The following is a 234,855-nucleotide window of genomic DNA, read 5'->3' on the forward strand; positions in this document are numbered from 1 at the left end:
AAAAAGAGGGACCAGTTTTTGTGGTAATCTACATTGTCACAAATGCTGTCGATTGAGTTTAACTATTGAACCTGGAATATTACTTTAATTGTTCCTTTTCTAGGTTTGCCTTGATTATTTTTCCGTTTATTTTGTAAATCTGTTCAGTAAGCTGTTGCTTTTCATGCTTCTGCGAACATATGAGCTTATTGTACATTCATTCGGTGAACTAGCAGAGTATGACTTTGTCGACATCTAGTGGCCACCTTTCAAACACGTCAGACTTTCTCGTTTTTGTGGATGGGAAAGATTTATTGGGCCTGGACATATTCAATTACGAAGATCTGAAGGCTTATGGTTAAATGCTTGAAATTAGTTTTGTGGAAAAATATAAATTGTGCCCATGTATGAATATTTGAACAAAACCTTTTCATTCATTCAATCATTCATTAATGAATGACATAGTTATGGCAAGCAAATTGTTTTTTTACCTTAAAGCTTGCTAGAAGCCTATTTATTTGTAGTTACTAGTAAGTATTCTAGCACACAATTCCAATTATATCGAAATTTCTTATCTCAATAGTTACAACTGATTTTTCACATGTCAGAATTGAGACTGTCTAGTTCAATTAAAAATCTTACTAGTAATAATTGGAACAGACACTAGTATATAGTAAATAAGTACTAGTGTCTAATAAACAAGTACAAGTAAAACTGGAATAGATACTATTGGAATACAGTACTGCAATATAATGAATATATAGAAGTTCCATTTTAAAAAGATACAAGTCACAACTGGAATACATAATAGTCTATAGTGAATAGTTGATATCTGACCCACTGATCCCCATTTAATGGCAAAATTTTCAATTTGTTACCAGTAACAATGGAATAGTAACTTGTTTTTACCAGAATAGCAATTAGTATCTAATGAAGTACTAGTAAAATTGAGAAAGATACTAGTCACTATTGGAATATATACCAGCTACTAAAAATAGATACGAGTAAGTTTTAAGGAATCAAAGTTAAATAGGCTTACCATAGGTGTTGGGTCGGATAGTGATGGAAAAGCAGCCAACAAGTACCCAGCGTCCATGTGGACACCTCATGAAATAAGCTGATTTTGAGGTTTGATTTATTTGACATTTTTGTTCACTTTATGGTAATCCCACTTCCATGTGTTTTACTGATTTAAATATTATTCTAATATGCAAACAATATTAATTTAAAAGAAAGAGTAGCTGTGTCCAAACTTTTTACTTGTACTATACATCATATGATCATAACAGTGCTCCATTAAGTCTGTTAGTAGACAAAACCTGTAATTGAAACATTATCAAAAAATAATAAATCAGCTATTACAGCTTGTGACGTTGTGTAATTCTTAAACCACAGCTGACAATGTTTTGTTAGACAGTGAGCAATGAAAGCAACACATCAATACTGTAACAATTATTTTAATAAATACTCTTTGTGTTCCTCACACAGGAAATAAGGGGGTGGGTTTGCTCAACCCCTGCACAGAGAATTACCCCATACAAATAAGAACAATAAGAACACACAACATATGCACACGCGCCCACCCGATCTCTCACACACATACAGGCATACTCATTGGTGGACAGTCAATAAAATACTGTCTACTACCAGGTGTAACAGTTCAGCACAAAGAATTTGAAAAGCCTCCGGTGTGTTTCTCAGCACACTGAAGTACATCAACAGAATAACGTCATAATGATGTCATCAAATGCCATGACACTGTCCTTCAAAATGCTCTGTGGTTACGCATGGTAAAATCTTGTGTACATGCATACTGTTCCTTTATCTTGAGATGAATTGTTGAGTAGGCAGAGGAAGAACGTCAGGGGTTCCACTTAAGGAGGTCTGTCTGGCTGTTTGGTACACAATAATAAAAAACAGGTAGCACACGTTTGCTGTTTATGGCAAACTGTAACAAAACACCCTCTTTTCCCCATTCCTGCCCTTCCGCTCTCTTCATAATGCTCCTCAAGGGAGCTGTAATTGTGTTGAGAAAGATGGGAGGCTATTCAGAGGATTTTTATCTTAGAGGAGAATGAATAAGCAGAGCAGGGGTTTGCTCATTCAGGGTTCATTAAAATTGACATGCACTCATACACATTCACAAACGCACAATAAGTACCTCCACATATGGAGAGAAAGCCTCTGCTCTGAGCACAGCACACCAAACCACATTTCATTTCACATATGGATGGCTCGCACATTCTGATTAGTTCTTGCAGAGAGTCCATGAGACGTCTTTATTTTCACAAAGAAAAATATAAGATTCTTATAGTACACCTATTTTTGTATTGTGTCAATATGTTACAATGAATGCAAAGAGCTTCATTTGCCATTGCAAAAAATTGCATTCACAATTCTCCTGATTATAATATAAATAAGATATAATTAGGCGGCGATTCACACAAGACTCGTTCTTGAATTTGAAAACAGCTTGGCGCAGTGTAATGAAACAGAACGCAGATGTCTCAAGACTCGTTTTTAAAAGTTTAACAGTTTTAAACTTGACATGGTGTTTTATATACAGGGCACTCACATTGTGCTATGTTCAAAGACATCTGGCTTGCACGTTTAAATATAAAAACCAATTACAGGAGTGTTGCTGTTGGTTCAATACAAGTTAAGGTCAATCGACAACATTTGTGGCATAATGTTCATTACAGTAACGAGGGACAAATTTAAATAATTTTATTGTGGTAAATCACTTACAATAGAAGTGAGTGGGGCCAGTCCATAAACATTAAAATACACACCGTTTCAAAAGTATAGGCACAAGACATCAACATTATACGTGTTAACGAGATTTTAGTGTACCAGATTGCCAGCGTTAGGTCGTCATGACAGTGAAGTATTAATATTGAATATGAATTTACACCGATACGGTTAGTAAGAAATAACATTTATCACACTAAAATAATGTTAACATTTATAATTATCACAATTCACTGTTGTCTGGCCTGTGTTTCTCCCCTGTCATCTTCCCATAATTCCCTGCTCTCATCTCTGCCAGCTGTCCTCACCTGTGTTTCATTTAGTCATTATCAGAATCAGAATCAGAATCAGAATCAGCTTTATTGCCAAGTATGCTTACACATACAAGGAATTTGTCTAGGTGACAGGAGCTTCCAGTCAACAACAATACAAACAATACCAAAAAAACAGCAGCAAGGCATAGGTAATTAAAAACAAAAAAGAACACAAAATAAATAATTATACATATACGCACATAAACTCACCTTCATACATACCCACATACACACACGTAGTGCAAATCTAATACAATCTGTTATATAAAGAACAAAAAACAGTATATTATGTACAGAGCAATGTAAGTAATGGCAGAAGTGGATAAGTTGGATAATATAATTTAAATTAAAATTAAACTGTGTATTGCACATAATTATTGCTCAATGGGGGTAATTTAACTGTTCATTAGATGGATGGCCTGAGGGAAAAAACTGTTCCTGTGTCTGACCGGTTCTGGTGCTCAGTGCTCTGAAGCCCGCCAGAAGGCAACAGTTCAAAAAGGTAGTGGGCAGGGTGAGTGGGGTCCAGAGTGATTTTACCAGCCTTTTTCCTCACTCTGGAAGTGTATAGTTCTTGAAGGGAGGGCAGGGGGCAACCAATCAATCCTCTCAGCAGACCGAACTGTCCTTTGTAGTCTTCTGATGTCTAATTTCGTGGCTGCACCAAACCAGACAGTTATTGAAGTGCAGAGGACAGACTCAATGACCGCTGAGTAGAACTGTTTCAGCAGCACTGGTGGCAGGTTGAACTTCCTCAGCTGGCTAAGGAAGTACAACCTCTGCTGGGCCTTTTTCACAATGGAGTCGATGTGTATCTCCCACTTCAGGTCCTGTGAGATGGTAGTGCCCAGGAACCTGAATGACTCCACTGCTGACACAGTGCTGTTTAGAATGGTGAGGGGGACAATGTTGGGGTGTTCCTCCTAAAGTCCACAATCATCTCCACTGTTTTGAGCGTGTTCAGCTCCAGGTTAGTTTTGACTGCACCAGACAGCTAGCCGCTCAACCTCCTTTCTATACGCAGACTCATCATCATCTCGGATGAGGCCGATGACAGTGGTGTCGCCTGCAAACTTCAGGAGCTTGACAGAGTGGTCCTTGGTGGTGCAGTCATTGGTGTACAGGGAGAAGAGTAGTGGGGAGAGCACACATCCCTGGGGGGCACCAGTGCTGATGGTACAGGTGGTGGAAGTGAATTTTCCCTGCCTCACAAGCTGCTGCCTGTCCGCCAGAAAGCTGGTAATCCACTGACAGGTAGAGGTGGGAACAGGGAGTTGGTTTAACTTAGTCCGGAGTATATCTGGTATGATTGTGTTGAAAGCCGAGCTGAAGTCCACAAAAAGGATCCTTGCGTGATGTCCCCGGTCTGTCCAGATGTTGCAGGATATGATGCAAACCCATGTTGACTGCATCATCCACAGACCTGTTTGCTCGATAAGCAAATTGAAGGGGGTCCAGAAAGGGTCCAGTGATGTCCTTCAGGTGGGCCAACACCAGTCTTCAAATGACTTCATGACCACAGATGTCAGGGCTTACAGGTCTGTAGTCATTAAGTCCTGTGATTTTTGGTTTCTTAGGGACGGGATAATGACTGAGCCGCTTGAAGCAGCATGGGACTTCACATTGCTCCAGTGATCTATTGAAGATCTGAGTGAAGATGGGGGCCAGTTGGTTAGCACAGGAACGAAGGCAAGCTGGTGAGATGCCATCTGGTCCTGGAGCCTTCCTTGTCCTTTGCTTCCGAAAGACACGCACACATCGCCCTCACAGATCTTTAGTGCAGGTAGTGTAGCAGGAGGGGGAGGAGGGGGTTGCAGGAGGTGTTAATGGTTGTGTGAAATGAAGGTCCGAGTGCATGTGGGGTGTGAAATCGGCCTTCAAATCTGCAGTAAAACACATTCAGGTCGCCAGCCAGTCGTTGGTCCGCCACAGGGTTGGGGGTAGGAGTCCTGTAATTAGTAAGTTGTTTCAGGCCACTCCACACTGATGCTGGGTCGTTAGCTGAAAACTTGTTTTTCAGCTTCTCAGAGTAGCTTCTTTAGCCACTCTGATTTCCTATTCAGTGTGTTCCTGGCCTGATTATACAAGACTCTATCCCCACCCCTGTAAGCCTCCTCTTTGGCATGACGAAGCTGTCTGAGTTTTCCTGTGAACCATGGTTTATCATTGTTGAATGACAAAATAAGTCCTAGTAGGGATGCACATATCCTCACAGAAACTGATGTATGATGTAACAGTATCTGTGAGCTCGTCCAGGTCTGTAGCTGCAGCTTCAAAAACACTCCAATCAGTGCAGTCAAAGCAGGCTTGTAGTTCCAGCTCTGCTTCAATAGTCCATCTCCTTATAGTCCTTACAACTGGCTTGGTTGATTTTAATTTCTGCCTGTAGGTCGGGAGAAGATGAACCAGACAGTGATCAGAGAGACCCAAAGCTGCACGTGGGACAGAGCGATATGCATCCTTTAATGTAGTATAGCAGTGGTCCAGTATATTCCTGTCTCTGGTGGGGCATGTAATGTGCTGTCTGTATTTGGGCAGTTCGCGTGTGAGATTTGTTTTGTTAAAGTCCCCAAGAATAATAATGACTGAGTCCGGGTATTGTTGTTCTGTGTCTGAGATTTGATCAGCCAGCTGTTGCAGCGCTAAGTTCCCAGACGCGTTTGGAGGAATGTAAACACTCACCAGAATAAACGAAGAAAACTCCCGCGGCGAGTAGAACGGCTTACAGTTAATAAAGAGCGCTTCCAGATTAGGACAGCACATCCTCTTTAGTGTTGTTACATCTGTACACCAACTTTCGTTGATGTAAAAGCATGTTCCACCACCTCTCGTTTTCCCCGTTAACTCCGCGATGCGATCCGCTCTGAACAGCTGGAAGCCCGGCAGATGTAATGCGCTGTTCGGAATGGCTTCACTCAACCAGGTTTCAGTGAAGCACAGTGCAGCAGAGTTTGAAAAGTCCTTATTAGTATGTGTGAGGAGATGTAGTTCGTCCGTTTTGTTGGGAAGAGAGCGGAGATTCGCGAGATGAATGCTCGGCAGTGCTGTTCGAACGCCGCGCTGACGGAGTTTAACCAGCGCGCCAGCTCGTCTCCCTCGCCTGCGTCTCGTAGCGCATCTAAACAACACAGCAGCGCCTCCAACTAAAATGTCCAGCAAAACGTCCGAATATTGAAAAACCGGGAAAAGATTATCTGGTATGTGCTGCTGAATGTTCAGCAGTTCGTCCCTGGTAAAACTGATTGGTAAAAGATTGCTAAACACAGGACAAACTAACAAAAACAACAAAAGAATTGAAGAGCTCCACACCGAGGCGGCCATCTGCGGCGCCATGTTGTATACCTTATGTGTATATGTGTATTATCCTTTGTGTATTTAAACCCTGTTGTTTGATCATTCATGGTCAGTTGTTCTGTAACGCTAGGAAAAAAGTCAAGAGAGCTGGATCTAGGTGCAGCTATGGATTTTAATGGAAAGATAAACAAAATAAAAAATAACGGGCAAACGCAGGAACAAAGAAAACATCCACGGTGGGAAAAATTCAGAAAACACACAAGAGGTCAAACACATGCAACAACTGACAAGGAATGATCAAACAACAGGGCTTAAATACACAAAGGATAATGACTAAATGAAACACAGGTGGGGACAATGAAGGACAGCTGGCAGAGATGAGAGCAGGGAATTATGGGAAGTGTAGTCTGGGAACAGATGACTGGGGAGAAACACAGGCCAGACTACAGTGAATCGTAACAATAATGTTTACATCTAGTGGCTATACTTTTAAAACTGTGTATTTTTAGCGTTTATGGTCTAGCCCCATTTACTTCCAATGAAAGAGCCTTACTGCAGCCACAATTAAAAAAAATAATTAAATAAAGGAGGGATGATTTGAAATAATTTTTGGTGGAAATCAACATTATGCAACAAATGCCGTTCATCGAGCTTACCTTGTATTGAACCCAGAAAATTCCTTTAGCAAACAACACACTCGGACACAATTACACGTCCCATGTGAATAGCCCCTTACTGAACTTCACAATGTTTACACATTGGAAGGAACAATGGCAAAAAAGAGCTTGTAATTTTTCCCTCAGACCAAAAACTGGTCATGTCTGTGGAGACCAAGTTGAGAGAGACGGACTCTATGATAACCGATATGGAAAAACAAGGAAGGTCACAGACCTAAAGAGAAATAGGGGTGTAGATAGACTGCCCTCTCCTGCTCCATGTGATAAAGCTTCTTGCTATAGGCTGGACATTATGAAACAACCTCAGCCATTATGATGCCCATTAAGCTTAGAGACAATGAGTCATTGCAGAAAGGCTGAGATAAACAAATCAAGGTCATTTATCTCTTAACTGGATCCCAACTTGTCTAGAAGGCATCTGTCTAGCCACCGCAGTGGGCAGCTTTTCCCATTTCAGCTGCCTACCAAAGAAAGTGGTTTGCTGGAATCAGAGGGAAAACTGTGGGGAACTACTCTTATGACTGCCACAGAGTGCATGATCCCAGAGTGTGAGAACTATGTCTTTCTATGAGAAATGTTTACCACACAGAGTGGGCTGTGGGTGTTTTTGTCTGCACAAGGGGACTGTGATGTCCTGGTTCTGGCCCTCCATGTCCATGTCCAAGAGGGTTTGATGAGCGGCGCTCACCCCTGCACTTACTCCACTGTCTCCTGATCCCAGCGGACTCTCACAGCTGCTACTAGGAGAAGAGCTGAGTGTCCGTGACAGAGACGAGAGCTTCCAGGGGTCCGGACGTGCCCGAGCTGGGGTGGGGCGTGGGCGGGGAGCGAACTCAAGGGTTTTGGGACGCTCGAGTGTGCCCGCATGAATGTCTGGCTCTGGCACTGAGATTGGAGGGGCAGGTTTGCGGCGATGAGCAGGGGGGTAGACCATAAATGGGTCAGGTAGACGTGGAATGTCAAGAGTGTCATGAGAACCTGGGGAAAAACACATACATTTCTTATTTAAATCTACATATATACACTGGCGGCTAAAAGTTTGGAATAATGTTCAGATTTTGCTCTTGTGGAAAGAAATTTTTACTTTTATTCACCAATAAAAGCTGTCAGTTTGTTCAGATATTCAGGTGCTCTCTTTTCCAATTCCCGATTCTTTGCACACTCTAACCATTTATTTTTGTTTTTCTGTTTCAAAAGTGGCTTTTTCATTGTAATTCTTCCCATGAGACCTGCACCCCTGAGTCTTCTCTTTACTGTTGTACATGAAACTGGTGTTGAGCGGGTAGAATTCAATGAAGCTGTCAGCTGAGAACATGAGGTGTCTATTTCTCAAACTAGAGACTCTGATGTACTTATCATCTTGTTTAGTTGTACATCTGGCCTTCCACATCTCTTTCTGTCCTTGTTAGAGCCAGTTGTCCTTTGTCTTTGAAAACTGTAGTGTACACCTATGTTTGAAATATTCAGTTTTTGGCAGTTTCAAGCATTGCATAGCCTTCATTCCTCAAAACAATGATTGACTGACGAGTTTCTAGAGAAAGCAGTTTTTTTTTTTCAATTTTTTACCTAATATTGACCATAAAACATGTCAGTCTATTACATACTGTGGCAACTAAAAAACAAACACAAAGAGAATGTTAAGCATCATAATGGATTTTAAGCTTCATAAAGTGCTTCATAAAGTGATTTTCTAATACCAAATTAGCAAGTTTGCATGATTAATCAAGGATAAGGTGTTGGAGTGATGGCTGCTGGAAATGGGTCCTGTCTAGATTGAATAATAATAAAAAAAATCCTTTTTTCAAATAGTAATAGTGCTGTTTTTTTTACATCAGTAATGTCCTGACTATATTTTGTGAGCATTTGAATGCCGCTTTGTTGAATTAAATTTCCTTCCAAAACAGCAAAATCTGTACATCAGTACAGACTTCTGGCTGCCAGCATATATATATATATATATATATATATATATATATATATATATATATATATATATATATATATAAATAAATAAAGAAAAGTAATATATATACGTTACTGACATTACAATTCACACTCAAATTAAAAAAACAAATGTAATGGGGATGTTTCATCTCAATATTAAAACTAATCATATTTTGCTTTAAGACAATTAAGCCTTCAGGGCCAATAAAGGAATATTCTGGGTAAAGATAAGCTCAATCGAAAGCATTGCATCATAATGTTGATTAACACAAAAAAATCTTCCTTCCTTTTCTTAAAAAAGATTACAGTGTTACAGTGAGGCTCTTATAATGGGAGTGAATGGGGCCAATTTGTGGAGGGTTTAAAAGGCTAAAATGGGAAGCTTATAATTTTATAAAAGAAAAATTAATTCTTCTGTTAAAACTCATGTATAAAAAATAGCAGTTTTATCAGTAAAGTTGTTTAAATCCTCATTTATACAGTTATTTTAGGGTTTGTTGACATTATCGTCATGGCAAAGATGATGTAAAATTGGCTATAATTTTACACAGAAATAGTAAGTGATTTTATCACACTAAAATCATAGTAATACGCATATTGTTTATGACTTGTCACTATTATTATGAAATAGTGAGTATTTTAGTGTTTACAGTTTGCTCCCATTCACTTCCATTGTAAGTGCCTCACTGTAACCCAGATTATTGCTTTTAAAAGAAAAGGCAGGACAAGACAAGATACATTTTTGTGGTAATCAATATTATGCCTTAAATGCTGTCGATTAAGCTAAACTTGTATTGAACCCGGAATATTCCTTTAAGATTTTTGGACAATTAAGTACATTTTCCTTCCAAATTCTCATTATAAATCTCGTACTTTGCATTGTTAAGTATTTATACATCATTGTATTATTTGCTTTACTGCCTTTAATTTATGCTGATTTAAATAAAATAAACATTGTCCTACAGTCATTTATTTTACTGTAATAAATAAAACAAATACTATATTACTTTAATGAAAATGATGGGAATTACCATAAAAACTTGAAATGTAAAAAAATGCCCAAAATGCATTTTAGAGGAATTTTCACCCAAAAATTTAAATTCTCTCATCATTTACTCACCCTCATGCCATCACAGGTGTGACTTTCTTCTGCTGAGCACATATATAGGTTTTTAAAAGAATATCTCAGATCTGTATGTCCAAACAATGCAAGTGAATAAGTACCAAAACTTTGAAGGTCCAAACGCACATAAAGGCAGTGCAAAAGTAATCCATATGACTCCAGTGGTTAAATCCATAACTTTATCAGAACAGATCAATATTTAAGTCCCTTTTTACAGTCAATGTACACTTTTACGTTCACATTCTTCTTTTGATTTTGGTGATTCATATTCTTTGTGCATATCGCCACCTACTGGGCAGGAAGGAGAATTTATGGTAAAAAAGGACTTAAATATTGATCTGTTTCTCACCCACACCTTTCATATCACTTCTGAAGATATGGATTTAACCACTGGAGTCATATGGATTACTTTTATGCTGCATTTATGTGCTTTTTGGAGCTTCAGCATTTTGGTACCCATTCACTTGCATTGTGAGGACCTACAGAGCTGAGATATTCTTCTAAAATCTTAGTGTTTGTTCAGTAGAAGAAAGAAAATCATACAAATCTGAGATGGCATGAGGGTGAGAAAATTATGCGAATTTTCATTTTTGGGTGATCTATTGCTTTAATACCAGGTGTAAACTTTGTAATGTTCCAAAAAGTAGGCCTCATTTTCTTTATGCAAAATGTTGTTTTGCCGTGAAAGGTGAGCCGTGAAATTCACCTAATAACAAATGCATCTAAAGTATGCAATGAAATGTACCTGTGAATGGTGCAATTGTGGGGGCTGGTGGAGGGGGAAAGGGCATACTCCCATCAGAGGGGGTGCGGCGATGTCCAACGACTGTCTTTGATCGAGGACGGATGGCACCGTCAGAGGGTGTGCGCCGGTGCCCGCGGTTCAATGCCATGCTAGCGGAGACATGGGTGGGGGTGAGGGACTGATTGGGCTCTCGTTTGAAGCTCTCTGCCCTCAGGTCCAGCAGAGGGTTTAATGCTGGAGCAGGAGAGACTACTGGGAGGGCACTGCTGGGGGTCAGAGCAAAGTCATCGGGATCAGAAGGCAACAGGGACTTGGTGGAGTTGCAGTCAGAGAGGGAGGAAAGGGAGAGAAGTGTGACAGAGGGAGAGGGGTCCATGCTGGGCAGGGTGGAGTCATGATGGCGGTTGTGGGAGAGGGACAGTGACAGCGTGCGGCTGGGTGGAGAGGTGCTGCGTCTGAATCGGCCTGTGCGCTGGAACAGGCCGTCCTTCTTCTTCCTCTGGTCCTCTCGCAGGTCCTGCTCATCTTGACTCATCTATAAGCATATGACACAATGTGACATCAGAGTCAATTATACAATTACTAGTCATGCTGTTTAGAAGTAAAATATAATTACCGGTAACTAAATTTTTACAAATTAACTGTCAAATGACAACAAAAGGTACTGTATATACCTGCTGTCGCCCTAGCTTTAAAATGTCAGATCCGAGCCCCACAGCGGCCAGGATGGAAGCACAGCCCAGCAGCAGCAGGTCACTCTTCTTCCTCTGGCTGCAGCGTCTAAGTGAGTCCTGTGAGCCTCCACCCGGCCCTACACCCACTGATCCGGAGACCACCTCCTCCATCGCCCCATTACTGCTCAGGTCCGGGGCAAGACTGGCTGGGGAAGTGTCTACAAACTCAGAGTGCTCCTCTACACAGAGGGGGTAAAGAAATAACAATGAATAGAGAGAAACAGACCACAAACATTTAATCTAATTCCAGTTTTATTTATTTATCATACTGTACTAGGGCAAGGTATTTGGACACCAGCCACATTTAAAAATGCCATATGACTGTCAATGTGCTAGATAACTATATATCAAAATAAATAGCATCACCACACAAATTATCCTAGACCTTTTCTCAGAACTAACTTCACTTTCCTTAGCCATTTTGGCTATTACTTTTGACCGACTGGTCCCAAGATAATTTTGAGTGGTTTCATAACAACAGGTGTATTTCAACACATTAAATATGGACATATATCACTACTGTAAGTTTGACATCTAGAAAGAATCCAAATACTTTTTTCTCTTCATTTTCAACAGAATATCTTTTGTTGTATAATATAAAACCTAACAAACTTTCTTTTTGTAAAATGTCTTGCTTTAGAGGTGTACTTGAGCTAACTTTCTTTTAAGTATACCTGTATGGCATTTGGTTTGATATTTTGATAAAAATGTAAAGATTACAACACCATCAGGGTTCCCACCCTTTTTGACCAATGAACTTTCATGACTTTTCCAGGCATTTGCCAAAAATGTTTTTTTTTGTGTGGATTTTCTCCCCATTTGGCATGCCCAATTCCCAATGTGCTCTAAGTCCTCGTGGTGGCGGAGGACGAATCTCAGCTGCCTCCGCGTCTGAGCCCGTCAACCCGTGAATCTTATCACGTGGCTTGTTGAGCGTTACCGCGGAGATATAGTGCGTGTGGAGGCTTCACGCCATCCACCGCGGCATCAACGCACAACTCACCACGTGCCCCACCGAGAGCGGAGCGAACCACATTATAGCGACCACGAGGAGGTTACCCCATGTGACTATACCCTCCCTAGCAACCGGGCCAATTTGGTTGCTTAGAAGACCCGGCTTCAGCATGCCCTGGGATTCTAACTAGCAAACGCTAATGCACTAACGTGGCAATAATATGCGCCAGTTACACTCTGTTATTGTAATTAATGATGAAACTGATACTACTGCAAAGATCGATGTCAAAAGAATGATGATAAGAGGAGCATATATTACTTTTGGATGATGTGTGAATGGCTTTCGGAGCAGATGGTACATGAGTGAATGGGCATTTGAGAGTATTTGAGTAGATTTGATTGCATTTGTAGACTTATCAAAACAATAAAATTGCATGACGTGATCTTGGAAAATGTCTCTATGGGAACGATCATACAGATATAAGTAAATTTGCACCAGCTTGCTAATAACGCTACACACCGTTGTGTTCATAATGATTGATCTTGACTGACTGAACAAGGTAAACAAAATTAGCTGTCGGCCTCAGTGTAGGTGGAGCTCCAGGTCACACTTATCAATGATGTGGACCAATGGCAGTAAGAAGGTGTTTAGCTGGTAAGAGTTTTTCCTAAAAGTTCACCCAGGTGAGCTGTTATAAACCACCGAAATGAATGCAAAAATACTATTTTGTTGTAACTGACGGCATACCTGTTCGTTCTTCGATTTCATATGTAATATATTGGGGCCTTAATTCACTGAAAAGAACTGACTCAAAAGAACATGGCAAAGCTTGGGAGCATGTTTTACTCTACACAAGAACAATATGAAGCTCATTTAATATTTAAAAATGTAATAAGAAAAAACAGAAAATATCTATATTCACTAAAGAAATGTGCAAGATGTTTCAGATTTTATTAATGTTTTAAAATTCCCTGATATTTCCAGGTTTTGAATTGGCCACTGTATTAGCAGAACACAACTCACCCATTTCATTTAGGCTTGAGAACCCTGTCATGGGAGCATGTTTTGGGGACTTCCCTAAATTTGGAGCACTGGATGACCACACCTTCGCTTCTCCAAGTGATTTCAACCTACAGAAATACACAAAAGTAACCAAACTCTCCCAAAAAAATTTGAAAATATTCTGTAGTAAAGTCTGACCAAACTATGATTTACCTGTCTTCTCCACCCACTCTCTCTCGCTGATGTGTGGAGCTGGGTCCCCATGTTCGAACCTTCTTCTTGGTCCCTGCCAGGTCCTCTTTCTTACCCATTGCTGTTCTGCCCCATGTCTTCCTCCCATCACTGGGTGCCACTAGATCACACATGTCAGTGACGATAGATTTAAAAATGCTTACAGTTTCAAATGTATTAGTAAACTATACACAGTTAAACATTGTAGAAGGAATTTGTACAAGTTAAAACAGTCTTGATGCTCCTTTAACCCTCCTATTGCATTTAGAATCTGCATACACCTTTTAATTTGTGGGTCAATTTGGACCACTGGATCAAGACACTGTCATGGCCAGCCCAATCTCTAGACCTGAACGCCATTGAAAACCTCTGGAATGTGATCAAGAGGAAGATGGATGGCCACAAGCCATCAAACAAAGCTGAGCTGCTTGAATTCTTGTGCCAGAAGTGGCATAAAGTCACCCAACAGCATGTCAAAGACAGGTAGAGAACATGCCAAGATGCATGAAAGCTGTGATTGAAAGTCAGGGTTATTCCACCAAATATTGATTTCTGAACTCTTCCTATGTTACATTCATTAGTATTGTGTGTTGTTTAAAGATGAAAATGAACTAGTTTTCTTTGGATTATTCTAGGTCTGAAAACACTGCATCTTTTTTATAATTTTGACCAGTTGGCATTTTCTGCAAATAAATGCTCTAAATGACAATAATTTTATTTGGAATTTGGGACAAATTTTGTCAGTACTTTATAGAATAAAACTAAAATGTTCATTTTAGTCAAACACATACCTATAACCAGTAAATCCAGAGAAACATAATTTTGCAGTGGTCTCTTTTCCAAGAGCTGTATACATATATATATATATATATATATATATATATATATATAGTGGGTACGGAAAGTATTCAGACCCCTTACATTTTTCACTCTTTGTTATATTGCAGCCATTTGCTAAAATCAATTAAGTTCATTTTGTTTCCTCATTATTGTACACACAGCACCCCATATTGACAGAAAAACACAGAATTGTTGACATTTTTGCACATTTATTAAAAAGAAAAACTGAAATATCACATGGTCCTAAGTATTCAGACCCTTTGCTGTGACACTCATATATTTAACTCAGGTGCTGTCCATTTCTTCTGATCATCCTTGAGATGGTTCTACACCTTCAATTGAGTCCAGCTGTGTTTGATTATACTGATTGGACTTGATTAGGAAAGCCACACACCTGTCTATATAAGACCTTACAGCTCACAGTGCATGTCAGAGCAAATGAGAATCATGAGGTCAAAGGAACTGCCTGAAGAGCTCAGAGACAGAATTGTGGCAAGGCACAGATCTGGACAAGGTTACAAAAAAATTTCTGCTGCCCTTAAGGTTCATAAGAGCACAGTGGCCTCCATAATCCTTAAATGGAAGACGTTTGGGATGACCAGAACCCTTACTAGAGCTGGCCGTCCGGCCAAACTGAGCTATCGGGGGTGTAGCGTTAGACATTTCTGCAGCAGTCTTTCGCGTGTCACAGTCACCAAAATGATTAACTTATTCACGGGAGAAAAATCAGATAGACCACTTTAGTCTGGGAACTCATCACAACAGATTTTATTTTTGCGCATGCTCATAACATATGCAGTGCACGCAGGCACGCACGTTCTTTAATAACGTAGACTATTTAACATGACTTTGCCACTTATACTGTGAATTATGCTTAACACTCCCACTCAAAGACATGTTTATAGCTTTCTATAGTGGCAAACAAAGAACAAAACAAACAAAACAAAACCTTTTTTTTTTTTTTAATCTGCCAGTTCACATTATTCTCCAAACAAATACCCCTTGAAGTTCTCAAACTTAGCCTTTGTCACTGGCTTGGTAAGGACATCAGCTACCATGTTTGCAGTAGGGCAGTATTCTATAGATATTTTCCCTTCTGTGTGTGCAGATCGTACAAAGTGATATTTTATATCTACGTGTTTACTTCTCTGTCTGCATACTGGGTTCTTAGACAAAGCTATCGCCCCCTGGTTGTCCTCATATATCTTGACTGGTACATGCTGGTTACTACTATCAATTCCTTTAAGTAGTTGTACAAGATACATACTCTCTTGAGTAGTGGCTGCTAGTGCCATATACTCGGCTTCACAGGTGGACAATGCCACCGTTGGTTGTTTCCTACTCTTCCACGATATGACTGGACCATTCTCAGTTAAGCTGAAACAATATCCAGTTGTGCTCCTCCTATCATTTTTATCGGCTGCCCAATCAGCATCACTGTATCCCTCAAGCTGTAGGTTTTCCTCACATTCCTTGTAGTGTAGTTCTTGATCTATAGTACCCTTTAAGTACCTCAATAGGTGTTTTGCTGTAGCCCAATGCTGTTGCTTTGGTTCTGCTAGGTGTTGTGATAATTTACTAACAACCCAGCTCAGATCAGGTCGAGTACATGTCATAATGTATATCAAACTACCTACTATCTCTCTATATCCTGTTGAGTCAATAACTTCACCCTCACTGTCAAAGTTTAACTTTTGCTCACATGGGGTGGATCTCGGATTGCATTCGGACATTCCAAATTTTGCTAACATCTTCTCTATGTGTCTCTTTTGAGTCATTTTGATCTCTCCCTCACTCTGTATAAAATCAATACCCAGGAAGTGTTTAAGTGGACCCATATCTTTCATCTTAAACCTTCTCTTCAACATTTCTTTTACGTCACTGAGTAAGGTGTTGTTACTCGCTGCTATGATTAAGTCATCTACCCATACTAACAAAATCACTTTCTCGTTCTCAGATTTTCTGCTGTAGACACAATGATCAGCATCATTTTGTACAAAACCATTCTCTGTAAGGTGATCATGCAGTAACATGTTCCAGTTACGTCCTGACTGTTTTAAGCCATATAATGACTTATTGAGTTTACACACTAAGTGTTCTCCTGTTTTTGATTTGATCTCAAAACCTTCCGGTTGCTCCATATATACCTCACAGTCCATCGGAGCATGGAGGTAAGCAGTCTTTACATCCATTTGATGTAGGGTAAGATCCTCCTGTATAGCCACCTGCATTAATGCTCGGACAGAGGTCATGTTGGCTGTCGGTGAAAAGGTCTCTTTATAGTCAATCCCTTCCACTTGACCATATCCCTTTGCAACATATCTGGCTTTACAAGTCTCAGATCCATCTGGGCTCTCTTTCACTGTATATACCCAGCGACCTCCCACTGCTTGTTTGCCTCTTGGCAGTGGCGTCAGAGTGAAAGTCTCATTCTCTGTCAAAGAGTTCATCTCCTCCATCATCGCATCAGTCCACATTTTTGACTTTTTAGAGTCCATAGCATCTCTAAATGTTTTAGGTGCATCATAAGCCACTCTGTAGAAATAATCTACATTTTCACTTTCATCTTTATTACACTCAGCTTTACACTGGTACTCATTAAGGTATTCTGGAGCTTTTCTCTCTCTTGCAGGATACCTTCTTTCTCCCTGTTCACACTGAGAACTATCTGTCTGGGCCGGACCTTCCTCAGTACTGGGCTTTTTACTCTCCTTAGGCTGTCCCTGACCTTGGTTGACTATCTTTGGTGATGTATCTCCATAACTCTCAATGTCGTCCCCTATGTCGCAATCTGTCTGAGTCTGGCTATCTGCGTTACCTTTGGTGATAAATTTTACCAGCCTATGTTTTAGGATTTTTCCTGTCTCAGGATAATACACATGATATGCTGGACTATATTTATCATAGCCTACAAAGATCCCCTTTTCACATCTAGAATCCAGCTTCTTCTTATCCTGCTTATATACGTAGCATTCAGAGCCAAATACCTTCATGTTAGATAGGTTAGGTGTTTTTCCTGTGAAAACACGGAAAGGTGTCTGCTCTAGCCGCCTACTGTAACACCGGGTTATGGATTTGAGCTGCTGTCTGTACAGCATATGTCCATAATTGCTTTGGGAGGTTACTCTCCAATAGCATGCATCGTGACATCTCAAATAAGGTTCTCCAACCTCTTTCGGCAGTTCCGTTCTGATGAGGTGAGTAGGGTGCACTGGTCTCGTGCCTTATCCCGTTACTCCTAATTAGAGACTGGAATTCCTGCCCGGTAAATTCTGTACCGTTATCAGACCTTATACACTTTATCTTTCCATATGGAGCTACGTCAGCTATGAATTTTTCTGTAGCTTTTGTCGTGTCTCTCTTTACTTTGATAAAGTATGAAAAAATCATCCCACTGTAATCATCAGTAAATGCTATTGCATACCTGTATCCATTTTTATCTGCTGGTTCTATAGGGCCGCATAGGTCTGTGTGTACTAGCTCTAGTACGGTTGTAGCTTTAGCGTCTGCCTGTCTGTTTCTACTTTGTGTAAATTTGCCCTGTGTGCATATTTCACAGTTTTGATTGGACTTGTCATGTTTCCATTTTATCGTCATCCCTTTAACTACCTTTTCTAATTTTGCAACATCATCAAAATTGCAATGACCAAGTATCTTATGCCACGTTTGAATGTCATGACAACCATACACTTCATCAACATTTTCCTTTTCTACAGTGTTAAGGTAATACAGCCTACCATACACGTCCATTTTGAATTTGGTACCGTTCTCGTGGATCAGCCAGTTATCACCGTCCTTGAAGTGCATCTCGGCTCCGTTAGCTGTAGCTGATTTGACTGAAAAGATGTTTTGTGGAAACGATGGGATGTATAGTGCTTGTTTTAGCCTCGTTTTCACTTGTCGTCCCTTGCTGTCCAGCAAGTAGACTTCGGCGTCTCCCCTCATCTTCGCCATCCCGCTCACCTTGGTTCCGTCGGCAAGCTCGATCATGTGATCCTCGGGCCTGAAGCTCTTGTCAACTGTTTTGAACTTTGTGGCGTCGTTGATCATGTGTGTTGTGGCGCCGCAGTCGACCATGAGACCCTTCCTGTTTCCTCTTTGAATAGGACAGTCATTCATTTTGAAGAAACAGAAAGATGTAGGCTCTGCCTCTGTCTCTCCGTCTGCTTTCTTCACGTGGTCACGGCCTCGTCCTCGACCGCGTCCCTTTCCTCGCTGTGGTGTGTCCCATTTTCGATCATCTCTTCTCGCCTGGGATTCGTCGGGACATGTCCTGGCCATATGTCCCTTTTTACCGCAGGTGTAACACTCCACATCAGTCATATCCATTTTCTTTCCTCTCCCTCTTCCGCGTGACCTCGTTGTCCCGCTAGTCTTCATCACGTTGTCTTCTTCTACATTCACGCCACTTTTCCCGTATTTTTCAGTACTCTCGTAACTCGCAGTTTTGTTTTAAACTCGCTGAACGCTACAATGTCGTTAGTCTGGGTGATGTGCACGACAAATGGCTTGTATGAATCAGGTAGCCCTTTTACTACCATGGCTATCTGCAGTCCATCACTAATATGCTCGTCTGCTCTTCTCAATGACGTAAATATGGTCTCTGCTCGAATAATATAGTCAGTGACAGTTTCATTGCTAGCCTTATGGAGTGAGGAAAGTTCACAATACAAACTCACAACGCGGGGTTTGTCCTTTCCGGCGTAGTGCTCGCGAAGAATCTCCAGTGCTCTTCTTCCATCACGTTTCGCGTCCCTCATTATCAACGACAAACTCTTGTTATCTAGGCATTGTACTAGCTCTGCATATGCCTCTCCGTTTTTTGCCTCATCTTCCGCGAGAGTTCCTTCGTCTTCCGTGTCTATTTGCGGGTCCTCCAAAATAACTTCTCTGAGGCCACGCAACTCCATGTGCGCGAGGAATCTCGTTTCCCAGAGTTCGTAATTTTTCTCATCACCGTCGAATAAAAGTCTGAACCACCTTTGGCCTAAATGACTGGGCCCATAACCTGTAGCGTTAGACATTTCTGCAGCAGTCTTTCGCGTGTCACAGTCACCAAAATGATTAACTTATTCACGGGAGAAAAATCAGATAGACCACTTTAGTCTGGGAACTCATCACAACAGATTTTATTTTTGCGCATGCTCATAACATATGCAGTGCACGCAGGCACGCACGTTCTTTAATAACGTAGACTATTTAACATGACTTTGCCACTTATACTGTGAATTATGCTTAACAGGGGGAGAAGAGCCTTGGTGAGAGAGGTAAAGAAGAACCCAAAGATCACTGTGGCTGAGCTCCAGAGATGCAGTCGGGAGATTAGGTGAAAGCTGTAGTAAGTCGACCATCACTGCAGCCATCCACCAGTCGGGGCTTTATGGCAGAGTGGCCCGACGGAAGCCTCTCCTCAGTGCAAGACACATGAAAGCCCGTATGTAGTTTGCTAAAAAACACCTGAAGGACTCCAAGATGGTGATAAATAAGATTCTCTGGTCTGATGAGACCAAGATAGAACTTTTTGGCCTTAATTCTAAGCGGTATGTGTGGAGAAAACCAGGCACTGCTCATCACCTGTCCAATACAGTCTCAACAGTGAAGCATGGTGGTGGCAGCATCATGCTGTGGGGGTGTTTTTCAGCTGCAGGGACAGGACGACTGGTTGCAATCGAGGGAAAGATGAATGCGCCAAGTACAGGGATATCCTGGACGAAAACCTTCTCCAGAGTGCTCTGGACCTCAGACTGGGCCGAAGGTTCACCTTCCAACAAGACAATGACCCTAAGCACACCGCTAAAATAACGAAGGAGTGGCTTCACAACAACTCCGTGACTGTTCTTGAATGGCTCAGCCAGAGCCCTGACTTAAACCCAATTGAGCATCTCTGGAGAGACCTGAAAATGGCTGTCCACCAACGTTTACCATCCAACCTGACAGAACTGGAGAGGATCTGCAAAGAGGAATGGCAGAGGATACCCAAATCCAGATGTGAAAAACTTGCTGCATCTTTCCCAAAAAGACTCATGGCTGTATTAGATCAAAAGGGTGCTTCTACTAAATACTGAACAAAGGGTCTGAATACTTAGGACCATGTGATATTTCAGTTTTTCTTTTTTAATAAATGTGCAAAAATGTCAACAATTCTGTGTTTTTCTGTCAATATGGGGTGCTGTGTTTAAAATAATGAGGAACAAAAATGAACTTAAATGATTTTAGCAAATGGCTGCAATATAACAAAGAGTGAAAAATTTAAGGATGTATGAATACTTTCCGTACCCACTGTATATATGTATATATACACAGTAACACTTTATTAGGTAGACCTGTACATCTACTTATTCATGCAATTATCTAATAATGTATAAAATCATGCAGATATGGGTCAGGAGCACTGACAGTTAATGTTCACATCAACATTTTTGATCTCAGTGATTTAGGCCGTGGCATGATTGTTGGTGCCAGAAGGGCTTGTTTGAGTATTTCTGTAACTGCTGATCCCTGGGATTTTCATGCATAACAATCTCTAGAGTGTAAAGAGAATGGTACAAAAAACACCCAGCAAGCGGCAGTTCTGTGGACGAAAATGGCTTGTTAATGACAGAGGTCAGAGAATGGCCAGACTGGTCCAAGCTGACAGGAAGGTGACAGTAACCCAAATAAACATACGTTACAACCGTGCTATGCAGAAAAGCATTTCAGGATCAGAATGAGCTTTATTGCCAAGTATGCTTACACACACAAAGAATTTGTCATGGTGTCAGAGAATGCAAGAGAATTCAACGTATATATACATACATACAAACATATACATATAAACATACTCTATATACATACAGTGACACAAAAAAAATTAGATATAACATATTAAAAAAAGCTAAATATACAATTGCGCATTAATGAAGACCCGGCACACATCTTCAAAGATCTTAAGAGCATGTTGAGAAGCAGGAGAGGGGAGGAGGGTGGTGGCTTTTCAAATCTACAGTAAAATACATTCAGGTCGTTAGCCAGTTGTTGATTCCTTACAGTGTTGGGGGATGGTGTCTTGAAATTGGTCAAGTATTTCAGACCTCTCCACACTGATGCAGGGTCGTTAGTGGAAAAAAATGTTTTTCAGCTTTTCAGAATAGCTTCTTTTAGCCACTTTAATCTCCTTTGTATTTGGCCTGATTGTACAAGATATCATCCCCACTTCGGTAAGCATCCTTTTTGGATAGGCCCACTGCAGCCTCAGCTTTCAGTTCTTGGCTGACAGATGTGGAAGAAGAATGATCTTCTGCTGTTGTAGCCCATTCGCCTCAAGGTTCGATGTATTTTGCATTCTGAGATGCAATTCTGCTCACTACTTGCACAGAGGGGTAATCTAAGTTACCGTACCCTTTCTGTCAGCTCGAACTATTCTAGCCATTCTCTGACCTCTGTCATTAACAAGTTTTCGCCCACAGAACTGCTGCTCCCTCGCTGGATGTTTTTTGCACCATTCTCTATACACTGTAGAGGCTGTTGTGTGTGAAAATCCCAGGAAATCAGCAGTTACAGAAATACTCAAACCAGCACATCATCGATCACATTCTTTCCCCCATTCTGAAGGTTGATGTGAACATTAACTGAAGCTCCTGACCCATATCTGCATGATTTTATACATTACACTGCTGACACACGATTGGATTAGACAATCACAAGCAGATGTACAGGTGTACCTAATAAATTGGCCGGTGAGTGTACAGTACAACTATATATATACATATATATATATATATATATATATATGTATATATATATATATATATATATATATATATATATATATGTTACAAAAAGGAACTAGGAATTCATTGCAGGGGCATTTTTTGCCCCTACATTTTGGATTTTGGGTGCATTATTGTCACTTTTGGTGACCCTTAATTTCTGACCCTGCAGCCAACAACTGCACAGAACACAGTTGAGTGGTTTTCAGAATCATCATGGTGTCAAACACAAAATGCAATGAGCTGAACTCATCTCTGATGTCACTTACAGCATATGGCTCTGAGGCGAGGGATGACCCCTGGGCTGGCTGGAGGAGTGGTGCTCTCACTGCCCTGACCTTTCCTCTTGTCCACACTGGGTGAAGCTTGCACTGTGATCTTATGCTCAAACCCTAAAGCAAAAACATGCTGTCAGAGACTTTAAGAATATGATAAACAGCCCAAAATTTTCATTACACTTTATTGATGATTTCGACTAATTTCCAGCAATGAGCCAAGTAATTTACAATTGATAAAATCTGATTGAAATTTTTTATTTTTATTTTTGTCATAAGGTTTGGGAAAAGACTACCATATTTTAATATACATTGGCTCCAAAACTTATTTGGACACTTTAACTACACTTTAAAAGATCTGAATGTATTTGCTTTTTAAGTGTCAAACCAATGGCATTCAATGTAAAGAAATCTTACAAAGCACAACCCCCTTGTCAAGCAGAATTTCACAATTTTCACAAAAAGAGGTTTCACATTATAATACAATAGATATATTAAAACTAAGACAAAAATGTTTAGACAATTTTTGGTTGTCAAGCGTTAGTGGAAGATGTCCATAATCTTACATTACACTGCTAGGACACATGTCCACCTGAATTTGAGGGGAACAGACTTCATAAATCCACTAAAATTCCACCCACCAGAGGGCAGACTGATGCAGTTACTGTCTCTTCCCAGTTTGTGAAGTCGGCTCTTTTTGAAATTGCCTTTGCGCTTTTTCACATGTGGTTTCTCTTGGTACATCTGATGAATGATTATGTTGAGCTCTCTCTCCACAATGTCGATCTCCCGCTCAGCTAACTCTTGCTCACGCCTCCTCAGGTGCTCTTCCTGCTCTCTCTGCTCCTCGGCTGCCCGTGCAAGAGCTTCCTCCCAAGATCGCAACTCCTAATGAACAGGAGGTTAATTAGACCACTAATCCACTAAACCTATAGGTTCTTCCTTTTAATTTAGCATCTAGTGTAATTTCTCTAAACATAAATTATTTGATTTTCCCTCGCAATATGCTCTCTTTGGTTCAGTTTGTATAATGGTTTATAATACTTGCGCGTCATTTTTATACTGGTGTATTTTATGGATAGTTGACTCATAACATGTCCATAACATGTTGCTTTTTTCACAACAAGAGTTTAGGTTAAAATGTATGGGGAAAGTGTATATTTTAGGTACTGTTACTGCTTTATATATATATATATATATATGTGTGTGTGTTTTTACCATTTTTAATCACCTTTTTAAGAAGTACAAATATTCCTTTAGTCTCTCAATTAATATAAGGTCATAAAAGCTGGGCATTATTGTGTTACCTATATATAGTTGCATTTTCATGTTTAATAAAGGTGGATTGTAAATATTTTCAATTTTTCAATACAGGATAAAGTGGTTCAGTTAAACTTGATCTCCATTGTATCCATATGTATTAAAAAACATTGGAAATGAAATGGTAAAGAAAATGACTGAAATTATATCTAAATCTGTTTATGGTTATAAAAAGGTAAAAGTTAACTTAATGTGTGTAAATGTTACTAATGATGATTTATGATATGAAAGTGTATAAGTAAATTTAAAGATTTATTCAAATAATTACTAGATATTTTTTATAGATTACTTTTTCTGTCCCACTTAACCAAGACTGCCTGAAAAAACATGTGAATTGGTCAAAATTCAGCCTTCAAAGTTTCTATTTCCCAGTATTGAGTATTTCTTCATTTTTGCTTTTGACTAAGGTAGGAGACATCCTAAGCTTTCTACAAAGTCATACTGTAAGGTTATGTGGCATTTGGATCATAATTAAAAGTGCAAGAAAAGTAAAGTTTCCAAAAGTCTCCACTTTGCCCATATTCACCCTATTGTGTACCAAAAAACTAAAATTAATTCAAGGTCATTTTTATAATAGTTAGTTTTGTAATTATGAAAATGTACTTTAGTTTAGTTTTTCTCAATGGTTTCAGTTTCGTTTTTATTTCAGTTAACAAAAATGTTTTCATTTAGTGTTTGTTTTAGTGTTAACGATTAATAACACTGCTGTACACGGACAGACCTCATGTACGGTGCTCATGACGAAATTTACAAAATAGAAGCTTACTTAAGAACAAACTGGGTTTGTAGGCTCCCTCACCTTCTCCTTCGCCCGTAGTTCATCAAACATCTGCTGGATCTCCAGCCTCCAGTCCTCCTGTAGGGAATGGAAAGACTCCAGTGGCATCTGGAACATGGCGGACTGCTCAATGGCCAGCAGTCTCCTCAGGATACTCCCGAAAGATGGACGGCCATGTGGGTTAGGACACCAACACTCTGCAGAGAGTGAAAAGTGACATTGGACAGATTAGTGATCTGTCCAATTTGTCACTTACAAAAACATATTTTTGTACTGTGAGGGTACATTTTTGTAAGGGGCAAAGAGTGGACAAAGACAGTATAATGTGACAATTTAGGGTATGAAATTTAGGGTACAATTTAATATGGAAAGATAATTTTCATCTTAGCCTAGCAAAACTTTTTTCTTACCTTCCAATAGCTGTGCAAAGGGCTCAGGACAGGTGGAGGGGATGGGTAGAGTCAGCTTGTTCATGGCAACACCGTAAGCTACAGCCAAAGCATCGATTTCCCGGTATGGCACCTCACCAGTGAGCAGCTCCCAGAGTAACACTCCAAAACTGACACAAAATAGACCACAATCAGTCACAAAATCTCCAGTTAGACCACAATTGACAGGCCAGTGGAGGACGGAGTCTTACCTCCACACATCGCTGCTTTTGGAGAACAGGGACAGCTTGATGACCTCAGGAGCCATCCAGGCATACGTGCCTGCTGCGCTCATCTTTGTGGTGCAATGCCATTCCCGTGCAAGCCCAAAGTCTGTGATCTTCAGAGTTTTCCCACTCAGGTCGTCTCTCTCCAAGGGCTCCAGAATCAGAACTGAGGGAGGAGCGAAATGAAGAACAGAGAAATATGAAGACAAAGTGGGTTGGAATGAATAGAGATGAATGTAGCGAATTTTGGCTCTCAGTTGAAATCAAACCAATGAGGGTTTTGATAAATGAGTTATTTCAAAACAGTTTTCAGCTTTTGGATGAACCCATCGATTCTCAATGTGAAAATGCACAGTAAATATACAACCCCAATTCTGAAAAAGTTGGGACAGTATGAAAAATGCTAATAAAAATAAAAAGGAATCATTTGTAAATTATATTCACTCTTTGCTATATTGAAAGCACTACAACTAAAAATAATATGATGTTTTAACTTGTGAATTTCATTGTTTCTTTTTTAATGTACTTTAATGTTATTTCAAATCAGATGATTGCAACACACTCCCACAACACACACACACAAAAGTTAAGACAGGGGCAATTTAAGACTTAAAACAATTTGACGAGTCAAAATAACAAGGCAATGTGAAACAGGAGATGGTGAGGCAATGGTGTCAGTATATAAGGAGCCTCCAAATAAAGCCTAGTTCTTCAAGAGCAAGGACCATTCGAGACTTGTCAATTTGCCAACAGATAATAATCCAGCACTTTGAGAACAATGTTCCCCAAAGACAAATTGAAAGGATTTTTGGACATTTTACCCTCTACAGTGCACAATATAGTAAAACGATTAAAGGAATCTGGTCAAAAAAAGACAAAAACCACTTCTGAATGAACAAATACTTTAGTAAACCTTAGTTAGTCAACACCACTCACCGCTGCATCCACAGATGCAAGTTAAGACTTAACTATGCAAAGCAGAAGCCCTACATCAACACTGTCCAGACGTGCTGTCAACGTCTCCTGGCTCGGTCTCATCTTAGATGGAAAGTAGAATAGTGGAACTGTATTTTTGGTTCACATTTCAAATTTTTGAAAAACACAGCTGCTGTGTTCACCGGGCCAAAGAGGAAAAGGACCATAAAAGCTGTTATCAGCGTCAGGTCCAAAGGCCAGTGTCAGTATGGGCCAGGGGTGTGTCAGTGCCCATGGCATGGGTAACTCGCACATCTGTGAGGGCACCATTAATGTAGACAGATATGTAAAACTTTGGAGCAGCATATACTGCCATACAGCACTGTCTTTTCCAGGGACGTGCCAGCATTTTCAGCAGGACAACTTAAAACCACTTACTGGCTGAATTAGCAGAGTGTGTGTGTGTGCTAGATTGGCCTGCCTACAGTCCTGACCATCTTCAATTGAGAAAGTGTGATGCATTATGAAGCGCAAAAATATGGCAACAATGAGGGTCAATGAGGGTACAATTGTGCCGCTGAAGACCTGCATAATGGATTAATGGGGGAAAATTACACTTTTAAAACTTAACAAACTTGTGTCTTCAGTGCCTAAATGCTTAATAAGTATATAAATGCTTATATATTATGTTTAGTTGTAGTATCATATTCATTTTCTGGCTTTTGCAATAATTCTTCTACCTTCCATTGTTTTGGTCGTGAACGACTGTGCTTTTTAACGAATCAATTTACTCAATAACTCACTCATAAAATAAAATACACACGTTTTTCACCACCTTTTTCTAGAGAATTCCACATTTATTTTCTATCCATTTACTCTGCACTGCTATCATACTAGAGGTGTTTTATTCGTAAACAAATTTGTGTTTTGAATGAATCTTTAAGTGAACCAATTGTTCTTCCATTGTTTCAGTCTTGAACAGCTCTCTGCTTTTTAATGAATCAGTTCAGGCAATGCCTCAATAACTCACTTATAACATAACATATTGCTAATTTGTTGCCCCCTTCTGGCATAAAGATGTAATGGTCACTGAACAAATAGGTGAACTAAATTAAAATTAACAATAAATAAAAATTTAATTTTGCAATCTTGAATTTTATTATTTTACTGTTCATCTTTTCCCCCATTGTTTATAGAGTCAACATGACATGGCAATTATAACCCATTCTACAGTACATTAATCGGACATATTTCCGAGATATACAGGATATTCTATGAGGAACAACATTTAGGATGGGACATTTTTATCCATTTGCAATTGATTTGCTACTGTTATCAGTACCGTAACCTAAATGACTCCAACTAACTACCAACTACTGACAATGCCTAAATAGCTGTTTGGCTATTGCTTAACATGATCCAATAGCCCAAGTGGTCTTGGTGACATCAGCTGAAAAGGAAAGCTGTTTAACTCTAATAAAAAAAATGTGTTCTAAGAAGTAAATAGGGTCAGTTTTGATTTCATGATGACTTCATAATAGATTCAGCAAGTTGGATACTTCAGCAAGTTGGAGTATAGAGCCGAAGCGCTATACTCTATCAAATATTCATCATCCTGTAGCATGTGTGCAGGCATCACAGAGAAACAAGATCTCCCAGCCAGGGGCCATGTTCTTAAACACACACACACACACACACACACACACACACACACACACACACACACACACACACACACACACACACACACACACACACACCTCTTATAATCCTTTCACGTAGCAGAGTTAAAGTAGACGCTAACTGGTGCAGTAGAATTTTAAACAAACCAGTCATCCTCAAAGACTTACATACACACATACTTGTAGGCAAGCATTAAACTTCACACAGAGCAGGCCCTGTGGAGTACAATGTCAATATTTCACAGAAGTGGCACTGGACAACAGACAGATCCTGTCATTGTTATCCATGAATTCACTCCCGTGTTTACTGAAACTACCATGATCTACACTCTCAATGACTTTAGAAACGTCCCGCAACCAACAAAGCACCTTTAATTTATCAAAACAAGAATTATATGTTCTAGGTGGAGGTGCTTTAAGCCATATAAGGCACTTTCATACACATGGGACACTGCAGTTGGCATAATGACTTGAAAGAGCTTAACTAGACTATCTTATCTACAATTACAAACATGAGTCACACCGGATGGGATAAATCCCACCAATAAATCATCAATACAATGCTGAATGGGGCTCTCATTACCCTTTCGATACTATATGTTAAGGGAGGGACTTTCAAACATTTTAATGCCAAGGACCCTCAAATATGATAAGCCTAACTGGACTTCCTAAACTTCCTAACTTCCTAAACTATAAAGGGGGGCTACTGAATATATTTTGAAAGACTAATTTATACTATGTGAGAAAAAGTAGTAAGCATGATACTATAAAAACAACAGGCTGTTTGCCAAATTAAACATCTGGCTTTTATTTTTTCATTGTACTAAAACCAAAACAAACTATGAAGTATTGAAAAGTATTGACTTTGTATTAAGTTCATGGCATATATTTTTTCTATGCACTTTTAGAGTAAGTTAGATGTATTAACCTAAAGAGAAAGATTTTAAATTGATTTCAGATTTACTTGTATGGTGCTTTTCACAATAAATAAATAAAAAGCAGTTTTACAGAGATTTATTTCTTAATCCGTTTTTTACACTTTTATTCCCTAGATCCCTCTCCACAGAGCCGTTTGAAAACTCCAATAATAAGATCTGTCTGTTCATAAGATCAGAACAGGGAACTGTGATAATTTAGTTGAATGTCTGTTAGCCTTTATATAGTATAGGCCTACATGTATGTGTGTATGAAAGAGAGAGCGAGATGCTAGTTTGTGGTGCCCTGTAATTTTGCTCCTCCCTGTATTTCCAGGCTATGGAAATTTTTGGAGTGTCAATAGTCAGCTGGACTGGTTTGAGTGGGGTGGAGAAGGGTGAGGTGTAGTGTGCTATTCCTTTATCACCACACATATGCAAATGGGAGGAGAGAGAGTCAGACAGAGCGAGAGCGAGAGAGAGGCAGGAAGGGAACACAGCAGAGTTTCTGTTTGACCAGCAGATCACGAGCTCAGGTTGAACAGGTGGAACGTTCTCTCTCTCTCTCTCTCTCTCTCTCTCTCTCTCTCCATCCACTGTTTAACTCACAAACACACTGCATACAAAACACCTATCTGTATGATCATGTTTTTGTGCTGATGTTAGGCTCAGCATTCCATCCCTCGGCATTTATAAAAATCAAATTGTTCCAATAGATATATGTTATATATCTCTTACTGATTATCAAATTGTCAAATTCATTCCAAACTCTTAAACTCTCTTATTAATAAATGGCTCATTTGTGTAAAACATGATGTACCTTGTACTAATGAAAGATTCTTAAATGTGTTTTAAGTAGGGCTGGGTATCGCTAGCCACCTCCATGATACCATAATTGGGTTCAGATTCACATGCTTTTAATTCTAATTCTTTTGCGTACATTTCAGTTATAATGTCCATTTTACTTACATACAGTATGAAAGAAATTCTCTTTCAGCTAATGCTGTTATGAATTATACAGGGGGCCTTCTAACTTTGTAAATTACGAAACTATTAAGTTTACAAATTCTATTTCATCATTAGCTTTCATCATTTTGGTCACACTTTAGCTTTTTAAAAATAAACAAAAACCCAGTATTCCATAAAAAAATATGATAACAATTAATATATTTCATACTGATATTGTAAACTAAATGTTTATTTTTGTCGTTATGATCAATAATTGACTGTAAAGAACAGAAAGGGTATTAAAAGAGACATTATTCAATGACAAATGGATTGGGTGGATCTCGTCGTTAGACACAGATTGCACGTAACAATTGAAAGCAATCTTTTACTGAATGCAATGAAAAGATCTCTGCTGATCTCTGCCACTATACTACTCAAACACTGGTGAGGGAAATCTGAAAAATTACCAGCCAATGGCTAATCACTGACATTTTTAGAATAAAAGAGCGATTTTAGGATTTAAGAATCGACATCAGTATCGTTCAAATGAAGACCACGATTAAGCATAAAATCTAGATTTTTCCCCAACCCTAATGCCAAATGCACAAGAGAGGCATGCACGCATGTCCGTGAAAGAAACAAGCTCAGTTTTAGTCTCTCTCACTCACTCCTCATATAAGCGTCTCTGTCTCCAATGAGGAACACTGCTCTGAGTTTGCACTTATTTAGATGACCTTTTTCTTCTTTATTAAAATGATGCACGTTATGAATACACAAACAGTATATCTAATAATATATCGGTACATGGACCTAAAGTATCAATACAATATCGTGAGACAAAATATTGTGACGTATTGATATTTAATTGTATCAACACAGCCCTACTTTTAAGGGCCTTTAAATGGATCGTTTGAGATTATGATCTATAAAAATGTAATTCTTATAAAAAAGCACTTCCTTAAACAATGTAATCCATTTGAGTTTCTTACAAGGAGCTTTTTTAAGAAATAATACAATGAACGGTGCCTCACTACAACATTAAAACATCTATTGTGTTCCGAATAAGAAAGAAAGTCATACAGGTTTGGAACGATGAGAGGGTGAGTAAATTATGACAGAATTTGTAGCTGTGGGTAAACTAATCCATTATGGGGTGGACTGATCCTTTCTTTCTCCATCACTAACAGTGTGTATTTCTGCCTGTGGTGTGAGGCGAGATTAGGAGAATAGGAGATGACTGCTCACAATGTTAATAAGCCATTGTTACAGCCATGTCTTAATGGCCATGTCACCCTAAGGCACAGCTGCCACTGGAGGGCTGTGAGAGCGTGTGTCACACAGAAAGAATATATAGGATTGTGTTAATATATGCAAGGACAGAGTGAGAGAGGATGAGTGGGTGTGTATGGGAGTGAATAAGCAGAAACAAAACACATTTTCTGAAAATGTTTGAGGTTGAACAAGCAAGGGTGTGATGGTAAATATGCGTGTGTGTGTGTGTGTGTGTGTGTGTGCAGTGAATACATACAAGTTTGTTCCAATTAAGTTGTTGTTTAGGTTCTTCACTAAAATCTACTGGTGGCCATTCAGGGCATGTGTGTAAGTGTACATTTGTGTGTGAGAGAGATTGTTTATGTTTTGGGATGATATCTGAGAGGACAGCCACACAGGTTTTACAACTCACTATTGTCTAATATCCAATGCTCAAAAACCGACAATCATATGTCCAGGACAGCCACCATAACTCCCTTTCATTACTTTGATATTAACACCTCAGTCTTTGTATTAAATTTATATAAATATTCACTACACAATCTGTTTCAGATTATGTTCATTAAAATGTTGATACTGGTATCTTTCATCTGATTTAACACTCTTGAACCCAGTCTGCAAAAATTAAAACCTAATCAGCAGTTCCTTTACATCACTATCTGCAGGTATTTGAAACTAAGCCTGATAAAGATTAAGTTTTGTAATGTGTCAGTGAACGCACATCTGTTAAACACTGTTTGTCATCATTATGGCAAGCAGTTTGACCTTTGACCCTTAGTAAACTGACTCAACTATTTTTCTCTTCAGCAATCCATGTGAACAACATATAATCCAGACATCACAAAGTCTACACACAGAAGAAGGGGATAAAACTGCAATAATTAAGCAGTGTGGCACAACTTTATGACTTGAACACAATGACCAATCAGCATCCAGATTCAGAACTATTCATTTTATATTTAAGCAATAGGGTAAGAGAGGCTGTGCTTTATTGTTACCCCTTCAGCCGTGAATATATTCATTATATGGCACAGCCTCGAGTGCCTTATTGCTTTTATAAAATGGTTACCACATAATACAAATATTAAGGACACATGTTTATTCAAATGTTATAATTTTATGTAAAATCATTATAAGCTATAATATAAAATATAACCTGTGTCCCAAATTACACACTATGCACTTACACTATGCCCTTGGCCATCTAGTGTAGGAATTTTGAAAGTGTGGTACTGTCCCAAAAGGAACACTAAAATCTTTTTACAACACAAAAGCATTTACTGTTTTTCAGCTGACGAATGTGACATTTCCAACGCACGCAATTTGTTGTGGCTACCTTTAACGCGTTAGCCAAACTCAGTTTAACACGTAACATTTACTAGTGTTAATACTGGTATCGAAATAGTGTTCAATACCGCATTCATGTACTTGTACTAGTGCTCATTAAAACGCTACGATACCAAAAACAATAGCCTCTGACGTAGGAATTACATTCTGTAAACATTCAGTGCACAAATTAAAATCATGTTATGTCCTAGTGTGATTATTAAACCGCAAAGGCTCTGATTTAATGCAATAAATATACAGTTTGCGAGAGCTGCACTCTTCAAAATGAATGTGTGCAGCTGGTGTTGTTCCGAGACCAGCTGCTCATACCTTTTAGAGCACCTTAGCTCATACACGGAATTTTGTAGTGTGAGGCACTTACAGATCATAAAAGCTTCTGCCAAAATAAAAGCTGAATTGAAATGGAAAAGACAGAAATATATCACTACTGTATAGTTGTGTAATATTCACTGCAATACTACTACTACTACTGATAATAATAATAATGTAAATAAATCAATAGTAATTGTATTATATTAAGCAATGTTGCAAATCTGTTATGCTCTGATATGCAGTAAAAACAATTTGACAAAAACAGCTGTATAAAAGCACATAATTTGACAATGATAATACAACAATATATTCAAAATGAATTGTTCTATTTTCATTTGATGGAAAAAGTTGAAATTAATTTGTTTATTTAGACACTATTTTGATTAAATACATTTAAATAAACTGTTGACATGGAATTCTGGAAAAATAAAACAAAAAACAGGTATCAGGTACGGGCGAGTACTGAAAAGGAGGTATCGGTACTCGTTCTCCAAAAAATGGTATTTGGATATCCCTAGATTTAACTTGTATTTGTAAAGTGCTGTCTTCACAGACATTTTGCTAGTTGCCACATTAACTGTTAATTACAATAGTTTTTTTCAGGCTAGCATCGTGGCCAGGCAACTCTGACCCTTCTGCTACGTAGGGCAAGCCGTGACTGTTAAGTGCATGAAGTGTCCAACATTATCTCGGATGAAGAAGTACATCTTCTGGTAGTATCACAGTACTCTCTTTTGGTTGCATTTTCAGAGTGAACATACTTCTTGCTCTACAAAATGGTGTAGAATGGCACAGAAGTGACTTATAATAACTATCCGTTTTGTAATATCTCATATCTCAACTGCATATGCAGGGCACAGTCTATCTGGTTTGTCATGCCTAAAATCCACCATGGACAATGATGGCTGTCACTGAAAAACATTATTTTACCCAATCAGTGCTGTCCTCTTTGTGTCCCTAAAGCATTCAGAAAAGGCCTGTGTCTTAATTAATCAGTGAGTCAGCCACTCTTCCGTATCTTCTAATCTGGAGGCATGAATTCTCCTCTCAATGCCATGTATAGTGCACACTCAGCAGGGTGCATGAGGGGTGAAGTGGAACTGTCCCCTGAAGGCAGGAACAGCTGGTACTGTGGCTGAAACAGTTCCCTTTCTGTGTGTTTGTGTCCAATGGCATGCACAACCCCTCAGCAAATAATGGTAATCTTCCCACATTTTACTCTTAGCTTTATTTGGGACATGGGATATGTCTTTCCTGTGCTTTAACAAAGTAAAAAGCAGGGAAAAAGCAGTCCTAAAAATTGGAATATGCGATCATACTCCATAGCGCACTCGCTCCAATGTTTACCTTTCACGTTGTCGCAAACTGACGTATTTGTTATGTACATTTAAGCACCATATGGAAAAGAAACCAGAACAGTGCCAACTGGCCCGGATCAGCATGGAACGGCACGGTTTCACAACAAGAATGGTTTGACTAGATGGTAGAAAAGTGGCTATTGTTATATACAGTGGACCACAAAAACAAAGAACCATTATGATGTAACATTAATAAGAAATATTCAATTGACACTGTTAAATCCTTTGTACAAAAGGTCAGATTTCCTTGTTTCCACTGACGCAGATAAGATGCCCTTTGGATCATTCTCAAATCATGCTGGATAACATGGATCATCAGGTTTTGCACAAACTCGTGGAGTGCATGCCAGCTCAAGTGCATGCTGCCAATAAAAAAGGGGCATCTCAAATATTGTAAATTCTGAAATTATTTTATACATTTATCAGTCCGACTTTTTGATCAAATTGTTGATGCTGATTATACAATTTGTAATGAATACATTTGTTTTAAAATAGACAAATGCAAAAATGTCTTGGATCCCTCTGTATATACATGTATTCAATATATTTCTCTACTGATAGCACTCTTATCTACTTGATTCTAAGCACACATGTACACACATCAAAGCAGAATTTCACTGAAAAGGTTTTTGACTAAGAGGGCTGGTGGCCTGCATGGCACTCGACCAATCAGCAGAGGCATAACTAAACTGGGTGGGGCTTGTCTGGACCAATCAGTAAAAGTGGCCATCTTCTCCCATCTATCCTCGGCAGTCTCAGAGAGACTACATTTCCTCTTTATCACTGTGCCCTACAGACAATCCCTCTCATCCCCCTCTCTCTCTCTTGTTCTCTGTCTCTCTTTGCCTGCCTACCTCCCTCCATTCCTGTCTGAATCATATTCCAGCAGTCGCCTGTCGAGGCAGCCATTCATGCACTCAACCAAAGGAGGAAAGAGAAAGAGGGAGGGATGATGGGAATGGATGAAAGAGAGACTGGAAAAGAAATGAAGGACACAAGGAAAAGAGGAAATAGAGGCATATAGTATTATCAGTGTGTGTGTGTGTTTGCATAAGCATGAATTTGTATTCTCGTGCTTGTGGCTTTGTGTGCTTTTTATATGTGGGAGTATAAAACAAAGGGAGTGATGATGATATTTTAGACAGTAAGGAGCACCAGAAAAAGACAGCTAAAAAAGAAAATGGAAAAATAACATGAAAGAAGGACTAAAGAGAAGCTATATCTGGCAGTCTTTCTTAATCTGGCATGTCTGGCTCTCTAGTGTCTAATGTGACACTCATCATGTTGACAGTCATATGCATCTCATAAAATATGTTTAACAGGATAGTTCACCAAAAAAAGAAAAGTTTGTCATCATTTACTTCATAGAGGTTATGTCTGTTAAGCTCCAAAAATGACACTAAAAAGCACCATAAATGTACTTGTTCTAAGGGGCTGTTAAAAGTGCCACAAATAAAGTTGTCTCGAAATGCGTTTTTAATAATTGAAGTTCTTGTGTAACTTGACAAGGTGTCCAAAAAAAGTGGCACTTTTGCGTGATGCAATGTCAAATATCCCAACTGGGCATAAAAACATGAACCTGGCAACACTGTGTTTGGTTTGTATACAGCTCTCTGTTTATGTGTTAAGCACAAGGATGCGTGAATTTGCTTTTCTCAAGAACGTGCATAGGAGACCTGGGCGGAAGTGGAGATTTTTTCTGAAAAAGGACTGAATTTTTGGTTTGTTTCTCACCCAAAGCAATTGTATCACTTCAGAAGGTCTCAAGTTGTATGGATTACTATTATTCACAATTTATGTCCTTTTTGGTGCTTGAAAGTTTTTGACCCCATTGACTTACATTGTATTGACTAAACACCTCATACTGTGCATATCTTTTGTTTTCTACAAAAGAAAGAAAGTCACGTTTGGAATGGCACGCGGACAAGTAAACGATGAGAGAATTGTTATTTGTGGGTAAACTATTTGTTTAATATTGCATATATGGACTACTTTTCTCATTTTTGGAGCTTAACAGTTGTGGTCTCTATGAACTGTAATTTTATGGATAAGACTGAAGATTTTTCAAGATATCACTTTTTTTTTCATCCAAGAACAGGTTCGAAGTGACATGGTGGGTGAGTATACAATTACAGAATTAAAATTTTGGGTAAACTTTTCTTAAATTTAACAGTATGTAGAGCGGAGGAGGGTGGGGCCGGGCTGGAACAACGCACGCCCAGTCCCCAATCAGCCTGATGCGGTGCCCGAGGGATAAAGGCGCCCGGTGACAACAGTTCAAGAGAGAGAGAATTACAGGCAGCTGCCCTGTGTGTGGTTATGTTTGTGTGTTTTTAGTTAAGATGATCATTAAAATATAATTTGCATTGTTAAGCCGGTTCTCGCCTCCTCCTTTCCCTTTAACTCCATTACACAGTATTATATTAAAGCAAATTCAGTGTAGTTTATGTGGTTGTTTTTCCTTTTTTTCCTCATGTTACCGATGCCTTTGCTTGGCTGCAGATGCAACACCAACGGCTGATTGAGTTTTAATCAGTTTCAACAAGGCACAATGTTGCCCTCCAGGAGATGTATTATTATGGCTTTGTACCCATGCGATCTTCTGCATGGTGAATTTCAGACATTTCGACATTAGATGCTGCTGCTTTGTTGCCTGTGCTTTTTAGTCCTTGAGGTTGCACATTCACGATTAGAGTCAAATTTCTGCCCTGACTCTGTTCAATGTCAATATTATACTGCCTGTAGTGTCAACAGATAACAGTGTAATTAGAACCTGTGCCGTAATGATGGCTTTGTCCTCTGGACATACACTAAGTTTCTTTTAGGGACATTTTGAATGCAAACCACCAACCAGGAACTGCATAAAAATTTGCCTGAATAGGGAGCAGGGACATGAAAAGTGTGGATGAACTCCAGGACAGTCATTTCTTCCCTTTCTCTCTTTTTAACTCTCTCAAAACAATACTGTTTATTTATTGAATATTTTGTAATTTAGAGAAAACTTAAAAAAATAGACAAATAAAAATTCTCTCAATATTTAAGTGCCCTCATGCCATCCCCAATATACATATACATTTATTAATTTGGTGACTTACAAAAGAGGAAAACATAAGCGAATAATCTTAAGGAGACATTTGTACAAAAAGTGCCATACTACAAAGTTTCACTAGCATCAGAATAGCATTCAAAACAGATTTAAGTGCAACAAGAATTTTTTTGTGTGTTTGTTTTTTCAGTGATTGGTTAAGTGCTCTTGGAAAAGATGTGTTTTTAGCAGTTTTTTGAAGACAGAGGGTGAGTCAGCTTCACAGATGGAGTTGGGAAGGTCATTCCACCAACGTAGTACGATGAACCTGAGAGTCCGGGAAAGTGTTTTGGTGCCTCTTTGTGTTGGTACAACAAGACGACGTTCCTTAGCCGACCGCAGGCTTCTGGCGGGAGTGTAGATCTGCATAAATGATTTTAGGTATACTGGAGCAGACCCAGTGACTGTTTTGTATGCCAGCATCAGAGCCTTGAATTTAATACGTGCATCAACCGGCAGCCAGTGGAGAGACAATCAGTGGTGTAACATGCACTCTCTTTGGTTCATTAAAGACCAGACATGCTGCTGCATTCTGGATCATTTGCAGAGGTCTAGTTGCACATGCAGGGAGGCCTGCAATGAGAGCGTTACAGTAGTCCAGTCTAGTTATGACAAGTGACTGAACAAGCAGTTGTTGTGGCATGTTCAGAGAGGAAAGGTCTTATTTTCCTGATATTGTAGTGTTTAAATCTACATGATCTTGCAGTCTTTGAGATGTGGTCTGTGAAATTTAGCTTGTTATCGATGGTTACCCCTAGATTTCCGACCGTTTTGGAAGGTGATACTGTAGTTGAACCCAGCTGCATGGTGATGTTGTGTTCAACAGCAGGGTTGGCTGGAAAGACAAGGAGTTCAGTCTTGGCTGGGTTGAGTTGCAGGTGGTGTTCCTTCATTCAGGCCGAGATGTCTGCCAGACAGGCAGCGATTCGAGCAGTCACTGTGGTGTCATTGGGCTGAAAAGACAAGTAGAGTTGCGTGTCGTCAGCGTAGCAGTGGTAAGAGAAACCATGTGACTGAATGATGGGTCCCAGTGATGTTGTGTATATGGAGAAGAGAAGTGGCCCAAGCACTGAGGTACCCCAGTAAGTAACTGATGTGGCTTGGATACCTCACCTCTCCAGGCTACCTTGAAGGACCTATCTAAGATATAGGACGTCAACCAGTCAAGCACAGTTCCTCTGATGCCCAGAGTAGAGAGGGTGGAGAGAAGGATCTGAAGGTTGACTGTGTCAAATGCTGCAGAAAGGTCCAGCAGAATCAGAACGGATATACATGTATACATATACATGATCTTCTTTCTTCTGCTGAACACAAACAAAGATTTAAAGAAGAATATCCTAACAATGCACGGGAATGGGGTCCAAAACTTTAAAGCGCTAAAAAAGCCAGCAAAGAAGATTCCCGTGGTTTAATCCATGTCTTCTGAAGTGGTCCGATTGGTTTTTGTGTGAGAACAGACCAAAATAACAATGTTTTTGCTGTAACTCTTGCCATTAAAGTCTCCAGGCACGATCATGATTTCAAGTTTGGTTACCTGTCCTAGCGCCATCTAGCACTATAGTATGATTCCATCACTAGGAAGTTTAATCAAGCTTGAAATCACGATCATGCCTGGAGACTTTAATGGCAAGATTTACAGCAAAAACATTGTTATTTTGGTCTGTTCTCACACAAAAACACTTAGATAGCTTCAGAAGACATTGATTAAATTAACCCAGTCTTATGGGTTACTTTTCTGCTGCACTTCTGTGCTTATTGGTTCAAAAGTTTAGGACCCTTTACAGATTAAGTTTAGGACCTACAGAGCTGAGATTTTCTTATAAAAAATCTTCACTTGTGTTCTGCAGAAGAAAGAAAGTTATATACATCTGAGGGTCATTAAATGATGAGAGAATTTTCAGTTTTGAGTGAACTATTCCTTTAAAGATGAAAGCTGTCATTCTGTCTATGTTAAAATACTTTCTCCTATATCAGCTAGCTTAATATGCAAAGAGGTTTTTTCCCTAAAACTTGCAAACACTGTGACTCTGTGGTGCTATTAAAACATGATTGATTGTTTGAACCTATGTTGTGACATTGGGGCAGGACTATCTATTGTTTTGTTCTGACCAATGGGAGACAGGGGGAGTGTTCGGGAAAACTGTTTGAAACCTAAATAGAATTAAAAACAATCATTATTTTCTGTTATTTTCCAAATTTTTAATCGGACACCAGAGGTGGTAACTGCACAGCCTCTTCCCCATCACAGGGTTAAATGTACATGCAGAGGCCCAGCTTTTCCCAGTGTCAGCTGTGCTGCTGTCAGACCCCTTTGAGGTAAATGTCACCTGAGGCACATGCAAAGAGACACTTTATGACACAAGCAGCACCTGAATGTCAGAGCTGTTCTGTTTATCTCTGTTTTACAGTCATGCTATGCCACAGACACACAACTATTGTATTTTTTGGCTTTTCCATAACTAAAGCATTATTAATATACTAATGTAATTTATGTATTAAAGGCACAAAAACACATAATTTAAACAAATAGAGCAATGATTTGATAGCCCCACCGAGCCCCAGTGTTTACACCTTTCAGGGAAATCAACCTACACATGGCTTTTTAAATCGATCTCTGCATCCACTGAAAAAGAATTACTCGTAAAATAAAATAAAAAAATGAAATGGTATGTCTTTAATGGTATAAAATTATATAAAATACTTCACTTCATGGCATAATATTGATTCAAGTGAGTTAGTAAATGTAACTTTTAACATTTAAGTTAATAAAGTAACTTTTACTTACAAATCTGCACAAGCACATAGTACTTATAGAAATGTAGTAACATTTAAATGAATATTTTATTGGAACATTTCACATTTTGAACTTTCCTTATAAAAACAGGGAAGCTTTATGCATGCTATGTAATCTATAAGACAACATCACCTTGCATTACTTGTGGTTGAAACAAGATTCAGGGCTGCGCATGCAGACCTCAACATTTGGTGCACAAAACACAATGAAGGTAACAATCAACAGCCAGAGCTCAACGCTAAGGATTTTTTCTACTTTTACTGGTCCTGCCAAAATTTCACTGGCCCCAACACAAAAATTACAAATAGCTGTTTTTAACATCATGGCTTTAAAAAATATGTCAGAAGATAAATTATAAATATAAATGATGATGAGACATTATGCGCGGAGAGACATGGATATTCAGTCCTATAGAAAGAAACTGTTGATTTCTTGTGTTCCAATGTGTGGATTACTAATTTTCAGCAACATGTAAAAATTAAAAATATGGGGATTTCGCACACTGTGAACACAGAATGTGCGGGGATACTTAAAATGTTGCAAAACACGTTAAATCCCACTATGAAATGCATTAAGTGGGTTTTTTCCTTCTATTCTACACATTGGTAATAGCTGCTGCTAAGACACTTGGAAAAGATTGAGGATAGTGCTAGGGGAGTGCGCTTGGTGTCTGCAAGATCTTGTTTGTGCACGCAACTGTGCCTTGGCACATGCAGTATATTATGGAATTGCGCATCTTTGCGAGATTAATATACTCGCGTTCGCTCTGTGTAATGTTTGTGCTCTCTCGCTAGATGTTTGCTTGCACTAATGTTACAAATGCAGCACTGGCCCGATCAGGCAAGTGAGAGGTCTAGCAACTGGGCCGAGTCTTTCTCACACTGGCCCCAGGCCATCGGGCAGTCTTTATTGTCGAGCCCTGAACAGATTTGGGTAACGGATAATATTGAGTAACTTCAGACTTCACAAAACAAGTTATCAAACATAACAACAAAATCAGCAATAAAAATGGTGTTAATAAACTTGCAAACAGTGAAACCATGCAAGCTCATTAATTATTCAAGCCCAGTGCATGCTGGGAACACCAGCTTTGAAAAGTTAAATAAAATGTACTTATTTTTTTTAACCTGTAAAATGTACTCAAATTAGCAAATTAATTTGAAAAGTTTTTCTACTTTTGGAATGATACATGATGACATATATATATATATATATATACTTATTAGCTAGAGCATTCATTTTTACATGTTTGAATTGAGTACAAATATAGAATTTACTTAATATTTTCAAGTTCACACTTAAGCTAGGTTATTCAATTTAGAAAGTACTTAATCTTTTGTACTATATATACTTCAACTCAAAATAAATTCTACAGAGTATTTACTATTTATTACTGGGTTAGAAGTATTTTACCAAATAAATAATAAGTAGTTAATCAATTTAAATCATATCTGTGTAATTAATACTACTTTCCAGTATTAATTACATGATACTGACACTTTTTTTCTCAAAATAGCTACACTAAAATTGACTAGACTAATTGCTTGTAAATAAAACCTATATTACAATATTGGAATAAGAAACATTGATAAGAACCATACAGTCTAATGATCTGTTAACAAGACACACTAACATGACCTGTTGCTGTCTGAAGTCCCCATTGCTCCCCCTGCTCCCGTCTGACATCCTTTCAGTGCTCCAACAATACTCTTCTCACTTCTATGGCACTGTATGATGGCAGAGGAGCAGGCCACCGAAGGGCATTGTACCCGGTGAGACTTGACCATGTCAGTGTGTTCCGTGTACAGAGTTACTGTATACGCATATGCATGTATTGTTTTCTGTGTATTGCAATGGTATACAGACCACAATAATATACACTCTGTGTCTCCCACCATGTCCATGTCATGACACTCTGTACTTTGTGTCATTTGTGCTTTCTTGGTAGGAATGGATGTGTGGTACTATACGCGTTTACTGTGCCACAGTAACACCTGTGTAGCATAACTGTATATTCTTCTGTAAGGCCTGTTTCATACCACACCATAAGCAGTTTGTAAGCTGGCTAACATTGTGCTGTCATCATGAGAGTGTAACAAAGCTGCACTCTATTTAAAAAAATTAATTGTTCTCTGTGTTACTACATTGAGTATTTCCTTTAAAGGAAGATGAAAATTCTGTCCTAATTTACTCACCCTGTCATTCTATGTGATTCTAAACCGGCATGACTAGGCACACACTGGCGCAAGATCTTGTTGATCAAGAGCTGTTTTTAGTGCCAAACTGTTTTTGAGCCACTCTGCACAAGCTTCGCTCATAGCGCTCATGAAAGTGCAACGGACATCAAGATTTTCACTGAAAAATGACTTCAATTTTGTTGTATTGCTTCAGAAGACTTGAAAACTGATACATGAGTCGCATGGATTACTTTTATGATTCATTCGCGTCATTTTCTAAGTTTTAAAGTGAATCAATATCCAATTACATTGTTTAAAAAAAGACAGACCTGGATATTCAATAAAACTTCTCCTTTTGTGTTCTGCATAAGAAAGAAAGTCATATGGGTCTGGAATGACATGAAGTTGAGTAAATTATGACCGAATTATTTTTGGGTAATTAACTATCATAAATTATAAAATGGTTATCGGACAACTTAATTGTCATGATATGTACATGTGGAGGGAGGGTCATATTTCGATCAAAATGGAAATTGAATCTACAGAAACCAAACCCCTAATACGTATAGCAATAAAACTGCTTAACCTGCATCACGCTATCAAGATGTCTTTTGTCAAACTATGAGTGAGTCACTCCCTCCATTATTTTATATTGTTTCATAAAAGCCAAGATTGCTTATTGATAAATAAGATTACAGAGCATTTTTAAACAGTTTTCTGGGGCTTTTCCACTGCACGGTACAACTCGACTTGACTCTGCTCGCTTTTTGGGGGGTTTCCACAATGGATATTACCTGTTTTTTTTAGTACCACCTCGGTCAAGGTTCCAAGCGAGCAGAGCCGATAATAAATGTGACGTCAAAACCCTGCAGATCACTGATTGGTCAAAGGGAATTGTCACTACCAGCGTCACTGGATTTGCGACACGGGACATCGACCCGCTAGTTTTAAAGTTAGCTACAAACTGGTAATTACAAGGATATTATGCTATAAATCTGGTTTATGAGAACATTTCTAGTGTCCCCATAATTCAAATCGCTTAAAGGGTTTTACCTTTCCTTTAGTGTCAAATATAGCTGTTTGTGCAAGTAAAAATAAGTCCACACCAAAGGGAGTTTCTCTCTTCCACAGAAAACACTGCTCCTGAACTGCCTGAAACAGCAGTCCAGCCATTACTTCCGTGACATATTTATGCCACTATGTAATACATTAGCATAATGCCCACTTCAGGAAGCCTTGGGAGCTGAAACTCGGTTATGGTAAGGGCCGTTAAATTTCTGACAAGCTTTAAGTGGTTGACCACTCACAAGAGACTGGGCCAGCTGACCAATCAGAGCAGACTGGGCTTTTCTGAAAGGAGGGCTTTAAAGTGACAGGAGCTACAACAGAGCGTTTCAGACAGAGGGTGAAAAAAGGTGCTGCAGCAATGTACAGTATGAGAAGAATTAAGTGATTTTTGAACATTAAAGCATGTAAACCTATTTTAGTAGACCCCCAAAATAAAATGATTAACCTGTAAATGAGCATAATATGGGCTCCTTAAAAAAAACGTACTTTTTTTTTAAATGTACAAATGCAGAAAGTTTTTTGTGTGGTTTAGGTTTACGGTATAGAATCTATAGTTCGTACAGTATAAAAATCATTATGTCTATAAAGAGTCCTGATAAGGACAGCTGCACATGTGTGTGTGTGTGGTACATTATAGTGTATGCTCAGTTTGGGTGTGGATAAGCACTTTGTGCGTACACATTGTGTCCTCTTTGCTTTGTGTAATTACACGTCTTTCTCACCGTCACATGAGCGCTGGGACAAACCTTGGACTCTGCCACAGTTACTCTGTAAACAGAAAACAACTGAGAAATTCTCATGCCTGCAAAAACATGTGTGCTTATGTATTAACTTGTACAATTTTACAAATACTTTTGTAAATTGTCATTTGAGGGCTGTGGTCTTCAGTTCATTAACAGATTCCGAGCCTACTCTTTTTTTTGTCTTTTTATTGATTTGTATGCTAGATTCTGTATGTGTTTATTGGTTATCTGGCCAGCATTTGATCTGTGTCACAGTTTAAACTAATAGGGACACTGACCTACAGTACACCAATCTCTCTCTTTCTCTCTCACACACCACTACACATACTGTAAAAAAAAGCTCCTAAAACACACCCGTACTGCAGGTCCACCAAAGTTCCCACCAAATCAGTAGTGTTTCTAATCTAAGCCGACTTTAATCTAACATGTCACAGTGTTTAATAAGGATGCACAGATACCAATACTGGTGTTCTGTATACAATGCTCATGAACGTACACTCCACAATCCACAACTACCACCTAGATGTTGTGGTGAATACAGGGCAGTAGGGGGCAGTCTGCGCAGCCTCAGCTTGGGCTTTACTGGCAACGCACTTCATTGAGAGCAGTAACGCATTTTGTGAGAGATTGACAAACTCAATTGCTAAATAGACTGCCAATAGTACGCTTATGTTCAATGATATGGAAGTAAAAGGAACAATAAATAGACTTCTAAAGCTACTTTTTGCATTGTCTAATCAATGCATTACTTGTGTGCATCCAGAATAATGAATTTTAATTTTCTGGTTTATATTGTATTATTTTTATAATTATTTAAATTATCATATACTAAAATTATTTATATTTTGGGGTCTAATTCAAAAAATTAACCAGCACACCATGTAATTTATTCGATTGACAGCCCTACTAATAATGATAGTGGATCAAAAATATATCACAATTAACAACATAATGACTAGAGCTGTCAAAATTAATGCATTAACGCATGTGATTAAGCCAGCATCAGACTGGCGATATCGCAGCATCAGGACCCGCACCAGCCGACTACATGACAGCTTCTTCCCCCAAGCAATCCTACTTTTGAACACTTGATCTCTCACGATCAATAATCAGCACTGCACTTTATTCAATTATTATCTCACACTTGACTGTCATAATTATATTCTCCACAATAGAACTACTGTGTATATATATTTTTTATATACTCTTTATTTATTTATTTTATTGTATGTGTATTCTATATTGTGTGTATTGTTTACATTGTATATTATTTTTGTGTTGTGTAAGTATGTGTACATTTGATATGTAAATTGTGTTGTGTAAATATGTTGTTTATTGTAATTGGCATATGTCTCGTCACTGTCATGACTGCTATGTTGCTCGGAACTGCACACAAGACTTTCGCCTACTGTTGCACTTGTGTACATGGTAGTGTGACAATAAAGTGATTTGATTTGATTTTGATAACCACTGGTTGGAAGGGCAGAACTTTTGCAATGTGTCTGCATGGAGTCATTACACTGACACATACTTCACAACACACACCAGTGATTCAGTGTCTGTAATAAAGTGATGGGAAAAGGATCCCTTCACAGTATTTGTTGTACATGTCTAGATGGGACTTGTGACACTATTTTTTAGCCTAAGGCACATGTAAATTACCACAGAAGCAAGCCAAGTCTTAACTATCAACAATCTAAATCAGCATTTTGTCTGCAAGCACTTTTCATGTGGCGCTTGATGCTGGCATTGACGCCCTGATGTGAATCATGAACACGGCTTCTCAATTGCTATAACAAAGCGAATAGTCACAGTCTGCCTTCTGATTAATATTGTGGAGGATGAGAGTTTAAAAGATTTAATGCCCAATGCAAGGAAAATGCAACCTATGGGGAGACTAAGGGGGCTTTCACACTTGGTTCGATTGCCTGTTCCGAACCCGAGTTCGATTGCTCCCCCCTCCCCCCTGCCCCCGATGGACTGTGTTCACATTATATATTTGTATCCGAACCGCGGTACGCTTGCGTCATCAAGCTGCAGCTGGTGCGTAATCGTGTTGCTTGATAACTGCGAAATGAAAAGGCGTCAAAATTCAATGAATAGACTTGCTCAGTTCACATTTGTTCTTTTTTTTAACCTTTGGTTTTGTTTTCAACATCAAGATACAGAAACACACTTGCGTCTGTCTGCCGCAAAAATACTGAAATCGTTCAAAAGACAGCGGGCTGTCCGCCGAAGACAATTTTTGCGAAGGCAAGCAGAAATCATCTCTCTGCTTGCAGTGCGTGTGCGTGTGCGTCAATCCCGCTTTTCGTCAAGGTAAGTGTATACACACACACACGCACGCACGCACGAAAGTAAACCCTTTCCGCTCATTTTGAAAGTGACGGGTGTGAGACTGACGACCACATTATACGTCATTTGGTTCGATTGCGTTCATATCAGTAGCGAACCGTACTGGAGTTCACATGAACCGTACCCCAGACCACCTTTTTAAGCGGACCCGAGTACGGTTCGCGGGTGCGCACCCGAGTTCGGAAGACAGCGTTCACATCATCCAAACGAACCGAACTCTGACGTCATTCGAACCGGGGTGCGCACCAAAAGTGCTAGTGTGAAAGCCCCCTAATTCTTTCAATTAGTCAAACTCCCACTAAAACATTTAATATTACTTGAATTGGTACTTTATACTGTGGAAGGCTTTGTTTGGAAAATGTTAATACAAGCATTATATTCTTATATATTGTTTTGTTTTCTTTCCTAAGAAGGAAATAAATGCAGTTTGACAGGAATAGACATTTATTCATTGTCAAATTTCAGTACTTTCAAAATCTTTCGATTAATCGTGATTAACCATGAAAAATGTAACAAATTTTAATCAACTGACAGCACTAATAATGACATAAATGCTAATATCTATCTATCTATCTATCTATCTATCTATCTATCTATCTATCTATCTATCTATCTATCTATCTATCTATCTATCTATCTATCTATCTATCTATCTATCTATCTATCCATCCATTTTTTTTTCACTACATGCAGCCGCTGTGAATCAAACAATATCCTTGATGTAACTTGTGCAATGCTCTACCAGTTGAGCAAAAATAAAAAGACAAATATCTTCAGCTATTTATCTGCCATTTATATTTTATTTGGGAAGCCTGCAGTATTATGACAAATGAGCTCATCCACCCTTAGCACAGCTTTAGTTCTATGATGGTATTCCTGTACATTGGTGACCCTAGTGCTTATAACCCACCATTGACCCCCCTCCCTCTGTGTGAGTTCAGACCCTGTGGCTTTTCCATCACATGCACATATACACACACGTAACTGTGCACATTCCTTCACCGTTTCCTTTCCCATGTATCCATCTGAACTCTCATGCAAGCTCCAGACACTCATTTTCACATACACACCCTCCCCTCCCCCAACCGGGTGAGTGACTCCTGTCATTGTCAAGCCATCTCTGTCTTGGGCATGCTATAAAGGGGTCATTGTTACTTTGCTGCTGTGTTCCCAGCCTCTCTGCCTCTCCCTTTCCCTGTCTATCTCGCCCTTATTCCTATTCTTTACACCTGCTGGTACAACAAAATGGCATAGATATCACATGGCAAATTACTGAACTGTATCATCATGTGGAGAAAGGGCCCAACCCAATAAAAGTAGTACACAGGTATTTAGCTATGGATAGTGTAAATAGAGCTACAAGAGCAACAAGTCCAAAAGAATCACAACCCTAATAATCTACTATTATTGCGAGTGTGTAAACGTGTCTCTTCATTGAAGGTCAGTTACCAGAACAGGTACAGTAAACCTGCTTAAAAAAAGACTTAAAAAAGTAGTGAACCAAAATGTTTTTCCTAAATTGTGGTTGCCAATATCTAGAGAGAAAGCAGATACAAAGCCAATACATATCATATACAGTATATTGATAAATGGTGGATACCAATGATTGATATTTGAGGGATAATAAATAATCAGCCTGCACAATATATTGGTCTATCACCTCCTTTAACATCAGTGTAACTTTATCTCATACACCTGATATTAAATTTGAGTGTTGAGATTCATAAAGTGTTTAAAAAACAAGTACTAAATGTTTGCCATGGCTCTTTGATGGCACCAGACAATGTGCATAACCATTAGCCATCAGCATTCCAGTGTTCCAGGAAAGACCTGCCTGAGGATTGTGTCAGGGGAAGGTCATCGGGGGTTTAGCATTACCCTCAGCTGAGTCACCCTTCCAATTGATCCCCATTTCTATTTAGTTTTTGCCAGTGTGGGCCATTCTTTGATTACGGGAAACTTGTTTGGTTTGGTTAACAATATGGACTAACAAACGACAGCAGCCTATCAACTTACAAACTCAAGAGTGACATCACTGCAAAGGAGGTCACAGTAATCAGATTATCCAAGTTGTACAGATGCACTGACAACCAGCGAACCAAGTATGTTCAAATTAGCTCCCCAGGCAACATGATGTGGGAGAGCGAGCTGTTACAGTAATTTTTGTTTGCTAATTTGACCCTGACTCTTTGTGTCATTGTTCTGAAACAATACATTTGCAAAGTCCAATTGATTCAAACACCATTTGTGTCTGGCTACTTTATGTTGACTTGTCTCTGGGAACTTTTATGGAATGGCATCTTACTCGTTTCCATTCCACGATTCAATAAATGTTATGGGAACATGATTATTGAAGCTCTATATTGGATAATATGCCATATACACAATTCAGCCTCACTGTGTTGGCTGAGTGGGTACTGTACCATAGGGGAGGGGGATGACTTGGGTGCAATAGAGGGGAGCTGGGAAGAGGCTGCAGGGCTTGGAATCTACCTCTGTTGCCACGGCAGCTGTGCCAATCTTCAAGTATGCCTACAGTTTGAAGAGGATACCTGAGCTCAGAGCCCCGGGATAATAAGGGGCTGTGAAACTCTAAACTCTGACAGCAAATGCGTTCACCCCTCCTGTACAGGGCCACTGTAAACCCGCATCCCATCTCTGTGAAAAATAGGCAGCAATGAGGTGACTGTGAAGTTGACAAGAACAGGGATTAGGAGAATTTGCTAAATCTTCTCTCAAGCTTCTGGAATACAGACAGTGTCCTGTCATGTTCTGCTACTGCAAAAACTGCAAAAGCTAAACACTCACTGTCTAGTGTGCGGTTTTTCTTTCTCCCATTCAACTAAACACACACATGCACGCATCCATACTCTTAACATAGCCATTTAGCTACTCTCTTCTTTCTGCCCAGTAAACCAACAACTCCAACTATGCTTAGCAGCAAGTAGCACAAAGGACCAAAAATAGCCCAGCATGTTCCAGAGCAGAGCAGCTCTCCTTAAGCAGAGGAAGCAACGCAAAATGATGATTCTGAGTGCAAAAAAAAAAAGCTTTTCAAGCCAAAACACAAGCAACAAGCAACATGCATCATCTATTTCTTTCAGCCCTGTTGTACTTCCTGTCACTATGTTCATCCCACCTGTGCCAAACACATGAATTTGATGTAGTTCTTATAACAAAGTTGAGTAAAAAGAGTTATTTTATTTTAATTCAAACCAGTTGAGTGCGAATCAAAGTGCCGTGAGTAAATTGATCCGTTATTGTTTGGGTAAGGGGTTACAAATTTTACAAAAAGTTTCGCCCAATTGTCCATTATTGCAAAAAGTTTGCTTCTAGGTTCACACCACTAATGGTAAAGAGCTGCAAACTTCTGGAAAACATTTAGGCAAATCACAAGCTCATTTGTGCAAGAATAATTTATGGCAAATATATATAATTATAATAATAATAATTTTGCCAGAACTCTTAATATTCTGGTAAGGTTTAAGGTTTGGGTACCAAGTTAAACGTAGGGAAAATCATAAGAATACTAGATTTCGCCATCTCGTACTCATTACTACGGGTTGATTTGTATTTAGGGAATTTTTACCAAAAAAATTCATAAAAAATGGTATATATGAAGAATTTCAGTCAGTATTTAGGCACCATCATAGTACTGAGACTGCACTTAAAAGAGTTACAATGACTTGCTCTTCTGATCGCGGTTACATTTCTCTTCCAATGCGTTTAGATCTTTGTGCTGCCTTCGACACCATATATCACAAAATTTTCTTGAATAGGCTTGAGAATTACGTTGGCATTTGTGGATAGGCATTAGCTTGGTTTAGGTCCTATTTATCCGACCGCTACCACTTTGTCTGTGTAAATGAGGAATTGTCAGATCAAGCTAAAGTTAAGTATTCCACAGGAATCAGTTTTAGGGCCTCTACTTTTCTCCTTATGCATGCTTCCCCTGGGAGATATTATCAGGAAACATGGAATAAGTTTCCACTGTTATGCAGATGATACACAACTTTATATTTCTTCAAAACCAGACAAAATTGTACAATTCTCCAAGGTAGCGGAGTGATTAATGATTTCAAATATTGGATGGATAGACATTTCCTTCTACTCAATTCCGACGAAACAGAGGTACTAATTATTGCACCAAAAACCTCTAAAAATAAGACACTCAAACATAATTTGACTGTCAATGGATGTACTCTCATGTAGTCTTCTACAGCGAAAAATGTATGTGTTATTTTTGATACCAATCTGTCCGTTGAAAACCACATTTCCAATGTTTGTAGAACATTCCATCTCAGAAATATTGCTAAAATACAACACGTTCCCTGTTTTTAATGCCAAAAAATGAATTAATGCAGTCATGACCTCAAAACTAGATTATTGCAATGCATTACTAAGAGGATGTCCTGCAGGTTCCATAAATAAACTTTATGGAACAGTTAGTTCAAAATGCAGCAGCTAGAGTGCTGACTAGAACCAAGAAATATGATCATATCAGCCCAATCTTAGCATCGCTACATTGGCTACCTGTTAAATTTCGTATTATTTTTAAAATACATCTATCTTCTTACAAAGTATTGGTGACAAACTGCAGCCTGTACCAGCCAGATATCACTTCAGTCTACTATGATGGACTTATGCCAGCACCAATCATCAGACATGGGATACTTTACTGGACACTGCCTGAAACTTGGACTTAAAGATGGACTCAACTGTAAATAAATCTGCCACAAGCTTACAGTCAAACTGCAGTGCACTTTACTGACCTCTGCATGCATCACCTTGGTCAAAGGATGGACTACACTCTTAAAATGGAATATGTAGAAAAAAATTAAATAATTGCAGCCTTCATCAGCCAAATAACAAAAGACAATGCATCTGTTTGTACTTCCGAAGTTAATTAAGAATGTAAGTTCAAAGATTTTAGTCTTTAATCTTACAGTTAATACAATATATTTTTGTTTAAACATTGACCCCTTACACTTACTTAGTTTCCAAATTACAAATATTCACTTCTAATACACATAAATTACAAATTATAATTTTAAGCATTATAATCATGCTGCTTAGCCAGAGGTGAACAAGCCCCCACAGTGAGCCTGGTTTCCCCCAAGGTTATTTTTCACCTTTAACCAACATCTTATGTAGTTTTGTGTTCCTTGCCACAGTCGGCTTAAGCTTGCTAAATATAAATATAATTATTTTCTATTATTTATATAAAAGGTACAATTTACAATCATGTCTTTTTTTTTTTTAAACCACACTATTATGACTCAAAGTCATTAATATATTACAGCTTTTACTGTTGAAGCATAATTTTCTGTAAAGCTTCTTTGAAATTATGCGTGCTGTGAAAAGCACTATACAAATAAAAAATGACTTGACAATTTACCTTTAATCAATATGTTTAAGCATGTGTACATGAATTGGTCTTAATTTGATGGTATGAGTGTATACTTCTGTACTGTAAGCATATATGGACCTTAAATGGTTTTTAATAAAATAGTTTGAAAAACACAGAAACATTACTCACTGTTGCTGGATTTGAGGTCTCTGTGAATGATTGGCACAAAGGTCTGGTTGTGCAGGTAGTCCATTCCAGTCGCAATCTGAACTGCCCAATTCACCAGTACCCGAGGGGGCACCTTCTTCCCAGCAAGTGTCCGGTTTAAAGCCCCGCCACGGGCGTACTCCATAACCAGGCAAAGATTTGGCTCCAGTAGGCAAACACCTCGCAGGGAGATGATGTTGCAGTGTCGGAGCATCCAGAAGAGTCTGGCCTCCTGCCTCACGTTCTCTGCTGTGGCACTGATATCCTCATCGAGGTCCTGGCGGGCCGCTTTAACAGCTACTTCCTTACCTCTCCACACACCCTTATAGACCTTTCCAAACCCACCGGCACCAATCACCTCCTCCAAGCACAGCTCTGAGAAATCAATCTCCAGTGGAGATTCTCCACCAACCAGGCCTCCAGGGGGCAATGCAGGATATGTGGTATCCCGTCGAGTCACATAATTACAGGGGAATATGCCCACCTTGTCCTGTATTTTGCCAGTCCACCAGCCCTCATCTCCAGACACTTTAGAGTCCTTAGAGAGTACCTCCAGTAGATCGCCACGCCGTAGGGTCAGCTCCTCATCTGCTGTGGCCTCATAGTCGAACACGGCCGTCCAGAAAGTGTTACTCCCTTCATGGTGATGGGGTAGATGGGAATCTGGGGACTCCACAGAAGAGGAAAGGGTTGAGGAGTTCCAGCTGCTGCTGTTCTCTGCATGTGTCAGGCGGGGCATTGAAGCTGTATTTGCAGGGAGGGCAGAGGGAAGTGGGGGGCCACAGGAGCCCCCACTGCTGGTGCAAGGTATTGGGGCGATGCTGCTACCACCTCCTACTCCACTTGTATATGGGTCCATTGCTGAGTGTACAGGTCAGCGATGAGGTTTCAACTGCTGGAGGAGGCCCTCGGTCAACTCACGCACAATATCCATGCAGAGCCCATCTACTGAGTACAGGCCTTCTTGAAAAGGGAAGAAATCAACAGGTAAAGCTTCAGCTGGGCTGCCCTTTCACCGTCCTCACCGATTGCTTGGATTGCCCACAGCCCACTTTGTGTGTGTCTTAACATTTAAAGAGCCTTGTCCTTTCAAACAGATGCAACCCGTCATTCGGTTAGTGTGTGTGCTTGCAGCTCTAATAAGACTAGGAAGAGGATATTGAATAAGAGCTTTGCATTGTGTAACAAGTTTTACATAAAGAAACAAGAGATCCAAAGTGCTTGAGATTAGGTCAGAATATCAAGTCAATCTAGAGGATATTGATTCAAAAAGTCAAAAAGTATTTTTGGTTGTTTGAAATGACATTGACTTTTCCAATAGAAACTGTTATCATTGAAGGTCTTGGAGACAGCTTGATTGATTTTTCTTTTCAACTCTTCAACAAAATGGATTGTACTACATGATAACAACAGGAAGAAGGTGGGTTTTCTCACAGTTGGCCCCACATCATATAATATGGTGCTTCAAGATGAAGAGCTTATTTTGGAATGTTGACTCTAATCCATCGAAATCTGATCCATGTCATATTTGCACAAATGCATAGGACATCACTTTTATTCTTTGCAATCGATGCTAATGAATATTCATAGCCTTAAAGGTCATGCATGTGCAAGCTCAAGGCATCTTCAAGACATTTTTCCCTTGCAGCTCATATTTGACAGGTATACAAAGATGACCAAGCATCCACAATTATTTCCGCCTAATATTAATTAACGTGTAAATCCTGCAAATCGGCCACGGTATTATCTAGTTTAAGTCTCTAAACAGCTTTTAAGAAAAACGCGCATCCATTTTAAGATGTGAATCATAACAGAGAGATGGCAGCGCCAAGGACTGTACTGCAGATCTACAGTGGTTTGCCTTTTAATACACGTCATGAAAAACCAACCAGCCAGTCACTTTATCTTAGCCTATTTCTACAAATTACACGTGCGAGTGTTTACCTCGATCATTTCGTCCTCATTTTCCGTGGTTGTCATTTTGAACAGAAGCTAGACCTTTTATAGTCACCAAGCAGCTGATTCATAAAGCTGGGGACTGTTGCGTATATAGAGCCTACATAATTTTTGACACGCTTAAGCGAAACCTCGTGTTAGTATTGGTTGTTAATATGATACTGAAATATATTATCTTAATTTGAGAAATGAGAGTGATGCGAATGGATTGCACAAAGGTGACATTTATCCAGGTCGTGGTGATAGCAAGGCTACGAAATACTTCACCATAATGTGTTACTGTTGCCTAAATAGAAGCCAGCAGAAGATGCGTCCACCATCTTGGCAATGATAATAGTATTACTACTACTATTAGTAGTAGTAGTAATAATAATAATAATAATAATAATAAAACTTAGTTCATTTCTACATTCTACAACAATATTTCTTGTAATCCAGAGATACGTTTAACGGTACATCCATGCGTTCATCCAGGCTTCCTCTCAAAATAACCGTATTTTCTGGATTCAGGTGTATGTTTCTGGTTACCTAGATCGTTCACTGTACATCACAACATACATACATCTCGTCGCATGGGCGTATCATAACGCTGGAATAATCCCATTCGTTTAATGAGACGATGCTCTTGAGTCATTCTTCCAGTTGGGTCATTCGGTCCACCTGTCGTCCACCTCAGTCGAATCGGGTTTTCTCCCGTTTCCTTTTCTCTCTGTGAAAGACGATCTATCCATGGACCGAGCTGTCAGCGCCTAGGCTGACTTTGCATCCAAATACGCCGGCTGGACTGGGGGTGGAGGACAGTAGTGGATGCTGGGAAATTGAGTTTATTGTGTACACACTGGAAAGCCTGATATGGATGTGACACAATACATCTTAATAATTATCTTTTTAGGAACAAAGTGTGTATAATATATTATAATAAAATATAATATAATATAAATTTTTCAGCCATAACAATTAATATAGATGGCAAATCAAATAAATTTAGCTTCTCTCTCTCTCTCTCTCTCTCTCTCTCTCTCTCTCTCTCTCTCTCTCTCTCTCTCTCTCTCTCTCTCTCTCTCTCTGTGTGTGTGTGTGTGTGTGTGTGTGTGTACTGCAGCATGTACTTTAATGACTTCTATTAATTTAGTATGTATCAGAGAACTATAGAAACTGATGTATATATATTTCGTTTTTGTACATTTACCTAATTTAAATATCATTTTTTTCATTACATGCAACCAAACTGAGTTATACCTTTAATATAATTTAATGTGTATAGAGTCACAATTATTTACTTCCATGATTTTCATCTGATTAGTTACCTAATTGCCAAATGAAATATTTACAATCCATTCCAATTGATTTGCTAAACTGCACTACAAAGGAAAGACAGGAAAGCAGGCCTTCTCCATTAGGTCATACTGCCCCCTGGTGAGGTTCTGGCTTACATCAATGGCAATTTTACTTTCTGCACTGTAAACCAACTTCAACTGATTATAATGCAAAACCAAACAAGGTATTCGAGGTAATATAAATAAATTAAAAACGTGTATGTTGGTAGCTTTTGGCATTATAACTTTACATTTACTTTTGTTTACATGGACATGCAAATTCACTGAGCTACTTTAAATGTTTTTGCTTATGGAAATACAAACATCAATTTGGTGAGAATTGTGGCTGGTACATTTATGGTGACTCCCTTTGAATTTATTTTTGATCATGCATTAAAGGAATAATCCGGGTTCAATACAAATAAAGCTGAATCAGCAGCATTTGTGCCATAATGTTGATTTTATCAAAACATAATTTTGACTTGTCCCTTCTTTTCTTACAAAAAAGCAAAAATTGAGGTTACAGTGAGGCACTTAAAATGGAAGTCAATGGGGCCAATTTTCTGAGGGCTTCACGGCAGAAATGTGAAGTTTTTAATTTTCTGAAAGCACTTAAATGTTTTCTTCTGTTAAAACATGTGTATTATTTAACCCTCACTATTAGCACTTGTGCCCCTCAGGGATGCGTTCTCTGCTCTTCTCCCTGTTCATGAATGACTGCGCTGCAAAAGACCCCACTGTCAACCTACTGAAGTTTGCAGATGACACCACGGTCATCGACTTCATTCATGATGGTGACAAGTCTTCGAATCTTGAGCTGTACACACTCAAAACAGTGGAGATGATAGTGGACTTCAGGAGAAATCCCCCTGCACTCAGTCACTGAGTCTGTCCTGTGTAGGGGAGAGTGGGGACGGTTGCAACATTGGGCAGTTGCAACATGGCTTATTCCTCCAATCAGGAATGAGCTAGAGTGATGATACTCATACTGCACATACTCAGTTAGCCCTCTTCCTTTCTGGAAGAAAATAGCCACATGTGACCATTCCTTCTGCAAAAAAATACTTTTTTTTAATGTAAAAAGTAATTTGTCATAATGGATTTTTTTGTTTTTGTCATACTGTCTAAACTGATTGCGTGAAGCACTATAAAGTCATATAATTTTAATCAGTGTTTTTTTAGCTTCTAAAAGGCATAGCTACCATGTGCCAAGGCTATTGTGTCAAGCTAGCATAGTAAGTTTTATCATGGCTGTAACATGCTGTTGCAACTGTCCACTATGACAACATTGATGTAAAAGCTTGTCATAACCAGTATTGTGTAGTTACTCTAACAAGTAATTAATAACTAACTACTAATTACATCTTTCAATAGCCAGGTGTCTCCCCTTTTTTAAGTAATTACTCAGACTAAGCCACAATGTAGCCTACATTTGATCTGTTCTGTGTTTTCAGTATGCCACAAGAGAGGAAACGCACAACAGAACAAACAGTTCAGTTCAAATAAGTACACAAAAGTATTTCAGTGTCTTGATTTTGATTAAAAAATATATTTTGTAAAATTTAATCAAATAATTAACCAAAACAGGGTTGTTACTTGAAAATATGTTTTTCTTTTTTCTAGTATTTGTCTTTAGACAGTTCATTTAACTTAGTGAAGACCCTGTCTGTGTGCAAAGAAAATAAATAAATTACAAAATGATGTTAAAGAATGATTTTTTTTTTATTACATTTGAATGTCCATGTGGACTGTTGCAACGTCTCCTCTTATGGGGCCAGTTGCAACATTAGACTTTGTCTATTCAAGTATAAATTGTATGTATATTATCATATATACGCTTGTTACAGCAGCGTGGGTGGGTAGCTGAGAGTTGTGGGAGATGTGGGTTTTATGTATTAAAATTTTGGGTTTCCAATACAAACAGTCTCTGAGAAAAAAAAAAAAAAAAAGTGTTGCAACCGTCCCCGCTCTCTCCCCTACATCCAGGGACGGATTACCAGTGCCCAGGGGCCCTTGACTGCAAGGGGGCCCTTGACTGCATGATCTAGATTGGTGATCCCCCCCTCGAAAACCCTTTTGAGCATGAACAACGAACCCTCATTGGCCCCAGGGCCTTTGCAAGTCATAATCCATCCCTGCCTACATCTATAACAGTCTGGTTAGAATCAGTCACCAAATCAGACAAGAAAACTACAACGGACAGTCTGGAATGCTTAGAGGATTATTATTGGTGCCTCCCTGTACATCTCCAGAGTGACGAAACGTGCATGTAGAATCACTCTGGACCCCACACACCCTGCCCACTCCCTCTTTGAACTGTTACCGTCTGGCCGGTGCTACAGAGCACTGAGCCCAGGACATCCAGGCACAATAACAGTTTTTACCCTCAGGCCATTTTCCTCATGTACTGTTAAACTGCCTCAGGACTCCCCCATAGTTTGTGATAACTTCAGAACATTTTCAGAAAATGTGTTTACCTCATGGTAAATGCAAAGAATTTTCCCTGGAGTAAGTGTTGACATAAATATGTATTAAAATGTAATAATAAAAACAGTTTATTTTTTTATTTTATTGATACTCATCTTTGCACGTTTGTTAAATTGCAGATGACACTGTAATTTTAGACAAGATTTCTTTGCCTTCCAATTCAGTCGTTTATGTAATAACAAGAATGACCACAGGGATGTGCAATACACTACACGAAAAAATAAATAACTACTTTGCTACTCTAGTGTGTGTAGAAGTGAAATCTACATTTGTGGCATACTGATGAGCCCTTCATAGAACAATTCATTGTGCGACTTGATGTTTTAATTTAAAAAATGCTTCTATTACACCATCGCGTGATCGCAGTTAGCAAAAAATATTTTTAAATCCTACGGAGAAACTGCAGTCTGACGTCATGCAAGCACACCAAAGCGCATTAATTTCCAAGAGGAAATCCTCATTGTGCAGTGCTACTCAGCTTAGCAAATCTACAGAACATTCCAAGTTTCATTTACTATATTTGTAAAATAGTACGATGTGTATTGAAAACGTAGGTTAATGTGATGGTTTTCACATTAGTTCCTATCGTATGCTATTTCATTCAGGTTTATTACAATGTGGAGATGTGTCAATTGTTTAAACGCCACTGAAAACGTATAGTAACCTACAACCGACTGCTCACCACGCTACATTGCAGAATGTGCCCTCTTGCATTACTACAGCATCTTGTGAATGCATCCATGCCCATGCGCAGTACAATGTACGTGTGTGTGTGTGTGTGTGTGTGTGTGTGTGTGTGTGTGTGTGTGTGTGTGTGTGTGTGTGTGTGTGTGTGTGTGTGTGTGTGTGTGTGTGTGTGAGCGTGCGCGAGCGCGCGAGTAGCAGCAGTGCGTCGTGGTTTCGGTTGGCTGGGAGGAAGAGGAATAACGAATGTGGGAGCCAAGAAGAATTTCTCGTTGGTGAACGGCGCTGGGGCGAGAAGCGACCGAATAGCCATAGTATTTTGGAAACCTATTTACGGACTACACATGTCTCCAAAGGGAATATAAGTTTCCCCTCACGCGTTCCTTGACCGGATAAGGTAAGATTCGGGAATAATACGTTTTTACGTTCATGCTTAAATTAACAATGCGAAATGACGAGTAAACTCGGGAGCCTTAGGCAAGCTTTCAGATTCTGTCATGTTCCTTCATTATATGCACGACCATTCAGTGGGCAACGGTGGCTTTCAGGAACCAAGCAGTGGTCATTATGTAGGATTTGAATTCATTGTAATATATTTTAAGTGAAAAATGTTAACGAATATAAACGGTTTAGTTCTTCCTGATTAGCCAGAGCGCATGCGTTGGGCTAGCACTTTGTAGTTTTTACTCACCTGGACTTAGGCCATTTAACAATAGCGAGACTACAAATTTCACACAATGGTGCCCTTGTTCTTTTAAAAGTTAATATTGTCGCGTGAAGCACCTTAAAACGAATGTTGGTCTGATTTTTGATTTCGGACAAAGTTTCAGCCAATTCAAGAATCTCTTTTAAGAAGCCATTGGAAATGTGTCTGGTCAGCTATTTAAAGGTCGTTATACCAATTAAAAGCAATATTTTCCTTTACAGTCTTTTTAATCATACATTAGGTGTTTTGATGTAAGCTTAAGTTTCGATACGTTTTTTTATTTGCCACTTGCAAAAGGTTTGCCCGTGATCTGGAAAGTTTCTAAATAGAAATAGGACACTTGCAGTGTTTTGATGATGGCAGAAGAGCATTTGGAAAAGTCTGACAATGGTTTCCATTCCAGACACGTAACTTTAGCAATGCTCTTCATTTTCAGCCGTCTCTTGACATTTTCACCTTCTGAACAACAGGTGACTAATGTGACACTATTGAATTATGTGCTTTATTATGTTGGCATGAATATTATTTACTCCATTGTGGTGTATCATGAACTGTGATGTGAAACAGTATTATTGATAAAAATAATCCCTGTATAAAAATCAGTTTATGTTGGATAGATGTGACATAACCAGTGCACACACACCACAGCACCTCACTGAGTGATATAAACTAGTCCTATATTAGAGAACCAGACTGTCATGCCTGGCATTTAAAGGTTTTATAATGGTAAATTCCTTTATGAGGCCTCATTCAATCACTTTAATATATCTATTACCAATAATAAAGATAGCCAAATTCAGTTTACTTCGTCTGTATAGCGGAGAACAGTAAGGGGCTTCTATTTGGGCAAACATGGACATTAGTCACTGCTGTCGCCAAAACAAAAATTGTCACGTACTGGGCCCATATCTTCTTTATGGTAATAATTTAAGACAAAATGTTGATTTGTGAAGAGTTGAATGCCGTTGTAAATCTGAATAAATGCTTCCAGGTGTTAGGCTCATCTCCAGTTTTCACCAGTGCCATATAAAGTAGCAATATACAGTACTGTGCAAAATATTTAGGCACCTGTGAAAAATGTTTCATAGTGAGGATGTCTTAAATAGTTATAATGCCATCAATATATTAAATATAAATAATGCCATAAATAGTTTTTATTTATCAATTACCATTATAGAAAGTCCAGCACCAGTTCTGCTTGGTGCACCTGGACACAGCTTTTCTTGGTTGTTGGCAGAGGATGTTCCAAGCTTCTTGGAGAATTTGCCACAGTTCTTCTGTCTATTTAGGCTCAATTGCTTCTCTTTCCATGTAATCCAAGACTTACTCAATGACTGACTGACTGGCTGGCTCTACCAGACAGAAGCTGCTGACATCCATGGTGTGGCCCAGTGATGCTTGGAGTTCAACTGAATTACATGCATACAATGTTCATTGCATTTATATATTCACTTAAAATTACCTTATTTGGGCATTCAAATGTGATTGGAATTTAAAGTGCACAATAATCGCGGTTATCAGAAATAACCATGATTAGTTCAAATAACCATGATTAGATGATTATTTAATAATCGCGACAGGCGTAACTAAATATATAAATAACCATCTTTAGACAAAGGTTTTTGTGAAACCTCTTATGTGCCTAAGAATTTGGCACAGTATTTATATATGTGACATGGAACATTTTGACTTCTTGACAATTCGCAAGTACTTTTTCTCATCAACAAAACAGAAAAAAATCATACTCGCATACAAAGACTTCCTTTACAGTCTGCTGGTCAATGTTACTGATAGGTGAGGGTTTTTGAATAGACAAGCTCAGCTGAGATTAGGCCTGGATCAGGGGCATAGATTCCAGGGGGATGTTCCAATAATCAAAACAAGCATGTACAACCCCCCACCACTCCCAATGTTCATGGCCTGGATTGTCTGTAGGATTTGCATTTTGTTGTCAGTCCTTGCAGGTATGTTTAAGGGGTTGGTGGCAGCATTATCATCTGCAAACACACTAGTTTGGGTTCTTTTTTTGTCAGTGTTGCTTAGTTTTCAGGCAGAGAGAGAGGAGAAGAGAGTAGCTCATGGGCTAGAAAACTGCTTTTCTGTGGATACAAAATTCTCAAATGTTTTTTAGCAACATTCAGTTTAAACTGTAATTTCATGAAGGTAAACAATGAGTTTTGAATAACCTTTCTTTCTCATAAAACAACACACCCTTCTTAGTGGTCAATAATGCAGTTGGGCAAAAAAAAGAGAATTGTAAGATTTTCTGACTCATTAAGCAGTGCACATTTTGTGAGTAATTTGAATGTGCCGGATGTGCTTTCTGGCATGTGTTGTAAATGACCAGTCGATGCAACAAAGAACAGAGAATATTTTGACACTTAATAATTACAAACTTATGTTATCACAGATCTCATTAAACTGTAGGTTACTTTAAGGGAAGCTGTAAGCGTAATATCCAAACCTGCTTCCTTGACATCCATTACCTGGGTTAAAAATATCCCTAAAGCTGCTGAAGTTTCTCTTTCTCTCTCTCTCTCTCTCTCTGTCTTTTACTCTCTCTATTGGTCTCTCTCTCTCACTCTGCTCTCTCCTTCTGCCTGTTTGGCCAGTGTAAATATAGCCTATTTGTTTTTTGTTTTTTTGCTGGTGGATAAACACAGATGTCAAATAGGACTGTTTGCCACTGTGAACTCACCCCAGGAATTTTACATTTTAATTTTAAAGATATAGTTAATACAGAAAAAACATTATTGGGGGGACTTTAAAATGTTGTAACATTTCAACAATGTTTGGCAAAGAAACTCTCTCGTCTATGGCTTATAATTTCTAAAACTGTCCCTTTCCTTCGCGTCCTGTCAGTGTTGTACTTTGGGTTTGTGTGGTAAGAATAATAAACACAAGAGAGCTGTGAACTACAACACAACAGAGTTTTACTTCCACCATGCATGCGTTCACATACACGTTCCTTAGGTGTAGAACACACCCCCAATCACATGACATTAACTAGTATACCCACATATACTACATCCCTCTCTTCCAGGATAATATCACTATTTTATACTAAAAGTGTCCTTGAAATGATATGTCTATATTAAACGACGTAACCAGAAACCTTTTATTTTCTTTCAGCTTCAAACTATACACAGTCAGTTTTATGTATCCGCAACACTTTAACTTGTTTCAAAAGGATACTCGTATGATCTTTTCAGCATTTGCGAACTACATAGTCCTTCAGCTTAACTGGTGAGCAAATCTCTCTACCATTCCTAGTGTAATAATGTGTAGTAGTCACAGGTGTTGCTGTAAACTCTTAGCATTCTTCACTCACTAGGTTCTGATCCAGCTGGCTTCCTGCACTTTCTGGTGACTCAGGCTCTCATGAAGTGTCTGTTGATGTGTTTATAGCAGACCTCAGGTGATGTCTGTTCCTTCTGTAGAGCTTCCCAATTTGAGCCATGACATTGTATGAGCGTGGCTCCTCTCTCTTCTCCACAACTACCGCTGGCATCCACCCTTTCTTTGTCTCCATGCGCACCATACTACCTGCTGACAGGTTAGGCAAAGGCTTTGCTGTGTCATTGTAATAACAGTGCTGCTTAATTTGAAGATGCATAAGTCTGCTGTGGATTCCTTTGTGAGTAGCTGGTTTCAGCACTGCAGCAGTACCAGGAAGTCTGCTCCTTAATACTCTCCCCATGAGCATTTGTGCAGGTGAGTAGCTCATTCCTGTTACAGGGGTGTTGCGGAGCGAAAGGAGTGCCAAGTGAGGATCTACACCAGTTGAAGCTGCCTTTTTTAATACTTGCTTTACTGTTTGTACAGTTCTCTTGGCCAAACCATTTGATTGTGGATAACCAGGACTAGAGTGGATGAGTGTTATGCCTCACTCTGCCACAAACATCCTCATTTCATGGCTGGCAAAGGGCACATGATCACTCACTATTTCTTTTGGAACACCATTCCTTGCATACACACATTTCATCTTTCGGATCACAATGTGTGCTGTTTTGAAGTGCAACACTTCAGGGAACTTTGATAAATAGTCCACCAACACCAAGTATGAGTGACCATTGAGCTCAAAGATGTCGGCACCTATTTTGATCCACGGTAGCTCTGGTAGGTTATGTGACAGCAGAGGTTCTTTTTGATTCTTCGGCTGTTATCTTTGACAGGCCCCACATGCTCCAATAAGCTGTTCAAGGTCACTTGTCATGCCTGGCCAGCCATATGCAACAGGAACTACCGTAGGGTCTATGTGGATATGGTGCTGTCCTCAAAACTCACCAAGACCATTGAACACCAAGTGGTATTTCTCCATCAGTTCCTCTTTGGTGGATGGGGCTGTTGTATTCAGTGTCTCCACCCTCCTCACAAGCTGCAGCTCCTCACAGGCCTCTCTGTCGAGGATTGGCGTAGGTGATTGGTTGGCAATGAAAAACTGAATATTGGCATTCGAGCTGGCAGTTTCACATGATAATGTAACAACCCCTTCAGGTTTGAGCCTTGCACCACCATATGCCACTAAAATGGATCTGGTAGGCTGTAAAAGCCCTGGGCCAGGAATGTTATGGAATACTGACAACGGGAGTACATTGGCTTCAGCACCGGTGTCAAGTTTGAAATTTACTGCAACATTCCTTATATTGACCATTGTAAACCAGCCCTTTATCCATCTGCTCTTTGACTTCAGCATCCGCACATGTGACAGACCCAATAAATAAAGCACCAACTTCTGTGTGCTTGTTTGTAGTTGTGCCCTTGCTTTGTAGTGTTGTGCAAACCTTAGCAAAATGGTTACGCTTTTTGCACTTGTGGCACACAGCACCATATGCTGGACTCTCAAGTGGGGCGTGCAGTTTGCCGCATTTTTTACATAAGTTCTGCTTTGAAAATTAAATTTTGCACATGTTTTGCACTCAGCTGTTTAACCTGTTTGGCATCTATTTTTTGGTGTGCTTAACGGCATGAACGGTGGCATCATTTTGTATTCCCATGGCCTGTATCTGGGATTTTTCAACCTCAGCAGCTCTGCATATTTACACAGCTCTGTCTAGAGTTAAGTCAGCTTCTCGAAGTAGATGCTCTTTCATCCTTGTGTCTGGTATACTGAATTTTTTTTGTCCCTGATCATATCATTTTCAGCTGCCCCAAATTCACATTGTTTACACTTCTGGCGCATTTCTGTGACAAACTTGTAAATTCCTATTGATTCTGTCATCGTCAGTGACCAGAACTGGTGGTGCTCAAAAACAACATTGTTCTTGGAGCTGCAATACTCTCTAAATGCCTTGATGAATTCATTAATTTTAGGATTATCACGATCAGCATACTCAGTGTGTAGTGTGTTATATATCTCCAAGGCTTCTTCTCTATTGTGTGAAGAAGAATTGCGATCTTTGTCATTCGATCCCGTTGCCGTCATGTACATCACAAACCGCTGCTACCATCAGCCCCAGTTCTCACTTATATTGCCGGTTAGCAGGAAGGGTGACGGGGGTTTGAACTGCTCCATGTTTGTCTTCCTTGTGCTCTCATTTACGTGGTGCCCCTCTGTATTTTTTCACTGTGTCTATTTGCTGTTGTACTCAAGCAATTTCAGCGCTATCGCCCAGTTCTATTTTTTAGCACTCACCACTCGAAGAGCTGCTGCAGTTATAACTCATTTAGGACATATTCTTTACTCCCTTCATGAAAGACTGGGGAGTTTGCATCTTCTGACACCATGTTGTACTTTGGGTTTGTGTGGTAAGAATAAACACACAAGAGAGCTGTGTTGAACTACAACATAACAGTTTTACTTCCACCATGCGTGCGTTCACGTACACATTCCTTAGGTGTAGAACACGCCCCCAATCACATGACATTAACTTGTTACCCATATATACTACAGTCAGTTCCCTCTTAGGATACAAGGAAATGATGCAAGGGGGAAGGAAACGAATCTAAGTGAAATATATTTGTAAAATGAAATGTCCTGCTCATTCAAGTGTAATTTCAGAGCGTCACCTTTGCACCGCTGTATTACCGTAATTTCCGGACTATAAGCCGCAACTTTTTTCCCACGCTTTGAACCTCGCGGCTTATACAATGACGCGGCTAATATATGGATTTTTCCCGCTTTCAAATTTGATAAAAAATTTAAAAAAAAACATTCTGTGACGTGCTCAGTTTTTTGGCGGCGTGAAGCTTTCATTAGACCAATGAAATTGCCGAACGGGTTAAGGTCAAAACAACTTTTTTTGTTTACTGTTTAGATTACATCGAGCGTGCTCAAACTTCCCATCATTCTGATTACGGTAGTAATTTTGTCACCCTCACCATGGCAAAGACATGGAGAAACGCATATGATGCTGCTTTCAAGTTGAAGGCGATTGATCTGGCTGTTGAAAAAGTAAATAGAGCTGCTGAACGGGAGCTTGGTCTTAATGTGTCGATGATAAGACGTTGGAAACAGCAGCGTGAGGAATTGTGCAAAAAGACAACTAAGCTGAGGCTATTCAACTCCGACACCGAAGGAGATGACTTCAGTGGTTTCAGTGCACAGGACGAGGAAGATAGTGACCAATGACTTTATTGGTAGGCTACTGTTTACTGCAAATGTTTTATTACAAGCCGTGTGTCGCAGCGGGGGCGTGGTCAAGCGCCCGTCCGGGAGAGAAAAGCTGTAAGGGCGCTTACACCTGCGCTAAATTATGTCTAACACCGGTGTCTAATTTCAAGAGCCCTGCTTCACGTGTCCTTCTTGGGAAAACTGTCACACGGGCACCAGTGTGACAGTTTTCAGCAGGGCACTTGACGTTCCAGGTAAGGCTTAATGGCCACAGCAATGTTTAATCAATTTTATAAAGTTTCTCAATTCTTCTATGCGCCAACACTAGACTGACGTGTGTCACTTTCTCAGCTCTGTGGCTGCTGCCTTTTTATGCCGCTCTCCCCATGCTTACTGAAATTAGACACCGGTGTTAGACATAATTTAGCTCAGGTGTAAGCGCCCTTACTGCTTTTCTCTCCCAGACGGGCGCTTGACCACGCCCCGCTGCCACACCGTGTTTAGTTAAAGCCTGAGTAAAGTTCATTTGTTTCAATGTACCGGTAGGCACCTGCAGCTTATAGACAGGTGCGGCTTATTTATGTTCAAAATAATATTTTATTTAAAAATCAGTGGGTGCGGCTTATATTCAGGTGCGCTCAATAGTCCGGAAATTACGGTAGACTACCTCAGAGCGCTTGCTGTTATGTTGTTCAAATTTTATTAATTGATATATTAAGAATAAATCCTAATAATTCAAGATGCACTTTTGAAGTATGTGACAATTACAGTTTGTTAAAACAGCGGTGAAGCAGGAATTAGAACGATTGTGTCAGATGTTAATGGGGAGAAGAATTTATGTGTGCAGCAGGTGCAATCGACACAAAAGATTGCGACATAGAATAAACCTATGCAACCTCACTCAAGCCTCCTCATAAAGCTTCCTCTGTCCTCCTTTCTATTGTTTTTCATATAAGCATGTGCTAGATTAATGTGTTTTTGATCGTGTTTTTGGCACGTTTTGCTGTGTATTTAAAATGCCTTCAACTGTTAAAAACAGTGTCTCAAGACACCTGGTTTCTGCCTCATTCATTACGCTGCATCTTGCTTGTCAGAAATTACCAAGTATTTGGGGCAAAAAATAAAAAATACCAATTATAATTTCTATTTCTTTTTTGTTACATCGGATGCATTTATTTTTATTCTAGACCTAGTATATATGTATCCCATGAAACAATTTAATGTTCATTTAAATTTATAAGTAACCACTTATTAGATTTTTCAGGTAGAACGTGTTTTATAGGAATTGATTATTTGAAATATTTGTTACTCAATGACGTCACATTGTCATATTTTGTATGGTTAGGAAAAAGTTTGCCCTAACAATTCCCTCAAAATGGTGAAAAATGCCCCTCAAATCTACTCCAGGGGGCAAATGTTGCCCCTTAATAAAAAATAGGGCTGCACAATTTGGACAAAAAGCCATATTGTGATTATTTTGAAAAATATTGTGATTTGCAATTTGAACTGCTTGTAATGTTTTCCACATGTTCAACTGCAAAAAGGCTACTGGGGATTTCACACTTGAGCCCTCTTAAAAAGAACCAAACTGAGACCTTTTTTCAGTTCAACCACAATCAAATAAACATATAAACAGTGAAACAAAGTCTTCTTCATATTGAAATGTTACCATCCACTGTGTACCTGTTTTTGTCCATTTTGTGATAGGGTCTCAGCCCACTAATCTTCATCATTAGTTTTTGAAACACAGTCAACTTGAATATTAGGGATGCTCCAATCAGGATTTTAACTTCCGATACCGATCTCCGATTTTCTTCTCATCAATCGATGCTGATCATGTAACTTTTATCAGCAGTGCTGTCAAAACTAGTTATATGTAAGCTTTCTGCTCTATGTCACTGTTAAATAAATTTCCCTGTTGGTAAAACCATAGTTGTTGCCGAGTTTTTGCTGTCACAAATAATGCGGATTGATTGAATAATTTAGTATACACAAAATATAACTGTTATACAAGTATATTTGTTACTCTTTATTCTCGGACTTAAAAACCTGTAGGCTTATACAAACTATTCTTTACTTTTAAGATCATCCTAAAGAATGAGGCTTAATGTCAAACTGAAGTCGAATTAAATTTAAGTGAAAATGTTGGTTAGTTTGTCACCATTTCATTTCATTATTTTTATGCATTATTTAATTTATCAATGCATTATATTATAGTAACTAAATATTTGATAGATTTATTACATGTATGTTCCTTCCTCTTCATTTTGTTGAATCTTGGTAATATTAGTTCCGCTTTCACTTGTTTCCACGGGGATTCAGGGCTCTACGCTAACTTTTTTCGCAAGGAGTACATGCTCTCCTAAATGAAAAAATTTAGGAGCACACAAAGAAATTTAGGAGCACAGTGAAAATTAAATACAAAGTTTATTAACAAACAATTTATTACATACACTGCGTGTATGAGTGTGTGTGTGTGCGTGTACTAAGGGACACATCTGTGGAACAGCACATACCTCCCAAATCACACATTGAACCCATGCCTACTAAAATCAAAGGATATCAGTTGTCCAGCTGCTTTTGTACGTTGACCGTCTGGCATACTTAGAGGTCAGGCAGAGATCTCTCATTATGTCAGCAATTTGACCGATCATCTCCGCACATTGTCGTATGTGGGATTTATGTAAACTCAGTTTTTGTGGTGGAGTCTGATAAGTGGCCCAAATTTGACGAAAGGTTCTTCTTCTTTCACAATGAAGTATGCAATGTTTATCTTTATTTTCAGCTGCTTCCTCTTCTCCTCCTCAGACTGCAGCCCTTGCCTCCTCAAGGCTGCTTACACAGAGCCTGATGGTTTCTCCTGTCTCATCCAGAGCACTGGATATGCCGCCATGAGATGTTTCGCTACACTATCTCTTTTCAGATTAGCGATGGGCATTCCGGCTCCTTTCATAATTGGTGTTAAAACAATTCGAATTAAATTATTAAATGTAATTACACTCTACCTTAACCACAATTTATTTAAAAATGCATTGATTTGTTAAGAAAAATAATACTATTAAACATTTGCATTTAAAGTATAACTTATTGTATATAAACAAAGTGCATATAAATCTAACCAATCAAAACGAATACAGTCTGAACAGCATAATAGACAGGGCCACCGCTGGCCAAATTGATGCCCTACATGTGATATGAGCGTGAAGCGATTGTCAGTGTTCCGCAATTGCTTTCGGGTCCTTGAATAACGTACAGCGAACGAGTAGGCCGGTGGCCTTTCTGGTGCCATCCTAGGGTAAGATGGTGCCCCCATAGGGAGTTGATGCCCTGCGCAAACTGCATAGTATGCATGTAGCGGCGGTAGCCTACTGATAATAGAATAATGCACCATATCAAAGAAAAATAAATAATTTGCAAAACTGCAGCATCCCACAAATTGAAATAAATGTAAAAAAGAAGGATGTTATTTCACGTGTGCATTTAAAGTATAACTTTTCAGTGCATATAAACAAAGTGCATATAAATGTAACAAATCAAATACAATCTGAACAACATAAGTTGGATCCGCTCTCCCTCACGCATCTTTGGTTCATTGGTTGACACTGCGTGTGTGATTGACAGGAACAACAGGTGAGGCTTTTAGTCTGAGCAGACAGTCAGAACTAATGTGTGTGCTTGAGCATTTAGGCCTATATTATTTTATTTGTTTTTTTCGTTAGTTTTAAATCTTTTGATTATTCATATCTTAATTTTTTTTTTATATTTGTATAAATAGATTCTGATATGTGAGCCGGCTCCCAACGTTCACCTAAAAGAGCCGACTCGTTCGCAAATGACACATCACTATTTCAGATGCAGGTTTCCTGACACGAAGGACGAGATGTCCACCTGTTTCTTCCCTCTACAATATTTGCAGAACATGACGTTGTTTTCGAGCTCTAGCCATGGGAACATTTTGAGACAATTTGCATTGAATCTATATGTTTTCCCTTCACCGGCTACAGTGGACGTTGAAGTGACAGCTGTGTTCACGGTAGCTTTGCTCTCAGCATCCGTCTCCGGTAAACCTTGTGAAGAGACTTCGTTAGTTGAACCTCGCCAAATTCCTCTTTCTCCTCATCTCTTTTTCGCTTAAAATAAAATGCGATGTCGCCTATACCACTACTTTTTTCCATTGTTCACCTTTCTCTCTCTGTCTGGACCGCGTCATCACAGAAAACTCCGCTTGTGGAATGTGGGTTTTGTAATTTTTAAACAAATATCTTAAAAAGGGGGGGTTGCGTTTGTAATCTTTAATCACACACTGTGCTTGTAAATCATTTTTCCAGTTCGCACATATCTATTTTTAGGGGCAAATGCAAGTGAAATACTCGCACTGTAGAGCCCTGGGAGTGTAATAAGGGGTGACAAGCTCTCTCGAATGAAACAAATGAAAGGAGAATAGAGGAAGAGATGTTTCTGGATTCTACAGGTGTTTCTGTTATGTGTTTGCTCAGCAATCATTTAATAAAGATGTTTGAATTATAGCCTACCCCATTTTGTATTCTGCATTATTATTATGATACCTGTACCCTGCAGAGACTGAGATGCTGCTACCACAGATAATAATATAAACCGCTTCACGCAGGACGCACCAGTTTAGTGTAAATAAAGTGTTTAGCGCACGTATGCAAACCGAACTCTGAGCACTTCTGTTACTCTAAGCATGAGATGGAGTTGTGGAGCACAGAACCGCTCTGAAAACACTGTAACTGCGCTAATTTAATATAGACTGGACAGAGCAGTGCAAATAAACTTTGAAGGGAGCAGACTATATATTTATTTAATTAAATCACAGCCCTTTTCAATTTAATAATCGCACATGGTCGTATCGAAGTTCATTTCGATTAATTGTGCAGCCCTAATAGAAAAGTAAATTATTGACACTAGTCTGTATAGACTCTGTTAGCCATACAGAGTTTGCAGACATTGACAAGACTGGATGGTATTCTTATTTGTCAAGTCACAGATAGTTACTTTTAAGTGTATAATTACTTTGTTAGCGTGCAAGGTAGTTAAATATTGCGTTAGTTCTGTAATCGCATATTAACTAGGTATTTGCATTGTTAGGTGAAAACTGGTATTTCCACTTGTTTTGCTCACTTGTAATATGACATAGTATTGGAAAGCATATGTTTTATTTGTGATTACACAGCTACTCATCCGAAAAGCAACAAGTGTTTCTGTCAACTTTGTGTCAAAACATGTCTTTTCCGGTGAACGTCACTTGAGAGAGTCTTCCACACAGTGTCAGTACAAGTAAAGAGGCTGACATGCTGTTTTTACACCAGTTTGGCTTCAGCCTCTCCACCTGCTCTTCATTGGAACCAGAGAGACCTGATTGACGAGAGAGATCCCACAGAGTAGAAGGAGTGGAGCAAAGAACAAAACATGTCTTTGATATGGCTTCTTCCCCCATTTAGAATAGTATGTACACACATAACAGAATAACAAATAACTGAAACATAAAACTGTCAGGCGTAGCCTTAGGCCAAAGTTAAAGTTTCATTAAGTAAGTTTATACTATTAAAAAAGCTTTACACATAAAGACCTGAATAGCATTTTGTAGAAATTTGTTGAAAATGAAGTACACTCTCATGAGATAAAGAATGCAGTCATATCAGAAACCTAATAAAAGCATGTAACAAGGCCTCTGACTTGAATTCTCTAGGAATGAGGAAGCGGGAGCCGGGTGAACACTCCAGCACAAGTCTTTTTTTATTGCTCACACATTTAAGTGTCCTACTCAAACTCAAATACTGCTTTTCAACAACAAATTCACACACATAAACGCACTCTGTGTGCAACTCTCTCTCCTCCTCTGGCGGTCTGGATTGCCCTTTTGATCCCTCTTCACTCTCACTGCAAACACAAAACAGCTGTGAGAGTTGATTTCCCACAGGTGTCAATCCTTACCGTTCTTTTGCTCCTGGCTTCGCTCTCTGCAAACGCCGCTCTGCCATGCCCCCATCACCACATACCCCCATAGCCAGACTCAGGCCGGAGTGCCATCCGGCCTGTCACTTACTCCCCATCCATTTCTGGAGAGGAAATCAGCAACAGCCATCTGCACCCCCAGCCTGTATGCCACCTCAAACTTACAAGGCTGGAGAGCTATATACCAATGGATGATTTGCGCTTTGGTATCCTTCATGTGATGGAGCCACCGGAGGGGGGCGTGGTCAAAACAGAGGGTGAAAGCACGTCTCAACACATAGTACCAGAGTGTGAGGACTCCCCACTTGATTGCCAAACACTCCTCCTGGATGGTGCTGTACTTCGTCTCTCTCAGCGAGGGCGTGCAACTGATTGACAGCACGGGGGCACTCCTCCCCCTCCACCATCTGGGACAGTACCGCTCCCAACTCCCTGTCCGATGCATCCGTCTGCACGATAAAAGGTAGAGAGAAGTCAGGAGAGTGCAATATTGGCTCGCCACAGAGTGCAGCTTTCACTTGCGTGAATGCCTGCTGACATGGCTCCGACTATGGACCGGATCTGGTGCCCCTTTTTAGTAAGATCAGTCAGTGATTTGGTGATGGTGGAACCTATGATAATAGCCAGCCAATCCAAGGAAATGTCTCATCTCCTTTTTGGCCTCGGGCGGGCTGCAATCACTGTGGCCTGATCAATTTGGGGCCGCACCTGTCTATGACCCAAGTGAAAGCCCAGGTACCATATTTCCACCCGTTCAATTGCAGACTTCTTAGGGTTTGCGGTGACTCCCGCCTGTCTCTGGGACTTCAGGACAGCCCTCAGATTCTGCATTATTTACATTAATGTAAATAATGATATTGTCTAGATAGGCAGTAGCGTAAACGCCGTGCGGTCTGAGGATTCTATCCATAAGCTGCTGAAACGTAGCCGGGGCCCTGAACAAACCAAAAGGAAGGGTGACAAAGTGTAAGCCAAACAATGTGGAAAATAAAAAAAAATGTTCACAGGACATGGGAGTCAAGGGGTTCTGCCAATATCCCTTTGTCAATTCCAGTGTCGAATAAAAGTGAGCCACACTTAACCAATCGAACAGTTTATAAATCTGAAGCATTGGGTATGCAACAAATTTAGGCACTGCATTGAATTTTCTATAATTCACACAGAACCGGACCATGCCGTCACTCCTCAAAACCAGCACCACCCGCTTGCCCAGTCACTGTGGGATTCTTCTGTTACCCCCATATCTATCATGATCTTTAATTCTTCCTGAACTCCTTTTTTGTGTTCAGGTAATTGGTAGGGATGACTAAGTACCACTACCCCTGGGGTCGTTTCGATATGGTGCTCGATGAGATTTGTATGACTGGGAAGAGGCGAGAACAAGATTCTCCTTTAAACTGGCAATCTCCATGACTTGTGACAGTGGCAGGTGGTCTCCGCAAGTGACCGGGGTGACTCAATTGGTGGCTTTTAAGTTCACCTCTTGTCCAAGCTCCTCCCTCTCGTCTCTCCACTGTTTTAGGAGATTGAGGTGGTAAATCTGACGTGCCATGCCTCTATCCATTCATTTAACATCATAATCGATTTCTCTGACTTGCTGTGTGTCCTCAAAGGGCCCTTGCCACTTGGTGAGTAATTTTGAGCTTGATGTGAGGCGTAATACAATGACTTTTTCTCCTGGTGCAAATTCCCGTAGCCGAGTACCCCTGTTATACATAGTATGCTTTGATGTTCTTGAGCCTAGAGTAAATTGTCCTGTGCTAATTGCTCCAGTGTGTGGAGTTTTGCTAACAGGTCAAGAACATATTGGATTAAATTTTTGCTGTTTGAAGGGCCCTCCTCCCAATTTTCCAGTAGGACATCGAGATGTAGATGTCCCTGGCTCTGCCTCCCCAGCCAGCGAGTCACACACCGATATGCTTTATTGCAGGACCCATCCACTTACATTACCCTTAATAAGGTAGTAAATGCTGGCCAATTCGTTCCCAAGATTAGTGTATGGGTGAGGTGGAAATTAACCGCAGCCTCGACACTGTTTTTGTCCCCAAAATTTAAGAGTGACCGTCACTACAGGGTAATCCCTGTGCAAACACCATACCTTTACCTACTGGCTTGTATCCAAAGCTTCAGATTGAAACAAGCATTAGTGAATGGAGGTTTGATTACAGCCTGAATCCACCAAGGCTTTATATGTACCCTCTTAATACTCATAGGTATCTGGTACGCTCCTGCTTGATCGGGGTTGGACTCTGGCTTGTCGGGACCTGGACCAATGTCTACACCTCCATTGTGGGGCATGAGTCCTGGAAAGGTTCCCTGCAGCTCCAGCAGTCCGGCCCAGACTTCACACTGTGGCAGCAAATTAATCTGCCTATGGGGGAGAGTGGAGAGGGTGGTTGAACAGCATACAGGACCGGGGAACCGGTTTTGGCGAAGGAATTCCCCATTTACGGGGAATAGGAACACGACAAGAGGAGAGAGAAAGGGAAGAAGGCTCGCTGGCCCCTGGATATGCTGCCAGATGGTCCTCTGCCAGTTGGACAGCCTGGTCTAGTGACGCTGGATGGTGGTACTGGACCTACTCCGCGGTTCCTCTCGCCAACTGGGCGATGAGCTGTTCCAGCACCACAAGGTCTATCACTTCGTTGGCATCACACTCCTCTGCCAGCAGCCACTGGCGTCACAGAACTTCTGTGCAAATGTGAACGGGCGGCCGGGCTGGCTAAACATCAGCGAGTGAAAGTGCTGTCGGTGTTGTTCCGGACTCAGGTCCTGATACCCCAGAAGGTTGGTGACTGGGAGTTGTTTTGCAGCCAGCTGGGCTTCTCCCGACAGCAGCAGCAACAGTCGGACTGCCCACTGAGTCTCTGGCTATACCGAGGCTTCCGCCACCAACTCAAACAACTCCACGATCATCTCGGGATCATCTTCCTGTCCCATCTTCGTAAGTTTGAAGTGGGACATGGCAAGGGTGGTGGTCAAGGTCGCATGGTAGAACCTGCCTGGGTTATCAAGCTCCTCAGCACCTGTTGATTGTCCGCCTGAGCTTGCAGGTGGGTCTGGAGGCGCTGCTCAGGGTGCAGCTCAGCAGAGTCTGATGTTGGTTATGCTGGATGCTGGCGAGGAACTTGATCAGTTTGGCAAGGGCGAGGACTCCATGAATTCCTCCAAATTCCCGGGTTTTGGCACCACTGTAACAAGGTCTCAGACTTCTTTTGAAATGAGGAAGCGGAAGCCAGGTGAACACACCAACGTAAGTCTTTTTATTTCTCATACTTTTCAGTGTCTCACACAAACTCAAATATTGCTTTTCAGCAACAAATTGATCACACACATAAACACACTTCCGCGTGCAACTCTCTCTCCTCCGGCAGTCTGGATTACCATTTTTATCCCTCTCCACTCTCACAGCAAACACAAAACAGCTGTTAGAGGTGATTTCCCACAGGTGTCAATCCTTACCGTTCTTTCTCTCCCGGCCTCGCTCACTGCAGACATCGCTTGGCCACGCCCCATCACCACAAAGCGGTTATATTTTTTTTTATTGAGCGGGTCGCCCCTCATGGGTGCTGCCATGTTGACACCACATGACACTGTGCCATGCAATTGATTGAGTTACTAGTATTAATAATGACAATAATAATAACAAGTTTATTTATGTAGCACTTTCAGCCAATGCTCAAACATAAAAGTGCATGCAAACAAAAAAGCTAATCAAACAATTTAACAACAAACACAATATGCTTACTACAAACAACACTGGAGCCCAAGTCAACAGTATAGTCCAGAGTGATGGTATCAGCAGGAGTGTGATCCAAAAGACAATTCAACAAAATGAGTGCAAGTGAAAAGATAAAATGTCCAAACAAGAGGGAGTCATTGGAGGGAGGGTGCTTTCATTTTGCCAGATAAACGGTGCAACATCAAATGCCAATCGCAATTGAGTCACGGCTGCATGGTCACAGTCCAGCACGCAAAAACGTGCAACAGTGGTTATTTAGATTAAATCCAAGAATATTCATAATAGGGATGTTTATAGTTTGAGATGTGGGGGGATGGGGCCACGGCCACACAGAAAATAATAGAAGATAAACATTTTCGGTGTGAAGCGGCAGCAAGAAACTTCCAGTATCCAGAATGATCCAGGTTTCCGTTTAGACTCCAAAACAACAAGTACTACTGGGATCGATGGGACGAGTAAGCCAGCTAAAATCTTACTGAGTGCACCTTTTAAAAAAACAAATGAAGTAGGAAAATTGAGCAAGTTTTATGAGGGCTAATATATAAACTTTTTGTAACAAACACTGTATTATATACTTATAAATATAAAGGAAGCACCAGTACATTGTTAAATCATAGGGCTCTAAAGTTAAAGAAATTATCACTGATATATTGTACATCCCTAATAACAGTGGCATAACCTTAAAGAATAATTTTGAAATGTCAAGGATGTCTTCTGATTTTTTTAAACATCTTGCCTAAAATCGTTTGTGAACGTGGGAGTACTTTGGAGACATAAGCTGGAAACTAACTTTATCAGTGTGTGTCTCAAAAGGGAAAAGGCTCTTTGTTTTATAGAAAATCTCTATTATATCAATGACACCAGATGTTTTAGACCCACACAGTCATGGAAGTAGGCCATTCCAGGGCTCTAGACTTCGACTTAAATAAGTGATTCAGAACAATAATATAAAATCTAGTCACAGTTTGCAACAGTCAGGATGTGTGCTTTCATATGCGGTTTCGTCAGATATCATATTGTGAGTTATTGAATACATCTTTAGAGCGCCAGTATGTCTTTTGCCGCTTTTCACTCTTTCTGTTGATGAAATGAGCTCGCTGGCTGTGCGCAACAACATAAACAGCGCAAGCCATGATGTCTGATTCTTGAATAAATTACTTTTGAAACAGGTCTTTATAATGAATCACCTGACAAGAGCTTGTTTTAACTCAGGAGCTCAGGTTAGCAGTTTGAATTAGTCACTTCTCAGCAAATCAGCCATCAGTGAGTTCACAACTGGGAGCGCAGACATTTCAAAATAGTAGTCTCATGTGCATTTCGGGCTCGATTATAATTAAAAGTCCTGTGTTATGTACCAAAGCTTTTTTTTTCTTCCTGGTTATTATTGATTGGAGTAGCACAATAAACTGCTTCTGGGATTTCATTCAGTTTGCACTCTTTTAGTCTTTGTGTCTGGGCCATCTAGTCACAGTTACAGAAATACTCAAACCAGCCCATCTGGCACCAACAATCATGCAACAGTACAAATCACTGATACATGTTTCCCCATTCTGATGGTTAATGTGAACATTTTTGCACCGCACTGCTCCCACATGATTGACTGATTAGTTAATCACATGGAAGAATGTTGGTGCCAGATGGGCTGGTATGAGTATTTCGGTAACTGCTGATCTCCTGGGATTTTCACAAAAAACAGTCTCTAGAATTTACTCCAAATGTTGCCAAAAACATCCAGTGAGGGCCAGTTCTGTGTAGGGCTGGGTATCGTTCAGAAATGTTCAATATCGATACCGATACCTTGACTTCGATACCAGTTCCTAAATTATACTTTTTTTCTATACTAAGGTCGAGGACAAAAAAAAAAATCTGCAGGAAAACGACAAACACCGGTATTACCGCTGGTTAGACGCTAGGTGGTACTATGGGATTATTTTCGGTAAACATGGTTAGGGTTAAGCTGAAACAATAAAGCAAGACACCTTGATTTCAAACTTTGAACTTTATTTTTTATTTATTTTAAATAAAAGTTCAAATGAAACTGGGAAAAAAATAAGTGCATTTAAAATGTGTTGTTCAACTTTTGGAAGATGGCTTTACAACAGTTGTGAACATCTCTCTGACAAAGAAGCTTCATCCGTGCATTCGCTACCTGATGGGTATTTAGTCATCCAGGAAAATATATCATGTGTGTGAATAAATTTGTTAAGTTCCCTCCTTCACGATATATACCTCGGGGCTGAGGGATAAGTGAATATTCTTGCTGTAGTTTAAAATTTAAGTAATTTATTTAAAAAAGAAAAACTTAAATCAAATAAATTTCTAAATTCAAATTGCACTCTAAACGACACGAAAAAGCAAATAAATAAATAAGAAAGTGATATATACATACATACGTAATCACCTTTCCATTTATTGTCAGGCAAGAATCCGTTTAAACATGCTGGCGGAAAATGACACAAATGAAGGCATAAAGACAATTATGAATGTAAAAATAATAATTATAATGATGATGATAATCACTGAAATATAAATCATGGTTTGAGTTGAATGGGTTTTTGTATTATTTTATATAGTTTGTAATATTTTACAATAATTGCGTTCACAATAAACTGGTCTGTGGAAATAAAGTGAATTGAACTCAAAGCAACTCCTGAACTGAGATGTCTGAGGTAATTTGCAGCACTCATAAAAAAAATAAAAAATCGTAAGGCAGAAACAAAGTGTGAGATCCTTAGATGCACGTGTTCCACGAGACTGCACGCCTCTGTATCAGCGCTTCATATATGCCCATATACTGCTTTTCTGTCTTCTGTACTTAATATAATAAAGAGTGTTCCTTCAAATGTGTCTCTTTGTGTCTACGGGAAAATTATTTGTAATATTAATTTGATAATAATAATTTAATAGATTAATGGGAAAACAAGCCAAATATCGCCATGACATGATCAAAGGCATCAGTTATAGGTGATCTCTCTGACCATCATTGATCCCGAGATCATCATCTGTTTGCTCAACCCGAATGTGCATTTCGCTCTATAAATTAACAAAATGTTCTGACAGTCTGTTGCTGTTTTTTCCGACACATTCAGAATCATTACCGCTTTTGCCGGTGTCGCTGCAGCTTGCTTTGTGCGTGCACTTTTAAAATGTATATTTTAAAGGCTCATTATTTCGGTTGGCAGTTAGAATGGCAGTTAGTGCATTATATATCAGAAGATATATCAGTGATTGCACGAAATGAGTTTGGATGCTGACGGATACACTAGGGGTGTAATGGTTCAATGGTTCCCAAGGTTCGGTTTATATCACGGTATTAGGGTCACTGTTTCAGTATGTTTCAAAATGTATGTTCAGGTTACTACAGTAACCACAAAATTAACATGGTTACTGTCATGGATGGAATACTATAGTAAAATCATTATTACTATATGGAAACTACATTATTAACATTGTAAAACAAAGGTTAATTGTATCAAAACCATGACTTCTGCCAAGAAAACAATATTGAGTATATCAACAGTCATTGTTACTAGGCTACTACAATATTACTATAGTGTAATCATGGTTAATATATGGCTACTACAGTATTACTACATAAAACAATGGCTAATTCTATCAAAACCATGATTTCTGCCAAGAAAACAATATTGAGCATATCAGCAGTCATTGTTACTTGGCTACTACAATATTACTATAGTATAATCATGGTTACTATATGGCTACTACAGTATTAATACATAAAACAATGGCTAATTCTATCAAAAGCATGATTTCTGCTAAGAAAACTGTGGTGACAACAGTCCTTGTTACAATCATGGTTACTACAATATTGCTTAATATTCATTAGGGTACTTTAAAAAAGTTATCTAATTACTAACAACATTTTAACTTAATATCTGCATTATTATGCTACATGCATCAACATAAAGTGCATTTCAAACTCAACTCAACGTATATTCTTTGTTAAGAATCTGTACATCACTATAGAAGAAATAAACTTTCTATTCAAATGAATACAAGAATGGATAACTTTGGCTATGAACACCCCAAGTGATTTAGTTCTTGTTTCATGTCTGTCCGGACTAGCACCGTGGGCCTGCTTAAAAACAGAAGGGACTGTGCAGTTTCTGGATCACCAGGGTCCGGTTGCACCAGCTTATACGTAAGTTACAACTTAGCCTATTTGTGGTGTAAATGGGCACTAAGTCACAATTTATGCACTACTAAATATTTGACTGTTGCACCATGAAACTTAGGTAGAACATAACCCTACGTATAAACTAAATATTTACCGAAGTCTCCGACCAGTAGTAGCGGGTGGAATAAAAAGCAGACTCATTTAACCGTAACAAGATCAAACTGATATTCGTGGCTTTTTGATACATCTGTGTAAAAATTTGAAGGCTGCTTTATTGGATCAATGTAAGTAAATGTCATATTATGTGACTACGCATAACTTTACGGATAGCTTACGACCTACTAGTTAAGAACAGGTGGTGCAACCAAATTAAGCATCGACTTGGTTACAAACTAACCCTTAGTTGCTAAGCCCTTAGTGTGAACTTTACGTCTCAACCGTAATCGTAGGTGAGTGCAACCCTTGCTCTGTGCACACCGCATGCTATATATCCTCGGGTTATGTCAGCGTAAATAAATAATCAAATATTGATGTATCACCAGTATACGGGACTCGTGTCAAGCAATGTCTGCAAAAAGTGTTTCTTTTGAAAAAGTTTTTTTGACCATGTCTGTTGTAATTGACTGCATAAAGAAAAAAATTCCCAGACAGGAGACTTAAATGACGCAGGGGCTTCTCTCTTGTGACTTGTTTTCTCCGCCTGCCATTTTGCCAACTAATGTTAGAAGAACTGTGATGCCATCAATTGATTTAACACACTAATAGTTAATAGGACAGCTTCTCTTGGTAGAAAGTTGACCCATGTGAAATGCAGGCGGAGTGTGCCCATCTACAGAGCCATATAGTTACAGTTGCGCATGTCTATTTGGTGTTTTAATTTCTTCGTTAAACAGTCTGATCCAGATGCATTATTTAACAAGAGATGAACCGTTTAGCAAATGCTTACCGAACCGTGCTCGGCAAACCGTGTGGTTTGTTTTTTTACCGAGAACCATTACACCCCTAGTATACATTGAGCATCGGAGCTTTGGGGCTGTCACAGAAACAACGTTACATATGAACTTTTAAAATACTTGGGCTTTATTTGTCATTCTTATTAAACAATTTATTAATATTATAAATGTTCATTCTGTTTGTCATTTTTAATATAAATGTTAATATAAAGAGTAAACACATTTTATCAAATGTACATTATTCTATTTATTTGTAATACTTTAGTATCTTTAAACTCCAATAAAAGTGTAAAAATGTTTTCGGTTCATTGAGACTGTGGCGGGGCAAATTAGACTGTGTTGGGCCGCCAGAGTCTAGTCAATTAATGGGAAACAGCTGAAGAGTACATTTTAAAATGTATCTGTATGTTTTGCCTCTCTATATGTTATGTTATTTTAATCAAGTGAAGATTTGTCAAAGTAATTTAATACAGGCGGCATGAAATAAAACTCCAGTGGTTTAATCAAAATCTTAAGAAGCGATGTGATGGGTGTGGATGAGAAAAAGATCACTTTCACATACTACTACTTGTGTTTTTGGTGATTCACATTCTTCTCTGCATATTGCCCCCCGTTTGGGCAGCGAGAAACATGTCTAGCAAAAAATAACAAAAATTGGTCTGTTTCTCACCCACACCTATCATATAACTTCTGAAGATATGGATTTTGGAGTCATATGGATTTCTTTTATGATTCCTTTATTTGCTTTCTGAAACAGTTGTGAAAACTTATGAGACAAAAGGGGAATGCAAATTTGTACACTCAACTATGCAGCATATATATTAAATACCCGATTAATAGCTATCAGCTGTCTATTCTAAGGCATTCCATCTTGTTTTTGAACAACAATCTGAATCGAGCAATTCTGTGATGTTGCAACTAAAACAGCCATTTGTCTCCTAAATGTTTCTGTTTAGGAGCCAATGGCTCCTTAGTAATTTTTTTAGTCGGGAGCCCTGCATTCATTGTCCCTGGAGGCCTCCTTGTTCACAACTTTCTGTTCTTAAATAATTTGCCATTGATATGGCCCAGCAATTTATTCTGCTCTCTCTGGAAAGGCGGGGGAGGAAGAGAGACATCTAGAGGAAACTGTCAGAGCGAGTAGGGGATCCTCGAGAGCACGTCTACGGATACCCGGCAGGAACTCTTGATGAATAGACACTGACTGTCTTGTATGTCTGCTTTACCGTCCCAACTTTTCCGGTGGTTTCTATTCTCAAACTAGACACACATTCTGGAGTGTAGTTACACTGTAGATTACTTGTAAGTTATTTTTGCAACCTTTCAAAACTAAATGAGATATGGTCTGGTTAGATTGCATACAATGGGCAGTTAGGTTGTATCTTCCGCCATCTGTCTCTTGTTGAGGGAAGTGTGGTAGCGTTGTGCTTCACACTGGATCTTTCTGATGCACCATTGGAGAGGAGCATATCCCAGACAGGAAATGAGCACAAGGAGATGACTGGCCCACGAAACAACCTGACTTTGAGAAGATGGGACAGGATCAAACACACACAGTGTGTTAAAATACCTAATGTTGTCCAAGCGAACATCAGAGGAAACGCATTCTCTCCCATGTCCTCTGGTACACTTGCATATTCTAAGAATTAAATCCCCTTTAATAATTCAATACTCATTATGAAATGAACCAAACTAAATGCCAGTTGCAATAACTGAAAAGGCATTTTTCTAGCATAGTTTAAAAGAATCATTATGCTACAGTTTTATGGTGTATACTTATTTAGAGTTGTGTTTCAAAATTGAGTTAGATGCTTTTTGAGCTTTTATCACTGGGAGTTTTACATTCTGATTTGGCGTATATTTCTTTTTCAGAAATTGCTCCCTTGCCTCTTTAGAGAGCCCTGATGTGGTCAGAGCTCAAGGGGCCGTACTTTTCTGTTCTTTGTAGTCTATGCATGCCTACACACATATGCCTAGACTCGTTTATGTAGCCTACACGCATTCCTGGGTTAACTCGATCTTCTGTCTGCAATGGCTCCCATTTTTTGACATCAGCGTTATAGTGGACTTGCAAGCACACTGTATTGTATAATATATTGTATCAGTGATGTTTGTATTGGGATACTTACTGCTCTCTAATATGTTAAAGTTGAAGTCATACGTTTACATACACATTAGCCAAATACATTTACACTCAGTTTTTCACAATTCCTGACATTTAATCTTAGAAAACATTCCCTGTCTTAGGTCAGTTAGGATCACTACTTTATTTAAAGAATGCGAAATGTCAGAATAATATTAGAGCCTTTATTTCCTTTATTTCCTTCATCACATTCCCAGTGTGTCAGAAGTGTTACATGTATTTGGTAGCGTTGCTTTAAATTGTTTAAATTGGGTCAAACATTTTTGGTAGCCTTCCACAAGCTTCTCACAACAAGTTGCTGCAATGTTGGCCCATTCCTCCTAGCAGAACTGGTGTAAATGTGTCAGCTTTGTAGGCCTCCTTGCTCGCTCATGCTTTTTCAGTTCTGCCCACAAATTTGCTATCGGATTGAGGTCAGAGCTTTGCAATGGCCACTCCAAAACCTTGACTTTGTTGTCCTTAAGCCATTTTGCCTCAATTTTGGAGGTATGCTTGGGGTCATTGTCCATTTGGAAGACCCATTTGCAACCAAGCTTTAATTTCCTGTCTGATGTCTTAAGATTTTGCTTCAATATATCCCCATAATTTTCCTTCCTCATGATGCCATCTATTTTGTGAAGTGCACCAGCCCCTCCTGGAGCAAAGCACCCCCACAATGTAATGCTACCACCCCCATGCTTCACAGTTGGGATGTTGTTCTTCGGCTATCAAGCCTCACCCTTTTCCTCCAGACATAACAATTGTCATTATGGCGAAACAGTTAAATAATGCTTTCATTAGACCAGAGGGCATTTCTCCAAAAAGTAAGATCTTTGTCCACATGTGTACTTGCAAACTTTAGTCTTTTTTTTTTATGGTGGTTTTGGAGCAGTGGCTTCTTCCTTGCTGAGCAGCTTTTCAGGTTATGTTGATATTGGACTCGTTTTACTGTGGATATAGAAAGTTGTCTATCTGTTTCCTCCAGCATCTTCACAAGGTCCTTTGCTGTTGTTCTGGGATTGATTTGCACTTTTCGCACCAAATTATGCTCATCTCTAGGAGACCGAATGCGTCTCCTTATGATGGTTGTGTGGTCCCATGGTGTTTATACTTGCGTACTATTATTTATACAGATGAACGTGGTACTTCAGGCATTTGAAAATTGCTCCTAAGAATGAACCAGACTTGTGGTGGTCCAATTTGTTTTTCTGAGGTCTTGGCTGATTTCTTTAGATTTTCCCATGGTGTCAAGCAAAAATGCACTGAGTTTGAAGGTGGGCCTTAAAATGCATCCACACGTACACCACCAATTCTGTACACCTCGTATCAGAAGCTAATTGTCTAAAGGCTTGACATAATTTTCTGGAATTTTCCAAGCTGCTTAAAGGCACAGTTAACTTTGTGTATGTAAACTTCTGACCAACTGGAATTGTGATATAGTCAATTAAAGTGAAACAATCTGTCTGTAAACAATTGTTGGAATTACTTGTGTCATCCACAAAGTAGATGTCCTAAACGTCTTGCCAAAACTATAGTTTGCTAATATTGAATCTGTGAAGTGGTTAAAAAATTTCAACTTTCAACTTCAACCTAAGTGTATGTAAACTTCTGACTTCAACTGTATATATCTTGGATCATATATTCAAATTCGGACTGGGCGATATGGCCACAAATTTCACGATATTCTTTTTCATATCGTTCGATATTGATATTTATCACGATATACATTCACATTTGCACATCCAAAACGGTCAAAATAGTCTGTACAAAAGTGCATTGGGGGCCCAGAGACAGCCAAAGCACTTGTGTCTGAAGGATCTTCTACCAAAAAATTTAAATATTTATAGAATTTATCAATTAAGTGCAGTTGGATATGAATATTAAAAGATCATCTGTTCGTTTTGAAGCATAATGGCAGCATATCATATTTATATTCAAATTATTTTAATATTTTGTTATATACATATAACAGGTGTGGGGGCATTGAAGCCCTTGTGACAGAGGAATGGGGGTTCAAGTTTATCCCCTGAGATAATTTGAAAATGTAAAAGTCTGAATGGACCGTTTTTATATTTTCATGTAAGTAAGAGACTAGACTACAGACTAATCATTTTATTGTCTTTCCTTGTCGTCCATGCCAGATATGATGACATCTGATTACTTTCACATAATGAGAACAGAAATGTATTTGTTTATTATGAAAGTCTCGTAACATGCTGATTAATAAAGCTAAATTTAGAAGGAAAAACGTTATGGTCTAAAGGTGCTCTGGAAACGTGATAACTTATTCATGTCTATTCACAGAGCGGGACAGGGCATAAATTAAGCATGTTCGGTGCTAGAGATATTCAAGATACGGTGCAGAAAGATCAGATCTGGTGTACACAGCACTGTTGGACCCTGACCGCGGTGACTGGCATAGCCTAATTGTTTGCAAGGCAGCTAACATAAGCAACTTCACACAGTCTGTGAACGCTGAACTACTTGCATTTTTAGCGACACACATCTGATCGTCTAGATGTAGAACACAGGCTTAATATTGAAAATGACTCGAAAGCTTATCATCGATATCATGGATTTTTTATTGCAATATATTTTAAGATTCTTTTATCACCCAGCCCTAATTCGTATGACCTCTTATTTAGTCTGTCTTGCAATATTAAAGTATGATTCAGTGCTTGGGCTCACATCCAGAGGATTGATGATGACTTCTAAAAGGGGCGTTCACTTTGACAGCAGTTTGCAGTGACAAAGCATCCTGAAGTCATTCGTTTTAAATAAGAGTTGCCGATTTCCAGCTACCTGAACGACAGTGACCATTAATGATGCAACAAAGTAGAAACAGAGCTGAAATTCTTGTAATTGAGCAGCATTTATCAATGGGAGTGCAGACAGTGATCATAATTTTGTTCCAAACTTGTATAAATGTTTTCCTCTGTCAAAAACATATGTGAGATGCTACGCATAATGTTAACCTTAGTCACCATTCTCTTTTTTTCTATATGATCAAAGTGAATGTTGACTGGGACTCATTCTGTCTAACATCTCTTTTTGTTTTCAGAGTAAAGCGTCATACCAGTTTGGAACAACATTACTGTAGAACTTTTACTTTTGGGTGAAATATACCTTTTAACTTTATGTATGAACACGCTTAAGCCATGGTGGAGACTAGGGATAGGTAATAGTAATTTTTTAGTTAAGTACTCTAACCCACTAAAAATTAGTTGACATTTTATATTATGCGCTCACATTTTCAGGAACACTTCAAAGAGATGACGTCTGTGCACTGATCAGTACACTGCCTGGTCAAACCCTCATAAATGGCTGCTCATGAGCGAGGGGTTTATGCAGTGCTGAGCAGTCGTCCTCTTGTCTGCACGTTGGTTGTGGCTTAGACAAGGCTGCAGATTGTTTCAAAAGTGCGAGAATGCCAGGCTTGGGCTTAATAATGACGCTCGTGCCAAAAGCACCAAGGAACAGAATTTCTTGAGAGGAAATCGTGTATGCATGTGGTCATGTGTGCCCGCACATAAGCAATGTGTGTTTGTCTGGTGCGTGTTCCCCTTTGTAACTCTACATAGCTGAAATTACTATAGGATCATTTCTGTAATTCTAATTGAGTACAGCATTGTGGTCATGCCCAGAATGCCATTTAGTTCATTGCATGCCTTTTTCCATTACAAAATAAGATTTTGTCATTTTAGAGCAAATAGCTTTGTTTTTGTACTACTACATGCACAGTTATAAACAAGCCACAGCTGGTTTATGTGTAATTTAATATTTGAAGGAGAGTCATCACCTGAAGGAGTGTTAAACACACGACGCATTACCATTTAGATGCACAAAAGCATTTACATTACATTTTATAAATACAAATTATAGTTTGTCTGAAATATAGTCTGGCTGAAATCAAACTTTTAATGTGAATGTATACATACTGACCCGCATGGAATATGTGGTCAATGTGCAGAAAGTTCTGTGGATATCCACAGAATTGGAACACTCATAATTCACAAAGATGAACACATCCTCTGCCCGTGTGTATGTTAATAAATATTTAGGATCATTTAAATATGCTTTCAGCTACCAATAAGAGTGATTGTCCTCTCTACTCTGTTTAACTAATGTTTAAAAAATTGTTTCAAGTTTCAATTATAATAAAGCACTTGTTCAAGCAAAAAAAACTGTTTTTACTCCTTTAAGGGTCATTGTAACTGAGAATAATAGCTGTGTAATACTGTATATTACACAGCTGTATGTTCCCCTTTGTAACTCTACATAGCTTCTGATTTAATCAGCCGTTGTCAATCAAGTAGATCTCTGCGCTCTAACGATCAATTGCTTCTCATGGTTTCGCGATCATGTTTAAGATGTAAAGGTGATCGGGCATTCTCTGTTGCAGCTCCTAGGCTCTGGAATGACCTTCCTCTGTCTGTAAAAACTTGTCCTTCATTGGGTGCTTTTCAGAGTGCGCTTAAAACTTACTTGTTCACTTTAGCTTTTGACAATGCTTTGTAAGTTTTTATGTAATATGTTTGCATTGTTTTTATGTGTTTGTTTTTACTTTTATACCTTCTGTACAGCACTTTGGTTCCACTTGTGGTTTTGAAAGTGCTCTATAAATAAAGTTGAGTTGAGTTGAGTATAACGTGAAACCATGATGTTTTCAGAGACGGTTATTTCGTGAAAATCTCATACCTTTGCAACCCTAAACAGCAGTATATCTAAAATCAGCAAGAAGTAAAGGTAAGCAGTACACACTAATCTGCATAATGTATTCATAATGCAAAGCACTGCGGGTACTTGAGTGCCGCATCTTATAATAGTATTATTAGACACAGATCGCACACCTTGCAGAATCATGCTTGATGGAAACGCAGGAGATAAGTTAGTTACTATGTGACTATTTGAGTTTTGAGGCTTATATTTTGTAAAGGATAGCAGAAACGGCACTTGACAAATCATAAGGGCTTTTCATGTTTTTTCAAGAATAATCTTCTGGGGCTGGAATTCAGACACGCTTGAAATAAAGACGCAGGTATGCTAGTGAAAATGAATCATTAATAAAGTCATTAATCTGGAAAATAACCAAACCATTCTATCTGCAAAGATCTCTGCTCTCCAAGACAGTGTTTCCCAGCCTTTTTTCTGCCACGGCACACTTTTTAGAACTAAAAAAATTCTACAGCACACCACTATCCCACATAGGCTAACCATCGTCAATATTTTTCCTTTTCAAGAACTTGTCCATGTTTGCTGTCTGTCTTAGTAGCGTTTTTACTTGTAATGTTTGAAATTCGTCTATGAAAAAAAAAAAACAAGTCACATAGGTAGACTACGTTGTGTGAGGTCACAGGTGGCAAGTGCACTATATGGGTAATGAAAAAATAACAAATTTGCTTCTTTTCTAATTTGTAGATTTGTTCTTGCCATGCCACAACAAATTACAGCGATGCAAACTCATGAGAGGTGAAAAAAGTAAGACAATCAATGGTCCACAAATTTTTTTTCGGTGGATATTGTTTTTAATAATTGGCTAAAAGCAACAATTCCAGCTATTTTAGAGATTCGAGTTTATTCAAATGTACAATTGTACAGAATTATCTGCAAAATAAAGAGTATTTTGGTGAGCTTGCTTATGACACAAAGCAGATCTACAGTATTATTTTCCTACAGTAGCCTATTTAAACTGCTGAGCGTGGCTTTTATCAGAATAGACCACAAGAATAGACGCATAATAATCATTCTTTCGTCATTGTAAAGTGCATTTCACATGAGTTAAGTCGAGGCGTTAACGCTCCATTCAACGCCAGTGTAACAGTGTCACAAAGCGCCGCATTGCCCTCCACGTGACGAGTTTCAGAAAGTGTCACATTGGGGCGATTTTACAACGGGAGGTGTGCACAATAAGCTTTGAAACCATGTATTTGGAAGAGAGAAAAAAGCTTGCAGTTGCTTTTGATAGCAGAAAAATAATAAAAGGACTCATTTATGTTTAGGTTTAAGCGTTTTCTTGGTGAATTTAAATTAGTTCAATAACTGGGGTCTCTTCGTATACGATAAGGTAACATTTAATTAAAATAAATTTATGAAACATTCAATTTCTCTTCACAAATTTGGACAGTTTTTAAATATTTTTTGTTGCTTGGAACTCTCAAAGACATAATTGGTGAAGCAAAAACGTGTGTGAAAAACACTTTGGTGTAAAGTCACTTCACAGACTTGAATGTATTCTGCAGCGCTGGAGCGAGTCACGTGAAAGACACTTAACGCCTATAAATATCACTCACTTCTGCACATTAATCATTGCTCTTCACAATCACAAAAGTGACTGACTTATGGTTTCAAAATGGCAAATTTCTTCTAAAGGTGAGGAGTTTGCATCCCTGAAATTATAATTTTTTTTCATGCATTTATTTATTTTGTGGAATTTTATCATTTTCCATGTCACACCTGACAATCTTTCACGGCACAGTGGTTGGGAAACACTGCTCTAAGAGGTGTTTATTCTTTATATTTGTTTACAAATGTATATTTTTAGGTGTTTTGTTTATATTTTGTTGCTCTAAATAAACATTTGCATGCATGGTAGTTGAAATTTCATTTCAACCATTGTCAGCCGTGTCCTATAAAAACTAAATCTAAATGTGTGTAAAAACTGTTTTAAACAGTATTTTCTTATTTTTTGTTAATTTAATGGGTAACATTTATGGTTGGATGTGTTTACTGTACATAAGTTAACATGAACTAACACTGAATCTTAATTAATGTTAATTTCTACTAAGGCTGCGATATATCGAATATTCAAGATATTATTGTGATTATTTTGCTGACGATTTCAAATTAAGCAATATCGTGAATATCATGATGATTTTAATGTGCTTTTATATTGCCATTTAAGCTGGATAAAAAGCGCATCAGTAGGCTAATTTCACTGTCCTTCTGGGTAGCATAATTAATCAAAATAATACCGAAATGGCAATATGGTCATATGTGATACAGTGATTCTAAAATTGTAATGGACTTTTGTAATAAAAGGCAGATAAACATGGTCTGTGTGCACTTCAGAATGGATGACCGGCTGTTCTGTGTGCACGCCGGACTCGTGTGTTTTTACCGCTTTTAGAGTAGATCACATGCATTGTGCTGAATGTTCAAACATTGGGGCAATTACAAACTTTAGAAACTGCTACAAATTATTATGCAAATCTACTATGGTGGCACAGTATAACAGAAAAGGCGTGGACAACAGCGCTTCACCAGAGGCGGTGCATTGTAAACTACACACTACACTTTCGGTGTCAAAATAAAAGCTCCAGGTTAAGGCGAAGTAAATAGGAAAGAAATATATTACTTTTAAATAAAACAAATCTAATCCTCAATAATAATGTTAATTCAGTATTATATTAATAAACTTGACTGTGTCCCGCAGTAATAAATTAATATCATTCAATATTCAGTGGAGTAGTTTTTGCACACCTTGTTCATTTACATAAAAAGTTTTAATAAAAAAATATATTAGGTAAATAATGCTTTTTTTTTATAAGCTACTATGTATCATTGTATATCAAATATAAATCTAAAAGTGTATATCAGTGACAATTATTAGATCTCATTCTCCCTTGTGTTCATTTAGTGCAAAACTGTAGGGAAACATGCCTTTTTATTTCATGCTTTTAAAATATTGGTTCAGAAATTGTGGTCCTTTTGATTGAAATGGCTAACCACTGATTTCTTTTTATTTAATTTTTTTAAAAAGAGCAAATACACAATTATCGAGCCAAGATTAATAAATGCTGGAAAATTGTACCTGGTTTATAATACCTAATGCAAACCTTATTATAAAATGTTACCCAGTAATTGTCATACTTGCAGTTCACATGAACTCATATTAATTGAGACATTGGTTTATTTGTACCTCTAAAAAAAAAAGTTGAAAGGCGATCAAAATAAGGTGATAAAATGGTGACTTGTCCCAGCACCTAAAATACAAATGTTCTCTTATGCATGCATACATATTTTAACATAACATCTTGTTGTGGAAAAAAAGCTATTGGACATGTTATTTGTCATCTACCGAGCTATACCGTGTATTGCTTCTTTTTTAGTGCTTTCTATTAAACAAATCTACTGTTTTAAAGTTATGACAATTTTCACACCGATTTCACCTAAGGCCCCACAAACCCATGGGCCAGCCCTGATCCTACCATGAGTTTGTTTCATACTGTTCAGCACAGTGTCTGTGGGGAGTTTAACGCTACTCACAGTTGGTATCTGCCAAACACATTCTCTCACACACACAGATGCGCACTGTGTAGAATGGAAATGAAGAGTAATGACAGTTGGGATTTGACTGTTGTTGTGCTGTATCTCTGGAGAGATACAGTACACACTGGTAGAGAGAGAGAGAAAGAAAGAGAGGGAAATGGCCTGTTTTCTCTGTAGAACAGTGAAGTTCTTATCATCGTGGGAGAGGGAGAGATTGACCGATTAGGGATGAGAGTTGGCCGGACCCACAGAGAGTAAGAGAAAAAGAAAAAGGGAGGGAAAAACAGAAAGCGTTTAGATGAAAGGAAGGAGATGAGCTCAAGTGTGGCAAGAGGCTCTTGTATGTTCCCAGTTTCCAAAATTAAAGAGTAAAAATTGTGTTTGGTGAAATTCTTACCAGTTATCTGGTACTTTTATAAGTAACTGCAACATAATACATACTAAATTTGTATCGTAAGACTAATAATCTGATACTCAGTAATGTAAGTCACTCAACTCAAACTAAACTACTAAAGAAAATATCTGTTATGACTCGCCCGTCTTCTAACAACTTATCTCAGTGGAAAATTTCAATCAGATGGTTATTTGGGATGCCTTTAACTCCTGGTATCCCCAGAACTCATTGTAGAAATACATAATACACTTGATTCTTCTATAAATATTAGATACAATCTGCTTCACACTAGCTCGAATATGATGCTGTGAGTGACAAAGTAGCTTGATTCAATTAAAATGTTTTGCATTTCTAATCATTTGTCTTAAGGAAAGTGCAAATCATTGCATGTTTCCATCCTCAAGCTCGCACTCAAAACTGTTTTGGTGGATTGTGAGGACCCAGTTAAAAAACATTTTCAACTTTTAAATGTACTCAACATGATTCAAATTGTATGTTCTTTATTAGAATGCAAGGCAACCTGGTTAGAGAATTCTAAGTTATTTTCTTTATAGGAAACAAAGGTACTCTTTGTATATCAAACAGTTTGTGTGTATATTCATAAACCCCTGCAGATAGAGATGCATCCTCTAGCAGTTCATGCTGAGCTGCGCAGCAACATGAAATTTATCATTACAATTCAACTCGCAAAGTTTGCCAAAATGATCGCTTGCAAAATGTTGGCTATAGATGCAGTACACTTGAAACACGTCACAGAACAAAGCAATAATTAGCAATCTATCTAAATCATCATGGTAAAAAGAGGGTGGATGTTTGATTCTGCCAAAAATAGCCTATCGAAATTATTTGATTAGTATTTGCCACTTTTTTTTATGGGTCAAAAAAGAGACCGTTCACCAACATGCACATCGAGGTCAGTAATGTTCTTTAGCCATTGTATACATGCATGATGGATGAAGGTGAACTACAGTCACACTGTGTACAATCGTACTGGGAGAAATACTGCTGTCGTTAATATCAGTGTCCGGGTTGTCAACCTGTTACGTTCATTTTAAGTGTGCCACATGTGCATAGATCAGATCAGGAGTGGCATCAAGACAATCGCTGTGAATAATTTTTTTCTACCTCGTTCAGCCTTTGGTGGATTTACAATGTATATAACTACAGTGTGCAATGATTTAGCAAAATCTCAATTTCTCGCTTGAAAACGAAAGCGTGTCAAACAGAAATTAGAATTAATCGGGAAAAACCATGCAGCCCTACTTTGGGTTAAACGCTATTAAATGTCAAAAGGTATATTTGAAGAAGCAATTGTCCCAAGGTCAGACCTTTCATTGGGCCAGTTACATCGAGCTATCGCACATCCATAACACGTGCACAAGTGGTCAAAACACGTCTTTGCTTTGTGAAAAAATGTCTCCTATTGTCTCCATGTCAAGCAAATTTTGAGAGTTTATGCACCTATCAAGCACTTCCATTTAGGGTTTTTTTTTTTTGCTGGTAACCCAGCAAATTACCTGTGATGTTAGTCACTAAAATGGAAGGAGAAAACTAAATAATCCAATTCGCATAAGAAGAAAAATATAAAAATGTTAATAAATATAATGCAAAATATAGCTTCACATGCAATAAAAAATGTTAATGCCCAGTATTATTTTTCATTTAACTTTCCATTGTCAAGTGACTGAAGTTAATTTTGGACCCTGTATGCACCTTTGTTTTCCATCTGGTTTTATTTTTCGCCTTGATGTCCCTGGCTTTCAGATGCCCATTACCTCAGTTTCTTTCTTTATCAGTGCTGATTCTATCAGTCTTACATAGTTACACGTTTTGGTCACGCTAGCTTAAAGAAAGTCCCTGGAGAGGTTAGATTGTATAGTAAAGATTCGAAAGACTTTGAGGGGTGTGTGTGTGTGAGAGAGAGAGAGATTGATAGATTTTTTTACAAACAGAAAAGCCTAAATTTCATGAACCAAGGTCAGGGTTATATATTTGAATGTGTGAGAGAGAGAAAGAGAGACAGGCGAGCGAGGCTTGGGCCACAAACATTGGTCATGTTTTACTCTCCCACAGTTGATGAGGATGAGCAATCCTCACATCTCCTCCCCTGTCCACACTCTTTGAAAGATGACTGGACTGTGAAGTGGGCTGAACTATGCATTGAGCTTCATGATTTCCTGCACAGATCAGCAGTATAAACATACACACAGTCACGCTCATGTAGGGGTGCGCCATTCAACTGGTTCCCACGTCTCAATCTCACAGGAATGTTACTAGCTCTGTAGGGAGCATTCAAACACGTCTGTTCAAACTCCCTTTATTCCTCCTGCTTCCATCCAGCTATCCTTTTTCAATTAATCTGCCTTATCAGTATTTAGCAAAAAATGACAGAAAATGGAATCGGAGGACTGCATTACTAACACTCCGTGAAACAGTCTGTTGAAATGAAAAAACGGTGCTTGGATGTGAGCTTTAATCACATACACTTTGAAAACACACATTAAATACATTATATCATTTATTGTGCAACACTATAATTTGCAAATGGAGTTTAGGCCACTTTTATCTCTGAAGCTCCTGGCAAGAGACATTATGACCCAAACTTCTTCATTGAAAGGGCCACTCCAAGAAGTGTATCACAATACATCCTATGGCAAATATATAAATAAATCTTATTTCTTGTCATGCACTCAGTCTGTAATCAGTGACTACATTTATATGCACTTATGAAAATGGTTTATTCCAGAGTTTTTGCAGAAAGCATCGTTCTGAAACGTAATGTAAACAAGAACACCGAACTCCATACACCATTTAAGGGATTAAGAGAAAGTGTTTTAGGACATCCAGGTGTCTCCCGGAGAGCGCGGCTTAATGTGGCCATGTAAGCTAATAAAAGGCGTTCTAACAGGTTTTTGGGAAGTGACCAGGTGTGTGGAACAGCCCGAATAACAAATGTCATAGGATGGTGCCCAACAAAAAAGTTTTTTGAGTACAGTGGGAAAAGCATTTAAACTATACCATTTGGTGTGAAATATAGATGGTCCCTCATGTTCGTGTATATGCGCTTGTAAATTGGGGAATTCCAGAGTTTTAGGTAAGAAGGAAACCCCACTATTGAAGCGCAATTCTGCTGCAAGTCGCAATGTACTGTAAAGTTAAGGAAACAAAATCAGCAACTACTAGAAATATCTGGAAATAAAGGGAAGCAACAGAGAATAAAATAGTGAAGTCTTCCTCTGATACCATGTTTGTTATTTACACAAGCGTAGTGGGAAATTGCTTTGCTGTGGATAAAGCTCCTTACTGAATGTATGTATACGGGAGTAAAGAATATGCCACTTATAAAATGCATGCTAACCAGAACTCTGCTTACTCACAATAACCACTTTCTCGCAGTAAGCTGCTTTCTGGTGTTCACGTAAATGCAGTCCGTTTCAGACTGCTGACCAGACTTCCATTATGATAAACCTTACTTCACATTGCATTGCCAAGAGAGCTTGTTTGCTGGTGATCAAACTATTATGCACTATTATTTGCTATTGCATGCAATTAACTTCCATCCATCCATCTTCAACCACTTATCCGAAGTCGGGTCGCGGGGGCAGCTGCTCCAGCAGGGGGCCCCAAACTTCTCTATACCGAGCCACATTAACCAGCTCTGACTGGGGGACCCCAAGGTGTTCCCAGGCCAGTGTGGAGATGTAATCTCTCCACCTAATCCTGGGTCTTCCCCGAGGCCTCCTCCCAGCTGGACGTGCCTGAAACACCTCCCTAGGGAGGAGGCCAGGGGGCATCTGGTAATGGTGCCCAAACCACCTCAACTGACTCCTTTTGATGCAAAGGAGCAGCGGCTCTACTCCGAGCTCCTCACGGATGACTGAGCTCCTCACCCTATCTCTAAGGGAGAAGCCCGCCACCCTTCTGAGGAAGCCCATTTCAACCGCTTGTACTCACGACCTAGTTCTTTCGGTCATGACCCAGCCTTCATGACCATAGGTGAGGGTAGGAACAAAAATTGACCGGTAGATCGAGAGCTTTGCCTTCCGGCTCAGCTCTCTTTTCGTGACAACGGTGCGATAGAGCGAGTGCAATACTGCCCCCGCTGCCCCGATTCTCCGGCCAACCTCCCGCTCCATTGTCCCCTCACTCCTGAACAAGACCCCAAGGTAGTTGAACTCCTTCACTTGGGGAAATACCTCCTTCCAATTAACTTGATATTAATATTTTAGGGTGTTGTGGATAGTTGCCAGGGTGTTGCTATGTGGTTGCTAGAGTGTTCTGGATGAGTGCTGTAAATGAAAGTTGTGTGCAGTTATACAAGAAAATTGGGGCAGTTGCACAGTCCAAATAAGTCATCATTTTTTTAAGTCATCATAAATTATCTCATCATTTACTCACCCTCATTCCATCCCAGATGTATATGACTTTCTTCTGAACACAAACAAAATTTTTAGAAGAATATTTCAGCACTTTAGGTCCTTACAATGCAAGTGAATGGTGACCAGATGTTTTGAAGCTCCAAAAATCACAAAGGCATCTTAAAGTTATCCATATGACACCAGTGGTATAATTCACGTCTTCATAAGTGATATAATATGTGTGGGTGAGTAACAGATCAATATTTAAGTCCTTTTTTACTATAAATCTCCACTCTGATATTCTGAAAGTGAAAGTGAAGATTAATAGTTAAAGTTTTCCATTGACAGCGCCAAATGAAATTTAGCTTGAGACACCATCAAATCAAATTCAACTAAAACATTCATCCCCTGCTCCAAACATGCCTCCCATCCAAACACGTGCATCTGTATTTTGTCCGAGTATTGCACACGCAGTCTGAAACACTCACTTGCACACGAGTATTGTAGTCATCCCAGTCTCTTCATATGTGCTCCTGTGACAGGCGCAGATCACAGCTGTCCTCATGAAAAGAATGGGTATGATTGTGCAATGTCCGGCTGGAGGCATTGACCATCAATCACTTTCACTTGGTTAAAGGCATGCCTAAGGGTCTCATCTCATGTCAGCTCCAGAGGTAAATCCCCTACAGGGAATCCTCTAAAGGCTGGGGAAGCCGAGACTTACACCCTCCCTTGCATCCTCCTGACGCAGTGCTGATATAGACAGCCCCGTCACCACCTACCCAGCCAGAGAATCGCTAACCACACACCGATACATTTGGTTGCAGGACCATCTGCACATATGCCCCTTAATAAAGTTGTAAATGCTGGCCAATTCGTACCCAAAATTAGCGGATTGGAGAGGTGGTGACCAACCGCAGCCTCGACATTATGTTTTGTCCCCGAAATTGAATGATGACAGTCACTAAATGGTAATTTTGAAAATCCCCATGTACACACCTTACCTTCACCTGCCAGCTTGTACCAAAAGCCTAGGATTGAACCAAGCCTTGGGGATGGAGGTTTGGTTACAACATGAATTCACCAAGGCTTGGTATGTACCCCTCTTAATAATCAGAGGTATCCGGACCAATGTCTCCACCCCCCTTGTGGGGCATCGGTCCTGGAAGTGCTTAGGTTCCCCGCAGCTCCAGCACTTGGCCCAGACTTCAAGCCCATCCCATGGCAGCGGATTCACCAGCCTGTGGGGTAGAGTGGAGAGAGAGATAGGAGGAACCGGCAGGTTGAAAGGTACTCTGGATCGGAGAACCGGTTTTGGGGTCATAATTCCCTGTTTTCAGGGAATCTGAACAGGATGGAGGGAAGAGGAGGGAAAGAAAGGAGAGAGAGAGAGACAGAAGAAGAGGGCTCGCCATTCCCCGGATACACTGTCATAAAATCCTCAGCCAGCTGGACCACCTCATCTGGCAACACCAGTCGGTGGCACAGGACGCACACTGCTGTTACACTGGTAGCTGGGCGATGAACTGTTCCAGTATTAAGCACTTCCTCTGTGTCACGTTGGCAGGTGTCACAGCTGTTGTCCAAATGTCAATTGGCGGCCGTGCTCGCCAAGCATCAGCGAGTGGAACTGTTGCCGATGTTATTCTGGACTGTGGCTGACCCATTGCAGGATGGCTTTCTTCAAGTCCTCATACATCAGGAGGTTGGACGCTGAAAGTTGTTGGGCCATTAGTTGGGCTTCCATGAACAACAACGGCAGAAGGCAGGTGACATTTCACCCCACGCTTCCTGTAGCACTTGCCAGAGATGTGGCTGTCTTGTCGGGCAAGACAGCCATCCCTGAGTTTTCTCTTTACGGTTGTACAAGAAACTTGTGTTGAGTTGGTGGAATTCAATGAAGCTGTGAGCTGAAACATCTATTTATCAAACTAGACACTATGATGTACTATACTCTTGTTTAGATGTACATCTGGGCCTTCCACATCTCTTTCTGTCCTTGTTAGAGCCAGTTGTCCTTTGTCTTTGAAATCTGTAGTGTACACCTTTGTATAAAATCCTCAGTTTTTTGGCAATTTGAAGAACTGTATAGCCTTCATTCCTCAAAACAATGATTGACTGACGAGTTTCTATAGAAAGCAGTTTCTTTTTTGCCTTTTTTTAAAAAACATTTTTACCTAATATTGACCTTAAGACATGCCAGTCTATTACATACTGCGGCAACTCAAAAACAATACAAAGACAATGTTAAGCTTCATTTAATGAACCAAATAGCTTTCAACTGTGTTTCATATTATGGCAAGTGATTTTCTAGTTCCAAATTAGTAATTTAGAATGATTACTCAAGGATAAGGTGTTGGAGTGATGGCTGCTGGAAATGGGGCTTGTCTAGATTTGATCAAAAAAGACTTTTTTCAAATAATGATGTTTTTTACGTCAGTAATGTCCTAACTATACTTTGTGATCAGTTGAATGCCGCTTTGGTGAATTAAAGTATCAATTTTGGTCCATAAGAGCTAAATCTGTACATTATTCCAAACTTTTGGAACTTTATTAAAAACTTTTAGTAAAAAGTAACTCATCGTGATATAGGATTTTGGTCATATCACCCACCCCTATACCATGGTATTTATGTAGTACTCCAAATTACTTAAGAGTAGCATGTTTCTTCCATGACACATTTCCAAAAACATAGTAGTCCCATGGTATTTTTTGTTATTTATTTTCTTCAGTTGTTTTTTTCTTTAGGAAAGAAAAAATATGTCTTTTGTGTATTTTTGTACTCTCTCTCATATACTCTGATCAACCACAACATTCAAAATACTGACAGGTGAGGTGAATAACATTTATTATATCATTACAATGACACCTGCAAGTGAACAGTCAGTTATTGAATTTCATTTTCGGTAACGGCAGGTCTTGTGGGGTGTTCCTGGTATTCAGTGCTTACTACCTACCAAAAGTGGTCCAAGGAAGGACAACCAGTAAACCAGCAACTGGTTCATGTGCGACCAAGGCTCACCGATGAGTGTGGGAGGCGAAGGCTAGCCTGTCTGGTTCGATCCCACAGAAGAGCAACTGGAGCACAAATTGCTGAAAAACTTGATGCTGGCCATGATAGAAAGGTGTCAAAACACACAGTGCATCGCAGCTTGCTCCATATGAGGCTGCATAGCCGCAGACCAGTCAGAGTGCCCATGCTGACACCTGTCCATCGCAGAAAGTGTCAGAACTGGACCATGGGGTTATGGAAGAAGGTTGCAAGAAGGAAGATCGTTTTTTTTTTTTTTTAGATCATGTGGATGGCCGGGTGTATGTGCATCGTTTACCTGGGGGAGAGATGGTAGCAGGAAGCACTAATGGGGAAGATGGCAGGCTGGCTGTTGACTTTGACTTAGCCGCCAAATTCCCCAGATCTGAATCCGAATGAGCATCTATGGGATGTGCTGGGCCCACAATCTGATCCATGGAGGTCCCACCTTGCAACTTATAGGACTTAAAGGATATTCTGCTAACATCTTGGTGCCAGATACCACACACCTTCAGAGTCCATGCCTCGATGGGACAGAGCTGTTTAGGCAGTACGTGGGGGACATACAGATGGTTTTAATGTTGTGGCTGATCGGTGTATGCAGCCACACCTTGTTTCTTAATACAGGGTGTATTAGTTAGTGCTGCTTTTGTTGGGAAGGCTGCACAGACAGTCCATTCACATCTCCTACAAAGCACCTACTACCTATTGAGTCAGGGACAAAGGAGTGGCTCTCCAGGGCCTTTTCTTTTAGGCTGATCTAGGTCCAGCTTCTCATTCAAACTCCAAAATATCCAAACTGTTTTCTGATCAGCACAACAGAGCAGCATTTTTTCATTCTGTTTCAGGTGCAGTGCTGCTTCAGTCACAATCAGACCTTCTTTTCTTCAGTTTGCCTCTCTGTTGTACTACCTGCCCCACTGAGCTCCAATCAAACCTTTTTTTCTAATGTGTGGCCTTGTATCTAACAATGCAACACTGTCCTCATGTTACTGCCAAACTGTTAGGCAGAGAGATTATGTGCACGATGTGTTGAGACCTCAGCCAGAAGGAATCAAACTGTATTTTTAAAGCATTAGAATAAGTATTAGTGTTGGCCTCTGTATTTAATTTGTCACACCCAGAATAGTGCTGTGTGAAATGCAAATATTTTTATAAAAAACACCCTGCCCCCACTGCTGAGACAATTATGTTAGCATAGTAGCTACCTGACACAGCAAATAAGTAGGCCTATTACAAGTAAATTGTATTACAAATATTACAAAAAACATCATTTAAAATATTTATAAAACCTGCACCAAGCAGAACTGGCATCACAATCTTTGCTTTCTCCTCATGTCTTGCAATCCGATAGTAGTTGTGTGTGCCTGAGACAAGCCAGAGGAACTGGTTTTCAGCTGATCACACAGTTATTCTGCAATGATGTAACTTCTTGTAAAGGTTTTTCATAAAGACCGATATTCTGTCACTCATTATTTTCTTCTTAATGACATTTCATAATAATGTCTTTAATGTTGGTATTTCCTTAATTATGAAATTTCGAAAATATCTGCTAGTTCCTAAGCTATAGTGTATGTGATTCAGATTGTGTCTGAGTCTAGAGAGTAGATTCATGCCATTTATAGAATATGTCAGCAGTGAAAATGGACATGCAACTGGCCTCTTTAATACATAATTTATTTATCAGTTTAATAATTTGATTAGTATCTTAAAGCGTAAGTGCATGATATAACTAATGAGCTACTATTTTATTTATTTGGCTACTTCCCAGTTCCATGGTTTGTAATTTCTCAATATTGTCAATCATTGTCTGTAAGTGTGTCGCAATCGACATCTGGGTATTTGTCGGATATCGCCGATATCTGATTACATTGTACTATTGCCCTTCCCTAACACAAACATTAATGTAAAGAGCGGAATCCAATGTCCACTCAGATATAATTGTTCTCTCAGGCACTCAAATACTCTTCTGAGGTTTGGAGACCTTAGAAGTTAGGGGCTAAGACATAGCAGTGTAGATGTTCCATGTTAATCTGAATTTTGTCCTAACCTATCCTAACTTTTAGGATATATCGAAGTGCTCTTGAGGGTGAACTTAAATGTTCTGATCCAAAAACCAACATGATCAAATGAAAAGTCGCCATGTTGCTTCAGGGTTTTCCAGTACCTTGGCATCGGCACCATCTTGCAGAGTTACTGACAAGCTCCAAGATGTGTTTACCTTCTCCTGTGGTGTGACCGGAAGCCCCCTACTTGGGGTAGATTTCATAAAATATGCATAACTCTTCACTGTATTGCATCCTTTACAGCTAAAAGAAACATACTTTAGAACTCTCTTTAGGCGCTCTTCTGTAGGCATTTGAAAAACACTTCCCACTTCAGCCACTGGGGGCTACACCACGTTTAGCTCAAGAACAGTCAACCTACTGTTTTTGAATTCCTTGTGAGTTTAGTCGGCAAAAAACTTCCTAAAAAGTGGGGTCCGCAGTTGTCTACAAAATCTCATTTAGGTCTGACTCCATTCTTGTGTGGAACGCCTACTATTCATGAGTCAATACATTTCTGATGGATTAAGCCCTATCCCCCACAGTTTTCCACAAGCTGCTATGTTTGTTTAAGTGTGAGTGATGTCGATTTTGTCATCAGCACAGTATACACTCATATGTTTGCGCCGTCTGCACATGCGCCTTTTGTTAACTACTTAAGAGTATCTCAAAGCAGTCATAGTGCGTATGCATCAAAAGTGTCCATATACGCTTGCAGATCAAAAGAGTACACTATGAAGGCTAGAGTGCCCATGTGCAAGATGTAACTAAGGCGTAAGCGATTAGTTTACGTTATCGACCACGTCGACAATAAAAAATTGTTTCATTGTTGAATAGTCGTTTGATCGCATTTAACGTAACATGAGATCACATGAAGAGAGGGAGAAGACACAACTCACAGTCCAGAAGCACTCCAAACTTTCCAAACAGTATAAGGTGATGTAGATGGCAAAGTATGAGGGACTTATATTTCAAAATAAAGGTGTCATCTTGACTTGAAATAAAGTGATCTGGTATTCCACTTTAGCGAAACTTTCCTGACAGCATCTAAAAATGAAACAGCCAGGTGTTATAAGTTTAATGCATCCTTTATTAAAGTTGATATATACATTAAACTGTAAATACATACATTAAACTGTAAATGCATTATAATTGTGTTGAATTTTCCAAGGGTAGCTCATATCTCCTATCTGTCTGTCTGTCTGCAGAAGAAAAAAAATCCTTAATGTTTAGCCCTGCTGAAATACTGTGTGTATATATATATATATATATATATATATATATATATATATATATATATATATATATATATATATATATATATACAGGCTGTCTCACGGAGATTCCAGACTCGGCCATCGAAATCACGGGCTTTTCCGTGCACCGAGCGGACAGAGCTGAAAGACCTCTCTGGTAAAAGCAGAGGTGGTGGTGTATGTTTTATGATCAACAAATCATGGTGTGATCAGAGGAACGTACATTTCATCAAGTCTTTTTGCTCTCCTGATCTGGAATATCTCATGCTTCTGTGTCGACCATTCTGGCTGCCGAGGGAATTCACAGCGGTTATCATCACAGCTGTGTACATCCCCCGCAAGCCGACACAGACCGGGCACTCAGGGAACTGTATGGGTGTATAAGTGAGCAGGAAACCGCAGCACCCTGAGGCTGCGTTCATTGTTGCCGGGGACTTTAACAAAGCCAACTTCAAAGCAATCGCCCCAAAATACCACCAACACATAAAGTTCAACACACGAGGGGACCGGGTTTTGGATCATTGTTACTCTCCCTTCCGGAAGGCTACAAATCCCTCCCCGCCCCCATTTGGCAAATCGGACCATTCTTCCGTTCTGCTTCTGCCCGCTTACAGGCAGAAACTGAAACAGGAAGCACCCACCCTCAGAACGATCCAGTGCTGGTCGGACCAATCAGACTCTGCACTACAAGACTGTTTTGATCACGCGGACTGGGAGATGTTCCGGTCCGCCTCTGATGACGACATCGAGGTTTACGCTGACAGCGTAACGTGTTTCGTCAGGAAGTGCGTAGAGGACGTTGTTCCGACCAAAACTATACGGATATACCCCAACCAGAAACCATGGGTTAACGGCGATGTTCGCGCGGCACTCACTGCGCGGACCTCCGCTTTAATTCTCCTAACACGGAGGAGCGTAAACAAGCCAGTTATGCCCTCCGTAACACTATCAGTGCAGCTAAACGCCAGTACAGGCACAAACTTGAAAGTCAGTTCAACACCACTGACTCCAGAAGTATGTGGCAGGGAATTAACACAATCACGGACTACAAGCGGAATAAAGTCTCCGCCATGAACACTGCTGCATCTCTCCCGGACGAACTTAATACATTTTATGCTCGTTTTGAGGACAGTAACACCGCCCTCGCGGAGAGTGCACTCGCGACTGACGCTACAGAGGTTGATTCACTCTCCGTCTCTGTTGTGGATGTAACCCGATCATTCCGACGGGTGAACATCCGTAAAGCTGCGGGTCCAGACGGCATTCCGGGCCGCGTCATCAGAGCGTGCGCGAATCAACTGGCTGGTGTTTTTACGGACATATTCAATCTGTCCCTCTCCCTGTCTGTAGTCCCCACATGCTTCAAAACATCAACCATTGTGCCTGTACCGAAGCAAGCTATAATCACATGCTTAAATGACTGGCGTCCTGTTGCTCTGACCCCCATCATCAGCAAATGCTTCGAGAGGTTAATCAGAGATCACATCTGCTCTGTTCTGCCCCCTCTTTGGACCCATTGCAGTTTGCCTACCGCAACAACCGCTCCACTGATGATGCCATTGCATCTACAATACACACTGCTCTCTCCCACCTGGAAAAAAGGAACACATATGTGAGAATGCTGTTTGTAGACTACAGCTCAGCATTCAACACCATAGTGCCCTCCAAGCTTGATGAGAAACTCCGGGCTCTGGGCTTAAAAAGCTCGCTGTGCAGCTGGATCCTGGATTTCCTGTCAGGCAGACGTCAGGTGGTTAGAATGGGCAGCAACACCTCCTCATCACTGACCCTCAACACTGGAGCCCCGCAGGGCTGTGTTCTCAGCCCACTCCTGTATTCCCTGTACACACATGACTGTGTGGCAACACATAGCTCCAATGCCATCATTAAGTTTGCTGACGATACGACGGTGGTAGGTCTGATCACTGACAATGATGAAAGAGCCTACATAGAGGAGGTGCACACTCTGACACGCTGGTGTCAGGAGCACAACCTCTTCCTCAACGTCAGTAAAACCAAGGAGCTTGTTGTGGACTTCAGGAAGAAAGACGGAGAACACAGCCCCATCACCATCAATGGAGCACCGGTGGAGAGAGTCAGCAGCTTCAAGTTCCTCGGTGTCCACATTACTGAGGAACTCACATGGTCCGTCCACACTGAGGCCGTTGTGAAGAAGGCTCACCAGCGCCTCTTCTTCCTGAGACGGCTGAGGAAGTTTGGAATGAACCACCACATCCTCACACGGTTCTACACCAGCACTGTAGAGAGCATCCTGACTGGCTGCATCACCGCCTGGTACGGCAATAGCACCGCGCACAACTGCAAAGCCCTGCAAAGGGTGGTGCGAACTGCCAGGAACATCATCGGAGGTGAGCTTCCCTCCCTCCAGGACATATACACCAGGCGGTGTGTGAAAAAAGCTCGGAGGATCATCAGAGACTCCAGTCACCCAAGTCATGGGCTGTTCTCACTGCTACCATCAGGCAGGCGGTATCGCAGCATCAGGACCCGCACCAGCCGACTACATGATAGCTTTTTCCCCAAGCAATCAGACTGTTGAACTCTTGATCTATCAGGATCAATAATTAGCACTGCACTTTATTCAGCTATAATCTCACACTGGACTGTCAACATATTCTCCTCAATACAACTGCTATATATATATATATATATATACACATATATATTTCATATACTCCCACTTATTGTATTGTATTGTATATTCTGTTCTATATTCTGCATTGTATATAATTATTGTGTTGTGTAAGTATGTGTACATCTGATTTGTAAATTGTTTTGTGTAAGTATGTGTACATTTGATATGTAAATTGTTTTGTGTAAGTATGTTGTTTATTGTAATTGGTATATGTCTCGCCACTGTAATGACTGCTATGTTGCTCGGAACTGCACACAAGAATTTCACCTACTGTTGCACTTGTGTACATGGTAGTGTGACAATAAAGTGATTTGATTTGATTGATTTGATTTGATATACAGTATTTCAGCAGGGCTAAACATTAAGGATTTTTTTTTTCCTGCTTGTCCAGAAGGGCTAATAGTTCAGATTTGTTTTTGCCCTACCAACATTTTAGGGACATGGGGGCGGCTGTGGCTCAGTTGGTAGAGCGGGTTGGTGGTTCGATCCCGGCCCACACGACTCCACATGCCGAATTGTCCTTTTGCTAGACGCTGCACCCCAAGTTGCTTCCAATGGCAGGCTAGCACCTTGGTTTATGAATGTGTGTGTGAATGGGTGAATGAGATGCAGTGTAAAGCCCTTTGAATACTGTTAAGGTTAAAAAGGCGCTATATAAGTGCAGACCATTTACCATTTTCACTGGCCCCACCACATAACATTTTTACTTGTTGTTTTTAGCAATATATTTTTGTATTTATATATGCCAGGAATAATATTTGTATTTTGCATTAGGCCTAAATATTATTTACATTAAACTAGTTTTGCTGAAAAACTATGGCACATGATGCAAAAGATTATAAATGGATATTAATGTCTACAAGACAATCACAATTACCCTTTAAGCTCTGAGGGTGTTTTTAAAGATTTCACATTTCAGCGGCATACCCAAAATTAAAGGCCTATAACTTGACAAAAAAAAAAAACAAGGAGGGTCAATTTTTTGGTATCATTTTAAAGAAAACTTAAAAAAAAATAATAATAATATCGATTATGATAAATTCTGAGATTTACAGCTGAAAGAAGCTGAAATTCCAAATGATATATTTTTTTCTTCTGTATTTTTCTGATTTGATATTATATATCTCCGGGTATAAATAAGGTTGCTCCTTTTTGTTTTGTTCCAAATCATGACCTGCAACTGAGTAAAATTTTGTGTTGTGACAAAGCAATCAAATGTTATAGCATTACAAAAAACAATTATCCTAGTGTCCAAATGCCTCTACAAACTAATAAAACATAATAGTTGGTAGGGCTGCAACTTGTAATTATTTTGATGACCGATTAATCTAATTATTATTAGACTGATTATTGCAACGTGCTTGCTAACAATAGAGGACAAAATCATCTTTTAAAAATACCTCTAAATGGCATTCACTGAATTAAAGGGGAAAAATACTTTTTATTACATTTAATTCGGTAAAGAAATTCACTGCAAAAAATCCTATTGTTATCAAGTGTCTTTGTCTTGTATTCCATTTAAAATTATCAAAAATCCTTAAAACATGATACATTTACTTGAGATGCAACATATAAGATTAGGGATGCACCGAAATGAAAATTCTGGGCCGAAACCGAAAATCCAGGATGCACTTGGCCGAAAACCGAAACCGAAATTTTTACCTATTTAAAAAAAAAAAAAAAATGTTGTGTATAATTGTATTAATTTTATACTTTTTCATTAATTTCATGAATTTAATTAATCTGAATTGAAAAACTACAAACCAATAAAATAAATCACACTTTTATTGAAAGTAGCACACCAAAATTGGACAAAAAATATATTAAAACTATATTAAATATTATTCTTCTTTCAGTTCTGTAAAAATCTAATTTTACAGATTTTATTAACAATTATCCAAATAATGTAAAGTTTTAGAAAACTATTATATGCAAAACAAGAGTCAAGAAATGAACTTAGCTAACATCTTTCAAAAAGTTTAAATATGCAACAGTAATTTTAATTAAAACAACAGGCAGAACACAGAATGGCAGAGGGCTTCTATTCCACTGATCTATATATATCTATAATATATAATTATTTATATATATAATATAGATCAGTGCTCTATTCTGTTTATGTAAACGTACACTTTAAGTGAAAATAATTGTGCAAAACAACAGTGCAAAAAGCAGTAATTGAACTAAATCCAACCTCAACTGTAAACGACAGATGTATCCTCAAGTGAAGAACAAATGTAATGTAATTGCTATTCACATCATATTGGACCGCTTTCTATTTAAGTACAAGTGACAGGTTTCTCTTCAAGAACAAAAGTTGCTAAACTTTCTGACAGTCTCTCCTGTCAGAAAGCTCATCAAGAACATGAGATGCTGCACTGAACAGTTTCTCACTCTCTGTGCTGGTGCTTGGGCAGATAAATACCTGTGCGCAATCCGCGCAAGCAATGGAAAGCCGTCTTTGTTTATGCGACCGTAGTCAAGGGGATTGTCGCTTCTGGCGTAGTTCAGCTATACGTCTCAAGTTGTGTTGTAGCTGCGCTAGTTGTGACATTTTCCTGTAGAATCTCTTGCTGTATTCTGTATATATATATCTTGAAGTTCTGCTGAATAAACACTGCAGATTGCAAATTTGATGTCCTTATCAGAAACTTTGAAGAATTTCCTCACCGCTGACATGATCGGCCTTTGTTTGGTAGCGCTGTGATAAGGGCTAGATCGATCCAGATTGAAATCTGAGCACTGAGGGGCGGGGCGAGGAGGTATATATTTTCGGCCTTTTTTCTCTTTCGGCCGAAAACCGAAAGTGCCATTTTCGGCCGAAAATTTTCGGCGGCCGAAATTTCGGTGCATCCCTATATAAGATATTTAGACTTGCTTTAAAAGAAAGTTTAGAGTGCATCTGGACTGTGAGCTGTGTAATTCTTCCTCTCCTCAGTCAGACATGAACTTCAGTGCTGCTCTCACTCGTCATCATTAGTGTTTAATGTGATCTCATGTTGCGTTAAATAAGATCAAAGGACTATTCAACAAAGAACATTTTTGTCTTCAATTTTGTTATTGTCGACGTTGTCGATAACGTCGACTAATCATTTCAGCCCTAATAGTTGTACTAAAGAACTAATTACACAACAATGACTAAAGGTATTCTCTCTCTCCAAAGCATGCTTGCATGAGTAACAGGATCTCATTCAGTCTGAATAAAGCACATAGGCTTGTTGTATTCTACTCTTTGAGAGCTTTCCGATCAGTGTGATATTTACCTCGTTACAACATCTACCTAAATTCATTATCTTCACTGTTAACTCAGTTTTTAACTTTGCATTTATAGTATTCTTTAAACACTTCCCCTAATGTGTCTGAAGCATGAAAAACAAAGGCATACTTAAGATTAGAGGCCGACCGATATTGGTTTTTTCAGGCCTCTTATTTGATCCTTTTATTTGAAAGATAAAATGTAACACAAATAATTACTTAAGATAGACAACATTTCTCAACAGATACATTTATTGAACACTTGACCAATCTGCACTTGTACACTTAAAATTAAAAATGTATAATGTAAAAACATATTGTATAAATAATGTATAACAAATATATTAAATAAACAAAGCAGTTGTTACGAACTGCTCCGAGACACGAAGGTTGAGATCCAAATGCAGCTTTAATTAAGGGGCAATCCAGACACGTAATCCAATATTCAGAGCATCCAAGAGAAGCACAGGCATAACTAGGGATGGGAATCGTTAAGGTTTTAATGGTATTACTATCTTATCGATCCGGTACTTTAACGGTATTCTTAACTGTTCTTTTTGTTATATATATATATTAAACAAAGATAAACGTTATATAGGCACAGTGATTTAATTTCAGGAAGGTCTACTAACATTACTGTTCAGGTGTGGTCTAAAAAGAAATCTAATAAAGTAATCAATTGTAAAATAACACTGCATAGTTTATCATAGATAGATTAATGCTTATTAAAGCAGAAGTTATTCATTCAAGAGCTGTAAGTGATTTTCTCTTTGCCTTTTGTTGTTTGATTCGCAGTAATGGCTCAGTCGTCACATGTTTAATAGACAGAATTCAGATCTAATAGGCTCCTGATGCACCATATTTTCTCCCCAACTATTTCCATAACTACGTCCATTTAAGACATAAACTGTGTTTAAGTGAATCTCCAACCCGGTCGTTTTGACATATTTTTGTGTATAGTTGATTGTTTAGACGCATGAAACCCAAAGTAGCCTATACTTTGCTTGTCTCTTTACGGTGTGTTTCGGAGCGCGCGCCGCCTTGGGAATGGTATCTCTTGTGCTCTTTTTATTATTAAACGCGTCCCGCAATTTAGCAACAGTAGCATTTTACAACAATCACTGATCGTGCTGATTCTGACGTTAAGTTTGAGTTTTAGGGAGAAATGTCAGTGCACCGCTGTGAAGGGAAGGAAGTTGTGCTAGACAGAATGCGGCTTATGTATAAATATTCTTTTTATAATCTTTGGAAGGCGAAATCTAAAATAAAATCAGACTAATAATCACAGATCTAAACCAGGCTACGTTTGAATGTTTCGTTCTGTCACTCATTAAGCAGGGCTCATGTTGTGCTCGCTGTGGCACCGAGTGAGCGAGATCTCTCTCTCTCTCTCTGACTGCGAATAGCTATATTGCATCACAGACAAATGGTTTCATATTATTATACATAGAAATGGCTGGTGAGATAAAATAACTTTCTCTTTATAGCAATAAAGAATGTATTTTCTTAATTTCTCCAGTACCGACAGCAGAACCGATAACGTCCGAGCTTACCAAAGCCAGTCATCCAATAGCCTATAGTGCGTTGGTATCTTTTTTATTACTTATTTCTCTGCATTGAGTGACAACCCTCTCAAATATAAGACACACAAACAGAACAAATAAAAGTCTCAGATTCACTGTCTGTAATTGCAAAATTCTTGCTTACTTATTGGTCATGTCGCCTATCGCGTTTGTCACGTTTTTTCTTGAAGTTGGCAGTAACATATCAAAAGTTTTTAATTAAATCTAAAGAAGTTATACAAATTTAACCTTACTGTTTTCTCCAAGGAACTTATCTCCTTCCTTAGGCACTGGATGAGGTCTGCTCACTCTGCTGGAAAATGACTCTAGGGGCAGCGTGCGTTGAACACGTGTTCCACAACAACACTAGGCTGCCCACAGATGTGCCTGCCTAATAATCGGCTTGATATGCATGGATATTGGCCGATGCCGATTATGTAAAAAATGCAAAAAATTGGCCAATTAATCGGTCGACCTCTACTTAAGATTGTGTTTTCTAGACACTTATGTGCAATGTGACATTGAAAGAACAGCCTTGTTTGCGTTCATTTCAAATTAAATATCATATATAAAGTCAATTACTTTATATTTTCTCAGAATAGAAACTTGCTCAGAGCAGTTTCAAATTGATTGAGATTTTATAAAATGTAAACTCGGTAGCATTGGCTGGATTACGGGGTAGCAGACAGTAGGCTTTGGTTTCCAGTACCTCTACCCTTGGCTTTAATTGTTTGCAGGAGTTGCAGTACAGTGCTAACGGCAAACCAGCAAACTGCTAACAGCTTTGGCCAAGGCCACCCAGTGGGATTATAGCTCCCCTTTTTCCTACTCTGCTCAGTGAAGGATGAGAGACCGAGGGGGAGTGAAATTACATCATACCTCAAAGGGATGTGAAGCCTTGTAAATGTACGCCGTTAGCCATGTTTTAAAGTTCCAGCTGACCGTTTGGGTCTGCTCAATGATAAACAACTTGCGCTCACATTTGTCCTTGTGGAAGTTCACTTAATGCTGAGGAATGACCAAAACATTGGTCAATCATGATTAGGATTTAATATGGATTGCTAACAGTCCACAATGAAATATCCTAAAACCCACAATCTCCAGCAAGAATGTATTTAAGGTGAAGAGTGTAATTTCTACACCACTAGTGTCATCACACTTCATTGCAAAAACAAATTTCCCTTTTCTGCCATTGGTTGCCCAAATTAATAGTCCTGTGCAAAACTCATACCAATGGTTGATCATTTGATAATATATGTTGGGCTGTTCAGGGTACTTGGAGCAATGTTTGCCAAAATATACCTGTGTTTATCATTGGTCGGCCAAAGAGTGCCCCAAAATTACACAATTGGTTGAGCCAAGATTGCAATGTTGGGCTGGTCAGGATGCTCAAACTAACAGAGCCAAGTTTTTATAGTGCTCCATTAACAATTTGCAGGTGAATGAATCCATAAATGGCTCATTTATAGTTATCTTTGAAATAAAATACTATTTATGAACAACAGGAACTGTGGGTGAACACTGTATTTTTGCATCTTTTTGATTTCTTTACACACACAAACATGCCTGGTCTTGTGCTGGTTTGTGGGTTGGGTCCAGTATGTTTCTTGACATCACCTCGCAAAATACATCACTCACTTTAACCAGACTAGGATGTCTAAGAATGTGTGTTTTGGCTGTGGAAATTGTGGACATTCTGGTATTTTGTTGTGAAGGCAAATGTTATGCATTCAGAAACGGAAGAGGGAATGCAGTGTACAGGAGAGTGGGGATACACTCAAGAGTAGTGGGAGTGGGAGGGTTGGTAGTCATTGGATTACAACTCACACACACACACACACACACACACACACACACACACACAGCAGGCAAGGAGAAGCCCTGTACATATATAATTTAGCCACGCTCAGTGATCGTAGCGGCCTACCGCTGTTCCTGCCATTCAGCTCTGTTACTGATCATTATGCTGCTCAACGCCTGTGCGGTCACCCTGCATGAATACTGCAAGACGCTTTACTTATTACATCATATGAATACCAGAACACTGTGCGCTTGGAATACATTATGAATAAAAATGCTGAAAGTTTGTGTGTAATTTTTTTTCCTGTAGTAAGGTTGAGCTATTTAATATTTTAGTACCATTAACTATTCCTAAAAGTAGATTTTTTTCAGCTAAAGCTTAACCTGTTCAGCAACAGTCTAAAATGTTACAGGACATGTTGGTAATGTACTTGCTGTACACCATTTACCCACATAAAATAATACTTGTACTACACTTAGATAACACATGTTGGCATTATATTCATGCTATACAGCCAGGGGAACTGGCTCCACCAGCTGAGCCTGTATTTTTATTTTTTCCAGACAATAGGCATCCATTCAACAATTGGACCCCCCTAGAACAGTGTTTCCCAACCACTGTGCCACGGCACACTAGTGTGCCATTAAATGTTGTCAGTTGTGCCGTGGAAAATGATCAGATTCCACAAAATAATTCATGGCTCCGGACCGAGACAAATTTTTCAACCATTTTTCCTAACAGTGCAATTAAACTTAGTAAGAGGTCGCATTGGTGCGACTACAAAGTTGGCTGACTCTCTGATTGTGCTCTGTCATTTTTTGTTCTGTATGAGAAATATCAAACGCAAACGTGAAACAGCTTTACCAGGATCAGTCGGCGCTGCTCAATGGACAGATCAGCGCTGAGACCTGCATTTACACGTGGACCGGTCTCGAGCGCTCAGCCGCACAGATCATCATAAACAGAGCTGCGAGAAGCACGAGCTGGGTCACAAATTCGGCATTGGTTATGTTTAAAACCTCTATGAAAGCCCATAATGTGTCGATGATTAAACCAGTTTAAAATTGTATTAAACAGCCCCAACATTCTAAACGGCATTGAAAAGGAATAAAGGAGAAATCTGCACAATGAACAGACAGAAATTGTAAGGTTTCAATCCACACATCACAGATATTTAAAAAAATATTTACCATGAACTTATATCAATATAGTAGTGAGAGGGTGGATGTGTTTTTCTTATGAAATGTACCATAATTTGTTTTATTTCTTTTACTTTTTGTTACTATGATCTTATTGCAAAGTTATAACTATGGATACAATGGAACTTCTATGTTAAATCTTTTCTAATGCCCTCTGATTGTAGAAAAAGGCTTTGTTTGTCTTCAGATGGCTGTATTTTAATAATCAAGATCCTGATAGGAAAACTATCATCAAAGGTTATGTGGGATAGAGGTGTGCCATGGGATTTGTTTAATTGTAAAAAGTGTGCCATGGCAGAAAAAAGGTTGGGAAACACTGCCCTAGAGGGTCCAAGGTCCACCCACCACAGTCTCACAAAATCCTGTGGGAAACACTGGAGTATTGGCAAGTAGCATGTAAATGGGATTGAAGTGATTGGCCCAAATCATGTAAATATCTTCATCTAATTATTCCTTATACTCTGCAATTCAAATTTTTTGTTTGTTTAAAGAGTCTAGTGCTGTAACAGAGACTCTTGAAATATCTTATTAAATACACGTATTCAATTAATACTTTTCAGGGAGTATGCACATTTTCTGCATACCTATCCATGAAGCAAATCACTTACAGCATCTTTAACATGCATTAAACTGCTTTGTATACTTGTCTTATTAACAGTGCTGACCGCACAGAGAAATCCTAGTTTCAGAATTTATTTTCATAACCCTCTTCCTTATTGTTTGAAATTTAATAAAGGATGCTTTAAAGATATGACACCAGGGTGTTTCATTGCAAACGGAATGGTGCACAATGATCGATTAATCGCCCAGCCCTAAGTGAAAGGATCTTGGTGCCAAATTTGGCAATTTTAAGAATAGATATCGAGATTGGGAAATTTCTCTGCTGCCCTTATTGTTATTATTGTTATTTTAAGACATAAGTTTTGTTTTATAAGGAAAACAAGTCAAAAAGTAATTATTTTCACGTACACCCTGGAACATGTACCCCCAGTTATCACTGTGCTATATGACCTCAATATGTTTGTCACATGACCTAATCGTATTGCATACTTAATTCAGTGCTTGTTCTCCAGTTATCATCTTGGAAGTAAAAATGCATAAATTTTATTTTGTAATTTTTTATATTTTTAGTATATGTTTTGTGTAAAAATGTCTTTGTGGATTTCTGTGCTCTATTCCATTCTTCAAACATGAATACAATTTATTTTACATTTTCAAAGTTCAAAGAATGTTCTTCCCTTCCAGCAGATCCTCAAAAGACACAAACGACCTTTGCCTGCTGTTTTTTCTTTTGGCGTTTACTTTCTCAAGGATAGATTTGTAAATAAATATAGCAAAGACGTTTCAGACAATTGCATTAGCTGAACTGATTTAATTGATTTCATTAACTTTTCGCCTATGAACCTTTGAGGAAAAACGTTGTTAGTGCTGAATTTATGCTAGGGAACAATCACAAATAAGCCACAAACTCCCATGGGTCCTGAAAAGGGAACGGTAAAATTCCCTCTCCTACTGTAGTTAACATGGATCACAAAGCCCTCTCTCTGTCTCTCTCTCTCTCCACCCTCTCATCTCATTGTTGTTACTCTGAGAAAGGCATTGTTTCATTAGGACTAAAGTAGCTACATTATCTCTATCAGTGGCCTCCATCGTCCTCAGCCATGGCATCTGCTTTATCTGGCTCTCATGGAGGCTGGTGTTCCCTCTGAAAAGCTCTTTCCCACAAAGACCCACTCAGAGCTTTACAACAGTGGGAAAGTGATCTGGGACATCTATGGAGGCTTATTTGCTAGCAAAAGCTCAAGAGCTCTACAGACTCATTCAGAAATCTGCACACATGCAGTAATACATGCAAAGCCACGCATTTTCAAGCATGCAGAGGCGTATGCATTATCTGGCATTTTCTAAAATGACACAAGACTGCTAAGTTTTTTGTTGAAAAAGAGGGTGAGAGGAGCCAGACATAAGAAAATCTGTCAGGGACTTTGTTTTACTACAGTAACCCTCCATCGCCTCCCCCTCTACAATGCCTCATGGCCCAGGCAGTAATGTGGTTGTATGCTATTGTTTGTATGGACACATTTGTGAGTTATTTGGGGTTAGGAAGGGTTCAGTGCAGTTTGATGAGTGTCTGACCTGTAAAATTTGCATGATATAGGCTCAGATGGCAAAAAGAGACAAAATACTTGTGCTCATGTAAATGAGTTGTTTATTTACCTCAGTATTTGCTCATAGCTGTTTGTTTACTGCCAAGTTATTATTCCAAGCTTATTTGAAAGCTTACCCTCTGAGGGTACTGCGTGTGTTCCAAAGAGCGATAACTAACCATATGACGTACAGTTAAACTCCAAAAACAAACAAACAACCATACTAATCATGTGACAGCTTTAATATCCAACAAAGCCTAAAAACATGTTTAGATAGTTTGATAGTTCTGTTTGAATTCTGATTTGATTACCCACATTCAAAGCTGTTGTATAATGGGTTGATTCTCACAAATACTGCCATAAAATAAATGTTATGCCCCACCCTCATTACTGTAACAAATCTGGATGTTTTAATTTTACTATTCCCATTATTTTTAAAGATGATTTTCATTACTGTAACAAAGTTTTTAAAAAAGTTTAATCTGTTCATGTATAATAATTTTTGAATATTGGTGTCTTTAATCATACTGCTGTTGCCGCCATCCACTTCACTTCATGCCTAAGAACAGCCCATTCCTGTATTAAATTCACTGTAACCCATGACCTGAGGTAATTACGTTAATTACATTTTTGCTGGATGACCTTTTTTGTAACTTTTCTGCCAGTAGTATTTAGTCCTTGTTTAACACCTCTGATGTTTTTTGTAGAATGTTTTGAGTTTGTTGTTTTGTGTAACAGTCTAGGTTGAAGTTTTAATTAAGACTTTTTTAAACTGTGATTGACCCAGTGTTAATCTGGAGTGACGGTCTATTCAAGTAAATACTAAGGGGATCTTTGGGGAGCATTCCGCTGATCATACACGTTCATTATGTGATGACATGCTCATTCAGACAACAGGGTGAGACAGGTTCCCAAAGGAATCCATGGACCATGTGCATCTCCATTAGATAAATGTTTGTTACAGAATTTCTCCTCAGGGATCAACAAATTTCTATATATCCATCAGTCTATCATAACATTAGTTAGGCTTGGTAAACTAGGCGCATGCTTGGACATGGTTATAATTTGATTCAATTTAACTTTGATTCAGTCATAGATAGTACTTAGTGTTGACAGCTCATGTTTTGGAAATAAATGTACATATCCAACCCCTTTTTTGCATAGTAGTTATGTGTGCCCCAAGTTGGATTACACTCTTTAGTGTGTTCCCACTCTCAGGACAAAATTGAAGCTCCAGCAGCTGTGGGGATGTAACTCAGTCCTGCTGGCTGTCATCACGACCCCTGCGGGTGTTGGCGTAGTCTCAGGCCTTTGCCAATTGATAGAATGAGAGAGGGGAATCAATTTTGTTTAAAGGATTAGAGGAGAGAGTATTTTACCCTCTCAGATGCATTGTGGTGCCCACTAGTTTTTACAGTATCTAATCTTAAATCTTTTTCATAATATTCTCTTCCAGACCCATCTCGTTTAGAAAGATTTTAAAGTAATTTGCATAATTGGATAACATACTGTGTTTTTTTTTAATATGAGTAGAAAAGAGCCTCTGGAAATAAAAAGAAAAAAGAAAAGCTTTTGGCCTTGAAAATCAATTCGGGGGCAAATATTGCCATGTAATATAAATACATTTTTATTTTGGTTGATTACCTCTGAGCCTTGGCCATAATGGTCATCTTTATGTCACTGTGTTTTTGGTTTATGAAAACATTAATGTAACTTTGTAGTATCTCAAGTGTAAAACTCTCAATACATAAAAAAAAAGGTTGGGAAATATTATATTCTTGTTTAAAATTAAATGAAGACATTGTTGGCCTGTTTTTAGTTAATTTATGCTTTCAAAGAGTTAAAAATGTAAGATTAGAGATAAATGTAAGAGGGAATGAAAAAAACAAGAGAACATTTGTATGGAAATGAGTGGAGGACATATAAAACTAAATAGGAGATAAGTGTGGTTCTTTGGCTGAGATTGTGCTGGCAGACAGCTGAAGGAAATGACCTGAATATCTGCATTCCTGCTCTAGGTCAAACATGAGTCTGAGAGACACTGCCAGACCCTTCATTCTTGGAGGATCTCCTCAAACAGAAGAACTGTGTTGCTGAACTTGAACTTGAAATGGATTGCTTGTTGGAAGTAATCTATTTTATGTTTCTGTAGACTTAATGTTAATTGTAATTGGATCATTCAAGGAATGTCACTCTGCCAGAGCGAGTAAGGATCATCTGAAAAGTTTTATTGTGTCCACTTAGGGGTGAGTGAAATGACCAAAATCTTATATCACAATAGAAGTAATTTTAAATCACAATAACGATATATATCACAATGTAGTTAATGTTATTTTTCTGAGAAATCAATAAAAATCGATTAGATATTAAGCCATGCCGCCATGTTCCCAGTCAGTGAATTAAATACTTTATAAATGAAAACTACTTAATCTTAAATAATTTTCTTTTTATTTGCAAGTTGACAAACAAAGTTAAAAAATTTAGATAAAAAAATGCCACATTTCAGTCTGATAATGTGCACTAATCTTTAACTCTTTATAATAATAATAATAATAATTATCGTCATCTTCTCAAAGCAATGCAACAAAGAAAAGAAAATATCAATATAGCATTATCCATAAATAAACTTAATTTGGCTCTTAGTGTTTTTAGTAATCTATATAAAGAAAATATAAAACATCTGAATGAAAATAAAGAAAAGAAGCGAGAGCTGTGTCCGGGTCTGCGGCGCGAAGTCCAGTTCGTTACATGTGGGGGTTGGTCTCCACCAGGGCTGCGCTTTGTCACCAATCCTGTTTGTGATATTCATGGACAGGATATCAAGGCATAGTCGGGGTGGGGAAGGGATGCAGTTCGGTGGGCTGGGGATCTCATCACTGCTTTTTGCAGATGATGTGGTCTTCATGTCATCATCGGTCCATGACCTTCAGCTCTCACTGGATCACTTGGCAGTCAAGTGAGGCCATGGTTCTCAGCAGGAAACGATGGAGTGCGTACTCCTGGTAGGGAAGGAGGTAATGCCCCAATTGAAGGAGTTCAAGTACCTTGGGGTCTTGCTCACGAGTGAGGGGACAATGTAGTGGGAGGTTGGCCGGAGAATCGGGGCTGCGGGGACGATATTTCACACGCTCTATCGCACCGTTGTCACGAAAGAGAGCTGAGCCGGAAGGCAAAGCTCTCGATCTACCGGTCAATTTTCGTTCCTACCCTCACCCATGGTCATGAAGGCTGGGCATGTCCGAAAGAACTAGGTCGCGAGTACAAGCGGCCGTAATGGGTTTCCTCAGAAGGGTGGCTGGCTTCTCCCTTAGAGACGGGGTGAGGAGCTCAGTCATCCATGAAGAGCTCGGAGTAGAGCTGCTGCTCCTTTGTGTCAAAAGTAACCAGTTGAGGTGGTTTGGGCATCTGGTAAGGATGCCCCCTGTTTCAGGCACGTTCAGCTGGGAGGAAGCCTCGGGGAAGAGCCAGGACTAGGTGGAGAGATGACATCTCCACACTGGCCTGGGAACACCTCGGGCTCCACCAGTCAGAGCTGGTTCGTGTGGCTCGGGATAGGAATGTTTGGGGCCCCCTGCTGGAGCTGCTGCCCCTGCGCCCAACTTTGGATAAGCTGTTGAAGATGGATGGATTTTTGACATTCACTTTTCGGATCTCAGAAGCAGATTCAGTGACAATTCTTGCGTTCTAGACATGCTTTTTATCTAGTGACAGGTGCAGCTGTCAGTGGAAAAACCATGTGTTTCATCATCTCTCTCAATCTCACGAGAATCTCTGACCACTGATAGACATGCACACATGGATATTTACGTACTGTATATCGACATACACAATGTACAAACATTGCAAATCGCTGTTATCTGCTCTGTATCACGTTTTCTAAAGCCAAACCAATTCAACACCACGGAGGACGCACATTTCCTTCATAATCTCCTCTCATCTTCTCATTCAAATGAATTTGAGGAAAGAGCAGTCACTCTGCCTTCCTCCATTTATCTGACAGAGGCTGCATTCCATTTGTATCCCCTTCCCTCGCAATCTTCACTCCATCTCATGGACTCGGATGTACATCACTGCTTGCGTTGGGCGAGTGTAAACTACTGGTGGAAGACGTGCAATGGGTTTAACTGGAACACCCTTGATTACTTGGAGCATGTTGAAGGCTGATGTCAATTTGTGGAATTTTTTTTTTTGTGGTTTTTGCACCTGAGAAAACAATGTTTTTGGAAATAGATTTCAGAGGCTTATGTATAAATCTGGTATGTTTAAAAAAAAAATTCATTTTAATGAATTGTTAGAAAGGTTTAGTCAGGATTTACACAAAGAAAATGTTAACAATGAACACAGGCTATAGCTTTGTGATAAACGGTTTAAGGTAGCTAAAAGTATATTGCTGTTAAATCTCAATATATCTTTTCTAAACTGCTTCATTGACCTAACTTCACTTCCATCATACATAAGAGTTATGTGGGGGTGGGCTTTATTATGTGCATTCTGCTGTCATGTCACAATCGAGTTGCATTGTGGGATGTGGAGCATATATCAGTAGACTCGCTCCCTCGGTCGAAATCGAGGGGTTGAGGGTCTTTTAACAGAAACTTCCCTCGCTCGCATAACAAAGTGGAACGGACATCCAAAATGCTGGTAATTAGGGTAGTTAGCTAGTGGATGTAAAAAGTGAAATGGAACGCAACCAGAGTGTATAATCCACGCCTGTTATGTACACATTTCTCGTGTGGGAATTTTGCATTACCGTGATATAGATGATAATCCAAAATGTATATCTGTTGTCAAATTTCAACCGGTTTATCATGTCTATCAGTATATCTCCCACCCTTATGTCTGCTAGTGATAGGTCGATATATCAAAATAGGAGATTCATTGAAAATACTGGTTCAAAAAGTGACATATACATGTGTCCTCTTAGCTAACAGAAGGGTTATTTCCAAAATCTACTGACAGCCTTGTCAATGAATACATTTCTGTTTTCAAGTTTTTTTATTTTTTATAATTTTGTATAGATGTCCCAAAAACGACATTTTGTGCTTAATAATACTAGTATACATAACATAGGGCACCCTGCTTTATAGTCATTGACCACTGAAAACTCCATATCGGTCAACCACTAATGTCAGCTTGTGTTACTAATAGTGAAATCTGGAAACATTGAAAGCGATCATGATTGTGTCAAAGTGTTTGTCAGCAAAGCGATTCAACTCCTTATAGGCTTATCACATCTCTCCCACATTTCACTCATTACTCCACCAAATATTAAACCTTTTATTCCTCAATAAAACATCACAGTTCACAAAGAGGCCATTTTTATATATAGTGAGCATTGGTGTTGCAAGACTAAGTCTGCAAACATTGTTGGGCATAATGTTTGGAGGGAAGGCTAAACTGCAGTGTTTTATAATCATTATCTTTCTACTTATAGAATGAAGTCTTCAGTGTCTTCTACTGTTCCATAATTTTCTACCACTTCTGGCAAAGGAAGAAGAGTAATTAGTCATCAGGCATACTAGATGGAAATTGTCTCTTTGGAAGCTCTCCTACTGATTTTGTTTGAGATTTCTTCTTAAAGCAAAAGAGGTGTGTGTAATGAATGTGCTGTGCTTAATGTTTTTAGTTTTGTATAATCTGTTTTTCAGTCTTTTTGCTTAATAGTTTTAAAAAGCACCATCAACTCCCTAATTACAAAGCTACTTACCCCAGCACGAATACTAACAAAGGGATCTTTCTCAGCTTGGGAATGTTATGTACGGCTAGATATGAGAGATGTGTGTGGCATTCACTTTGATAAACGATTGCGAGAATGAATGTGCATCCCTGCATCTGATGACTGCCATGGCAAAGACAAAATAGTATATGTTTGTACATGTATGCACAGTATGAATCCAGCAGTGGTGTGGGCTTTATCATGGATCTGCCATGATTTGGAGACCAAATGAGTCTGGTTTTAGGGGTAGGAGATGAGATAATGCCAAGATATGTTCTTTTAGATGATTCTCAGGAACACATGACTAGCTCTTTGTTCCCCTTTTGTGTTTAAAATGTGTTTTTCTGTATGTGTATATTCTCTTTCTATGGGTATGTTGATGCAGTGCTGCCATACTGAGATCGTGCTTTAGGCCTTAGTCCTTCCATATCAGAGTAGAGGTCAAACTCTGAGAGAGCCCACACTGCTTTTTTAAGCCCCTCATTATCTCGCCAGTCTTTCTAGTTTAAAGGAATAGTTCACCCCAAAAAAAATGTCTCACCCTTATGTCCACTCAAACTCGAATGACATCCTTTCTTCCGCAGAACATAAACTTCAATATTTGTGAATTGTGACCAAATTTTCAAGCACCATAAAGGTCATAAAGAGAGCATAAAGGTAATCCATAGGAAGCTTCTGAAGCCATCCAATTTATTTTGTGAGAACAGACCAAACTGTAACCCCTTCGTCAAGTGCTAGGAAGCGTAATCGAGCTTGGAATCATGATCGTGCTTAGAGACTGCACCGTTCCGTTTTGTGTTTTGCGGAACGAAGAAAATCATACGAGTTTGAGACAACAGAAGTTTGAGTAAATGATGGAAGAATTATACATTTTGTGTTAACTATTCCTTTAACCCTTTGGGGACGACGGACGCGCCGGCGCGTCCTGCTGGATTTTTTTGTCATTACAGCGGAAACAACATAGAATTCTCCGTAATTTTTGAGCCATGCAGATAAGTGTAAGACATCAATAGAGACTATAAAGAGTCTACTTTTATTTGTGTACACTCACAATAACAACAAAACCTTGTCCTTTTGTAAAATAAAGAAAATAAAAAGCGTGAGCTGTAAGTAGTCTCTGGGTTCGCGAGCATATTTCTGAAACAAGTAAAAAAAATGAACTGAAACTCCACAAATACTTATCACACAAACATGAAACGTATGTCAAACGAAACCTTAAAATGTCTACTTTTAAATAAAACAATTCAAATTTAAAACAAATTTTCTCCTGCAATGTAATCTGTATGAAACAAAGCGATGTACAGTTTTTACTGGCTCAGCTAATTATCTCTAATGTGATCACACCTACCAGTAGAGCATGCTATTCATACGGTAATGTGCTGAGACACTCAAATCAAATGGTAAACGCCCCCGATTGTGCCTTAAAAACAAAGTCATTAACTTTTCTGCATGTTAGAAATAAAGCACGATACACAAGTGAGAAGAGACTTGATCCAGCCGAGGATACAATTTCAGATAAGTAAGTCATTTAGTTTTCATTAGTTAACATACTACATATTTTATTAGGGGACTGTGTCCAAACTTGCCAGCCAGGATTCAGAGTATTACAATTTGAAATATGTCCTAGTAGGCAAGTTTTAGTTACATTTAAATGCTGTTTCTGCTAATGCAGGTATGATATAAATATGTAATATATAAAAATAATATGAATGTTTAGATTATATTTTAACAAGTGTTTATGCTGCCTCATTATCAACAAAGCTTGTGCTTGCAAATAAGTGTTCAGGTTAAATTAGTAAAATGCACTTTAAATATGCCCATATTAGAAAATCACCATCTTTAAATGATTTCTGAAGGATCATGTGACACTGAAGACTGCAGTAATGATGCTGAAAATTCAGCTTTAATCACAAATTGCATTTTACAATATATTCAAATAGAAAACTGTTCTTTTAAATTGTAAAAATAGTTCAAAATATCACTTTTTCATCAAATATTTTTTTTTAATTTTATTTAAACTTTATTTAACCAGGTTTGTCTCATTGAGATATAAAATCTCTTTTTCAAGAGAGACCTGGCTAAGATAGCAGAACAAATTAGATCACACAATCACAAAACAAACACAAAAGAGGCAAAGACAACTCTAGTGCATTTCAATTAAATAAAAGTGCCATTAATTAAAACATTTGCACGTGTTGGACTCATGTTCTATAGTTTTAACATAACCTTTAAAATCATTTAAGGAAATTAGACACTGTAGTTTAAGTGTTTTCTGTAGGTCATTCCAAGTAGAAGCTGCAAAAAACATGAAAGCCTTTTTGAACAACTCTGTCCGGGCTTGAGGTACATTCAATGAAATAGTTTTGTGCGACCGTAAAACATAAGTACTCTGTGTAAAAGAAAGAAATTCAGATATGTAACATGGAAGCCTGCCTATAGTGCCCTTATATATAAAGATATAAAGGTGAGTAAGCCAGCTTTATTGATAGATAATTGAATTGATAGATAAGGCAAATTCACTGTGGAGTAAAGTGTACAGTGATGAGTGAGGGGTCTGCAATTTGAAATAAATCTTAAAGCTCCATGAAACACAGCATCCAACCTCTGAAACACTTAGATGGGGCATTCAGAATACAACAGATCACCATAATCAATCATAGAGAGAAATGTGGCATTGACTATCTTTTTTTCGGGCAGAAAAAGTAAAACAAGATTTGTTCCTAAAGAAAAAACCTAGCTTTAATTTCAACTTTTTTACTAGATTCTGTATATGAAGCTTAAAAGAAAGGTGATCATCAATTACAAATCCTAAATATTTATAAGATGAAACTACCTCAATTGTTTTACCCTGATCAGTAACAACATTCAGGTCGAACTCATTTTTCCTTGAGTTTGAAAAAAACATTACATTGGTCTTCTCTGCATTAAGCACAAGCTTTAATTGATAAAGCTGTGCTTGCACTATATCGAAAGCAGTTTGCAAGCATTCATACGCCTTCCAAATGGTAGCTGCACAACAATAAATAACCGTATCATCTGCATAAAAATGGAAAAATGCATGTTGGACATTTTCCCCCAGACAGTTTATATAAATAGTGAATAAAAGTGGCCCCAGAATGGAGCCCTGTGGGACCCCTTTACAGATTGATAAATATTTTGACGTTAGGCCATCAACTTGCATAGCTTGAGTCCTATCAGCGAGGTAGTTGATAAACCAGCCCACAGAGTGCTTGCAGCCTTGGTGAGCAGAAGAGACTTCTTTTAAACAGTAGTGTAGGTCTAAAATTAAGTAAAGTCTTTATGTAAAGAAAATGTATAGTCAGATTACTTCTTTTAACTTAAAACTTGATTTTGATCATTAAGTCTCCTCGCATTCATTCTCTTTCTGTCACATTCCTCATTGATCCAGGGGAGGGGTCTTTTGTCTCCTCAGGTGTGAATTACAATCAATATTCATTATAGTTCACGCCTCCTAACATATGACCATTAGTAGTTCTTATGAATACTTACAAAAGTTAAATTACTATATTGTTTTGTATGAATGAGTGATCAGGATGGTTTTCACATCATTTTGTAGCAAAAACTTGTGGACAAATGTTTAGTATGTGTTATATGGCTTTATTACAATGACTTAAAAATTTGTTTTTCAAAAACCATGCATAAACGTTATTTTCTCAAAAATACAAACATGTACACACATGTTGCTCACATACAGTATCTCACAAAAGTGAGGGCACCCCTCACATTTTTGTAATTATTTAATTATATCTTTTCATGTGACAACACTGAAGAAATGATACTTTGCTGCAATGTAATGTAGTGAGTGTACAGCATGTATAACAGTGTACATTTGCTGTCCCCTCAAAATAACTCAACACTCCGCCATTAATGTCTAAACCGCTGGCAACAAAAGTGAGTACACCCCTAAGTGAAAATTTCCAAATTGGGCCCAATTAGCCATTTTCCCTCCCCGGTGTCATGTGACTCGTTAGTGTTACAAGGTCTCAGGTGTGAATGGGGAGCAGGTGTGTTAAATTTGGTGTCATCACTCTCACACTCCCTCATACTGGTCACTGGAAGTTCAACATGGCACCTCATGGCAAAGAACTCTGAGGATCTGAAAAAACTTATTGTTGCTCTACATAAAGGCCTAGGCTATAAAAAGATTGCCAAGACCCTGACACAGAGCAGCAGCATGGTGGCCAAGACCACAGGACAGCGGTTTAACAGGACAGGTTCCACTCAGAACAGGCCTCGCCATGGTCGACCAAAGAAGCTGAGTGCACGTGCTCAGCGTAATATTCAGAGGTTGTCTTTGGGAAATAGACGTATGAGTGCTGCCAGCATTGCTGCATAGGTTGAAGGGGTGGGGGGTCAGCCTGTCAGTGCTCAGACCATACGCCACACACCGCATCAAATTGGTCTGCATGGCTGTCGTCCTAGAAGGAAGCCTCTTCTAAAGATGATGCACAAGAAAGCCCGCAAACAGTTTGCTGAAGACAAGCAGACTAAGGACATGGATTACTGGAACCATGTCCTGTGGTCTGATGAGACCAAGATAAACTTATTTGGTTCAGATGGTGTCAAGCATATGTGGCGGCAACCAGGTGAGGAGTACAAAGACAAGTGTGTCTTGCGTGGTGGTGGGAGTGTCATGGTCTGGGGCTGCATGAGTGCTGCCGGCACTGGGGAGCTACAGTTCATTGAGGGAACCATAAATACCAACATGTACTGTGACATACTGAAGCAGAGCATGATCCCCTCCCTTCGGAGACTGGGCCGCAGGGCAGTATTCTAGCATGATAACGACCCCAACACACCTTCAAGACGACCACTGCCTTGCTAAAGAAGCAGAGGGTGAAGGTGATGGACTGGCCAAGAATGTCTCCAAACCTAAACCCTATTGAGCATCTGTGGGGCATCCTCAAACCTAAGGTGGAGGAGCACAAGGTCTCTAACATCCTCCAGCTCCATGATGTCGTCATGGAGGAGTGGAAGAGGACTCCAGTGGCAACATGTGAAGCTCTGGTGAACTCCATGCCCAAGAGGGTTAAAGCAGTGCTGGAAAATAATGGTGGCCACACAAAATGTTGACACTTTGGGCCCAATTTGGACATTTTCACTTGGGGGTGTACTCACTTTTTTGCCAGTGGTTTAGACATTAATGGCGGAGTGTTGAGTTATTTTGAGGGGACAGCAAATGTACACACTGTTATACAAGCTGTACACTCACTACATTACATTGCAGCAAAGTGTAATTTCTTCAGTGTTGTCACATGAAAATATATCTATAATTAAATAATTACAAAAATGTGAGGGGTGCAAAGTTTGTGCTGTATACAGTGTTAATAGACTTTAGCCATTAATGTGTTTTTAAGCAACTGAAAAAAGCACAAATGTCAAGGCATGTCAAAACTTCTCCATGGCCCAAAACACCCCCAGAGGGTTAACAAACAAGTACTGCAGCCTTTTTTTATCAAAGGGGTATTTATTTAGAATTAATTGTACCCGCTAATTGCATTATTTGCACACAATCTCTGCATTGTTTTTGTACCCGATTCACTAAAGGAATTTAGCAAATCAGATCAGGTGTAAATGCCAAATGCCACCAAATTGGTTCAACACAAAAGTTTTTGTGCTAAAATACTGTGCACTAGAGTGACACAAATATTTAGTGAATTTGTCTTTCAGCGTTCGTCTTAAGAGCTACATGGAGTGAAGTAAAATCCCCTCAGCACTGGATCCAGTAAGCTCCCTGCAGAGCCTCTAAAATTTTAATATCGTAGCAAATCTCTGTGGCCCTTCAGCAAGTATACAGCTCTGGCTCTTCCAAATTCACCATGTCTATAATATCCCTCTTTCTGTTACACATTCCTCAGCATTGGACTGTGTGCCAGTGAAGTTTGTCTGTGAGCCCTCTGTTCTGTCACAGTTGTGTCTCAATGTCAGGATGTTGTGTTTCCGTGTCTTTCAACTGTTGCAATTCTCAGCTGTCAGAATTGTTATAACATGCTTAATTTGAAGAAATAGCTGGACATTGTCCCTGAGAGTTTCCCATAGAGCCTTTAACCACTTGACAGTAGACCAAACCATGTCAGAGCAGCAAAAATACAAACCATATTGGAGAAAAGATGAGCTGAAGAGACCTTTTAGGCTCTTATACTGTCAGAGCAGCACCAATACAAAGACATTACGCCATGCAGATTGTACTGTGAGTCACAGTACAGTACTGTGTTCCATGAAACCCTTGGAAGTTAGAGAGACTAAAATAGGGTCACGCTTGTAGCAACTTTCTACAATTATCATGCGGCTCAGATTAAATAATCCTTCTAATGTACAACTCACTAATTTAGGCTAAATGCAACGGCCTGTCACATTACTCGTAAATTTCTTGTAACTTCAGTGCCTGCAACGTCTTCCGAGCTACTTTCCTGTTAATGATATATGCAAAGCATGATATTTTAATCTCCTTTGAAGGGATTCTTTTTTTCTTTAAATTTATTTATTGTTTTTAATTAGTGGTAATTACTAAAGTAAACATCACTTGGGCTGTACAATTAACCAAATAAATAATCAAGAGAACAATAACAGTTCCCACAATTACCTAATCGTGAAAAGTACAAATTACAGCATTCCATATACTGTTTGTTGATTGTAATCAACTATTATGATTTAATTTACTCATACCAAAGTCTTTCTAGCAAGTCTGTCCATTGGTGGCCACATTTGGAATGCTTTAGGGAAGATGTTTACAGTCATGAAAGTACAGCTCCTATCTACTTGAATGGGGGAACACTGAAATCTCAAAAATGGTTAGTCCAAGGTATTGATCAAAGAACATATTTAAACATTTTAAAATCAGCACTAAAATCTGACAACACTGGAATCATAAATTGTGCTTCTTTACCTCAGATTCTTTCCAGGCTAGATGTTCATCTAGCGTATGTTTAAATTGAAAAACAAATGGATAGTTGCAAAAGCGTTTGGTGTGAACAGCCCCTTACAGTTGGTTGAGGTCTTTGGCCATTGCGTCTTGCTTTCTAATAAGCATTTCTAAGATTAAGCAATGAGTTGTTTAAATGCTTTGTCAGGAAAGATGTTCAACTTGGAAATGTGTCTCGAGATCCTCACGTTAGGTTCCAGTCTGTTGTGTTCTGTCTGTACCGAATAATAAACAATGTGGTATTTCGCTGTTTATATGAAGCTTGAGTCTGGAGTAGTAGGAATTAGTGCAAATGTAACACCATGTGAACTGTCTATTGAAGCACACAACTTACTTTTGACTTAAGATTCTAGAAAATGGACCAACTAAAACATTTTATTGATTTATTTTATGCATATTAGTTGAAAATGAAACAGCCTTTTGGTTTTTTACAGCCAGGATAGGAATGTTCTATGCAATAATATAACGGTGCTGAATGGTTTCTGTATTTATTGCGCCATCTTGTGGACTAAGGAAACAACGTAAATTGAAAAATGTGAATATTAGTTCATACTGTATATATTCATATTTATATATTTATTTCATTTAAAAAAGTACAAAAAAAATATTGTTCAGTCAGTACTGTTTATTTTTGTAATAAATTTCAGCACTATTTTACTTTATTTTTCCATTCATTATCAATTTTAAAAACTATCGGTTAAGTAATCGATTATCGGCAGGTACTGCCCAACTTATTTATCGTATCGGTAAAATCCACTATCGGTAGACCTCTACCTGTAACGCAGGACTTCATTTCTACATTCGTTGAGCGTTTGGAGATCCAATTTCTCCCATTAATTTTAATAGAAATGGTCCATCTCTGCTAAATAAGTCTCTGCTCATACTCAGTGTTTGGGTATTAAATCTCAACGCTGAATATTACATTTCATCAAGTAAATGGTACCGTTTGTGCTACGGATATAAATGATACCTCTAATTGTTACTTGCTCAGAAGAGGTGTGGTATTACAGTTTTTGCCTGAACAACAAAACGGTGAAAAAATGTAATTGATCTTGAAACTTGTGGTGATCTCTTTTGACTTGGGCTAGTAAGTAAGCACTTAGCAAACACCCAGAACACCCTAGCATGGTGGCAGTGAGTTTTGCACAAAGGCAAGAAACTCAAAAGCAGAACTCACATTTCCTAAAAATGTAAAAATGTAGTTTTATTTGTTGGCTTTTTATCTTTTTATCAAACAGGAAAGTGAGAGAAGGGAATTGTCCCAGGCTGCACAACTGCTCCTTATGTGTCTTAAGTTCTGTGTTATCTGCTGTGCCACATGCTCAGTCACATCTTATTTTAAGTATTACATTAAGTTGCATTTTATCATGACCTCAGCAAGCTCTTGTAGTTAAAGCGTGGCCTCAAACCTCTGCACACTTTACAGTCAGTGCCTTGAACATTCAAAGAGGCACACACACATTGTAGGTGACTCAAAAACATGCACCATAGGCAAGCATGCATGTTGCTCCTTAAGGCCTATTCACAGAATACTGGCTGTATTTGTAACATCAAAATATCTCTTCTCTGCCCACTGCCTGGGTGTTCTGTATTTTGAGCCATGGCAGGCCTAATTGGATGAAGTGGAGCATGCTGTTATGTGTTGTCATGGTGAAGCAGTTCTGGGCTTTAATGTGATTTACTGTAGTCTCTGTCAGAGCTGTAAATTCTCACAGACGGAGCAGAGCGTGTGTCAAACGCACAGTGTGAGCTTAATGTAGGTGTGTATCCGCAATCCATCACAGGTACGCACCTTTGCCAGCTGATCTCCACTATCTCTCACACATTACCGAAACACACACTTGACCTCTACACAAACAACCGGAGAATGTGGAGACGGGAGGAACTAGAGCTGAATTGATCAGTATTGATGGGTGAGAGTCTGTCATGCCATAATGTCTCTCGCCGCAGGGACTGTTTGTATGGAGGAGCATGTCTCCTCTCGTCCCGTCAGTAGACTTGTTCTTGTGTGTATGTTTAACAGGTTAGGGACTGGAGATGGGTTAGTAGAGGTGTGAATCTACACTGGCCACACGATTCGATTATAATTCAAAGGGTAACGATTCAATAACAAAATTATTCTTGATACATCTTGTCCACCTAATGTTTTATTAATAAATACTGTGTATTAAATAGTTTTTAATTATATATTTATAATTAATCAATCCCTAGCCTATAACAATAACTATCGGTGCTGGTCAAGGATGGCTACTTGAGATATTTGCTTCTGTGAGAGTGCAGATGTGAGCTTCAGCTTTCCACACCACAGGTAATAGTAAAGTGACACATATATATACTGGATATATACTGTTGATGTTTAAGAAATCAAATAAGCATCTCATATCACAGAGACCGGCAATCGAAATAGCTAAAGAAATACAGAGCACAAAAGAGGAGAAAGGCATTGGGAAGCAGGAGACAAAAAATAAGAAATATTTTTTGAGCAAATCAATTTCTGTAGTGTTGGCTTTAGTGTATGCATGTCTGACCATTTGTTTGTAGTATCTCACTCTGTCTCTCACAGCATTCTTGCTTGTGATGTTTTGCTTAAATATAATGTTGTTATTATTATTGTTATTATTATTTAATAATACATTGAATATTACATTTTACTGTATAGTGGTAGTTTATTTCTGTTGCAATTTCTTCAATTTCACATGTCTAGATAAATTTAGCTTTTATTTTGGCAGAAAGCTGAATTAAGCAATTTGAGTTGGTATTTTTTTGACGACAGCCTCGCACCTCTGACATGTTAAGTTACAAGTAGCTTGACATTTAAAACATGTCTCAAGACCAGGACAATGGGACAAAAAAGCAGAATTATACCAAAATGCAGAACTTGAGGTATAAATGTAGTCTAAAAGACCTGCTGTTGTGTAGCATGCCGTTAAAATTTAATTAAACAACAATAACATTAAAACCATTCACTGCTCTTAATAACTTAGTAAGTTATTACGTTTTTTAACTTTAAAATTTTGTAATGTATTATCATACAGTGAAGACCAGTAATTTAAGTAATTTTTTGTTACATTTCATTACTTCAGTTTCTGAATGCTTACTTGAATACTTGATAATGCTGCTAAAAACGTTTGTGTTGTTTTTATTTTCTACTAGCTATTGCTTGTCATTTGTTTCTTTGTTCTTTGTCACAGGTTGTTTACTTGTCTTGAAAAATTTATAATTCATTTAACTTAAAACAATGTTTACTCCAATTAATTAGTGTTTTGTTGTGGTATCGAAACTGGTATTGAAAATCATCAAATTGCTTTCAGATGTTAGTAAACTGGACATTTTAACTGAAATTTACCCAAATAAATGTAATCTAATTGAATGCTTGTAAATTGGAATCAAATCTGGAAGTCGGCATCGATACACAGCCCTACAAGTGTCATCCCTACTATGACCCATGCCTGATGGGAGTGTGGGGGATGTGATGCTAAATCAGCCTAGTTTTATTGCCAAGTATGCTTACACATACAAGGAAGTTGTCTTGGTGAAAGAAGCTTCCAGTGCACAAAAAATACAACAAGACTGAGGAAAAAAAAGCAAATAGAAAATATAAGTATATAAAGAAATACACAATAAAACTAAAATATTATATATACGTATACAGATCTGTTATGTACAGATAGTGCAAGGGAATGCAATGGCAGAAGAGATTGGATATGTTGGATAAATATAAATAGACTGAGCTGTGTATTACACATAATTATTGCTCAATTGGAGAGTTTTAACTGTTCGTGAGATGGATGGCCTGAGGGGAAAAACAATTTCTTGTGGCTGGCGATTCTGGTGCTCTGTAGTGCCGGCCAGAGGGCAACAGTTCAAAGAGGTACTGGGCTGGGTGAGTGGGGTCCAGAGTGATTTTTCTTCTGGAAGTGTAGTTCTTGAAGGGAAGGCAGGGGGCAACCAGTAATCTGCTCAGCAGTCCAAACTGTCCTTTTGTAGTCTTCTGATGTCCGATTTTATAGCTGAACCAAACCAGACAGTTATTGAAGTGCACAGGACAGACTCAATGACTGCTGAGAAGAACTGTGTCAGCAGAGGCTGTGGCAGGTTGAACTTCCTCAACTGGCGAAGGAAGTACAACCTCTGCTGGACCTTTTTCACAATCAATGTGGGTCTCCCACTTCAGGTTCTGTGAGATGGTAGAGCCAGGGAACCTGAATGACTCCACTGCTGCCACAGTGCAGTTTAGAATGGTGAGGGAGGTCAGTGTTTGGGTGTTTATCCTAAAGTCCACAATCATCTCCACTGTTTTGAGCATGTTCAGCTCCTTGGCGGTTCAGATAAACATCAAGATTGTTTTATCGCACAGCCCTATTGATAACATTGCCTTAATCTCTCACATCAACCCAATAATCTCAGTAATATATATCTAAATTACAGGCTACATTAGAAACACACAGAATCTAGTAAGTAGAAATATGAAATTTACCTCGATATGTTTATTAAAATCAGAGGCAGGATTAATGCTGATATCTGGCTTGAGCAAGTTAAACTCACATGACACAGTTTTCACTGCGAAAAGCCCTTTCAGGTGCGGCCATGATGTTCAGGTGTTGAAATGTGTTTGAGGCATCCTCCACATCCATAACAGTTGGCTATAAAGCTGCCGTTCAAGTTTTTAAATTGTGATTTGATTTTACGGGAGTCACGAGACTCTCCCTAGCCAATCATGTTGATAGATAAAAATAATATCAGGACAGGGAAGTAGCGAACAAAGAGGGTGGGTAAATAGCACATTAAAAGTACAATTACAGCACTTAAAATATACTAAAGTAAAAGTATAAAAATTTTAAACTACTTAAAGTACAATTCCTGTGAAAAACGACTTAATTACAGTAATGTGAGTTTTTGTAATTCGTTACTTTTCACCGCTGGTGGTAATCAACATTATTCCACATGTTGATTGAGTATAACTTGTATTGAACCCGTGAATATTCCTGTCTTGAGACAAACCATCGACTTGTCAATTCTAATATGTATATTTGCACATCCCTAACAGGGACACAAAGAGTTTGTCTTTCCCTCTTAAACAGCATGTGTCTATGCAGGTGGTGTCTGTGTGTGATAGATAAACCCAAAATTCATGAGTAAGCTTTGAATCAGGCTTAGGCAGCCTTTAATGTCCCATACTACGAAGAGACATTCCAAAGCCTTCAGTATTTGAATGTGGGGGGTGAACCGTAATAGTGGAACATAGGCAAGAGCAGCAGCTGTCAGCTCGTACCCATCAGCTATGCTATGACTCTATTGTTTGAGTAGACAGTGGGTAGTTGCCTGAGGGTTGGCACTGACACACACACACACACACACACACACACACACGTGTCACATCAACTGTTATTTCACACTTGAATTTTGTGTTATGCCTCACGGGCCATAATTCATAATATCAAGCTCATTATTTTTAGGTTTTTCTCACGGTTTCTCTTTCTGATTGTCATAAACAAAACTCGCACACAAACATAATTACATATAGTCTAATGATAATCTGCTAACAGACAAGGTACTGTTGGTCTGCTGTGCAGCTGTTTCTATAGCAACAGCCTGGTAACAATGCTAACAACTTCCTCTGGTCATTCTGACAGCTCAGTGCCGCCCACAAAGAAATTGACTGACCCATAACTCGGAGCTTCATTAGTACAGGGACTTTTCTCAGGTAACTGCATTCATGTACACATGAGCTAGAACTGGGAATTCATCATGGTGCTTTTTGTAAGCTGCTTACTCAGCATTTTGACTGAACTTTTTGGGCAGTGTATTCAAACATTCAATTCTACATTAAAAATTTAGAGAGCTGCCTACCTAGACAGAACTTTAGACAGTGCATTCAAATTTTCAATACGCAATTCAAAACTTACTGAGCTGCCTATCTAGACGGCACTTTTGAGCATCATATGTGCATTTAAATGTTCGATTCAACACTCAAAGCCTAGTGAGCTGCCTATATACACAGTATTTTTAGGCATCATAGGCATTTTCATTTGTTTTATTTTTCACTTTAAACCTTTTAAAGCTGTCTACCTAGACAACATTTTTGGGCTTCATATGTGCTTTCATACGTTGGATTCAATACTCAAAATCTAGTGAGCTGCCTACCTAGACAGCACTTTTGGGCTTCATAGGTGCTTTTAAACATTCGATTTGATACTCAAAATCTAGTGAGCTGTCTACATAGACAGCACTTTTAGGCATCATAGGCATGTTCGAATGTTTTATTTGACACTTTAACCTTACTGGGATGCCTAACTAGACAACACTTCTGAACATTATAAGTGCATTAAATATTTCAGTTTGAAAACCTATTGCGCTGCCTATCTAGACAGCACATTTGGGCATTGTAGGTGCGTTTAAATCATGGCCTGAAATTCGGCGTGGTATTGCGCACAATTTCAATCATTCCCGCTAGCTCCACGTTCATAGAGTGGGAAATTACCGCACACTTTTATTCACTTTACAGTGCAGCTGTGAATTAACCAATAGATACAGATGAACAAATCAAATCAATAAACTTGCTTTTGTGTCAAACTGTACTTCCAGAAGATGCGTGAGTAAATCCTATATCTCCCTCTCTCCCTCGTGCAGCTGTCCGCAGCGCTTTGAGTTATTGTTCAGTTTAGTTTAAGCGTGCACAGTGAGGGAGTGCTTTGTTTTCATAGTTACTGAACTTAAGATATTTCAGATGCATAAATCTTTCTAAAACTGTTAATTCGACATTAAAATGCCATTATACTGTGTCTCTGTTAGGGAGCATCGCGATAAAACTAACGCTCCTGTTCATTATCTACAAAGCTGTTAACATTACAAGCTCGTGACATTGGAGTGATCTCTAGTTTTGATTCAGCACATTTGACAAGAAAGGTAGAAATATCAAAAAGGCACCACATATGACTTTCAGATGTAAAATTGAAAGTGAAAGTGGAGATTTAGAGTAAAAATTTACTCTAAATCTCCCCCACAAGTATTCTATTGCTTCTGAGACATAGATTTAACAACTGGAGTCATATAGATTACTTTTATGTTTCCATCAGAGTTGGGGTTCTCGAGTTCAGACTCGAGTCCGAGTCACAAATTTTAAATGACTTGGACTTATCACAGACTCAGATGCATTTTTACTCTGGCTTGACTCTGATTTTTCAGAGTTTAGCTGAGTCCAAGGCATTTGTGATGCAATGAAAAACAAACAAATAACATAACATGGGGTGACCAAATGTCCTCTTTTTCAGACCTGAATAAAGCATCTGGCTGGGATTTCAATATTGCCTCTAAATGCCTCTAATCCCCAACACTGCAAATTATTAAATAGAACACATGTTGAACTCTCGCTTACTACACAGTCATTTCTTACTGAAAATGATGGCCATATCGAATTTACCATGTAACAGGGATGTTTAATCTAATATGATGAATGAAATGGACCATGTTGGAAATTGTATTATAACTCAGTCCTTCACATATTTGTAGCACAACCTCTGTTTGTTACCTGTAAAGCTGGCACTTGCGTTTCAATGGCAATAATTATAAGTCAACACAAATGAGGGGAGAAGTCTCTATTCACCTGTTATCCACACTAAATATAATGTGAAAGGAACGAAACATCAGCCCAAGGAGATTTGATCTTGACTTAGAAGTAAGCTACACCTGGACACAGCAGGAGGATAAAAATTAACTTTAAATGGTACCTGATCTTTTTATTTTATGTTGTTGTATTTAATTTTATGGGCATTATGAAATGTTTTAATATTATTTAATATTTAATCAATTATGTTAAATGTATTTCATCCATTTTGTTTATATAAAACTAAATTGAATGGACAAATTGAAATGCAAAATGAAGTAGGAAATAAAAACGAAATTAAAATTAAAAATAACTTGTAATGACTAATGCAGCTTTCAGTTTTTTAGTCTGTCTGAGAGGGGAAAAAACAACAAATAATTGAAATGTCAACAGAACGCAGTATAATTGTGTTTTCAGTAAGACATTTTTGTCTTCATACACCTAAAGCATATGCATTCATTCTGAAACCACTTTGAAATTTTTTCAGCAGGATATTATTTATAAAATATATATAGGAAATGCATCAGATGTGTTTTTTGTTGCATTTATATTGACAAATACTTTTTCTTAGTTGTGAAGGTTAAAATAAGCTAAAAATATTGATGTTGAGTTTGCAGTTACAATTTCAATCCAGATTCATGAACGGATTCATTTGGACTCGGCCTGTTATGGACTCAGTCTTGAATCCGACTCAACTTGACTCGGATTCGACTAAGGTGGACTCAACAGTAGTTTACTTTATTTGATTTTGTAGCTACAATGGTCTGATCACTACAGAGTGAAGATATTCTTCTAAAAATCTTAATTTGAGTTCTGCAGAAGAAAATAAGTCATACATATCTGGGATGGCATGAAGGTGAATAAATGATGAGAACATTTTGGGTAAACTATAGCTTTAAGCTTCTCATTCCAAATCTGGAGAAATGCTGTCATCTCCATGTCGATGCATTAGTTTATGTAGGTTATGTTAATTTAATAGCCAAAATATTTGAAAAGATGTGACTAAGAATGCCCAAAAATGTCTGTAGGTGGTTCAATAGTTTGAAACCCCACCAAATAAGAAATTGTTACTGCCTTCTCCTTTAGTTTCACAATAAGATGGATAAGATGGAAATGGCCTTTTGAAGAGATGGATTCAGCCATAAACATACACAAATAGTACAACACTCTCTATTGCCCCCTTCTGTGATGCACACAGCATGCACCCTCATCTGTTTGTTTTTCGATACATCACCTGATTTGTTTTTCTGGTGTGTGGGCTGACATGTTTTTCCTCTGTCGTGCTGTTTTTCCATGATCTCGTAATGGCTCATCTCTCTGTGACCTGAGCAAAGCGTGTCTATGCGTGTTATTGCATTGTGTTTAGGAGCCCTGAGGGCAAACTGGTGTTTCAGGTTTTGTTGCTCTAGAGCAGAATTAATTTCCTCCTTTCTTTGCTCTCTTCATATATATTCTCATTTGAAGATTAATTAATTAAATGCAGCATTTATCTTAACAGAATTGTGTTCAGAAGGTCACACGTGTGAGTTTTTTCTGTGCGTGGTTGAGTAAATAGGTCAGTATTACAATCTAGTGCCATCAGGTACTGCAGGGATATTCGTCACCCTATTTTATAAAAATAGTTATCCCATTAATTTTCAGCCAAGTGCTTACACACTCAGATTACATGAGTAATGTTGTATTTGTGACATCACGTTCACAAACCTGCACACCTGTGCAGTACTATTTGACCCTTCGCTAAACCTCTCCTGTCTTAGCAGCTGTTGCCGTGCACCATCTCTTTACTATTTTTCAAGAGTCTACAGGAGTGATGTGTTTTGAGTAGTTTTAAGCAGAATTGTATGAAATAATAAAAAATAAAATAAATGTTGTTGCTGGGGTCACTTGCTAGTGAAACGAGCAGTGGCGGACCGTACATTTTAAGTCTAGGCCTTCAGTGCGATTCATGCCATTAAGAACATTGCAACACTGTTTCACAATGAATAAGACACCCTATGCCTATGGACATTTATACATTGTCACAGCCAACTAATAATAACATTTGAAATTTATAAACATGTCCACACACTAAAGCCAAAACTTGAAATTACACTTTATGCTCAAGCAAGCCTAATTTTAAATACAGCATGATTTTGTGAAATTAACATCTCCCGAACTGACATTCAAAAATCAAAATGTTTCATATGAATCTTACCAAGGAGGTCTATAATGCCTGGAAAAAGCTGTCTAATAATATTTGCTATTTAAATGTTGCCTTTAAATAAATGTCATTTTGTCAGGCTACATAGTTACTTTTAAAAAGTTTTTTCAGGGCATGCTGAGTGACTCCATGCAGGTCTCCTGAGCAACCAAATTGGCCCGGTTGCTACTCGTGTTCAATATATTGTGGTTCTCAATCTCAGTGGGGCGCGTGGTGATTTGTGCATGGATGCTGCGGAGAATAGCTCCACATATGTATACGCGGTAACGCGCTCAACAAGCCATGAGAAAAGATGCATGGATTAACGGTCTCAAACGCGGAGGCAACTGAGATTCATCCTCTGCCAACCGGATTGAGGCAAGTCACACGCCACCATGAGGACTTAGATCGCATTGGGAATTGGGCATTCCAAATTGGGGAGAAAAGTGGAGGAAAAACAACTTTAACCGTCACTGAATGCTCAAGCAACATAATTTACACTAAGAAAACTCCTGATGTTGAGATATGAATGGAAAGCACTTACCAGTTTACTTGAACAGTTTTCCTGTTTAATAAATTAACTAATCACACGGTCATGCAAAACATCTCAGGTTTCTCAATGGTGATGTGGCAGTGAAAGCAGGTGACTCATCAGCTTGATCTCTTGCTTGTAAGCATCAAAGAATAAGTTCTAATTGGATAAACTTTTTGTTCTTCCCTATTCATTTGTAGATAAATTAAGAGTGGAAAATGATTTGAAAATACATAGTCAAAAAGATAAATTAGTATAGACAGGATGAAAAATATTTAATTATTAGTCAAGTTAGGCCAGTAGAGAAGGCTTTGCTGGACCTGAGAATTCACCACTGGACACGAGGTACCCAGAGAGGATACACATGCCGTGTTTTTTCTTTCTTTCAGTCTCCACATTTTGCAATAAAATTACTGTTATTTAACTATTTATTTTACAGAAAAATGTCAGATAAATATGCTTTACAGTGTTTACTCTTTAGTAAGAATATTGTCAATTCCATTTGAGAATATTTTGCCAAAAACCTTGACATTCACAGCAATCTCCTATTCATTCCTATAGGAAGTTCTGCAACGCTTTTAGAGCAGCAATGTAACCGTTTGGGTGGAGTTTAGCGAAGGGACAATTGCAATGGATAAATTCAAGCCCCGTCCCTTAACTTTTTCATGTTGAATAGCCTGTTTCACTTTGAAATTCATCAGATTATGGATGTAAAATGGGTTGTAAACAGCGTTTCATAGTGACTATGAGACAGACTTATTGTTAGGACAACCCACTGACTAGTCTTTTTTTTTCTTTTTTTTAATATGTGGTTTTGTACATTCCCAAGGAAGAGGTAGTGTGTGTGTGTGTGTGTGTGTGTGTGTGTGTGTGTGTGTGTGTTCTGCTTCCACCTATTGACTGCACGGTGATGTCAATCTGTAATACAGGACCCCTAATCTGTAATACAGATTTGCATGTGTTTTCTCTGATTTATTGATTAGCTTTCACTTACACTATGGATTTTTGCACCTTTGACCTTCACTGCTTATCCTGGTGATTTAAAGGATTAAGACCTGCCACAGTCTGCACACATGAAGCAAAAACAAATCCAAAACACAGCCTCATGAAACAATAACAACCTTCCTCTCTTCACCGTGACCCTCACTCATCATTCCCTACTTCACAAGCTTCCCTCTGTCCTTCACACTCTGCCAAGCAAACACTGTAGGGCACATCAAACACACACACTATACCCACCGCTCATAGTCTTTCCTTCTTAAACACACCGACAGCTGCTACCACCGGAGGGTACATGTCTGACACCCCAAAAACAGAGTGACAGAAAACCAATGGAGGATGCAAGCTGTGCTGTGATTGAAAGATCATGTACTGGCAATCTTTGGCAGGTATATGCTGAGCCATTGGCTGCAGGCTGTGGTTGTATGTGTGTGAGAGGGACAGAGTGAGTGTGATTTCAAAGCCCCAGGGCTCACAAACCAACACCGCTGTCTTTCTGCATCTGATGATGGGATCAGGAAGAAGTTGTAAGTAACGCTTTAATAAAAATGCAGTGTGGATGGTTATGAAGAAAAGTACTGAAAAGACAGAAAAGTAGTTATAGGAACAGTTTACATAAAAAAAAATTCTGTCATTGAGATCGTTTAAATGAACACCAGAAAGCCGTTTATTGTGCGAAACCTGCTTAAGGCTGGAAAAAGTTGTTCCCGTTTACATGAAATGTGTTATAGACTTTCTCTTTACTCGCGTATCCATGCGGCTCAGTCAGTAAGCAGCTTTCTCCACAACAATGCAATTTCCCCGTGATGCATGTGTAAAAACAATCTGAAGAAGCTATTTTATTCTCTGTTGCTTTGCTGTATTTTCAGATATTCCAGAGTTGTTGCTGTGTTTGTTTCCTTAACTTCATATAGCGACCAGCAGCAGAATTGAGCTGCAATAGTGGGGTTTCCCCCAATGTGTGAGAGCAGATACGTGATAGTGAGGGACCGAGGTCAATATTTTACATTGGTGTGTTTATATGGATTTAGTTTATATTATATGTGCTTTTCCCACTGTACTCCCAGAAATGTTTAATTCTTTCGGCTCTGTTGACTTATTGTTGGGCTCCATCCTATGACATTAGGTTTCTGGTAGGTTCACGCACATGCACACTCGTCAAAAACCTGTAAGAATGCCTTTTATGCATTTACTACGTTCTGCAAGAGAACTTGGGTGTGTTAAACTACTTTCTCTTAATCCCTTAAACAGCATAAGGACAACAGTTTTCAATGTTTTTTTTTTAATGACATTTCAGAGCGCTGCCTTCTGCAAAAACTGTGAAATAAACAGTTTTCTAAAGTGCATGTAAATATGGCCATTTATTTTACCTGGTCGGTCTTATAGAATTACATTACTATATACCTACATTTTTGCAAAATTATTTTTATGTGGTCATTGTATGTATCGTGGAAGTTTTCTTGTGAAATAAACACTAGTTGTGCTACAACAACAACGACATAGTAATTTTTACTCAAATTGTGAGTAGAACAGCAGATTATCGCTTCATAATTTTCTTTCCCCTATTCCTCACACAATGCTGTATTCTGACATCAAAACACTTGACTTGTGCATGATTTGTAAGGTGAGATGTCTGCATTACACTACATTAACCTTAAAAACCTCATCTGTTTGGGAGAATATTCAACTGGTTTTTATTGCCAAACAGAGGAACTACCACAATATGTGTAAGGAACAGATTAATATAATTTCTTCTGTGAAACACAACATTAGATATTTAGGAGAATTTTTACACTGCTCTTTTCAATACAGTGAAAAATACAGTGAAAGTGAATAGTGACCATGACTGTCAAGCAAGATTTTCAGTGAATAAGGACTTACATTTTGGGCTTCAGCAGACTTGGAATGTAGTGCAAGTCAAGTGGAATACTTATATGGTGCTTTTTTGTCAAGTAATTTTTATTTGTATAGCGCTTTTCACAATGAAATTAATTTCAAAGCAGCTTTTTACAGAAATTAATTCTGTAATGTCTTATGGCAAGAAAAGATTTGTGCACTTGTGCTCCACCGTACACAAAGACATGTCACTGCCACTAAATGCGAAAACAGAAAATGTGAGGAATTTTTACCGTTTTGTATAAATCCCATGTATTATCTCAAATAAATTAACTCCGTTTAATAAATCAAATACAAGGATGTGCCACTAGGATCACATGATCATAAACAGCAAACATTTGGCAAGGCTAAATTAGGCATCAACCTGTTAGAAAAAGCTGTAGCCCTCCACTCCACCATCAGCCATCTTTGACCCCATTTACATGCACTTAAGAAAATGGTTTATTTCAGGGTTTGTGCAGAATGTTGTGTGGAACATATGTAAATAAAGTGAAGCAACAGAGTAAAATTGCAAAGTCTTTCTCAGATACCATGATTGTTATTTACACAAGCGTTGCAGGGATATTACGTTGCAATGGAGAATGCTGCTTTCTCATCAAACCGCATGTATACATGAGTTTAGAGTACACTGCTTATACTGTACATGTTAACAGGAACGCAGCTTTCTCACAATAAGCCACATTCTCACAATACAATGCTTTCTGGTGTCCATTTAAATGCACTAATTAACACCATTGATATCATAGATCATTAGCATCACAAACTGTTTACATGTAATCTCTTTTTTGTGTGTGTGTGTGTGTGTGTGCATGTGCGTGCGTGTGTGTGTGTGTCTGCGTTTGTGTCTGCATGTGTGTGCGTGTGTGTGTGTGTGTGTGTGTGTGTGTGTGTGTGTGTGTGTGTGTGTGTGTGTATGGGCTCAGTTTGAACTTGAAGAATCAGAGCTAATTACTATGTGAGCAATTAAAAACAGTTTGAAGTCGTTAAGATCTGGCACTGAGTGTAGGCTGGCTTCCCAGTAGTGTGTTAGTTTAAAAGTATCTGAATACACACACACATTTGATACTTGCTTTTCCTGTTTAACTCAGACACATAAAAAGACAACAGAAGGAAAAATAAAACATACATTTGTGGAGAAACACTCTCCCCCAAAAAAAACTGTTGTTTGAAGTGTGATGTGGCATCAGCCAAATGTTGGGGGTAAAGCTTTTTCACTGACTCATCTTAAAGTGCTTGTACATTGACTAAAACAATGTGATCACGCTCAAAAGTGCATCTGAGCTCAGGGACTGATGCCAGTGGCATAGCTGAGAGCAAATGCTAGGAATAACTACATGCATAATTTGTAATGAAAGACTATGTTTGTGCTTTGAACTGGATTGTAGTGAACAATAGTAGTTAACATTGTAATTTGATAGCCAGCAAATAAACTTGTGATAACAACTATACTTGAAATCTGTAAATGATTTCATAACTAGGGTAAAGCTTTAAAGGGCAGTTAATAAAGTCATATAAGATCAGATACATCTGGGTATTGTTACAGATTTCCCAATTCGTTTGCATTTCACAAGCTTTCGATTTGATATTCATATGGTACATTTCTATTACAATGTCTATTTTGCTTACATATAAAAGAAAATCTCTCTAAGCAATACACAATTGGAAGTATACCCAGGGCTTAAAGGTCATGTGTTAGACCCACCAGAATACTTGGTTGGGCTAAGTTAAAAAACAATGAAGATGATCACCACTAAAGCATTAGAAGATTTAAGTCAACTTTAAAACTTGAGAAGCTTGACCAAAGAGAACACTAATCACTCTAATGGTGACGAAAAAGACAACTGTTTACAGCAAGACTTCATTAAAACACTAAATAAAGCTAAACCCATCCATTAATTCTAAACTACAATTAGTTACATGTCCTCATACTGTTGAAGTCACACATTTACATACACATTGGCCAAATACATTTAAACTTCACAGTTCCTGACATTTAATCGTAGAAAACATTCCCTGTCGTAGGTCAGTTAGGATCACTACTTTATTTTAAGAATGTGAAATGTCAGAATAATAGTAGAGAGAATTTTTTATTGAATCTTTTATCACTTTCAGCACATTCCCAGTGTGTCAGAAGTTTACATACAATTTGTTAGTATTTTGTAGCATTGCCTTTAATTTGTTTAACTTGTGTCAAATATTTTGGGTAGCCTTCCACAAGCTTCTCACAATAAGTTGCTGGAATTTTGGCCCATTCCTCCAGACAGAACTGATATAACAGAGTCAGACACAATAGAAGTAGGATTTTTAAGAGTATATGAACAAATGTCAACCCAATTTTGTGTATGATAATATTCTTGCTTCTTAATTGAGTAAAAGCACTTGTCAAAAGATTTGGCCATGATCTCCTGAGTTACTGCTGAAACAGAGCTGTCAAATAACACGTTACATTTCAGTGACGTTCGCTCATTGTTGATTTAAAACCCGAAGACACAAAAAATCTCCAAGTTAACCATTTTCCCTTAAAATGTAAATATATGTTCTCATCCTCCTCCATCTTATGCAACACTATAAGTATATAAGTGTTTTATGACCCTTTAAAGCAACTGACAGAAGCTACATGAGAAAATGCTGTTACCTCTGAAACTCTTAAACCTAGTGAACGTCATACTAAGACAGCATTAGAAACTAATCTTACGGGTTCAATACAGGTTAAACACAACCAACAGCATTTGTGGCATAATGTTGATAACCACAAAATGTATTTTGACCTGTCCCTCAGTTTCTTTAGAAAAACAAACAAAAACAAGGTTACTGTGAGTCTCTTAGAATGAAGTAAATAAGGCCAAATTTTAGAGGGTTTAGAGGTAGAAATGTGCCGCTTATAATTTTATAAAAGTGCTTACATTAATTCTTCTGTTAAAACTGATGTTTGAGCTGTAAAGTTGTGTAAATCATTGTTTATATGGCCGTTCTAGGGTTTACAGCATTATACCAATCTGTCATAATAAACTTTTCTGAATCGGTTCAGTCCCCTTTCAGATGTGTATTCCTTTAAGGCATCACAAGCATTCGGAATACTTTAAAAGTGGTGATTAAAGTGACATCTAATTAAAATTGACCATTTTACTGAAACTTTTTGTATGCTACTGCTGTGTACTGTAGGCACATACGTGTGCATGTGTGCTGTTGTATTTTAATCCTTGTTAGAAGAATGTTGCACTCTTAGCTCGGAATTGGTTGAATCTAGTTTCCTGTGTGCTTCACATAAAGAGCGCTATTTTTGTGGTATGTGTATATCCACATCAGTCACTTTTTGAAGTTTCAAGAGTGTTAGGATGCTGCCTCAGGAGGGAGCTGCCTGTGCTGACATTAGGCAGCAAGGAAGCTCACCAGGTTTTGGAACAAAGCCTCAGATAACATTCATGTCTTAAGATAAGCATGACCTTGAACTAAAGAGTAATGGAGAATGTTTCCCTGAAGGGATGGATTGTGGGCAGGGATTGAGTTTAAATCTCACTTTAGTGCTGTGATATGAGAATTTTTGTATGTGTATCTTGAAAGGGAGAGGGTGTAGTGTGCCATTGTTTGGCCAGTTCTGAGCTCTTTGTACAGCCCAGTGAAATGAGCATTGTTGTTCAAGTGACAGAGATGTCTCGTAAATTGCTAATAATGTAACAGTTTTCTTATTCCATAAGCTGTGGAACCTTTAGGCTTCTCTAATATGTGGATGCAGTACAACAAAAGAGCACGAGAGATAGGTAGAGGGATAATGTGAAGTTTCATATAGGAATGGGCAATGCTGAGTGGCTTTTCACAGTCGCTGAGCTGCAGTGAATCCTGATTCTATCTTTCATATTAATATCAGCTCCCTGGATTCCTTCACCACAAAGCCTGTCAGATTTCCTCCCTTCCATCTCCCCATTTTTTTCCCCTGTCTCTACCTTGTATACTGTCTTTCTCGGTTTTTCTTTTCCTTTGACTTTGTCAAGTTCATTTTTTTTTCATGATGATGGATGAAGCATTTGGAGTGGTGCAGAGAATGGAGAGGGTTTCTTTCTATCACGTTTGACAGTCTCCGGTTGCTTTCACACTAGAACTTTTTACTTTGAACTCTGTTTTGAACCTGAGAGTGCAACCGTAAACACTATGAAAATGTGGTCTGGGGTTTGGATCATGGAACCTCCTGGCGCTCACAGTAGTTGACTTCCATTGTTAATGTATAATTTGCATCTTTGCATGCTCCCTGTCACTCTTATAATAGTATAATGCATTTCTCATTGCTACTTGTGTCCAATTGAGAAGTTTGAGAAGCCTTTCAGAGAAGTTTCTATAGCTCACACTCTTTGCATGTTTTGCAAATCATAAGTGGCAAGTTCTGCTCTGTGCGTGTAAAGTTTTGGTGGAAAATTGAAAAGGACAGCAATATAAAAGAGCAGTGAGGCTGGTATCTTCTAGTCCTGAGTCATTGGTACTTATCCTGATGACACAAACATGCATCACCTCAGATCCAAAAAGTAAAATTTGAGAAGAGGCTGGCAGGGAGAGGCGTGGTGCAATCGAACACTTGTTCAGACCAATCAATCGAACCAAGTGTGAAAAAAGTCTAATTTCTAGCTTAAATTGTATCACAATCCCATGCTTTGCCTTTCTCAATTAAACTTGTAAAACAGTCCACCTGATTATACACTCAGCAACTCTCTTCAGTAATCCAGCACAGAGCCCTTGTTATGTAACCCTTTTGTATGCAGTTGAATCTCTCAGGTGATTTGTCCTGCTGCCGCAATGACTGAAATGTATCTGTCACACCTGTCATGACCAGGTTAAAATGTTCATGGCTACTAAATCTGTCAGCACCTATTCATACCTCACCAACAGTCCAGGAACACATAGGCTACTACTGTAAAAGTGCTCTGGCACACAGCCTGCCTAACAGTGGGCTTGAGCATCTTAGGGCAGAGAACAAGTGTTGATGACACTTCCTTTCAGGTAAAGTGTGTAATTTCTGTGCCACTAGCATCATCAAACAGAATGGCAAACATTTTCAAGCAGGTTTCCTGAAAACATCCCCCCATCTACCATTGGTAATGTAGATTGACTGATAGTCCTGCACCAAACTCATGGCATTGGTTGATACAATGTTACTGCATCCTAAAATAGTTGGAATGGCACCTACCCTTAGTGCAAGTCTTGAACTGTCATTCAGAAAATATCTATGGTGTTGAAAATGGGTTTACATGGTGGTGCTTTACTACATATTTAAGCAGCTCTTGTGTGCATCATCATGGCCAACCAGTTTAATAATCAAGAAGCATTAGAGAACAGACGTTTTTGGTGCTTTAATAATGATTTTATTTGATGAGTTATTAGGCTAGCTTTAAAACCCAATATCTGCCAGGAGAGGAATAGAGATAAGCCTTAAAAAGAGTATGTGAAATCCATAGCTGAAATTCTCTCTAGCAGTTCTTTCTCTCCTATCAACCTTTTTGTTCTGGACTATTTCATTCTCACCATTTTAGTTTAGTCAGTTTTCCACCACATTTTTCTTCTGGGAAATGGTTGGGGAAAAGGGATATGTAATGAGAGGGAAAATAATTGAAAACCCCAAATCATAGTTTTCTTTGTGGTACTTTGTTTCAGTTGTTTCCAGATTAAATGAACCTGTTATCCAGTGTCATAATGTAACAATTTATCTTCTGTTTCTTCCCTTTTTTGCAGATCTGTCATTCAAGTGACCTTTTAGCTTTGCTTTGTGATGGGCCCAGAGGATTAGGGAGGGTGTGTCTTTTCCTACGAAAGAAATGAGTGTGGCAGGAGGAGGACGCAACAGCAGTCTGGAGCTTTTCCATCCTTCCTCCCTGTCACTAAACCACATCAGTCCAGGATGCTCTCTCGCACACGACCCCTGCCCCACATTTTGGCTCCATGAACATCTATAGAGACACAGGGGTGTGTACCACCTCTCTCTCCCAACCTCTTCCCCCTCCCCACTTTCGTCTACCCCTCCATAATGGCCAGTCTTCACTGGGCGATCCATCCCCGCCCCGTGTTTCTGTGCCCAAAATGGGGGTGCGAGCTCGGATTGCTGAATGGCCCCCTCGTAGGGCACTTTCACGGGAGTCGTTGCTTGAGAATGGCCAGGGCAGTCAACAAGATGACCTCAGCAGCAAGGATGGGCTTGCACGTGGGGATGTGACCAGGTTGCCACAGCAAAGTGCCAGAAATGATGACTTACTTGAATCAGGAGGTCTGATTGGGGCTCCAGGAACAGCCCCACGGTTTCTGACTCTGGATATCGCTCCATTACGACAGCGCTCCAACAGCGAGATTACATTAAGTGAGCCAGATGAAATAGAGGTTGAAGGTCGGTTATTCCGGGAATATGGCAGTACCTCTTCCATCAATGTACAGGCTGTGTCTGAGCAAAGCTTCTTTGACATGCTCAGTCAGTTTCAACAGGAGAGACCAGACCAGCGCAGTACAGCCCCTGCCAAGCTTGGAGAGCTTCTTGGTGCTCCGGCTTCTTTAGATGGACCAGCTACACATGCCTACACGTCAGCTCCCTGCCCCGAGGACCGCCCCGAGAACCTCGTACGCAAAAAGAGCGGTGGCACTGAGTCTTCTCTTGGTTCCACCTTCTTATTCCGCAAACTCCGCAGCACCAGCCGAGGTGAAACTGAGACTCCACGAGGTGACACAGATGACATACGACTCCCTGAGACATTATCTTCCAAACCTTGGCTTTGTGTGCGGAGTTTTGCCCACTTTGATTCTCAAAGTGTTCTTTTTGACTTGCACGAGGCAGCAGCTCGCCGTAGCTACGCTGCCCAGCGGCGAAACACAGCCACCGGAGCCTCAGCTGCATCTTCGACTGTTTCTTTGGCAGTTTCCAGAGCCATTGCACTGGGGGGAGTAGAGCCCACATTTTCCAGCACTGATGACCTCAGTGTCAGGGACTTATCAGAAGGATCAACGCCAAGCCTGGAACACTCAGAACAGGGCACTTCAGCCAGCAGTAAACCCAATTCTCAGCACCAGCTATTGCTGAGCTGCCCGCACTTCCTTAATGAGACTGGAAGCTATGGGGAGCGTAATGTCAGCTTCCTGAGCTCGTGGGCAGCGCGAGGAGAAACTGCAGTGGTGGAGGCCCGGTTGCATCCCCGCTGCAGTAATGCTAGTGTGTCCAAACTGGAGGCCCCACCAGAAATTCAGGCCACCAGGTTAGAGAGACTGCAGCAGCATTGCATCGAGCATGTTGACCTGGGTGCTAGATACTACCATGAGCACTTCTTTGGGAAAGGTAGGAAATTTTTAATGTCCATCTCCCTGCAGATACTAAATCATACTGCTAGACTAGGAGACTGTTACCAGTTTCTTTTTATTTGATTTTGGACTTTTGGATTTTACAATGCAAATGGCGATTAGTACTTAGCAATGTAACACAAGATGATAATTGTATAGTATTTGAAACTTCAAACTCACAGGAGTGGCCAGTAGGCACCTCATCAAAGCTGCTTTGACACCCCTGAGAAATTATTCAATTTGCGCTTTCTAAGATGACCTGCTTCTTTATTGGTTGTAGGAAATGTTATGAATGTACACACAAACAAGAGATATCAATAAAAGTATCTATAGTATTGAAGCAATATTGTAAGAAAAAGAAGCTCATAGTCCAGATGCCCTCTAATCTTTCCAAACAGCTTTAGGGGATGTAGATCGCAAAATATGAGGGAATTATACAAAAATACCAAATAAGTAAATACAGAAGCACACTCGTTGTGGAATAAGCGGAACTGGAACTGCCGCTCCACTGAAGCAAAACATTTCTGTCGAGCGTCTTTAAAGGATTCACCCTGGCGTTACATCTTTAATGCAGTTACATTTAATGCGTTATAGCTTTAATAAAGTTCAAATAATAAGGAAGCAGATCATGTAAATGACTACAAACTCCGAAACTATAATTTCTCTGTGCTGTCAGCACTATGAGTTGCGCAAATTGTCCTGATCTAAGGGGGAGAGATTGAAACTGCAGGGACGATCATCCCTCGAGCATGCGCACTTGCTTCAGCTAGATTATAACGTGATGGCTCGCGACTTAATGAATCATAATGTGTGTCACGGTGCATTTCTTATTGTGAAGAAAATTGGCAATAAGCAGCTTTATTAATGAGAGAGTTCGTTTTTTTGTGAATTAAAGATGGATTGAAGTAAATAAAAGGTGAGAGAGGGTAGTCTTCGCCCCATTATACACTGCAACAAAATATGTTTTTGAATTCTTTTTGTTTTGGCTTGTTTTCAAATATAAATATCTAAAACTCCTTTAAAACAACATATATTTATTTTTGCAGCTATATTGCAGAAGAAAACAATTGTCGAAAATTGAGAATATTATATTATAATATTAAAAATCCTTTAATAAAAGATGCATTCACCTGAGAAGCAGCATATAAGATATTTAGACTTGCTTTTAGGCCATAGATCTTGAATATAAGTATATTTTGTCTCTACTGTACTCACAGAAGTATAACAAATTAAAAAATACACTTATATACATAATACACATATATTTAAGATACATTCTCTTAAAGCAAATCTAAATATCTTATATGTTGCTTCTCAAGTAAATGTATCTTGTTTTAAGGATTTGTAGACAATTTTAAATGGAAAGCAATACACAAAACAGTGAATTTTTTTACTGGATACAACTTTTCTTTTAATTTAGTGAATGTCATTTAGAGGTATTTTTAAAAGATGATTTTGTCCTCTTTATTGTTAGTAAGCATGTTTAATACAACTTTTTAAGTTGGACACAAGCTAAATAGTCAGTTAAGGGCTAATGATTAATTGTTGCAGTAATCGGCTAAATAGTCAAATAATTGTTTTAATAATCATTAGTTTAGTCGATTATCAAAATATTCATTAGTTGCAGCCCTCGTCTACAAATGTAAGTTACTCAATATTATACATATACACTGATCAGCCACAACATTAAAACCACCTGCCACCATTAGGCTGATTGGTGTATACTCCTGTATCAGATTGTTTCCCTTAATTTGGTCTCACAACAGGTCTTTATGTTTGAGATTTACATTTTTATCTTAACCATTGCACACCATATATTAATATATTATGTTTGCCTGCCGTTCCTCTTTTGAAAGGGTTCTCAAAGCATGTTATCAATGCCTTCACTAATATCAACTAATAGAAGAACAAGCTGGAGCTAAAACTACACTCCCAGCACATCTCAATACATCTGCCTCCCAATGGTTCATCTCGCTAAAGGTCCTTCTTCAAAAAGCCAGTGTTAAAAAAAAAAAAAACTGCAATGTCTAAAAATAGTGTGCTTGCCACCCCATACACACACTAGATAAACCTTGCAGACACAAGGTTATCTGAATGTTTGTAATTAGTTGTCCGGGTTTATTAGGAGTAGAGTTGAGGAGATAAAGGATAACATTCCAGAAATAATCTGTCGGATAGAGCTGTCGGATACAGCCATGGTCACCATTCACTTTCAATATACGGAAAGAGTAGCTTGGACATTCTGCTAACATTTTTCTTTGTGTTCCATGGAAGAAATACAGCAATATGGGTTTGTAAGGACATGGGTGAGTAACTTGAGTTTTCTGAATATTATGAAAATGTCCTATGTTAAAGATTATTATTATTCCCAGCAGACAAGTTATTTTTCATTGAGGTCCCAAGTTCCACTTATTATCAGCAGTTAATGCATTCACTTCATTTTTCCAGTGTAGCAACACCTCATTTGAGATAGTGAAATGCCTCTGCTTTGTTCGTGACTCACATCTACTGGGAAGTAGTTGTGTGTTGGTGTCCCACCCATACAGTGGTACTGACTTGGCATTCCTCAGTCAGGGAAGGCAGCAGCCTGCGTAGTATCAAAATCTTTGCTGCATTATTAAAAAACAATTTCTGCATGCTCCTGAGATGTATAATTCTCTCATCTCAAGTTTTCTGAGCTTTTAGTACCCCCCACAAAACAACAAAACTCATATCCTTTGCTGATATGTTGGCTGACAGGTTAAGGAAACAATAGTTCAAATGCCAACAAGAAATTATGATTGTAAAATTGAAGGATATCACATTCCCATTAAAACACTCAAACCCTGCTATAAGCTGTTATAACTGTTGTTCATAAAGTATATATGTTTCCTGAAATACTATTCACTAATTTATATATTACTGACTCACTGACTGTACTCAAAAATGAACATACAGCGCAATATGCTATACAAAACAAATTGCTCAATTGTTGTTTAATGAATAGAATGAATCAGTTTAGCCGATTGACGATTCAGTCAGAAACAATCACAAGATTCGGTCAACTCATTTCCTCACTGAATCACTAATTACTCACTTGCTCAGTGAACTACAGGTTATTGTGTCCGACTCCAAATGAGTTAAGAATTGCTACTGTGTTGTGTGCTTTTTAAAGCACTGTTAAAAATGTTAATTTGTAAGGTTAGTGAAATTTAAAGGGATAGTTCAACCAAAAATAAAAATGATTTCTTAATTTATTCACCCTCATGCCATTCCAGATGTGTGTAACTTTCTTTCTTCTGCTGAAAACAAATGAAGATTTTTTGAAGAATGTTTAAGCTCTTTATGTCCTCACAATGCAAGTGTATGGGTACCAAATTCTTTAAGCTCCTAAAGGACATAAAGGCAGCATTAAAGTCATCCATAAAACTCTAGCGGTTAAATCCATGTCTTCTGAAGTGATATGATAAGTGTGGGTGAGAAACATAAATATTTAAGTCTTTTTTTCTATCAATCTCCACTTCTTTTGTTTTTGGAGATTCACATTCTTCAAGCATATCACCACCTAGTAAAAAGGATTTAACTATTGATCTGTCCACACCCATCATATCACTTTAATTAGGGATGTATGAGACTAGTCGACTAAATGGTTCTGATGCTGCTAGTCGTCACTGGAATTACTAGTCTGTTAAAATTTCCCCCCATTAAACTGATCATAATTTTTACACATTTACATTTGGCTTACTATTTTTACTGAGGCTGTGCTTAAATTACTGTCAAATTAAGGTTACATATTTTAAATTGAATTAATAATACAAATATTATTTTAAAAAGAGGATATCTGGAGCAGATACAAAATGTAATTTCACCTCAGGCTGTGCATGCATCTTTCCTCTCTTACTCACGGCATGTGCAGGAAAATGTTCATTCCCTAGACAAGCAAACTCGGCAAAGTAGTTATGAAATCACTTCGGTGGTGGTGCGGGAATCGGATTTCCAAACATTTTAAAGTCCCTATTGATGTTTTCACATTTGAGTCGTCTTTACATATGTGCATGCTTGTATGTTATTTTGTGCTGTGCAGGCTTTTTCATGCACAGTATAGCAGCTTCAGGTGAGTCAAGTCCCCTCTTTCACCAGACCATGTCGACATGTTAATTTTCCTAAAAGTAGCATAGAAAATAACCATTTATTTTCAACGAGGTGCCGACTGCTTAACAAGTTAAACTATCTTTTATTATTTAGAAAACATTAGGTTTATTGTTGGCTACATCATAGGCCTATTTTTTCTTTCCTATAGCTAATTTTTTATTTATTTTTTTACATTGTAACTGTTATTGGTTAACATTCTTTACCGAACAGCTGTTATATTAGATCAATGGCTAATCTACGACTGCACATCGTGAAATATGCGCAACTTTTCAGCACATATTGTTTCTCTCTTAGATTTGGCTTAGTCTACCTGTTAATTATTTTCAACAAGGTCCAGACTGTTTGAATGTCAAGTAACTTTTACTTAGTGAATTCTGTTAAGAACAGGCTGAGTTGCTCTATTGGTCCGGCACTATTCATTCAATTGTTTTCAATAAATACGGCTGTTAAATACACGCTAACGTTGATTCAGTGATTGCTTGTCATGTTCTATATTTAATTTGCAATGATCATAATGCAAGGCGAGCACGTCGCAGATAAATGCCCCTTTTCAGTGGAATTTAGCGATTTAGCGTTGGATTTGGAATAGATTAAGTATTTTAAATGGGTCACATAAACACATTTTTTTTTACTGTTTTCTGAAGATTGGTTTCTTTTTAGACTAGTCGACTTCTCATTTTTTGTTTAAACGTCAGTGAAATTACTTGTTCCGCACATCCCTATATTTAACCGCTAGTTTTATGGATTACTTTTATGCTGCATTTATGTTCTTTTGGAGCTTCAAATTTTTGGTACCCCTCCACTGCATTCTGAGGACCTACAGAGCTGAAATATCCTTTGTGTTCGGCAGAAGAAAGAAAGTCATACACGTATGGAATGGCATGAGGGTGACCAAATTATTTTTGGGTGAACTATCCCTTTAAATCAGTCTAAGCTGACTGGTTGCTCATATGTGTATAGTGTAGTTATACATATTTTTAACAGAGTTTAAATTTTTCGTAGTAACATTGTATTTGTATAATAATGTTAAAAAAAACTATATTATTTTGGTGAAAAAATATTTTAGTTATTTTTTAGCAAGTTAAACCCAATTTCATGGTTTAGGTGTCAGTCCTAAATAAAATATTGGAGTAATTAATGGATAATGACATCCTTCATTCCCAAAGTCACTGTATATTTGCAGTATTGAATTGAGGGCTTTGTCTATGGTGTTGTATTGGATTTTATTGCTCACAGTTACTGCAGAAAGTCCTATGGCCAACAGGACACTGACATTTATCACATTGTGACCTACTGCAAGCAGAGTTTAACATTTTCCTTATAAATCTTTTTTCTTTGTCCTTTTGTGTCCTTCCCTCCATCTCTCATTCTTCATTTAATTTCTTTATAAATGGCAACAATCTGTATTTTTTGTGTCCTTTATACATTGTCATGTCTCTCTCTCTCTCTCCCTCCCTCCCTCCCTCCACAGAGCACTGGAACTACTTTGGTACAGATGAGAAACTGGGGCCCGTGGCTCTGAGCATTCGCAGAGAGAAACTGGACGATACCAAAGATTTAAAGGACCAGTTCCAGTTCCGGATCATCTTTCGCACCAGTGAGGTGTGTATGACAGAGAAATATGTGCAAACTTCATGAATTGTTCATTTTTATTTATTGTAACATCAAACAAATGTTTATAGTGTGTATCTATTTGATTGAGATTCAAGCTGTATGTGAATAAAACCACTCTGCCAATGTTTAGGCTGTTACTTCAAGGTGAAGTTGACCATTTCTGTGCCTCTAGTGACACTATACACAATTACAAAAAGAATGTCTTTTTTCAAAAATGTTTCCTGAACATTAGCTCTATCTGCCTTTAGTAAAACAGATTGTCACACCTCAAACTCACGCTATTAGTAGAGCAAATGCTGCTGTGTCAGGCTGGTTGGTATACTTAAGCCAACAGTCTTTACACTTATAAGTGGCTTCAAAGTAGGTAATTAGTTGGTCGATTTCCCCAGAAACTGTTAACACTGGCTTTGTGGCACTATCAATACATTGTTTGTTTGAGCATCCTGACCGTCCTGACATGGCAACATTGGTGTGAATTTGGGGCAGGACTCACTATTTGGCTGATTAATGGAAGATGAGTGTTCAGAAAATCTTAAGGTCATTATTTTTGTTTTTCCCTTCTTGATGCTAATGCAGAGCTGTTATCTGAGTTACCGTAGACTTTGTGAGTTCTTTGTTGACTTATCTCATCAACAAGGCGTTTCCATCCGCAGAAGGGCTAGTTCTTGAGTATTCTGTAACTGCTGATCTCCTTGGATTTTAATCCACAACAGTCTCTAGAATTTACTCCGAATGGTGCCAAAAACAAAAAAACATCCGTTGAGCAGCAGTTTTGTGGATGGAAACGCTTTGTTGTTGAGAGAAGTCAACAGAGAATGGCCAGACTGGTTCGAACTGACAAAGTCTATGGTAACTTCGATAACCGCTCTGCACAATTGTAGTGAGAAGTATAGCATCTCAGAATGCTATTTTGAGATGCAGGTTGGTGCTGTTTTGGCGGCACGAGGGGGACCTACACAATATTAGGCAGGTAGTTTTAATGTTGTGGCTGATAGGTGTATATTACACAATTTAGCTTAACCTGTTTAAATTTCCTCTTGTGCAGTCAGAACTAGGCAGATCCAAGTCAAATACTGTAAGCTTTCACCCATGATGGGGCGATTCATTTACCTACAAACTTGCATGCAATCTCCATGGGCATCTCTGTAGTATTGCACCACACTGCAAACTGAAGCTTATTGTTTTCTATTCTCACCGTGATTTTATTAGGTCTAATATAACAGTTTCTACTATTGCAGTTTTACTCCAGAACACTCAAAGGACCATTCAATTTCTCCATGCTGAACTAATAGTAAATTCTGAGCTTGTTATGTGTGTGAGAGACGTTTTTGAGAGAAACAGTGCTGCTCCTTGTGCTTAGTAATGGTTCGGATGTGTGTTTGAAAAGTGCTGAGCTGTACTGGTATGACCACTGCACTGCTGGGTTTAGTCGGATTACATGGTTGCCTAGACAAATCAAACTCACCCTCGCTGTACAATTCAGAGTATAATGCACGCATACACAATCATTATTCTCACCATAGACATGATCATAATCATCAATCAGGCACTTGTTACTAAACAGCCTAGAAGAGACACTCACATTCATATTAAAAACAAGGATGTTATTTTGGCTAGAATTTCGAGTTCAATGACTAAATTGCTGGTTGTCTCTGTGACCAGTCTTATGACATCTTCTGATGTGTGACTATAACCACAGTAAGGCAAAAACAAAAGCTACCAAAAGTCCCTAAAAGTGTTCCACCCATTCCATGATTGTGTACTCCAGTAATTTTTGCATTCATCCAGTCACTGATGACTGCATAAGCATCAATGTTGGAAAGGTCAACGGAGCATGTGAGATGCTGCATGTGATGGATCAGAGAGATTGTGTTGAACACACGGCAGTGGGGAAAGGATGCCACTCAGTGGGCACTTCTGGACTTCAGTATTCTGAATCATTCTCATCTTCTGTCACATGCCTTTTGGTAGGTATTCAGTCAGTCAAATAATATTACTAGATGTCTCATTTTTTTCTTTCTATTTGCTTTTTCTCACATGGCTTCCTGTGGCTGCTGCAGCTGGTCACGATGCGGGGATCAATTCTGGAGGATGCGGTTCTGTCCACAGCAAAGCATGGAACTGTTCGTGGCCTGCCTCTCAAGGAAGTTCTGGAGTATGTGCTGCCAGAGCTCAGCATGTCCTGCTTGCGACTGGCTCTCAACACGCCAAAAGTCACAGAGCAGCTTCTCAAACTGGATGAGCAGGGGGTGAGTGAGGAGTGATCTGTCGGAAACATCTTTCCTGTAAAGTCTGATAAATGTCTGTGTATAGAACTTTGAGAATAAGTTGGTCTTTGAGTTCTGTAAGGGATAGTTTACCCGAAAATTTTTATTTTCTTGCCCTCATTCCATGAGTATGACATGAGAAGTATGACTTCTTTCTTCTGTGGAAGACAAAATATTTGGCAGAATGTCCAAATTGCTCTTTTCGCTGCAAAAAAGTGGATGGAGACCAATGACAGCTGTGATCACCATTCACTTTCATTGAATGTAAAAGGGCAACTTGGACAATCTGCTAGATATCTCCTTTTGTGTTCCATGCAAGAAGAAAAGTTCAACGAGTTTGGAACCACTAGATGGCGAGTAAATTATGTCAGAAGTTTTTGGGTGAAATATCCCTTTAAGTTTCATTTCTGTGTGTATCTATAGCTGAGTCATAAACACAAAGTGGGCATCCTACTGTGTCGGGCGGGACAGAGCACAGAGGAGGAGATGTACAACAACGAAGAGGCTACGCCAGCTTTCACTGCCTTCCTGGAGCTGCTGGGAGAAACTGTGTGTCTGAGGGGTTTCGACAAATATGCTGCCCAGCTAGATACCAAAAGTGATCATCAATTTCTCTTTCTTACAGCGTGTCTTAACTAGGCATGGCTGGATAAAGTGTCCAGCAATAAGAGTGTTTTCCTAATCAACCACAGCCAATAATAGTGTAGCATGTAGTGTAGATAATTTGGTCGGTTGCTTGGTTTCTAAATTTGACATGATGAGCTGGGTAGCTCCGGCCACAATGAAATCTCATCAGTCCAAGATCTCATTCCACAAAGTTGTTTATATAAAATCAGATATATTCTGATAACTTCACAAGCCATGCCTAGTTAGGATGAGTTGTTACAAATGCTCACACACTGTGCTAAGTAAGAGTTAACATCCTTTGTAAATGTTTTGATGTGGCAAGTGCATGCCAAGGTGGGGCTCTTATCATAAATACACTCACAAATCCCTCTGATTGAGTGTTAGTGAATGAATGACTGCAGTTACTAGAAACTTTGAGTGTAATTGAAACTCACACTGGAATAGATAACAGCCATGCTCATTTTTACACATTCTCCATATCCCCAATCACATAAGAACATCTTAATGAACACTTAAGCATTACTCGGATGGGATTAGTGTTCTAAACAATGTTTGAGTTACAATTATTAACATAGGACGTCCATAATTTCATGTTCAGATTCTGACAGGATCTCTGGTAGTTATTATTAAGATGAGTGTGTTTATTGCCTATATATGGCCATTAAGTAATCAAAAAAACCCACTGAAACAAACATGACCAGTGTGATATCTTTAACATAATGAATATAATTAATGGAAGGAATGGTGAAGATAATACCGTCCTGAGCGGTCAAATCAAACTTTTGATTTCATTCTCTTTTTGTGAGGTTGTGTGAGAAAAAAACAGATGTGTTAGGTATGGGTGGGATTAAAATTGCAAAGTAGGTCTGTGAAAACACAAATGTATGGTACCTAACCTCCATATAGAAAACTAGTCCCATTCGAACCGAGCGTTATAGAAGAAATCTAAAAATTGTTGATTAAATGTCTTAATGTGTATGTGTGTTGTTTACCGTTACTGTTAGGTTACTAATATTACTCACGGAAGCAATTAAGGTGAAGATCTTACTGACGCTGCTTCTACAGTGGCTGTTCTGAGTGGTTAATGATCAGAGACTTTTGAAATAATTATTTTTGCGTCGGATGGGATGCCAGCTTTTATTTTGCTCAGAAAGTTGACTTAAAGGTCTAAATCCATAATGAAAGTGCACCAAACAGGGTAACCAGAAATTTAGCTTTAATTACAGTATTCCACAGGCCCAAATATTTGAGAAGCTTTGTGGAAAAAATACAATACCCCATTCAGATACATTCCAATTTTAGGACCTTCGAGTGAGTCAAAAACAGCAGGTTATTTGCTCCGTAATTATAAGAGGCTGTGCAAGAAAAATACAGATCTGTTCGAAATGGACGGGATAAAATCACAAAGTAGTCTGTGCCTACACACATTTATGGTACCTAACCTCCTTTTAGAAAACAAGCACCATCCAAACATGTGTATATGTGGGTTAGGGTTAGGTTAGCTTTAGGGTTAGGTTATGAATATAATTACTGGAAGGAATTAAGGCGAAGATCTTACGGATGCTGTTTCTATAATGGCTGTTCTGAGCAGTTAATCATCAGACTCTTGATTTAATAATTTTTTTGCATTTCATGGGATGCAAGCTGTTATTTTGCTCAGAAAGTTGGCTTAAAGATCTGAATTCATAATGAAGGTGCACCAAACAGCAAAACCAGAAGTTTGGCTTTAATTACAGTATTAGGCAGGTCTAAATGTTTGTGGGAAAAATGACTATACTGCAATCAGAAACCTTTGAGTTAGTCAAAAAAATATTTTTCAAAAAAGTAGTTTGCTCCGGAGGTTGTCCAAAAAATGCAGATATGTTTGATTTGGACATGATTCAATTTGGAAAGTACATCTGTGAAAACACAAATTTACAGTATGGTACCTAACCTCTTTATAGAAAACTGGTCCCATCCGAACCGAGTGTTAAAAAATAAATATATATATTTTTTTTATTATTACATTTTAATGTGCATGTTTCTACACTCTAATCTTAATGTGTATGTGTGGATTTTGTTTAACAGCGGACTCAACTGGAACAAACTCCCTGTATACCACCTACCAGGACTATGAGATCATGTTTCATGTGTCCACCATGCTTCCATACATGCCCAATAATCCTCAACAGGTGAGACATACACACAGCATCCTTACATCAAAGCGCTTCTATAGAGCCTGTTCTTTCAACAGGCATGACCCAACTTATCCCGCCCGACACATAACCCCCTCCTCCTCCTCTCTCCAACCTGGAAATTCTCCCAGAGTGCCATTCACATTGTTTAGATTCCCTTCAACCCTTTTCTCCTTGTTTTCTCCATTGTGTTTATTTTGGGTGCTGTATGTGGCAGACCCAGTTTGCAAAGGAACATCTGGGAAAGTACAGTAGTTTATGGAGTGGCAGCAGTAAATCCAGTGGAAGTTCTTCAGCCCTTATTTTGTGGAACGCAAGTGGCTTCTGGATGCCCACTCTCAGAGTCTTATGAGTCTTATCAGGATATGAGGATTGTTCTCACCCTATCTCTTTCTGTTTGTTTTTCTCTTTCATCTTCTGCTGTTTTTATGTTCTCTGGTGTATGAATCAGAGCAGGGTGTGGTGCTCTGTTTTCAGATTTCCATGGTATTCATTATAATCCAATAATGTGGCGGCTTCTGCCCAAAGGTGTTGTTGTGTGCCTGTGTGTCAATAGAGTATTGCCTTGAAAACATTAATTGAAAACAGACAAAATCCAACATTGAATGGTATTTGCTCATTTAACTTGCGTAGTTGGACATATTTATAATTAAAATAGAATATTAAGTGGGAAATCATGTAGGGAGAAACTTGATTTTGTCTATCAGGACTTCATTGGGGTTGGTGGTGACACCTTAGGTTATGAAAGTATTGGGTAATATAATTTTTTCCCCTCCTGTGCTGCTTTGGTTACATAGCAGCACAGAAATTTAATTAGCCGCTTTTCCACTATAGGGCCAGTGTGAGCCAGGGCTATTATCGGGCCAATAGCCCACATAGATTGCCCTAAAACCCACCTTTAATATGCCATCCTGGTGCCAACGCCACACACCCCGCCCATTTCACAAGGAAGAGGGAAAATCAAGCTGAGGTATCAGACCCTGGAGATTAGCTAGCCCTATAAATTAAAATGGATTTTCCCTGGGTGCTTAGATGTTGGCCCCAGGGAACCCTAGAGGAGGCACGAATAAGCCCAAGAAGTGACAGTAGAACGCAATTGACACGCACTAGCACACCCTCATTTTGCTCGATAGTGGAAACGTGGTTATTGAAAGCATCCCCCTTTTTCGAAAGACGTGCACTGATGTGGGTGTGATTTTATTTTTATTTTTTTTCGTGTTTAATTAAAGCTGCCGTGTGTAATATTTTTTGATGTTACAATACTTATGCCTGATCTCAGTAAGTTGATTTTCCCAAAAAGTGTAAATACTGTGCTCTATTTGTTTGAGCTGTCCGACATATCAACTTCTGACTTAAAGATTGGTGTGACTTTGAGGCAGGTTAACCTTTTTGTCCAAACAATGCAAGGTGAGTAAGAAGCGTTAGGAGTGTTTGGAGTGTAAAATCTTCTTGACCATTTTTGCATTAAGCAAATTCACCCAATCTGCTCTCACTTAGACAACCTGCAGAGGGCAGTATTTATCAAATAATTATTTCTCTCACACAAAGACAGCCACTCACATGGGAGTTTGTTGTAATGATTAGGAAGAAATTAAGTGATGTAGAATAATCTCAGGGTACAGGAGTGTCTCCCTCAGGATTTATTATAGTGTGTGGGAGGTCCATGTTAACATTCACGAAAGACCCGTGTTTCCATGGTTTTTCATGTGTGTGGTTGAACTGTAAAATAGCATGTATATTTTATGGCCTCTCGTGATTACAAATGGGTCAGCAACCTCTATTGCTCTGACTCTGATTGGAGGCCTGTATTTCTAACACAAAGATTCTATAATTTCATGGTCTATTAATAAATATGGATTAGCAGCAGTTTTTAAACATCGGTTCTCAGCACCTCTGCTGTCAAATCTCTTTCCATACAGTATCCACTTGTGCGGAGATGATCAAGTGTTTACATTTAATTTTCTATGTGAGCTCTATGAGCTTCTATGTTTATCAGCAGAGTGGAGCGAGAAGTGCGAAACGGCTTTATGTATTGTGTATTGAAAGCAATCATATTGAATGCAACCACACTGTTGTTCTTTTTACAGACCTCACCAGAGGAATCATTGTACATCTCTGTAGATATTTCTGCAAATTCCCGCATTCCCTTTTTTACTGTGATACAGTCTATCCTTCTTTCTATCTCATGCTTTTCTCATCTCATATCTGTTTTGTGGGTACATAGTATGCAAATAAATAATAAACTGAGTGAAACAAATCCCTTACAGAGCCATATCTAGTGACCAGAATATCATAGAAACTTGGTGGTGGGTTCCTGTAATGCCCTCACAACCAATCAAGACACCCTAGCAATGCTTTTGCTCCGGGGATGACGCGGGACCCACCTTTGTGGTGGTAGATTGTGAAAGGAACAGTGACACGCTTCTTCCCTCCATAGTGCTATGGTCTACTCCTTGGGCAAGAGTGAATAACCCTTGAGCCTCCCATACTAGGGTCACAGTTGTTTATATACTTTTATTTTATTTTGTTTTTTCTCTCTACTGTACTTGAGTTTGCCCATCTTCTTATACCATCACTTTCTACCTCTCCGTAAGGACCCTGAGTAGTTAAAGTCCTATTATCCCCCTGCTACTCGTAAAAACCTGTGTCGGTGGAGGAAGAGATCCTGAGATCAAACATTCATTGCAGCCTTTATGTAGATGAAATTTGAATTTGCTACAGAGGCAAATTCATGAACAGAATTGATTGAAAATCCATCTGACAGTTAGGGTCCAGGCCTGGTCCAACGGGTTTAAGTTCTCAAAGACTAAAACAGTCTATGCATTTTTGCCAGTTACACTCTCTCCATCATGACCCAGAGCTATTTATGTATGGCGATCCTATCAAAGTTGTCAAGGAGACCAAATTCCTTGGAATAACCTTTGACAATAAATTGTCTTTTATCCCTCGCGTAAAGATTTTAAAAGAGATGTCTTTTTAAAGCAATGGATTTTTTAAAGGTTTTAGCAAAGGCTATATGGGGAGCAGAGAGCTCAGTTCGCCTACATTTTTACAGAACTCTGATCAGATAAAGCTTGAAATATGGAAACGTAGCTTATGGCTCAGCCAGGAAATTGTATATCCGATTTTTGGACACAGTTTACCATCAAGGCATACATCTACCACTGGGGGCCTTCAGAACATCACCAATTCAAAGTTGTATTTAGTGGCTAATAAAATTTCTCTAGAGAACAGATGTGTCAAATTAGCCTTGTAATACTCAACAAAAGTAAAGACCAACAAAGTAAATCGAGCATATCATGCAATCTTCTCACCCCAATATTTATATCTGTATGAGAGAAAACAGAGGCATATCCAACCTTTTAAATTCCCTTCTTGAAAACATAAAAGTTGACTTAAGCATACTAGAACAGACATACTTCTGCAGCATCCCACCTTGGAATCTAAAAAAAAATCTAAAATAATCCTGTATTTAACAAGAAACAAAAAATCTGAAACCCATCCGAATGAAGACCTTCAACAACTCCTGGATATCACAGAGATGTTTCCATCACACACGCCTATATATACAGAAGAATGAATGTCTGGAGATCATGTGTCAGCTGCATATGTGATCTGTCACCAAAAAAACTGAATAAACATCCCCAATCAGAGCTCAATTTTTACAGCAGAGCCCAATGCTATTATTCTAGCACTGGATCACATCAAGACCACACAACAGAGAAATGTATTAAATGTATAATAACAAACTTAAAATCATGTCTTCAAGTGCTTGCATCACTCAAAAATGACCACCCAGCCCTTGTAAAGACTCTAACCAAATTGTCAGCTCTGGAGGCACAGAATTTTAAAATTAACATTTGCTGGGTAACTTGCCATTGTGGAATCCTTAGAAATGAACAAGCAGACTCTGCTGCTGAAGAAGCTCTTTCTACAGATCTTAAAAAATGCTCCATACCACCCTCTGATCTGAAACCTACCATAATCTCTTACATCATCAACATATGGCAAACAGAATGGGATCAATGCATTACAAACCAATTGATTGAAATCACCCCTGTAGTGGGTAAAAGTATCAGATCATTTACACCCATTGCCGAATAGGACATTCCAGACTCACACATACGTTTTTAAAATCAGATGAAGATCCACCATTATGCAACGCATTTTTCTGACTATCTTTGAAGCATATTTTATTGGTTTTAATTATTTTACTCCGCAAACACTTTTGAAGAGATTTTTAACAATGTCATCCCTGAGTCAGCTTTAGAGTTATTAACGAAAATACATAAAAAAAAACCTTATATAGGTTTTTATTTACACTAAATAACTTTTTTTTTTTTGCCATGAAAATATCATGACGTAAAATCACTAACTAACTAACTAACTAACTAACTGCCTTGCAACCATCCAGAATACACTAGCAACCATGTAGCAACCACTCAGGACACCTTAGCAACCCATGGTGTGTAACACTCTGGCATTGAGTTTTGCATGGGCATGCACCATTCACATTTGAAAGAAAATGCAAAAATCTAGTGGATTAATTAATTGTATTGCTCAATTGTATTTGTTGTCTCTCTTTCATTTCTCACACAGCTCCTGAGGAAGAGGCATATAGGAAATGATATAGTCACTATTATATTCCAGGAGCCAGGAGCTCATCCGTTCACTCCACAGAATATTCGCTCTCACTTCCAGCATGTGTTTGTCATTGTCCGTGTGCACAACCCTTGCTCTGACAACACATGCTACAGGTTGGCCTTGTTTCCATAGCAACCTTTACTAAGCACATTTTTGCATGCTTGGCCTGTAATAACCAAGAGATGTTTTTTTAAATTAGGCTCATTGCGTGAAGGCTTTACTCAGGTTTATTTTGTTTGTAAATTTTGAATTAGCTTATTTTTTGTTAGTTTTAATGTTAGTTTTAGATTCATTTGTGTTTTTATTTGAGTTTTTTGTATTTGACTGCTGCAAAATTTAGTGTTAACTTAAAAAAAACATTGAATTTCTCAGGGACATCTATTCTATTAGCCTGCTTGTTTTTTCTATCTAGTGGCATTTCCAGGTTTAATTAAGACAGGTTGGAAAGGTTTAATATTTTAAAATGTACTGTGTATCCATCTAAATCTTTTTAAATATTTTAACAAATTAATTTGTGGTAATAGTTATTTTATGTAATTTAAAGTCATTTAAATTTGTTGTAGTTTAGTTTAAGTTTTTACAATTATGTTGTTAGTTTTATGTTGTTAATTTATGTTAGTTTTTATTTTTATGTCTGTTAATAAAAATTTTTTATTTAACTTTTGTTTTAGTTTTTGGTAACAATAACAACTAAATAGTCTCTAATGTGATTGTTGTTTCTTTTTTCTTTCTATAGTGTTGCAGTGACGCGCATGAAGGACGTCCCCCCATTTGGCCCACCTCTCCCTTCAAATTACATGTTCCGTGACACCACCGCCTTCCGCACCTTCCTGCTCGCCAAGGTCATCAACGCTGAGAATGCTGCACACAAATCGGAGAAGTTTCATGCCATGGCGACCCGCACACGCCAAGGCTACCTGCGTGACCTGGCGGAGAACTGTGTTTCTACTACACCACTGGACACTTCAGGCAAGCTGAACAATCTCATCTCCTTGGCCTCCAAACGCAAGGAACGTGTACGAGCACGGGAGGGGGCTGAGATGGGTGCTGCAGGGGCACTTGTTTGGCGCGTACTTGCTCAGGACTTCAGTGGCGGAGGTGCCGAGCTGCCTTGTGCACTGGCCATCTCAAATGAGTATGTAGTACTGGCAGACTGCTCCACCAAAGAGGTGGTTTTTAACTGTTTCTGTGCCGATGTGATTGGCTGGACAGCAGAGAGAATTGTGCTGAAGATTTTCTATGGCAGAGGAGACCACGTGGCCTTGAGGGTGCCTGAGTGCAGTGCCCAAGATATCAGAGAAGTGGTGCAAAGACTTAAGGTGACATGGAATGCATTACAGGCACCAGTGATGCTGTGTCTGTGTTTTGTTTTATATTTATTTACAACGTATGTATCGTAACTTGTTTCACATATGGTTCCCACAGCCATGGAAAACCTGGAAATATAGGGGAACTCTTACAGTTTTCAGACTTGGAAATATCATGGATAATAATAACAATTTTAAAAGTCATGGACATTGCTCTTGTGTAGAGAATAGCCAGCCAAACCATAGTGAAGTTGAATCTTTTTGATGATTCAATCAAACTGCTTGACAAATCAGTTTGAATAAAATTTTAGCCAAAATTAGCCTCATTCAGTAATAAACAAATTACTGTAAATGTCATGGAAATTCAGTTATCAAAAAGTGTGGGAACTCTAAGTGAATTCATTGGCTGTGAGCTCACCAAGAATTGGTTTTGTATGGAATATGCCATATGTAGTATCTAAGCTCCTGTTTTTCTGCATTCTCTTGGCAGGCATTGACAGTAGGTTGTGAAACGGTTGATATGACGTTGCGACGTAATGGGTTAGGCCAGCTTGGTTTCCATGTGCGTCTGGATGGAACAGTGTCTGAGGTGGAGGAATATGGTTTCGCCTGGCAGGCGGGACTCCGGCAGGGCAGCCGATTGGTAGAGATCTGCAAGGTTGCTGCAGTCACACTCTCCCATGATCAGATGATTGACCTTCTGCGGACGTCTGTCACTGTAAAAGTGGTCATCATTCCACCTTACGAAGAGGGAGGGGCGCGCAGGTGAGTTTATGGGAAATTCTTGCCTGTTGTTTGAGGTTGACGTTTGGATAACTTGCTTTTTCATTAAAGGGATATTCATTCAAAAATGGCATTTCTGTTATCATTAACTCACCCTCATGTATTCATATTATTCATATTTGGTAAAGAAAAACAATTAAAATCTGTAACGTTGTATATTAAAAAAAAGTGATACAAAGGCAAAGATGCCGCAATATATATTATATTAGAGATATGGGACCACACAGCCTTCATACCGCTCAGGGAGGAGACGCTTTCTGTCTTCTAGAGATTAATGTAGTTTGGTGTGAAAAGTGCAAATCAATCCCAGAACAACAGCAAAGGACCTTGTGAAGATGCTGGAGGAAACGGGTAGACATAATCTATATCCACAGTAAAACAAGTTTTATATTGACATAATCTGAAAAGCTGCTCAACAAGGAAGAAGCCACTAGGCCAAATCTGCCATAAAAAGCCAGACTACAGTTTGCAAGTGATCTTGCAAGATCAAAGATCTTAATTTTTGGAGAAATGTCCTCTGGTCTGATGAAACAAAGATTGAACTGTTTGACCATAATGACCATTGTTATGTTTGGAGGAAAAGGGGTGAGGCTTGATAGCCGAAGAACACCATCCCTACCGTGAAGCATGGGGGTGGCAGCACCATGTTGTAGGGGTGCTTTACTGCAGGAGGGATTGGTGAACTTCACAAAGTAGATGGCATCATGAGGAAGGAAAATGATGTGGACATATTGAAGCAACATCTCAAGACATCTGCCAGGAAGTTTAAGCTTGGTTGCAAATGGGTCTTCCAAATAGACAATAGAAGCATACCTCCAAAGTTGTGGCAAAATGGCTTAAGGACAACAAAGTCAAGGTATTGAAGTGGCCATCACAAAGACCTGATCTCAATCCGATAGAAGATTTGTGGGCAGAACTGAAAAAGCATGTGAGAGCAAGGAGGCCTACAAACCTGACTCTGTTACACCAGTTCTGTCTGGAGGAATGAGCCAGATTTCTAGCAACTTATTGTGAGAAGTTTGTGGAAGGCTACCCAAAATGTTTGACCAAAGTTAAACAATATAAAGGCAATGCTACCAAATACTAACAAAGTGTATATAAACTGACCCACTGGGAATGTGATGAAGGAAATAAAAGCTCTCTACTATTATTCTGACATTTGACATTCTTAAAATAAAGTCGTGATCCTAACTGACCTACGACAGGGAATGTTTTTTTATGATTAAATGCCAGGAATTGTGAAAAACTGAGTTTAAATGTATTTGGCTAATGTGTATGTAAACTTCTGACTTCAACTGTTCCTTTTCCTTCAGCATTTATTGACTGTGATCAAAACCAGTTGCACTGTTTCTGGTAACTGCAACGGCTCCTGACAAGTGATCTAAAGCTTTTATTTTATTGGTCAGGGCATTTCTTCGGCAGGCGAAGAAAAACAATTTATACACTCGCCATAAAAAAAACTTTGTAGGTGTGTGATTAGGCATGAGTGTTCACTCCAGGTGAGAATGGCTCATTAGGTATATACATTGTTTCAATTTAAAATGTTGATCACGGCAGAAATCACGCCAGATATTCACATTTGGCGTGCAAAGTCCTTTACTGGTTGGGAACTAGTTGGGAAGGTGATTAAATAATGATAGAATTTTAATTTGTATCTATATTACTTGGACTGTAAACAGTATATGCATGCACACATAAATAATATATTGATCGAAGGACATTGAGTGTTGATGCTATTTCAAGAGAAATAAAAATGCTGTGATTTTCATGTCCAGCTAAAGAGGATGGGTGAAAAGCCATTAGACCAGCATTGCTATCAGATTGCTTAGATAGCTCTCATGACTTCAATAAAATCATTCCGCTTTCATAAATTATTAAACAGAGAAGTCCATAAAAGACTGTCAGACTACAGCCTGTCTGAGAGTATTGAGACAAGAGCTTTGACTGGTTCCTTCATTCAGTATACGATTGTCTTGAACACCAGCCTGAGATGTTCCAGACAGCTTTCATTTATGTCAGCGTTATCACTCTAGCATTTTATGCTAGAATGAGCATAATATTCCCACATTACTTTTGTTTGTGTTGACGTTTTAGACAATGCTATTTGTGTTTCACATAATATACAATTCTGTGAATAAGCTTCTCTCATGAACGTGCAACCAACAAGGTTTACACAAAGCCGTGCCGCAGAATAAACCAAGTGTTTGCTAGGACAAAACACAAATTATGCCTTTTATCGCTTGTCACTTAATTGCGTTGTGTCTGCTTAGGACATAGCCTTGCAATATTGCATTGTTCATATTGCATTGCCTTACGTGCTTTGTGTGTGGAGAGCTATTTGTACAGTATAATGCATTGAGTTGCTGCTTATGTAAAGCATTCCAGATCAGTCACTAATGAGGTTCCATTTAATTTAGGCAGCATAGCAACTCACTAGGTTTTGGAAAGAGTCCTTCTCTGACAGCTGATTGTAGGAAACTCAACTCAGCAAGAGTCGTCTGTTCAGAAAACAGCAAATTTAAGCTGAAAATGTGGGCAGCAGCACATTTCAGATCTGACAGGTATCCGGAGACATTTTCATTTTGGAACGATTAATTATGGCTCTCGTGGCAGAATTAATGCAGCTTGTTGCAGATGCCTGCTGGTTGTGAAAACCCTATGATATAATTCAAACATTCAATTTCCTTGTTTTTATAGGTGATCCAAAAAATTATAAAACCTGCTCGCTGTATGTTTACCTGAGAGGAAAAGCTCTTTGTCTGGTGCACATACACACACACACACACACACACACACACACACACACACACACACACACACACACACACAGGCACTCACCAGATTTTGAGAACGTTGGCAGACGCCTCAGTTCTCAGGGGAAAAGTGAGTGGGAGTGTTAGAGAGAGAAAAAGAGTGTTAGGAGAGGAGAGAGGGATGGAACAGTTTACAGATGAAAACGGTGATTATGTGAAGCCTCCGTTTAGCTGCATCGAAAAGGTACGTTTGCGAGCACATCTAAACTGCTCAAACTGTAATTATGAAACTGATAGTTCCTACTCTAAATTCTGTTTGGATGAGCTGCGTTGTAAAATTAAAAAAATGCACAATTATGAACACATTCTAAAGCATGCAAATACGCAAAGTTGGCTGAACAAGCTACACTGCTTACATTGTTTTTTTGTTTTACAGCAGACAGGATAATTAACTATAAGGCTTGGCAGATGAATTGTTATTCTGATAATTATTCATAATATATTTAACCAGTCTTTAAGCGCACAGCCTCTTGTGGCTTGCTTGATTCAAAATGATATATGTGCACACACACAAATGTATTGCAGTTCATGCAATGCATAGTGCATGAATGTTAACATAATTTACAATCGCATAACTTTCTGCTTAGTGGCTGCTATTAGTGACTAATTTCTCAGCAGCTTGTTTGATTGCGTGCTAGCAGGACAGGTTTTCTTCTTTGCGGTAAGATTCTGTTAGTAAACTCCATTGAAACATTCTCTCTCACACACATGCATGCATCCCAACACCTCCCATCGACAACGGCTATGGTGTGAAAGAGTGTGTTGATTACATGCTTAGACATGTTTCTCTTTGTGTCTTTCTTTCCATTTCCCTCTTCTATTTGTATCTCTCTCACCCTCTCTTCTTCGTCGTTGAATTTCCTGGGAAGCAGATTGCATGAAATTTAAGCCATATATCTGTGAAAAGAGGCTCAAAATAAATAAATAAAGGGGTATTAATTAAGAAATTCATCCTGCATGAAGCAGAGAGAGGAAAAGGATGGCGTGTGTTTAGAATGCAGACTGTAGATGCTGAGACATGTCTGAGAAGTGGGAGGGTATTACATACAGAGGAAAGAACCTACCCCTCCTTTTTCTATCTCTCTCTCCTCTTGTTATGATAGTGAATGAGAGGATTGGAGGGTTGAGGAAAGCAGTGTGTATGTGTGCGTGTATGGTTGTCAGGGCTCGTCTGTACTTCAGCTGTCAGTTAAGCTGCCCCATGGCTCTGCCGCGGACATCAAATACAACAGCATATTCTACACTTCGAGGTTAGTGACGGACTTGGAGACAAAGAGAGGATGGAGGGGAGTGCTGGAATTGAATTGATTGTACTGTAACAAAGACTAACAAGGAATGAGAATACTAGGGCACAGTGATCACATAGCCGGCAGAGGTTTTGAACGGAAGGATTGATGGATGGTTGGCAGTAAAAGAGGAGTGGTGGTACTGACAGCACTCTTTAAGTGATGGAATGAAAGACCTTCAGTGCAACAACATGAGGCTCTGGCCTTTGTCCAGCCATGGCTTCTATCTCTTTGGTTTGTGTAGTGTTTCTGTGCGCTAAAGGGTCGTTATGGTTAGTAAGGGTGTATAGAGCTGTTCAGCTTGTAGTCCAAAAACCCGTAAGAGAATTCAAACCAAAATGTAGTAAATGCATATCATAAGCAGTGTTGGTTACGTTACAAAAAAGTAATCCACTACAAATTACAAGATACTTTTCTCAAAATTATACTCTGATTATTTTACTGATTACTTAATTAAAAAGTAATGACATTACTAATTACTTTCATTTTAAGTTTAAATAATAATTGCATTTCCGCTCAACATATTCAGTATAATGTCTATTTTCTCCTTGTTCATTGTCGTATATCCTCCAGCTGTCACTGAAATGCAAACAGACATAGATTTTAAACATATGAATTAACATTTTAATTGTATTACATATAATTTTTTCATATATATATATTTGTAACGCAAGTAATGTACTTAAAAGTAATTACTTTCATTGAATGTCAGTAACTGTACTTTACTAACTAACTAAATGTTTTTTCAATGTAGTTGACTTTACATTTATCCTCCATGCAAATTTCTCCTTTCAGCATGCCTGTGTAGTCTGTCAGGGGAAGTTTATTTTCTCATGTGGTCTTCAAAAGAGAGCTTTTGGTGTATTAGTCAGAAGTGCTGTGGAGCCACTGTGTAATCCATTCTCTGCTCTCCTCCTGCTTTCTTTGTATACATTTTTTTTTTTTTTGGCTTTCTGTCTGTTTCTCTTTTTTCTTTCCTGTGGACAGATGATAATGAGAAATCTGTAATTAGTGCCAAGACAAGCATCAATATTTGATCAAACCCTGAGTATTTAACTTGTAACATACCATTTGTGCTATAGACAATAATGACATTTTGACAACATTTTGTTAATCTTACGTACAATTTTTACGTTGCATATGATAAAAGGGACAGAGAGTGAGGGATACATTTAAACTTAAACGGAACAGTCCCTGTGGTGCTGACAAGCTAAATAGGCTTATATGAGGATGATAAATCTATCTGATGAGAAGAAACTAAAATCAAAGGACAGTTGGACCTTGACTTGAGTCCTTGTGTAAAATTGCTGACAGTGGAGGGGGTTTCCGATACAGTGGGGGGTTCAGTTACTCATCATCATCAGAAAGCAGAGAGATACTGGTGCTGATGAGAGCATTTGTTTGGCATTCAGTCGGGGTTGGTGTAAAGGTTGAAAGGGATTTTGGGACTAATCTACTAGTGAACCAGACCCGCTGTACTCAAAGAGTTCACACTCACAAATTACAGCAGAACCATTTGCTCTAACCATCCCTTAAAAGCTGTAACCTCTCACATGGGATAAAGGGTTTGGATATGTTTCATTAAGCTGTGGACAACGACTTTAAAACCATCATCATGATTCATGTTAACACTGACCCCAGTGGTTGCCTTAAGGTTTTACAATTAATTTAGATATGAACTGATGACAGTTATCGAGGACTCAAATATAGTATATAGCTGGAGCGTTTTCACTGATGAGATTATAAATGAGAGTACAAAAAATAAAACGAGAAATAATACAGAATGTACCATTTTTTTTTTTAAAAGTGTGGCGTGAATATGATGTATTCATATTGTTTATATGAATTTACATTGTACAAAAAAAAAAGAGTCCACCACACGCCTTTTGATATTTTATTATTTATCTTTTTCCTTGTGTGTGTAGGGGCTGCACGGAGGAGTACGAGATGAAAATGATGGAGCAGAAGGGAGAAGCGGAGCCAGTGGTTGCAGGGTATTGCAGTGGACAGCGAAACCCAGTATGGCGCTGGGACAGCCCCCCTGGTACACACAGCTCCGCCCAGCATTGGACCCCCAGCGGACCCCCACCGACAGTCCCCAGCCGCACACAAAAAGCTCTGGTTCCCATCCCTTACAGAGAGCCTCAACACATCTCTACTAAAAGGTATTTCTGCATATGGTTGAAATCTATGTGCTATTGGTCAAATATTTTGGATTCTGGCTCCTTGTAGATCTCAGTAGCTATTTCCGTCTCCTCCCACAGACCTGTCAGTTACCCAGAGAACCATTACAGTGTGTCGCCAGTTGGCGGGGACAGAATGTTGGCGTACAGAAACCCTTCGGCTAGTTTCTCCAGTCCAAGCTCTGTGTTCAGCTCCACCGCACTTGGGGTGCCGGGACTCAGCGGACCATTTGTACGCTATAAACCCTCTCCAGAAAGGTCAGTGCTGGTCAGATTGCCCCTTTTTTCTGTAGAGAATACATTGCAACAATTTACCCTGACTGACCTGTCTGTTAGATAATGGTTATTTAATAACTATATATAAACCAAGTTTAGAATATGAGAATTTCAGAGATTCACACACTTGAATCTCATAGATAAGCCATTCATTGGAAAATATGACTGGGCAATATACAGGATAGTTAAATCTTGACATTTATCAGCATTGTGACTATTTAATACACACTTCAATGAGTGTCCAACGTGGTCTGCTGTTGTAGCCAGGGCATGACTGGTAATATGGCATGCCGGGCATTTTCCCGGTGGGCCGACACACTTTGGGGCCGTTCGTGGATGCACTGGCCATTGGGAGAACCGAGCGGGCCGGTGGGTCGTCCGCGAAACTTGTCGAATGGGCCGCGAAAAATGAGCCGCCGCGTTATGCAGAATGGACCACAAAACAGCGCCTCGAAAAGGACAGGATATAAATTTTCGACATGTTGTGCATTATGAGATGCTATTCTGCTCACCACAATTGTACAGAGTGGTTATCTGAGTTACCGTAGCCTTTCAGTCAGCTCGAACCAGTCTGATCATTGTCCATTGACCTCTCTTATCAACAAGGCATTTCTGTCCACAGAACTGCTGCTCACTGGATGTTTTTGTTTTTTGCACCATTCTGAGTAAACTCTAGAGACTGTTATGAAAATTTCAGGAGATCAGCAGTTACAGAAATACTCAAACTAGCTTGTCTGGCACCAACAATCTGATTATTGATGTGAACATTAACTGAAGCTCCTGACCTATATCAGATGTACAGGTGTTTCTAATAAAGTGCTAAGTGAGAATATACATCTCTATTTTTCATTTTACTCTTGACATCTGTACAAGCAAGTTTTTTTTTTTCTTTAATCAGGGGAATAATTCCTCTGATTGAAAACAACCACCATACAATAGTGATGGGTGGAAAGATCCTAAAGTATCAATACTTTTGATACTGATGTTGTATCTCAAATATCGATCCTCGGGGGCCTGGGTAGCTACCACCCCTGGAGTCACGAGTTCGAATACAGGGTGTGCTGAGTGACTCCAGCCAGCCAACCAAATTGGCCCGGTTGCTAGGGAGGGTAGAGTCATATGGGGTAACCTGCTCGTGGTCGCGATTTAATGGTTCTCGCTCTCAATGGGTTGTGTGGTAAGTTGTGCGTGGATTGCAGAGTAGCATGAGTCTCCACATGTGGAGTCTCCACAGTGTCATGCACAAAGAGCCACATGATAAGATGCGTGGATTGACGGTCTCAGAAGCGGAGGCAATTGAGACTTGTCCTCCACCACCCGGATTGAGGTGAAAAACAGCGCCACCTAAAGGACCTACTAAATTGGGGGAATTTGGCATTAAATGTTTTGGATTAAAATAATTAAATCAATCCTCAAACGAAAATATAGATTTTTTTTTTTACTAAGGATATTATTATTTGGTGAACATGAACAATAATCATAAGCTTCAAAATGAATTAAAAAGGATTAGGCTATATTAGCAAATACTTTTTCTTCCGTATATCTCAACATGCATCCTGAAAGACACAAGCAGACAAGTGTCTCCACAAAGCTCGTTCAAGCAAGAGGGATCAGTGCCTTGTAGAGGTAATGTTAGAAAATCAGAGAAACAGTTTCCGGAGTAAATTCCCACTAAAATAACAACATATCTAAAAGGCATTTCTTATGAGTTTGTGTGTAATTGTTGTTTAAGTAATACAAAAATTGGTAACCATGGTTTTACTAAAGTAATATTGCAGTAATAAGCATGGTTAATTGTGAGGTAACTATGGTTTAATGTTACTGTAGTGAAACCATGGTTATTTTTTTTAGGGTAAACAAAACAAAGTCTAATAATTTTCTGTTTAGGCTCACAGATGTAAAAATAATGACAAATTAGGACAAAATATATATATATATATATATATATATATATATATATATATATATATATATATATATATATATATATATTTGAAATTACCCATTTTATCCCAAGAAATCGCAAAATAATTTTACAATATCATAGAAGTATCGGTATTGGTATCGACGATATTGGACTTGAAATTATTGGTAACGGATCGAAAAGAAAATAAGTGGTATCGCCCATCCTTACCAAACAACCTTTGTTAGACTAGTAGGTTCAATATGTATATGCAATAATGCAACAAATCAGTGTTTTGATCCAAACCTTTGAAATGGACATTTCTAAAGAGCTGATTTGAGGAAATTAGTCAAACTTTCCAACTCTATTGGCATATCAAAGAAGGTATTACAATATATCAAGCACTCTAATATACATGAGTCGTGAGTGGGCAAGAAATGGGCTTACTGGTCTTTAGAAAACAGCACATTAAAATTGCAATATTCACGATGTTGGTTAATCTTTTATCACCAACAGTATAATGTTGAACTTATTATTATTTCAATATATTGCCCAGCCCCTTTTGAAACAGTGACCCAAAAGAAGCTATGAAATGAATGTCTTCAGGTGCTATTTAATATCAAGAGGGGGTGTGACTGGTGGTTAATGAGAGGCAGATGTTGAGACATGTACCCGCTAAACATGCAGTTCTAATTCACCCTTCAGATTTACAGCCCCATTGTTTGTTTGTATGTGTCTATAAAGCAGAGGTCAAGGCATGTACAGGCAGCCTTTCAGTGTTCTTAGATCTGTTGTGTGTGTGCTCTGTGCATGCTCGCTGGTTGGCTGCCCTGTTCAACTAGAGAAACTTGTTGTGTATGTGTCTCTTTGTATGACACAAAAGAAACCGTGTGTGTTTGAATGAGACACTATTTTTACCCTTTTTCAATGTTTCCCAATCACTTCATTAATGTTAGATGCAATGATGAAAGCATATCCTATTTTTGCTCTTAATAAGCGTTTGTCGCCTCAAAAAACCATCCTCGTGATAAACCTGAAATATTTATAGAGCTCAGAACAAGCTTTCTTGAATAACAATTCAGCTGATTGTGTTCCAATATTTCAAAGGCTTTTGCTCTGTAAGATTGTATTGTTCTTTTTTTCTCTTGTTTTGTGTGTGATGGGAGATTAAAACTGTATTCGAGTGTAATGAAGAGGAGTTGTGGTACTGTTAGTCTGTTAGCATTTCACACTGATTGTTTGAGCTGGTGAATCAGCAGGATGTGCTAATGAGTGCTAATAATAGCCCCATCAGATCAAGCTGTACATTATTGCTCAAATCAACAGGGTGACAAGTGACAACACACTTACCTTGAAACAAACTCAGGATTCTTGTGTATCCTGTGAGGCAAACTGAATTTGAAAGGTGCAAAAGCCTAAAAGACAACTAGTAAGCCATTTGTAGGTTGACAGATTTCACTTAAATTGTAATCCTGTGACTCTGTGGCTCAACCAATAGAGTGAGTTTGGGGCTGAACTATTTGTTTGTACAATGCATAAAAGAAACAGGACATTTCTGGAATTTGTTTGAAAACAGTGATTTCATTTTTCAATTCCTTTTGGTGATCCTAGTGGCACAGAAAGTGCACACTTCAGCTTTAAACACCTGCTTTAATTTGACTTGAATGTTTCCTGTTCTGTTGCTGATGTCACAAGCAAAAGATATTGACATTTGACATGTTTTAAAAAATGGACAAGCAGTTGCCTTGTTGCATGAGATAGTTGCTACATTTGAGTATTTTGTTATATATATTTAATACCCAATGTTAATATTTGGTGTGTGTGTGTGTGTGCGTGTAGGTTTGGATCAGGCCAGCGTTCTCTTCAGCCTTTCGACCCTCATGTTACTGTTGATGTTTCGAGTGGAGAATCATCATCTGGCTTCACTAGCCAAGAGAGCACAATGGAGCGCAACAAGTCGGGTAAACAAACACATTAACACAAGGTTTTTTGTGTGGAATACAAATAAGTATTTATTTGTTATTTCGAAGACATTTATGAAATAACATTCCTTTAACAAAAACTGCTGTGAATGATTTTGTGTACCACCTTATACTTTGTCAACACTGCCCTCTGCTGGTGAAAAACATATCTTAGGATGTTTTTTATGAGTGGTTCTCAAATTCTAAACTCATAGGTGTCGCTTGGTAACAGCTTGGCAGATTATGCACATGCCAACATGGAGATGATTTGTGACATGCCCTTATCTTCAAAAACCACAAAAAAATGAAACACAAGTAAATGCAAATTTTAAGAAACCAGACAACATTTAAATACGGATAACATGCAGTGAGGATAAACTTGGTTTGTGATGACCGCATTGTGGTTTGTGCTCTGAATCATTAGCTTAATAAATATGCATAATAATATAGATACATTTCAATTTGATTTTAGGGAAATTTCATTTTACTTTTGTACTCTAAACAAATGTGTGACTGCGTTGGATCACCAATTAATGTCTAATGTAAAATTGATTCCGGGTTCTGGTTTGGTGATCAGAGGCTGTGAGATGCAAGCTGATATGCCATTATCCTGGTGTATATTGACTGACTCCGATAGAGTCTGATTTCCAAGCACAATGAGTGTATAAAACACCCATAACACTTTGTGTTTTTGTATCTGTTAAACAGAGCCCATGTGGCATGTGCCTGCCTCATCGCGAGGTGTGTCAGCGGGCTCTGCTCAGAGAAGACAGGCCCGGCAGGACGTTCCAGGAAAGGACTCTCCAAACCGCCACTCAAAGGTGAGAAGTCATCCTCAATGTAAAGTTTTAATTGATCCTTTACTACGCTCCTACCCCCTTGACTACTCTTCTTTGCTTGTTTAGACAAGCTTTACAGAATTTCCCATAGGAATTGAATGGGAGATTACTTTCAAAACCACGATTTTCAGTAAATTGTTATTCTTAAGGCCAAAGTGTACTTTGGGTGTGCAGGTTGCGGATTGCTCCACGCTCAGTATGTGTGAAGCAAATTGTGGCATCAGCACAGCTGCTCGATTTGACCATGCGCCGCCTAGATTTTCTTGACACGCAGTCCTAATATTAGATATGGTAACAGTTGCTACGGTACAGTTGGTCAGTAGCGATTTTAGGTAACTCTGTCTCTCTTTTCTGCCTGTTCTGCTCTCTGTCAGGGTGAGGCACACTACTCCAGTCACTCTAGCAGTAACACTCTCTCCAGCAATGCTTCCAGCAGTCACAGTGATGAGCGCTGGTTTGATGGGGTGGGAGGTGGGGTTTCCGGTACCCTGAGTGACCCCTCAGATCCTGACCCCATGGGCAAAGGAGGGTCTAGTGACAGTGGCATTGATGCATCTCTCTACATGCCCAGCCCCAACACTAAAGGAGCCAAGCCCAGCCATAGTCATGCAGGAACTCCCCATAAACCCTTAAATAACTCTACTACATACAGTGGCCTGCAGGATCTGTCAGGTACAGGAGGGAGGGCCACATTGGAGGCTCAGTCATCACCCGTCATTCCTGCCTCAGCCAGTCAAAACAAGAACTATCACACACGCACGTTCCCCCCTCCGGGATCGGCCAATGTAGACAACATCAAACCAAGGTATGGAGGTCTTGTTTATTCCAATTTGAGAAATATTTACCTTCTCCAACATAACAGCACAACAACACAAACAACAAACAGCAATAATAGATGTATAGCTCTTGAACTGAATAATCTGAGTCCTGTTCACACAAAGAACAAAAAAGCTAACTAATAGCTGACAGACAGTCTATTTACACAAAAAGCAAAACAAAAAAGTACTTTGGTCATTTGCATGCTTTAATTCAATGTATCTGTTAGTACACATTTTACTAATTAATAGCAAAATACAAACCGTCTGAAAATATAGATATTACTAGCTTTAATGCAACATCTGACAAAAGCAAAACCGCCAACGACTCACCAGACAATAAAGTTTTCACTCTCTTTAATATAAAATACAAGCAGTCTGATACAAATATACACAGTTTACTTGCTTTAACCCTTAAAGGAATAGTTCACCCAAAAATTTAAATTCTCTCATCATTTACTCACACTTATGCCATCCCAGATGTGTATGACTCTTCTGCGGAACGCAAAAAAATATTTTTAGAAGAAAATCTCAGCTCTGTAAGTTCATACAATGTAAGTGAATGGTGGCCAGAACTTTGAATCTCCCAAAAAGTCATCATAAATGTAGTCCATATGAGTGAGATCAGGTAAATATTTAAGTCCTTTTTTTTCCTTAAATCTCCACCTATACCATCACAAATGGATCTACAAAATGCCCAGAAAGTTCAAAAAATTCAAGACAGTTAGAAAATAATACAATTATTGAAATATTGATATATTTTGACATTTTTATTTTTCAAATATCAAAGAGAAAATGCAAAAAAGAGCTGGATTACTTCCTTTCACACTGAAATTGGCTATAAAAAACATACTGGGCTACACATAACACATAAGATAAGTATTTTTTTCAGGCTCTTATTGAATCTAAATAGATGCACAATTTCATCTGTACACCCAAATTACAAAATGCATATCATATACTGTTCATGTGTTGAACTTGCTATAGTTCACTTCTTGTTTCTTCATTAAATGGCAAAGTCAAATGTCAATCATTGAAACATCAGCACCACCTTGAGTAAGAAATAGCATGTATTATATGTATGTGTGTACACATACGGAATACTGATAATTCACCATTCTTGACCATTAATTGTTGCACAGAAAATCAAAGCGATGTAGTGTATGAATATAGTACTCGTTTTTGTCATAAACAAAGAAATAGATATTCTGTGATAGTAAAATTATATAGATATGAAATAATCATAAAAATATAATTTATGGAAGTGCAAAAAAAACTACACTCTTGCATACCTCGGGTTTCTAATGACCCTATGCACTTCTGGTATTTTAAGGCATTATATAAAAACTACATTTTGCGATTTTTGAATTTTTTTATTGATTGTTTTTACACTTTGTAAGAGAGAGATTAAAGAATACTCAGAGGTGTGGGCAGATCTGCAACAAATGGATGATGCTCATTTTGGCACCATATGAAGATACAATGTGCTCTCTTAAAAAAATAAATGATAATAACAACAATTGGTCTGTCCTTGGTTTCAGCCATGATATGGATAGGTCCATAATAATGCATAGTTTTGATTCAACATCTTGCTGAATATTCACTCTTCATGTAAAAAAAGTAATTTAATTAAATTTAGATTTATTAATTGTCTTTGCCCTGTTATTCCTGTTGCTATATCATGTTATAAGCAGCAAAGTCTTATTTTGCAGAAAATAAAATGAGTATTTATAATTCTGTATAATCTTGTGACCAGCTAGCACATATCTGCGTATGTATCACATGGTGTGTATTTGTGTGGGGTTTTAGGGCCTGTTATACCCCTCAAGGGTATAAGACCCCTGCTGTGGCTGATAAAGCCCGGCCTTTCAGAGCATCAACAGTCACACCCACATCAGGCTCCACCCAGCTGTCAAGCTCTGCCCCCAAGTCTTTTAGTAAAAGCAAACATAGTGCATGGCAACTGGAGGAAAGCAACTCTGCATCAAGCAACACCACCAACACTGAAAGCATCAACAGCAAGTGAGTGTGTTTGTGTGCATATACAGTACTGTGCAAACGTCTTAGGCAAATAAGATGTTTCACAAAAACCTTTGTCTTAAAATGATTAATTATATATTTACTTTTAGTGTCAATAAGAAGTACACAGATGAGCCAAAACATTATGGCCATTCACAGGTAAAGCGAATAACGTTGATCATCTCTTAACAAGGACACATGTCATAGTCAGGGTAGTCAAAGTGTTGAATGCAGGAGAAATGGGCTGGAGTAAAGACCTGAGCGACTTTGACAAGGGTCAAATTTTTATGGCTAGACGACTGGGTCAGGGCATCTTTGAAACAGCAATGCTTGTGGGGTGCTTCCGGTCAGCAGTTGTAAGTACCTACCAACAGTGGTCTGAGGAGGGACAAACCACAAATCGGCAACAGGGTGTTTGGCACCCAAGGCTCATCGTTGCGCAGTGCAACAAAGGCTATCCCGTCTGATCCGAACCGGCAGAAGGTTTACTGTGGCACAAGTCACAGAAAATTGTAATGATGGTTATGGGAGGAATGTGTCACAACACAGTGCATCGCACCCTGCTGCGAATGGGGCTGCGTAGCCGCAGACCAGCCATAGTGCCCATGATGACCCCTGTCCACTGTCGAAAGCGCCTACAATTGGCACGCAAGTGTCAGAACTGGACCTTGGAGCAGTGGAAGTAGGTTGCGTGGTCCAATGATTCCCGTTTTCTTTTACATTACGTGGACGGCCGTGTTAGTGTGCACTATTTACCTGGGGAAGTGATGGCACCAGGTTGCACTGTGGGAAGACGACAAGCTGGTGGAGGGAGTGTGATGCTCTGGGCAATGTTCCCAACGCTGGGAAACACTGGGTCTAACCATTTATATGGACTTCCATTTAACACATGCCACCTACCTAAACATAATTGAGACCAGGTACACACCTTCATGGCAGTGGTATTCCCTGATAGCAGTGGATTCTTTTAGCAGGATAATGTGCCCAGCCACACTGCACACATTGTTTGGGAATGGTTTGAGGAACATGATGAAGAGTTCAAGGTGTTGCCCTGGCCTCCAAATTTCCCAGATATCAATCCGATTGAGTATATTATGGATGTGCTGGACCAACAAGTCCGATCCATGGTGGCTCCACCTCGCAACTTACAGGACTTGAAGGATCTGCTGCTAATGTCTTGCTGCCAGATACCACCTTCAGGGGTCTTGTAGAGCTGTTTTGGTGGCATGCGGATGACCAACATTATAATAGTCAGGTGGTCATACTGTTTTGGCTCATTAGTGTATACATTTTAGACTCCCAAACATTAGTTTTGCAAACAGAATATATTAGAAGAACAAGGAGCCCTGCAACATTATAGCATGGCCCCCACAAAAGCCCCCCACTGAACATGAGTCAATCTGGGTTTACATGAGAAGCAATTGAGACAGCCTAAATTGATAGAAGAACTGTGGAGAATTCTCCAAGAAGCTTGGATCATCTTATCTGCCAACAACCAAGAAAAACTGTCCAGATGTACCTAGGAGAATTGGTGGTGTTTTGAAAGCAAAGGTGTTCACACCAAATATTGATTTAGCTTTTTAATGTTTACTGCACTTTGTGACGTTAATTGATAAATATATGGCATTGTTTTGAAGACATCCACTCTATGCAACATTTTCACAAGTGCCTAAAACTTTTGCACAGCACTGTAGCTGAACCTAAGCCAGAGGTACTTCTTTAGAGGCCATAGATGGACTAAATTAAGTTTTGTTCCTGATTTCTGATAAATGCTTGTGTATTCAGGCAGGTGGATATGAACAGTAAGAACGTGTTTGGAGAGCCTCGATTACGAGCCTCTCTGAGGGACTTGCGCTCTCCACGCAAATCTCATAAGAGCACCATTGAGGACGACTTAAAAAAGCTCATCATCATGGACAACCCTGTAGAGACATCATCACGGGAAGCGGTGAGCACACCCTGCATAAACAAAAGGAATACAAAACTCTGCTTGTACCCATGGCAGTCAATCAAATTCAGTTCAAACTCATTTGTGTTTGTGCTGACTCTACAGTCTCCCCATCGGACCCTGCAACGCACTTTCTCAGATGAGAGTCTGTGTAGTGGACGGAGAGATGCTAGTTATGCATGCACGCCTCACTTTGAAGGACAGGTCCCACCAAGTGATCTTCTCTTCACCTGCACGCTGCCTATACGTCGCCATGGCCAAAGCAACATGCATGGAGCCCTCATGCCCAGTAAGAAAGGTGGGTGTCACTTACAAGTCATAGTGCATGGCTTGATTTTCACTGCTTTCTGCTAATAGCTTTAGTGTAATCTGTCCAAATTGAATTGTCTGTCTTCTAGTACCGTTATCTGCATCAGAGTTGTCTCTGACTGAGGTGAGGGATAAGGTGCCGCCTCTAAGAAGACTGGACCCTGGACTCATGCCCCTCCCTGACACTGCTTGTGGCCTGGAGTGGTCCAGCCTCGTCAATGCAGCCAAAGCTTATGAAGGTATGTGTGTGAGCATGTGTTTGTCTGACTGAAACTTAGATACTTAAAGCTAAAGTGTATAATTTTATTAAATAATTTCTTCCATCTAATTCTACTAATGATCTGTGTAGTAACTATGTATGTCTGTGTGATATTTTACAGTTCAAAGAGCTGTTTCTTTATTCTCATTGTCTGAGTCTCATGCGGGCGGCAATGAGTTGAGGCCCGTCATCAGCCCGGTGCATTACCACAAGCCACAGACTCCACGCACCACCCCTACTTTCAGCAGGTATAACATACTCACCCACACAATCTTAAACTCCACTGTTGAGTGTTATCCAATTACAAAGTAATTAGTTAATGTAATGTTATTACTTTTTAGTCAAAAAATCAGTGTAGTGCATTACATTTTAAAATCTTATAATCAGATTACAGTTACTGACTTTCAATTAATTTAATTACTTTTAAGTACATTTTAGGGGTTATGCTTATTTCTAATATATTATTTATGTAGAATATGTTGATTATTCCCCCATAACGAGTCGTTGTGAAAGAGAAATGTGAGGTGCTGAGTACATGACAATGAACAAGAAAGAAATATAGACATTATTTTGAATTTGTTAAGCAGAAAACTGTTTTCGAAAGTAACTTAAAAGTAAAGTAAATTTGATTACTTTTCCAAAGAAGTAATATAAAAGTAAAGTAATATTTTAACAATTTTAGACAAATGATTAGTAATTTGTTGTGGATTACTATTTTTAAGTAACTTTCCTAAAACTGTTAAACACACATGGGGTTGAACTGCGTTGACTTGAAATACTTTTGTGTTTTGACTTGTACTCCATCTTAGACTATTTTAAACAGCATTTTTCCAATTTTATTATCATCATTATGCAAGCAGCTTTTATGAGCACATATTAATTTAGAGACTACATGGAATATTTCTACTTATAGAATTACAGTGTTCACTGCAGGGCCATTTATAATGACATAGTGAAGGTAGTGAAAAAAAGTGCATGGGCACGTTAAAGGAATGTTCCGATCAGTTCAAGTTAAGGTCAATCGAGAGCATTTCATAACAAGTTCATAAACATTAAAGGGGACCTAGTATGCAAAATTCACTTTTATATGGTGTTTATACATAAATGTGAGTTGGCAGTGTGTGCAATGTAACCACCCTACAATGTTAAAAGTCCACCCACTCCTCCTCTTTATATTTCTATTAATCAAAAAACATTGTGTCAAAATTAACTTTTCAATTCTGCTCTAACGTAATTGGTGACAGACTCCACCCCATTATCATAGATCCTCCCCTGAGTGATCTACACACTGTCCGAAACATTATTTTAAGAATAATGTCTCTGCTTCGCAAGCGTCATAAGTGTTCTGTTGTTGGCTATAAATCTGAACTTAAAAGAGTCTTCATGTACTCCTGACAAAAATGTGTTTGTTTGTGCACACCTGCGACTTATATCTTGTAAAAAGGGGCATAATAGATCTCCTTTAATATACACACTGTTTCAAAAGTATAGCCATGAGATGTAAACTTTTTACATGTTAACATGATTTTAGTGTGATAAAAGTTATATCCAATATTACAACTTAATGGCGGTAAACCGTGCATTCTGGTAAATGCTGTAACACTGTTCAATCCCAAATTTATTCAAACTAAAATCATGGTAACACATATAATGTTTATACCTTGTGGCGATACTTTTGAAACAGTGTGTTTTTTAATGTTTATGGACTGGCAATATTCACTTCCGATGCAAGTGCCAAAAAATATTTTTTGTTGAATGTATTTTTGTGATAATTAATTTGATTTTCCTTTATTATTAACCAGAAACATTCCTTGAAGCATTGACTAGTCATATACTGTGTGTATACTTGGTCTTTTTCTTTGACACCATTTCTCATTGCATGTGTTACAGTGAAGAGCCTCCTAATGACCTGTCAGGGCGTCTGAATCATCTGGAAGTTATGCTGAAACAGCTAAACAATGATCTGGAAAAAGTAAGTCATATTGGAGGAATCTGACCAATGCAGGACAGGTTTATTTTTGGCCAGTAAAAATGTGCAGTCCTTTTAGATTTCAGAAATTATACATGAGACTATGTATGTTACAGTTACTATGCCTCCTGGATGACATCACAGTTAAGCTTCTCTCTTTCTCCCTTTTACCTTGTCTTGTCTTTCTTGTGCACCTCTACCATCTCCTTTTATTCTCTCAGGAGAAACAGGACAAGGCAGCATTATTAGCAGAGATGGCTAATCTGAGGCACAATAACCAACGTCTGCAAGAGGAATCTCACTCAGCTAGTCAACAGCTCCGCAAATTTAGCAAACTCTTATCCTCTGCCATTCCCGAAAGGAAATAAATGTCTCGCCCTCTCTTTGCGAACATAGTGCATCTTAAACGAGAAGAGAAATTCCCAGACCTGTACTTTGCCATTTGGTGCGTTTTGTGCCAACCGCTAATCAAATTCACAGTTTCTTATTGTCCAGTACATCCCTGTTCACCCTCATCCAAAGTAGACATTCAGTGGTGAGCGTCTGCCAGCTTAATCTCTCTTACATCTGACACTACACACAAAACTGTGAGCTTTATCAAAGTGTGAAGAAGAGAGACAGAGAATTATGCGGGTCTGCCTGTTGACTTGATACTTCAAAGCTTTAACTGAAAGCCGGCACAGAAGTAAACATTATATTTTTTAAAAACAAACACACAAAATGAGTCCTACCTTGAAAAAAGATTCACATCAAAAATAGCACTCTGATCTGTTCCTTTCGGAACTAGTTTCTCATTGTAGATTTATTTTTGTAATCAATAAGTCAAAAGACGACACTTAAGCTTGAGCCAGTAGAACAGAGAGACACTAGAAATCTGAGGGCCTATTTACTGCACAATCACCTCAACAGCCAAAAAAACCCAACATGCATCAGAAAAGCATACCTACAAAAAATCTACACTTGAGCCATGTGAGAGACCTTGTGTTAAGACTACCTTTCCACATATGCAATAGGAGCATGTTAAGGGAAAACATGGTACTGTAATTTTGAGGAGAGGTACAATGCTCTGGGATTGACTAGCAGTAATATGCATCAATAAGGATAAATTATGAATCACATACTTGCATGTGCTGGTACATTAAAGAGTCCAGTCACCCAAAAACAAAAATTATGTCATCATTTACTCACTCTCATGTTGTTCCAAACCTGTAAGACTTCTGTGGAACACAAGAGATGTTAGGCAGAATGTTAGAGACTGACCGCCTCGGTCACTATTCACCTTTTGGAAAACAACAGTAAATGATGACAGAATTTTCAGTTTTTGGTGAACTATCCCTTAAAAAAAGTAAGAATAAATGGATTTTGTGATTTCATATTTTGTTTACATACTTTCAACTGCTCAGAACCTTGCTCTGTGAAAAATAATAATAATTGCAATCTGGCATTACTTCTGTAATTTAATCATGTGCAGAATATGAATAACTAATATCTATAATTCAATTTTCACTAGTTAAAATGCTAATTCTTGATATCAGTAATTAGGTTTAATTACAGGTTTAAAGCACTGCTTCAGTCGGTTGGTTACTTTTTATTGTATTAATTGTTGCTGTCATTATGGTTCTAAATTAAAATGATTTGTCTTTACTCATACCCACTCAAAAACAACTATATACATGCCTAGGAAAGTAACTAGCATAGAAAACACTAATATTGTTGTTATTGGGGTTTTTTATGCAGTGAATGATGATAAAAACTGTTAGCATCCATTGCCAGATTCCTTAGAGACGTTTAGTAATGTAGTTGTTCATAAGGTGATTTTTATCAAGCTTTTAACTGCTAATAGCTAACATTACATGTCTCATCTCCCCACCATAATTTAATTTAAAAAAAATTAAACCCTTAAAAATGATTAAAATCTATGTACAATACATGTTGGAATTTTTATGGTAAGTTCCTCTGGTGTTTAGGAATATGTCAAATCCATCAAAAAGGGTGGAAAGTTGGTCAAACCTTACGTAGTGCCTGCTGCTCTGCATATCCTTCTAAAGGACAGCAATGTTAGTGGTTGAAATTTTCTTTGTGAATCACAAAAGGAGATGGTGAGCAGAATGTTAGCCTCAGCCAACATTCACTTTTATTGCATTTCCCCCCATACAATGACTGAAATGGTTTTGTGTTTCACAGAAGAAAAAAAGTCATACTGGTTTGGAAGAATGTGCATTTTACTAGTTGTAATTCAATTGATAATGTCAGGAATGGACATTTTCACTAGTAACAATGTAATAATTTATATTAGAATTAATAATAATAATCGCCTAATATGTGTATTTTTTATTTTAACTAGTAATAAATTAATTAATTCTATTAAAATTATAGATACCTGTAAATTAATTTTTAACAGGAGTGAATAACAAAACATTGTGAAATTCTACTAGTAGTGATGCAGTTAGTCATACTGGTTTGGAACAACATGAATGTGAGTAAGTAATGACATCATTTTCATTTTTGAGTGAACTATCCCTTTAAAAGTACATGTGGCACATTTCAGCACTGTTTTTGTGATCCTGTCACAATTGAATTCCGGCTTTGAAAATAGCCTATTTTAGACTTTATTCACATTCAATTACAGATATCGAAAATTACGGCTTTTACTTGAGATTATATTTTTGAAATGAAGAACGGGTATTTCCGTGAGTAATAGCATAATCTTTACTAGTGCATTTACTAAAACCGTGAATTTACATTTTAACTAGTACAAATATAATTGCTGATATCTATTCATATCCTGCACGTTATTAAATGTTGAAAGTGCTTGCGAAATGTAGTCGTCTCAACTGATTTATCGTAAGCATTCAACGCTTCAAAAGTGCTAATTCCTACTACACCAAACACAGACTCTTTAAAAACCTTTGCGTTTGTAAACATGCAATCTCATAGGTATTATACGGACTGAAACTACGCTGCAATAATGGCTCTGTAGACCTCCACTCCACCAATCTCTAGTTTTCAATGAAGATTCAGAAAAAACCAAGAGAAGGAGATTCCCCACCACTTACAAATAATTTAATGGAAAAGAGGTGACCAGTGACAGCAACCGCTACTAAACTGTGATGTTACACCCAAGTCTTGGTCATTTCCTCTGTGCATGGACATCAGTCAGCCATTAAGTGATAGTCATGTGACAGGAAATTTAATTTGCTCTTAATGTATTGTTTTGGCATAGCACTGTGTGTAAACTGGGGCTGTTCTGTTACATTTAGACACTGTATATCTATATGCAAACCCAACACTTAAGAAAAACTTCTAGTTAGTTGTGTTCCATACAGACTCTATTTTTCTATATGTATTGTTTTTAGTTTAGGTGTATTAGGTGAAATGACTGTTGGCAGTAGATAGATGGATCATCATGTTTACATACTAAAAGACCTCTTTATCCTTCACACTGTTGGTGACTATGGGAAATCTTCAAGAACCCTCTGTTTTTACCCATTTATAGTTTGAGAAATAACTGGAATAACAATCAGGAAGGATCTAATGTGGTTTATCATGTACCCCATGCTAATTCTGTACATGTCTGCCTTAAAAGTGGTCAGGGAGTCCAACTTTGACCGGTGATGTGATTTGTAACAACTCTCACCATCCCTTTAACATGATCCAACTGGAAAATATATCTTCTCTTCTCTCAGGACCCATAAACTGCCCTCTCAATGATCTGATCTATTCCTTTGAACTCAACTATTTATTAATGTCAACGCAAAAGCACTGCTTCAGTCGGTTACCTTTTATTTTATTAGTTGTTGCTGTCATTATGGTTCTAAATTAAAATTATTTTGTCTTTACTCATTCATGCATTCATTACAGGATTCCTTAGAGACATTTAGTAATGTAGTTGTTCATAAGGTGATTTTTATCAAGCTTTTAACTGCTAATAGCTAACATTACATGTTTCATCTCCCCACCATAATTTATTTATATATATATATATATATATTAGCAGTTAAAAGCTTGATAAAAATCACCTTATGAACAACTACATTACTAAACGTCTTTGAGGAATCCGGCAATGAATGCTAAAAGTTTTTAAAGTTATTCAAATCTATTTACAATACATTTTGGAAGATTTTGTTATACGGAATCATCCATATTGTTATGATGAGCTTGTTTGTCCCCCTCTTTTATTTATATATATAATTTTCTTTCAGATTCTCATTGCTGTGACTACAGAAACTAAACTTTTTTTTTTCTCTCTGTCAATGAAGTTGGAGGTTTTTGGCTCAGTGTCTGAATCAGTTCTGGATGTCATATCTACACCATGGATTGTCTTATGATTTCTGTTTGATATTTGGGTGGAGGTGATTTTAATTAAGTTTGTTCTTTTTTAAAAAGCTAAATATAAGTAATATACTTGTGAAAACCTCAATGTGCATCTGTGTTGCGCATTCATAAATCATAGCAAATTATATAGTTCATCTGTAATATTTGAAGGTTTATTTTGTGTAATATTTTGACTATTTATTTAGATTTTTTTTTTTTATCAAAATCCATAAAGACGTAAATTCTAGGTGAAAATGCAAGATTACAGATTTGATAACATTATTGGAGGGTACTGAGTTTATATATTCTTTAGTCTGTCCTTTTTATTATGTTTGATTCATGATTCTTTTGTACAAAGCTGATTTATTTTCTTTTATTTCTTACTAAATTTCAAGTCTTATTTTGTCTATGTTTTCCATTAGCTTTATGCATGAGACAGTGGCTCCAATGCCTGGATTAACTATTGATAACTGATCAATCTTTCAGTTTTCTTTTGGGGATGTTGTATCAATGAGTGTACATTTAATAATTGTAAATTATGTTTTAATTATTTTATATAAAATATATTAAAATATTTCATAATGAGAAGAGTCTTGTCTGCATCATTACTGTCTTTGTGTGCCCTTAAAATATTTTATGCTAGATTGGGGTAGAAAAAAACAAAACAAAACAAGCTTTGTTTTCTTCCTAGTTGAATTTTAACTAGTAAGTCATTAAGATTTATTTTATGAAAGTTATAGAGTAAATAACAAATCATTGTGAAATTCTACTAGTAGTGATGTAGTTAGTCATACTGGTTTGGAACAACATAATGGTAAGTAAGTGATGACAATTACATATTAATTGAGTTCAGAATGGCATACTATTATTGTTTTCTGCTTGTATAAAGTTATGGCAGAAATAGTAATAGTATATGCCATTCTGAACCCCCGCTTATTTTTGACGCAACTAAATGTGACTTCCATAAAGAAATCTTAAAGAGACAGCAGCAATAATAATAAAATTGTGTGGTATATGAACATACTAAACTAAAATATGACGTTTTGCGCCAAAATACTTCACTAATATTATTCGTGGACCTCAAAACAATAAATGTAATACAGTGCATTACAGCCAACTCAATCCATTTCTCAAATCTTGTTGTCAGTTCTTGTGGTTTATATCGCCTGTACCTTTAAGATAACAGTAAGTCAGCCAAGACGGACATCATAGCGGAAGTGCAGTCAAGAGACATCACCATGCCGCAAGCTGCACACCAATCAAAAGACTGAATAAAAGAAGAAATTAGAAAAGGCGCCTGTCGTTAGTTATAGTTTGAGTTTTGCCTTGCCCAAGTATGGCAAACATCAACTTTAGTTCCTGCATAAATAAGTAACGATGGAATAAAGCTGCTGTAGGTGGCTTTCTTGATCAGAGTGGCTAACACAATCCGTACGCTCTCTGTGTGTACACAAATATGAAAATAGTTTCTGATAATATTGTTGTTCAATCAGTTATTTCTTGAAAAAACGAGGCGTTTTAATTGAAAGCAGTAATTATAGTATAGTAGAGTAGTAAATGCGCTTGTTTACGAGGCTGTTCAAGATTATCTGACAGCATTTCTAGAATCCGTTAATAAAACGCTGCTGTCAAACGTTGCACATTAGATTGAGCTCTGAAACGTTTTATAGAGCAGTTTTATATAAAGCACCAGCGGCCGCTGCACGGTGACATTGTCGTTATCGGTCAAAGTGGATGGATTAAAAAGTACTGACGTGTCCGTAGGCGTGCGTTCACTACCGAAACTGGAGGGACACGTCTGTCGCCGCGCCTCCCAGCATCTGGATCAGGGAGTCGGCCGTCAACGCCTCGCATTTGCTTTATAAACATGTCGCGAAACGGCCGAAGGTTCAAATCTTTGAACGCGAATAACGGGCGCGCGCTAGCCGGTTGTGATCCGGTGAGAGCTGCGCGTGTGCGCGTGCTGCTGCTGTGCCTTTGCGGTGTGATGTCACTGGCCATGATTCTGGGACTGTACCTGTCTGCAGAGCCCAGCAGCTCCCATCAGCATCATGTTGCACATCTCATAAGGGACAGGGTGAGTTGAGCTAAAGATATTATTTGCATTTTAAAACGCTCTTTATCAGTTTTACTAAGGGCTGTTTTGTTTTAAAATACTTAAAGTTGCATGCCCACATTGCAGTTATCTGTGACACTTAAAGGGTTAGTACTTGAACTTTTAAAGCACTTGTAGAGGTAAATGAGTGATGCGTAACATCATTGCGTGTGTCAGGTGTCATAACCAAACAGCAGTCTGTAAATAACGGCTTAAGTTTTGGTCTGTTTCCCACACACCGATATTGTATTTGAATTCAGAAGACTAGGAATATAGTACACAAGTCTATGTCAAGTCATTTTTATTTGTATTCCGCTTTTCACAACACACATTGTTTCAAAGCAGCTTTACAGGAAATCATGCATTAACAAAAACAATGAAACTGTAATATCTATTCACTGCATACCCAATTATTAGGCAAGTGAGTATTCTGTTCTTATAATTATTTCCATGCACATTTTCCAACTCCAAACCATATAAACTTGAAGTCTTATTGGATTTAATTATTTTCATGTGGTATGTATTTGTGTAATGAGTGAGGGTGTGGCTTAAGTGACTAACATCTTATATCAAGGTTTGCATAATTATTAGGCAGCTTCATTATCTCGTGCCTTTCAAATAGATGCAACACTCTTGAAATAGCTATTGAGATGTGACCACTGGACAATCAAACGTTTTGTTGCAAATAGTCAACTGGGGTGCAAAAAACGCATGGAGAAGAAAAGGTGCAAATTAACTGCAAAAGACTTTAAACGTGAATTTAACGTGAAGCTACCAGGCACCCATTATCCTCCAATGCTAACATATTCCAGAACTGCAACCTACCTGGAGTGTCCAGAAGTACAAGGTGTCAAGTGACCAGAGACATGGCCAATGTCAAGAAGGCTGAAACACGACCACCACTGAATATATTCACAAGTTGAAGCGTCAAGATTGGGCAAAGAAATACATGAAGACAGATTGTTCAAAGGTATTGTGGACAAATGAAATGAGAGTGACTCTTGATGGACCAGATGGATGGGCCCATGGCTGGATCACTAATGGACAGCAAGGTGGAGGAGGGGTACTTGTATGGGCTGATTTCATTAAGGATGAGGTAGTTGGACCTTTTCGAGTTGAAAATGGACTGAAAACTCAACTCTCAAACCTGTGTTTGCTGCTTCAGCAAAAGTTGATCGTGAGCAGATCAAGAAACTGACAGACTCCATGGATGGAAGGCTCATTGAAAAGAAAAGTGGCTATATTGTTCACTGAATATTTTTGAAAGGCCAACATTTTTATTTAATTGTCATTTTGTGTTACTTTTATTGTGCTTTGTCATGTTTGGAGCTCATTGGTTTCTGTCCCCATTCATTTTCATTGTATTTCATTGATATTTCTTGCCTAATGTCTTCCTTTATGTTCAATGGATTAATGAAAGTCATACAGGTTTGGAACAACGCAACAGGTTTCATTTTAGGGTAAACCGTTCATTTTAGCCAAGCTCAAAATGGTAATAATCCTGGTAGATCAGCTGATACCCTATTCATTCTGCAGATTTCCCATAAGCCAAGTAAGTACTCTGTGGCACAAGTGAAGAAGATTGCAGCTCAGGTGGATGGACATCGACTTTGGGAGACTCACCTGCGGCCCCTGCTGATTGAACGAGTGCCTGGGACAGTAGGCAGTCAGAAGATACGGCAGGTGATGTCCAGGTCCTTCCAATCAAATAATTTGCTACTGCTATAACAATATATTTAAACTCAGATCTGTAAGCGAGCAAGTGGCACTTATTTTATTTCTCTCAGGCCATGTCCACATTAATCCAGATACATTTGGAAACGGTGTCTCGTTTCACACTGCTTTTTTCAAGTCTTTTCCAAAAGTTGCTCATCCACACTGACACATTAAAAACTGTTAAATCCAATTACAAAGCATAGGAAAATTTGCCTTTCAATGTACGGTCTGAAATGCAATTGGCCTTGTGTTCCAAGTAAACTTTCCATCACCTTTGATGGAATTTAATGGGAAGTTTGTACAATGTAACATTTCTTATTTTTCATCGTTATCAAAGAGAATAACAGGACAACACCGCTACAACATAGGCCACCATCTTGATTGTTTTTGATTTGAATGGAGCACATGACAACAAAAACGTAATAGTTTTCAGATATCTGTTTTTTTCCTGTCCTCACTACAATGCCACAACAGCATTTTATTTTTCTCCCTAATTTGGAATGCCCAATTCCCAATGCTCTCTAAGGCCTCTTGGTGGCGTAGTGACTCGCCTCACGCTATTCTCCGCAGCATGCACCCATATTATAGCGACCACAAGTAGGTTACCCCATGTGACTCTACTTTCCCTAGCAACCAGGCCAATTTGGTTACTCAGGAGACCTGGCTGGAGTCATTCAGCACACCCTGGATTTGAACTCGCAACTCCAGGGCTGTGTAGTCAGCGTCTTTACTTGAGCTCAGTTTTAGCTGTCAAAGATGAGAAAAAGATGCGTTTTCAAGCGAAAACGTGTTGGTGTGGACATGGCCTTAGACTCACATTGTATACTGTTTTCCTTTGTTTATTTTAAAGTTACAGATGTGAAGTGAATTAATTTCAACAGTCACCTCGCATGCCATGATAGTTCCAACTCATGTAGACAATAACATAATTGCTCCCTTCTTTTAAAAGGTAGACTGTAATTTCTGTGCCACCAAACTGAATTGCAAAAATAATTATTGTTTTCAAATAGGTTGGAAATCTATTTGAAAACTGTCATTAATCTGCCACTGGTTGGTCAAAATGGATAGTTCTGCCCCAAATTCATGCCATTGATTGAGCTGTGGCTATATCTGGCTGATCAGGATGCTGAGCTAATGTATTAATCAACCTATGAATAACTTGCTTATAGTTGTCCCTGCATATAAAGAAGGTATAGGACAGAGGATGAAGTATTTTAACATAAAAAATACACATAATTTTTAAGTATCTTCTATTGATGAGTCCAAATCATTCTCATGGAGAAGTTCACTGAAGTTCACTCCTTTCAACCACAGCATATCTTGTCCCAGCTGGGTTCACTTTCTGCTGGATGGACAGTGGAGGAGGATTCCTTTGTTTCACCCACTCCGAAGGGTGGTGTCACCTTTACCAATGTGCTGGCAGTGCTGGACCCCTCAGCTCCTCGTAGGCTGCTCCTAGCATGCCATCATGACTCTAAAATCTTACCCCCAGATCCTAAAAAGCCAGAGCGGGTGTTTGTGGGTGCCAGTGATTCAGCCGTACCCTGCGCTATGATCTTGGAGCTGGCCGCTGCTCTGGATACACAACTTAAAGCCCTCAAAAAGCAGGTAGGCCATATACCATACATGACATCACAATCAGAGTATTCATCTCTTTAAAATTTCTAGACTAGGGCAGGGTAGAAATATTTATTTTTTAATGCATCACAACCTTCATTTGAACAATCTTGTTACCAATTTTTAAAACCCAAGATCAATCTTTTACTAAACTAATCATGATGCTCCCTCCATCATACATCCCTGTTGTACTGATGATGTTGTCATGTTGGAAGGCTATGCCCTTTTTATGCCATATTTAGTACTGCGCCGTGTTCTACAAAATAATACAGCCTTAGTTTCCACAAAATATTTTCTCAGTAGCATTGTGAAATGTTAAGGTGGCATGCAGCAATGTTTTTGTTGGAAAGCAGCTGCTTACTTCGTGGTGTCCTGACATGGACACCATGCCTATTTAATGTTTTCTGTATAGTAGAGTCATGAACCAAGATGGTAGCCAGTTCCAATTATTCCTTCAAGTGTTTAGCTGTCATTCTAGGGTTCTTTTTACCTCATTGAGCATTCTGCGGTGTGCCCTTTGAGTCATCTTAGATGGAAGGCCACTTCTAGGGAGAGTAGCCACAGTATTTATATGTCTCCATTTATAGTCAATCTGTCTAACTGTGGACAGATGAATATCTAAGCTCTTTGATATAACTTTGTTACCCTTTCCAGCTTTAAGTAAGTCTTCTAAGATCTCTCTTCTTTCGAGGTATGGTCCACGTCAGCAGATGCTTCTTGTGAATGGCAAACTCAAAATGTTTAAGGGCTTTTTATAAGTCAAAGTAGCTCCAACCCACACCAATCTTATTTCATTAATTAGATGCCAGGTTTCCCAACTCCTGACTAATTATCTTATTTTTATGTCATTAGCATAGGGGTTCACATACTTTTTCCAACCTACACTGTGAATGTTTGAATGGTGTATTCAATATATACAAGAACAATACAATAATTGGTGTTATTGTAACTTAGATGATCTAACCAGATTTTAAGACAAATTTATACATAAATGCAAATAAGTCCAAAAGTGGTCACAAATCTTTTCTTGCCACCGTATACCCAAATGAATCTGAATAGACTAAAATCAGAAAACAAATTGACTCAAGAGCATGTGAATTGGAATCAAATTGGTAAATCTGTATCAATACCCAGCCCAAGTTCTCACTAGTGGTTGATCGATATATCGCAGAGGTTGATAAATCGGCTGATATTCTGACTTTTTTAATTATCGGCGGCGGCTGATTAATTTTCCCATTTTGCCGGGGGGTTTTCTTGAGGGTGCCGAAAATCACCTTTGAAGCAACCGAGACATGTTAACGATCAGTCGCGGTTTGTTTTGTTGTTCATGTTACTACAATATTAGACCGGTGTGCAACGGTCTGCATATCAGAGTCGAGGCAGACGAATTTGAGCTCATGATGTTAAAGTGCTTTATGTTTCATTCTCTCGCTCTCTCCTCAACAGTTCCCTGTAACTTTTAACTATCTTGTCTAATGATAAAAAGGCAAATATCAATAAACCTAATATCATATACCATTTGCAAATATGCGTATATATCGTTTAAACATGTTATAAACCAACCTTCCACAAATTCAACAGATCCAGCGTCCTTTGGAATGCTCAGAAATCTTCCTCTGAAGCACGTATTCTAACAGTTTCTCCTCAACAGTTCTCTGTAACTTTTCTAATGATAAAAGCCAAATATCAATAAAACTTCTATTATATACCTTTTGCAAATATGCAGATATCTCATTTAAACAGATGTAATTCATGAACCTCACGGTAATACAACGTTTCTTTCTGTCGAGCGCTCGTATAATATATTCCTCTGAAGCACGTATTCTATCAGCCAGAATCAAAAACTTCAGGATCAAAAGTTCCTCTCATTCACAAATCATGATGGTCTGACCTGTGACAATCCAAGCAGGCTATCAAGGCCTGTTAAACTCTCAGAAGATTGCTGCTCGCACTGGATTCGCATGAGTGCAACTTCAAGGCTGGATCCGACACCAGGAAATGCTACTTCCAGAGGCTTGTATACAGGGGTAGGAGGAAAATAAGGTGCTTTCCAAACTGTTAGAACAGTTTCCTTAAGAGTTCCAATCTTTTAAAACAGATGTCAATTAAGCCATTAACTGATAAGGCAACAAAGTAGTAAGTCAGCAGCCTACATTTTCAGATGCAGCCCAAGGTAAAAGCACTTCATGTGTGCTATAAGTGAATGCCATAATCACTAAGCAATGTATGTACAGTCGGTATCTTTGGAGTAAATGCGATTGATAATGTAGACATGCCATCCATGGTTGCTGACTACCGTGTGTAATGTTACTTCCTTCTTCCTAATAAATTAACAATTTCCTCATGTGCAAATAAATAAATAAAAAATGGATGACTAAGAAATCTGAAGAAACTACTAAAATCGACCATTTAAAATAAATAATGCATTTAGTGTGTGTGAGAAACATATTGAGCACAATAAGATTAAGATTATAAATTATTTTATGTTTGTTATTTACTATATTAAATTGTGTGATATTATATCCGATACAATATTAGCATTGTATCGGACTATCGGCATCCATGCTCTCTGGATATCGGCATATGCTATTACAAAACACATATCGGTCGTCCACTAGTTCTCACACAACAGTACTTTTGAAATTACTAAAGTAGTAGTTCTCAGCCCAAAAGTCATGACCCAAAAATTAGTTGCAGGTCTGTACTGATAGGGGGTAACAAACAGGTGAGGAAAGAAACTAAATGCAAATGCAAATAATTCAATCTAATCTAACCATATAATCATGCATTTAGTATAGCAAAATCAATTTGACTCATCAGCTTTGCAAAGGGAAGGTGAAAATTATTTTTACATCTTTATTGTTGAAAACAAAGCCGTGTGTCCAGTCAGACTCGATGGAAAATTAACCTGTCACTTTGAAGAAGTTAGTCAAATTAGACTGATGCAAATAAGGATAAGGTGCATGGCATGCCCTATGCCCCATCTCCCCAAAACAACAGAAAAACCCTATGCAAGTTCAAAGAAAATACAACCAAGACTAAAATAAATATGGGTTCTGCATTTGGTATTTTACTGGGCCGCCACTTGATGTTTAATATAAAATCTGTTCTGAAGCAAATCCACTTGAGAACCACTGCACTAAATAAAACATGTAACATAATCGCTGATACTGCATCCTCCGCTGCATTATAGTACAGATTGTGCTGAATCAAGTCTAATGTCTGTCTTTGTGAGTCAAACAGAGAATCGGCGTGTGCTCGTACGTCACAACACATTGCGTACTACCTCCAACCTCCCTCTATCTCTGTCTTTCCAGAGGTCTGTGGTGACATTGCAGTTGGTGTTTTTTGATGGAGAGGAGGCGTTTGAGGAATGGACAGACACAGACTCTCTCTACGGTTCTCGTCACCTGGCTGAACTCATGGCCCGCACCCCCCATCCTCCTGAATCCACCACAATCACTCTTCTCCAGGCAGTGGTGAGGTTGTGTGTGCTATGACTATTTTTGTATTTTTTTTTTTTTTTTGCTTCTGTACAATATGTCATATGACTGAAGTAAAAGAATGTTAACAGATTGGAGGTTTTGTTGCTGCTGCTGCTGTTGTTGTTGATTTAACAATGAAAATCTCCAACATTGTTTCCCAGGATCTGTTTGTCCTATTGGACTTACTCGGTGGCCCAGAGCCATTGATTGTCAATCACTTTGATAACACGGCTAGATGGTTTGACCGACTGATTGCTGCAGGTATAAGCACAACACAACTGCTGTTGTTTCTCATGTGCTCAAGGAATATTCCAGGTTAACTGCACGTTAAGCTCAATGCCACATATGTTGTTTTTTGTTTGCCCTATAGACTTTCCAATGTAAGTTCATAACGGTCTTCAAATTTGTATTGCATTTACAAACTTGAGGTTAAAGTTGAAATAATTTTAGTAATCAGAAGTCCGTAGATGCTTTAGTAGTATTTTACTTGGATTCCAGGTTCAATACAAGTTAAGCTTTTGTGGCATAATGTTGATTGTTGACTTTCTTGATGCACCTTTAAAGCACATATTTATACTGCATTTGCGTTGTTGAAAGCAAAACAGAGACCTCTGAAGTCAACATTTATTTCTGTGTTTGTGTTGTTTTTCCAGAGAAGAGACTCCACAAACAGGGATTGTTGACATACCACCTAACAGAACAAAGTTACTTCAGGAAAGATTTTTATCTTGGTCCAGTGCAGGATGACCATATTCCATTTTTAAATAGGGGTCAGTTACCACATATACACACAAATAAACCAATCCAAGCTGTCATTGCTCTATTATATTTGTCATATTGTGCTATATAGCCACACCAGCTCTTAAATCTTATTGGTCCACAGCTGTATATTAAACATCAACACCAGCCTGGAGCAAGAAGCATTTATTTTTATTCTCACCCGAAGATCTGGCTGCATCAGGATATTCAATTGCACATCAGCAAGAATTCACCAGTTTGAATATTTGAATTCAGAATTGATATACAGTACCTCACAAAAGTGAGTACACTCCTCACATTTTTGTAATTATTTGATTATATCTTTTCATGTGACAAAACTGAAGAAATAACACTTTGCTGCAACGTAAAGTAGTGAGTGTACAGCTTGTATAACAGTGAAAATTTACTGTCCCTTTTCTTCCCCTTACTGTCATTTCTTCAGTGTTCTCACATGAAAAGATATAATCAAATAATTACAAAAATGTGAGGGGTGTACTCACTTTTGTGAGATACTGTATATATAAATACACTGGCGGCCAAAGGTTTGGAATAATGTACAGATTTTGTTGTTTCATAAGGAAATTGGTATATTTACCAAAGTGGCATTCAACTGATCACAACGTCAGGACATTACTGATGTAAAAAACAGCACCATCATTATTTGATCAAATCTAGACAGGCCCAACAACTTATCCTTGAGTAATCATGCTAAATTGCTAATTTGGTACTACAAAATCACTTGCCATCATATCAAACACAGCTGAAAGCTATTTGGTTCATTAAATGAAGCTTAACCATTGTGTTTATGTACAACTAAACAAGAGGATAAGTACATCAGAGTCTCTAGTTTGAGAAATAGACACCTCACATGTCCTCAGCCTGCTCAACACCAGTTTTATGTGCAACAGTAAAGAGAAGTCTCAGAGGTGCAGGCCTTATGAGAAGAACTGCAAATAAAAAGCCACTTTTGAAACAGAAAAAAAAGAAAAGTTTAGAGTGGGCAAAGAAACAGACATTGAACAACAGATAATTGGAAAAGAGATTTATGGATCTTAACCCCATTGTGCTGTTGTGGGATCAGCTAGACTGTAAGGTGCATGAGAAGTGTCTGACAAGACAGCCACATCTCTGGCAAGTGCTACAGGAAGTGTGGAGTGAAATGTCACCTGAGTATCTGGACAAACTGACAGCTAGAATGCCAATGATATGCAAAGCTGTCATTGCTGCACGTGGAGGGTTTTTTGATGAGAACTCTTTGAAGTAGATTAAGTAGATTTTTATTCTTTAATTTTTTTTGTAATTGTAATTTTTCACGTTATTAATGTCCTGACTATACATTGTGATCAGTTGAATACCAATTTCTTTCCATAAGAGCAAAATCTGTACATTATTCCAAACTTTTGGCCACCAGTGTATATATATTGATGGAAAGCAAGAACTATTATTGGAAAGACAATTAAACATATTTGTGAACAACACAGAGACATTTTTGATTTTCCTACAGCTGATTCTGGAGTTACACGAGTTGTGTTTCTGAACATGTGCCTGTTTATCTGCAGGTGTGCCTGTGCTGCATTTGATCCCCACTCCATTTCCTCAGTTCTGGCACACACTGGACGACACCGAAGAGAAGATGCACAGGCCCACCGTGGAAAACCTTACTAGAATCCTGGCCATCTTTGTAGCCGAGTACCTGAGCCTCTAAGCACGCTATATGATGATTCTACTGCAGACATTTACTTGCACGGCCATGAGTCATGTGTTCAGAATGTAGTAAATGTGTCTGCATTGTAGGAGTTGAGAATAATAATTGAGCCATAGCTCAGAATTTCCAAAGACACACAACATAAGTGTGTGTTGATTTGGAGTGTGTGTTGATTTGGAGTGTGAATGGTACTGTACATTCTTAAGAAATACCTATATATTGATTTTCTTTTTTTCTCTGCTGATAAGAGCCATAAATAAGGTAAACACTCATGTTACGGCAGCTGTGAATAAACCCTAATGATAATGAAATCATTAATGAGGATTTGTTTCAGACAGTAATTCAAAAGACTGTTGAAAAACTTTATATCATGGCTTTGTGGCAAGCAAGAAAAATAATATATTTTTTTGCCCATCTTTCATACACAATATGTACTGAATTAAAGCAACTCGATACTGCATTCAAACAATGATTTTCATGTTTAGGAACACCAAGTGTTCTCAGGAAAGCAGTGGTGAACTATAAAACAAAGAAATTGTTTACACAAATAACTTGTATTAAGTGTGAAATATACAAAGTCCAAATCTGTCAGTAGCATTTCAGGTGACTTGAGAGGGAGAGATTGCTAAAATTTTTACATTCCCAAGTCATTTAGCTATTACCATTATGAACTGAAAGACCAGGCGAAGGGTCTGGCATTTACATAATAAACTTGGAACAGTGGCTGAGTCTCTTAGTTTTATTGTCATATAGAACACAGTGCGATTGAGCCTGTATTGTGTTACAGAAAATTAAACAGTCTGGTACTGTACAGTATATTAATATTTATTTGTATTTATTTTTTAAAGAAGGTAATTGGTAAGAAGTGGATGCCATTTTTATTTGTTATAGCAACTGATCAAGATAGACGGGGTTCTTACAGTCGTGGAAAACCTGAAAATATAAGGGAATTTTGACATTTTGATTTCCAGGTCTGAAAAAGCCTCAAAGAAATTTAAATTGAGAAAATCTATTTTTCAAGGTCTATTCTTAGTCTCAACATCTTTCATCACCTATAAATCATTTTGTGAAAGCGATCTATATGAAATTATTAAAAAAATCCTTATCCAGTCAAAATAAGGACTGGAAAAGTCATCAAAATGCTTTGGTCAAAGTGAGTGGGAACCCTGGATACAACTTGTGGGATATTCTTGCTGTTTTCATTTCAATTTAAGCCTGAACCCATTAGGTTCTATGTACTTGAAATGTTTCTACAAATCAACTTCAAATACAAGTGGGCCAGATGGAAAAAATCTCTAGGGTATGTGGGCCAAGCCAGAATATTTTGTTAATGAAAACTTCTATGTTATATTGTGTTAAAGTAGGCCTATAATTATTGTTCTCTATATAAATAAAACATCAAAGGGGGCATCAATTAAAAAGTGCTTTAAAATTCTTCCATAACTGAGAAAGTAAATCTGACTGATACTAAAAATGCTATTGAACAATAACAGTGAAGTTTGTTATAGATGCAATGATTTAAACTTTTGACTTTTCAAATCTAATGTTTTCTTAATGAAATTAATTTTTCTGTTTCTCCGAGCTCACGCTTGTCAGTCATCCATGATTTTAGTTATTTAAAGGTGCTGTAAGAGGTTTTAGTCATTCTGAATTTTCCACAAACTCAGTCGTTGGATTAGCTACGCCCCCTCTTTCCAAAACCTGTGCTCCCAAGATACCAAATAGACACTAGAGCAAAAGTGGTTTTCAAAAACAGCAGTAGAAAAATAGCGCACTCAACTGACAACTGTTATGAACAACATGGCATAAAAATGGCATGAAGCCTCAATAATTAGCTGCAACTACATGCTATGAGAATTCACGAAATTGTTGACAGGCAGAAAGGCCTGGCCACATTTTTTGTTTGTTGTTTACAGAGTAGTGCGGTCACAGATGCTGGTGAGATACCTCACAAAATGTATGTTATTAATGTTTTTCAGGGACTAGGAATTTGTCTGTTTTTTTGCATACCTTTCCATTAAAAAATGCTTAAAGCACCTTTAATCTTTCCCTTTTGTCAAAATTATGGATAATGATTATTACTTCCACACAAATTCTGTCTAGCGCAAGTTCACATAGGGAAACAACTGAAAAACAGTGCAATCAGACACAAAACGCATTCGGTGTGAAGACAGCTGACAACTTTCATGCGGGCCATTGAAAACTAAAAACAGGCAGGTTTTGGCTCACGGGCTGCCAGTTGAAAAGGCCTGCTATTTGTTATATTTGTTATGTATAAACAGTACGTCTTGGAAAAGTAGCTTTTTTTTTATTCTCAGTGTACCATCAGCGGTACTGGAGTAGTTAACTAAACTATTTTTTTCAAAATATTCTTATTGATGGCATTTGCTGACAATTTGGACTGATGCTGTTTAGCCTTTAACAGAACTGTAGATTGATTTAAAGGTGCTGTAAGCAATGTCAGCTGCTTCTTCCCTTCACCCACACGACCTCCAAGTCAGCAAACCTAAAATGCATGAGATACTGAGAGTATTATTTGATTGACTTTGTTTGATTTTTGCTGTCACAGAGTCTAAGGCTGTCACAGAGACAGGTGTGATTTCTCAAGACACCCATTTCAATGATAGTTGTCAGATAGCATGGGCAATTTATCTATGGTTATCAAAAACAAACTGCTTACAGCACCTTCAAATTGCAAAAGTCTCCTTTGACCTGCAGTCCGTTTAATTAATTCTAGTAATGTGCTGGTCCCAGGTGGCGGAGGGGAGGCGGGTGGGCAGAGAGTTGCTGGGAGCAGGAAAAGAGAGTGCTGGGGCTTCCTGGTGGAGAAAGTTCATCATCAGAGCTCAGAAACGCTCCTGTTGATGTTCTGTTAAAAGATAGGAATAGCTTGGATATAAAATCTGATGTTAGGAGATGCTGATGAGAGTCAGCAAGAAATTATTTAAATTAGATAACATCTGAAAATGGCATGTGTTCTGCTCATAAATGTACCTTTACTTTGAATTAAGTAAATTGAACAAGCAGCAAAAAAATTTTTTTTAAGTGTACTGCCCAGAAGCTTTTTGACACCAGATATTTACACATAGTCCACAAGACAAAATAATATCCTGTTCTGTTCAAAAGTTTACATTCACTTGATTTTTGATATTGTGTGTTTTCTCCTCAAGCATCATTGAGCCTTTTGTGATGGTTGTGCACAAATATGTTTGGTTTGTCTTGGGGTTCACTGTCTATTGTTCTTCACTAAATGTCTCAAAATACTGCAAGTTCTTTTGCTTTCTTGCATGTCTTTGAATTCTTCTCCACAGTGGCGCAATTATGTTCTGATCCAGCTTTGCCAACCAGGACAATTGAAGGACGCAGGGCTGTAAAGTAATTGAGTAAAAATACTTAAGGATTATTTTGGGGGATTTGTACTTTACTCGAGTACAATTTAAACGGAATCCTTGCACGTTTACTTAATAACATTTCCAAAGCAAAAATAGGACTTTTTACTCCTTACAATTATATTTAACTTGAGAAGTACTCATTACATTTTTGCAGATCATTTTCTTTCATCTTACTGGACTGAAGCCGCATTTTCACTGCATCAGACAAATAACAGATTGACAAATGGCAGAGTGTCGCACGGTGGCTGTGTGGAGTTTCGTCCACCTGCAGAGGCGGAATTTCTGATCTGATTTGAGCTCCGAATATGTTTTAATATTTGTGCGACTGGACCGTGTGTGACCACCTGACTGAATGTGACGTATTCATTCAAAACTATGCGCAAGAAGTGAGAAACACAGTTTTTGTCATAAAATGTATTCTAAACGCCTGCTACTTCTACAGATTGGATAGTTATGAAATTATCATTCATGTTGCAAATATATATATAAAAACATGAAAGAAAATGTTGTAATTAAATGCGTAAATGTCATTCATTTCTATACTTGCCTTCATATTTAAATCATATCTATGAATTTCTGCTCTCTATTTGCTATTGTTGTTGTTGTTAGGCAGCTATTAATAATAACTATAAAACCAGCAACGATATTGAGGATAATAATGATAATGAAAATAATTGAATCTGAGTAAATAATTATGAATTTGATTGAATTCATCCATCTGCTCAACAGCAAGCAGCTGGTAGCAAACCTCAGAAAACATTTCATAAAACCAACAAAATTACTAACTTTCTTCAAAGCTTACTTTGTGTCAAGTTGTTGGGTGCTCTGACATCACAATTCGTATGCTCTTCAGGACTCGTACCACGTTTCTTTGCATCGCATATGCAACACTCTATCAGTTGAGCTACCGTGCAATTTGATCACACTTGAACAAGCTTGTAAATGTAGCTGTTAATGTAATGCAAACGTTAGAATTAATCATGCGCTTTAGTAAAAGTGTTTATACGTCATAAGATAGCATTGTGTGAGGAACAGATCGAAAAGTATGTGTTTATGAACTGATAATCTGCCGATTTACTCGAGATTTGAGTTAAAGGGGGAAAAAATCATTCCACCAGGAAATTGCTGTGTTACGTACAACAGGCCATATAAACTCGTTTTGCATTTTGCTATTGTAAAATGATTTTATGACCAGGTTGCAAATGCCACTGGGGGATAAATATGACAGTCATCACAGACAGTAAAAACTATTACTAGAGTAAAATTTTCACTCAGTATCCATACTTTCACTTAAGTATAATTTTGAGTAGGCTACTTTGTACACCCCTGCTAATATGCAAATTGCAAAATGCTGCAAGCAGTCATTGATGCTAAGGATGCAACACACAATATTAAGAAACAAGGGTGCATAAACTTTTGAACAAAACCATTTTGGTAATTGTTTTTAACATGTTTGTATTGTGGAATATACTTCAATATCTGTTTTGAAGATTCCTCAGGGCAGTGCTAAATCAAGCGGACAATTTGTATGATCTCTCAACGTCTACAGATTCTGCAAAGGGTGTGTTAAATTATGTGCACAACTGTTGACGCAGCATTTAGTAGTCTTTTCTGTATTTCTGTCCCTGATATTTACGACCCATCCAGCAGAGGGCAGCAAGGAGCCAAAGAAAGCACACAATAGAACACAACTGCTTTACACTTTTTTAAATATCTGGAGGTTTCATCATCCATCTAAAGCCGAACTTATGTGAGTAGGCAAACACTGTGTTATTCTCTCTCACACATATCGTGTAACGGGATGCTTATCTTACCCTTGGCGGCTGGTCGCAGCTCTGTCACGCTGACGGCGGTTCTTGAACCAGTTGCTGACTTGTGTCGGAGTGAGACCAGTAGCTGCAGCTAAATCTCGTTTTTCCCGCGGTGAAGGGTATGGCTTTCTGCAATACCACTCTCTCAACACACTGCGAGACTTTTCCTGGGTGCAGATAAAGTAGTATACGATTTTGAACATACAATAAACCTTTAACTCCCACAAACATAAAAAAACTTGAAAAATCAGTGATTTTTAAAGGAATATGTTGGGTACTAAACAGTTTATGCTCAGTTGGCATAATGTTTAGCACAAAAAATAATTTTGACTCGCCCTCTTTTAATCAAAACAAAATAGACTTGCCTCGGTGGATGGGGCCAGTACATAAACATGTATTTAATATACACACTGTTTCAAAGTATAACCACAAGATGTAAACATTATTAATATGATTTTTGTGTTGTAATTATGAATTTATAGGTGTTATGGCTTAGGCGCTGGAACACATTTTTGGCAAGGGTTGCTGCCGTTTTGGAGGGTTTATACATATTGCATGTGCAATGAGGGCATCAGTGAAGCACGTGTCTCCCTATCACTGTACACACACACACACGCAAAATGCAATATTTTCACCAGCAAATAAGTCATTCAATAAGCCAGCCAATGCAGTAGTTACATTCTACCACATTCAAAACTGTTGTCGTGTCAGTGTGAGAAATAAACATAAAACACAATATACTGTAATTGTTCATACAAAATAGCTATTAAAATGAACCCATATGCAGAAGCGGCCTGCCACAAAGTGCAGCTTTTACCTGCGTGGAAGACTGTTGGCACGGCTCCATCCACTGGACCGGGTCTGGAGCTCTCTTTTTAGTGAGATCACTCAGCGGGCTGGTAACTTCCAAATAATTAGGCACGAACCTTCGATAATAGCCAGCCAGCCCCAGGAACTTTCTCACCAATTTTTTGTCTTAGGTCTTGGGCAGGTCGCAGTCGCTGCGGTTTTAAGGTGCGTACACACTGCCAGCGACATCGCGCGCGACAGCGACTCAATACCATTCATTTTCAATGCGAGCACAGCGACTTCCGGCGATACGAGCTGTCGCGACCGTTGGCGCTAGATGTGGGCGTGTCCAGCGACGCGACAAAGTTGAGAAAAGTTCAACTTTGGAGCGACTAACGGAAGCGACAGCCAATAGGAGAGACGACGGGAGAGCTCACGTGATCCTTCTCTCTTTCTCTCAGCTCCTGCAGTAACGGAAAGATGGATGAAAGGCTAATTCTTGCTGTTAGAAATGTTCCAGTGCTCTATGATATGTCTCTTCCCACGTACAAGGACATTTTAAAGAAAAATACTGCGTGGAAAGGTGTATCTGAGATCGCGGGGATTTTATGGACCCATACAGACCGACATTTGCATTTTCGCCAGCAGATAAACAGACGCTCTGGCAAACAGCACGCCTTGTTTCTCATTCATCTTTGATATAAAGCATTTTATGTACTGATTCCATTTATATTTAGTCTTTTCCCTACAAAATGTTTGTTTTTAGTGGCAAGAAAAGAGATTCGCTGTCAACAGCAATGGAATGACATCCGTGAATGTCATTTATAAACGTTACTAGGCAACCAGTAGTGGGAACACCCACTAGCGACTTCACCGCCAGCCACTGGCGACCTGCAGCGATAAAGTCGCTGGCAGTGTGTACGTAGCTTTACCAATTTGGGGTCGCACCTGCCCATGCCCCAAGTGGAACCCCAGATACTGTACCTCCACTTGCCCAGTTGCGCACTTCTTCGGGTTTGCTGTGAGTCCTGCTCGTCGCAGCGACCTCAGAATGGCCCCCAGATACTGCACGTGCCGCTGCCAATCATTACTGTAAATAATGATATCATCCAAATAAGCCGCAGCATACGCAGCATGTGGTTTGAGGACTCTGTCCATAAAACGCTGAAACATAGCCGGGACCCCAAACGGAAGGGTCACAAATTGGTGTAACCCAAACTGTGTGGAGAAGGCAGTTTTCTCACGGGACATCAGCGTTAAGGGGATCTACCTATTAACTTTTGTTAAATCCAGTGTCGAATAGAAGCGCGCCCGATCGAGCAGTTCGTCCACTACAAGGCATTGGATACAGGGTCAAATTTTGGCACTGCATTGACTTTCCTATAATCCTCACAGAACTGGACCAAGCTATTGCTCTTAGGCACCAGAACCACTGGGCTGGCCCAATCACTGTGGAATACTTCTATTACCCCATATCGAGCGTGGCCTTTAATTCTTCCTATACTACATGTTTTTTGTGTTCAGGTAACCGGTAGGGCCGACTGCATACCACTACGCCTGGGGTTGTCTCGATGTGGAGTTTTATGAGATTAGGGCGGCCAGGGAAAAGCGAGAACACTCAAATTCTCCTGTGATAGATGCCCCAGTGTGTGGAGTTTTGCTCTCAGGTCAAGAACATATTGAATTTCTGTTTTGCTCTGTGAAGGTCCCGCCTCCCAATTCCATTCATGATGTCAAACATGCCACGAGGCTAACGCCCATATAATAATTAAAACAGGGAATCGCTGTGGAGGTTTGTGGGACCTCTCGCATTGCAAATAACAGGGGTTCGAGCCACTTATCACAATTCCGAACATCTTCGTGCACAAACGTACAAATATAATTTTTTTCGATGAACACTTTTTAATGATTCACTCATTTGAAACAGAAAACATATATTCGTAGAATCAACTAAAACACTCATTATTCCCTTTCCCCCCTGCCAATCCCACCCTGAACCTCAACAAATATCCCTGTGGTCACAACTTGAGTTACAGACAAAACAATTTTTTTTATGTTTTATATATATATATATATATATATATATATATATATATATATATATATATATATATGTATGTATCTCCTATATTAATGACCACCCTGTCGCCTAAAATACAGAGAAATTTGAGTGCCCAATACGTCACACATAAAACTCTGAACCCTCAACCAAAATTCTTGTATCTTACACACCACCAAAAAACATGGTCTGATTGGCATTGCCAGCAGGTGGGTGTGTCTTTAACCAAGACTATACAATCTAGATGGGGTCCAATAGAATCTATGTCAAATCTTAAATTGCATAAGGCACACCTCTGCATCTCTAGATGTAGACTTGACATTGTTTAGAATCCTTGCCCACAGTCCCTCCTCCAATAACAAGTTTAAATCTTTCTCCCATAATCTCTTGAGAGAAATTGAAGCTCTAATTAAATCACACAAATTTGCTGGGAATAAAATGCCCAAATACTTAATGCCCTTTTTGGGCCACTGGAAGTTGCCTGGCTGAATAGCCATTATGGGGCTGTACACTGTCTGAGCCAAAGCTTCAGATTTAGACCAATTGACTCTGTATCCTGAGAATTTTTAAAAGTAATTAATTATTCTGTTGAGGCAAGACATAGATCTAGTGGGGTCAGAGACAAATAATTAAATAGCATCTGCGTAGAGCAAAAGCTTGTGCGCCATACCTCCCACCATCACCCCTGAAAATCCTCCTCCTTTCTTATCGCGGCTGCTAATGGTTCCAGGGAAAGGCAGAACAATAATGGAGGAAGAGGTCAACCCTGCCGGGTGCCCCTATCCAGAGTAAAATAATCTGAATTTAATCCATATGTTTGTACCACCACTACTGAGTGTCTATAAAGTAACTTAATCCATCCAATAAAAATATTTGTCCCCCATCTCAAAGTATGACTGTCTTGCTCTGAATACCCAAAACTCTACCTTCCTTGACAAAATAGTATTATATCTGTATTTCAATCGGGTCAATTCTCTGAGGCTATTAGACTACATTCGGCACTTCAGCTCAGCCTCTGCACTTTTTTTTCTCCCCTTTTTCTCCCCAATTTGGAATGCTCAATTCCGAATGTGCTCTTAATTCCTTGTGGTGGCATAGTGCCTCAATCCGGGTGGCAGAGGATGAATCTCAGTTGCCTCCATGTCTGAGACCATCAATCTTATCATGTGGCTTGTTGAGCGCTTTACCTAGGAGACATAGCGCATGTGGAGGTTTTACACTATTCTCCATGGCATCCAAGCACTTTGAGCCAGCACTATAAAAAAAAATGCCTGCCCCATAACTTTCCAAATTTTTCAGCTTCCTGCGGAGAAAGGTGCGTTTCTCAAAGAAACACTATATAATATTTCTTACACTTAAGAAGATAAATAACCTTCCTTTTTTTTATGGGGTGCCCCAATCCATTCACATTCCATGTGGAGAAAGAAAATCCACTCATATTAACATTTTGACATATGAGGAAAAAATAGATTGTGTGTCAAAAACAAGATTATAAAGACCACATTTCAACATTAGGTCAACCATTATAACCCAAACTTCCCCTAGAACCAAACAAACAGAAAATTTTAAACCTGCGCATTAACCCCACGCACGACAGCACCAACTGGCATCCATCCCTCCAAACTCAAACAGTCCATACACGCCTATCAGAACCCCCACGGCAACTTTGCCATCAGATTACACAAGTTCGGTGTTCTATACAAATTTTGTGAGACAGAATTACACAGCAAAAGATTATTAAAAAAACAAACTCTAGCCAATAGGCACAATGAACACAAAGAGCATGTAGACTCATCCATAGAACTGTCCTGAAGGTGTTTTACCCTACAAAATTAACTCCAGCAGCTAGGCGGAACCAGCACAAAAAAAGCGCAGATTCGTCAAACGGTTAAGGAAATATTCAGTGAGCCATTCCACTTGGCTGCAACATGAGTGCAAACAAATTATTTAATTACTCCAATGTCTTTGCAAGAACTACTCCACAAAACAAACTCCAGCCAAAAGGAGGAATAAGTACAAAGAGCATGTAGATACATCCATAGAACTGTCCTGAAGGTGCGTTACTCTACAAAAAACCTCCAGCCGCTAGGCGGAACCAGCACAAAAAAAAGCACTCAGTTTCCTCAAACAGTCAAGCGAATGTTCAGTGAGCCAGTCCACTCGGCTGCAACACGAGTACCACAAGATGACTTACTCACTCCGTTGACATTAGGAAGGACATCGCTTGCTGTGGGCATGTGAATGTTTTATGGAATCCTTAGCATCTATTCCCAATTTGGCTGGGAATATCAGTACAAAAGCAAACTTCCATTGATGTAAAGGTTTCTTGCATTCTTTGAATTGATTGCATTTCACTCTTGGCGAATTCACAAAGTCTGGGAAAAAGAAAATGCTGTGTTTTTTCCAATAAAGCCTTCCTTTACTCCTCGCCTCGTATAACACAAGATCTTTATTGGATGATCTCAGAAATTTTGACAATATATCAGGGCCTGCCTCCCATAAGGCCCAGATAAAGGAACCATGTGAGCTCGCTCGATTTCCAGCTTATGGCCTGCTATTTCAAGCAGATTCAGATGGAGGCAATCCAGGACTTTCAACATGTCCTGTCCCTCTTCACTATCTGGAATTCTGACGATACGGATGTTATTCCGCCGGCTACGATTCTCCCTGTCCTCTAACTTCTCCCAGACATGCTCCAAATCCACATTGGTTGCTAGCGGATTAGAAAATAATTCCCTCTCCTATGACTCCAGATAATCAATCCGTTTCTCTACATCCCACACTCTTGTAACCACCTCAGAGAACTTTGCTTCCATGGCAGTGATCGATTGACATATCACAGTAAGATCCTCCAAGTCAGCAACGACCTTCATCAGCATTGCAGACACGTTCAGCATCTCTCGCTGCTAAATCAACTAGTCTCCCAGGCTTGCGGCCTGCTCAGGGGTCAGCTTGAGCATGTAAGTGTCTTTTAATGTCTCCATAGCCCCGAGGATTTTGAATTCTTTGACATATTGACCTCCTAGAACATTTATGGAACAGAATGTATCAAATCTCACCGGTTTATATAATTACTAATTTTAAAACTAGTGTGCAGAGCTAGTTCACACTTCCGATCCTCGCATGGCATCATGTATCATATTTTTTAAGGTCTTATTAAATCGCTCAGCAAAGCCGTCCGTTTGTGGATGCTACACACTTGTACAAATGTATTTAATGCCCAATAATTTGTACAGCTTGCATAGTGTATATGACATGAAAGTAGTTCCCTGATCAGTGAGGATTTATTTTGGAATCCCCACTCAGGAGATTATACTGAAGAGTGCCTCCGCAACATTAGATGATGAGATGATGCGCAACGGCACTGCTTCTGGGTACCGCATTTCACAGTCCACCAGAACTAGCACAAAGCGGTGCCCACATGCTGATCTAATGGCCCAATGAGGTCCATGCCAACTCTGTCAAAGGGAACCTTGAACAACAGAAGAGGGCGCAATGGTGCTTTAGGTGTGGCCAGCAAATTCACCAGATGACATTCGTGGCATGTCGCACACCACCGGCTAACATCTCCACGAATGCCCGGCCAATAGAAAAGGGTAATGAGATGGCTTAGTGTTTTCCCCATGTCACGCGTGACCAGCCATCAGACTATGATGAGCCTCCTGGAACACATTTCCCAGTGGCTCCTTTGTACTAACAACTGTGTTGTATCTTTTATCCTTTGTCTGAGCGTCTTGTTTTACTCGATACAGATCGTTTCAAATTGAAAACTGCGGATATGTGAGTGCAATGCGCAGCTGAAGTTGGAGGGAGGGACCCTTCATCCAACGATGCTGGTCAGTGGCACTGGACCCAGTCTGCTGTCCCCTTCAGCAGTCGGGAGATGAACTGCTCGAATATCACAAGACTGATGATATCACCAACATCGCTGTCTTCCTCAGCCAGCACCCACTGCCGGCAGGCGTCACAAAGCTATTGAGCAAAGGCAAATGGGTGGCCGACTTCGCTCGGCATCAGGGATCGGAACCGCAATGCCCATCAATCCTCCTCTTGGCCTCGAAGGAGCATCTCAAAACACTGTTGTTGTTCCACTTGTAGATCCATGAGGGCCTGGTGTTGGGCCTGGTGGATGATGGTGAGGAAATGGAAGACTTCCTTCAGTGGAGATGACGACTCCATGGCAGTGTATCCTTCTTCCCTCCTGGATTTCAGCACCAGTGTAGCAAAGTTCATTGTCGGGCAGATAAAGGAGGAAGCGGGAGCGGGTTTCCACAATCAGGTTTTAATTCTTAATACACAGCAATTGCTTTACAGCTTACATAAAACAAAGTGGCTTTTGGGCATACACAAATAAAGTTCCGCTTTTCAGCATTCAAACAAAACACTTTCTCTTACACCTCTCCCTCTATCTGTGTACCGGCCTGTTTTTGCAAATTAATTTCTTACCACTTCCTCTCTCCCCATATGGGCGCTTGATCATGCACTTGCCACAACAATGTCTTAATGAGATTTTCAATATCCAAGGGATTCATGTTAAACAAACAAACACCAGAAGAAGTTTTTGCTCAGCTGAGGATTTAGCACCTTCCACAGGGTGACGAATCATGAAAACACTAAAGCTCTAACCTGTACTGTTTTGTGTGTGTGTGTGTGTGTGTGTGTGAGCGTGTATTTATCACTTTGTGGGGACCAAATGTCCCCATAAGGATAGTAAAACCCGAAATTTTTGACCTTGTGGGGACATTTTGTCGGTCCCCATGAGGAAAACAGCTTATAAATCATACTAAATTATGTTTTTTGAAAATGTAAAAATGCAGAAAGTTTTCTGTGAGGGTTAGGTTTAGGGGTAGGGTTAGGTTTAGGGGATAGAATCTATAGTTTGTACAGTATAAAAACCATTATGTCTATGGAAAGTCCCCATAAAACATGGAAACACAACATGTGTGTGTGTGTGTGTGTGTGTGTGTGTGTGTGTGTGTGTGTGTGTGTGTGTGTGTGTGTAAATTATTATACTTTTAAAGGATGAGCTTACACATAAGTAAAGCTCAATATTCTTCTGAAAAAAATTACAATATTGAGGATTGATTCATTTGTTTTATTCATATAAACTGTAATATTACACTACAATATTTATTATTAAACTATAATAATCATTATTTATTGTCAAACTACTGTTTAATTGTTAACAATTACTTTAAAATGTATTTGCTTTTGTGCAAATACAAGGAAAAAGGGGTGAAGAAAAAGTTCACTAGAATCATCACCATCACAAGGGCACTCTTCTGCCCACAAGCATGACACATCTCTCCGAAATAGGATGGGATTTTTATTAACATAAATTATATACTGAAAGCAAAAATTTTATTACATATACTGCATGAATACAATGAAATATATGAAATCTCATTGATACTGTTTTCCAGTCTTGCTCACTAGGGGGTGCTTTAGCAGCCCCCTTCCCAAGCCTTTGTGTTTCAGTGTTTACCAAATTATAGGCTTTAGGCCTACCAGCATTGTTGTCATGACAATAAAGTTGTATTATTGGATATATGCTTTCACAAATCAGATTAGTGATCAATTTTATCACCCCAAAATCATGTTAATATGTATAATGTTTTCATCTTGTGGCTATACTTTTGAAACGGTGTATATTTTAAAGTTTATCGACTGGCCCCATTTATTCCATTGTAAGTGCTTCAATACATATTGTGGCATAATGTTGATAACAACAAAAAATATTTTCAACTCGTCCCTACTTTTCTTTTTAAAAAGTAGCAAAAATCAAAGTTACAGTGAGACACTTATACAATGGAATTGAATGGGGTGAATTTTTGATTTTTTTGAAGGGTTTAAAGGTAGAAATGTGAAGCTTATCATTTTATAATTTATTATTTTGTTAAATCTTGTGTATTATTTGAGCTTTAAAGTAGTTTAAATCATCGTTTATCGGGATAACAGGGTTTACGACATTGTGTCGTCATGGAAATTAAGTTGTAACCTTTTGTGTATCACACTAAAATCATATTAGCACACATCTTTTACATCGTGTGGCTATACTTTTTGACACAGGAGTATTTTAACATTTATGGATTGGCCCCATTCACTTCCATTGTAAGTGCCTCACATTTTTACTGTTTTTAAAGAAAAGGAGGGATGCGTCGGAAATACATTTTTGTGGTAATCATCTTTATGCCACAAATGCTGTCAATTGAGCATAACTTGTATTGAACACTTTAAAATTGTAGGCCTGGAAAAGTAATGGACATTTCTATAGTGAACATGCATCTTTTTTTATTATGCTCAGCTCTATAGGTGCGTACACACTGCCAGCGACATCGCGCGCAACAGCGACTCAATACCATCCATTTTCAATGCGAGCACAGCGACTTCCGGCGACACGAGCTGTCGCGACCGTTGGCGCTAGATGTGGGCGTGTCCAGCGACGCAACAAAGTTGAGAAAAGTTCAACTTTGGAGCGACTAACGGAAGCGACAGCCAATAGGAGAGACGACGGGAGAGCTCACGTGTCCCTTCCCTCTCTCTCTCTATCAAGACGGATGAAAGGCTAATTCTTGCTGTTAGAAATTTCCCAGTGCTCTATGATATGTCTCTTCCCACGTTCAAGGACATTTTTAAGAAAAATACTGCGTGGAAAGGTGTATCTGAGATTGCGGGGATTTTATGGACCCAGAAAGACCGGCATTTGCATTTTCGCCGGAGATAAACAGCTGCTATGGCAAACAGCACGCCTTGTTTCTCATTCATCTTTGATATAAAGCATTTTATGTACTGATTCCATTTATATTTAGTCTTTTCCCTCCAAAATGTTTGTTTTTAGTGGCAAGAAAAGAGATTCGCTGTCAACAGCAATGGAATGACATCCGTGAATGTCATTTATAAACGTTACTAGGCAACCAGTAGTGGGAACACCCACTAGCGACTTCACTGCCAGCCACTGGCGACTTGCAGCGACAAAGTCGCTGGCAGTGTGTACGCAGCATAAATGATAGAACGATATCTCTCGATATATATATATATATATATATATATATATATATAATCCTGATCCAGTAATTACTAACAACTGTAAAAGATATAGAAATGCATAACTATAACTTTATATGTGGAAACTATGTTTTGAGAAGAAAAAAGAACAAGATTATTTTCTTTACAATACAATTATTTGTATTATAAGTAAATCAGTACTGACTGATTCATATGCAGTTTAAAGGTTACCTTACACCAACAGCATGCATAAAAACAAAGAAGGGTTACATAAATTATGTAAAAACTGAAATGTGCTGCACCAGATGTTAACACCTTGAAACAGTAGCTGGTCTCCTCTCCATCCCAGATTGTACGAGGGAGAGGGAATTTACGACGGATACGGTACTTCCCCACAGCCCCAAGAGGGCGGCCCCGCTGCAGTTCAGCCTCCATGTAGTGAGCCCGGAGCCAGAGCTGCTGGAGGAGAGGGTGACTGCGGGGAGAGAAAACATTTCCCTCTAACAAGGCATACAGCTCTGCAAAACGGCAGTGATGGAAGGCGACTGCAGCCCGTGCCTTCAACACACTCTCCTGATTCTGTGGTATCCCCAAGTACAAGGTAGAAGAAGAGGAAATGGGAGGCAAAGAGCATAAGAATGAAGACAAGCGATCCATGCTTCCACTCTGGAGCAGAACTTCACAAACACACGCCACCTGGTCAGGGGAGAAGCCCATCGCCATGATCAGAATGAGAATGGTGGAATTTCTAAAAAGGGATGTTGAAGAATTGGTTACCAGAGTCCATCGAAGGGATCCAGGGAATAACTGGGCACAGTTTCAAGGCAAAGACAATAATTATAAACTCCACAAAACAGCCAGTTGAAAGTTCTCCTCTGCCCTCAATATTAGATGAAATGTGCAGTTAATTTTACGCTCTCAGGACGCTTCAAAGACTATTCACAACCAAAGTTCCTACTGTTAGGATGTGAGTGCAATGTAGAAAGAAGTAAGTGGCGATCTCTCAATGGTCCTTTTTGTTCTCCAGTGGTGTGTTAGCCAATAAGGGCAACAGATGAGTGTATCGTTTTTTTGTTTTAACAGGTTTTGCCTTCTCTAGCCACAAAGACCCGCCCAGACAACTTGGTACATGCAGGTAACCCGAGAGCATAGGGGTTAAAAAAAACACTGAAAGGCATCAACACACACACAAACCTCACAACATAAGTGCTGTTTGTATTTGTATCATTTACCTACGCAAGAGTTCAGGTGCACAAAGGAGCACATTTAAATATGAAGGCAATCTTATTTCCTAATCAAATTGTAGTGCCAGCATTTGTTAGAACATTTGGTTAGTGATGACTGTGACAAGGAGGGTGGGGCCGGGCTGTGAGTACACACGGCCGGTGTTGAGTCGAACTCTGACGGTTACATTCTCTGCTGTCAGAATGCGTTCCCCCATGCACAAACCTAAGCATAACCCTTCCCTACCTACCCTAACCCCATCGGGGCTTTGGGGAAACAGATTCCAACGGGGAACACAATTCAACACAACACCGGCCCTGAATCGGGCTAATCAGCCGAGAGAGGGATAAAGATGAGCCAGAGGTGCCAGTTCTAGATGCATGTGCATGTGTCTGTGATTGTTTATGTTTGTTTTAAGTTAAGTTTGACATTAAAACTTTATGTTGACTGTTTATGTTTCCCGCCTCCTCCTTGCCCATCCTATATCTATTACAATGACATTGCTGAGAAAAAAAAAAAAAAAATTATACATATACATATACATATACATATACATATATATATATATATATATACACACACACACATATTTACATACAAGTTTTAGAAATTGATGACTTGGACCAAATAATAAAGCAGCCAATAAGTGTCCAACATAGATGAAAACTCCTACAATACTGTAAAAAGCATCCCAGGGTGATACCTCAAGAAGTTGTTTGAGAAAATGTCACAAGTACATGTCTGCAAATTCTAGACAAAGGGTGACTACTTTGAAAACGCTAAAATATAACACACTTTTGATTTATTTTGGATTTTGTTGTTACAACATAATTCCCATAGTTCCATTTATGTTATTCCATAGTTTTGATGACTTTACTATTATTCTAAAATGTGAAAAAAATAATGAATTATAAAGAATGAATAAGTGTTTCAAAGCTTTTGACCGGTAGTGTAATATATATATATATATATATATATATATATATATATATATATATATATATATATATATATATATAAATAAATAATGACATGGAGAGAACCGCAGGTGGTTCTTGTAGTGGAAAAAAAAATCTGATCCTCCCATTTTAGTTGCACTGAGACAGAAGTGTTTCTATAACAGTGATCCAAAAACCTGTAACTGTAGGTTCATTTCAAAGAAATCAGAGAGCATTATATATGTTGTTTATTACAAGTCACAATAAAATGGAATATAAAAAATAAAATAACTATATGAAATACAAGACACACCTCTATAAAAAGAGAAGCAGTTTTACAATATAGGACAAAAAACTCCCTTTAGTACATGAAATTAAAAAAAGTCTTTGGTTTGATCAGCTGCATATTTTTCTGTATACACGAGTGTATTAAGAATGTATTGAGAAAAAGAAAATAAGTGAACAGAACAAAGATAACTACAGACTAAAATACCTGTGCATAAACATAGGAATCATCACATTCTGATAGATGAATAGCAATAATCAGGCATGCACAAACACACACACACACACACAAACGTTACCTTACTTTCCAAAAAGCTCAAATCATTGTCCAGGTCCTTAAAAGATGACAAACTTTGGCAAGTCAATGCTACAAGTCCTATGTAAAATAAATGTGTAAAATACAAACTCTATCATGAAATGATTAATGAAACCGTAATTAGTGATAGATGCTACACAAAGCAAAAACTTGTCAGGGAATGCAGTGTAAACCTAAGCTAAAATAAGGACGAGTCTATCAATGATTGATACATGCATTCAATATGAAAGACAAAGGTGTAAGACAAACACAATGGTATACGGGAGGTAAGAGTTATCACAAGGAGACTGCTCTGTGTACCAATAATTGATGCCAAAAGCTTACAGACCTAATATGCCACTACGACTCACAAAAGCCTTAGATTTACAGGTGAATAGTTTAAATCTTGGAACAATAGTACCAAATTTGCAGACAGAGAAATGTAAATGCTTCATGAATAAAATGTGCAAAACTTTCAGCGCTGTGCTCTGAATTGAGCTAATCGGTCTGGTGGTGATAATTACCAGTATTAAAGGTGCACTCAGTAATTTTTTCCTCATTAAAACTCCTAAAGACATGAATTGTATTTTTGCAATATATGTTGGAAAACATGACCACTCACATTAAAATGAAAACTCCAGTCATATCAGTAACATTATAAAAGCTGTTTTATTCTACAGGGAGAGGGTCTCTGCACATGGGGGCTGCCATGTTAGAATCACATGACCATCCAAATACTACTCACTTAATCTCAGTCCTGTTATTTGACACTTTCACTAATTTAATAAAATAATCATGGCTGACTGTGAACACTAAATTTCTACAATGGCATCTGAAACTGAAAACTATTGGTTTTAAATGATGCTGCATCCAAGCTGCTAGGTGTCAGTGTAAGTCCAAGATGACACAAAGACAAAAGTTACTTAGTGCACCTTTAAGGCAAACTTAAATGTAACTGCTTTTGGTCACACATTAGTGTGTCGTTCAAAATCATGCATGGAAAAACGTCGTCAGTTGTATTTCGAGTTGTCACTCAGACATAATTCCACTTAAAAAGAGACATTTTTTGTAGCTATATAACAATTCTACAAATAAAATATATAAAAAACAAAGTAAAAAAACAGAATAAAAACAAGCCAAGGAAACATTTCACTGTACATATACATGGTGGATTTGTAGTGTAAATAAATGGCTGTTTTAAGTTATATAACCATCAGTTCAGTTATCCTGTGGAACCATTGTTGCATAGAGAAATATTAAAACTATAACAGTACTTAAATTCCCTTCAAACAGAATACTAGAACCTATAAGGTGTATAAAGTTTCAGTTTTAGTAATGAGCTGGAATGCTTGGAAGACCACAATGTTTTATGTCAAACCAGTATCTAAAGTTTGGACTGAATTTTCATGGTCAGCCTGGTGCACCATCATGCTTTAGGATTCGATATTTAGTCTGCAAGAAATTGTTCACATAAAACAACATAAATAGATACTTAGGTTTGTAGTGGACCCATTTCATTCCAAGTTGTCAGTACTGCTATCAGCATAAAACATATATGTACCTCCATTATATTGTCTTTAGGAGGGAAAACATATGACATTATTATTATTATAATTATTAGAAGAAAAATGTACGGTTCATAATAGTGTAATCTATTAAACTGATAAAGGAATGTTCCAGGTTCAATACAAGTTAAGCTCAATCAACCACAATAGTGGCATTTTGTTGATTACCACAAAAATGTATTTAGACTCTTCCCTCTTATTTAAAAAAAAAAAATCTAAATCCAGTGAGGTTACAGTGAGGCACTTACAATGGAAGTGAATGGGGGGCAATTCTTTTAACACTCAAATACTCACTTTTTCAAAAGTATGGCCACAAGACATAAACAATATGCATGTAAATATGATATCACTTACCTTTTCTGAGTAAATTTACAGCCAATTTTACAACTTTTTTACCATGATGATGTAATCTCAACAAACCCTAAAACGACTGTAAAAATTACAATTTAAACAACATTACAAATCAAATAATAAACACATTTTAACAGAAGGATCAATGAAAGTGCTTTTATAAAATTATAGGCTTCCCAATTCTGTTTAAACCCTCCAAAAATTGGCCACATTTACTTTAATTATCCCCATTCACTTCCATTGTAAGTGCCTCACTGTAACCTCGATTTTTGAAGAACTTTTTTAAAGGAGGGACGAGTCAAAATAAATTTTTTGGTAATCAGCATTATGCCACAAATGCTGTTGATTGAGATGAACTTGTATTGAACCCAGAACATTCCTTTAAGTAACAAACGATACGTAAGGCACAAAGGAAAAAGTCTCACACGCCATTCATTCTTAAAATAAAAAAATATTAATTTTCTTTGACATATTAGCGCCTTGTTACCACTGTAGGCCCTTGTAACATAACTCAAGATCTGGGTTTCAGCAAAATCCGAGCTAACATATAAACACATACAGAGATTTAATTTTCCTAGAGGTTAGTATCGGTTATACAATGTACACTGTGACAAACCATGACAGTGCCTTGTTCCTCCACTGCTAATGAAACCTCTATGTAGTCATGCCCTTGCTGAATTCTTTTTTTCACAATGGAATTCATAATACATGAAAGACATTTATTCCAACAAAATCAAGGAAGTTCTTTTCAACAACTCAGGTTATCAGGTTGAATACTTCCACTAATTAAACATTAACCGGTGTAAGGTAGATTGGAGAACAACTCAAACCTCTGAGGTCATAAATCAAAGCTCCTTGGTTGATTGCAACTCTTATAGGCTGAAACTCTTATTTAACACTGTATCTAGCAGGCTGTCAACAAGACTGGTAATTACAAACCCAACTCGTCATCCACAGGGACAGACTGTAATTGTGTAAGAATTTTTGAGTCCCCATCCATTTCATCCACCTCGTCCAGTTGAGAATCTCTTTCCATGTCCTCACCTGGAGGTGGGGTACCCAACAGGAGGGACTCTCCACCTGGCAGGCCCAACAAATCTGTGTCCTCTGGAAGATCCCCCTTCCCACGCACATCAAATAATGTCAGGCTAGAAGAGGAGGACAGAACGACAGGGCTCCAGACTGGCTGTGAGAGGTGGGGGCTGGTTCCAACACCACTACACATTGGACTGAGGGGCAGCATTCTATCAGGGCTGAGTGTCTGCTGGGCTTGTAGAACCCCTGTAGGTGTGGGAGTGCTAGAAGAATCTGGGGTGCTTGGAGAAGCTCCGGGGGTTGGGTTGGCAATGGTCCCAGGCTCAGGGCTGCAGTAAAGTGTAGAGGCGCCAAAAAAACACAAAGAAGATGATTGTAGTGAATTGGAGGTTTGAGCAGTGAGTGAAGGTGCTGGCTGACTCTCATGCAGAGGAACAGTTGAGTTTTCATTAAGGGTAATGTTGCTTAAGATTGAATTGTCTGGGACGGACTTAACAGGCATGCTGGTGAACTGGATGCCAGTTGGGATAGTGAGGATGAGTTTTCCATTCTGAACACTTAAGATGGGACTGCCCCCTATACCACCCGCTAAGAGAATGTTGCCTGGAGACAAAAGCAATAGTAAACTTTAGCATTCTGTTTGAGGGTAAAACATTTTATTCAGTTCAGTATAAAAACTTTAACAGTCTAAAGGCCAAAGTATACTTCAGTTTTCAGTGTGGCACTACGCCTCCTGCAGTGTGCATATATACACTTACTAAGCACTTTATTAGGAACTCTATGGTCCTAATAATGTGCCCGATGTGGTCTTCTGCTGTTGTAGCACATCTGCCTCAAGGTACAATGTGTTGTGCATTCTGAGATGCAATTCTGGTCACTACAATTATACAGAGGGTTATCAAAGTTACCGTAGCCTATCGCAAAGCTTCTGTCAGCTTGAACCAGTATGGCCATTCTCCGTTGACCTCTCTCATCAACAGAGTGTTTCAGTCCACAGAACTGCCGCTCACTTGATGTTTTTTGTTTTTGGCACCATTCGGTATAAATTCTAGAAACTGTTGTGTGTGAAAATCCCAGGAGATCAGCAGTTACATAAATACTCAAACCAGCCCATTTGACAAAATAATCATGCCATCATCAATATCTTTTCCCATTCTGATGGTTGATGTGAACATTAACTGAAGCCCCTGAGCCATATTTGTAGGATTTTATGCAATGCACAGCTGCCACTGATTGGCTGATTAGATAATGGCATGAATAAGTAGGTGTACAGGTGTTCCTAATAAAGTGCTCAGTGAGTGTATGTATGTGTGTGTGTGTGTGTGTGTGTGTGTGTGTGTGTGTGTGTGTGTGTGTGTATATGTATATATATATATATATAAAATATTCTGCTGAGGTGGCTGAAGCTTCTGTCAAATAGAATTAGGATTTGCTCAGCAAGAATATATATTAGAGGGAACATTGTTAGTGCATATAAGTCAAAAGCATCCATATGGACTTACAGTCAGAAGAGTATACTTTGCAAAGCGGAGCGCTCAGTCATATGCAAGATGGAATAGCACACGGAAAAACAAAAGTACACCCCAGCCTTTACTATTAGTTTGCCAATTTAACGGTTACTGTAAAGTGACCTACCTGGTGAGGCAGAAGGCAGTTGAACCACCCCAGAATTAAGAAGATGAACACCTGGGATGGTAGCAGTAGGGACATTCTGTGGAGGACCTACTGGGCTAAGGCATATTTGTCCCTGTGCAACACTCAATCCTGTTCCAGACCCAGGTGTTAGAATCTGGAAAGCACCACCAGGGGATGGGATGGAGAGGCGTGGTGCAGCTGGGACCACCTGAGGGAAAGAGAAGGTTCCAGTTGGAGTTCCTGCAATGGACGATACAGGCATAAGTTGAGGCAGTGACAGAGGGACCAGCTGAGGTTGGCATGTGTCTTTGGGCTGGCAAATGGGCACAACTTGAGTTGGGGAGGAGATGGGAATGACTTGTGTACCCATGGAGGTCTGTATTTGTGGGATGGTAGCTGAAGTAAATTCATCTCCAAGCTGAGGTGTAAAAACTTGTGTAACTTGCCCATCAGCCATCTGGGGGTGCGATAAAGCAGTATTTGTGTTTAGTAGGGCAGATCCATTTTGGGGCTGAGCTTGAGCAAATCTAGGACCAATTTGCAAAGTCTGTGTCTGAAACTGAGGAATGGAGTCTTGCGTAAGTTGTGCATTGACAGTGGAGACTGGAACAAGCTGGGGGCAAGATGACACTGTGGCCCCAGATGTATGCTGCATAAGTTGAGACACTGGAATGCCCTGTATAGATGGTACCACCTGGGGTAAAGACAGTACCTGAGGGCTGGAGATGGAGCTGAAGGCGGGCGACTGATGCTCAGCCTTCGTTAATACAACAATCTCTGATGGCTGTGTGCGCTGTAGTGGCACCACTGGACTGGAGATAACTGAACTCACAGAGCACGCAGTTGATGTAGGAAAACTATTTTGGGCCAATGCCACTGAAGAAAGAGACTTGTGAGAGATGGCAGAAGTGGAGATTGTGGAAATGGACATAGAGTTCGTAAGTACTGTCTGTTTATTATCTGGATTCTTCAAGGCCTCTGGAAGATTGATGAAATCCAGCGGAGAGACATTGCTGCTTGCCGTTTTTGCTTCCTCACTAAGAGAGAGAGGTGTTGTACTAGATAGACAGGCTGTTGGATTCAGCACCACAGGGGACAGACTGCCTTGTGTGTCCATATCGTTGATGCCACACCCCTCTTTGGAGATCACCTGTGCCCTATTGAGTAGCAGTGGTGCATTAGCTGTAACAGGACTTACAGTGACTGTGTGGCCATCGCTTAGTGTCAACCCATTAATAATGACCCCAGTCCCTGCCCCTGAGAGTATAGGGCTCCCATTGAGCAGCAGGGGATGGGAGCTTGTGAGAAATCCCCCTGTGCTGTTGAGAATAAGCTGGCCACTGGCATTGCAAGAAGCACCAGTGAGAGATATAAGAGAAGCATTAGAACTGCCTGTCTCTTGAGCTGCAGGTTTGTCAGTAATATCCTCCAGGTCTCCCTTGCTGGCTTCATCCTCTGTGCTGTGGTTCCCATCAGATTCACTAAAGTAGAGGCAAAAACATTGCAGTTGGTCAAACAGTCTTGAAGTAGTTTCCTTGAAACAGGAGCCTGATTTATAAAACGTACGCAAGATCATATTTGATCCTAATTCTATGTATTTGATCCTATATCAAAAGTAACAAATCAAAATTCTAAAAAGCAGAAACTGATGTGAAAATGTTTTGCGTACTTCAACTTACAAGATTAAAACATAGAACCCATATATCGGTCGGGCTCTAGTGCAGAAGCATGCTTTACAACTACCAACATTTTTCGTGCCAGTGCATGCTGACTTGCTTATTTTTTTATTTATTTTTAGTAATGCAAATACTAATGGTCGGTGACTGACTAAATCAGAAAAAGTTTATTGCCAAGTAAGTTTTTTACGCATACAAGGAATTTGTTTTGGTGTTGTGGGCGTGTGTCACACAATCTCTAGTAAGAAGTCACACAAAAAAGTAAGAATAAAATAAAAGAGAGCAGAGTAGTACAGTGGAATGTAGAGCCAGAGGTGGAGTGTGTCAGGGTAAATGTATTAATACATGAATATTCAGATAGGTTTAATATCCTGAATGTGGTCATATTTAGATTATGTAAGCATAATGTAAATGCTTTAATTTGGATAGCCGCTTTAACAGAATATTTATTTATAGCTCTATATGCATGTTTCCATAATCAATTCATTTTGAAACCTACAAGATAACAGACAGGTCTAAGCTCATTCGTGTGCGCATGATTTTAACATAAATTGTGATTTATAAAGTGGGATGCATTTAGGAAAAGTTTTATAAATCTTTCTAAGGAACATTTAAGAAATTGTAGAAGGTTCACATTTAAGATCATTCTATGAACATCTTTGTAAATGAGGCCCCTTCATTGTCTACCATCAATTTCCACCTATCTTTTTATTTTATTGAAAGCTATCCTAAATGAATAAAGCCTAAGCTGCTAATAACAAACTTGACCAACAAAGCAGAAGATTTCAATTAAAAGATCACATAATCTGGAAAGCATTGCTAATTATTGTGTAACAATGTAAAAAATATAAATAAGAGCAGTTCACATACATTTTGACTCAAAAAACACCATGAAAACATGTGCTGAATGTTGTTCTAATATCCGACAGGAAGATTTAAAGACATATTGCAGATTAAAAAAATTTGTGGCGGTGGTTTTAATGGGAGATCCAATAATCAAATGAATTGAGAGATTTTCTTGGAGAGTGTTTTTTCATGATTATAGCTTGCTGTGCTTAAAGGTGAATAATAGTCAGCACAGTAAAACACTCTGCAAGAAGTTTCATCTCTTTTGGCACTTTTCCACTGCACGTTGCGGTTCGACTCGCCTCAACTCTACTAGCTTTACGTTTCTGAACTTGCATTTCCACTGCAGTTTAGTGCCATCTCAACGTGGGTGACTGACCAAAACAATAACATGACCGCTAGCCGTTAGCTACTAGCTGATTGTGCTGCATAAAGCAGTTGTTGCATGGTGTAACAGTTGAGTCGGCCTGGTTGTTTTAGAAGCAAGGTTCCAGTAGCTGGTCAACTAAATAAAGTGAAGATTTCAAGCATAGTATAGAGTTAATGTAACAAAATGTACCATCCTCCATCGAGTCCAGGGGACTCTCCCTCCCATTGCTCGCCAGTTTAGATAGCGTCCATTTGGTTGATGGCACTGTAGTCACTTTTAAGCTTTTTTAACTTTTCCCTACACTGTTGGTAGGGCCGGTGGTAGCCGTGTGCGGCCAACAGCTGAGAAACTTTCTGAGAGACTTATTCGTTTTGCTCATCGGTAACGAGTGGACCATCTGCACCTCGTTTATTGACCACAGTGTGGTTTTACGCGCAGCCATGTCTTTTTGCACAATTCAAAAGTCACGTAAACAAATTATACTGTTATCGCTGTTACTAACTTTAATATTAGCGGGTTGATGTCGTGTGTTGGAAATCCAGGGATGCTGGTAGTGACGATTCTCCCTGACCAATCAGTAATCTGCAGGATTTTGACTATCCACTGTGGAAAACCCCCAAAAAAGTGAGCGGAGTCGAGATGTACTGTGCAGTGGAAAAGACCCATTTAATGCTTTAAGTTTAGTCAATTTATGCACAGCTGCTGTTACAGCCATCAAAGCAATGCATAAGCAACACATTACAAGGCCATCACTGTCGCATGTTAAATACTCTGCTGCGAGTTCTATTCCTGTATTTGTTAGGTGCTTAAAAGAGATTAAAGTCTTTTGCTTGTTGTTTTTAATCAACAACTGACTGTAAAAAACCTAGGGCTGCAACTACTAATTGATAAAATCGATAATTATCGATAATGAAAATCACCAACAGCAAATTTCATTACTGATTAGTTGGATATTTGCCGCGAGCTTGGAGAAGCTCCATCAGTGATGTCACTTTACAGCCCACTGAAAAAATGTGTTGTATGATAACGAAAAACAGACAGTGGAGTGGTTGCTGCATCAGGTGTGTTGAAAGATGTGCTGTTTCTTGTGCTTAAGACTTGTTTCTCTCCAGCACATAACTTATATTTTACTGTTATGAATTCAAAATCAGGCACATATTTACATTTCGTAAAACCATTTGTCTTTACCACAAGAAAGTCTCTGTTTAACTTTACTGAGCATGCAGGGGGCCTGGGTAGCTCAGCAAGTAAAGACGCTGACTACCACACCTGGAGTCACAAGTTCTAATCCAGGGAGTGCTGAGTGACTCCAGTCAAGCTTCCTAAGCAACCAATTGACCCGGTTGCAGAATCACACTGGGTTAACCTCCTCATGGTCGCTATCAGTGGGGCACGTGGTGAGTTGACCGTGGATGCCGCAGAGAATAGCGCGAGCCTCCACAGACGTGTTTCTGTGGTAACGCGCTCAACAAGCCACGTGATAAAATGCGTGGATTTACAGTCTCAGATGCAGAGGCAACTCTCCGCCACCCAGAATGAGGCTATTCACTATAGCTCATTTGGAATTCAGGGGAATTCCAAATTGCCGTGAAAAATGGGAGGATTTTTTTTTTTTAGATCACACTTTAAAATATATGAAAGTCTTTGAATTGAAAAACAATAAATATAACCAAGTGACATGAACAAACAATGCTAGACCTTTTACTTGTATTTTTTTTTTTTTTTTTTTTTTACAATTAATTTAAAACTGGTCAACCAACAAGTTGGTCATTTTAAGTGGAACATTTTAATCAGTTCCCCTTAAGTTCCCACAGGTGTCCCAGCAGAGTAACCTCAAGTGTAGGTCATCACATTAACTATGGACATAATTCACTGGTAAGACAACCATAAAGTGTTCAAATATAGCTCCCCGTCTTAATTTTGACTAGTTTTATTGTATAATTGAAAACCTAACCAACTTCTTGTAGTGATGAAAGTAATTCATACACTTTTAAGTGTCATTTGGATGCCCAAATATTTTAGGGTGGTCACTACTTATGTATCTTAATAGTGATTATTATTTCTAATTATTCTTTTCTTTGTACTCTTCGTTTAGATTTAAAGGCCCCTGAACCACTGCAAGACACTGTGGTGCTGGATTTCAGGAAACTGGAGCCACTCCTGGCGCCCATATCTCACATTTCACAACAAAGCAACATGCTTTCAGCAGTGTTTTCCGAGACCTCCTTGTCATTTTCACTTGTCAAACATTTCATCAAGTACAATGATAGTGATAGACAACAAACATTCGTCTTTCTTTCACATCTATATGACCCCAAAGGCAGTGCTTTCAAGTCTTAAATAAATAAACCGATCATTTGAAACATTGTGGCGACATTCGAGCACTGCAACAATGTATCATCTGAGGCAGACGAGGCCTTCGTGAAATAAACAGCAGTTCAATGAGAAAATAACAACCAATGATTTACACTCTGTTTAGTTTAGTTCAGTTTGATGTTTTTGTTTACTGCACACCCAGTGTAAACCTCACACACACTGCTGCAATATAGACGTTTGTTTCCTGCACGCTTCTCTCACATTAACTCTGGAATGTTCCTCTGAGGCCTGAGAACAATCTTGGCTGAATAGTTGTCTTTCGTGTTCATGTATAAAGAAATACAATCGATTTACCTTTTGCTGTTGGTACCGGACGGGGTCCGATCCCTCTGTCGGCGATTCTTGAACCAGTTGCTCACTTGAGTCAAAGAAAGTCCTGTGACTTTTGCTAAATTCTTCTTCTCGTCCGGAGTGGGATACCTGTTGATCTTGTAACAGTCCTTCAGAGCGGTGCGCGACTTCTCCTTGAAGCAGTAAACGGTTTCCTCACCGTCCCAAATGGTTTTTGGCAGAGGAAACTTTTTGCGCAATCGATATTTGTCCACGGCGCCCAGACTGCGACCCCGGGACCTCTCAGCCTCCTTGTAGCGCGCCTTCAAGTAAAGGTCTTGCAGGAACCCATGGTTACTCGGGTGGAAGTCACGACTGTCCAGGATGGCGTACAACTCTTTGAATTCCTCCCGGTGAAAAGCGACCAAAGCCTGGGCCTTGAGCAGGGTCTCGTTGCCACGTAGCAGATCGGCTGAAGGAGGGATGGTGGAGAGGAATCTCCACAGGCGATCCACATTACCCGCTTGCAGAAGCGCCTCGCACAGACATGCGACTTGATCGGTGGAAAAACTGAGCGCCGAGTTCTGGAAGCTTTGAAGCAGTTGTTCCGAAACTTCGTCCGGATCCGTCTCCTCTTTGACTTTGGCTTCATCTTTCGTGGACGCCTTTGGACCATTTTCAGTTTGTTCTGTGGACTCCAAAGACAAGGAAGCCATTTTTATTTTAACTTTTTTCTCTTAAGTTCCTCCTCCCTCCCCTTCTCACTCGCTCTCAATCACTCCCATTATCCCCGCAGGCGAGTGCAGCTATGGACCGAGGCGTCACGCCCCTGCATTTCGTCAACCTCCCCCATCTAAAGATCCTCCACAGGACTGCTGCAGTCCTTTTTTTTTTTTTGCCATTATACAGAACGATCATTTTCTGAAACCACTTTTGTTTTACATGTGAAATAATTTGTATGCATTATACATTAATAATATATGTATTATGCATAAATACAACTAATTTCATACACTACAAATAAATCAGTATTTTCCATATACATTTTCTTTTAAATTTTAGTTGTTAATTAGTTTAAAACACTTGTCAAGTTCGTACAAATGTTATCTTTGTTAGTTTCAGAAATGTTTTAAAAACAATAATTGCATTCTCTAAAAAAAAATCTTATTTAATTAATTATGCCCTTTCATAAAAATGTCATAATATCGACACAATATATATATATATATATATATATATATATATATATATATATATATATATATATATATATATATATATATATATATATACACACTTGACTGAAATGTTTCTCATGATCTTAAAAATCTTTTGATCTGAAGGCGTATGCTTAAATTTTTGAAATTAGTTTTGTAGACAAAAATATATTTGTGCCACAATATTAATTTATTCATTATAAAACTTAAAAAAAAAAAAAAAAGAAAATGTATAATAAAAAAAGTTTTAGAAATTGATGACTTGGACCAAATAATAAATAAAAGCAGCCAATAAGTGCCCATCATAGATGGGAACTCCTTCAATACTGTTTAAAAAGTATCCCAGGGTGATACCTCAAAAAGTTGGTTGAGAAAATGTCACGAGTACATGTCTGCAAATTCCACACAAAGGGTGAAAATGCTTAAAAATAACACAGTATTGATTTATTTTGGATTTTGTTGTCACAACATAATTCCCATAGGTCCATTTATGTTATTCCATAGTTTTGATGACTTTACTATTATTCTAAAATGTGATAAAAATTCTAATAAAAATGAGTAAGTGTTTCAAAACTTTTGACTGGTAGAGTACACACACACAACAACCACCATTCACCTCTAAGTGGAGGTGACATCACCACGACGCTTGTGCCAGGCTATGTGCACGTTTAGGCCATGTGAAGTGTCGAATGCCCGCTGGCAGGAGGTCACGGGACAAATCCAACAGGTGACACGGGTCGACTGACTGAGATGACTGGCTGATGCACCACCTGTGCCCCCTACTGTGCCAACTTGCTGTGCTTTAGCCACCCGGCGCTCTGCTCGTTGTTGTGAGCATCGCTCCTCTGCCCTCTGTTGTTGTTGGAAGGTGACAGCCTCCAACTGGCCTGTAGCGTTCTTCACAAGCCTCCTCCAAAGAGGCCGATCTTGACACTGGTGGTACCAGTCATCGGCAAGTCCACTCAGCTCCACATCCTCCTGTACCACATCACTCCATCCCTTCTCCAGCCCATGCCACGCCGCTTAGCCCCCTCTATCCAGCCGAACAAAAGCTGTTTAGGCATGCGGTGACTGGGCATGCGGGCTACATGACCCAGACAATGCAACCTTGCCTGCCGGAGGAGCTCAACGATGGGACTTTGTCCACATCTTTCAAAGATTTGTGAGCTTCTCACACAATCCAGCCTGGTTAAACCCAGGATGGATCTTAGGCAGGCCAGCCTAAATGTTTCTAACCCGCAAAGATGTTCCATTAGGGGGGGTCCACGTTTTGCAAGCATAGAGAAGGGAGAGAATGACCGTGGCCGAGAATACCTGAAGCTTCGTGCAGAGCGACAAACTGGGTAGCTTCCACACAGCGTTACACAACCGATGAAAAGATAATGCCGCTCAACTGATTCAGAGTGAGACCTCTGCTGTCAAACCGGAGCCAGAGGACATCCCTGTCGCATTCCAAGGTGAAAAAGGAATGGCTCCGACTACCAGCCACATATTTTTACCCGGGCCTGCTTGCCATCGTAAAGGTCCTTAATGATCATGAACAGCGGGTCTGGGACTCCGAAAGCACGAAGAACAACCCAGAGCCCAGGCCTACTGATGGTATCACACACACACACACACACACACTGGTGGCCAAAAGTCTGGAATAATGTACACATTTTGCTGTTTCGGAAGGAAATTGGTACTTTATTTCACCAAAGCGGCATTCAACTGATCACAAAGTTTAGTTAGGACATTACTGATGTAAAACAGCACCATCATTATTTGAAAAAAGTCATTTTTGATCAAACCTAGACAGGCCCCATTTCCAGCAGCCATCGCTTCAACACCTTATCCTTGAGTAATCATGCTAAATTACTTATTTGGTACTAGAAAATCACTTGCCTGGTTTGTTAAATGAAGCTTAACATTGTCTTTGTGTTTGTTTTTGAGTTGCCACAGTCTGGCCTGTATTAAGGTCAATATTACATCAAAAATGAAAAAAAAAAAAGAAACAGCTTTCTCTGGAAACTCGACAGTCAATCATTGTTTTGAATGAAGGCTATACAATGCTTGAAACTGCCAAAAAACTGATTTATAGTGTATAGATTTTATACAAAGGTGTACACTACAATCAGGGTTGGGAGGGTTACTTTTGAAATGTATTCCACTACAGATTACAGAATACATGCTGTAAAAGGTAATTTGTAATATATTCTTTTAGATTACTCAAGGTCAATGAAGTATACTATATGTTTTGGATTATTTCTTCAGCAGTGGTAGATTTTTCACTTGTTTTGACTATAAAAACTATGCCAGTCCAGAAAGACACAAAATACATTCTCTGAAAACCTAAATATCTTATGCAGTGTTGTTTCTAAAATAAGATTAATCAAATTGATCTTGTTTTAAGGATTGTTTATAGATATTTTTACATGAAAACTGAAAAGAAATTATGATCCAACGTGAATTTTCTTGATAAAAAAATATGGTTGTGCCTGGTAATATGTGCATGTAAAATGGCTAGAAATAGCATTTTAGCTTAGCGTAAAGCTGACAATTTACACAAGGTTGATTTGAAGGAAAGTGAATGGGGCCAATCTGTAAACGTTAAAATACTCACTGTTTCGAGGAGTCGCATGGCGCCATGCGGGGGTCGGAAGTGTGAATGGCGAGCTCTGTGCACTTTGCTAGTTTTTAATTCATGTTGTGTCATAAACCGGTGAGATTCAATACCCTCTGTTTCATAAATGTTCTATGAAGACAATATGTCAAAGAATTAAAAATCCTCGGGCTCTGGAGATATTAAAAGACACTTATGTGCTCAAGCTTATACCCCAGACAAGGCCGCAGACCAGGGACTCAATTTGGACGGTGCGGTGGGAGAAATTCAACGTCAACTGTCCAGCATGTTGGTGATGCTAACAGAAGTCGTGACGGACTTGGAGGATCTTGCTGTAATACGTCGATCGATTATGGCCATGGAGTTGGTTACAAGAATCAGGCATGTCGAGAAATGGATCGATTATCTGGAGTCATCGGAGATGGAGTTATCTGCTAACCCACTAGCGACCAAAGTAGATTTGGAACATGTTTGGGAAAAGTTGGAAGACCTTGAGAATCGTAATCGCCAAAACTATGTCTGAATTGTTGGAATTCCTGAGAATGAGGAAGGCTGAGATATGGTGAAATTCCTAGACAAGCTCTTCCCACTCTGCTCAACATAACAGGCCATAAGCTGGAATTTGAGCAAGCTCACAGAATGCCAGCTTGGAGATCCATGGAAGGAGACAGGCCCCGATAAATTCTGGCCAAATTTCTGAGATCATCCAATAAAGATCTCGTGTTACATGAGGCAAGGAGTACAGGAGAGCATTCTTGGAAGAACCACAACATTTTCTTCTTCCCAGACTTTGCAAATTGGACAAGAGAGAAACGTGATTGATTCAAGAAATGCAAGAACCTCTTACATCAATGGAAGGCCGCTTTTGCCCTGATGTTCCCAGCCAAATTGAGAATAGATACTAAGGATGGCCCCAAAATATTTACATGCCCACAACAAGCGCTGTCTTTCATTAAACCAATGGGCCGAGGAATTCATGGTGTGTTTCTCTCGTTGCAGCCAAGTGAGCTTGACTCACTGAACATACACTTGACCGTCCGAGGAAACAGGGCGCCTGTTTTGTTTCTTTTTGTGCAGGTTCCACCTAGCGGCTGGAGTTTGTTTTGTGGAATAACACTCCTTTGGGACAGTTATGGATGAATCTGCACATATAAATACAATTAATATTTAATTATTTATTTTTAAACACAATTCAAAATCGTATTTTATCTAATTACACAATGATGACTCATCGACATTATAGACATTACAGTTTTATCTTCTGTTAATGCCTGATTGTCTGTAAAGCTGCTTAGAACGATGTGTGCTGTGAAAGGCGCTATACAAATAAAACTGACTTGACTTGACTTGCCTTTGTTTTTATGCCTCCTATTGGCTGGAGTTTGTTTTGTGGAGTATTATTTGCAGGACATTGGAAGGATTAGGTCATGTGCTGCACTCATGAACAGCCGGCTTACTGAACATTCGTTTGACTGTACGAGGAATGGAACAGTTTTTTTGTTTTGTGCTGGTTCTGCTAGTGGCTGGAGCTTGTTTTGTGGAGGAACACACCATCAGGACAGTTTGTAAATTAATCTACACATACTTTGTGTTTACTTATTAGCTGGAGTTTGTTTTATAGATTATTTTCTGTTATGTAATTCTGTCTCACAAAATTTGTATAGAAACACCGGACTTGAGCAATCCAATGGCAAAGATGTTGTGGGGGCTCTCATAGGCGTACATAAACCGTTTGAGTTTATAGGGATGGACGCCAATTGCCGCTGTCGTCCGTGGGGTTAATGCGCACATTTTTCTTTTTTCTGTTTGTTTGATTTGGGATTTGACTGTTACACTAATGTTGGAATGTGATCTTTATCATTTATTTTTGACACACAATCTATTTTTTCTCATATGTCAAAATTTTATAATGAGTGGATTGTCTCTCTCCATGTGGAATGTGAATGGGATGGAGCACCCCATAAAAAGAAGGAAGGTTATTTCTTTTCTCATTTAAGTCATTACATTGATAAGTAAACATCTACAATTCAAATGTCTCAAACAGATTAAAGATAAATTAGGAAGAGTCATTAATGTTTTAGCAGAAATCCAGGGGCGAAGGTTGATTTTAGCTAATATTTACACACCTAACACTGATGGGCTTTTTATAGATCTTGAAGAGATGTTGCAAGCTGTTTGCAACCCCATATGATATAATATTGGGAGGAGACTTTAATCGTTTGATGGATTTAGTCCTTGATCATAATGAAGCAAAAGTGTGTTAACCCCCTTGAGCAACAGTGACACTTCACAGGATTGGTAAAAATCTTGGTCTTACAGATATTTGGAGACTTTTAAACCCATCTGGTAGGGACTATACATTTTCTCCTCAGTCCATAAGATTTATTCTAGAATTGATTTTTTTTATATATCGAAGTCCCTCATTTCATCTGTTGTTGATTGTTCAATTGGAAACATCTTAGTCTCAGATAATGCCCTGGTGAGTTTAGAGGTGTTGCCACATATGGAGAAAAAGAAATCATATAGTTGGAGTTGGAAGGGAATATTAAAAGTGCCGAGGCAGAGCTGAAGCGCCAAATGTTGTCTGATGGCCTCAGATTGAAATACAGGTATAATACCATTTTGTCGTGAAACTTATTCAGGGCAAGACGGAAGACAAAGCAGAGAAGCTTTTGGCTAGATATGTAAAGCAGAGAGAGTCTTTTTTTACCATTCCCTCAGTGAAATCTGCTGGTGGTGAATTTTTTACGTCAGCCAATGATATTAATAATGCTTTTAAAGAATTCTATCTTGATCTCTAGAGTTCCATGTCTTCATCTACTGAAGAAGATAGTAGAACATTTGTGGAACCATTAGAACTCCCTAAACTGACAACTGAGCAAAAAAAATGTACTTAATTCTAAGATAACCTTGGAGGAGCTTGTCGAGGTAATTAAGGAATCGGGAATACTTTTATTGGATGGCAATATGCCGGCAATATTGGCGATGCCAATCAGAAGTTTGAGACACAACCCATGTCTTCTGGAGATGTCTTAAGATCCAAGAAATTAGAGTTGTTTGTGTGATGTTTTGGGCACTCAAATTTTACTTTGCCCCAGAATTTGTATTTTGGGCAATGGGGAGGTCATACATTTGGGGGATAAACATATACAAAATTGGGTTCTGACCAGTATCATGATTGGCAGACAAATTATTTTAAGGGGTTGGAAGTCGGACGGGTGCCATCATTTCCGGTGTGGTGTGCGGTGATAGGGAGGGTGGCAGATAGAAGGCTGGGGTTTGGGGGCTTGTTTGTCAGGAAATGGGGTAATTATTTAGCGTTTTTGGGGGACTCTCGGGGAGGGGATGGAGAGAGAGAAGTTTAGTTTAATAATGTATGTTTATTATATATTTAATTTTTCTTTCTTTTTTTCTTTTTTGTGTGTGCATTTTTATATGTGACCACAGGGGTTTTCGTTGGGAGTTGGTGATTGGGAGGGATATTAAATGTTAAATGTTGATTCAATGTGTATGTATTGTGTTTTTCTCTGTTGTGTACTTTTTAATCAATAAAAAATTTTACAAAACAAATGTTAAATTTGTGTTAAAATACGCACTGTTTCTAAAGTATAGCCACAAGACTAAAACATGAT

At 38.8% G+C, this 234,855-nt stretch overlaps 5 protein-coding genes across 5 annotated transcripts; 2 read left to right on the plus strand and 3 right to left on the minus strand.

Annotated features, from left to right (window-relative positions):
- Positions 1-5,951: 5,951 nt before the first annotated feature.
- LOC127661812 (mitogen-activated protein kinase kinase kinase 10-like) lies at positions 5,952-54,594 on the minus strand. Its single transcript, XM_052152708.1, has 11 exons — positions 51,875-54,594; positions 25,351-25,531; positions 25,121-25,269; positions 24,732-24,907; positions 23,254-23,500; positions 22,607-22,729; positions 13,732-13,870; positions 13,540-13,646; positions 11,502-11,740; positions 10,828-11,362; positions 5,952-7,993 (listed from the first exon to the last, which is right to left on the minus strand). The coding sequence occupies exons 1-11, from the start codon at positions 52,749-52,751 to the stop codon at positions 7,581-7,583; spliced, it is 3,186 nt and encodes a 1,061-aa protein (XP_052008668.1). The 5' UTR covers positions 52,752-54,594; the 3' UTR covers positions 5,952-7,580.
- Positions 54,595-58,506: 3,912 nt separating this feature from the next.
- LOC127661811 (signal-induced proliferation-associated 1-like protein 3) lies at positions 58,507-188,687 on the plus strand. Its single transcript, XM_052152707.1, has 21 exons — positions 58,507-58,732; positions 146,081-147,662; positions 153,267-153,397; positions 155,470-155,658; positions 156,100-156,274; positions 158,371-158,474; positions 163,077-163,234; positions 163,858-164,440; positions 164,919-165,193; positions 171,236-171,475; positions 171,575-171,751; positions 175,512-175,633; positions 176,342-176,454; positions 176,847-177,277; positions 179,097-179,309; positions 181,092-181,254; positions 181,360-181,552; positions 181,653-181,802; positions 181,944-182,070; positions 183,713-183,794; positions 184,013-188,687. Exons 2-21 carry the CDS (start codon positions 146,288-146,290, stop codon positions 184,157-184,159), a joined length of 5,148 nt encoding a protein of 1,715 aa, XP_052008667.1. The 5' UTR covers positions 58,507-58,732; positions 146,081-146,287; the 3' UTR covers positions 184,160-188,687.
- Positions 188,688-189,335: 648 nt separating this feature from the next.
- On the plus strand, positions 189,336-201,020 carry qpctla (glutaminyl-peptide cyclotransferase-like a). The gene is made up of 7 exons (XM_052152733.1): positions 189,336-190,182; positions 191,737-191,883; positions 193,231-193,524; positions 196,851-197,012; positions 197,180-197,279; positions 197,672-197,788; positions 199,337-201,020. The coding sequence occupies exons 1-7, from the start codon at positions 189,973-189,975 to the stop codon at positions 199,480-199,482; spliced, it is 1,176 nt and encodes a 391-aa protein (XP_052008693.1). The 5' UTR covers positions 189,336-189,972; the 3' UTR covers positions 199,483-201,020.
- Positions 201,021-201,214: 194 nt separating this feature from the next.
- On the minus strand, positions 201,215-216,229 carry six9 (SIX homeobox 9). The gene is made up of 3 exons (XM_052152735.1): positions 214,854-216,229; positions 204,689-204,852; positions 201,215-202,351 (listed from the first exon to the last, which is right to left on the minus strand). The coding sequence occupies exons 1-3, from the start codon at positions 215,259-215,261 to the stop codon at positions 202,216-202,218; spliced, it is 708 nt and encodes a 235-aa protein (XP_052008695.1). The 5' UTR covers positions 215,262-216,229; the 3' UTR covers positions 201,215-202,215.
- A 723-nt stretch (positions 216,230-216,952) lies between these two features.
- Positions 216,953-228,144, minus strand: LOC127661869 (homeobox protein SIX5-like). Its single transcript, XM_052152809.1, has 3 exons — positions 227,429-228,144; positions 221,867-223,347; positions 216,953-220,834 (listed from the first exon to the last, which is right to left on the minus strand). Exons 1-3 carry the CDS (start codon positions 228,118-228,120, stop codon positions 220,128-220,130), a joined length of 2,880 nt encoding a protein of 959 aa, XP_052008769.1. The 5' UTR covers positions 228,121-228,144; the 3' UTR covers positions 216,953-220,127.
- Positions 228,145-234,855: the final 6,711 nt, after the last annotated feature.

This window comes from Xyrauchen texanus, chromosome 21, assembly GCF_025860055.1.
Source record: "Xyrauchen texanus isolate HMW12.3.18 chromosome 21, RBS_HiC_50CHRs, whole genome shotgun sequence".
In the NCBI taxonomy this organism is placed as follows: Eukaryota; Metazoa; Chordata; class Actinopteri; order Cypriniformes; family Catostomidae; genus Xyrauchen; species Xyrauchen texanus.

What these genes read in the sequence shown, in the direction of transcription:
- LOC127661812 (XM_052152708.1), bottom strand. Translation starts at nt 52,751, where the DNA reads ATGGACCCATATACAAGTGGAGTAGGAGGTGGTAGCAGCATCGCCCCA. An exon ending in CTTTGCACAGCTATTGGAAG is followed by an intron (nt 24,908 to 25,120) that starts GTAAGAAAAAAG and finishes CACTCTCTGCAG; the next exon opens with AGTGTTGGTGTCCTAACCCA. An exon ending in AACTACGGGCGAAGGAGAAG is followed by an intron (nt 23,501 to 24,731) that starts GTGAGGGAGCCT and finishes CCTGTTCATTAG; the next exon opens with GAGTTGCGATCTTGGGAGGA.
- LOC127661811 (XM_052152707.1), top strand. Translation starts at nt 146,288, where the DNA reads ATGAACATCTATAGAGACACAGGGGTGTGTACCACCTCTCTCTCCCAA. An exon ending in TCAAACTGGATGAGCAGGGG is followed by an intron (nt 155,659 to 156,099) that starts GTGAGTGAGGAG and finishes GTGTATCTATAG; the next exon opens with CTGAGTCATAAACACAAAGT. An exon ending in ACCACCCCTACTTTCAGCAG is followed by an intron (nt 182,071 to 183,712) that starts GTATAACATACT and finishes CATGTGTTACAG; the next exon opens with TGAAGAGCCTCCTAATGACC.
- qpctla (XM_052152733.1), top strand. Translation starts at nt 189,973, where the DNA reads ATGTCGCGAAACGGCCGAAGGTTCAAATCTTTGAACGCGAATAACGGG. An exon ending in CACATCTCATAAGGGACAGG is followed by an intron (nt 190,183 to 191,736) that starts GTGAGTTGAGCT and finishes TTCATTCTGCAG; the next exon opens with ATTTCCCATAAGCCAAGTAA. An exon ending in GCAGTCAGAAGATACGGCAG is followed by an intron (nt 191,884 to 193,230) that starts GTGATGTCCAGG and finishes TTTCAACCACAG; the next exon opens with CATATCTTGTCCCAGCTGGG.
- six9 (XM_052152735.1), bottom strand. Translation starts at nt 215,261, where the DNA reads ATGGCGATGGGCTTCTCCCCTGACCAGGTGGCGTGTGTTTGTGAAGTT. An exon ending in AGACCAGCTACTGTTTCAAG is followed by an intron (nt 204,853 to 214,853) that starts GTGTTAACATCT and finishes ATCTGCACCCAG; the next exon opens with GAAAAGTCTCGCAGTGTGTT. An exon ending in GCTGCGACCAGCCGCCAAGG is followed by an intron (nt 202,352 to 204,688) that starts GTAAGATAAGCA and finishes ATCTTTTAACAG; the next exon opens with AACATCAACAGGAGCGTTTC.
- LOC127661869 (XM_052152809.1), bottom strand. Translation starts at nt 228,120, where the DNA reads ATGGCTTCCTTGTCTTTGGAGTCCACAGAACAAACTGAAAATGGTCCA. An exon ending in TCCGGTACCAACAGCAAAAG is followed by an intron (nt 223,348 to 227,428) that starts GTAAATCGATTG and finishes CCTCTACTTTAG; the next exon opens with TGAATCTGATGGGAACCACA. An exon ending in ACTGCCTTCTGCCTCACCAG is followed by an intron (nt 220,835 to 221,866) that starts GTAGGTCACTTT and finishes TTTTGTCTCCAG; the next exon opens with GCAACATTCTCTTAGCGGGT.